Genomic DNA, 288,358 nt, shown 5'->3' with positions numbered 1-288,358 from the left:
TTAAAAGAATTATGCCAGGGTTGAAAAATGCACACAAATTATGCCAGTATTACGTCCCTACTTCATAATACTGTAGAATTTTGTTAAAAGAATTATGATAGAATAGAAAAATGCAAACAAATTATGACAGGATTACGTCCTTACTTCATAATACTGTAGAATCTTGTTAAAAGAATTATGCCAGGGTTGAAAAATGCAAACAAATTATGCCAGTATTACGTCCCTACTTCATAATACTGTAGAATTTTGTTAAAAGAATTATGATAGAATAGAAAAATGCAAACAAATTATGACAGGATTACGTCCCTACTGCGTAGTCCTCAGTAATCTTGCTAAAATATTACGGAAGATTGCAAAACACAAACAAATTATTACCCTACTCAGTGCCCGATTCACAGATCTCAGGGCTCAGAGAAAATAGAGGGCATTCTAAAAGAGTATACAAGTTTCAGTTTAAATGCGCGATTTTTAATCACAATATCAAAAGACAATTCTTTTTATGCAACAGGAAGTTGTACGGAACCTGAAACCTTATTTGGAAATGCATCATATAGAAATTCAAAATCTAAGTTAGAAAAAATAAAATTTAAACGATAAATTAGGAATTGTTGATGAGAATGATGAAGATTATGTAGGAAACAAAATATTTGCAATTAAGCACCTTGCAAAGAATCTAGATTATTCTAAAAACCTTTTGTAAAATTCATAATTTGCGGCAAAAAACACTGTTTATCAAGTTTGTTTGAAGTAATAATAATTTTATGAAATAAAAACAACCCACACTAAATGTTACCTGATTAAAAACTAGCATTCATATGAATAAAACATTATTATTTTATCAAGAATTTATTCATATGAATACTGATTCTCATTTTAACGATGCAAGTTCTTCTCCATAGCTCGTTTCTTGTTTTGAGTTTCATATTTTTTCTCTCTCTGCTAGGTTTTCCTTTAGTTTTGTTTCTCACCTTTATTTTTCCAGTTTTTGCTATCAACTTAACTTTTTTCTATTATTTTAAATCACCGTTGTTTCTTCTTATTCACTTCTGACAAGTCTTGAAAATGGGCGCCTATTTTTGTAGAACTTGAAACGTGTCGACTGTTATTTGCTATTTTTGAAGTAAATGAAATTTTTAATAATTTATTTTTTATCACTTCAGTTTTTTGGGATTATTTCATTTTTTACGCCAAATATATTTCACACTTTAAAATAGTTACACGAAATTTGGTAGCATAATATAAAAAGCATGAAAGTTAACTTTAATATTTAACAAAATCATCAATCAGTTTAACTTAACAAAAATCGTTTCCTCAAAAAAAAAAAAATAAAAAAAAAAAAAAATATGTAAAGTGTTGCTTGCAATATTTATAAATGGCTGACCGTGTAAAGCTAAGCGCATATGGCGCTAGGAGTTAAAATTTGTCGTAAGACTTCCGGTTTACTTCTTCCGACTGATTATACTTGTAGTGTTTTCAATATAACGCTTTCTTTCAGTCTAATTTTCAATGAAACAAACAACAAATGAATTCCGAAAACTCCGCAAGCTTGCTATGATTCTACTAAAAAAATATCAAACGGTGTTATTTCACAAAATATAGCTAAATAAGGAATAACAATCAAAACATGGTTAACCTTACACTTTATTCATGCTGTGACATTAATTTTGTTAAATTTGTTTTACGCTTACGACTTGTTAGAATTTATAAATTACAGAAAACTTTTATGAATGGTAAAATTACGTGCAAATTTAAGCACAAATCACATTAATAAAACTTCTTATAATATTAAGCCAGTTTACACATCGCCTCGTAAGGATAACACAAGCGGATGGATACACCGGAAGCTTTCTAAATTTCTGAAGCTTGTTATTGTTTCATTCAGTCAACCGTCCAAAGGTTTGTGGGAAGTTCTTTCACAGTGTTAAAATTAACGACAGCTCTTAATGTCTTATGATAGGTCCTTAGAAGCCACAGTTCAGAAAACTTGTTTAATTATCGACATAGGTATAAAAATCAAATAAAAAAAAAATACCATTGCCCTTGGTAATACCATTAAATACCATTTTCGGTACTTGGTCAATTTTTGGGAAATGTGATCCTTTTAAATGAATATAATTTAAAGGAACAATAAAAGCAGACAAATTTTGTTGCTTTAAGCAAATTTAAAGCAAAAATAAAAGCAGATATATACTTTTATAAACAAGGGGGATGCCAACTGTTTCGTTTTCTGCAAAAGTTTTAATAAATTGGTAGATGAATTAAATCGTAAAATTTGTGGAATAAGGATAATTACGCATGCTTTTTAAAAATACCACCACGAGATAACTGCAATAAAGTTACATTTTATTCGTACAATATTTTTTTAAAAAAATTAAAAAATAAATGAAACCGGAAGTCTTGAAGTCCTCCTATGACGTCCTTGCAGCTCAGATTAGTGTAAATTAATGTATTCGTATCATAAAGAGGAAGTTATAAAAATCGCCTCTTATTGTACTGCCATCTGTTGATAATAGAGAGAACCGAAGTCAAGAATTAGGTGAATATAATACTTTGAATTTTTAATACATAGTGGTGGGAAAATTACTTAAAAGGAAAAATACTAAACTAAAAATAACTTAAATTTCGTTGCCTCTAGAAAATATTTTATTACAAAGTGAAGAAAGTTAGCATCTCTGTATTTATTCAAAATAAAGTTATCAAAAATGAAAACTACTTCATTTTTATTTCTGTTAGATCTACATTAAAAAGGAAAAGGCTCCTTTTTCGAAGAAATCTTTTTATCAAAAAAGAAAAAAAAAATTTTGAGATTAAGTAGCCCTCTTTTCCAGGTCTATTTTAATTAATAATGACACAACCTTTGTTTTCTCTAATACATTATCTACATCTGCATCAAGCATATCTTTTCTTCCAAAACATCACTGCCTGAGATTTTTTTTTAGCTACATTTAAAAAAGAAAGTGCAAATAATCAGCAGAAAAAAAAGACCTGAAATTATAAAGAACAACAAAACCGCACAATACATAACTCACCTAATGCTGATGGAAGTGTAAAAAGAAGAAGCAGGCTGAGATACCTAAAACAAAAGAGAGCCAGTAGTTGTTGTAGCTTTGAAGATGGCGATCGCCAAGGCTTTCACTTTTGATTAGTAGCGTCGTTAATTCTGACAAAAATCGGCACAGTGTCAACATCTTATGCTGCTTCTTCTTGTTCCAACCTGAGCAGGAATTTTTTTTTCTTACGTTCGGGTTTTTAGCGTGTTGGAAAAATTAACGATTAATTACTTCGCCAAAAGAATGGAGTCATTAAAAAGGTAGCCTTTTTCTACTAAAACCTCACATTAATTTTTTTTTTCTTCTTTCATTTAAGGGTATTATAAAAGAAGGGTAACTTTTCAAGATGGAACTCTTAGACCTTAATCCTTTCGTCAAAAATAAGATAAAGGCGGAGAAGATATCCAATTTTTCACACTAAATAATACTTTTCACGAACATAAAACTGACTATTTCTTCACGGAACAGTGTTTTTTTTTTTTGCTTCCAGTTATTCATAAGAACTGTGAGGCTATTTTCCAGGAACAGCTTCTTTTTAATTAAAATAATAATCGTATTTGTTTAAATATGAAATTTCATATGACACCAAATAATATTAGGTTTGTCTATGAAACTATTGACGATCGAGTGCGTATAAAAAGACTTATACAAAAAGTACGCAATTGTAATGTTGTCTAATTGGGTACTTGCACTTCAAGAAGAAGAGGACTTCCCATACTCCCACATGTGACCTATGATGTCAGCGCTTATCAGCAAAATGGCACTTTAAAGTTGAGCCAAGTTTCTCTAGATAAGTTAGAATGTTAATTAGTGAAAATTAATTAAATGCAAGGCTTTATCACACATCGAATTATTGGAAATATTATTCTTTCATACCTACATGTTTTACTTAACTTAGATTTATTATTTGTTTCAGAATTTTATTGTAACCATGATATATTTTTGTTTTGTGTACCTGGCAACTTCGATGCAGAGTTAGTTTTTTTTTTTTAATGTTCTACATGGATCCGTGCCTGTCTTTGTGTTAAGTGTCTGTTTAAATATATAGTGGAAAAACTGAAATCTTTGAGAAAGGATCTTTGTGAAAGAATTTATAATGTGTCACTTAAGAGATTTGATAATTGACGGGCTTGGCTTACTCGAAATAGAATTAAAAGAACAGTTGCTAACGTAAACAAATGTCACATTTCAACAACCAATCAGGATCGAGATACCCACAGTACGTCACTTGCAGTTACTCCATTACGTTGATGTTGAGAAATACGTTTCAACGCTTCCTTTCTCATTCGGAAATAATCTGAAGATTTTCCTTAAAAATAAATCTGTTGAAGCTCTGAAAGGATTTAGCTAAATTTTTAAACTGCCTGTAGATTTTATTTTGTAGAGAAAATTTAATCTTTAATCAAATTTAAAATATTCTTCAGAATGAATTCTGCTAAGTTTCTGCAAAATATTTCCTCAAAAAGTATGACAAACACCGTCAGATTTCACCAATGATTTTTTTTTCCTTTTAAGGATTTCAGAAATTAGAACATATTTCTGAGTTCTATTTTGATTCCATGAAATTTTTTACTTACCATTATCATTTTCCCTCATGAATTTTTTCCATATTCATTATGATGGCATGTTATTTCCTTAATTTTATCCTGAAAAAACCATTTTGATTTCAGCTTGAAACGATGGTAAACAAAATTACTGTGACTGCATTTTTAAAATTAACTATATTTTCTATTAACGACTTTCTAACTGTACTTAAACAAATATAAAATAATAATATTTAAATTCCATTTTAGGGCAAAATTTTAAATTATTATAAGTGACATGAATTAATATAACAGGGAATGCCTGAAAACAGTAAAAAACCCAAGGAGAGATAATTACTAAACAGGTCTCAAAATTCCCATGACAAGCAGCTTTTATCTTAAGCATTTCTTATTTCATTCTTAAATCGTTATAATCTTACAAATAAAGTGTCATAAATTTTCCAAAAACGTCATTCTTTATGGTACAAAATTGCCAAATGGTTTGTAAGACATAATATAATCCCCAGACTAGTAACCAAGAGAGTACACGTTGAATACTTGTAGTATGCACCAGAAGCTTAGTGAACGTGCGTAGAAACCGACAATACCGACCTTCATCTGTCGAAAGGTAACTCGAGATTGAATCGAGTTAGCATGTCTTATATACTAGTGAATTGATGTTTAATAATCACACTGGTAGTTACAATACAATACTCCCCCATCAGAATTATTTTTTCAGAGATAGAATTTGATGAACGGATATCACTAGTTGCCGTATTTGAGAAAGACCGGGAGAGCTGTGTTAAGTTCACCGGGACCAAGAAGGTACACATTAAATACTTGTAGTATATACCGGAATCTTAGTGAGTGCAAGATCTCGTTGTGTGTAAATAAAATTGAGAAGCAACAGCGAGAGGAGGACAATGACACAATCACAAATAGCAAGTCAACTTTTCAATGTATCGGCGTGTTTATAGCACGTACGCTGGAAAGTAGAAATCGACAATGTTTAATAATCATAGTGGTATTTATGGCCACAAGTGTACGTATCTATCCACGTATCCTCCGTCTTTGTGCGTCGTATACTCATAAATAAACAGCTCTTTGAAACTGAATGAATCGATTAGTGTAACCCTGGTTTAAAAATCTACTTTTCATTTTATTTAAGCAATTTCTACACTTTGTGCTATATCTTACAGCAAACTATTTAATCTAGGTCTGTGTTAAAGAATTTTGAATAATTAAAAATTGTCTGTATCAAGAGTTTAGAACGCCTTAATCATAATTTCTAATAATCTAAATTAAGAAAACACGTTGAGCTGCGGATGATGAAAGCTAGATTATTAAAACTCAAGTGAATCATTTTACACTAAAAGTAATTGTATTTCAAGATATGAGATAGAAATTTCATAATTCCGATATCGAAATTACTTTTATACCTGGATAAAAAAAAATTAGTTATCTTATCCAATAAAAAACCAAAATACTTAATTTAGATTAGAATTATTAATACCGAGAATAATTTCACAACTATTGCTATCTTTATCATAGAATGTTAATTTCCTTTTCATTACAATGAACTTTTCTTGGCCATAAGATGAAGAAAAAGAATTTAAAAAAAAAACAATGACTTATTTTCGTTCCTTTGATGATACTTGGCTTTTGATAGAACTAATCATGCATATTGGTGAACTTTAATCATACCTCATCGTAAGGAGGGAGACACATAGTGAAAGAGAAAAAATTACAAAACCTAGCTACGAAAATAACTTTTAAGCAAGTAAATATTTCTGATGATGAACGCCACTTGCAAAAGCTACTCTTAAGAAAAGAGAAGATCTTAAATTGACAAGCTCCATTGCCTGCGATCAAACACCTAATTTCGGAAACTAAAAAGGCTTAAATAAAAACTTCCAATTACTAAAGGCTACACGCCAAATAAAATTGCTTTTCGCCTCTTGGCTCCTTTTGGTCTCTTCACAGAATGAAGCAGAGAAAACTTTCTCCCCGAATTTAGTACTTTTGAACTTCCTTAATTAAATTGGAAAAAGATTCGAACGGTATTTCCCTTTTAAAGGTTTGGTTTTAAATTCCTCCATGTTTTGATGAAAACTTTTGAATGAGGTGTTGCCATTTCGAATTTTAAGGATCGTACAAATGCTATCGAAATATTCATTACTTCTTGGAAGGAATTAGACTGGGTTTTCATCTTTTTAAAGCGATGTTCGCAAATTGACAATTTATGTATAAATGGAAATATTATTGCTGATTTCGAAATACATCGGAAGTAAAATAGAATTCATAATTCTAAATGGAAATTTTCAGAGAAATAATTAGAAATAAGTTGTTTCAATTTTAGGTATACTTTAAGCCTCTTAGTATTCAGATGCAACAAATGATCCCATTGTATATCAAGTTATTGTCGAAGAACAATGTGAAGAAAATACCTAATTAGTAATAAATTTTAAGTGTTTTAAAACCTTGTCTTCCGGGTTAGGTTCAAGATTACATGGCTATGAAGTAGGACGGGGATAGTCGTAAACTCAGAATTGTATCGGTTACTCAACACCGGTAACAAAATTCAAAAAAATATATATTATACAAGAAAAGAACATTAAAATCAATATTTTACATTCTTAAATTTATTTTCATAGCTAGCTGAATCTCCTTCTTGTACGGATTGAAAAAAAGTAAATAATCAATAAATTTGTAAGGAATAATACCTGAAGTTTGCACAAAACTGAAAGATATGTACCAACACGATTAATAAATCTAAAATAATTCCAATTTTATCGATTTATTTATTATTTGTGTTACTTCCCCGTGATTTTATACTATTAGATAGAGAGAAACACGTTTTGAGTAGTTTATCTTATAAAATTAAAAATAAACTATACTCAGTATCATTTAGCATGATACTCTTGTCTGATGTTTAGCATGGTACACAAAAATTGTTCAAGCTCAATCAAGCAATTTTTCCGTCACTTAACACTTTCGAGGGGGTCTTTAATTATATAAACAGTTACAAAATTACAAGGCGAAGGAGTTGAACATTAGTAGTCGTAAACCCAAAAAACCTAACTTTTATTAAGGCCTATATTTGATACGCGTGCAATGTCAATTAATAAATAAACAAAAGGAGCGATTCTATTTTAACTAAGTATTATAAATTCCTAAGTTTGATACACATTTTTTAATTTTAATATAAAATCAGATATTCAAAAACATAATTTTTAGGCGGCGTTCTTTTCCGCACTTTAGTTAATCATACCGTATTTGCTAATTACATTTTATGCTCAGTAAATCTTTCCATAGAACAGATACAAGAATTCAACAAATAGATTATCAAATAAAGGGAATTTTATTCAAAACTGGCTTCTCAGAAAAATTGAAAAAAAAAGAAGCATAAGCAAATTTTTAATGAGAGTTTAACGACCAAGTTATCAATATAAAAACGTTATTAAAAATTAATTTTAGTTTTTTTTTTAATTATTCAGATGCAATAACTATAAGATAACCGTTAGGAAAAAAAATCATTTAAAGCGCTGCTCTGCAAAGAAGCCGAATAAGTCTGGATTATGATATCTAGTATAACGAAGATAATTATGAATTCTTCCTCCATGTCAGTCTAAAAATGCAGACGATAAAATGAAAGAAGAACAAACAAAAAAAAACAGATGCCATTCTAGAAAAATGTTCGAAAAGAAAGGATTGCTTGGAAAAGGGTGAAGAAAGGGTGAAGCAGGGATAGCAAGAGGGGGAATAAACAATGCTCGTTAAATGAATAATTAATACGCAGTCATCAATTATCTTCCATACCACGTGATCAGAGAGACGTGACTACCAGTAAATTTTTAAGAACAAAAACTGAAAATTCTTTGTCATTCGCTTTCCGCAAAAATCTGAAGCAGTTTGAATATATTTATTTTTACAATAAAAATGGCTTGCATAAGTCTGGTTGTCTTTTAGCATTTTTTTCCCTCTTACAATATTTTTTTTCTTTTTATCTTTTCTCAATTTAAATAGAGATCTTAATAAGCTATTTAACCCTTTTTAAGAGAATCTTAATTTGTCACTAAAGAAGTTCTGCGACGTGTTTCGACGTGTCAGGGCGAAGAAGAAATTACATTATTTTATCATTCATTAACTCAATTTTTAGTGTTAGTTCTAATGAGTATCCTACTAAATATTTTATGTCTCTTAATGAGAAAAAATTTATAATTTCGCTTCTTAAAACTAATTTAACTTTCAATAAATCTTGAGTTTAATAATTTTTTTAAAATATGACCGCTTCAATTCTGTCTTAATTTCTTCTAATAATAATTTCTTTATTCCGAGGAAATGACAAAAAAGTGATAAATTGTTCAGAAATAACTAACTTCTATTATTTTAAATTTAAGGCATGTCTTAAATTTCTACAACATTTTATTTACAAATGCCAGGCGTTTAGCTGCTAAGCCATTAGCCTTATTTCTACAATGTGTGCCCAACTTCCTTCTTAACATTATGCATTTATGTTTCTTTTTTCAACTAATTTATTCTGAGAAACTGATAATAATATAGTTAAATTAATTTTAAAAAAAATTTAAAATTGTTCGCCTTATTTCTACAAAGTGTGTCCAACGTCCTTCTTAATACAATGCATTTATGTTTCTTTTTCAACTAATTTATTTTGAAATACTGATAATAATATAGTTAAATTCATGAAAAAAAATTTTATGATTGTCTGAAACTAATTTTCAAGTGCCCATCTAACCAAGGTGACATCCACTCACAATTTCAAAAAAACAAAACAAAAAATCTCTTTTTGCTAAAAATTTAAAAAAATTTACCTCTTTATGCTATCACATTAATTTTATCACACACAGCTATCACAAACAGTACTTCATAACATTTTGTTCAATATTATTTAAAAAACGCAAAACATGCATTAAAAGAAAACAAGTGTCAGAATTGTTCTGATTTCTGATATTTTATAATTGGCGGCAAAAATGTTTCAATTCGCTTAAAAAGTTCTCGAGATATGATGAAATACGCAAAAAGCAAAATTACCAAACTTTCGACCGCTCTTTTGGACATATATTCCAGATTGCGACTATCCCTCTTTTTTGAGAGTCAGGAATTCGTTGGAAAAAAGTTAAGTTATGTTTATTCAGAAAAAGTACGTTTTTGTGTCTGATTTCGTAACTTAAATTATCGTCTTCACTAATTAATATCGTAAACCAGTAAGATTCAGTCATAGAAAGTGAAGATCAAATCATTAGATCAAAAGTTATTCAGGGTGGTCCGTTTTTTATTTTGGACATTACGCTGCTTAAATGCAAGGGCTACTCATTTTTTATATTGCATACATTAATTGCTCAATTCATGTTGAAAATATGCCAGTTTAATTTACATTCCAAATTACCAACATTCCCCAAAACTCCAGGTTTTTATCCAATCTATTAAAAAAGTGTGGATATTTTCACAGTTCACATCGTTGTAAACATCAAATTTAGAAAACTAACAAAATGATGAGTTCATATTCCTGGGTGTCTTTCTTCAAAGTATTCAGTTAGTTTATTATATAAATAACAATATGAGTAAAAAAGTGAAAATCAAAATACTACTCTTTAATCCTTTCTGTAAAACTTTCTTATGAGAAAATATCTTTTCTAATCATTAGTATTTCGATATGCAAAATACATCAAATATAAAGGAAAATAATAATATATAGTCTCAAAAATTAAATTTAAGTTTACTTTTTAAAAAAGCGTTTTATGATCTGAAATTTTCAAACAAAATTAGAAATATTTTATGTTTCTTATAACATAAATAAATCTTGGTTGTTGAGAAAGTTTGTCTCTGATATTTTGTTAAAAGTTCAGTTCTAAATAGAACATAATTCTCATTCTTTTTTGCCTTATTTATTCCCCAAGAAAAATATAATCAAGTTTTTCGCCTAAGTAAATATTTTTGCTCTAAAGATACTTTCATATAATAATATCAAACTTCTTGCCGCGTAAATTGGCTCTTAGAAATTCAGAACACAAATATTTTGAATAAAAAATAAAGAGAAATTTTTAACAATACATTAATATTAAAATCTAATCTAAATGAGAATAATATGAATGGAGTTTTGTAAATTGAACACGAGATGAATATCAGCCTCCCATACCATTGTCACATTATTCCATTTTTTTTTCTTTGGAAAAATGTGCGTTTTATACTTAAATAAACATTCTATTAGCTTGGTGTTTGCAAACGCCAACGGGTTTTGACAAAATGTTGTCAAACATATAACAAAGACTTTGGCTTATTAAGTCGTACCTTAAAGAAAGATAAAACGAGAGAGGAAAAAAAAGTACTATTTTCTCGTATAGTACTTACTCGAACTGATTAATACAAACTTCGTGAAGCGTAAAACACTGTATTCTCGAATGAATACAACGTAGACTACCGGAGAATTAGAGACTTTATCTTTGATACTGAAACTATGCAACAGGATGCCAGGATATAAAAATACCTCGGAGTATTTTTAAAAAAGAATACCAAACGCTTGTTAAAATAAATAAAAATGGTGAAAAGTTTTCACCATCTCTAAGCAGAACGAAAAGAATTAAAAGTGTGATGGATTGATTATGGCGCGATTTATTCAGAGGCATGATGGGAAAAGATTGAGAGAGGAAGACGTGAAAGGGAACCCCGTAAAAACTGTTGCCACATTAACAAAGCAAATAACGCTCTGATCGATTTACATTAATCACTGGTTGAGTGGCAGCTAAAAGTACCGTTTCAAGCATATATCTTTTTTCCCTCTTTGCTTCTTTGTTATTTTAAAAATTATTTTTTGTTTTCGTTCTTCCTTCCGAGATAAGAGAGTTTAAAAATAAAAATACTAAAAAATCCGACTCTCTTGTGAGCTAAAAGTGCGGAAAAGACAAAAGGAATAAGCTGCGCATGCGCGTCCAGCACGATAGAACGAGCGCCAGCAATTACTGGAATTTCTAATTAACACATTTTAAACTTGGCCGAGCGTGCTCTCATCGGATCACGCGTCAACGGGAATCCATAGAAAGAATGGGAAAGAAAAGAGGAAAAGTAGCAGGAGTGAAAAAGAACTAAAAAAAAAAAAAAAATTAAAAAAAAAAAAGATGAAGAAAAAAATCATGAGATTCTTATCGTCAGGTGTGTTCGCATAGAATGAAATTGTAAATAGAAGTAAATTTATACAACCATTTCAACCATTAGTTTCGATTTTCATTGTCAGCTTTCAACTCCTTTATTCTCTTTTACGTTTGACTTCGTTTTGTTCTCTTTATCACAATTCTATTTGCCTGTTCAGAAAAAAATGCTAGCAAGTACTCATAGAGAAATTCCTCTTGAAAAAAAGTATAAGAAATAATTACCGTTTCTGCTACGAATCAGTGCCTACATAACTTGCTGAAAGAAGTTCTAAAAAATCATTATCGTTTATGCGATGAATCAGCGCCTACATTTATAGTATGAATCAGGGCCTACAAAACTTGTCAAATAAATAATTAAAATATTTTATATATAATATAAATCTACTCTTTTGGTTCTTTTAGTGCAGCCTCTATACATTTCTAAGCTACAGAAGTAAAAAAAACATTATACAGCGAAGCAATCCGTGCACACAAATAAACAGAAGAAAAATTTAAATGAGTGAGCTGCATTTTGTCAACAGCAGGAAAAATTATTTATAAAATTGTTAGAATGTCATATCTGATTAACCCCTTTACCTCCGACATAACTTGTAATAGCATAGTGGACGCATGTAACAGTATTGTCTTCGGATCATCAAGAAAAGGGAATCCTAAACCGTCGCCAATAGCCCATTAGCGTAGCTATAAGGGAACGTCAACAACAAAACCAAAGCAACCTTATCTTACTGGAAGATTATTTACATGAGATATCATGGGAAAGTAATTAAATCTCTTAAAGTAAATCTGAGTTAAAGTTAACTATTTGACTTCGCTTTTTTTGGAATCATTTTGTAAAAATTATGGTAAATTAATTAATGATTTTTAAAATGTTCGCTTTGTTTTATTTATAAAGCTAAGATATTCAGATAGGTTTTTTTTGCTGTTGCTTACTGTACGTTATATTGCGTGTACTTTATTGTTATCTAATGTTACACGTCATACATTTAAAATCTTTTTTATTCTCTGAAAGTTCAATAAAATATGTAAGTATTGAACTGATATATTAGTTGATAAACTTTATAAGTTCAGGAAAGTGGGGAAAAAAAATTTTTTTTTTCCGTTTTAAGATAGGCATCATGTATAAAAGTTATGAATATTCTTCAACAAGTTGCTTTACTTTTTCGTCAAAGTCATACATATACAGATTTTTTTTAAAAAGGAAAATATTTCATAAATAACAGATATTTTTTCCAAAAATAAATAAGAAATAAATTCGAAATTCTTTATATTTTTGGTGTCATCTAAAAATTTAAGTAAAGCTGGTTCATAAAAAACTATTAACATGTTAGTAAAAATACTTAAATATAATATTAAATGCCCGAAAAATGTTTATTCTCCAAATTCATTTCTCTCTCTTGTTTCATAAAAAAAAATTCATGAAAATTTATTCTCTTATTTCATGAAGAGAAAAAATTTAAAAGCTAACAGATGAATTCTATAATAGGTGCAGTCGGAGCTACAAATGAAACTGTTTCCTGCCTAGTCGAACTTATTAAAAAGGAAATAAAAATAAAATTATATCTTTGCCCAGGTGAAGAAAATGAAAATCATAATGAATGAAAATATGTGTTTATTCATTAAAGACAAAAATTTTGAAAGCAATCATTCACAAACTCATACTTCATTCACCGGCAAACGTGTTCCCTAATTTTTACTGCAAACATTGAGTCACATCACATTATTAAAGAACAATGTTTCCATTCGACAGCAAACGAACTCATAATTACTCAAATGTGGCAACAATCTTTCTGCAAACTTTGCAACTTCAACTTTAACTTCTCTCGTCATCTTCAGTGATTGCCTTCATGCTAAGAACTGTCGCAGACGACATCTTTCAGAAATTACATCCGCGTAAGAAGAATGAGTAAATGAAGAAAAAAAATGGCGAAAGAACAATTATTACATTAGTACGTAAAATTTTCTTCTTTTTCCACCATTGCCGAGATGTCGTGGAGACGCGTTTTGCAAATCTATTTAAAGCGAGGAATTTTATTATTTAATTATGGCAGACGAAGTTCTTGATTTGGTAAAATGGAATTATTTCTGTAATTACGTGTTTTGAAAGGCTGGCAACCATCAAATTGCTGTGACACATCGGAGTTCTTATTTAGGACTTGTTTTATCAAAATGACAAAATTTTTTTCACCCCCACTTTATCTTTCATTGCATATTTATATTACTTTGTGCTGCCCTTTCCTTTTGCGAATTGTGTTTTGCTTAATTACCATTTCATGATGAAGTTTGAGTTTCAAGAGACTTAGTGCCTCAAGCTTTTTACTACTTCTAATTTCAATCTCGCATTGCAAGTTTTTGGTTGTTTTTTTACAAATGCCATTCATAGGTGGAAAAGGAAATTATATTACAAACGTTGCCACGAAAGATGATTTTCATTCGATTTCATTTACAATTTTTTTTTAACAATTAAGTATTCCAATGTCTCCTGTGAAATTGTCTAATTTATTTCTTCTAATTTGTGTCTTTCGCATTTTAGGAATTAATATATCAAATTGAGTTTTTCTTATTGGTTTTGATTTTTCATTTTTTGAAAGAGATAACAAAAATTATCATCATTACGAAATAAATTAAATTATGCACATGCTTAAATAAAAATAGACATCTTATTAAAAGTTTGAGAATAATTCTATCATACTCAAATAGTTTCAAAATATTCCCATTTGCGAGAAAAATAGTAATTACTTTATGTTTAAGTTCTTGTAAATTCTTTCTAGTGTTTTTTATGTTTTTTTTATCTTTATTTGTTTACCACTATTCAATAATGTTTAATTTTTAATAAAGCTTCCATGTTATTGTATATGAGACGAGACTTTCTGTTTCCAACGGCCCATGATCACATGGACTTGATCTCAATTTCGCACTCTCGTGTTTTACGTATGCGCACTCTTACTCTTGGAATTTGCGGACTCTGACTAAGTTCCGCCGGTTCAGAACGGGTTAATGTTGATAAATATTATAACTCATTTGAAATGGACATAACATAGTAAGGAAAAAAACAAAAACCTAAAAAATTGCATAGAAATATTTGAAAGCAAATTAGGATAAAATTCTAATATGCACTTTTTAACACAAAGTTTTGTTTTATTAAGTAACTTTTGTTTAAGAATAACAATTAGGAAAAAGATAAACCATAATATGCTCTTTATTTTCAGTTCAAAGAAATGTGTTCAAATTTAAACCTGAAGAAATGAATTTAACAAGACTTCTTCGATTAAAAAATGGATTTTTCTGAGATGTTAATAAATTGCATAAATATTTTTCGCTGTTATTTATGGTTTTAGTTTAGAAATTATAAATCTAAAGGTTCCTTGAATTTTAGCAAATATTTATTATTTACTAGTACAGGTAACATCAAAATTTAATATATCTGACCATGAGACAATTTGCTTCAATATGAAATGCTATTACATTATGAATAGCGGATAAAAAACATCTTGAGTTTTTCCAAAAAATTAAAAAAATAACTATTAAATAGAATATTATAAATGTGAACAAATAGCTATCAAGTATTACTAGATTATTTTCAAGTTTGCAAAAACGAATAAAAATTGTAATTTTTTTATTTTTTGCAATTTTCCATATAATGCCTTTGCAATTCCTGTTCTTTTCTTTAACTGATGAAAAAGTTTTCCCCCGGGATACTATTTTTACGATGAATGTTTCTTAAGTAAGTAATATTTTATTTTAAAACTTGTTCAGATTGAATATGTCTAGTAAGAATTAATGAAACTAGTTTTAATTGTTTGCTTTTACAAAGTGGGGAGGTGTAACTGTGATAATATAAATACTTTACTGAAAAACGTTTAAAATAAACAGTTTCAATTAGTTTTATTTTTAATAAAAAGTTATCTTAATAAAAGAAAATATTGCTTTTTATTTAAAATGTGAAGTTGCCTTAATTGTTTGGTTAAACCTATTTAGTGAGTTTGATTTCCTTTTCGAAAGTTAATGGTCATTTACGTGATCTAAATTTTTTTAAATTGTTTTTGCTTATGTGAGTTTCATAGTTGATACACTCTATAAGTTAAAATATAAGTTAAATATCCTAAATTTTACTTTCGATTCAGTAAGATTTTTATTAAGTACTTAACTGTCAACTGTAGAATTCGATTACAATTTAAAAAGAAGCGTAAAAGTTCCTGAATTATAATTTAAAAAATTTTTAAGTTCGTTTACAACAAAATAGTTGAAAAGAATTTGCACTACCCTATTAATTTGTTTGAATTTTTCCTTTTAACTTTAAAACAAAACAGAGAAGTAACACACTTTAAATATCATTCATTAAAAAGTATAAAACTGGTCGACTTGATAATAACTTCAACAGTTTTTACACGATTTACTTCAGATTTTAACAGATTATATAAAAGAATAGGTTGTTTAGTATTAAAGGAATGGTATATTTTTAAGAAAAAAAAGTTCCCTATCAAATTGACGGAATAAAATGTCATTAAAAATCACGATTTCAACGTTTATTTATAAAAAAAAATATGTTCAAATATACGACATATAATTGAAACTTATTACTTGAAGGTTTTTGATATATTCGATGAAAAATGAAGAATTAACTAAGTCAGAGATTAAGAAAAACATTGTTTTGAATAAACAGCTGCTTCTAAAGTTTTCAAATGCTTATTACACATTTATGAAAATATCAATTTATTAAATTTGTCAGAATATGAGTAAAATGTGGTGCTTCTTTGTCATTTCTATGAGTTTTATTTTATACTTTCAGGAGACTTTTCGCGAATACGAACGAAACATTTAAATTTTCTAAAAAAACTTTCTACGGTGTGACCTCTATTTTGAAGTAAAAATGGCAAAGGGAAAGTAAGAATTTATTGTTTTAAATTTATGGAATTTAAAATAATAAACAAATAAATACCGAAAAAAATTTGACTTCCTTATTTTCAAATATTAAAAACTACATATTTGGTGGCGCACGAATAAGCCACAACAAAATCTAATTCAAGCATTTTTAAATGCTTGCATATCATTATTTAGCTTTTTTTTTTAGTACAATTTAAATACAAGACTCAGTGGCTGACACTTCATGGAGGGCCAAGGCCTACTGTGCCCATTCCAATTTTCCAAACCATGGGCTTCTGGGGGGGCAGAAACAAATGTTTCCGTTTGGTGGTCAGCCGAACACGGTCTCCGCTCATGCCTGGTATTAATTTCATCGATCCGCTAAAAAGATGTAAGACTGAGTCAACTAGCGATCCTCAATCCTATGGCTCTGGAACGTGAAGTTCTACCATTCAGCCACGGCACGGGTATCACTATTGATATACTGGGAGTAAAAGAAGTTTGAATACAATCAAATGTCTCAAGAATTTTTTCAAGGAAAACTTGCCATAAGTTAGCGATAAAAAATACTATAATAATGTAACTAAGGAGTTTTGTATATGGTAAAATTTTATCATACATTTTTGCCATGAACAAATGGCAACAAATGCGTGAGGCAAATTTTTACCATACGTTCATGGCAAAATTTTAGCACAGGTAAAACCACATAGGGGAATTCTACTGTATCTTTCATGTAGCAAATTTTTGCCATGAGACTAAATCAACTTCGAAATCTTAAACATGAATCTTTATTTTTTTTACTGCATATTTGGATTCCCAGAAAAAAGCAACCCTATTTGACCTTTAGTTTATGCATTTTGCTACAGCTAGAGCTGTTAACGAGAAGAATTAAATAGGGTAAAAATTGTTTTAAATAGTGTTTTCTCGATATCCAATGCATCAAAAAACACAATAATAAATAAGTAAATAAAAATGTTTCATTATTTTTCTGAGAAAAATTTATAAAAAAAATTAGTTGAAAGAAATTGAAGCGAGTCTATTTTTAGGTTCTAAATCTGATAGGGTTTGGGATTCGCCTTTTAAAACGGTTTGAACCATATTTAATTTTTATCGTCCGCAGCGCCGTCTGTAAAGCAAAATGCATAATCCTGTAGGTCAAATAGAGTTTTTTTAATCTGGAGAATTCGAATCTGCAATAAAAAATTTGGGTCCATATTTACGATTTCAATACTGCCCCCCCCAGGGGTTGGGGTGGAAAATTGAGTTTGGTACCATTAGATAGCTTTTAAAAATATTCCTTGCGTCTATTTTTACTTTTTCAATTCGATGTATCTTTCTCGAGATATTTGACCATTTCAAAACTTTTTTTACACCCTGCATAAATGAACATTAACTCATGCTTAAAACTTAAATGCTAACAGAATCAATATTTAAAGGAAACAAAGCTCGGTTAATCGCTCTATTATTAAAAAATCGAAGCCATTTTAATTACTGTTTTCCCCTGTTTACAAATATACGATCTATATAGATTTTTTAGCATCAAAGTAGGGGTTTTAAATCAGAGAAGTGAATTAATATTCACTTGTGCATACAAAAAAATTAGTCAAAGTACTTAATAGAAACATTAAAATGGTAATTAATATTCGAGAACAACAGGTTTTTACCGCCTATTTTAAATTCATTTCTAACAGTGAACGAGGGGGGATGGAAAAAAAAAGTACCCCGCTCATTTTTTAACGACGCAAAAACACCTGCCAAATTCATAAGTAAGGGACTCTTGAAAAACAATCAATTTAAAAACTCCGGCTTGGCAAAAAGTAAAAGAGGAATTAGAAGGGGAAAGAACAAAAAAAAACAAAAAACTCAATTTGAAAAAAATTATCTAATTCGCAGCTTTGTTAGAAATTAATTTATTGAAGATTTTTCTTCTCTTCCCCCACTCAAAAGCATTAAGAAAAATATTCAAGAGGAAAGTTTAAAAAAAATTATATATCAAAATAAAACAACAGACACGCACGCAACAAAAACAGTGCGGCAATATTTCCAAAGCATAATTAATTAATTAATTAATCTAAAATAATGAAGGCAATTTTACTTTAAACTGTGTGCAATGGAATTTTTCTTCAGTTGAAAAGATTCGGGTAAAAATTCTGTGCTGGCAGGAACGCAGTTATACTAATTGTTATTTAATTTGCATAATTGTGTACTTAATTACTTCAGTGAGTTGGGGGATCCGATGTAAAAGGTAAGTTGAAAACAAATAAAACTAAAAAAAAACTGTATTTACAACTTCCATAACTCGAGGGCTAATAGGAAACGAGATAAAGAAAAGTTCAAAAAAAATGTTTTTGGACAAATTCTTAGTGATACTGTCGCGAAAGAAATAAGAGACCAGCTGTTCAACGCCATCTGTGGTTGCAATTTTTTTTTCGGTCCAAAAACGTAACTTTTTTCCGTATCCCATTTAAAATTCACTTTTATTTGTCGTTCAGCTCTTTTTAACTCCTTGATTAAAAGTGTTGAATATTCTAAAGGACTTGCTTCATAACTTAAAAATGAAACTTAAGGAAGCAAAAAAATGCGGTATGAAACTAAAGTTTATAAAATGTTTACCATTAACCGTTTTCAAGACATTTTTATGATATATTTATTGATTGGTTGTTTTATTTATTTCGTCCGCCAGTCATAGAGAAAATCTGATGCCATAAGCTAATATTCGTAAATTCACAGTTAAATAGTCAAAGAAAATAGTAAAACAGATTATTGATAATTTTTTAAACGTTAACAGAAATAACATATGAAAAGTAAATTTTGTGAATTAAATGAAATTGCGTTAATGAAGACTTGTAGATTTTAGCGAGTGTGAAAACTTTTCTTTTCCTTCAAGATTAATGATTTTTTTTTTTTTTTTTTTTGCATTTTAATATTTTTAAACATGAATGATATTCCCAACGTATTAATTAACAACTTCGATTTATTTTGAATATTTCTGAAATTTCGAATGTTTCATATCGAATGTATTTTTCTAGTTTACGGATTGTATTTTTCTACTTTGTGTTTTTTAAAAACGGAAAGATTATTGATTTTTTATTTTCAAATTCCTTCTCAAATTACAGGCCTCTAAGAAAAAACTCTTGTAATAACTATAATAAGCCTTATGAATAGGACAATAGATCATATTTCTGTGGATAAACTTAACGAAATATGCAATTTACTTTTCAAAATTCTTAAGGATGTTCTATCAACAAAATATTGAATTTACTTTGGAAAATCTTTAAGGATATTTAGTCAAAAAAATATTGAATTTAGTTTTAAAAATCCTTAAGGACATTCAATCAACAAAGTATTCAATTTACTTTTAAAAATTCTTAAGGATATTCTATAAAAAAAAATATGAATTTATTTTTGAAAATCTTTAAGAATATTCAGACAACAAAATATTGAATTTAGTTTTAAAAATCCTTAAAGGCATTCAATGAACAAAATATTCAATTTACTTTTAGAAATTATTAAGGATATTCAAGCATTTTCTTTAAATGTTTTAAAAATTTAAAAAAATATTATATTAAAATATAATATATATATAAAACTATCACCTTTTACAAAACCATGAAAATGGTCGACTGAAATTGAAACAAATTCTTATTTGTGTTAAAGTTCAGAAGGAAGCACGCTTACTTTATCAGTTAATTCTGAAAGGGACGAAATTTTTCAGTTTCTGAAAGCTTCCTTTTGATTCGTAACTTTGTTTAGAATTCTTTTCTGGTTTTATATTCTTAGTCTTATTAGTATTCTAGCAAAAGTGCTAGCAAACAAAATAAAAACTAGAATTTCAAACAATTTCGCGTGACCCCTGGAAGTCCCCAGAAAAACCCCCAGAGATCCTTGGAACCCAGTTTGGGAATCTCTCTCTGCCTTAGAAAGAGTGTGCTAATGATATATTAGTCAGTGAATTAAATTTTCTTAACAATTGCGATTTTTCTAAAACTATTAAATTCTCTTTACAGCTCTTATTGGTTCTTCCACTAATTAACACTTCGACAAAGCCGATTTCTTTTTCATCCACAAGTTTTCATCTCCTTTCCCTTCCCTAGAATCATATTTAAGAAATATTTAAAATCTATATTAATATTTTTAAGTAATTACGAATTCATGTTTCAAGTACCACACTATGCGAAAATAAATAAATTACTTTGTTAATGAAGATAATTAATCTAAAAGCCCATACTAAACCAAATCTGAGTACAAAAGTTCATTTGCATTTATGAATTGCAGTTAGCTTTTTTATAGATTCTTTCAAAATTTCCAAACCCAGTGATCCAATCTAAATCTTTTGCACTTACGAAATTCCAGTAGCCTCGAGCGTTCTTTTCAACCCTAAAAATCAATTAGAAATCGCCTATCAACCGACTAATCGACATTTATATTACAATAAAAGAGTTAAGCTCCCCGAATAACTTTCTCACTAACTGGAACCGCCATTTAAATGCAATTCATAAACGAAGAAGAAGTAATTAAAAGATTATGAATTGAAGAGAAAAGTTTCAATTCAGAAAACGGCAACAGCTCGACTTTGCACTTGGACCAATTATCGCTTCGACAGTGTTCCCTCCCTACCTCCAACAGCCCTACCTTGTTTTCTCTTACGGATTTCATTTGAGTTGGTAATTAAGATTCTTAAACGCTTTTAAGAGTTCTCAAGACGAAAGATTCAACTAAAATGGAAATGGCTTCAGGTGATGATTCCAACAACCGCTTTCCAGAGAATTCCCAATTCTATAATATATGCGCTTTTCGCTTCAATGGACTTATTAATATTAGCAATACAAAACAAAGAGGAAAAATTATTAATAAAAGGGGATGTTGTATGTATCTGGTGGAATAACAATAATAAAGAAGAAAAAAACAAACATTTTGCAATATTTCAAAAGGAGAGAGGTTGTAATACAAAAGGGAGAAAAATAAATTAGTACCAGAGCCAGAGGAAAAGGTTTAAAAAAGAAAAATTACTTTAAATTACTCTTTTCGGAGCAGCGCCTTTCCCAATTTTTGTCCGGGAACCATGCCGGCGATGCCTTCATGATTTACGCTTCAATTAGTGGAAGACGAAAATTCCTTATCTGCAGCTAAAATGCTTCATTATCGCTATCCAAGAAATGATTTATACATCCGGTTTTAAAGGGATGCAATTATTTATTAGCGCTAAGCCCCGTTGTTTTCTTACAAAAATTTTTAAAGTTTTGAAGCGCACGCCACGTGCGTCTGTATTTGCCTTTTTCCTGGAATTCATCTTATTTCTCCTGGAATTAATTTCCAGATCTCTATCTTGCCTTTCTATAAATAAAAGTCCGCCTCCTGCCACCTTCCCTTCTAATTGAACACCGATATGTACATAGAAAACCAATAGAAAAGCGATTTCAAAGAAAATTCTTCTCTGTTGTTCGAATATTCTTTTCTTCTACTGAGGGGGTGTTTTCGTACAAAAGAATTGGAGAAGAATTAAAAAGTGTTTCTGGAATAGCGCTTGTTACTTATTTTTAATACCTGAAAAACGATCTTTCGCAAGGTAAAAGCTAATTACCTTGGGGAATATAGAGAATATTTTTCGCCAATTGTTAGATGAGGATGTAACCTGATTTCAATGAGATTACTAAATGAAGTTCCTTGAGCCATGCAGGCAATTACGTTTAAAATTGTATCTCGCTTTGTTAGACTGCATTAGTTTTGTTAATGCCTTAATTATTAATGCTATGATCCTTTATAGGAAAAAAACTAAATAATAATTTTCTTTTTAAATGCTTATGCAAACTGGCAAACTAAACGTGTGCCTAACTTAGAACAATTTCTGCAAATATTATTATCTACAGAAATTGAGAAAAATGAAAAGGAAATAATGATTTATGGAAAAAAAATTTTAAATTTGCTCAGATACTTTTTCATATATCTTCCACTCTTGGTTTGAAATATAAGGCGATGTTCTGTGTCTTCAAATACATTCAGAATTTCTATGAGAAAAAAAAGGTCAAAATTTGGTTTTAATTTTTTTATAGCTTATAAATTACTACTGCCGTACTGGAAAACAACTTTCCAAAACTTGTCATTTATAAAATCACTTGCTCAAAAAAAATTTTAATTAACGTATTAATCACTCATTGTAAGCAAAAATTTACCTGCAATGAATTGGGCTGAATTATATTTGACACCAATCAGTGGTTGGAAAAACTATATTGTTTTTATAGTTAACGACAACTACTTTATTACAAATGTAGTTAAATACAACTACAACTAATTTTTTTAAATGCAGCAACAACAAACTACTTTAGAGATGTAGTCACTATTTCAACAACTTTTAGAACACGAACTTGGCTAGAACTTAGTTTACACCCGAAATAAAAAATTGTTCGAAATAAAAAATTGGCTTATTGAAACGTGATCAATTATCAAGAAATATTTATAATATTTATTCACGTTTGCATGAGTCAGTTTGTTCAACCATTTTTTACGAATTAGTTCTTTTAATCTTCATCTTCTTATGTCTTTCTCGAACAGTGAATATTCAATTTATGAAACACCAGGAAAGTATCAAATCTTCTATATTTTGTTAAGTGTTCAATGCTCTTTTATTTTCTCAACGAAACAAAGTACAAAGAAAATAAATTTTCTTCGTAAGAGCATAAAGAAACATTGACGTTATTGAATTAACGTCAATGTTTCATGAGAGTATACATTCTTATTTGAAGGTGGGGCGAAATATATAAATTACCTATTATTCGCAATGGCTAGTTGCGTAAGGAGTAATTCTAAATGCAAATTTCTTATTAACCCTCAGCTGTAGGGGCATTTTCATATCGTCCACTGACGGACCAGCAAAGATTTGTTATTATTTGATTCGAAAACCTAGCTGAATTTGAAAATTGTTCCTTTTAACAAACGTAAAAAGTAGTTGTCAAGAATCGCTTCAAACTATTTTTTTTTTTTTTTTTTTTTTTTTTTTTGCATCACACTACACTATTTTTCTTAAAATCTAGCACATTACACTACAAACTACGAAAAATAGTAGCGACTACAATAGTTTCGCTACATGTAGCTGGCTACTTCCGACCACTGACGCCAATGATGCTTAATTAAAAGCACTGTTGATTCGATTAAAAGCACTGCTGGTTTTATGGTAATCAAAGCGATTAGATGAGGTACGAAATGTACGCATTTATGATATCGCATCAATACTGGGAAGCTTTAAAACTATGAGAAAAGGTTTCTTCTATACAAAGGGAAAAATCCGGAGAAAATCGAGTGATTGTGGTAAATTTTGAGAATCATGAGTTAATTACGAGCAACAGCATCATGCCAAGTGATTCAGAATATAATTAATTATTACCGTCATTCGGGACTACTTTGTGCAGCGGGGGCTACTTTGTGCAAATTCGAATTTGGCATTTTAAAGTGCTGCTATTCAGTATTATGTTTATTTCACGTTAAAAATGTGTGAAATTTGAAGATAGAAGTCTCTTCTATTACTACAAAATTTTTTCGAATTTTAAAACAATCTCAGAGTGTGTTTCGGTTATCCAAAATCAACAACTTTCCGAGAACGTCGGATGTCGAAAAGTGTGCGTGGAAACTTTAGCTGTGAAATGCAAAGACGTTGATAAAACAATTGTCGTAAGTGCAAAATTTTTTATTTATATATTAATAAACAATTATATCATATTAGCATTAAAAAAATTTGAAAATTAATAACAAATAAACGGAAAATTAAAAAAAATGCACTTTGGGGCTACTTTGTGCAAAGTTTCATTCGTTTTTTTTTCCGACAGAAAATTGGTCAGACGTTATAAAAAAATACCTGGAACGAGAAACTACCGTGATTACACTTTAGAAAGGCTGCAACAATGTTTGCAAGCAGTTACTGGTGGTATGTCGATTGCAGAAGCTTCTCGGAAGAACAAAATCCACAGAAATACTATCTCTAATAAAATTCACAAGAAACACGTGAAACTTCCTGGTAAACTATTATTTTTCTTCTACAAAGATTTTTCTAATGAATTAATCAAACGATTTAACACATAAAAATATATTTTATAGGACATCAGGTGATTTTGACAGAAACTGAAGAGCAAGTTCTGTCATGTTCATTCAAGGATGTTATGTTCAAATTTAACAATATTATAAATGTTAATGAATATGGAATAATTATTATTTTTAAAATTTCATCCATTTCAATGTTTAAAAATGTATATGGTTTCCTTTTGTTTAAACTCAAATGTTTTGAAATAAACATTCTTTTTAAGAAAAAATTCTTCAAAAAAAAATGGTTTTTTAACGCTGAAAATTATTTTCAAACTAATATCTTTACATATCTTTATGTTTTTGTCTTTAAAAATGTCAACAATTAACTTTTTTAGCAATTTTATATCAATATTTTACTAAAAACATGATTATTAAACTGAATTCCTATCGCTGCACAAAGTAGCCCCATTTGGGGGCTACTTTGTGCAAGGTATGTTTTGACTTATTATTCGTAAATATTACATACAAATAATGCCAATATTAATCAAATTCACTCGTCTGAGTCCAGTTATGAATATAATATCGATAAATTTTACTAAAATTTGAATTAACATAGCTTTTTACATGTCAAAGTTCAAAAACTGCGAAATCCTGCTCAAAGTAGCCCCGAATGACGGTATTATTTTTTTTTTTGATGATGGGATAAACTATACTACTACTAAAAACCTGTTTTCTTTTATTTATTAACGTAAAGTCACCGGGAAGGACAAAATTTTGCAATAAATTTAAAACAATGGAACTATTTTTTATTTATTTACTGTATTGTTACATGTCTTGCAGTTTTGTTATGAATTTCGTAGGGTTTTTCAGCGCTGATATATTGGTTGGTTTCTTTTTTTCACTCATTACGAATAACGGATATATTCAGCTAGTATAATATAAAATATATATTGTTGCAAAGAATATTTATATTTAAAACCGTCGTTGAACAGCCGACTCGATTTTGGGGTTTTTCGACTACTAATGTTCAACTCCGTAACCTTGCAATTTTGAACCCAATCCAGAAGATAAGGAATCAAGTATTGGGAGAAATTTGCCTTCGTGAAGGAATATTTGATGGAACTAATTGGCATTTGCGTTGCATGGTAAGGAAAACAACCGAAAACCTTCCACAATTAGCCTGATGGCAAGGGGACTATGATCTGTTACCACTGAGGATATTTTACGTCAGCACTGTGTTGATGCCAGCCGGTTGCGGAATCTGTATCGAACCCGGGTCACCTCATTGGAAGGCGAACGCTCTATCCCCTGACTAAATTACGTTATTTTGGGTTAAAAAGTATTTAAAGTTTTTATGAATTTTATATCACACGCTTATACAAAACATCGAATCCTCTGATATCAAGACATTTTTTTTAAAAAAACATTTTTAGAATTCTCATTTTTAAGTTGCTTTTACTTTTTCCCATACTGGATGGTACAGACCTATATATGTATATATATTTTAATGTGTGTTTCTGAGCCAGTCAGCTAGGTGTATTCGTATCAAAGACACTAAAAAAAAAACACCCATCAATATTGAACAAAAAATATTGCTCCTTCCTATATCTTCCAGTTCCTATTCATGAAGCAGCTGCAATGTGATAAATACTCCTAAAACGTGAGAAATTACTAATTACAAAGCCAGAATCATGCCCTTCGATGTTTCCATCTTTTTCATATGACAAAAGAAAAGAACTTCTGATCAAAAACTGATAACTTCTGTTGTTCCCTTTGAGATCCCTTTCATTCTAAACGGACATCACGTGATATGTGAGCCGGATGCTTGCCGATTGGGCAATCCATCCTTGCAACTGTGATTTGTTTGCCCCCCCATCCACCAAATGACTTTTCATATTACCAATCCGAGCAAAGCTCACAAAGACAAGTCGGTCAGCCCCTAAGTTGATGAAGAAAGAGATGCCGAATATTCCCCCCACCCTCTCCATTTAGAAGAAATAAAAGAAAGGAATACGCAGACCAACGACCCTCAGAAATTCTCTAGAATCACGATTTTCATCAATTGGACCAATCACGTTTTAGATGGTGGCCAACAATATTTTTTCCTTTTTGTTCTATCCTTCATCGTTCGTAAAGGTCAGCAAATAGGTTGGTGGAGATCTCCTTTTCAAAGCCAACAATTATGTATTGGATGAGAGACAAAAATGAATAAAAAAAACGAAATGATTTTTTTTTACCCTCCCTTCACATTCACAGAACTCAGTTGTATAATGATTGAATCACGATTTACCAATGCATCCATTGCTTTCAAGCGCCCTTTATTATAAATGTTCCAGGGCTTTATTTATGTATATATATCAATGTCTATTCGTTTCATCTTTGATAAACGATTTTCGTTTTAGTGTGCACACCAAAGTTAAAAAGATCCAATTTGCAAGATGGGGATGTGATCCAGGTGCTTTTTTTCTTCTTCTTTTTTTTATTCATACTGGGAACAACTTTGTTATATATTGGAGGCATAGATGTAAGGTTAAAATAAAAATGAAAACACATTTGAAAATTACCGTAATAACTTCTCTAAACTTTTCCGAGCAAGAATAAAATTGCTTTTTGAATAATATGACGGCATCCACGAATAACTTGTATTCAAATGCACATGTTCAATAACTATCCCATATAATGTGTATTTTTAGAATCATTAACAAAAATGAAACATAAAAAGCTACACTTTCGGAGTCGCGAATTCAGCTCGTTATTTAATTTTTAATAAAATCTGACTTTTTTTGTGAGAAATCAAATAGAAAATGGGATTAAATAAATGAAAACCAGTTTAATTGTCGGATGAATATGGAAAGCTGATTTCAAACGAAGTGCGGGCTTTTTTTTTTCTTCTTTTTTTTTCTTTTTCGTTTGATAACTAAACTGCACGGAGAAAAAAAAATCTAGTGAAATTACTGTACTGTATGGTAATAACATTTCCTGTCAAAAAAAACATAATTCAGGTACTAAAAATCAAAATGCATGGTATGCAAACCGTTCATTTGGTTATTTATCCATTCTTATGGTAATGGTTATCCGGAAAGTTGGTTTCCAAAGTTATGGTTCTTATTACCACACATTTAGTAAAATAAAAATGAATAGTAAATTTAACCGAATAAATAGTCTTTATGCCATACTCTAAGGTTTCATGGTAAAATTACCAAATTATTGCCACTTTTACAAATTTTTATAAAATATTACAAAACTATATTCCATTGCTAATTTCACCAAATTTATAATTAAAGTGCTTCGGTACAAATTACTGAGTTTTGTGGTGTTCCCACAAAAGCCAGAAACACAGTAAATTTTACCATATTTTGGTAGTTTTAACCGTGTTTTTTTTTTCAGTGTTGGTTTCGATTGTCTTGCGTTTTCCAAGTTTTCTAAATTCTATATTATAGGTGGTGATAACGACTCAATATAGCAAAGAAATAAAAATGGGCCCATTTTCTGCAAATCTAGTGTTTAATACAGAAATTCACTCTAGTACCAAACTATAAATATCTCATGTAAAAAAATATCTCATGCAAAAAAAAAATTTTTTTTTAAAAATTAAAATGCTAAAGTTAGCAACCAAAAATTAATAGTGCTACTATCTGTTTTATTAAAGAACTTTCAACAATTATTAAAACAAATAAAAATTAGTGTAAAAAAAGGGAACCTTTTCTGATTTAACTCACTAACGTAAGTCAAAATTACATTAAGAAAGAATTTTACAGCTATTTGAATCGCATAACGCTTTCTTATACTAATCTCCAGATGGTTAAAAAAATATTTTTAGTCCAGCTTATTATACATTTTCTAAAGATTCTATGATATGATTCTAGATAAAATAAACAATGAGGATTTCGTCCAATCGTAGCACTGTTCTGTTTCGTTCGCGGGGTAAGACCGAATACCTTCATGATGCATGTCTATGCTGGGCTCGCGAAAGCTGCAGTGCAGCTGAGGAAGAAGAACTATATCCAAGACAACTATACAAAGCCTTAACGGTACCCGAGACAAAAGTTATAGCGGGCCCCTTATTTAATGCCCAAAAAACCTTATTTCAATTTTTTTACATTTTTGTAGACTCTTTGTGCTTTTATAAATATAAAAAAAATTCGCTTCAATTTTCTTTTCTCCTTTTTTTAGAAAAAAAGAACCTAATTAATAATCACTATATTTTTGGTAAGAAATTTTGGTCGGGCCCATAGCAATTCCGGCCCCCAGAAAAATCCCTGTTTGTCCCCTTCTTGAGTATAGCCTTGACTACACTACATGTAAATTACAGGCATATGTTTCTTAAATTGATTTATAAAATAACAATCTTTGCTATTTTTTCCCCGAAATTCTAGTAATACAAAAGTTTCCCATAGAGTTAATATGTGTACCCGCTTTAACTTCAATAGTGGGGTAAGACCGGGTGATTTTACTTTTTCCAGAAAAAAAATTATTTTTAAAAAATGTAGTATATCAATGATTTTTCAGGAATAAGGTCTTCTACACAACTAAACAATGAATATCTTGATTAAATCTGACAGTTTCTAGGTTATACAGTTTAGCTACAACAGGCCTACCCGGCATTACTCCTACATTATGAGGATGTATTTATAAGAATGACTGTGACGATGAATGTTGCATATAGTTCTGAAAACTGTTGTAGCACCAAGCAAGACAGCAAGCTCTGACGAATGGTGCCGGATTGAAAATAATAATAATAATAATTAGTTAAATGTGAAAGGAAGGGAAGGCGATTGTTATTTAACAGTTTTTTCCAGACCTGTAAACCCGTATCTTGTTTGCTAGCAATTGATGTTCATTTGATATATATATATTCTCTCTTCATCTAACAGTACTATATTTAAGTGCAAACTTATATCGTAAAATAAATAATATCAAGAAACTTTATTCGTAATATATACCCTAAAAAAAGTTCAGTGAATTCAAAAATATACAAATTAAATATAACGATCGACTTGTTTCAAGTTCTTAAAAGTGGGCATCCATTTTCAAGACTTGCTAGACTTGAAGGAGAAGAAACAAAGGGATTTTTTTTTGTTCTTATTTACTTTGGGAAAGTCTTGAAAATGGGTGGTATTTTCGAGTGGTTGACTGTTATTTCCAATTTGCATATTTCTGAAGCGAATGAAATTTTTTATCGCAGTATTTACATAGTTATTAGTTCATGTACTGTAAAATAGGGGAAGTGTGGAAGGTTTATTTTTCCTAATTTAGCATTTTGAGCCAGTATGAGTCAGGGGATAGAGCGTGCATCTTCCAATGAGATGAACTGGATTCGACTCTAAGCGATGGCGGGTTCCACACCCCGGTCGCACCGACCACAGTGCTGACGTAAGATATCCTCAGTGATAGACGGATCATGGGTTAGAGTTCCCTTACCATCAGGCTAACCGTGGAAGGTTTTCGTGGTTTTCCTCTCCATGTAACGCACATGCGGGTAAGTTCCATCTAAAAGGCCTCCACGAAAGCAAAATTTCTGCCAATAATTGATCCAGGAGTTTCTTTGTCTTCTGGATTGGGTTCAAAATTACAAAGCTACGGAGTCGAACATTAGTTGTACATTAACACTCATAAACCCAAAATTGGGTCGGCTGTTCAACGACGGTTATAAAATAAAACAGCTAAAACATTTTGAAAAGATAAGCATAGATTACAGTATGGTGTTAAGCAGAATCCGTCTATATACAATGGCCTTACTCACTCATCATCAATTCTACCGTTTCTCAAGAAAATAGAAAACTAAAACTTGAAGCGTTTGTTCTTTATAAGATAAATAAAGAAACTAAAAAAGTTTCATTTCGATCATTTAGGATGATTAGCGTAATTAACAGTAATTCTAAGAAAACACGTGCAGACTAAAATAGAAGTCTCAAATTTAAACCATATCTTCTTTAACAAATTATAAAAAATTGAAGTATTTCTACAACAGCCCGCTGCGAGGTTAAGGCTTTACATTTTCGTGGCTAACGGTTTGATTTTAGAGATGTGGTCAGCATTACGTATTGTTAGGCTTTATTTCTCAAATAATCTGTTACCACTTAGGATCGTGCCCTCTCTCCTACATAATGTGCTATCAATTGATGACTCATCAAATTATAAGAGTTTACGAAAAAGGTTTTATTTCGATATTTATTTATAATCGTGGTTTCATCAAACAACACGATTTCACCAATTATTAGCATAGCCGATTCCCTCGCTGGGATTCAAACCTAGGTCATCTTATTAAGAGAAAAGTGCTCCATCTCTTGAGCCACCATGGCCCTTTTTAGTGATTTTTAAATGTGTCTACAAAATGGTTGCTAAAGAGGGGTTTGATGCACTGTACCAAATCAAGGACCTTGATATATCACACATCAAGGACACTGAACACTCACCGAAAGAAATTCGTAAAGTGGAACGGCATAAGATAAAAAAAATGAAACCTTAGCAAAGTATTAAGAGGACTAAGATAATATTAAAACAAAATAAAGGTGATACAACAAACGTAAAAGATTGGAAAAAAATCTCTAACTAAAAGATTAAATACACAATCGTCTACAGACAGTTCAGTTAATTGAATTAATAAAATACATTTAACTTAATTTATTAAGATTACTATTTTTTATGAATATATAATTATTTTTTTTAACTTCTTCAGACACGATTAATAACGATAATATTTTTTGAGACATTTAGTTATCGCTGTATACATGTTAATCATTCTATTTACTCCTTTCGGTTCGCCAAACTTAATGGTAATGGGTGAAATTACCATCAAAGTGTTAGATTTGATTAAGTTTTCACATTCTTAGAAAAATAAAAGAGCAGTTTATAATTTAGGTAGATAATAATAAGGATAATGTACACTTATAATAAATATTGAAAGTTGGAGAATGATTTAAATTTAAAATTTTTCATGGTAAAAAAATCGAAAAATAGTTTCCTAAAAAACAAGTCAAACCTCCCATGTTTTCCTTACTAGCAAAAACTCTAGCCTTAGCGAATAACTGAAAGCTGGAGTTTAATTGTAAATCAAACATAACAATAAAAATGAAGTAAATATGTTTATCGACATTATATAGCAAAACATAACATAATACAACACAGCAGCATAACATAACATGAGACCTTAATTATGAAACAAATGCAAAATTGAAAATTATTCAGTTATTCCCTTCTGGTAAAACATAAGTTTAGCCGTAGACCGATCTACAACTGGCGCCTTAACCTTATCCAGTAACTAAATTTTTAATTTAGCGTAATAACCGGTGTATAAGTGTATATTTTAAATTTTTAAATGCATGAAAACAAAACATTCTTGTTCATCAAATTAGAATAAATAAAAATATATGTCATAAAACTCTTTCAAGTGAACTACATTTTATTGTATACATTTATTTATTAATGATTTGAAATTTAGATTTTTCTTTACTTTGGAACATAAAATGTAGCCAGAGAATGTGATTATGAAATGTTAGTGATTATACTTTTCAAAAAATAAATATATAATTATATCTTTAGCATCATACCTGATAGCGAATTGTTTCTAATAGCATAGCAATCCAAATATAATCAATTGTAAAAGTACACTTTGCAAAACTTAAGCAACAAGTGGTTTTTCGGCCACAGCTCCCCAACAAAGTATAAGATAGCCATGAAATTGCAGTATAATATGCACGTAATTGAGTAGAAAGATTATTTGTATGCAAATTTTAGAAATAAAACGTCGTAGGTGATGTAAGTGTACGTAAGCCTTGTGGGTCAGCGTGCGCAATTCAAAGCTGTGATAAAAGGATGAAGAGCACCGTAGTTAAAGACATTCGCTGCAAATGCAAGTGATTTGTTTTGTGAAAAATGTCTTCAAAAAATCATTTAGACAACTTTACTCGAGGAAGAATGATTGGGAAGCTTGAGGAGGGGCGTGGTGTGAGCAGTGTCGCCGAAGAGTTCGGGATCAACAAAAGTGTTGTTTCTCGTGCTTGGAATGCTTTTAAAACTACTGATACAGATGTTCGGAAGGTTGGTGGTGGCCGTCCAAGGAAAACAACACCAAGAGATGACCGTTACATTGTCCTCCAGGCGAAAAGAAACAGTTTTCAGTCAGCGAGCGCCATATCTCAGCAACTGTGCACAGCCACAGGACGACAAGTATCAAGACTTACAGTGGCCAGACGCCTCCACAAAGGTGGCTTAATTGCTAGACGTCCTGAACGCTACATGCTTTTAAAAGTTAGCCATCGGCTGCACCGTTTAGAGTGGTGCAGAGAACACGAAACCTGGACACCTCATCAATGAAGTCGCGTCCTCTTCACAGATAGAGTCGTTTTAGTGCTATAAGCGATTATCAACGTCAGTTTATCTGGAGAGAGATTGGAGCTCGTTTTCATCCCAATAACATCGCGGAAAGAGATCGTTATGGTGGTCCTGGAGTTGTCGTCTGGGGTGGCATTATGTTGAACGGGCGGACTGATCTTCAGATCTTCGACCGAGGTTCTGTAACTGGAGACCGCTACTGCAATTAGGTAATCCTACACCATGTGCGTCTGTTCCGAGGGGCCATTGGACCAGACTTCATTTTTATGTCCGGCCACGCCGTACTGCTAATGTTCAAGAGCTACTGGAAAGTGAAGATATCACACGAATGGATTGGCCAGCTTACTCTCCGGATCTAAATCCCATAGAGCATGTGTGGGATGCATTAGGGAGACGTCTTGCGACACGACAGTATCCTCCTGGTAACACCCATCAGCTGAAAGATGCGTTAAAGGAGGAATGGAGACGTTCACTCCAAGAACTCCTGGTGCTTAGCATGGAGAGAAGATGCCAAGCAACAATTACAGTAAGGGGAAGGGCATATCCCATACTAGGGAACATCTACCAGTTGTACTTACGCTTCTTCAGGCAATCATGTGTAACGCCACTATATGTCAAATAAAGCCTTTTTTTGTTCCATACCCTACTTTAAGCTTTATATTCATTTCTGCGCTATTATTCTTTTACCATCGTTTAAATACAAAATAATGTACATCATATTCAAATTTCATGTCAATCGGATGATTTCTTGTACAAAACACGCACTTGTTGCTTAAGTTTTGCTCACCAGTGTAGTAATACAGTTGCTAGAATCTGTTACATATATTCCAGCAAATTAAAAGGGTTTTGTTTTAATAGTTTGAATTTTAGAATTTTTTTTTACGTGCATACATTAAATATAAATTCTAAATCCAATTATACAATCTTAAAAGTTTTCCAAGAATAAAAGCATAGTTAATTTTTAAATCACAACTAATTGCAGATTTTTTATAGTAACATAACATTGAAAATATTGTCAATTTTAAAATTAATAAAAAACTATGATAATTGATTATGTACAATATGTCAGAAATTGCTATTTCTCATCAAATAAAGCTTATACAAAGTATTTCCTTTTAATGTTTTGAAATTCAGAAAAAAAAATTTGGGGTAATAAAGTATAGCTACTGAATACGATTATAAATTGCGTTATAATTTTCCAAAAATAAAAACATATTCATCTTTAGCACCGCACTCGAAATCAATATTTTATACTCTCATAATGAAATAAGTATTATTAGCTGTAAAAATTCGAAAAATATTAAAGAACTATCAATAATTTGTTTTACCTGAAAATATTTCCCAGCAAATAAAACCAAACTTATTACTACGTTATATAACGGTATTGTTTACGTCATTTCGGGTTTGCTATTTCCTAAGTTTATTTTATGTAAGATATAGAAATGATTACGGTATAATTTACGTCATTTCGGGCTTCGAATATAAAAGGACATGACATCACATGGGTTTGTTTTTAAGTTTTAATGTTAGTGGGTTTTACTTTAGCACACTGCCTTCTTCCGAGTTTTACAAGCTAAAGGTGTGTAAATTACACTACGGTTAACACACTAAGAATATGTAACATAGACTGTCTCCTTTTACGAGGTACTAACTTACTGCCTCCCACTGCTTTACTCAGTAGACGGAAGCAGCGAGTAGGGAAACTACTGTAATCGCTACTTTTTTCTGTAGTTTGTAGTGCGATACAAAAAAACAGTAGCTTGTAGAGATTTCTGGCAACTACTTTTAACGTAAGTTAAATAAAAAAGCAAAGTTCAAACGCAAAATAATTTTCGAATCTGCAAATCCTTCGCGAGCCCGCTAACGTACGCAATGAGAATGTTTTAAAAGGGAATGCTGCGTTAATAAGATGTACGTCTGATGTTCGGAAAAAATTGTGCGAAATTGGTTGAGTTGTTCCTGAGAAATCAAAGTTTAAATATCCGACTTTTTTAAAATTTGATTTCCCAGGAACTATAAAGTACGTTTTTGTGTCTGATTTCGTAACTTAAAATGTCGCCTGCATTAACTAATTAGCATATTTGCGGTCAACCCCTAAAACCATTAAATTTGAGTCCCGGAATGTGAAGATCCGATGATTAGTTCAAAATTTATTCAGGGGGGTTCATTTTTTGTTTTTTGCACTGTGCTTTATTTCTTGGAGGCCATAAAAAAGCATTGATCTCTTAAATCACAAATATTTGATAACTTCCTAGCATTTCATAAAACACTATCGAGAAAAGCAAGGAATTTGAAAGTTTAAAGAACAAATTCGTAAAAAGTGCTTTAGAATGAAAAAAAACCATTTCATGTAAACATGAATTAAAAATTCTTGATATCTCCTCATATTTAACAGATCCAATTTTTAATTCAAAATCATTGTGAATATTGGTGAAAATGAAGTTCTCCAGTTAAGTTTGGCATCTAAATGAGGCGAAGTAGAGACTACATTTCGAAAGTAGTTTGTAGTCAACATATTTACAAAAAAGTAGTTGTAGTTAACTACATTGTAATAAAGTAGTTGTAACTAACTATAAAGAAAATTTAGTTTTTCCGACCACGGGCTATACTCATTATAAATGGAATAGGCGTCTCAAGGTTACGTGATTTTCCCACTTCTCCACACTTTTCAATCCTCCACTACAATGGGTAAGAAAAATCTTGTTGTTTTTTTCCGACAGCATTAGATTTCACAATAAAATCTAATTTAACGATTCTTAAGCCTTCCGAGCTCTTCTCTGCTAGTATTAGATTTCAGTAAGAAGCAGGAATAGACTGACGTGGTAAAAAAGTAAGATTTAAGGATAGCAAGATAATGGTGAGGGGAAAAGTGCGGAGAGCGGGAAAATGGCGTAACCTAAAGACACCTATTCCATTAAAAAAAAGCATAATAAAATGTAGAAAGTGAGAATGTTAATATGCAAGCTAGTAAGAAAAAGTAGCATTTATGATTTAAAAGTAAATATGAAAATACATATCATGTCACACATGAAGAGTGTCTTCTTATCTTGATTTAAACTTGGTTGCATAAAGTATAACATCAAATATGACTATACATGTCTTTATGTATGGAAGTTGAATTAGTTCATTACAATGTTAGAATCTTCATTATAAAATTATGGTAAAATAACAGGCAGCAGTCCGTCCAGCCAATTAACCATACATTTTTCAGTAAAGAACATTTTTCACTTTTACGGTTTTGAAACCGTTTACAACTAGTATGGTCATAAAATCATGAATATAAAACTATACGGCTTTTTTAACCATTTACAACTAACATATTTTCAAAACGGTAGGAACAAAATTTAACTGGACATGGGAACTAGGTCTTTCGTTAGGTAAAGAGCATTGGAGAGTGCAGAACACTGAAACTCATCATTTGTTGTGGTGTCAATGCCGGGACTCAAACCCCGGTTCTGTCGATCATGAGATTGACAGATTAACCCTCTTGGCGCAGAGATTAATGTACGCAGGTACCCTATATGCGCAGTTGCAAGGAACTAAGTCGCTTCATAACGTAGGCTTAGTTGATGCGATAAAATTTTGGTTGTTTAACTGCATTAAGTAAAAGCAATAAATAAATGGTTTTTCTGACAGTTAACAGTTTAATTATCTTCTTATTTATAGTTATTTGACTGTTCTGTTTGAATATGATGAAATAACATTTAAATAAGTTGCTATTTAACCATTTTTTTTTTCGAGAAATTTCTAACAGTGCAGGAACGTGGCATAAGCTCGAGTATTTTAAAAGTTAGAGTTTGATTGAATTTAAAAATATTATTAGCAAACGTCAATGAATTGTAATGATGTTTTTAACACTATAATTTAATAAAACATCAAAAGGATTAATAAAATCGTAAAAAAAAACAAACAAACAAACGACTTTTAAGTTCCTAATGGAGTCATTCCGCTTTCAAAAATTCATAATAGTTTCCCAAAAATATATTATCCTCTACAGCATTATACGTACCTGAAAGTAAATATTTAATACTAGCTTATTAAAATAAATACAATCATTTGCTAAATTAGTGAACTAATATAATGAATTAATTTCGTACAATTGCCAGAAAATATTATTTTCAAGCAAATAAAACTTGTTTCAAAACGCTAAGCCCCTTGTTATATATCACATTAAAATACTCCCACGAAAATTAATTCATTTTCCGTTTAACGATTTTACATTTTCATACTCTCTGGGGGTCTTGGGGGGGGGGGTTGAATTCGAAATGACGTTTCAATTCTGAACCTCGGGTGGAGCTTTTATTCCTAATGGAAGAGCGATAATTGATCTTCTCGAAAAGGGTTCATTTAAATTCATTTTATGCAGATCATTCTATCAACTACTTGTTTTCACACATAAAACTCTTAACTAATGTGTGACATGGAGATTCCCCTTTTAAGAAATAGTATATGAGATCTCATTTAAGAGCTCATTTCGAATGCCGAATAAAGTAATGAAATTTAAATGGATAAATGATCTTTTCTGTTCTCTTTGTGTTAGAATCACACAAATTATGTCAGCGTTTGTTAGATTTATTTGATTAATTATCAATCACGAGGTTGTTTAATGTTTCAGTAATCTTATAGAAACTAATTATATGTATATACATATGCACACTAAACTATAATAATGGAAGAGACACTTTCAGTTTTTTAAATTTTTAAAATTTTTCAAGGAATTAGAGGATTATTTTGTTACTTTAGATGTTATTAGTTCATCGTAAATATGTAAATGGAATTTTTATACTTAGCAATAAGGTTTAAAACTTTCAGAGGTTTCAGGGACCGACAATGAATTACGAAAGTAAACAAGTATTTTGTATCATCCTTTGCCAGAAAAAATCATTGTAATTTAATCCGATTACTTTGATTGTTATTTTCAATAAATACATAAAATTTCATAAACCTAGCTTTTTATTTATGAAAGTTTGGAATTAAAAAGAAAAAAATTGTCTTAATTTTTTTTTGCTATAACTTTAAAAGCATTCATTGAAATTAAAGAAAAATTTTTGATCAATTAAAAAATGAATACAAAATTTTTGTTTTAAAAGTTGAAAAAAATTAGTTAAAAACTGCTCATGATTTAGAAAGGTTCTTTTATACTGCGCATGCGCGAAAAAATTTAAAAAATCATTTTGTAGTGAATCGTATTTGGCAACTAATGAAAAAAAAAATGATTTCAATATCTTAAAAATTAAGAGTTTCAAGCAATTTTCTAAGTAGTTTCTGCATTTTTTAAAAGAAACATTAAAATAATACAGGGTTTTCCACAATGTTCATTTTGAACTATTATGAAAGATTTATTAAAAATGACATCGACATAGAGGGGGATCTTCCCCTATAAAAGAAAGTTATCTTTCGCCGGTTATCATTCCTCGTACTATCACAGTTTGGTGTCCAGATGATTATTGCAAGGTATAATTTGTAATTAAATTTTGTCGTATGGTACAAAATTAAGATTGTGGAAAACCCCTTATCAATTTGAGCTTTCTTTTAAAAAGTGCAAAAACTACTTAAAAAATTGCTTGAAACTTTTACAATTTTTAAGATATTCAAATCAAATTTTCTTTATTAGTTGCCATTTACGATTCCCTACGAAAATATATAAAAAAAATTTTCGCACAACTGCATTATAAAAAAACTTCTTAAAAATATTCATATCTTGCACAATTTTTAATTAATTCTTTCTCAAGTTTTCAAACAATAAATGTGTAATTATTTTTAATTGTGCAAAAAGCTTTTGTTTAATTTTATTGACTATTTTAAAGTTAAAGCAAGCAAAGGTAAGACATAAAAAAATTAGATTTTTTATAAAAATGTCCATTTCTCCATAAGTTAGGTTTATGAAAGTTTATGCTGTTATTGTAAATACCAACTAAAGTAATCGGTATAAGTTACAATCTCATTACATGATTTTCTGGTGTAGTTTTATCAAAAATACTTTTTCCTTCTGTAATTTATTGTTGGTATCTGAAACCTCCGAAAATTTTAAACTAAGTTTAAAACATTGCATGAACTAATTGCATCTAAAGTAAAATAATCCTCGTGAAATATATCTTCATGAGAAATGCAGAAAAATTTCAAAAACTGAAAGGGCCTCCTCCATTATTGTAGGGTAGGTACACCTCAGAACACGCGTGAATGCTTATTTGTTGGGAATTTTTGTTTAAAATAATAATAAGAAAATATGGCTTTCCCGATTTATTAAACCTTACTTTCGATTCTTCCTACTAATTTTTGCGAAAGAAAATTAATTTAATTTTTTTTTTTTACAATTAGTACTTTTTTAATCAATCTAATTTTTGATCAGTTGTTAATTACACTCTAATTAACCAAAATATTTCATGCTTACAATACATTCATATGAATTTATAGTAAGTGGTTAATGATCAAAAAATACCATTAGTACTTAGTACTAGATTCATAATTTAGTAACGCTTATTTTTATTTTCAAAAAGGCCAAATTTAAAATATGTATGTTGATTTAGCTAACAGTTTCGATTTTTTAAAGCAATTTTTTACAAAGATTTTTTTTATTTTCGAAAGCGAAAAATAATTTTTTTGAAAGGGAACTTAGCTGAAGTTTAGGACCTGGGCCTAAATTCATCATCGCCAGGCCCAGTTTTAAAGTTGAAACAAAAATTCAGGTTACAATAATGAGCAATGCTATTTAAGAAGTATAAAAGTGGTTTAGGCTTATTACTAACCAAATTTTCCTAATTACAGTTTGAGGAAGCAGGCACAGTCGCTATAGAATTAATAAATCAACTTATAACTCCTTACATAGAATGACACAACTCTTTCTCGGCAGGCATTTCTTGATATTTTCCGTTGTTTCTGCTTTCCTGTAGTTTCATTAAAACCTCTTTCACTTCTATGTAAACTAACAAGCATAATTTAGTCAAAATTATAGCACAGATTGTTTGTTTATATGAACACATAGCTTATTATGTTCCATTTCTGTCCATCTTATAGATCAATTTGTTTTTAGCTCTTCGTTGCCCACGCGAGAAAAGAAGTTTTGTCGATTATGTATGTATTACTGTTTTATCTAGTATATATAGAGATAAGATAAAAGGATATGAAAAGTTAAAATTATTTTATATTATAATTTGCATTGCAATTTATTCCACAATTTCCGATACTTTACTCAGCAGATTGGTTTAGCATTTTCTAGTTCAATAATTGCACATTTTTAGGTTTCAATTTTAACGATGATTGATACTAAATTATGCCATTAAACGCAGTCTAAATTTGAAATATTTTTAAAGAAGTCCATTCATCAAGCATAATTAAAATCATTCTACTACAAATTCAAAAACGTGAAATTCTCATCTACAACATAATCACCGTCATTCCATTTCTCTAATTCCCACCCATAAATAAAATGGATGAATAGACCCCGAAACGTTATTAAAACGTCTCCTAGTTCAACAGCAGTCCATTTGCAAACAATAATACCACCACAGTCTGAAGATAATACCTCCGTGACAAGTTTTGAACGGATAATTTTCACAACGCCAAAACCGTGCCAAGGCTTTTCCCTCCTCTTCTACAGTCAGTTAAGGTGATTAACATGATACGATGACAAGCTAATGATCTCAGAATGGGAGAGAGAACTGCTAGCAAATATATCGCCAGTTAAAACAGATCTGGTGGGACTTAAGATTTTAATCCTTCTAAACCAAGTCATTGCATTAAAGACAGTCCCTAGTTCCGGTACTGATTAATAGGTGCAAATGTTCGGAGACTTAATCCTTTTCCACCGCCTGCAAGATAATCTTGGTTGTGGTTAACCGATCATCACTGATGACGTCTTTATAAACGATATCGAGTCAATTGCATGTAATTTGACTAAGAACATTTAACTCATTGGAATGGATGGAACGTCAATTATGGGACCATATTTAACTCAATCAGCGGCCATTTTGAATTGATGTGGGATAAAATGTTCATAATTGAACACATCGATTTCTAATTTCTTAATTGCAGATTTCTTAAATAAACAGAATCCTTAAATACGAAAATAGAGAAAAAAAACGGGAAAATATTTTTAATACACGAATATTTTAAACTACGACTTTATAAACGTTATCGAGTCAATTGCGTGTAATTTGACTAAGAATCGATGAACATTTAACTCATTGGAATGGATGGAACTTCAATTATGGGACCATATTTAACTCAATCAGCGACCATTTTTAATTGATGTGTGATAAAATGTTCAGAAATAAACATTTCGAATTCGTATTTCCTAATTGCAAATAAATAAATAAATAGAAACTTTAAATATGGAAATAGAGAGAAGAAACGAGAAATTTTTTTAAATATACGAATACTATAAACTACGACTTTATAAACGATATCGAGTCAATTGCATGTAATTTGACTAAGAACATTTAACTAATTGGAATGGATGGAGCGTCAATTATGGGACCATATTTAACTCAATCGGCGGCCATTTTGAATTGATGTGTGATAAAATGCTCACAAATGGACGTTTTGAATTCTTATTTCCCAATTGCAGATAAGTAAACAAATGGAAACTTTAAATACGGAATAGAGAGAGATAAAAACGGAAATTTTTTTTTAATACGCGAATAATATTTTCTTTCGAGAAAAAGTAAGAAAATTTTGAACAATATAAATAACAGGAACCCTAAATAAGTAAATTTGGTTTAGATGTATATGTAGGCTCGTGTGCTTAATGCAAAGATTGGCTTGTCTCCTTTTAAATTAAATAAAAAATTGCACGATAATGAGAAAAACAGAGCAAAGATATTGAACTAGCTGCTTCAACGCTTCAGAACATTTTGTGGTCAGACAATTACCTTCAGCTACGGAGGTATGATTGTCTTAGTTGCATTAAATTCTAGGGACCTTCTCCCCCTGCGGTATCCCTGTTCCGCTATCGCTCGGAAACGATATCACTGAATGTCGATTCTTACTGTCTTTCTCAATTTTGTGATATATATTTTTCAAATTGAAAAGAGTTTTTGAGCTATTATTTGTATTTAAAAGCAAAATCCATTTTTGAATGTAGATAAATATCTAAATCCCACTATGTTAGGTCAATTTTCTCCTTGATATAGTTGAGAAACACATTAAATAAATAAGCAATTAACCTTCAATTATTTCATATCAACCATTTAATTAAACTATAATTTGAAATAAGATATAGAAGTGTAAGCAGTCTTTATATTGTTTGGCAAAAGGCACAGGTGTCAAAAGGGTAAAATTACCAAATAAATGTCAAAATGACTGGCGGTACTAAAAAGCACTTTAGTAATTTTACCATGATACTTTAGAGCATCGTATAAACATCATTTATTCGGTTAAATTTGCTTTTCCTTCTTTCTTTTACATTTTTATTTATTTACTTATTGTTTTTTTTTTTTTTTTTGTTTTTTTTTTTTGAGAATTGTGTAATAATAAGAACTATAATTTTGAGAATAAGAATTTCCTGTAAACCATTACCATAATGAAAGGAAAAATTACCAAATGAATAGTTTAAAAGCATTAAAATTTTTAAACTTTTCCTTTGATAATTTTATTTATCTGTTATATTTTGGCTTCATTACCATACTTATGATTTATTTAAATCAGGAATGTATTTACCATACAAGTACGGTGATTTTGCCAGAATTTATTTCTTCGTGTGCTGTGACAAAATAAAAAATTCAAAAAAAGTTCTTTCACACAAAAATATAAAGCTTGTTAAGCCATAATATCGTTCAAATTTGTTGCAACCTTGATAAGGTGTTACGTTGAACCATTTTATCGTACTTCTTAAACTTGACTCCTCGATATTATGGTTAAGCCATGACGGAAATATGCTCAATGGAACACATTATAAAGGTTGCTGAAAATTTGTATCTGTTATGATTCAAAGTACAGTGAAACCTCTCGGGAGCGACCGCTCTCCGTTCTGTAGTAAAATGGTCGTTCATAGAGGTTGGTCGTTCTTAAAGGTTACCTCCATTGACCTCAAAATTGCAATCGAAGCGATATGATTTTCCGCAAACAATTGCAGAAACTCTAAAAGTAAGTCTTGGTGCAGAAACTCTAAAAGTAAATCATCGATAGCATCGGTTTTAGTGCATTCTGACTGCAACATGAGGTTATATAGTTAAAAAAAAGTCTGTATATAAGAGCCTCACACGAATATTTTAAATACAATTTAATCTACTTATTTGTTTCGTTAAATTTTTTGCTTTGCCGCTTTTTCGTATTTCCTTATTTGACCTTTTATGAATTTGGTGCAGATGCTTGTCCGGTCCCTGATCAGGTTTTAATGGTCTCTCCTAAATGTTTCTTTCAACACAAAGTCTATGAAAAAAATTTCCTGCCTCCCAAAAGTGGTCATAAGTAGAGGTGGTCTCTACATAAAGGTGGTCTTTCCTCCAGGTTTCACTGTATCAATATCAATATTTAACCTCTTAGAGATTTGTTACAATAGTGAAATATAAAGGAACTATTGTTTATTTTATAATTTACCTTTAAATATTGAAATATAATCAATTTCAAGACGCTGAGCACTATTTTAAAAAATAAATTAAAATGTAAGCCCATTCCATAATAGAAATAGAAAATACAATCCAATACAGCTTCCTTCTAATCCTTTCCGTCTAATTCGTCACAGTCTCTTAGTATCAAACACTTTCGTTCGTAGCTCTGGTAACCCCCTCATGGGAATTGCGGGGCACCCCTAGAGTAAGGGATGCATCAATCAAAGTCCAAGGCAGCCTATTATGAAGTGTCCTTTTGCAGTGGCGTTGTCGCGACACTGTCCTAAACTCATTTGTCATCGTCTTTCTGCTACCGAACTGATGAGACGCGTACTAATTAAAGCGAGTCGCCAAAAATATGTCGTAGCCTTCTCCTATTTCCATAACCTGGGGGGGATGAAGTGGTAGGTGTTGCTGTGAGGGGGGCGTAATTTGTCGAAATGCATAATAATTGGAAGAGGGACGACTTCGAAGTGAAGTAACTTTAAATTGTAACTGACCAGTGTTTCCTTGTTTTGGAATTTTAAAGTTTACAGGTTGTGTTAAGGTGTAATCAACTGAATTGGTAACTAGATAGAACCTGTTGGGTTCGGTGCACTGAAAATGTTCGAGGAATGTATGAGTGAAATTACTCTAGAGATTAATCATTCTTATTATACTTTAAAAAGTTTATGCGCCTTGGTTTTTGAAATTTTTTATCTTTATTGAAAGGAAATTACCCGAGATGGTATAAATATGGATTTTCGGTGGTATAAATATGGATTGCTAATGGAGACAATGACATCATTTTGAGCTATATAGGCTATTCAAGGAAGCTGTGTACTTTGAAATAAATAGCTTGTAGCTTGCAGATCACATCTGTCGAATGGACAGTTCTTTCTAGACTTTCAAGATCTTCAATTACAAACCAATGGGAACTGGAGTTAGAGGTTGGCCGAAAATCAGACGGCTTGACTGTGTGGAAGAGGATTTTAAAATCCTAAGAATTACTAACTGGAAAACAATCGCAAAGAAAAGAGAAGAGTGGAGGAATGTTCTAGGGAAGGCTCTTGCCCACAAAGGGCTACAATGCCAATAGAAGTAGAAGAAAAGGAAATTAGGATTTTTAACTAATTACATTGATCAGCTTTAGCTAGTTTGAGTAGAAATCTGACCGATTTCGGTATTCTACAGGCATAAAACACAAATCTGTCTTTGGTAACAATTTTCACTGATTAAAGAACTTCGATACACTCATAAACTCAGAATACCAACCCCTTTTTTTAGCAGCGTAATGATTTTTATTGATTAAAATAGGTTCTTTAGTTAGAAGGTGTTCTATTAAAGGTCCTTAATGCTGTTCGCTCTAGAATCATTCTTATTAGGTACCTCGCCAATCTAATTTTACTTAGTTTTATGGATTCAATAATGTCCTCACTTTTAAAAATTCTATAATTTCGACATTATGTCTTTTTCTGCAGATTATTCAATTTTTTATCCTCTTATTATAGAGGAAAGCACTAAAGATGGATATCAAAACCTTCTTTTCAAATATCGATAAGTTCTTCTTTTTCTTCAAGGTCCAAACCTCTTAGTCATAAGTCAAGACTGATTTTATCAATAACTTGTACGGAAAGATTTTTGTGTCTCTCTTTTGGGTTTCAATGGTGATCTTAAACTGGAGAAGCAGCTAATGGCTGTGATAATCTTTTCTTCTGATCTCAGGACTTAGGACATTTTGATAGTTTATTTTTGATCCTAAATAGGTAAAAACTTTTCACAGATTTAAATTTTAAAGAATCCTCCTCAAATATTTGAGGGGTGGTTTACTTTTTACCACTATACATAAAATTTGTTTTCTCCACATTCATCCTAAAATTCACTTCTCTAGCTTATTTTTCCAGTGTCAAATAGGTTTCACCCAGTGCAGCCAGAGATCTTGCAATAATGTCTACGCCATTTTCACTCTGCGGGTTCACCAATCCTCAAGACTGATTTTATCAATAACTTGTACAGAAAGATTTTTGTGCGTCTTTTTTGGATTTCAATGGTGATCTTAAACTGGAGAAGCAACTAATGGCTGTGATCATCTTTTTTTCTGATCTCAGGACTATAATCATATCTCAGGCGCATATAACTTTGAAAAAGTATGGCATTCAATTCATAAAATACAATAATGTTTCTTTTCTTTTTTGCTTTCTTTACATTTTCTCTTTATTTTGGCTTACAACTTTATTTAAGTTCTTTAAAAGAGTATTGTATAGGTTAAGCAGTTTTGTACTACAGTCAAATACCGTTACTATGGACAAAATAATAATTTAAGTCTGATAGTCCCGAGATTAAAGTTATAACAGATTTCATGGCTGCATTAGTTGAAGATTTAGCTTCAAATAAAATTATTAGAAAGATTAGAGAGTTTGGATTAAATGAAATAGATAAAAAAAAAGGCCGGGATAGTCTGGTTGGCAGGACGCTAGATTCACGTTCCTGAGAATGGGAGCCGGCCAAAGACATCCCTTGTAGCAAATGGTGACTGGTGCACGTTAAATTTGTCGGGTCACAAAGTTCTCCATGTTCCCATATCAAATTATACCACTGGGGACTGAATTAGAGATTGATCGCTCTCTGGTTCAAACCAAAATTATGATCTTTGGATCAATGAAAGGATGTGTGAATGGGTCCAACTTATAAAGCGGGTGTGACGTAAGGGTGGGGCAGAAATCAAACTCTTGGTCATAGATAGCATCATTGAAAAAAAAGTACAATTGTACCCTTTATGTATTAATGGTTAACGACAACAATAACAGATCAAAAGTAACATGAATGCAATATAGGATTTCATCTGGTGATACCCTGCATGCATTCATGTGAAAGTTGTTCTTTGAATTATAGTTTGATTAGGGACGATATTTTTTTCTCGCTAAAAAGCTTTTACACGAATACGTGGCAGGCATCTCCAGATGACGTCCGGTATTGCATTCATGTTTCTTTTGATCTATTTCAATTTAATCATGATTCTCTAATTTTTGAAAATTGAGAAAAAAATGTCATATTTATGTGATTTTTATTATCAATAAAAAATACTTATCTAAAATAGGAAAGTGTCAAAGTGTGAAAGTATGAGCATTGATTTGTATAGTACTGTTCTCATAATTTTTCAGAGGGTAGACAAAATAATAGCACTACTATATGGTAATTTTATAGGTATACAATTTTTTTTCTCATTGCAAAAAAAAATAAATAAAAATTACGATTCACTGCAAAATGAAGAAAATTGTGATAGCCGCTAGTAATACCCGTTAGCAAAATGGTTGTTGTCTAATTTTTTTTGAAAAAGGAACTTTATTGTGTTTTTATCTTGAACATCTTTAACTGTTAATCCTGAACTGCTCGGTACACAATTTCGCAAACATATATAAATGCAGCTCAGACACATTCTGGATAAATTCTTTTGATGACTGGATAGACACTGAACAGCCAATTGAGATCAATATTAACATTTTCGGATTGGTACAATGGTGTTTGATGAAGATTGCAAGCTGCATGATGCACTCGTTTTGGATTCACAAGTTCATACATGAAATATGATTTGAAAGCTAGGCTTTCTTTTTCAATTTTACATGAATAGTGAATGAATCATTTATATTGCGTAGAAGATAGTCTCCGGTCTTGTGTAAGTTATTGGGTACGTTGACAATGGATCCTTTTATCCCTAACTGGTGATCAACACCCAGCTCTCGTATTTGCATGAAAGGAGTTCGGAGAGTCACCATTCGCTCTTTGATAGTGTTCAATTCTCTCAACCACTTAGATACTTTTGTGAGGGAGGGCTTCGTGCCTGCGTTTGCGAACGAAATCCTTTCGTTTTTTCATTTTTTGTATAACGCTTAAGGTATTCCCGTCTACGTTCTTTGGCTTTGGCTTTTTCAGTCACGCTAAATTTAGGCCTTGGCATCGTTTTTCTTCTTCTTTTTTTTCTTGCTTCAACTCTAACTTTCGGGACCGTGTCAATCAGTTTGGACCCTCTTTATTTGTGATATTCACCTGAATTAGTATTGAAAATAATCCAGTTTGAACTGCAGGTTAGAATTTCTGATTCTTAATTAAAACAATAAAAACAAAAATATCGTTCAAATCATAAAATTCTCTTTTATTCACAACTCAAGAAGTATTTATGGGATCTCTCTGGTCCCATATCTCAAAAATAAACGCACCAACTTAATGCATAACAGAATTAGAAGTGAAAAAAAAGAATTCTAAAAAAATTATAACACAGCGGTCGCCTTAGCAACGCATGCGCACTGTTTACTATTACTCTTGATTATGGTATTTGAAAAGTTAGGTCGCCATGAAATCCAAACCACGACCCATTTTGTCAATGGGTAAAAATACCTTAAAAAACTTCACAAGCTCAAAATATAGACATTTTTTGAAAACTCAAAGCTTTAAAAAATAGAAGAACTTATATTCATGAAAAAGTTGTACTACTATAGTTCGAGAGAATTGCTGTTAAAGCTTTTGAGGGTTTTCCTTCAAAAACAGCAACCATAAAAATTTTCATTTTTTGACGCCAATGAGCATCACTTAATCGTAACTCTTGCATATTTAATAATGAAAGCCTTTGCAATGAAGTGGTAATTTTTTTTAAAATCAAACAAATATTTATGCATGTGATGTTATTCAAATAAGAACAAATCTTTAAAGACATTTGATTTCTGTTGTTGGTGCAAATTTCGAATGGATATACGAAGTAATATTTGTAAGTTCTCAGAATAATCTTTTATAATATTCGAAACACTGGGACGAATACATTTTTCTAGAGCTGTTGAGAGGAAGTACTGTTACTTAAAATCAACAGAGCAGTGTTCGCATTATTTTGACCAATACCTGTAAGTATGCGTTTTAGGGAATTTTGATAAATATTGGTAGTAAATTTCGGTAATTTGGAAATACAACGCTTAAAAAATAAATTGTGTTTGAAGAAACTAATGCCGGAATTTGAAAAATTAACTTTAAGGTATTGAGTTTCTCTAAATATAATCCTTAACTACCGTGCATTTAATTTTTTAGACATTTTAAATCGTGTAAGTTGTAATATTTTTAATAAAAGAAACAGTGAGTAATATTGATTGTAGGTTCACAATCTTGACTGAAACACCAACTTACTCACAAAAAAATAGCCATCTAATCAATAAGATACCTTAGTCATTATTTCCCCCCGAATCTCATAAAACCGGAAATAATCGTGACTTTTCCGCTGGAAAAAGATCATGCGCATCCGGCGCAATTACTTCATCGCCCACAACTAATTAAAACCTCCATACAACATAGGAATGGTTCTTACTTCGTTATCGAATCTGTGTTATGGCATTTCGTGTGCTGTATTTGCGATTACTGGTTGCATTTAGAAGAAATTAATGCTGATACTAAATTAGAAATGGTTCCGTGAAAATTTACGTTTTGATTAAGATTGATAAGCAGGATTCGTACTTAACTTCTGAAACGGTTGCATATCAAATAATCACACAAATCATATAAATCGAGCAATTTTATGATTTAAATTATGACTGATTACAAAGATGTGGGAAAATGTTATTTGAATGCATGTTTCAAGGTAATGATTTATGTTAGCAAAATTAACTTTAATCAATTCACGAAAGCAGATTTGAAATCCTATTTTACGTAACTTACGTTTTTTTTAATTAAAATTTTTTTTTGCTTATTTAAATTATTGATCCGTAAAATAGGGTTCTAATCCATTGGTGCTGTTCATGTGACTGCTTTTGTAACCCAAAATATGCAAATTATTAACTCTTTTAATATTAGATCCTCAGACCTTTAGAATCGCATCCTATTACATAACTGCGTATTCGTTTTATTCTTATTCCATAAAATACTTTTACTTTAAATATTTCTAAAAATATTCTATTTTAATGCTTTTTTTTCTTCTTCTCTTTTAGTTTATCATTATTATATTATTTTCCGTATTTTCTCTATATTTTGAACTTTTAGTATATTATTAATATATATATATATATATATATATATATATATATATATATATATATATATACCGTAGAGCCATTACATTATGACTACCTGCTAATAACATGTAGGACCACAAATGCTCTATTGGATTAAGGTCAGGTGAATTTGGGGGCCAAGACATGACTAGAAAATCACTGGAATGTTCCTCGAACCAATCCATGACGATTCGACCCTTATGACATGGTGCATTATACTGTTGGTAAACACCATCCCGCGCAGGAAAAACTTTTGCCATGAATGGGTGAACCTGGTCTGCAACTATGTTCAAGTAGCTTACAGACGTCAGGGATTGTTCTATGAGGATTATGGGTCCTAATGTGCCCCATGAAAACATTGTTCCTGGGCGAGAAACCATGGAAACCTGGGCGAGCCCATTGTTATAGATGGAGGGTGGTCATAATGTAATGGCTATCTAATCGCAATGTAATCGGTATATATATATATATATATATATATATATATATATATATATATATATATATATATATATATATATGTGTGTGTGTGTGTGTGTATATAGGTTATCTTAGTTACGATATTTGTTGTTGTAGGCCATTAAAACAGAGGGGGTGCAATTGTATTTGATTTCTAGTCGGGTCATCTATGACCAAAAATTCGATTTCTGCCACATCCATACGTCACACCCATTTATAAGGTGCGCCCATTCATATATCCATTCATTCATCCACAGATCGTAATTTAAACCTGAACCAGAGAGCGTTCTACCTCCAATTCAGTACCTCAAGAGGTATAATTTGACAAGGGAAATTGGACGACTTCGTCACCCAAACGATTTTACGTGCGCTATTCACCACTTACTACACGGAGAGTCTTCAGTCGGCTGGATTCGAACTCCCGTTCTCACGAACGTATTGGTATATTGGAGTGCAATTTAAAATATTTATTGCTAATTTTAATATAAAATTTAATTTTCTTTATTTTTCACACAATTTAGGGAATTATAATGGTAAAATAGGGAAAAATTCGGAGTAACTGAATAATATTTTTTTTTGTAAATCTACTTTAGAGGACAATCCCGAGTAAGTTAAGTCCAAAAAAATAATTTCATACCAACCGATTCAAAAGTGTAAATTGATGATCCTTCTGACTCAAAAAGCGTTTTCTTTTTTCCCCAATATCTACATTTTCAGGTGTATGAAAACGCATAAAAGGTAAGAAAAAGTAAATCTGGACAACATTTAAAAAATACTTTTCAAAATTTATTTGTAAAATTGAAAATTGATGGAACATTTCTTATACATGCGACACGTGCAGAAAGTCCTTTTTTTTCCTCTGCTGTGTAGTCAAATTTAATAGGATTTTGAAATGATGTATAACGTGTAAAAGAGAAATTTTTTGTTAAGAAAATAACAAAAAAAAGTAGAACAGGAAGTGTGTTTTCAATTTGTCTTCTGTCAGGCATAAACTGGACATTTTTCTCCGTACACGCTTTATATATCCACCACCATTTGGTGAGTGTGATGATAAATGTGTAAAAAAATACTACGCAGGATAAGTGAAATCCTGTAAAAATTTCAAACTTTTATGACATAACGGTGAAAAATCTTTTCGAAGAGATTGGTGTGACATTATATTCCTATTCGATATATTTATAACACATTTTCCTTTTCTCCATTTTTTTTATGTAAGCCAAAAACGATATTATTCTCAATAACATAAGATCTAATTATCGAATTTTTAATGATTGAATCGAATTTAAACTTCTTTTAAAGGTACTATTTCTTGTGCGAGTTTTAAAATTCATATTTGGCGTTATTTTACTTTCTATTTTTTTATGAATGAAACGTATTTGAAGATACTTGATGCATTAGATTGGCTTCGCAAAAACTACTATGTATTTAAAATTAGAAAATATCATGAAATGGCCCTATATTTTTGTGACAGTAAAAATAATTTTCATCTATAATTTTTTTCTTAATTTTTCCAAAGTAATTTTGTGTTTATTCATGTTATTCTCGACAAAGCATTTAAATAAAAACTTAAGACATTTAATTATTTGTATTTTTATGAGAAGAGACGAAATTAGTTGAAATCATTTTAAAATAATTATAAATGTAAAATTTGTGAGACTTATTTGAGGCAAATCTCATTTGTTTATGAAACTATCCTATAAATTGCATATTTTTAGATTATTTTTTCAGTTTGGAATTAAAAAAATTTGTTTCTAGATAAAATAAGACATCACATTTCGTATAACAAACCATATTTGCTTGAAAAAAAATTCATAATTACAAAATATTTATTTGCATAATTATTTATTTTTGTTGTAATAATATACATGACAAGTTTTACATTACTTATATTTTAGGTGTATAATCTAAGTTAAAATAAAGAATCTTTTACTACTGTGAAAATTTTAGGATTTTCTGGACGCTCCGCCTCATGCTGAATCAACTCACCAAACCCTATCTTTGTTTATCCATTTATCATTTTTTATTTATTTTAGAATGCGATAGTTTGTTCAGAATACCAAAAAACAAAAAACATTTAATTGGCAAAACATACTATTAGTGTAGTTTTATGTTTGAATATTTTGTCATGTTATTCCTAACGAAATAAACATTTACCTAGATTCGAAAAATAATCATCGGTATTTGAAGAACCTTTAATAGACGAAAGTTCTTTTTAAGTTGTTTACGTGACTTATAGCAGTTAATATAGAAAATGGTTTTTGTCTCTCTCTTGTATTAAAAATTTTTTTTGCATGTATTTTATTTTATAGCCGTTTTTGAAGAGACGACTCAACTTTTTGGGTTCACGACTACTAATGTTTATCTCCGTAGCCTTGTCATTTTGAACCCAATTCAGAAGACAAGAGGAATCATGGATCAAGTATTAGGCGAAATTGGCTTTCGAGGAGGACAGTTTTTTATGGAACTAACGCGCATATGCGTTACATAGAGAGGAAAACCATGAAAACCTCCCACGGTTACCGACCAGCTATTGCTGAATTTCCAACCCGGTTCACCTCATTCTAAGGCTAACGCTCTATACCCTAAAACACCATGGCTCTTTTAATGCTTATTTATTATTTTTTATAACCGTCATTGAACAGCCGACCCAATTTTTATGGGTTTACGACTACTAATGTTCAACTCCGTAGGCTTGTAATTTTTGAACCCAATCCAGAAGACTAGGGAACTCCTGGATCGAGTATTGGGAGAAATTTGCCTTCGTGGAGGACTTTTTAATGGAGCTACCCCGCATTAGCTTTACATGGAGAGGAAAACTACGAGAACCTCCCACGGTTAGGCTGACGGCAAGAGGACTCTATCCCATAATCCGTCTACCACTGAGGATATTTCACGTCGGCACTGGGGTCGGTGCAAGCCGGATGAGGAATTCGTATCGACCAGCCATCGCCGGGTATTGATTTGTTATGGGAACATGGAGGACTTTGCGACTCGATAGATTCAATGTGCACCATTCACCATTTACTACACGGGCAATCTTTGACCGGCTGAGTTATACATTAGGAATATTCATGTTAAGTAGTTGTTGTTTCTAATGCCACGTGTCAATACTAGCAAGCCTGCTTGGTGAAACCAAGCAAATTTAAGGCAGAGGGTGCGATTCCTTTGGGGATGGGCGTAATCTTGCTTTCACTTTCTTATCAGTTTCTCTTGCATTATTTGGGCTACATCGATCCACCTAGATGATGCGCGGGATAAGGCGATTAGTAAAAAAGTTAGACATATTAGGTTTTATTATTTCGCCACTTTGACGAAATTTTTCTGGAGCATATACAAGGAAACGGTTTCGTCAAAAAGAAAATTTTGTGAAATTTAATCATGCGTTTTTTACAGTGATGAAAAAAACGGCATTCTGCCTTCGATATTGTGCTCGAATTCTCTTTGTTAACATATGTAATTTCGTTTGTTTTATAATTAAGAATAGAAAAATAAATATGCATAAATGACTGTTGAAAATTTTTCTAACTTATGAAAATTTTTATAGTTTAGAATTTTAAATCTCCGATGATTTTTAAGCTAAACTAAAAGACACTTAAATTAATAGAACAAATTACTTGTGAATTTTTTCGAAAGAGCTTATTAAAGACAAATTGTTCCAATTTTAAATGGGTGAAAGATATAAAAATGTAAGCAAGAAAGGGGTGTATTATCAAACACTAATTTGTAAATTGTTGTTCAATAAATGGCCACAAATGGCGGTGGTTCGTGTCTTGACATATACAGTGTCTCCAGTGACGATCAACGTGAATGGCTAGATCGATGACTTTAAACTGAGTCATAGAGGGAACAAAATCTGCATTTAATATGCTGCGAGGCAGGAAAGCCATGTAGGTAGGGGGAGTTTGGTGATAAATGTTGTCATTCTACCCCTCCGCGTGCACGCAACGATAGTCGAGATTTTTTTTCTTCTCTTTCCTACCTTTTTGGTTGTGCCCGCAAGCGTTTTTGTACCAACAATCATTTCTTTGTGTATTTTCATACTTTTTTTTAATCTTTTTTTCTTTTTTTTAAAAAAAAAACTGGGTCTCTGATATGAGTGAAAAATATGGTTTTACAAAAGTTTAAAAAATTGGTTTTCACTTCCTTTTGACAGCGTTGGCTTATGGATTGTAAAAACTTGATCTTGTAGATTTTTTCTATATTTGCCCTAAAGTCGTCAATGATTGTTGTCTTCAAATCTATTTCGTTTTCTAATGTATTCCCTTAGCCCATACAGGTTACAAAAACTTTAAGCATTTCCATTATTAAGTTTTATTATTCTCTTCTCTCATTGTTACTTTTTTTCAGGTTTTATCGCTTCATTCCTTTTTATTGGATTATTTATTCTTTCGCTGTTGATGAGAAAAAGTTTTTTCTACAATTCTTACAGTGAAACAATAATCAGTTTTTATGTTGGATACAAAAAAATTTATTTGGTAAAAAAATTCTATATCAAAAATTTTTAACGTTTGTAATATTAAATATAATTAATATTGTTTATATATTATAAAAAAATATGTAATTAATATATTATAATACAAAGACATAGTTGATCGCAATTACTTTAATCAATTAAGAAAGTAGTAATAGTTAATTTAGGTTTAGTTACAATAAAGCTTTGAATAACTGTAAACTGTTATAGTTATTATGTTTCTAATTTAATAATAACCAATAACCGAATGTTGATGACTTTTTATTATATATTATAAAAAATTATGCAATTAATATATTTTCTACAGAGTTTTTTCTACAATTCTTACAATGAAGCAATAATCAGTGTTTTTATGTTGGATACAAAAAAATTTATTTTGTAAAAAAATACTATATCAAAAATTTTTAACGTTTGTAATATTAAATATAATTAAATTGCTTATATATTAAAAAAAATTATGTAATTAATATATTATAATATAAAGACATAGTTGATCGCAATTACTTTACTCAATTAAGAAAGTAGTAATAGTTAATTTAGGTTTAGTGACAATAAAGATTTGAATAGTTGTAAACTGTTATAGTTATTATGTTTCTAATTTAATAATAACCAATAACCGAATGTTGATGACTTTTTTATTATATATTATAAAAAATTATGTAATTAATATATTGTAATATAAAGACATAATTGATAGCGATTACTTTACTTAATTAAGACAGAAATCATAGTTAATTTAGGTTTAGGGACAATAAAGCTTTGAGTTGTAAACTGTTATATTTATCATGTTTCTAATTTAATAATAACCAATAACCGAATGTTGATGACTTTTTTCATTTTTTATAAACTTTTGGACTAGAATATTCCTTTAGGGCATTTTATTAAAATTTATAAAAGTAATTTTTTTATTTTGTGATTTAGGGACCTTTTTTTTTAATTTAGGGCACTTTTGGAGCACTTTATTTTTGAATTTGAAGTTTTTAGAAGTACTAGCTCAGCCATGCAATCTTTACCTATTTTAGCTGAACTAAACATTAAATAAAGTCTCTTAGGAAAAAAAATTACTTCAGTTGACTTGAAGTTGATTAACATTTAACATTGTTTCAAATTTTAATGAAACTTGCATCCCACATTCTCTTAATATGCATGTTTTAAGGCTGTTTTCCGAAGACACAATCATTGCATAAAATCAAACTTTTGTGCAAATAACATACTATTTTCATAACTGCTGTGACTTTGCAACAGTTATTCGGCTATAATATCTTTATTCAACGTCCTCTATGCTAATTATGAAAATAGCTCAAAACGTCTAGATGAAGGAAAGCCAAAGTTTTGTGAAAATGAAAATCGTTTGTGATCTAACTTTTTAACGTTTAAAAAGTTACTCAAACGCGCATTATCAGGGACCAAGAAAATTTGCGAAAATTATTCTTTATGTTTATTTATTCATTGATTTCGATAATTTTAACTAAGGGAGAAAAATTGCGACAAATAGACGTTTTTTTTTTTTTCTAAAAAAGTAAAATTCAATAACCTCAAAAATAATCAAGTTATTTGCTCTCTGCCTAGCCAATTCATTACGGCAAGGTTGTATTTTTAGTTTAAAATTGCAGCTTTGCTTAAGCGTAAGGCAATGTACGGCAATTTATTTATATATTTTTTTTGGGGGAAAAGGCTTCGAAAAGCACTCTTAATATAATGATAACTTTTATGTATTAATGATGTATAAATTGGAAATTCTAGTAAAATTGAAATTCATGTTAAATTACAAGGAGATTTTATCATTGTTTTTTAAAATCTTCTTAAGGGCAATTTTAGTTATTTCAAGGGCAATTTTAAGTTTATTTTTAAATCATAAAAATCCTGGCTCTAACTATAACTTTCACGCATAATTGTCTGATTAGTAAACATGCATGTTTTGTTTAAATTATAAAATATTTTTTAATATTATTTCATACTTTAAATCAGGTTATATGCATTAGTGCTTAATTTCTAATTGTTTACGTACTCCTAAGCGCATTTATCATGTTTTTTGTTATTATGATTATTTTTGTTATTATTATTTTGTGTTAAATTTTATTTCGAATTTTTCTTTCTTGCAAATTTGCATGATTTTAGATTGGACTTAAATTTACGTTTTTACGCGATCATAAGACTATAAAATGCCGCAAAGGTACCGCAGTAAAGAATAAAATATTGGCATAGGTTCAACGCATTTTTTTAAAAATCCAATTATGTATCAAAAAATTTTATTTATTATATCGTCTTTTCTAACTAAGTTTTAAAGTTTTTTTATAAATATATTTATATTTATTATTTATTTTAGGTAAACTACATATAAATATATTTAACTAAAGCAATAATTTTTACGAAAACGACTTTTATAGATCATAAAATAATCTATATAATTAAACAAAAAAGTTATAGCTGTTGTTTAAAATTCGACTGCTTCTGATATTCAAAATACTATACGGGATAATAAATATGTTTCTTTTTAATTAATTCATTATTTATGTAATTGAGCAACGTTTAAAAGGAGTTGGTATAATCTAAAACATAAATTAAAAAAATTATGTTCTTTTTCATAAATTTGCAAAATTAAAAGCTGTAGGATTTCTTGCATCAAAAATGGTCATCGGTAAAAGTCGACATTCTCTTCCTTCACGGTGACATCATAAAACAAAATCATACAATTCCCCGTTTAATTTTCTCCGTTTTACACCTATTTAGCATTGTAATCAGAGCTATAGAATCATTAGTTGTAATGTTCGACTCTAGAGCGTGATTTCGACTTATTCTTAATTAAAATTTACATCAAATCCCAGGAAGTTAATGGCATTAAAGTATAATTGCTAATTTAAATTATATATCACTATTTCACATGTACGATTAGAGTAAAAAGGTTTTTTATTTAAAATTAAATTTTGCATAAAGAGTAACATAATGTTTGAAATAAATTAAAAACATATATTTGTATAAAAAATATTTAAATTTTGCGAACAAAAATATAAGGAAAATTCTACAAATTGATGTCTCACACGCCCTCAGACATTTTATGACGAAACAAATGTTTCATGAATATTCGTGAGCGATTAAACTATTGCAAATTATACAGTCAATTTATTCGAATGTGTTTTATTAATTAATTTAATAACTTAGCTAAATAAATTTAATTTTGAAATTTTTAAACTGAAATATGACTTTTTAAATAATTGAGTTATAAAACTTCTTTATTTCTTTAGTTTCAATTTTCAATGCTCTTTTTAAATAGTTTCGTTTAACAGTGACTGATAAGCATACAAATATGATTCACTAAGTTTGTGATAAATAATATTAGGCAATCGTCGTTCGATTAACATTATAAATATTTTTCTTCTTGTTAACATAATTAGAAATATTTTCATAACGTAATTTTTTTTGGAGTCCAAAGCGGGCAATAAGATTATGCTATTTCTGACAAGAATCGATTGTAACCTTTCGTAAAATACGAAGCACATAAAAACTACATTCATGCAAAATTTATAAAAAATATAGCGTAGGAATGATTATTATAGAACTTATTAATTCTCTAAATATTAAAGCGACTTAAAATTTGATAAATTTATTAAAAAATATTATCTGATGTGTTAAAAATACTATTTCGTTAACAAAATTAAATTAATAAGCATTAAAGATTTTGTAATAATTGTGTAAATGTATTAGTACAATATTTTCATATATATCTTCTTCGCTTCGTCAAATGGAAATCTTAACAATTTTTTATGATTAATTTTTTCCCCATAGAAAACTATTTTATGGTAGTTTGTTTCAGACTTATAATATTTGAACCCAATTTTAATTGGTTATGCTGCACATCTACCAAAATTACTGTAATTGAATAAAAAATACTGATTTGTTTAGAAAAATTCTTTTTGGCTTTATTTTGAGGATGGAGTTAAATATAATTTCTTTTTCAGTGGAAAAAATCATATTTAAATACTTTCGCCAAAACACAATTTTATTAGCCAGATTTATGATTTTATCTCATTTGGCGGGATGGCGAATGTATATATATATATATATATATATATATATATATATATATATATATATATATATATATATATATATATATGTATATATATATATATATATATATATATATATATATATATATATATATATATATGTATATGTATATATATATATATATATATATATATATATATATATATATATATATATATATATATATATATATATGGAGTTTAAATTAATTACTTATTTACACTTTTATTTAAATGAATTACTATCAATGAGTTGTTTTTTTTTAAAGTTTGAGACAAATTAAAAAAGAAGATAAATAACAAGATTATTAGAGACAGTGTTTTAAAATTTTATTGGCATTCTTATACGATTTGACATTCATAAAACAATACGTTAATACACAAAATAACGTATATACAAAACAAGTATAGAATCTCAGATTCTTGATATCTTATAAGATATTGCTTAACAATATACTGATGCATTCACACAGTATGAAATAACTAAGAAAAATTAAAATGTCTGCATGTGTCTGTGTACTCAACAGTTTTGCTTTAGATGATTCATGCGTACATTCACAAGAAATACTTTACAAAATTATTTTCAAAATTCTACGGTCAAAAGTCTCCAAAATAAGTTAGTATATTGCCAAAGAAATCTAAACATGTTTCGAATTCCTTAATTATAATGTTTTAACTTTTATAATCCTCATAATATTATTGCTATAAGCATAAAATGAATAGGTATGAAGTTTAATGTTTATATTAGGAATATTTTAAAATTTATATAAAAACATAAAAGGTTTTATAATTGTTCTTTAAGTATGTAAAGTGGTTTACATCATATAGTTTTTTTTTCATATTACATAAATTATATTTGTGCTATATATAATTTGCTTTGATATATATTGTACATTATTTAAATATCCTCGATTAAATCATTTTTTTAGTATTTAGTTATTTTAAATGTTAAGTTAGCATTAAAAATCTTATTTTTCAATGACTTCGTCTACATTTGTTAGTTATCTTGATTTTATCAGTTATTAGATTGTACATTTATTTAATAAAATAGTTATTTATTTTATCAAATTCAACATTACATTCTTATTATTGTTGTTTCTTTGTTAGATTTTTATATTTTAAATAGTTTATACACCATTTAATATTTTATAATTGATAAAATATTAATGTCTCACAGTTTTCCTTATAAAAACATCCATTTAGAACTTATAAATGTAATAGGCAAGGGGTAAAATTCTGTTTAATTATTTAACATTTAAACTCAAATAAATTCACATACTTTTTACACAACATAATGCTTAGAAAAAGGAAATAAATTAAGTACTATGTTGTTTTACATTATTGTAATTGCACATTTATGTAAATGTATATTCACAATATCAGTAGTCGCAAGAGAATAAGAACAGACGCGCACTTAAGGATGTTAAAATTTCAATATAGCCAACACTCTACAGAATACATAAGAGATCTTTAATAGTAAAATGATAATTTTTTTATGTATCAAAAAGAACATAAATCTGCCATTGTTAAACTAACTACAACAAGTGCACATTTATAAAAGGTTTTTTTTTTTAAAGCCAGATTTAAATGTTAACAATAAAATTGTCTTTCAGTCATATTGAAATGTTCTGAAGCAAGTAAAAGTGCTGAAAACTTATAAACTGATAACACATCAGTTTATTGTTTTATGAAGGTTTACTTGAATGTTGTTATCAGTGTTCAAGAGATATTATATACACATCTTCTTTTTTATAAGATCATATACCAATTCATTTAAATAGTAGATGATGATAAATATATGGCCACATTCGATAATCATTCAGAGCATAGGTATTATGGCATACTCAGAAATAAATCTATTTTTCAAATTCGATATTTCATATCGGCTTTAAACTAAGCTTTTAGAATACCTTTAAAACAATTGTTAATATTTCTTTTTGAAATATATTTTGATGATTATGTTTCCATGGATATTTTGAAATGTGGCAGTTTATCGTTCGTATTCACATCAATCTTCGTATCTCGGTAGATAGGATATGTCAATGAAAATCACAGGGTTAGGTGAAAATTATTAAAATATGAACACTGTTTTGGTTCCCACGCTGCTTATAGCAAAGTTTAAAACAATAGCGGCTGCAGGATACACAAAATGGGATTCCAGATCTCAGTCTTCCAGAATTTTTTTTTAACAAATATACAATAAAACATTTTTTTTCAATTTATTATATTACACATTATGTCATTCGGAAATATCGCAACCGGCACGGTTTCCAGAGGGTTTTTTTTCTCTCTCTTTCTCTCTCATCTATGCTGTCATTTGGCAATCTGAAATAAATAAATAAATAAACATTAGAAGTAATTTTTAAGAATAAAAATTGCATTTAAATATTAGTCTTGCATATTGTTTTAAAAAAATTAAAGAGAGCAGTACATTTAAATTCAAATAGAAAAATAAATTGAAACAGGAAAAAAAGTAACATTAATGCGATGAAGGATTTCTTCAGGGGACACTCTATATGCATTCATGTTGAAGCTTTTCGGTGAATAATTGTTTAACAAAATAAAACTGTTATTACTGTTACGAAAACCATTTACTGGTTAATATTCCGAGCAAAATATTCGGCAAAGTGACGAAATAACTATCGCCACATCTTCGACAAAACAAATTTCTTGAAAATTTGTTTTGATATATTTCGTCATTCTATTCCCCCCCCCCCAAAATAAAAAAATTTTATATATATATATATATATATATATATATATATATATATATATATATATATATATATATATATATATATATATATATATATATATATATATATATCTTTTTGATATTTGTGATAATGATCAATCGGTTGAAAAGAGGAATGCGTTGCGATCTTAACTATAAAAACAAGTAAAAAATAGCATAGTCACAAATTAGATTTAAAATAATATTGCTAAAAACTATTAAGTTTAAATTTTTTTAAAAAAGTGAATTTTTCATTAATTTTATAGATTATTTACAATCACAAATCTCTACCCTATTCATAATACCAATGGTGAATTCAGTTATGGTAATAGAGAAAATATTTTGGTGAATTCTTAAGTACTAAAAATGACTTAACAATAACTATATTTGTTGAAGTTTATCCTCTGAAAAAATAAGGTTAACCTTTTATTGTGTAATCGTAAATTTTCGTTACGTTAACGTATCAAAAATATTATGATAAACTATTTTATTTTATTTTATAGCAATCGTTGAAATCGCTGACCCGATTTTGGTGTTTACGACTACTAATGTTCTACTTTGTAGCCTTGTAATTTTGAACCCAATCCAGAAGATAAGGAACCCAATCCAGAAGACAAGTAGACCTTGAATCTAGTATTGAGAGAAATTTGCTTTCATGGAGGACTTTTTGATGGAACTCATTCGCATCTGCGTTATGTGGGGAGGAAAACCACGAAAACTTCCATGATTAGCCTGACGACAAGGGACTCTAACCTACGACCCGTCTACCACTGTGGATATTTAACATCAGCACTGTGCTTGGTGCGAGACGGATGCGGAATTCGTATCGACAAGTCATCGCTGGGATTCGAACTCGGTTTACCTCATTGGAAGGCGAATCCCCTCAGCCATCACGGCTCCTATGCTAAACTATTTAAAGAAAACTCACAGACATTCTTAAAAGTAGAGATGAAGATGTTGCGTTTTTACATCCAAAAAATACTGAGTCGCTGACGTTCGCTCATCCCATCCATTCAAAAAGCGCTTACACAGTGGAAATATACGAACGGTCAGGGAAAAAATCTAATAAATTATGTAAGTAAAATACAGCTTTTATGTTAAAATGTGTTGTGGAAGATTACTTTACATTTGTTTGGCGAAACTTTCGATCAAACTTCCGTAGGTAAAACTTACATCTCAATTTCCCCCTCTAACATCACACGCCTTCTATCCCCCCCCCCTTCACCCAAATTCTAAGAAATTTGCAATTCAAATCTACATGCAATTAGTGACTTTGTTTCTCCCCCCTTCATTATTTTCTTTTTCTTTTACAGCATATCGTCTGCATCCGTTTTTTAATTTTTTCCCACTGATTTTTTTACGCCGGGGCGCTTTTATCAGGTAAACTGCAGATTTTGGCTATTAACCGCTCTTTTTCATTTAGCCAGGGCGCTTAGAGAAAAACTCTCCCGATTAGGTGTATTTCCTTATTTAAAATATTAAAAAAGATTTTTTCCTGGTGGGAAATTAATGTTTTTGCAGAATACTCTAGACTCGCGTTTCGTTAAAAATTTCTGGAATTAAGACATTAAAACATTTTTTTTTTCTACTTGTTGTTTCTCCCAGTAAAACGTTCAGTATAAATGCATTTGTTTGTTTTTTTTATCTGAGTTTTTTTTTATTTATTCTTTTGCCTTAAATGTCTTAAAAACCTTTTCATTAATATGTTTGGTGCAGCCGAAATCATTTCTCCCCCCCCCCCTCCCCCGATGAAGCAATGTTTTTTTTTTCTCTTCGTTTAATTTAAATGCCATTAGGGGTGGGACTTTACAAGAGTTTTAAAGGGGGGTGGGTGTGAAATAATTACCAGGAAATACAGGTGGTGAGCGGAATAATTAGGAATGTTTTTTTAAGAAAAAGATAAAAAAAAAAATCACTTTACCGAAATGTATGGCTTAATGAATGTTGATAAACGTGTCGTACGAACTCTGTTTTGATTAGGAAGATAAATTTTGAATATATTATGAGAAATGTTAAACGATTTTGATGTTTTAAGTATGAAAAAATGCAATTTTGAAAATATGATAATTGAGCCCTTTATGAAATATTAAATAATTTTCATCAAAATTCAAGAAATTTGGTGAAGCGCTTTCTAAACGATAATTAATTAAAGATGCTATTAATGTTAATTTTAATGATTATTTCATAATTTGTATAGCATTTAATTTCACTATTGCATTACAAGAAATTAGCGTGCAAGTAGATCCATTAAAATAATTTTGGCAAGCTATTTTACTTTTTTGAGTGTTTATCTTTATTAAATTAATAATAAACTTACAATTAGATAATTTCTCGCAGTTTAAATAATTAATTATACATAGATAATTAATTTCATATATAAAGATCATTGGTAATAATACAATTTTTTTTAATTAAAGGAAAGATCGAAATGATTAGAAATACAGGATTTAATGTATATTCTTAGGGATATTTTCATTTTTGCAGTTTCTCTAGTGCTTTTAGCTAAGATATAAAAAAGACGTAAGATATGCAGGCTCATTCTTTATTATTATTTAATTTTGATAATTTTCGATGGCAGAATGAAAACAAAGCAACGACAATCACTATTTGATCAGTTTGAATTACACCTTCAAATTCCTATTGAGTGTCTACTAACAACAAAAGGGCAATCATAAATGTCAACACATCTTTAGAATCGTTAACTATACACAAAAATTCCATGTGCATAAATGTGAAGGAAAGAAAACTAAAACTGATTAATTCATAATTGTCATTGTTATATTTTAACACGAGATTGCTTTTCTCGTTAAGTTACGATGGAGCAGTCACGAATTGGATGCGTCAAAAAGGGGTAACTCAAATTCGAACGTCGTAATAATATTCTGTTAAAAAGATCAGAATTATAAAAACTACGTGAAAAAGGCCAAAGAATGATTAATAACAGCCAAAAAAACTATGATCCAAAGGAGTAAAATTACGATGGAATAGTCACGAATTGGACGCGTCAAAAAGTGATAGCTCAACTTTGATAAAGTCGTATTAAAAACATCGGAATTCGAAGAACCACGTGAAAAAGACGAAACAACAAATTATCATCAAACGGCGTGAAATCAAGATGGAATTGTCCCGAAACGAAATTTTCAAAAAATTTCAAATTCGAACATCGTAACTTCCGGTCTAAATCCCCGCCGATACCTTGACGTGCCGTCCGTCATATAGCTGGATCAAGAGTTGAATAGGGGAAACAAAGTTGAAATTAAAAATAATTTTAAGAGTTAGGCGTCAAAAATGACGACAGTGAGTAAATATTTATATGCACGACTAATGACCTCTAATTCCGAACCCTGTCTATGCATTTGTAAAGAGTTTCGAATGTCGTAACTTCCGTTATGGTCCCTCACTGATGTAAAGTATCCTCAGGGATAGACGGATCATGGGTTATAGTTACCTTGCCGTCAAGCTAACCGTGGAGGTTTTATTGGTTTTCCTCTCCATGCAACGAAAATGCGGGCTAGTTCCATCAAAAAGTCCTCCACGAAGGCGAATTTCTTCCAATATTTGACCCAGAAGTTCCCTTGTCTTTTGGATTGGGTTCAAAATAACATGGCTACGGAGTTGAATATTAGTTGTGGTAAACCCAAAAATTTGGTCAGCTGTTTAACGACGGTTATATTTAACAAAACAAAACAAAAAAATACAGAGTTTGAGCCATCCTTACAAGAAAGTCGATATTAGTAGTTTAAATAATTGATGTCATTTCAAATATTGAAGCTATTATAATTTTTTTGTTGTTGATAAATTAGGTACAATAATTTGTTTTAAAAAGTTGCTTAAATGTTATACATATAATATATTTGATTTATACAGTTGCTTAAATATTAGATTATTATTATATTGTTTTATACAGTTGCTTTGTTATTTAGGGTTCTTTTAAAAAGTGTGCCTAGGCCATAAACTCAGCAACCCCTTGCGATTATCTGACTTTGCATAGAGAAACGAATGCTTATTATAAAACCAAAAATTTTCTTACGCACTTAATTCAAGTAAAAACATCTGCTTTCTTCAATTTGCAATAAGATTTTATAATGTTTTTTTTTTCGTCTCATTTACACTTAATTTAATATCAAATCATTCCTAAATTAAAAATCCAAAACCTTTAAACAAAACCCTTTTTTTAAAAAAAAATTAGAACACACCATTAATACAGCAGTTTGCCAATGTCATGAATCTGGTATTAGACGAAATGGGAGTTGTTCTAAACAAGAAAATCACTTTAAGTTAATTCCTGATCTTATTAAGAACTGGTCATTACAATTACAATTACTTCAAATTTTCTGGTTGAAGTCTTAATCGTCTGCATTCTTTGGAAGAGAGGGTGTAGAAAACGAAAGATCACTCTTAAAATTGTGCTTTTCTCCTCCCCTTCCTCCTTCACGGCTTTCACTGAAAAGATTTCTCCTTATTCATTCCTTTTAAACTGCCATTGTGTTTTGGGGGGTGCGGGGGAGACATCAGAAATAATAGATAGGGGGTGGGGGGAGAATGAGAAAGTGAGTGAGTGAATCGTTTGGAAAAGGAATCGGTGTGGTTTAGTGTGAGTGGGTGAGGTGGACGGCTCTCAGGAAATCATCATTGCAACTTTGTTATTATTAAAAGGGGGGAGGGCAGAAGTTTTCAGGGTAGAGGGAAAGGGTAAACTGTTTCTCCAAAACGTATGACGTCTCATTCTAGCAAAAGAGAAATACATCCTCGCCATCGACATCCCCCCCTTCCAGAACTGAACTCGGCTTCCAATTCTGATTGGTTCTGGGTTAAAAAAGATTTTTGTTGAATACATACTTGGGAGTTGAAACATCTGGTCTGGGGCCATTAATGCCTAGCGGTCCATTCAGATCATGAGCAATTAGTAGATCCTTCAGCAGAAATTCATCAAAGAAGACAAAATCCATTAACTTAGCTGAGGCCCCAGAACCAAACCCTGAAGATTACTTTGGGAGGGATTTTGGTGTGGGGGTGGGGGGATAGTTACTCGGTGCACGGTATTTAATATTTCCGCTCGGTCGCCATTAGAAGGGGAAGCGCCGGTAATTCATTCAATAGGATATTGAGTTATCAACAATGGGGATGGGGGGGGCAGAGTTGGGCAGAAGAAAATTAGTGCTCGTCACCGCATCCTATGCCAGACATATTTCACGGCGTCTTAATTAAAAGAGATCGAAAATTTCTCTCTCTGCGTAGTATTCTCTTTCGGGTTTGTGTTTCCACCAAAACTTTTCTTCTCTCTCTTTTAGGAAAATGACGTCCAAAAGATTGTTATGGCTCTCACCTCCCTCCTCCACCCACAACTTATACGGATTTTGGCTCTTGCAGATCATTCCTTTGTCTTTGGGTCTCGACTCTGCAAACGACTGCGTCCGAAAATGAATGAGTGTAGAAACCGAGATGTTTCAACCCAATAATAGAATATCATCCATCTTGGAAACTTTTCTAATAAATCTTTTTCGAATCCTTTCGGCTTGTTGTGCTCAACCCATTCTTCGAAAACCGCTTCGTAACTGATTTTTCCATTATTTCCGTTTTTAATTTATTTCTAGTTCGTGAAATTTAAGTTATTTTTCAAGCAATCCGTTATAAATCACATGCCAGAAAAATTATAATTAATTTTACCAAATTCAAAGTAATATGTATAATACTAGGGGGCTAATTGTTGTTTCATGGTCATGATAACTGAGATGAGCTCAGGCTCATGATAAAAAATTTCATAAACTTTTTTGCTACCTTTAGGCAAAGTTTGGTTCAGTTATTAAGTATAAAAAATTTAAAATTTATACTTTTGCTCTAGCATTAATTGTTAAATTATTTCTTTAGTTTAAAATCTTGGTTTTCTTTTTTAATTTAAATCTTAGTCATTCCTCGGTTCCGTGTCGATTTTTCTTTGTGATTAAAAATTAGTGATAAAAAGATTTTAATTAGTAAAAAAGGTTTTAAAAGTTTGTAGTTTATTAATTTCCTTACTTAGACATCAAAGGCCGTGTGGAGACACAACATTTGGAGACATCAATGTATTGGACAACACTTGGTAAAATTTTATCATTTAATAAATAATATTTTAAAAATAGTTGCATAAAAATGGTTTTATCCTTATTGGACGGAATAATAATTACAATATAAAAAATTAGATCGAACGAAAGAACTGTGATTTAAATATCCCTTGTGACGGTTTCACAGTTATAAAGTATAAATATTTTGGTATTTCAGTCTTTTTAATTTTGTTTCACAATCAAATTTTGACGAAATACACTTAGAAAATATCCTACAATCTGTAAAAAGAGTTAAAAATTAAAATTTTATCGTTTTTTTTGTAATGAATAAAAATAATTTAAAATCTTTAATTAAATTTAATGAACTGAATTCTTTTACAATTTTTTTTTTCATCTTGGAACTTACTTTCTCCTAAAAGCAACCAGTGACCACGGAAGTATGTCATATGTGTGGGGGGGGGGGGTCAATATATTGCATTAGTATTAACCGGATCCAAGTTATCTGAACCTCACAATATGGCAATCAAGAATTCGAACTTGCAATTTTAACTTCATGATTCGAATTGTTTTAAAATTAAATTATTAAAAGACATTGTTTACCTGTAAATTATTTATCCCTCATTTAACGGTATTTTTTTTTATTCTGTTTAGTAGTTTTTTTTTTTTTTTTTTTTTTTTTTTTTTTTTTTTTTTTTTTTTTTTGCTATGTCATTTGAAACCAACAATTTTCCCCACCAGACAACAATAGGGGCGTATATTTTCTCTGCATAGGGGAGAAGTATGTGGAATAGAGTGCTCGCCTCCAGAGCCTGACTAAGGCAGGGGCATACGGGGCAGTTGATCTGGGCCCCACATCAGAGGGGGCCCCCGAATCGAGTAGAAAGTTTATTTTAGATTTTCTTCTATAATTGTTTTTCTTTAATAAAATATCAGTACAGTGTAAAATCCGTCAGTTTTATGTTAGCTTTTTCATTAATCTATCGTACGAACACAAAAAAATCTATATTTCGTAAATCCACAACCTTCTAGTGCAGAATTCAGCTAAATTTTCGCAATTACGAAGGACAAAATTGGCCAATCAAAAGTCTGTACTTTTACATATCGCAAAATGCATTATGTTAAAATACAGGTTTCCGACTGGCTTAATTGAGCCTTCATAATTGCAAAAATTTGGCTGCCCAGCACTGTCTATTCTTATCTGTTACTGTCTATTCTTCTTCATAAATCTATCGTACGAACACAAAAAAATCTATATTTCGTAAATCCACAACCTTCTAGTGCAGAATTCAGCTAAATTTTCGCAATTACAATGGACAAATTTAGCCAATCAAAAGCCTGTACTTTTACATATCGCAAAATGCAATATGTTAAAATACAGGTTTCCGATTGGCTTAATTGAGCCTTCATAATTGCAAAAATTTGGCTGCCCAGCACTGTCTATTCTTATCTGTTACTGTCTATTCTTCTTCATCAATCTATCGTACGAACACAAAAAAATCTATATTTCATAAATCCACAACCTTCTAGTGCAGAATTCAGCTAAATTTTCGCCATTACGATGGACAAATTTGGCCAATCAAAAGCCTGTACTTTTACATATCGCAAAATGCAATGTTAAAATACGAGTTTCCTATTGGCTTAATTGAGCCTTCATAATTGCAAAAATTTGGCTGCCCAGCACTGTCTATTCTTATCTGTTACTGTCTATTCTTCTTCATTAATCTATCGTACGAACACAAAAAAATCTATATTTCGTAAATCTACAACCTTCTAGTACAGAATTCAGCTAAATTTTCGCAATTACGATGGACAAATTTGGCCAATCAAAAGCCTGTACTTTTACATATCGCAAAATGCAATGTTAAAATGCAGGTTTCCGATTGGCTTAATTGAGCCTTTATAATTGCAACAATTTGGCTGACCAGCACTGTCTATTCTTATTCTGAAAATGGCAAAAAACGCCAATATGGAGAAAAGACAGAGTTTTGTGAAAATAAAGAGCGTTTGTGGTCTAATTTTTTAATATTTAACCTGCATTACCCGGGCTTATAAAGATTTGTGAAAACTGAGAATAAGGCAGTGATTATAATAATTCTCTTCTAGGTGAAAAAATGTCGATAAATTGGTGATTTTTAAAAAAAGTTTAATGACTTTTAAAATATTTCAGTTATTTGACCGTTCTAAGACCTAGATAATTCGTTATGAAAAGATGATATATATAGTTTAAAATCATTGTTTTGCTTTAGGTTTAAGGCACCTAAATTCTGGCTCTTTTATTTTCCTTGGCGACAGAGCTTCGAAAAAATTTTGCCTACGCTCTTGAATGTATTGTGTTAGCCATTTTAGAAACGTTTGTTTTATAAGAAAACTCTTTTAAAAATACGTAAATACAGTATAGAAATTGTTTGTAATAAATAGTTATATGAAATAGAAGTAAAACTCTTACGTAGAGAGTAAAACTAATCTTCTCCAATTACTTTTAATCATTTAAAGAAATTACTCTCTTTTTTTTTTAATTTTTCAAATCACAAAACATCTTCCTTTTCAGAAATAAATGTAGTGAGTAAATATTTTCCTCCTACGAAATTCCATAAATCTTAAGTACGATTTCAAACAAGAAAATTAAATCATAATTCAGTTTTTCTTCTTCGTGTTGATAGGCTTTCGCTTTTGAAATCTATTTTTAAAAATATTTGTAAAGACATGAATTCATAAAACAAATATTATTCAGCTCAAAGTATGATTACACGTATTCTTTTCACAATATTGACACTGCGTATTGCATTTCACTAGCATAAAAATGCAATTTTTCTTTGTTTGGGAATACAATATTAGCTGCAATTCCAGAAAAAATTAAACAGATTTATTTTGTCCATGCAAGCATATGTATAATAGAATAAAAAATAGATTTCCAATTCTAATTAATGTACCCTTTTCATTAGCTTGAGCGTATATGATACCAAGGAAATAAAAGGAAAAAAAATTGTATAACTAAATCCTTATTTAAACTATTTACCTGGGGACGTATTAGCAGAGAAGATAGAATTACAATCATTAAATATGCATTAGATTCAGAGGATTGTTTTTGTTCTACTCCCTTCTTTTTACTGGCATTTTTATTTTACGGTCTGTGTACCGTTTTTTATCCGCCTTGCAAGCGAGAACATCAGATTTCACACTTTTTTCCTACTTTTTTTTTAAAGCGTTTTTTTCGCGTCTTCTTTTAATTGATATAATTCAATGCCTTAAATTAAATAGACTTGTTGAGCAATTTGAAAGAAGGAAATTGTAAAATAAAAAAATAATGTTATCACCCGACACAAAACATGACATTTTAAAAACTAAGGTTTAAAATATGTGTTTCCTGAAAGAGCACTGATGAAAAAAAAGTATGGTCAAAATACATAGTCTATTTGGTGAAAGTCTGAAATATATACTAGGTCTAGTTAAGTGCCACTGCCCAATATACATTTGCCCGATATACCCTACACTGATGTTTCTCCTAATCTATCCTCGGGAGATATTAAAATATCGAATAAATATAATAATATCAATGAATAAATTAATATCAAATCGGATATAACAAATATTTCCGACATTCGCCGAAGCGACTATGTGATTGCTAAGTCGACATTCCCTCATTCTCTTGATTTCGGCCGTATATATATATATATATATATATATATATATATATATATATATATATATATATATATATCAATATCATTTTCATCATCCAGGTATGTTAATTTGTTAATTCTCCGAGCGTGATGTAATAGTCAAATTATAAATTGCATTTGAGAAAAATGCATCGATTAATTCGAATTATTTCACTTAAATATTCTTATTATATTTATTAAAAAGTATCTTAAATCTATTACATAAAAATCTATTTCATATCCTATCATTATTTCCCAATTACATATCCTTAAAAAGGAAACTTAAAATAAAAATTAAATCAATTAAACAAATTTGCATTAAGTAATGCTTCTAAGTACCACAATGTTTGATTGCTAGTATCCTTAAGGCTGTTTTTCAATTGTTCTTTTGTTAAAATATAAAATAATGCTTTTTAGCGTTATTTTGCATTATATGCTTGAGCTTTATGATTTCTTTTTCTTTTTTTTTATGAACTCGTGACATTATAACAGCTAAATAGGACAGTAAGGGGTCTAGGATAAGTTGAAGTTTATGTAAAACAAAATATTTGATTATTTTTTACAAGACACAGTTCGTTTAAAAATAGTATTTAAATACCGATTTTTTTTTAAAAATATGAATAAATTATGAGGTGCATAAACATGTTCACAATTTTTAAAATTTCTCAAAATTAATTATTTTGTAGAGGTTGAAAACGTTTCAAAATATAGATACTTTTCTTAAAAAAAGGGTTAAAAATATTTAAAACTACTAGCAACAGCAAAGCAGATATATACTCTTGTCATTAAATAAAACTCATGAATATTTTGAGGAATTAAATATTTCTGTTACTTCCTAAACTTCAAAAATTTAATTATTTCTTTAAAAAAACAATTTTTTTTCGGTAATCTAAAAATAGTTTTAACAACTCGATTTCTTAAATTACCTTGCTCAATAAACCTATAATTTAAGCATATAAAATTAAGTAATCACAATATTCTCAAAGAAACCTATTATAATTTAATCATATAATTATATAATCTCAAAATTAGCAAATACATCTATAATTTAAACATTACTTAAGTTACCTCAGTGCTCTCAAATAAACTTATTTAAATATGTACCAAATTTCAAGGGTGCAATAGAACTGCAAACGTCTTGCTCAGAAGCTCAACAGATTTTGAGAAAAATGAATATAAAAGTTTGTGGATTGGTTGGATTCAGTTAATATATATGCTTCAGAGAAAGAAATAATAATTCTGAAAGTTTATGAGGTATCGACAAAATTTTAGTGCCAAATAAATTTAGTAACAATGCACATTTTTTTCCTAAAAAATTGAACATTCTGATCTCAAACACCTTTGTGACCTCGTAAGCTTTGACAGTTTCCTCTACCCTAATTACGAAATAAGGCACAAAATGTCAATATTAATAAGCCGTAATTTCAAAAAAATAAAAACCGTTTGTGATCTGATTTTATAATATTTTAAAAGCTCCTCCAACATTTGCATTATCTGTACTTATAAAAAACATTCAAAATTGGAAAATTATTCATTGATTTGTTCACCCAGGTTGAAAAATCCAATACCAAACTAGCAAATTTTTTAAAAAAATTTAAAAGTTTTATCAAATACAGTATACTCTTGATATCTCAAAATTGAAAGAAATCTAAAAAAATTTCGAGATAGCGAGTTTTCGTGATAACAAGTTCAAGAACTAAATTTGATCTAAAAAGTAGAAAAATATATTTTAAAATATTGCTCTAAAAAGTAGAGTAAGAAATATAAGAATAATTACTAACAAATATATATGTAATAATAGTTGATTAAGTCTAAATACAGTAATGAACATTTTATTTTTAAAAGTAAGACAAAAATAATTTTGCATTAAATAGAAAAGAATTGGTTTACAAAAAACTTAAATTTTGATTTTTTTCAAAAAAATTTATTCTCTATTTCGAAAAAAATTCGGTATAACAAGGTTTTGAGAAAAAAGTCTTCGATATAAGAATTCAAATTAATATTAGGTGGATATTTAATGCCAACGGGAAAAATATTATTTGAACGTAACAAGGTTTTTGAGACATCGAAGTTCCAGATATAGAGACTATACTTTATTTAAACTACTTATCTGTTTTTAAAGTCCATTTTTTCAGCGGGACAATAGATATATAGTTAAAAATGAAAACTTTAATTCGAATAAGGAATTCAAATTTCACTTTTTTGTTTTCCTTTGTGGGAAAACTTGAATTTATACTTTCTTTTTTATTTGAGTTATTTTTTTTCCTTTTTAACTAACATGGTGACTTTGGTTTGAATGATTTTTATCAAAGGTTTTTGAAATTCATATGTTTCTAAACATTTCTTTTTTTAAAATTACCGTATGCAGATTAGTTACTGACATAACCAGAAGTGATTAGGTAATTATTTTTTAGTAATGTAGTATGGGCACATATATATTTATTTCTATTTTCTTAAAGAAATACGTGAGATAATCGTCCAGTCTAAATTAATGATAAAATTTAATATTTTATGAAAACCGGAATTTGGAAATAAAAAACTATGCATTGTAAATTCAATTTTTTTTTCAAAAAAAATTGAAAAGCTTCGGATGCTTTTGAACCTAACAAAACCTAATTTTTTAAATACTTATTTCCATTTAAAAAAGTGATTCAGATAAAGAAATTTGTATCAAGCCAATCCTTTGAAAATATGGACATTTGTGAATTACATACTCAAAAATAAATGCAAAAACTCTCAGTTATTGTACAAGAAAAAAAAAAAAAACAATATTGAATATTATTTACCATGAGCATTATTTTCACTTTCTGCTAATGAATTTCTTTCTCGCTCTAGTTCTTGAGTGAGAGTATCTGAAATTAAGAAAAAAAAATCAATGGAATAATTTCAAATTAATAAAATGACAAATTTTATGAAGGGAGAATTGGATAATTGTTGTCATATTTATTACAATTATATTATCAAAATTCATATCTATACAGAATGAGGCTAATCGACAAAGTATATAATTAAATGTCTTAAAGATACTAAAAAAATATTTTTTTCTACTTAACAAAAAAAAACAACTTTATATTAAATGTCAAGCAATCAAAATTAAACAAGAATATACAAAAGCATATTTTCAACGCAAAAGGAACATTTTGGTAAATAACATTTTTCAAGTTTTCCAATTTCATAAAAAGAAAAAAAAATCACAAATGTCTTAAAGACATCAGCTTAGAAATCAACATCCAAAAAAGAATGCTTAACTTCATTTATAGCTTAAAATCAATTAAAATGATTTCTCCAAAATCCCATTTAATCGTACATTCAGCAGGCTAATTCATTCGAATTTTCGAATAAATTTAGAAGCTTTTAGTAGGTTCTAATACGCATCGAAAGAAAAAAGCATCTTTTTTCCACGCATCTTGATTAGTTTTGCGACGGAGTAAAAATTGAAAAGAAAGTCAAATAGCAAAGTGGGGATGAAATAGGAAAAAAAAGAGCTATTTCTAGAATAGGAATTGACTGTCGTGCGAGTGGCGCTCTGCAAGATGCAGAGCCCAAGTTGACATATGTCGAAGCATTATATTTCACAAATTCAATTACAGGCAAGGACTGCCGAAAGAGTAAAGATATATATTTTTTTCCCTACATTTCCCCCCGTTTTTAGTTCTCTGATCAAAAGGAAAGTGTTGGCAATTTTATCCCTTCTTAATTTCTTTCACCATCTGTTTACTTAAATATTTCAAGACAGTGTTTTGGGGGTGATAAATGTCAACATATTTTGTGGATTTAAACACCAAAATCAGGTATTAAAAATATAAGAGATATTTTCTATAGAAATAAAATAAGATCAAACAACATTATAAGAGCATTTATGGATGTGGGGAAAGTCACATATCAATGTCAATAACACAGCGCGTAGCCAAATTTTTCAACAAAAAATAAGCACCTTTTAAGTACTTTTCAAGCACTCAAAAATATTTTTAAGCACTTTAGAAAAAAATCTAATTAGGCAGGGTTAGCAAGTTTTTGACTTTTGACGGTTCTAACCGTCATGTCAAACAAAAAAAAAATCTTTGCGCAGTTTTTGACAGTTGTCAAAAATTATGAAATTTTGAATCATGTAAAACGAATGGTGCTTTCATACGTTACGGACAGATGGTACGCTGAAATAGATTGAGGTTGCATCAATTGTAAAAATTTTGACTAGAACAATGTCTTTTTGTATAATTCGTGGAGAAAATTAACATGGTAAAAGTCTAATTTTGGAAAAGGGAAAGTTAAGAACTTTTTAAAAATACCTTATGAAAAAAGCACCTTTAAGGGCTTTTAAAAAACGAAAATCGAAAAGAAGCACTTTTAAGCACTTTTTAAAAGTGCTACGCACCCTGAATAATCATCCATGAAAAGGTACCCCAACATAGAATTCAGTTAACGTGTCTTATATACTATTGAATTGGAATTGAATTTTTGTAGTGGTAGACACACTACAGTACTCCCCCACCAGAATTTTATCTGTAACAAAATTCGATAAACAGATACCATTAGTTGATTCATTGCTGTTTCGTGAGAAACCGGAAGAGCTGCATTAAGATCACCGTACTTTTGATTGCTGATCGCGAGAGCTGTAATAAGTTCACGGGCGTGGTCGCTTCTGTGTATCGTGTTTCTCTTATCCTTGGCATTGTAAGAATTCACAGATGAATATCGAATCGTGGATTCTTTGTCAAATTAGAATTTTTTTAATAAACTTTAATTATTAAAAAAAACTACCATAATCAATAACTTGCCTCAAGTGTTACAAAGATTCTAATAATAGATTACTATTATCAAAATAGAATATATTTTGCTTTATTTATTGATCTAAAATTGAATAACATAATTGAATCTATCTTTTAAATTCCGCAATGGATTGATCGTTAAACACGGTTCCAGTTTCGAACACCAAAGTCAAACATCACAGGCAGCTGTCAGTGAGCGGGTGGGTGACCACTTTGATGAGACTGGAGAGAGATCGAGAATGCGCGGTATTGGTACTCGTTAAACTGTTCTACCGTAAAGTACTTGACTTCGCCCGTAAATCGTCGGACTACCGGACCGAGAGGGCCTTCTCTCTGCAGACGATCGAAATTGAGATGTTATGTCATCGGATCATCGTCAGGGATGTTCAGGATCATGCGTTTATGCATGATTAGCACTTTTCGCACTTAAACAACTCGTCATACAAAACATGAATGTGTGTCGATTTTGCTTGAAATAATTTTAATGTTTAATAAAATATATGACCAGCGCTAATCATAAAATGTAAGTAAACAGTAGTTAATGGAGATTTTAGATGCTTATCAATCTAGTTTTGTTTGCATATCCTACATCGCTGTATAGGGTAAAATCGGATTTATAAGACTTTTTCGGTAATTTTGGACAATGTAGGATGTTATTTTAAGATTTTTAAAAAAATAAAATTTATGGGAGGACTTTTACCCATGAATCATGTGAATCTTTATCTTGATGAGATAAATTTCTAAACACGTCTTTGCTTAGTATAACGAGAAATTGCCTGGAAATCCTTGCAAAAATTGCCAAAAAATGAATATGAATATAAAACTGAATAATTTTTACGGTATATGTTTTCGAGCATGATCGCGCATTTATGATTAAGGATTTATTGATACGACTTTTTATTTTAGCCTACGATGAAAAGGTATTCCGCTACTGATGAATAAATATTTTATTTAATTAGTTCCAATGGTCATTTATCTTCAAACGATTAAATGATAGCAATATTTCGGATAATAAAAGTTTTATTTTATTTTTTTTAAATTTTATAAACATTCAATTTATAATACTAGTAGATAATGAAAAATAATTTCACGTTATTATTTGATATAAATTTATTGTTTTTCTTTTCTACACACATGACATGATATTAACTTCAAATTTAAAAAAAATACAGTTTCTATTTTTTATAGAATTCGTGAAAAAACTCCGGTTAACAAAAAAATTTGTGTTACACATTTTCAGATTTTTAAATTTTATTAAAAAGTTTAGGAAGATTAATAATTTTTGATCAAAAATTTAAAAAAAAAAATTCAGGTTAAATAAAAAAAAACATTAAAAGACATCTTTAGCAAATTAATAATCAAAAACCTATTTTTTAGCTTCATTTATCTCTTTAAAATGTTTTTTTTTCCTAAGCGGTATTAAACAAAAAACTGAAAGTTGTAATAATTTATTGCTGAAGTGAAATTGATGAAATTTAAAAGAAAGTAACACTAAAAAAAAAAAACGATGTCCAAAAAACTTTGAAATTTGCCAGGAAAAAAAATACCCATAAAGATTAAAAGTGCACACAAAGCCCAAGTCATAGACCCTGACTTTTCGCTGCAAAACATTTTTCAAGCAAAATTAGTTATCAACTTTTGAAGTCTATATTTTTTTCGGCGACCTGCAACACTAACGTTGTTATTTAAAGGGATAGATAATAAAGTAATCAGTGAGGTTGAAACGAGACTATCTGAAAAGGAGTAATTAAGGAAAGTATAAACTCCCGATAAAACTTCCCTTCTAATACTTTACCTTTTATAAATGGATAGCCTAACATAAATAAAGGGCGCCTTGCGCAATCTGTAACTTTTACAGGTTAATTTATCCTTGTTTGAAGCGATACTCTGCTCAAATCATAATATACGTAAAGCTACGCGAAACGTTGGGGGCATAAAAAAACATTCCAGGGAAAAAAAACGTATAAAACTCGAGGAGGGAAAAAAAATCTTGGAAACGGAGGATTAGAAAAATATTAATTTGTAATTAAGTTTTACGGGTCCGAGTTTTAATTTTTTTCACTCAATTTTTTCGCTTTTTTAAATAGGGGTACGTTACTTTGAAAATAAATAACAAAAGAATAAAAAAAAAACTAACATTGAATGAAGAGAAAAATAAATTAAAATTAGATAAATTATATAGTTTAAAAAATGAAGCAAGGGTTTTTTTTTTATGCCTAACTTTTTCTACCATTTCAATGTTTTATTTATTTATTTATTTCGAAGCAAATGCACTTTTCTGTATGGTGCTGTCTTTTAATATATGCCAAGTAACACACGATTAAGCGATGGTATTTTTAATAGGAAAAAAAAAAGTAAATACGAAAGAAAGAGAAGTGCTTAAATCTGTGATGCAATTTTAAAAAGTAAATGCGCTGGCATTTTTATTTGTTTCAATATTTTTTTTTACCAGATTTCTAATTAAAATATTTAGCTTAAGATAATAGTGAACAAAAACAAATCGGGATATTTAGGAAATTTACACTTAAACACACTTCAGTTTATTTTTCAGAAGTATAAAAATAACAAACACGCTTTCAAATTATTCATAAGTCATAATAAATAAATTCAGTTTTATACAATAGTAAATTTCGATTATATTGATACAAAAGAGTTATTACTAAACAAATTGTTAAAAATTATTTTATATTTATTTTGAAGAATTTTTTTTACTTTAAAAAAATGTTTATTTGTCAGTTTATACTTGATATTTCTTCAACTGCAAGTATAGTTTGAATAGTAACTAATTTTATTGACTCAGGACATAGGATTGAGTTTGTTTTTCTCTGATTTAAATCAATAAATATATATAAATGAATAAACATAACTTTTTTTCTACAGATTCGGATTTCTGATCACCAAAATATAGGGGGTAGCTACAAGCTGGGTAATATGGTCCCTATAGTTTGATCAGCAGAGCTATCCAAAGTTTGAACCCCTTAATGTTAATTTTACTTTTCGCATATTTCATCATATCTCGAGATTTTTTTAGGCGAATTGAAAGATTTATGCGCATAATTATAAAATTCGTTTTTCCAAAGATAATTTCATGCAAAAAATAAGTTTTAGTAAATATGTATTTTTTTTATTACTGAATAATAGTGGAAAAACTTTTGTAATTGTAAAATATATATATTTTACGTTATTTTAAAATATATAATTTTACATGACAAAATACGAAATTTAGGCGAAATCGGGTGAAAAGTTCCTGAGAAATAGAACTTTAAATATTCGACTTTCGACTTATATTTCTCAGGAACTATTCAACCGATTTCACCCAAATTTTTGAACTTTACTATGTAAAATTACACACTTCAAAATGGCGTAAAAAGTTTTATCTTACGGTTCCAAATTTTTTTACTATTGTTCAACAAAATGGTAAAAAATAATAAATATTTACTAAAATTTATTTTTTGGATGGAATTATCTTTTGAAAAACGAATTTTATAATTGTGTTCAAAAATTTTTTAATTCGCTTAAAAAATCCTCGATATATTGCGAAATATGCAAAAAGTAAATTTAGCATTAAGGGATCCAAATTTTGGATCGCTCTCCTAGCCAAACTATCGGGACCATATTTCTCAGTTTGCGGCTAGCCCTATATTTTGATGGTCAGAAATCCGAATCCGCTGAAAAAGAGGAATGTTTATTCAATGAAAGTATATTTTTGCGTCTGATTTCGTAATTTACAATATCGTCTGCACTAATTAATTAACATATTCAAGGTCACCCCCTGGAACCATTTAGTTTGTGTCCTAGAACGTGAAGATCCGATCATTACATCAAAAAAATATTCAGGGTTGTACGTTTTTTTTCTTCTTTTCTTTTCTTTTGGCGAACTGTACAAATTTAAAATTTAAATGCAAAATTTGAACAAAATGGGTCAAACAGTTTTACAAAAATTAAAATTTATAATTAAGCTTTTTTGAAACTCTTTTACTCAGTAATTAATCGAATTTGATTTTTTTTAACTTAAAATTAAATATTTTAAAATAGTATAAAAATGTGTTATTGAAGTTTTTCTACCATTTTTAATAAATTAATTAATATTAGGCAGAAGTTATTTTATTTAGTTTTTTAATTTTTATATATTTATTTATATACTTTATTTATTTTGCACTCTTTGGAACGTTTGTCGTAACATTTGATGTTTCATGCGCATCAGAATTAAATTAAACGTATAATATCTCGATGCCATAATTTGATTAAGCTTAAATAAATATTTCCAACTGAAAATTCATATAATTGCCTTACTCAAAAATTGATTATATTGTGAAAATAAAAGATTCAAAAGAATATTTCTGAAAACTTTCGAATCTTATCTTCGAATCATTTAATTTTCCTATGAAAATCCTTTCTGAAATCAGAAACATTTACCTAAAAACAAGCAGTATGATCTAATCTATAAATATTTGTGACTCTTTGAAATATTAATGAAATTTATGAAAAAATAAAAAACTATCCATCATCAATCATCAGCAACTTCAAATTACTCCAGAATAATTTTTGTTGAACAGACTATATTAAGACTCATTAAAAACTTCTGTTTTCGCTTGAAATTTATTTCGTTTAGCAATAGATTTTTTTCATACAATTTTTATTTATTACTGTTACAAGAAAAAAGTATCATTCGAGAATAACTTGATATTTTTTTATAAATAAAAACATTTTTTAAATTATCTTTTTTACATAATAATTTAACAAAAAATTTAAATAATTTTATAATTTTTTCATAAATCAATTTTATTTTTTTTAAACATTTTTTATAGAAAATAATTGAATAATAAATCATCGCTGAAATATTATTCTTTCTGCAAAGTATAAACAAAGGACATGGTGTTATTAAAAAAAAAATCTTATACTTTAAATTAAACTTTCGGTATTCATTACTTCATTTATTTACAAAAAGAATTAATTCCTCCTCTCTACCCATCTAAAAAATTCTTTTTAGTGAGTTTAAAAAAAATTTCTCAAATATAAAATTACGCAGTGATTTTTTAATACCCGACATTAAAAAAATTACTAATCGCTTTCAGTTAACTTGCACGAGAAGCAAGGAAAAATTCGAAATTCAATATGCCATTTTTTGCTTTTTTGCTCTTTTTCATTTTTGCATCTGTAGTATTCGTTTTCGTAGCGATTCCATTTTTTCAAACCTTTTATAATTTCCTTGTAATATTTATTTCCTTTGTTGTTCTAATCTTAAAGAAAAACACAGGTTCTTATTTATTTCTTGCACGCACCAAGTATTTGAGATATGCTTTTTTTTTCTACAAATTCGAGTAGCATGCCTTGTTCTAACTCAAAATAGTCTAATAAAGATATTCCGAGGTAATTTGAACTCGTAAAAATGATCTTTTTTGGAAAAACGAGCAGATGTTCGAATGTTAGTTTTTATTCTTTTTCGGCTAAACAGAACTTCAACAAGAACGCAATGGCATAAAAAAACTCCTCCAAAAACATAAAAAAGCTAAGTTTTTCATTTCTTTTCGACACAATAAATAAGAAAGGAAAAAAGTTAATTAGAAAACGAATATTTTTACTTGCAAAGCGTTAAAAACCTTTTTCTCTTTGTTTTTTTTCTACCTTTCATCACGTGTAAAAGTTATTTTTTCCAGTTAAGTTTTATTTTAACTGTTTTTGAATTTGGAAAAGAAAGTTTTCGGGTTGAATGGGAAAGCGTTACATTTAACAAGATAAATTAATTCCCGTAATCTTGCCGAGAGGGTGTGTATATGTGTGAACAGCAAATACTGTCTTCACATTGCGTATTTGCAAAAAGTTTTACTTCCCTTTTCTGTTTAAATTCTTAACATAATCAGTTTGGAAAGAAAGGGGAGATTTAAAAGCAAAAAGGGAAACAGAAGAACCAAATAAATAAATTTAAAAAAAAAGAATGCAAAAAGCATTGTAAAATATTTTTTAACGATGCGTTTAATTGCGAACGCTGTGTTTGTCCTCTGACAGATGATTATATAATTCGGCGTAGATTTCATGCAGCACCACTAATACCTCATTAAAGTTGAGGAAACGGTACTTTCAGTTTAAATGATGGGTTATTTTTCGGGCTTGTAGAAAATAAAAAAACTCAGACTCATTATGTTTATTTAGGTTGTGTGTTTTTTTCCCTTTTTTTTTAAAACAGCACGCATATAAATAAAGAGATTTTTTTTTTTTCGTAAAAGAGAGATGTATTAATCTCTTTACTGTCGTATTTCAAATTTAGAGATATTTTATCACCATTAATATACTCCGAAAGTTCTTAATTAAATGTTTGAAATATGATTTCGAGCGAAAAATAAAATGAAGAACAAATTAAATTATGGAGCTTTTTGTCATTATTTGCTCATGAATTTGTTTTAAGAAAATTGTGTTTGAACAAATAAAAAATAGTTCTTAATTCAAGCGAGGTACAAATTAAATATCTTATATTAAAGAATTTTCCAAACAATAACATCAAAGATTAAATAAGCTATATTTTGTATATCAATATTGCATTGCTGATATAGTGAATATGCTGATATAGTGAATATGCATTATTATTAGAACAAGCCATTTTGAAATTAAATACAAAGAAAGAATATTTAAAAATATCACCAAATATTGATAGCCTGTACATCATATTGGCATTGTGAATGCACACCACTTTTTGGGGAAATATTAATTTTAATTTAAAGAAAGAATATTTAAAATAACTAATAATAACGAATAATTAAGAACTAATAATCGATTTTTTTACATTCATATTTGTAAAGTCGGCATTGTGAACACACATAATTTTTATATTCAAGCAAGGTTCAGCTAGTACATTTAATTGAAAATAGCACTAAGGCATACAGGCCTACCTTTCATAGTTATATTGTAAATAATGTAAACTTACATAATTTTTAAAGTAAGCGATGTTCAAGATAATTGAGGAAATCTATTATCTTTTTTATCTCTAATATTTTATAACCGTCGTTGAACAGCCTACCCAATTTTGGGTTTACGACTATTAATCTTCAACTCCATAGCCTTGTAATTTTGAACTAATCCAGAAGACAAGGAAACTCCTGGATCAATTTCTCCCAAATTTCACACTTTGCCATGCAAAATTACTTTTTCCACGAGGTATGGTTTGCTATGGGAACATGGATAACTTTGTGACTCTACAGATTTAACTTGCATCAGTCACCATTTATCACTGGGAGTCTTCGGCCAACGGGATCAAACCCACGCCCTTTAGGACATGGGCCCAGTGTCCAACCAACCAGGCTATCCCGGCCCTTATCTCTAATATTGCCAACATTGAACATGAACGTAATTTTTAGGGCAGGCAAGGCGTTAATAAATACTTAAAAATAACATCATTTTTTGTCATGCTGAAATATGATGCATTACATATTTCCTAATATTTAAAAACTAAATTGTTACGTTATTTAATATTTTTCTCAGTAAATTAAAATCATTAATACACTCGGTAATCTTTTAATACCACATCCTTGAATTGAGTGCGGAATAAAATCTATTTTTAGAGATTCCCCTCTACATGTGCCTAACAAATCAACCCAGAATTTCTTAAACTGTTATATGGTTGCTAATGTTTGAATTCATTAATATTCATTATTATTTCTCACACTTTCTTTTGTCGCCAATACATTTGAATGAGTAAGACTAAGAAAAAGAGATTTGGTAGTAAATTAAATCAATTATCAGCCACTATATGGAATGCCTTAACTTTCCTGGGAAAAACTGTTTTAATGTATACAGGACGACACTCGCATTTTTGATTTTCGGAGGTGTCCTGTGGGGGCTTAGTCCAGCAGTCACACCCTCTGGGCCATTTTTGAAATTTATAATTTGATAATCTATATTTATATTAAAAATTGAGATTAATCTTTACTTTGGAGTTCCACGTGTTAAGAAGAACCAATAAAAATTTTTATAGGCTCTGATTTTTATAATTCTGTCTTCAAAAAAACTCTTCTTAACTTTTCATTAAAATGTTCGTCCAAAGAATTATGACTAAAACCATTTTTAGTTTCATCACAGGAAACATTTTTGAAGGATATTTAATTCAGAAAAAGGACTCCATTAACACTTCTAAAATTCAAAAAATGCGTTGCATAAAATAATTCCGTTCACATAACACTCTTCGGATTTAAAAATGCATTGAATAAAACAATTTAACATTTCATAACGTTAAAATAACACTCTCGAAATTTAAAAAATGCGTTACATAAAATAATTTACCATTTCATACCATTATCAAAAACTCCTGAGATTTCAAAAATGTGTTACATGAAACAATTAACCATTTCATGCCGCTAATATAACACTTCTGAGACTTTAGAAATGCGTAACTTTAAAAAAAATTATTATTTCATACCATTGACAAAATACTCTTAAGATTTTATTGCATGGAATAATTTATCATTTCATACCGTTTAGAAGGCGTATAGTATCTGCAGATGTTGTTCTTAGAGCTTCTTCGTATTGCGCCCTCTTCTTAACTTCTGACTCCAATTGTTCTTGGAATCTCCTTCGAGATCTTTTCTCTTTCTTTAGACGTTTTTGATATAATACTAGAAATGAAAAAGAAACACTCAAAAATTTTATAACTAACAGAAAAAAAGTGTTGCTATAAATTATATCTAGGATAAATCTTTGAAAATAACTAAAAGTATTTAACACTCTCTGCCTAAGCTGCTTCTATCAGAACAATTTTGGAAAATTGAATTTCCTTAATTTTCTTATGAGTATAAAGAGAAAGTTTTGATAGTTGTTTTTAAATAGCAAGACATCACTCTGTTCACTATCGCCTTTCGTATCAGATTTCTGACTCATTATTAACTCATGCAAGTTAATTATTTAATTACAATTGGTTAGTGAAGTGAGGTATTTTTGTTCAATTTTTATGTTAGTAAATTTCTTTGTTTTTTTTATTTTTTAAAGAAATTAAAAGTTACATTACATTGAAATTTATATTTGAAAGAATTCAATAGATTTTCTACTAAAAAAATCCTTTTTTTGCGCCATCAAAACAGATAAATTTTTTTTATTAATTTTTTGTCAAAAATAATACAGAAGAAAAAGAGTTAATCACGTGTTAGTTGTTTGAGTGAACTGGAAAGAGTTAACCCATGGTTCTGCATACAAATAGGTAAAAAAATGAAGGCTTAATCAGACAGATTTATCATTATATATTGCTATAAAATGTCGATACAATTTAGTTTTTCAAAATCATCTTTAATATTATTTAAAAGTTAAAAATATTTTAATCAAAAACCCATTAAAAATTTAAATTAAATTACAATGGAACGTTTTTCAACTTTAGTGGGAAAACCTAAATATATTACAATGCTATTATTATAATTTTGTTCAGTTTTTTTGAATTAAAATCGAGTAAAATTTGTTTAAGTTAAAACAGAGTGGCCATTAACAACTAGGAAAAATCCTTGAATTTTCTAGAGTGATTTTTATCAAATTTTCCTGATTTTATAATTTTTAATTATAATTTTCATTATTAATTTTTTAGTTAATTATTAATTTTGATTATTTGGTTCAATATAAAATAGATATAGTTATTAGTATAAAATTTTAATTCGTAATTATTTAGTTATGCCTATTTTTATAAGCAAAATGTATTATTAAATACTAATAGCAATTTGAATTGAACACAAGCAATTAAAAAAGCAATTTAGTTATCCGAATTGATAAAATCCCCTAACTTTTTACTGGTCTATATCCACTCTGCGAAAAAGCAGATTTCAAACTTTAACTAGATAACAGTTTTATAATAATTTCATTTATGTCATAACAAGACTCGATTATTTATTTGATACACAAATTTTAATTTGCAAATTTAAACAATTCATTCTCGATCATTATTAAAGTTTCGTAATAAATAATACGATACGACTAATAATACGATGTACATAACACTATTCTCAAACAAATATGGCACAAGATTATGTGTTTTATCTAGAACTTTCCGTTCTTTAATGCATATGTAATCTCGATAAAAGTAGGATAACAACTTTTTTGTTCGACATCCGAAAGACATAAAAAAAAAACTCAGCCCACCCCCGACAGCTGCATAAAATGGTTCGAATATTTGGAAATAAAAATATCTATAAGAGCATTCGGAAATATTTCTATAAATCTTTTTCGTGGAAAATAAATAAAATAACTTTTAGAGAGTGCATGGGTCTCGAAAAGCGAATAAAGCAGTGTTGAACTCCATTGAAGCTTTCCTTTTCACTGGAGTTGCAGGAGATTTTTGAAAGAAAGTGAAGTAATTCAGTTATCAGAATTTATTCAATTCAACATTTTCCCGAGCACAGGGAAAAAGTCATATTCTAATATAACTCTGCTTTTAGAGCACGTAAATGTATTACTGTAATGCGTTATAAGATTAACAAGCTGTTATAATTATTTTTCTTTTCTATTTTTCCTACCATTTAAGTATTATTATAATGCCATATAATTATTACAATTATTTTTTTTAATATTTTCTCTGCAGTTACTTATATATCTGTATCAAAATATATTAGAAAAGGCTTTGATATACTTTTTCAAATTTATTATATTGAAATTATGAAATTTATACTGAATATCATACATTTCAAACCAAAATGAACATTAAATAGCATATTTAATTGAGTACTTCAAATTTAATCATCGATAAAAAAATATATAAATGAAATAAAATTGTTAATATATAGTTTATTTATAATTCACATGAAAATTGTTTCTGTTAAATCTGTCTTTTTTTTTTTGAAAAATAACTGATAAATTTTATGTTTAATTCATTTTCAAAATAAAAGAGTTATGGATTAGTAATATATTTCAGATTCAACTAAAAATTTTAGTAAATTTTCATTAAAAACAGTATTTTGAATCAGAAAAATCAGTTAATGTATGTAATATCACTCTGTATTAATAATAAAATATTAATATTACACTGTAATATTACTCTATTTTCGCTTTTTCTTTACATTTTTGTTTAATCAATATGTCATATAACTTTTTAATCGTTGAAATTGCCTCATTTATATCAAACTATCAGCTTTTATGCAATCGAAACCAATTATTATTTTTATTATTGATTTGAAACTTAGAAGAAAAAGTGTCACGAAATTATAATAAAAACATTATCAACAGTTTTACATTAACAAATTGGAAGATAAATATATTATTTTCCAATATATTTTTCGCTTATTATCTTATATTAAATTTATGCAGAATTCATTGAAGTAATATGAAAAATCAAATTTTGTTAATAACACAAACAGTTAAGTTTAATATGGCAAATGACTAATGTCCTTCTTGTCATAGAAGTGTTTTGGAATAGCAAACCTGACTCATGTAAACATGAATAAATATTTCTTAATTATTTCCTTACATTTAACGTAAGCCAATATCTTATTCAAAACCATTTTGAACATAAGTGTAAATACAGTTCTCCATTTCGTTCGTCTTCTCAAAGTAGAAGAGTAGTCACCATTTAAAGGTAGTTTGTAATCACTACATTTAAAATAAGTAGTTGTAGTTAACTACATTTGTAACAAAGTAATTACTGTTGTAGTAAACTACAAAAATAATGTAGTTTTTCCGACCGCTGATCAAAACCTATCCTTTAAATATTTCCCAATAATTCGCGAGCTTTCTTCGTACAATTGTACTTAAGCCACTCTTCTCTAGTTTTCTTCCATCCATAAACGCTCTCTGAATGACGTCATAATCAGTAGACCACAGCTGAGTTGGAATACTTTTTCGGAAACAGCACAGCCTAATATCCAGGGCCACAAAAATCCCCACAGCGCCTTTTTATTTCCAATTCCCTTACAAATATATATGACTTCCTTTTATATATCGGGGGAGCAGCGGTACATAAAAATCGTAACATCCATTCGGAAGGGTCACCGTATTTCTTCTCCTGAAATGGTTATGATTATTTTTATACTTCTCCGGGACTTTGTCACTCGCCCTGGAGAGGAAACCGGAACGGATTACGATATCGGAAACTGGATGAATTACGGCGGAAAAAGGACATTTCGAAGTCGTTCTGTCGGACCTTTACGGAATTGCGGACGTTGGTCTTGTGCCATTGACTTTTAACTGAAGACAATTCGAAACGGATCATAAGAATCCCGATTATTCCAGAGATGGAATATGTTCATCTATATCTGCAGGAATGATAAAAAAATTATTTCTTTTATTTGAATCGAGTAAAAGAACTTTTATACATGAAGGCTGGCTGCATTAAAAAAATTACAATTTCTTAGAAGAAAAATTTATCTAATGCAGTATTAATACATTCATTCTTTATTCAAAGGGGGAGAGGAAGAATCTACATTAAAAAATACCTAAAAATTAACTCAAAAAAAGTACTCAAGGTGCCATTTTTTGATTTTTTTTTAAAAATTTAAAATACAATATTTAACGGTTACAATTTACGGTAAGAAAATCTACTTAAGTTATCCGCATGACTCAAATCCGGAGAATCTGTATAATAAACTAACTCACTACCCTCCCGTAATACAGTGAGGATAGTTACAAGTACTCTCAAAAATTAAACTCTCACTTTTGACGATTCTGCAATCCTTGAGTTGCATTTTGTTAACTTTGAGAATCATTTCGTCATGAAATAAAGTGATTTGGGATGAAGAGCGATTGTATGACGAAAATGTTTCCTTAAATTGGAACTTCGTCGAAGTGCATTTTTATTTCTATTTTATAACACTCTTTGAAAAGCCGATACAATTTTATGGGTTTACGACTACTAATGTTCAACCCCATAGCCTTGTAATTTTGAACCCAATCCAGAAGACAAGGGAACTCCAGGATCGAGTATTGGAAGAAATTTGCCGTCGTGGAGAAGAAATTTGCCGTCGTGGAGGACTTTTTGATGGAGCTAACCCGAATTTGAGTTATATGGAGAGGAAGACTACGAGAACATCCCACTGTTAGCCTAATGGCAAGGGGACTCAAACCCATGATCTGTCTACTACTGAGGATATTTCACGTCAGCACTGTGGTCGGTGCGGGATTTTTATCGACTGGGAATCAAACCCGGTTCGCCGCATTGGAAAGCGAACGCTCTTTCCTCTGAGCCATCGTGGCTCCATAGCAGTGCATTGTGAGAGATAGCTAAAATGAATGCTAGACAATCGAAAGTAAAATCACGATGTCAGCCGACTGTGCTGTATGGTGGTTAAGGAGTTAACCTCATACCCACTTCAAGATCCCGCTTCGGGAATGGTGCAATTTATTCCTCTGTTCTATCCATCCTTGTGTTGCAGGGGTGACGTTGATTCACGTGTATGGTGCCCTCAAAAAAGTGATCAACAATTCCACCCGTATTTTTTTTTTCGAAAAATAACGACGAGAGTTATTTACTTGTCATAAAATCCATTTCCTCGAAAAGGTGGTGATAGTTTTTTCGCCCCTTTGACAAAATGTTCTCTCGGAGCAAATACAAGAAAATGGTTTCGTCAAAAACGAAGAAGGGTTACGTGAGATTTTAGTATTTATTTCTCACAGTTAAATTGGACGAAATGTGTAATGAAACTCGCCGTGGCATCTTGGCGGATTAGAAGAAAGCTATCCGTTTATTTTCCGTAATTTTACGCTTTCTGTACCACACAATTTTAGTTTTAACCTTTATATTTCAAAAAAAAAAATACAGGCCAAATAGCTTTGTCACTTTATTTAATGTTTAGTACTTTATAGAATTTCAAGCAAAAGAAATCTAAGTTCTCTTAGAATTGCTCTGCAATAAATCTTCGTTCCTGTGAGTATAAATTGAAACCTTTCGCAGAAAGTTTGTAGAGCTGTTAATAGTTTGCTTTTCCCTATTTTTCTGCACAATCTGCTTCAATTTTCCGTCGCCAAATTTATTCATTACTTTTGGAGAGGGGGGATCCATGTTCTCTTAAGTTGAAGTTTCTTGTGCTACCTTCAGTTAAATATGCTTTATACATCCTTATTGCTTTTCTATTTGCTATTTTAAAAGTTCTGAAATGTCAGACGCTTCCACGCCAAATTGTCGTAAAGGCACTATCTGTCCTTACTAATAAATTTCGTTGATGACATCATCAAACTTGACTAATAGAGGTATGACTAATACGCATTAGTTATGGTTTTATTTAATTAAAAATGTATTTACCACTGAGTTTGTCGAACAAAACGAACAAAAAAAACGAAAGAAATAAAATGTTATCTACAATATTTACGATTTTATTTAATAAATATATAAACTTTATAAAAAGTAAACTATGTAAATATTTTTACTTATATAATAGTTTCTTCCTTACTTTTCACACACTAGATATTCAAAAATTATATTTATACGGTATTCGAAAAAATAATAGATTTAATATATTGATTATAAGTTCAAATAATAAATATAAAACAATATTTTTTTTACATTTAAATCAGACTTAAAAGAGCCCGTAGTTACAAATAAAACTAATTAATAAAATATAAAAATTTAAGACTATGTAAACAATTTACACAATATAAAACTGAATTTTCAAAAATTGAGAAAAACCTTATTTAGTAGAAACAGTTGATTTATACAATAACTCATTAAAACTTATTCTTAAATAAAAAAAATTTACGTTCAACTAAAAACTTTTTAACTCTGATTTTAATCCATTATTCAACCAGTTTTCAACAAATCTGTTTGAAATGTCTACATAAGGGAATTGCTTTGATAATCATTCCACGTAATGCTTTAACTAGAAACGACTTTCTACTAGAAAAAAGAAGGGAAAAAATACATAAAAAAGCAAGAGAAGAAATGTTTTTAGAATTCTTTTCGAATCTTTCTTCGAAAACTTTTTCACAACTTATTCTTCTTTTTCATGTTGTCTTTTTCCTGTTTTCCTCCTTTTTGAATTCGTTTCATCTTCATGAGGACTTACTTAAAGTTGTTTGTGGGGAAAACTAAACCTTTTTTTTATCTTATCTTGTTCAGTTTCTTCTATTTATTTATTTATTTATTTTTTTTTTTGCTTTCGTTGTCTCATGTCAATAAAGAACATGTGCAAATAACTTACACTACGTGGAATAAAAATAATTTTATTCACATATTAAGTGCTTGTAAATGGATTCTTAAATATATCTTAACTTCATATTCAATTTTAAAACATTCTCACAACAACCTTTTGTAAATCAGAAGGTCATGAAAGTTAAAGCACCACAGTTTTATGACCAACAGCATGATTATGGCAATAATAATAATTAAAAAAAAAACAATCCTCCTAAACTCTTAATTTTGAAATTAAACAAAATCAAAAACATAATAATAACAGTAAAAGTACTTTTAACCTTTAAATTAGGGAAACAAAAATATTTACTCACCTTATTCTCGATCGTGTTTCGTGTTCTCCACGGTAGGGGGCAGTATTTGTAGAGGTTGTTTCAAATTCCGGTGGAAGAATTTCTGCTGATGTAAACTAAATTGCGTAAATCCACATCTCAATGATCAGGTAATTGCATATCAATGTAGGATGATTTCCCAAAATACTTTTTTTCATATCTTCATTTGATATTTTAAAAAATGAAGAACATATTTTTTCGCAAAAATATGGCACCAAAATTAAATTCAGAATAACTGAGTAACCCCAGTATATACAAACAAACCCCGGAATGCATAGCATAGTCACGACAATGCTATGACGTCAGAAGAGGGACTCAAGACTTCCGGGATGGCTTGTTTGTTTTTTTAGGATGGATGGTGAATTTTTGTGCCATATTTTTGCGAAAAAATGTGTTCTTCATATTTTAAAATATCAGATGAAGATATGAAAAAAAGTACTTTGGGAAATTATCCTATATTGATATACAATTACCTGATCATTCAGATGTGGATTTACGCAATTTAGTTTACATCAGCAGAAATTCTTCTACCTGAATCTACCGGAAGTTGAAAGAACCTCTAAAAATACTGCCCCCTACCGTGGAGAACATGAAACACGATCGAGAATAAGGTGAATAAGGAAACAATAACTTTATGATTTATATCAATTTAATGCTGATGACAACCAAACCAATATGAAAATTAATGTGGGAAAACTGGATTCTACCATGGGATTATTCCAGCCAATAAGAATATATTGACAACTATGGAAAATTGAGACAGCGTCATTAGATTTTTATGCACAGTAAGAAGATGAAAAATAAATGTTACAAAATAAAGTGCACAACAATAATCGACAACAAAGACTTCCCCTTTTAAGCAAAACGCTAACATCAATAAAATCCTAATGTAGATTTTTCTTATAATTGTTAAATGCAATTCCTAAATTTCAACCCAGAAGACAAAATAATCCCATTAATTGAGCCACCAAATTGACCGCGCAAATAAACTGGACAATGAGGAAAAAACAACTTGCCACAGATTCAGTTGTCGCTAGCCTAGAAAGGGTAGGAAAAAAAATAGCAGCAATCAAAAGAAATAAAATTCTTCTATATTTGTGCAAACGATGACGAAGCATCGAAGGGGGATGTTACAGTTTCTAGGTGCGTATTCCCCACAGCAGATGTCACTGGCATTTTATGGGATCCGTTGTGATCCTGGAGAAGATGCGGAGCAGGGAGGAGCGGCAAAGAACAGATCCACTGAAGTTTCTCCTTTCCTTCTGACAGTGATAAATGAGTCCGTAGTCTGTCTAACCCTCTTTTTCACGTACTTATATTTTTTTCTTTATTATTGCTTTTTTGTTTCGTCCCACAGATCGCTTTGTGTTTTTTTTTACCCCCTCTCATTCTTGGTATGTGTTTTTATTGTTATTATTTTTTACTTCCTACCCATCAGTATCCGATCACTAGCATAACCACGCCTCCAACTTCTCCCTTCACTTCATTTCTTATTAGGCAGCCGGCAATTTTTTTTATGTTATCGTTTTCTGTTTATTTTTGTGATCCTTCTTGCTCTGTCTTGCATTTTTTTTTTCTTTCTGTACCGTACCTTCTGTGCTTTGCTGGGAAGCTTTCGAACTTCTTTTCATTTTCTTTTATAATTACGAACAAAAATAGCAATCTTTCTCAGTGAATAGACTCATAAAATCATTCGAAATACTTTTTTTTACTAAAAAAATATTTCTTACAAGAATCTTTTTTTTTTTCAGTGTCGTTCTTTTGTGGAAAAAGAGCCAGTGTGAGTAGTTTGAAAAAGATATGATTATCAAACTCAAAATTAAGAGCTTCGAGATAAAGTTCTCAAGTACGAAGCTTAAAATCAATAAACAATAAAGAGAAGCTATAAAACAATACAAATAAAAAAAAAGAATTAAATTTTGTTACAGATTTATCTTATATTAGTTTTGTACGAACCACAATTAGTCCATTTTCCAATTCTTTGTGTTTGGTGTAGAATTCAATAAGAAGCAGAAATTGACAGTAAAAGAATGCAACGATCTTTGCACTTCATAAAGTTAAAAAAAATATTTAAACTTTTTCAAAAAATTTCAAGATCTATAAAAAAAAAAGTAAATTTTGATCAAAATTCCATTACACGATGATCCCTTCCTTCAAACTAATTATTCGTAATAAAACTAGCATTATGAACTTCAGAGTACGTCATACATAAATTTAAAAAAGTTTTAGAAACAATAGCTTTTTAAATTAGAAATAATTTCTAAGAATATCTTTTATCCTCTTAGAAATATAAGTTCAAATTTAATGTTTTAACACTATGAAAAGGTTTTCAGTCATTTTTTCACTAATTATTCCAAAACCTTTCAGAAATATTTTCTATATAATTATCCTTAATTATTGTACGGAATTGTTGAACAATTAAAAAGATTCTTTTATAAAAATAATTTAAGAGTCGTTGTACCGTAACTATGTTCTTTTGACTAAATAATCTCAAGATTTTTTTCATTTTTAGGAATTAGTTTCCATTAGAATATTGGGATCGTAGTTGGTAGCTCTAATAATTATGTTGATTTAAAATACTGAATGTTTGGTTTGTAGAAGAAATCATTTCCGCTTAATTCACTAAATTAATTAACTTAATTTTTTTTCAATCGGTCTTTAAATATTATCAATTACTTGCTTTTAAGCCTTTAATGTTTTTAACTAATCTAAAAAATGTAAATTTTTTTAATTTTTATTTATTTATTTATTTTAGATTTTTTTTCCCTTTAATTTGTATCTTTATATAGTTTAACTTGCAGGACTTTAAGTTGGCTGTTTGGACGGATAAAAGCCACTATGAAAAGCATGTCGAAACGTGTTCGGGGTCAAAACTTCACTGCCAAATCTTTGCTAGACAAATCTTTTGCAGCGCAAACTTCGCCGATCCATAACTTCGCGGTTACAAAACTTAGCTAATCTAAAACTTCACCAATGTAGAACTTAGCAGCAGGTAGAACTGTAGCTAGAAAGGTAAGAAAAACTCTAATTTAAACACGTTTTGTTGCCGATTAGTCAAGTGTTTTAATATCCCAAAAAAACAAATTATGGATTTTTGAAGGATTTTTCTCATTTTGAACGTCCAGTGCCCTTAATGTCCTAGTCCAGGCGTACATGTATTGGAGTACGCCTCAATCGTGATCTAGTATATTGGAGTACCCTCAAAAAGTAATACGCCTTGGTCCTAGTAAACCTTGATTGGGAGGGGCTAGAGAGCTGTAAATTCCATCTAACAAGTCAGGAATACTCTCATAAAATTGGTTAAATATGATACTGCCTCTCTCATCTATCTTATCATGAAAGAAATATTTAGTTAAAAATATTATTTTCCGATTTTTTTTTAAAATAGTGATTGCAAAACTCCCTTTAGTATGCCCAAACACAAATGAAAGCCATAGTTTCAAATAAAACCTTAGTATGTCTTTCAAATGCAAAAGATACTTTCAATATTCGTTTTTAAAATAGTAGACAAATAGAGATAATTTTAAATACAGGGTTATTCATAATTCCCTCCGGGCAAGAACTGGACTATCGCATTGATGTATGCCGTGTGACCAAGGGTTCACACATAGAACACCTGTAATGTATGTAAGTAAAACTTGAATAGTTTCGGAATAATTTCATATGTTTCTTTTTTTCATATTCGTCTTCCTTTTTTTTACTATAACGCTTCGAAACCCCGGAGGGAATTATGAATAACCATGTATCGTATTTTTTAAGAACATTTCGTATTTGGAAATAGTTAAAAACTAATATCGAAAATGGACTTCGTATTCCAAAAAACTGCTATTCATAAAATTTGTGTTTTTATCATTCTACTCAGCGTACTTTTGAAGAGATTCTGCTTGCAGATTTGTACACAATTATCATAAATGTCATAGAATTGGATTACATAAATTTATAAAACTCTTAAACTCATCTTTCATTTTTTTAAAGTAAAGACTCCGGAAAAAAAACTTTTTTTTCTTTTTACACGTAAAATAAGATTGTGAAAAGAACAAATGCGTAAAATTGCTATAGTATTTTCGGAACGAAATAAGTAGGTAGATCGAAATGGCGAAAAACAGAGATGGTTCTTCGCAAAGCAATTCTCTCACTTCTTCCTTCTAGATGAAAAACTTAGAATATAAAAAAAAAAAAAGAATTTCTCACCCCCAAAAAATACTACTCAAACTGTTAGTTTTCTTTTGCCTGTAATTTCTTCTTTTTCTCAACTTTTCTCCCTACTTCTCAAAGATGTGTGAAAAAGCGATTAATCTTTCTGTCGTTCAGAATTTTTCCGCTTGCTATTCGCCGAAAGTTCCCTTCCAAGTAGAAAACATATAATGAAATATATACAAAAATCAAGAAAAGAAATATAAAAAAAATAGTAGAAATAGAAGTTGAGTCGGAAAAACTCTCTCTCCTGTAAGGGAAAACGGGGGTAGTGTTTAGGTTTTGGAGATGGTATCAATTCCTTATCGCTCAATCTGTAGATATATAAATTGATTTCTATCATCTGAACTGAAGTTGGATGAAGGATTCGGTTTTATCGACTTTCTTGACAAGTTGATTTCTTTTTCAATTCAGGTTACTTTTGCTTTTCATTTCAAGCAATACACGAAGAAATATAACATTTAAAATAAGTCAATGGTGGTAACTTTTCAATTTCTATTTCAAGAACAAATTCTTCGTCGTACGTTTTTTTTTTTATTATTATTATTCAAATAAAAATAAAGCTGATGTCTGTTTTTATAAAGCATTTTTTCCCTTTATTGATATGGATAAAAAAAATACCTCATGCGTATAAAAACATACAGTATGTCAGAGAACTTGGTCGTCGAATGTAACATTTCTGAAAAATAATCGAACATTTAAAATCTTCGGAATTATATAATAGAAAGTGCATGCAAAATTTTATTTGAATGTTTTCTTCGATTTTCATCGCAATTAAAAGATAAAAAAATGTGATTATTGTATAATTTTATGATGACATTTATTTTCTGAAATAGTAATTTAAAGGAAACATATCTACAGTTTTTTCTTCAAAATGTAGAAGTTGAGAAATACTACTTTGTTTCGTTTAATGCCAAATTTATAAATACAAAAATTTAGTGAAAATGAATACACATTTTTAAATTATTTTTCCTTTTTTTTGTTATTGATAAAATGTACTACATAAAAAATTTATAATACATTGTATTTTCTTTAACTACCTAAATCGAAATAATTTGTAAGGTACTATTTAAACCCTCAGAATTAACATCAGGCGTAAAAAGCCAAATCGTGTATATTAACATTTAGGTACAAATAAATCTCGATGGGTATTTTTGAAAAGTAAATGAATGTATGCGTTCACAGATTTCTTTTCTAATTTGGAAAAATGCATATATTTTCAATGAGATAATACATTTTTTTGTTTGTTTTTTTGTATCTTATTTTTCTTTGATAGAGTATATTGAGATAAATACATATTCAGATGGTATGAATATTTTAAATCAATGTCGAGAGTAGAGCCTAAGTTTAGGGCTCAAGACGTTGAACACACAAGTAAAATATAAACTATGCAATTCTTCGAAAAATAACAAAATACTGCATCCCATATTTTGAATAAAATTTCTAAGACCATAATCAACAAATTCATATTATATATATTTTATTTTGTAACCGTCGTTGAACCGCCGACCCAATTTTGAGTTTACAACTAGTATTTAGGTTCAATTGCAGCCTTGTAATTTTGAATCCAATCCAAAAGACAAGGGAACTCCTGGATGAAGTATTGGGAGAAATTTTATCTTCGTGAAGGACTTTTTGATGGAACTAGACCGCATTTGCGTTACAAAGAGAAGAAAACCACAAAAAGCTCCCACGATTAGCATAACGGCAAGGGGACACTAACAAATGATCATTCTGCCAATGAGGATATTTCACGTCAGCACTATGGTCGGTGCGAGCCGGGCGCAGAATTCGAATCGACCAGCCATCGGTGGGATTCGAACTCGGTTCACCTCATTGGAAGGCGAACGCTTTATCCCCTGAGCCACCACGGCTCAAATTATGTATATTATTCCATTTAATTAGTTTTGAAATTTTATTGATTTTAGTTACTAATTATCTACCTGTATGTTTCACATAAGTATGATTATATCGCATTGCCGAAAAATGTCACAGTAGTACAGGATATGTGGCAACAGGTATAAGTAGAACGGTTTGTTTGTTAATGTATGCCGTTGTGTGTTATTATTATTAAAATGCTTTTATAATATCTGATCGCCTCTGATTTGGATTTCCTCTGCATTAGAACTTGTTTTCCAACCTTACCTTATATACTTGTTACTTTGAATGACCGAAATTGGTGGTTGTTGGCTTCCACCGGTGAATGTTGAGAATCACATGTAGTAGCTTTGGTAAATGTCCGAAAAATATACTAGGTCGATTTATGTGCTACTTCCCAGTATGTCCTACATCAATGTTTTAAGGTCAAGTGCCACTGACCAGTATGTATTTATCCGGTACTTCGAACACTGATGTTTCTCCTAATATATCCTCGTCAGATATTAAAATATCGAATATATATAATTATTTCAACAAATAAATTAATATCGAATCGGATATAACAAATATTTCGGACATTCACCAAAGCGATTGGTGACATTCAACTGTGAAAGTCGACATTCTTTCGATTTCGGTCATTCACGGTAACATATTCATAACTTTGAATGATTAGTCATCGGAAAGATCGAATTCTGAAGAATGTCGACTTTCACCGGTGAATATCAACAATCAAATTATCCCTTAGGTATATATCCAAAATATTTGTTATATCCGATTTGATATTAATTTATCCACTTACCTTTATTCGATAGTTTAATATCCAATTAGGATAGATTAGAAAAATATTGGCGTTGGCAATACCGGTTAGAGATTCTTAACCTTAAGAAAAACATCAATTTAGGGAATACCGGGAAATAGTACTTAATTTTAAAAAGTCATCAGAGTAGAGAATACCGGACAAGTGTATACCGAACAAAGATTTGTAATCTAAAAAAAAAGTGAGGGTAGAGAATACTGATTATTATCACCACCCTTGCCCAGTATTCCCAACACTTGATATTTTTCTTAATCTATCCTAATTGGACTTTAAAATATTGAATAAATATTTAAATATCGATGAATAAATCAATCAGATCTAGTATGTAATTTGGGAATTTACCAAAGCGACTATGTGATTGTTGATATTCACGAATGAAAGTCAACGATCACCAATTTTGGTCTTTCAAAGTGACATATACATGTTTTTTTTTGCTTTTTTCCCATATAATGTAATGAATTATAGATGAAATAAACGCAATCAATTGACAATAATAAGCTGTCACGACTATCAGCATTTTTTTTTTCAGTTTTAATTTCATATTGTGTACCGCAAAAATACCATACATCTGCATACACAAAGCAGAAATAGATAAAGATGCAGGCATATGATTGAGAGTGAAGTAAAGATGACTTTATTCTAGAACATTCCAGAGAAGAAAAGTAGCTGAAAAGATAAGGGAACTAGATGGGAAAAAACCGATTGTGGGATGATGATCAAAAGCAGAGAAAGAACGAGAATACCAAAGAACTCATTCCCTGGAGTGCTATTTCCTCCCCCTCCCCCCTTCATCGAAATATTCTTTTTATTTTTTCATCTGCCAAAGTCTGAAAGACAGATGGAGCTTTAAGCGATCGGCAAATATCTGACTTGGTTCCGAATTTGGTAGAGAAGTCGCCGGTGGTCAAGTGATTGATGTGCCTGATCTGACAGAGTGAAAAAAAGGAAAATTATTATAAAAAATAATAAATAAAATAGTAGAGTTCATGGGCATTACGCCAGAGAAGAGGAATCAGGTTTGAAATGGTAAAGGAAATAAAGTAAGATAAAACAGCATTTGATTGAAATAGATGTCACACCTATTCAGTGAAAAGGCAGGTGAAACTTTAACTGATGAAGTTTCCTTTATTCTTTTTTTTTTTAATTGATAATTTCAGAAAAAGATAAATCATTGACAGGTGAATACGAAATGAAAGGAAGCATTCATTTTAACATTTTCTCTTAAGATGATAATTCAATTCGAATCAATTGTTTCTAATTCGTATTCAAACTCGGGAAATAAATTGCTTTTATCAATTATTGATTATTAACAAAAATCTCCACCACACTTCGTGACAACTTAAAAAGAAACTAAAGAAATACAGAAAAAAGAAACATTGCAGCAGATGGGATTAACTGACATAAAAATACACATCATAGCACAGACTTGTCTACGTGGAATGGAAATTTAATGCATTATGGAATTTAAGAGTACATTTTGTATTAGTTTATTTCTAAAATATAAAGTTTAGAAACATTTTAAAAATTTAAAATAACATTTTAAAATTGGGGGAGGGGGACGGAGAGAATATGAACTTTATAATTTTATTTAATTTTCGGAAACGGTATCATTTTTAAACATTAAATCTGGTAACCAATTTTATCGTTATTTATTTGGAAAACAATCCAATATCGATTCCACTCATATCAAATCTTCATTTTATAAGTATAAAAGATTCTACTAAAAAATTGTACTTTTGTTTTATAATTTTTTATTCCCTCTCTTACCTAAGACCTTAATTCAGGTTAATGTATTTGAGATAAAAAATATCAGGCTTTATTAACTTATCCTCAGATGTATCAGTATCAGTTTGTAACTAATGCTGAAAAAATTGGTACTAAATCATTTTTTACGTGGTGTATCAATCAGTTAGTAATTATGTTTTATACCGATAGATGGCGGTTATGTTTTAGTTAATTTGTAGTATAGTAAGCAACAGCAGACACAGAATTTAGAAGCAGGTAGTAAAATTTAATAGTAGTCATTTAATTATTCGCAATTTCCTAATAAGTGTATCTATCGTAAGAATAAATTATTTATTCTATCCTATTTAAATCACATCTAATTATTAAATCAAATCACCCTTTTCTATATCGTTAAAAATAGAACAATAATCATACGCTTATAAGTAAGCATAATTTTTTAATAACTAATAAATTGTAACTTTACGAAAAATTGAAATTAAATTTCTTCCCATTGATTTTGGGAAATAAAACATTAACTGAAATAAATGTTTTTACTAAATTATTAAAGCTATCGCGTTATTTAAGATTTATATGGAATTAAAAAATTATAATTATGTATAAATATAGCACATTTATTTACATAAAATTATATAATTATGCATAATTAAAAACTATTTGACGTATCAGCAAATATAAGAATTGTGACACTCTTCATTTAAAAAGGAATTATAAAGGAACAAACTTCAACCGTAAGATGTCTAACTAAAATAAACTGTCTCGCCCTTGAGAAAACAATAATATCAATTAATCTATATATTGTAAATTTGTTCGTATGCATTAAATAGTATCAACATAACCTATAAACTTTGAAGTAAACTAATCTTGCAACGTTTAAAGAAGGTTTTTTTTCCATGTTTATTATATTTTATAAAAATGAAAATACACATAAAATAATAAATAATAGGTACTTTACTGTTGATATGACATAGTAATTTATAAAAATACAGTTCTTCACAATACAAGAACTTATTTTGTAAATAAACATACTTTTGTATCGCGAAGTTTAAATAGTTATATTTCGAGGCTTGATGCTTAGTTAGATAACAAAACTTCTTAAACAACTAATCAAAAAACGAATATTCTTTTTCATTATATTTCATTTCCTCAACCAATAATAACATTTTTTAAAATACATTTCATTTTTTTTAAAAGCAGATGTCGCCGACATATGTCGTGACTGATGATAAAAATCGCTTTTAAAAGCAATCAAAATGAGAAAAATCGTAATAAAAGATAACGATATAAATATTTTTTTTCCTCGTTTATTTCTTTTTGAACTGAATCTTTTCGATTACAAACGATGTTACAGGTGAATAGCTAATAACTCCGAAAAGAAATGGGAAAAGAAAACAAAAAGAATAGATCTCGGGCAACAAATAATGACGATATATATATTTTTTTTAAAAGTTGAAAGAAATAAAAAAATCAAAACGCATTGCATCCTTTGGAAATATAAATCTCACAATACTGTTTAGATGGAAGCAGCAGCACAGGAGGTGGTCCCATATACGTCAGTTGCTTTTCATTTATTTATCTCCAATCCATAAGTTCTGAAAAGGGTTTCATTTATTCCGCGAAAAACGATGACAATACATAGCAGCAGGGGTAAAACGGAACGGAAACTAATGAAGAACTCCGCGCAAGGATACATAAAAAAGAATGGTTTTTAGAATCGGCATATGATATATAAGCAATGAGGGAAAGAGAAAAGATTGTTTAGCCATTGCGAAATTGTCGAAACGAAAACGAATTAATCGAAGGACCATTAATAATAAAGGTATTTTTTCCGCTTCCACATTATTTTTTCCAATGCGAGAAACAAAAGGAAATAAGTATAAATAAATCATCCCATTTTAAATGGAAATATATATCTTCGGTTAAATTAACTTTAGAAATTTATGATTCTTTGGATCATTAGGAAATATTCCATTTTTAATTTATTTCTTTCCCCGTGAGAGAGATTTTTTTTTAAATATATACTATATCTTGAAATTATTCATTTCTTTTCTTAGATGAAGTCTCATTGTTGGGGGATAATAAAATCAATTCGTTATATAAGATATTTTTATGAAGTACCAATGATTAATTAATTTTGTTTTCTTCGAAATTTCAATTGGCTCATATTTTTATCAGACAAAGTGCGTGATGCATAATTGACAAAGAAAACTTTTAAACGAAAAATTTTACAATCGCATAGTATAATGTTGAAAGTTAAGATAGAAATTGTTTTAAATAATTAAAAAAAAAACATAATTTTTTTACAAAAAAGTTCGATTTTTTAAAATTTATAATTGTTAACAATTGATAGATTTTTAACAATGTAGAAAAATTGTAACTAAGACAGCCACGTTCACCAACAGTATATGATAAGCGCATAATTTAAGCAATGCATATTATATTGATAATTATAAAACGCTAATAAATTTATTTCTGGAAGTTTAGTAGTTTTAATAAGCAGGTGGACTAAAAATGTAAACTTAGTTATTATAATTAAATTATAAGTGTAAACTTAAATCTAACACGCAAATTTTGTGTTAACAAGTAAATCAGTACTTGTATTAACAAGTAAATTATAATTTGTGTTAACAAGTAAAAGTAAATTATAACTTATATTAACAATTAATTATAGCTTAGGTTAGTAAATGAATTATAACTTGCATTAAAGAGTAAGTAATAACTTGAGTTATTATGCAAACTGTTTATAATGTTAACAATTAAATCATACTTGTATGAATCAATAAGTAAATTATAGTTTGCATTAACAAGTAATTTAAAACAAGTATTATTAAGCAAATTATAACTTGTATTTACAAGGAAATTAACTTAGTGTAAAAAGAAGGTGTCCAGTGGCATTTCGAAATTGCTTAAAATTTTGGGTTTGAAAATCTGTCACCATTGATTGTATGTATAAAACAAATTTCATTCGTTATTAAGATAGCCTTTAATGGTAAAAAATATGTTTTGAAAAATGCTTCCTGCTGTTACATTTACTAGAGCTGAAATTTTTTAATTCATTAAAATGACACTAAGCACATCTTTCGCCAAAGCTCATCTATTAGCAAATAAAATTTAGCTTACGTAGCAAAAAGATGCAACTAAAAGTCATTAAAATTAGCTGAATAGTAAGACAGATTCAAATATGTAGTCTATTAAGATGGGGGGGGGGAGATGAATCGAAGATTTTTACTTTTAAGAAAGTTCAATTAAAAATATTTCATACTGGGTCTGTCAAATTTGGAAATATATATATGTGGTGCCAGTCCCTGAAAGCTAAAAGTTAATACTTGTTGTGAGAAACAAGACTAATCCTTTAGACATCTCCTGGGAGCATGACAAAAAATGTGTAAAAAGACGGCTTGGAACGGAGATAGAAAGACGCAAGTACTTCAAAGAGAAGTACAGATCCAATTCTAAGATCAAGTCCTTTGAATCTATTATTTGTATTACATCTTTGTTATGTGAATCGTCCATATTAGTGTAAAGTTATTTGTTAATGTATAATTTTGTTTACTTGTTAAAAAAAAATTAAATTTTCGTAAATTAAGAAAGTAATTTGGATTCAGCTGTATTTTACACAAACCGGGTGAGTTTTATTTATGTTGACATTAAAATTCAATGCATAGACCGTATTGTGTTGTGTAACTATATTTTTAACAGTACTAAACAAACAAAATTACAATACTGATTACATACTAAAAATTCAAATTTACGAAGAAAAATATTTTCACCTTTTTTATATTGTTTTTTTTTTATTGTTTATATTGTTTTCTTCTTTTAAATAATATAAAAGATAATTAAAAAAACTGTTATCGTAAAAATAATAATAATAATTTTTTGAAATCAAACATATTTTCAAAAGTAGTTTCAATATTTTTTTGTTGCTGAATATTAGGTATTGTAAAATTAAAAAAAGCCGAATATGTAAACGAATAAAGGTTTCGTATTCATTAAAATATAACTTACTTCTTGTTCTCTGTTCATCTAAGAGTTGTTTCTCAAGGGTTTCTCTCAATTCCCTTTCTCGAAGAACTTCCATTTTCAGTTCAGCTAAAAATAAATTATGATTTTATTCACAATCTCATTCAATAACATCGTAATACAGTAGTTACAACACAATAAAGAAAGTAATATGCTATTATTAAACTATCCTTATTTATTGTCATTTTATCTTTCTTAACATTTGGTGGAATAATACTACATATGAAGAGAGAGATAAAGAGTAGTTCGAATTTAACTTGTGCCCATTATTGTGTGTCTTCCAATAGTGAGAGCACCCATCAAAGCGTGGCTCGCGTGACCGAATCCATGAATAAGGCCATCAATGGATGGAAACAAAGAGCTGTCACTCCACATAACTCATTCATCACATTTAGTTCCGTTCTGCCTCTTCCGATTTAAAATAATCGCTGAATCACGGTCAGTATATAAATTAGTTATGATCATTTCAAGTAAATTGGAGCTTATAGTCATTTAGCACCCTTAGTATTTAGTTTCAGTATTTCGTTGGCGAGCTTTTTTATTCTGGATAAAACTCAAAATGCACGTTTAAGAAAATGGAAGCAGCTCAAGAGAAGTGTTTTAAAAAATTGATGCAGAAGCAGAATGCGTTCTTATGAAAAATGATGCAGCTCAAAACACGTTTTTAAGAAAATCAACAAAGCTCAAAATGCGTGCTTAAAAAAATTGATGCAAATCAAAATGCTTGTTTAAGAAAAATTCTGCAGCCCAAAATGCATGTTCAAGAAAAATGCAGCTCAAAATGCGTGTTTAAGAAAATTGATACAGCTCAAAATGTGTTTAGTAAAATCGATTAAGCTCAAAATGCTTGTTTAGGAAAATAGATTAAGCTCTAAATGCTTGTTTAAGAAAATCGATTAAGCTCAAAATGCGTGTTTAAGAAAATCGACAAGCTCAAAATGTGTGTTTAGTAAAATCGACTAAGCTCAAAATGCTTGTTTAAGAAAATCGATTATGCTCAAAATGCATGTTTAAGAAAATCGATTAAGGTCAAAATGCGTGTTTAAGAAAATCGACTGAGCTCAAAATGCGAGTTTAAGAATATTGACACAGCTCTACGTTCAACTCAATTGGAATTGCTTGAATTTACCGGTCAAATAACAAACCAAATGATAACTTTCTTATTTTGTAGATAAAATTTGGTTCAAAACATATATAAACTATATAACCTAAAAACATTTATATAATCTTATAATTGAAATTTCTTAAACTAAACATAGAGAGAGAACTTAAAACAAGAAACAAAATATACATCTATATTTGGTATTCTGCAAGGAAATAGGTGAAAGTTACTCAACAGAAATCAACGATTCTTCTATTTTTATAATATAATCAAAGAAAGATTTAGACCAGCGATTTGCAATTTTTTTCGCCTATGGAACTCTAAATTATTGACTTTCTTTTGGTGAAAAGAGTTCATTAGCAGTTTTTAGCATTTTAACTACACAAAAATTAAATATTTTGAAAATATTTAAGGTGAAGATTGAATTTTTTGTTGTTGTTTTGTAAATAATAGTTTTAAGATTTGGTCTTATCCAACAAAGGATAGGGTATACTTTGTGCGATGCAGACTAAAGCAAAAACCAGAGTGAATAAAGCACAAATTTTATTCATGTGTGTGAACTCTATGTACATGCGCAAACTATATGTATTAGCACAATTTTATGTACAGACATTTGTACTTTATTCACGTTGCTTTTAGGCTGTCAGTTAAATTTCGAAAAGCCTCAAGCGGTATCTAATCTAGTTCTAAACTGGTTTTTTTCGTATGCATGAATAAAAGAAGTTAAAATTAGGTTTTTGTTGAAATAGAAACAAATAAAAACTGTTATTAACAATTTTCAGCAATTTTGCAAATTTGTTTATGCTTAGTTTAGCTTTTCTATTTGGAATGAAAAGGCTCAATGGGAAATAATATTGCACATTTTTTAAACGCTTACCTTTTTCGTAATTTAATCTCTGCATTGCTATTAGAACAAATGTATGCATATTCTCAAATTTTGCATTTTTTACTAGCGTTTCACCAAAATAATATCGAAATATTAAATGAATAATGGATTACTGATAGAATTTAATAAAAAAAAAATCCTAACTCTCAGAACACATGGATTCTGCGGAAAACTATTTTGAATTTAAACAACCATCACTCTCGTAAATCGTTGACAAAAACAGTAATTTATGCCATGAACTTATGTTTCTTTGAATAATTTTTTATTTCTACATTTTAGAAAAAACAAGCATCTTAAACAAACAAATCTCTTCTCATCTTTTAAAGCTAACTACTTTTAATGACATAAAATTAAATGCCAACTTGAACAAAAAACATAATTGTTTATTTATTTAAAATATCTTGATCATTCATAATTTGTAAATTTGTTTTTACTCATAATTATATCAGTTAGGATCATTTTTATATACGCTAAATTTTATTAATCGATCTGCCTTTTCATGACGCCTACAGAAGTGACATTTCCGCACCAAGAAAATGACACTGACCGTTTGAGAAAAATCATGGAGTCAAAAAGTTTGGAAAGCCCTGATATAGAGAAAACCTTTTATAATGATGATGATGGAGTGTGAGGCTCATACCCCTTGCTTTTAACTTCTGATTGATTAACCCTAGACGCTTCAGAGTTATTTAGAGATAACGAAATTAAGTCGATATATGGTTGGTAATTTTCAAGCAAGAATAAATTGTCAGTATAGAATATTTAAATCCTAAGATGTCATGGAAGAGTTTTGCAGAAAAAACGACAATCAGCTAAATCTGGAACATTTTTTAATGTCATAAGGCAACACCCTAGAGAGGCTGACATATAAAAATTCTTCAAAAACAGGGGCCGAAAAGGGTGTGTGTTAATATTTTTAAATTGAAGAAACCAAAAATACGGATTAAAACTTAAGCAAAACAAATTGATAATATTTATAGCACGAGCTAATTTCAAAATAGTTATCTCTATATGCTTTCATTAACGTTTCATACAAATCCACAATTGAATTTTATTAAAATTTAACAAGTTTATTTAGAAAAATCATTTATCAGTTGCATTGAAACAAAAAAATCTTTAGATTTGCTTTAAAAAAAAAGGAAAGGAAAGGAAAGAAAAGAAATCTAAATAAACTCAGTTATGAATTCTGTTTCCCGTTATTCTACAAATGGTACATTTTATTTGAAAAGAAAAGTAAATAGAAATAAACCCACCTGTTGAAGAGAGCAAACAGGTACTTCCGTTAAAGCTATTAGTATCCCATTTCAAGTAAGCGGTTTCGTTACCTTCACTTTAAATGATTTGAAAAGTGCTCTTTCAAACAGAACAAACCACAAAAGCGACACTCTCAATTTGATTTCTGTTTCTACCTTTCTATTTCCACTTCGTATTCTTTTCCTCTTCCTTCTCTCTTCACATTTCCCCATTTCAACCCCCTCGAAACGGCCACGTGATTAATGACGTAGGGCCAAGCGCTACTCCTGATTTGCCAGTCAATCGGTTTTCCTTTCTTTTTCTTCTTTCCCGCGGCGGAGCTTCAGAGAGAACGAAAGAGATAAATGTTTACACAAAACGAAAGCCAGCTTTTATACGCCCCGAGTGGCAACAAGTGGGTTGTCATTCCATTTCTCTTATTTCGATTTTTTTTTATGTATTTCTCTCTCTTTTTTTTTTTATTCTGTCGTTTTCCATTCTATTTCAATTGCTAAGATTCTTTTTTCCAGTTTTATTTCATTCTATTTTTTTCCTCTTTTTACAGTTTTTCCCCTCCGTGTTTTATTTTATTCTTAAAGCTTTTCACACTCGAATTTTATCTCGATTTGTATTAAATGGCTGCTGATATATATCTTTAAGGTTAAAAGAATGTGTCAAATAAATTTATTCGGAATGAAATCGGATTTGAGAATAAAAGGATGGCATTGATGGTTTTATGAGTTCGCACAAAAATAAACTCATTTAAAAAAAAGTGAAAAATAAGTTCGCAAATATATATTTATATATTTTTTTAAATTATTTGTTAATTTGTATTTTTATGAGAGTTTTAATTTGTTCGATTTGTATTCTTGAAGTAATTAATTTTCAATTTATTTTTGCACAAATATAAAGCTATGCATAAATTGTTTTAAAAAATATAAAGCTATGCATAAAATGGAGCGTTTTATTTGAAACCAACCATTATGTTCTAATTATTTGATAAAATATAAAAATGGCAGATATCACTTTCATAATAATAATAAACAATAATTTTTCTTTTGTCCAATTAAGTAGAAAAGGTAATTGTATTACACATGGCATGAACATAAACATCATTAAATTTATTTATATATATATATATATATATATATATATATATATATATATATATCGCTTCGGCAAAAGCATAAAGCAAAGCAGTTAAACGCTGTTTGTGGTTTCAAAAATTATTGTGATTTCAAATAAATTCTATATAAATTTTAAAACAGATAATTTTCTTTCTGCTTAAGCTGAAGAACATAGCTCCTTGACCAAGTATTGTTTTAACTCCTCAATACAACCTCAATTTTAACTTACTTTAGTACTAAAATCCGTTTTCCTTTCTTTCTTTTTTTTAATTTTTTTTAAACAACTTTATGCTAAATTTGAGGACTTGAAGATATAATGGGTGTCTGAATACTGACATTTCGAAATGTGTATATAAGAAATATAAAATTTAAAGGTTAAAAATTAAAATTAACAAAATTAATTTATAGATTATAAATTCTATTTATGGTGTTAGAGAACAATTTTCGTTGTTCACGTAAAGGAAAGATCACGTTAAAAGTGACGTTTCTCAAATTTCCTGTTTTAACAACATGCTTTAAGTTTTAACAAAGTGGTTTATTCTTTCAAGTTTCAGGTAATTTTCAAATAAAAAGGTGTTGTTTAAAAACTCCACCGAAAGCAAATTTTGCAAAAATTTAAACACAATCATATAATGACGATTAATTACTAAAGAGAAAAAGCTGTGGTCACATCATTGCGATCACAATTCAATGGTCAAATGTGTTTTCATTGTCAAAATCCTCATTTTAATAGAATGTTTCTCATTCTGGGTAAACTTTTATGAACGCCACAATATTGTTCTCTTGTCATCCTATGGGCTGGATTGGTTTTCAGTTTCACCCAAATTCTTTTCCTTGTACAGGATTCATATTTATATTCAAATTGCCGGCCAAGACAAAAATTATGAATAAGTTAATGATAAAAAGAACGTAAAAAATATTTTAAATTCTTGTAATGTAAAATATTTAAAATACTCACTGGTGAAAAGAAAAAGAAAAAAACTCAGCCTGGAAAACAGTCAACTTCAAAAAAAAAATTATCTGCTAAAAAGGCAGACGATACTTTATCTATCATTCGATGGTGCTGTTCTGCTTTTCTATTAATGCTTATGTTAGCCTAATTTTTTGGACTCTTACAGCTCTTTATTGTGATTGTGATAATCTACTCAATGAAACTGATCGATTCAAAAATTGTGCGGGCAGGAAAAATCTAGGATAACACCCGTTTCCCCAATGGGTAATAAACCCCAGTGCGTTACGTTTTATCTTTTTGTTAAAATAGACAAATAAGAAAATAAAAAATAAAGAATATGTTTTGCTTTACGTTTTGATTCTGATCTAGCGATAAACTTGTAAAAACTGTATTTTCTAATTATATGCGAAGTTTTAGTAACCCTTCAAATATAATTCGAAGAAAAGAATCTCATCAAAAAAGAAAAACTTTCTTTTAAAGATGCGAGTGAAATTTAGGAAACTTAATGTTAGAAACGGACACATTACTTTTGCGGACTTAGAGCTGATTGGATATTTATTCCTCCAAGTTTTGCCTCTTTCCTCCCATTCACAGTTAAGTAAAAGCATTTCCTTGTTTATTTCTAGTTTCTTTTCCCATGGTGCCCATAAGGTCTGTTTGCTCATGAATTTTTACACTTCTGTAATGCAATAGTGCAGCGTTAATGTTCATAGCCACTCCTAAATTCAAGATGAGTTTCCCTTTTTTTTATGAATTCAGCAATAATAAGAACAAAGAGTCGGTGGCTATAGTGTTGTTTAGTAATATAACGTGTCTCTTAATTTCTGATTTCTTTCGGATTTTATTTTCTGAAATGAAAAAGAAATGAGAATTATGATTTTTTTCCCCCTCTAAATGGTTGATGAAAATAGGAACGTAATGTAGGAATAAGAAAAAGTGAAGGTAAAGTAGGTTTTGATATAAATTTCTTTTATTCCAAGTTTAAACTCATTGTAAAATTATTTTGTGAAAGTTAACTAATGCTTTTGCAAATAGTAAAATATTTTTTAGTGTCTTTCTTTCTCATGAATATTGCAACTGTATAATTATAATGTTAAAAAATCTGAATGAAAAGTTTTGGTTCGAAAATTAAAATGTAAATAACAGTAACAGGGGAAAGAAGACAAAAAATAAACTATTTGTAAAACTCGAACTGTTCACTTTAATGCTTTTCTTACATACTTCTGACATTACATAGGATAGTTTAACATATCCTGAGATTAACATATTTTTTTCTCTTTTATGAAACGTGTTTACCTCTCATTTATGTAAAATTGCATTTTTTTAAGTTTTGTCTTATTTGCAATTGATGATTTAATTTTTTTAAGTTGTTTGTTTTTAACATACATAGTAAAAGGGGAAAGAAGACGAAAAATAAACTATTTGTAAAAATCGAACTATTCACTTGACAGTTATTCTCACATACTTCTTATAATTCTTAGGATATGTTAAGATATTTTTTTTCTCCACTTTTTTTCGAAACGTGTTTACCTGTCGTTTATACAAAATTTAATATTTTTTAAGCTAAATGTTTTGTTTTATATGTAATTGATAGTTTCTTCTCCTAAGTTGCTTGTTTTTTTACATACATAGGCGCTTTTAGTCTATGCGTTGCTCATAAATGTAGATATTTTCACAGGTCTATTTGTTAGTAAAAATGATAGGAGTGACCCACAATTTTAATCATGTTTAAATGCCGTTGTTATAGCCTATATATCCCTTCCCCAAACTCTCATTCGCAGCATCCCATATGCTCACAAACGTTAAGTTGTGCGTATTACAATTGTGACTGTAAATGACCGAAATTCGTGGTTGTTGACTCCATCGGTGAATGTTAACAATCACATAGCCGCTTTCACATGTCCGAAATATATTCTAGGTTCAGTTAAGTGCCACTGACCGGTATACATTTGCTCGGTATACCCTAGATCAATGTTTTCTTAAGGTCAAGTGCCACTGCCCGGTATGCATTTAACCAGAACTCCGAACACTGATGTTTCTCCTAATCTATACTCAGGAGATATTAAAATAAAAGAATATAATGTATAATACGATATAAATAAAAGAATAATATATAGAATGAGAAATAAGTTTAAAAAAATAACTATAATAATATCAACAAATAAATTAATATTAAATCTGACATAACAAATATTTCGGACATTCACCAATGCGACTATGTGATTGCTGGCATTCACCTGTGAAAGCCGATATTCTCTTGATTTCGATCATTTACGGTAACACAGTTACTATAAAACAACTTTAGTTCATTAGAGAATTTGCTCAGAACATAAGTACGTAAATTTGAGTAACGTTACTTGAAAGTGTAGATTCTCTTGAAATTTTACGCCGCAACGAATTCAAGGTGTACATTTCTGCGTAAATTTGTCGAATCTTTACTTGAACTCTAAGATGACACTCACAGTAACTCATCCGACTACGATGAGTTCAACCGACTTCGATGGAAAAAAGGAAGAGATTTAAACTGATTTTTGAATTTAATAGTGAAATATATGTTTTCCCCTTAACTTATTGTAATATTACAACACTCACTGACAATTCCCGAAAATTTCTGTACCATCAATCATAAAACATTACTTCAACAAAAGTGTGCGAATTTAAATTAGCAATCCACTCATTAATCACCTGAATGACAAGAGTCTCTTGAATTTAATAGACAATATTTTAACATTTAATAGACAATATTTTATCAGCATTTTAAAAGCAAAAATACACCGAGTTGCAGATTAATAGTCATAAAATGCCCGACGCGCAGTTATCAACTTTTCGCAATAAATACCAACCTCTTTAAGCGTCCGCAATAATACGACGGTATCTCTCTCCTCATCCTCATCCCAGAGGATTGCTCTTGAGCATCAAAAACACCCGATCTGGAACAACAGCACACCTGAGTAAAGACGAAAAGGCATGCCTGTTTTACGATCCTATTCCACAACCCCTTCTTTCACTTGAAACTTCAGTTACAAAACCCCATAAACACGAAAATGGTGGGATGAGGGTAGGGCGGAAAAGGGTTCTTCTTGATTACCAATAAGGCAAGCAGGGTGCGATTATTTTGCAGGCGTTATCTGCCCCGCACAGAACCGCTTGTTAATGATTTACAAAAGAAGACTAGAAAGGCCTAGCCTCCGGCCCTCTTTTGTTTGAGATCATTTACGCCCTCTTGCGCTTTTCTTCTTCATCTTCTTCTTCAAGAGTGAAGTGAGAGTTAACTTGGAGATAAGGAACAGAGAGCAGCAATGATAGTTATTTTTGGTTTAAACATCGAAGGGAAACCTGATTTCATGCAGAGTGCGCAGGCACCTTTACTCAGGATATGGATAAAGGAACCACTAAGGTGGCAAAGGTATTCATCAACATTCCGAGGTGGACCAAAGTTACCGAAATCGCCAAAGATTGATAGTAAATTTTCATCATTAAAAAGACGATTGAATTAAGGAAATGTTTCTGTCATGCTGGAATGAATGATTCAATCTAAGAAAAAGAGACTCTGCATTAAATTTAATCGATTTATAGCCAATGTATGGATTCCTTAACGTACCTTGGCGAAAACTCTGCTAATGTAACCATGACACTTGCATTTTTGTATTCTTGGTGGACGAAGGTGTCTTATAAGATTTAACCCTACAGCCACACCATCCGGGCCATTTTCCAAATTTATAATTTGATAGTGCATATTTACAAAAAAAATCGAGATTAATCTTTAATTTGGAGCTCCATAATTTTAGAAAAATCAATAATTTTTTGAATGATTCTTCATTTAAGCAGTTTATGAGGTTTAATATATCATTGCTAGCATGTATAACTCTGGAATAAAATATGGAAATTGAATTTACGCCAATGAACAGCTTCAACTTATGGTTTTTAATACATCAATCAACATTTTCAACTAATGGTAGATTCTTCAACTTCTTCAAACCAAAATATTTCTTGAGAGTTTCATTTAACACAAATAAAAATTTTAAATTTAATATTTCATTAACTTTTTTTAAAGTTTGACGTGTTTAGCAGTGTATTTCATTCCTTTTCAAGCCCTTCTCATAAGAACCTTCTCTTTAAGATATTGACGATCATGTTTAAACTGCCCGTATTTAGTAGGAAAAAGTATCGTTTAAGTCTCCTTTTTGGGAAATCACGAGAAACAATTGTATTAAAATGATGGAATAATACTTCTCCAGAGAATGCAGTTTGGGAAATTAAATTATATTGAATATTTTGAACAGAAAGAAATATTTATTAATTGTTGACACTTTTACGTTTAAGCTAAATAAAAACATCAACGATTTATCATCCAATCTGAAGCACATTTCTTTACAAATGTAAATAATTACAGTTTCAAAATGCATTAATTAACTTTTAAAATAGGTTGTTATTAATGAAAACTAACTAACTTATAGCTAAAAATAACATTTTTCGAGTTTAAAAATTACAGAAATTTTTTTTATTCTTGATTTTTAAATTATTATTTTTTTCTTTTGCATCGTTTCCTTTCTTTATAAAAATACATTTTTTCTAACATTACACTTTCAAAATTTAAATCGTCTTTGGATGAAATGGTTTTTAGCGAAACCAGCAAAACGTGAAATGTTTGAAGAAAATAATAACAGCAATAAAAAACTTATTTCATGTTATGATTTGAAGATATCATTGATTAATGCATATTTGTTACAAGGAAAAACTCAAAAACAAATTACAAGGAAAAACACACAAAAATATTTATTTTCTGTTTACAAAACTTTTGTCCAGTGACTAACTTTAAATTTAATTGGTCTTTATGATATGCTTGTGTATGAAATAATTTCATTTTTTTTATTTATCGATAATTTTTAATTTAGGCCAGTGTAATTAATTCACTTATTCAGAAACAAAACAGGATTTAAATAAGTTCAAAATCAGAAAGCAGTAAATAATTTCTTTTCCTTAAAATTACGCAAATCATTGACTTGTCAATACTTTAATACCTATATATTTTTTTTTAAACACCGAAATTAGATATTGAGTAATGCATCAGAGTTTATCAAGTTTCCTTCATTTACAATTCAGTTGGGAATATTAGCAAAGAAGTTTTCCCTCATTCAAGAAAAGAGGATAGCGATTCATCATTCTTATTATTACCTTAGCACCAGAAGTAATCGTAATAGAGTTACCAAACTGACAAACCCATAGACTAGAGAACAAAGTTAAGAAGGGAAAAAAAACACAACTATAGGGAAATTTTCCAAATGAAATTATTAACGCAACGCACCTTTTCCCCATTACACTCTTACAAAAATCTTCCCCATTACTTTTTCTTTATTCACACTCAAAGAAACTGGATCAAAAGGTAAAAGAGGGAAATGCGGTTGCTAATCCAATATAAAAGGATTCCCTAATTCCTACCCTCTTACAGTTGTTGTGCATTTGGTGCTTAGAATGTCTGGATGCATACACGCATGCCTGGACACAGGCTGATAAAACCCCTTCTTCGCACAATAGTTTTCCTCGGTGCTTAATTAAGAAGGTTTTGGAAAGAGAAGTTCGCTTGTGGTGCATGATTAAATTACCAACTCCTTTTTCCCTTTTTTTTTTATCCCCATTTCCCCCAGATTTTAAGAGGGGTTGTAAAAGATAGCGATTAGATGCGTTTAAAAGCGCGTTTTCGAGGTACTCTTTTCCTGGTGAGTGCGAAGTATGGCGGGAAAAGTGGGAATAAAGGGGGAGGAATGAAGTGGGAAGGGAGAACAAAAAGATCACAATGAATTGGGGGGAAGGAACGAAATAAGATTTAAATAAGTTTTATCATATGATTTCTTTCTTTCATTTTTTATGCTGTACGATTTTCGGTTTTGTTTAACGAAAAAATTAAAGAGCTCTTGTTAAAACAACGGACAATTTTCTTTTTTTCCAAGAAAGTTAAAAAGAAAAAAATATACTGTCAGTGCATTGGAGGAAATAATATTCAAGCAGTTTTAAACAATTGAAATTATTATGTAAATGAAAAATATCATTATTAATATGGATTAGTAGCATATAAAATATCTTTAATAAGTAATGATATTAAGCTAATAACATTTCAAAATGATATTTCCTAATTAAGCAAATAATCGTGTCATTATAGTGCTAGTTCAAGTTCAACGCAGAATGTTTTATTTTTGCGCTGTATGTAGCTAAAGCTAAAATATTGTAACATAGCACAAAAAAAATTTCACATAAGCACACACACGATAGTTTTGGCTCTAAGAAGAACTTCAGTGCAGAAATACAGAAGTTCCAACAACACTGAAGATGGTTCTTCATTATGAACTGTTTACACATAACTGTTAACTCATGTTCTACTCAGAATGTTTTATTTTTGTGCTGTATATAGCTACAGCTAAACAATAAGAACTTGGCGCAAAAAATGTCACATAAGCACACACACAATCAATTTTAGTTCTGTGAAGAACTTTCTTCAGTGCGGAAACACAGAAGAGGATTATTCATTATGAACTAAAACGGTCGTATATTCGTTTCTGTTACATAGTTTGAGCTAATTTATTTAATAAACTCATATAAATATATTTAAATTTTAACGCTAATCGTCATTTATGAATCATATTCTATCGACGTCACGCAACTTACCGAATTCATCTTAGGATGGTATTGCAGAATGGTTCAAAGTGGAATGGTGCAACGAATGAAAAAAACCCATATTTAATACAATCAAATTTAATAATTGCAAAAAATAGCATTATGAAAACAAAGATGATGGTATTACATTTGTTTCCCGATAAGCCTTCCAGTCCATCTCGTTGTCTGCCACACAAGTGAGCAACCGTTGAATCGCAATCTAGCATTAATATGCGTATTACAAGATTTGATCACTAAAAGTTTTCATATCACTTAACACTTTCAGACATGATTAAACATGTTTCAACTACAATTATTTTTTCTTAAGTAAATAGCCATTAATAGTCAACATTTACTCATAATGCGTTGCTTTGAACTCTAAAATTTTATCAAGGAATTCAAAACAAACTCTGCCCAATATAAAATATCTAAAGTGATAAAAGGAACGCTGGTGTTGGGTTATTGAGATTGGGTTATTGAGCTTTTCAATACACACGTCATAGAAATCAAGTTTCCAAAATACGCATCCTTCCTGAATAGCATTTAGAGGCCTAGATTTCTCATTAATTCAATGGAAAAAAATACTGATTCGCATAAATTCAAGTGTATGTTATTTTCAATAATAGATGAAAAATAATAATATTTCGCAAAAATAGTTTTAAAACAAAAAAATTTTTTTTTATTCGAATTATTATTTACTCTGATTGGAAAATATCTGGGAATACACTTTGTCCGCAGCATGAGGTTGTATCGTCAAAAAGAGCCTTACACAAATATTTTGAATATAATTTAATCTACTTATTTGTTTTGTTAAATTTTTTGTTTTAACATTTTTTAGCGTTTCCTTATTTGACCTTTTCCGAATTCCGGGCAGATGTTTGTCCGGTCGCTGGTAGAGGTTTTAATGGTCAATCTTGAAGGGTTTCTTCAACACAAAGTCTATAGAACAAAATTCCATGCCTCCCAAAAGTGGTCGTAAATAAAGGTGGTCGCTACATAGAGGTGGTCTTTTCTGGGGGTCTCACTGTATAACTTTGATTACATATTCTATAACTTTAATTATTTGTGCACTATATCCCTAAAGATTTACAAAAGTCTTTATTTAGTCCTATAATTTTGTTTATCAAATTTCTTAAAACGAGAGTAAGTTTTTTCTTATCAAGTTTCTTCTTTTTATTTAGAATTATTGTTCCATTCTAAAAAATGACCCCTTTTACGACTGAGATTTTTTTTCTTCTCTCTTTCTCTTTTTGCAAAATCTTCTAACTTTCTCTCCATCTTTGTAGTGGATATTAGGAATGTAAAAGTGCGGAAGTGTGAAAAGATAGTCATTAACATAATTTCAGAAATCTTTCAGCTACTTTGCATCTCCAACTCCGGAAATTTGAAGTGCAGTAGATGGATATGGGAAAAGGGGTTAAGGAACGGATAAAGGGGGAGAAAGCAAGCAAATAGATACTATTTTGTTACATTTCGAAAAGAAAAAGGAACGGAAAATGAGGAAAGAGAGGAAATATTTTAATAAGGTAACATTTCCGCGAAACTTCTATTAGGGTTGCCACATTTTTTTTTCATTCATTTTACATATCGCCAACCTAACATACCTTTCAACCAGTACAATTCATTTTGTTCTTTAATTAATTTTTATTTTATATTTCATAATGATTTGTCTTAAAAACTTTAAAATGATAATATTAAAATATTGCACGATAAATGACCAAAATAGGTTGAATATACTGTAGGTTAGTACTGTTATTTTAACTATGTTGAATTAATCAAAAAGGAATGTAAGTGCAAAAAGTACTAGAATTAGAGTATTTTCTGTAAATAACGAATTTTAAGAGTAGTCAGGAACCAAATTAAACGTTGTTGCAAATGTAATTTTTAAGTATTCTTTGGTTTGTTCAAGTTTTTTAACGATTAAATCCCGAAAAATTCCAAAATCATATTTTGGAATTGTTTTTGCTTAGCATAGTTTATTGGTCATTATATGGCATTTTACAGATCTAGTACATTTCACAGCTGATTTCAGATTTTAAGTGATAATTTTGATTGGTCATTATTATTATTTTTTTTTATCAGATTTAATAACAGTAGTATCTACGAAGTAACTTTTTAAGCAAAAAATAAGAACCACAGCATATTTCTAATTGTGAACTATACTCAGAAAACAAGACTACTTCACATAACAAGAGTATTTGTTGGGAATACCGTAATGGTGACACCTAACCAGCATTCAACCCTGCTCCTATGCCCCTAATGAAGGAATTCTTCGATAAAGCCAAGTGGTGCAGATGTTAATAAAATAGTATAGTTTCATAATTTATAGGCGTGCATTGTTATGTTATGTTCCCCCAAAAATTTATACCCTGATTACTTTTCCAATTATTTCTAACACGTCTGCTTTCGATTTGATGAATTTTTGAAAATTTGAATTTTTAGTTCCATTTAAGAAATTTGCTTGTTTAAAAATAAAGACATTACTTTGGTTTACGAAGGAAATTTAAAAACCTACACTGTAAAAAACTCTGTAAATCTTTAACCAGTATTTGGTGTAAAGTTTCTCATTATCCCAGCATTAATTAAAGTTCATTTCTTTTATGTTTCCTTTTTAAATTTGGTTGGCGGTATAAAATGGTTAGATGTATGTCATAAAATAACCTACTTACGGTAAATAGTTTAGTTACGGTAAATAGCTACCTTGATCTGCATTTCAGCGCTTTAAAAATACCTAATAATGGTGCAATTTTCCTCTGCTTTTATAAAAGAAGAATGAGAAAAGGTGTTTTGCTTCTTCAAAAGACCTATTTTTGGTGCAACCTTCTTCTGATATTTGGAACTAGTGAAAATACCAAAATATGGTAAAATTGATCTCCATTTTATGCAGCCAGCTAGTGAAAACCAATTTTTGGTGCTCCGTGACTCGGAATTTTTTACAGTGTATAGTTATAAAAGCTTCTCAAAATACCAATATGCACGAATAAATAGTTTAACTATTCGACGAGACCATACACATTAGTGCATTCGAAATTGATTCTAAATTTAGTATATTTTCCCTATAATTGAATTACATGCAGAATTTCCACTTTTAAGAATGGGTATGTTGTGGTAGGGCTGTCTCGCCAAATGTGGAGAATGGCTTTTATCCACTATAGAAAAGGCGCGTCTTTTACGAGGGGTCGTAAAAGGCGGTCGTGAAGGAGTTTACGAGGCGGTTGATGGCAGCGATCGCACGCCAAGTCTGATGAAGAGCTTTTCACACGAGTTTTCATTTTGTGTACTTTGCTTTTAATGAGGCCCCGCTGCCCCTTGTTATCTGTTACACTCCCCCCCCCCTTCTTTCAATACAAGCCCCCTCATCCAGATTAGCCCAAGAGAGATCAAATCTTGCTTCCAAATTGAGGTGGATTTAAGAATAAGGAGACTATAGTTGAAAATGAAAGAACTTTTTTTTTTCATGTTGGAAATATGCCTTTGAAATGTATTTCTATTTTGGACGCCTTCTTTTTTCCCTCTTTATCACAGTAAGTTAATAAACTTCTTTCTTTCTTTCTTTCGATTTTATTTCAAAGTGGTTGGCAAGTACAGAACAAAAAAGGTGTTTTTTTTTTTTTATAGAATTGAGTATTCAAATATGTGTAGAACCCATCAAATAAATGACAGTTGCATAAGAAGACTCATTATATGTGAAGCAAACTTGTTTAAAGAAAAAAGTAAATATTACTTATGTCTTATTCTGTTTTTTGTAACATAGATTGCCTGTTGGGAACGCTGTAGTGAACCAAAAAAAAATTTTTTCTCATCCATATTCCCCTAAGTGAAGGATTGGATTTGTAATTTATCTACCTGTTGTAAATTTTATAATTTGTTTGTAATAACATTCACTTATTATTTGCTAATTCTTAGTTGATATCGATTCCTCGATAGTAATGGAATTAAAAGTTTATATATATATATATATATATATATATATATATATATATATATATATATATATATATATATATATATATATATATATATATATATATATATATATATATATATATATATATATATATATATATATATATATATATATATATATATATATATCCGTATATACAAAGATTCAATCTTCGGTGTTTGAGGAGTATCTTTGAAATATACCAATTATTTAGCTAATAACGAAGCACTCAGGCGCACTTTTTTTAGATCAACATACCTTTTTCAGTCGGATTTTGATTTTTGGCTGTAAAGAATAGTGAGAAAAAAACCGCAATCGAATATTTTAGTGAGGATGGCTCTTAAATTTCGGTCAGGAGAACAGTGAAAAAGTTTGAATTCAATTGGGCTATTTTTATCTTTAGCAAAGTTTGACATGTTTTTGGAACTGATTGTTATTCTTTGCGCACTGATTTATAAACATGCAAAAAATATTTTTGAATTACTTTTTAACTACTTTTTTTCTGTTTATGGAGTTGTAATAAACCAAAAAAAAATATTTAATCTTAAGGAATATCCATAAAGCAGTTACTTTAAATCTCGGGGGGGGGGGGGGGAATTTCAATTCCGTCTCGAATGCAAGTTTTGGACAGATAAACTGAAAAAAGGACGATTTAATCTAGAAATTCCATTCAAGGAAACTTACCTTTCTCTATATTGATTTGCCTCTCTTGTTGGCGAGCATTATCTGCGGCCACTTTCAAGAGACCTTGTATGTTTCTGAGGAGTGTCTCAATGGATGAAACCACTTGACCAGTTGGAGATCCTCCGTCCACAGCCAGATGACTGAAAGGAAACATTTGACTAGGGGCCAATCTCTCACCATTTGCTGTACTACTCACGTCAGGATGATCACTAAAATCTGAAGGCATCAGTGAAACAAAATATATTAGTTATATATTTATAGAATTGCTGTTATGACTAACACATTTCTTTCCAACGAAAAAATTATTCACACTTTTAAATGAAATAGTCTTCTTTTTTATCCTTGAAAAATGAACTTTAGCATTACTTATAAAGAAAAGAAAACTTTAAAAGGTTCTTATTATCTCATACATCTATGAGTAATTGTGAAAGCAACTCATGTCAAGATTTAAGGAAAATATATAGTTGTCTTTAAAAATATTAAATTTCTGGCAATTTTCAATAAAGAGGAACACACTTGCTTTCTTAGAATCAATGTTCGGTCACCAACTCAGAAAATTGGATTCTGTTACATTTTCCTAGACATTTAAAAATCTAATTTCTGATGTTTGGAAATTTTAACACCGGTATCTTTAATAAAATGCAAAACAACTTAAACCAAAAATAAAAACTCGTATGTAGGTGTTAGAAATGAAATACAAGTTTCAATTCAAAATATCATTACAAAGTCTATTAACATAATGAATATTTTTGTTCGTAAAAAAAATTAAACTATTTCAGATTTCTGCCTTTTGCGTTGTCATGTTTCTTTTTAAAAAAAAAACCGCAACACTTTTAAATACAGTTTTAAAACGAAAAAAATTTTATATTATGACAGAATTCATAAAATATATTATGACTGAAAAGTAATATTATGACAGAATTCTCCTTTTCTTTGTCTAACCTTGATCTCGGTCATCATCGTCATCATCGCTGTAATCGTCGTCTGCTCCGTCATTGTATGGTCCTTCACTTCCACTACCCTCTGCACTGTGGAGTCCAACACCCCCTCCTCCACCTCCCCCGCCACCTCGACTGCTATTTTGGGAGAGATTTAAAACGGGGCTATGGCCACTATTGCCGGTACCTGCAATTCAATTTTCAATTAATAAACTATCTTTTCATTAATTTTCAGAGTTAGATTACTATGTCTAGTAAATTAAATCTAACTAACAGAAGGTATTAATAACAAGGTTGCCAACCAGCTTTTCTGTTTTGCGAATCTATGTATATTTGTGTAGTTTACTACAGTAGTATTCTTTGATTCTTGAGACGATGCTTCAAGAGTGAAATAATTTCAAAACACACTAGGCTTTAATATTTTTAAAAATATAGAACTATACTTGCTGACTGTATCCAACAGCAATACAACAAATGTTGATAATGAGTTCGTGATTGATGGATTTGAATGCTGTTAAAAGTATTTTGTTTGCATCATTACTCTATTTTATGAAATCATTCAACGAAATTTTTCACGTGGTTCTTGTAAATTGAGAGGATAAATAAAAAGCAATCGGAATACTGAATTCTTCTGTAACTTTTAAAAGTTCAAAACCCATAGAAATTAAGAAAAGTCAACGATAATTACAGAAAATCAGTTAAAATCAATAAAAATTAAAAGAAAATGATTGAAAAAATATATGATGAAATTACGAAATGTCTGCGAAAATTATAAATTTGACGATACCATGGAAATTAGGAAAAAATTTGCGGAAATTTCAGAAAAATCAGTCGAAAAAATTGCTTGTTGGCATCCATAAATAAAAACTGATTAAAATTTGTATCAGTTTTTTTTAGACTTACCATTGACGTAGCTATCTTTCTGCCTAGACACATCATAGTAGAGTCTATCTTTACCATCCGATGCATCAACCCGATCATCTCTTAACCTGAAATAGGACTTGACTTTATTCACCAAATCAAGGTAGCTAGAACATAATAATACCACTTCTATAGAATAATAAAGGAAAGATAATCGCAAAACAAATTAGTAAAAATTATAATAATACTGTAAGATGTTTCAAGCATAAATTTAATTTTATTACTGCAGAAGAATTAGTTACTGCTATAATACATTGTGTATTAACGTCTGTTACAAATTGTTAACAAAACCATAGAAACGTAAAAGCTTTTAGACATTTTATTTCATTTTTATTCGCTTTATAATATGCTGAAATCCATTGTCCACACCTTGGCAGTTTTACTTTACACATAGTGTGCAACATAAACTATGCTAACGTAAAGTTATATATTAACTCTAATTATTAGTCTTCAAATTTCTGGAAAACATTTAATTTGAAAAATGATTCCTAACACAGTCAGAATACCTCATTATACACGCAATAAAACACTTATTTTCAAGCCATACAGTCGGAATGTTTGTTAATTATGGCGAATAAATTGGCGCACTTTTCCAAGAAAAAGAATCTCGTTTGCGGAAAACCCTTCTTACCGATTCCTGATTCCAGGAGACAAAAGAAAGCGAGAAGATCGGGAAAGGAGATAAATAGTGAGTTGAAAAGTCAGGAAATCCGAAAAAGAACGAAATGTTTCTGTCATTATCTCATTTGTTCGATGTTCTCTCTCTGTTCTTAGTCCTACTTAATTTGCATACCCTTTTAATGAAACGACTCTCTCTCTCCATTTCGGTTGAACACTCCTTTTCCTGCCCCAAAGGACGGGTGATTAATGAAATCTCGGCAAATGTAATTTTAAACGAGTAATTTTTCGCGCCTCTTTTCACTTTTCCACTATGCCGACTGTTTATTCAGAGGAAAAGTGGAATATTGAAATTCGCGGAAGGCTACTGGAATGAAAATAATTTATTCCGTCAAAAAATACTTCTCTCAGCAAAATATGTTTTTTTTTATGCGGTTCATTTTCATAATTACTTCTTATTAATTAATGACAGAAAGCATTTTAGAGACTTTAATATTTCCGTACCCATAAAAAAAATTCTTTTAATTGGAAATAGAATAAATTAGAAAATATGTACACTGTAAAAAGTTTCTGATAAAATTACGGTAAAATTCTATGGTACAAAATAAATTTTATGTACCTTAATTTTTAATATTTACTGACTCACTGTAATTAAATAAATATTACTGTAAAAGGGTATGGAATTAAATTTTACGCTAAAAAGTACTGGCACTGCTGGTATTTTTGCTGTAATTTTATCAGGAATTTTTTACAATGTACTTATACAAAGGCAGTAAATGAACTCATATTGAAATTTAGTTCATATCATTGCGGATATCCCTTATTTTATTTATTTCTTCCCCAAACTGAAATATAATAATAAAAAATTATGTTCATTTTTTACGTCAATAAAACAAAAATATCTCAAAGTTAGTCTTTATTGATTGCATTTGCTGTGTTGATGTCTTCGTTGGTAAATGAGGCATCAAATACGGTTGGATAAAATTAAATGAATAATTAGGAATAGGAATGATTAGGATTAAGTCCTTACAAAGTCACTCCTATCATGAAATTAATTAAAAGAACAATTAATTATTATTTTATGAATTGACGATTCCTCAGATTTAATCAGGCAAAAAAATTAATAAAAAATTGAAAAAGAAAGATAGACCAGACTAAAAATATATTTACAGGAGAAAAGTAGAAAAAAAATTGGTAAGATCCTACCCAATATGTTTAATAATAGTCAATAATATTTTTAAACAATGCAGTTAATAATTTTTAAAATAAAGTTTAAAGATAATAATACAGAATAGCTTTTAATTCAATTTACCACTGTCATTAAAGTCACAATATTGTATCTCCGTAACCTCCTAATCATTAGGCATTTTCAGGATATTATTTTATAGAAAAGCTCAGTAAAGGAAATTTTTTATTTAGTAATTTTGTTATTTTTTTCTCTTTTCTCGGATTAAATTTAATAATTTAAACAAATGTATAAACCGTACAAAATGGTGATTTGTTAACTTGGTAATTTGGTTCAAAATATTTGTATTTAAAGAGAAAACAAATCTTGTTATGACAAATAATGAGTATGTGATTTGTTAATTTCTAATAGTTGAAATTAGAAATTTTTTTTTTATATGATTCACTAGCAGCTCTATAACTGATTTTGGAAAGACTAGGCTAACTTACACCTAGTTTAAAAAGTAAAAGCTTTTTCTCACAATACATGATTTTTTGGATGACTTTTATTTTAGCCTCACTTTTGATTACAGTTAAGTTAAAATAAGTTTTCCTGTGTGACTCAAACCTAAGAACTAAATTAGAATATCAAATCAGTTTTTAATTGTTATATCAGTTTATAAAAATTTCGATATTCAATACCAAAAATTGCAATAATTTATTCGAATAACACGAAAAGCTGTATTAAGGATAGTTAAAAAGAGCACTAAGACACAATAATACAACCTCTTCGTTTTTTGTGATTTCAAACAACAATAATATTGAATGAGTTCCAATAAAAAAATATTAAATAAAAATAAAAATAGCTTTTTGCTTTTAGTCAATAAAATTAAATGAGTTCAAAGCTCAGATTGATCAAAACTCCTCGCTTATTCAATTTTAGTTTAATGTTGAAAAAGTTTATAAAATAAAATAATCAAAATTCTTTGCTTTTGGGTAGTATTATTTTAATATTAAATGAGTTCAAATAATAAATTAATCAAAATAATCAATTACTTCACAATTTTCTAAGCACTTTGATAAACATTATTGAGATCAGACGATCAGACGAACAATATCGAAAGTAGGAATAAATCAAGTCCTAATAGAGACCGGGACTTGCACCGCAAGTCCTCAATCCATCCTCTCTTTTATTTAAGAAGCGTCCCCGATTGATAAGCAGGTAAAAGATAAGATGAAAAGCGAAAGTGGGTAAAGCTTTTGTTTTAAAACTTCTGCCGTTTGATATGCAATTTCCACCGTTTGTCTTTTTCAAAAGCTTTGGAAACAATAAGCTTCGTTAATTCAGACGTCAATCCTTACCCCGGGTGGGGTCTCTTTTTTAAAAACAAATTAGTGGCAGATTTTCGAGTAACTTTTACCCGTTCGCCCGATCAGAAAAGAGGAAAAGATATCGCCTCGAATCCCCTATCTGTTAATTATCAGTCGTTCGTTTTTCATCTCAGGTTAATTTGTTTTTGTGCGCTTTGTTTTCGAATTGTCTCGCTTCGGATGCCAACCTTCAGAGATAAATGATATTTTCTTAAGTAAACTTGCTGTTGAATACTTAATCCTAGTTCAGATCGTTTGGAATTCTTAAAATGCAGACGATTTTTAGAAAATAGGAAAGTAAAGTGCAAGAAAGTTTTTAGACAAAAACTATTGTTAATTAAAAGAAACTTAATTACATTTATTAAATATTAAAATTTCAGATTAAATTTTATCTCAGAATAGTTTAATAAGGAGTTAAATGGTAGTTTCTTAAGCAAAAGTATCGAAATTTTTTTGGAAATAATACCTGGTGAGATCATTTTTAGAGTTCTTAAAAGCAGACGATTTTTAGAAAAGGAAAATTTTGAAAGATGATTTTTAAGAAGATCCGGAATGGCAATCGAATTTATGACAGTTTTTTAAAAATATTTTCTAGGTGATAAACTTCAACCTCAATATGCATAAGATTTTCTTCAGTTATGACCATGCTTTTGCACTTTAAAATTTTCTACTGTTTCATAGTTTACATTATTTTTGACGTTAAACAGCCGGTCAACTTAACCGATGAAATGCGCTTAATGTTTAACTCCATAATCTCTCAAATTTGAATCCAGTTAAAAGAGAAAAAATGAATTCTTGAGTCATTTGGTCATCCTGATTACAATGACTCAAAGACATTCAACTCATATAATAAAATTCAAACTCATATAATAAAATAAGCTTGCATATTTAGTGTACATTTCAGAAAATTAATGTTTATTTATTTGAGTGTAAAAATATTTATGAACACTAATGAAAAAAAAAGTTTCGAAGCAACTTGTTTTTATTCATTTATGATTTTTTTTAAATATATAACAACGATTGTATTTATCATTTATATAATTTTAAATTAAATAAACATTCAGAGCTAAAATGAACAGTAAGCAGTTGATAACACAGTTTTTACAAACAATATTTTCAAGTACTAAACATGAATAATGGAAATATGTTTTAAACGAAACCAAAAGTAAAAATCTCCCTATTTTTAAAATGTTTCCAACAGTTTTTCTCTCCCTCTTTCTTTTGAAAAGAAATATGCTCCGGGTTTTTCTATCTATTTTTACGAGGTTAATTTTCGAGGAAACTTTTTTCATATCCTATTTCTTCTGAATTCACTCTCATTTCTAGGGTATTATAAAGAAACATTCGTTTAAATTAAAAGTGCTTATTTCCCGTAACCCTTTCCGAAATGCATATTCATTAGCGAACATGGGTCTCGAAGTACGGACCAAAAGGCAAAAGGCGCTCAGATTTTGAATAATAATTATTCCCCCTCGCCCCCACACACCCTATGTATACATGTATGAGCAAAACGTCTTTAAATTCCCTTTTGGCCAAATTAAAGGCCCTGGAAAGTCTAGAATAGGCACCAGAGGCCGTGATTATCTTTTAGATACGATATGAAGAATTTAAATCTTATCTCTAACTTTTTTTTTTTCTGGCGCTGATTCATTATTTAAAAGTACTTCTCCCCCATGCAAACGCTTTTTTTGACTGTTTCTTTCTGCATTCTTAATTCGATATTTTATTTTTCATCTCTTTTTCTCCCTTTTGCATAATCTTAATTTTTTTTCCGTGCTTACTGGATAATATGTTGCGCTCTTTTTAACACTTCTCACTGTTTAATTACTTATAAGGGGTTGGGGGGGGAGGAGGGAATAAATGAATGAAGTGAATTAAAAAGAGAAATGTCGTACGAATATTCATGTGCATGCGCTTCGGGTTTTATCTTCATTTGTCAAAAAAAAAAAGTATGGAATTAAGACGTAACGAAAAAAAAACGAAAGAAAATGTGATTAAAGTCATTATGAAAATAATCTTTCAAATGTAAATTTAACGTAATAAATACCTTTAAGTCGTCTTAATATTAAAGACAGATGAACAAGTAAGGAAATCTCTTTAATGTGGGTACGGAAATTAGAATAAATAAGGGGATTTCTCGTCTCTTAATCTTTAGTTTAAATCGAGTGGGAAATTGCCAAAGACACTGTTATTTTTGTTCGATTTTTCTGACTTTTTAACTGTTCAAGCTGTTAATTGTGTTAGATGGTGCTTTTAAAGCTTTAATCTAGAAATTAGATATAAATTTGGCTTAAGTTCTAACTGGTTTCGATTTAATGTAGCTAACGATTAAAAAAAATGGCTGGTCTGGAAGTTGTCAAAAAAATGTAATTTAGCAACTGAACTGAAAGTATTTTAGCATGCATTATAGGACTTTTATGAACTTTAAAACCCCTTAATTTTATTTTTATAAGCCAATGAAAATTGTATAAGGCATTAGAATTTTTTAGAGGGACCACTTTTTAAAAACTTAAAAATTTCAAATGGTTGAAAACATTGTTCATCTTAATAATAGGATACATTTCTTTTGAGACATTCTTCAAAATATTAAAACATTACAATGTTCGTTTCAAAACGGAAAGAAAATATAAGGAACAGGAGTGGAAGGGAATCATTTTTAGAACATTATAAAATATTTAAAATAATTTCATGTTTATTTAAGTAATAATAAAAGGCAAATTCTGTGCATTTTCAACGAAAAAAGTGGTGATGTGACTTGCATGTAGTTTTTAATCACCATTAGTTACTCAGTGACTAGTGGAGGCTGTTAATTTCGCCCAATGGCTGACCTCCGATGACTCAGGGGATAGAGAGTTCGCCTTCCAATGAGGTGAACGGGGTTCGAATCACAGCGATGGTTGGTCGATACGAATTCCGCATCCGGCTGGCATTGACCACAGTGCTGACGTGAAATATCCAAATGTTCTCAGAGGTAGATGGATCATGGGTTAGAGTCCCCTTGCCGTCAGACTAACCGTGGGAAGCTCTCGCTGTCTTCCTCTCCATGTAACGCAAATGCGGGTTAGTTCCATCAAAAAGTCCTCCACAAAGGTAAATTTCTCTCACTAACTTGATACAGCAGTTTCCTTGTCTTCTGGTTTGGGTTCAAAATTACAAGGATACGGAGTTGAACATTTGTAGTCGTAAACCCAAAAATTGGTTGAAAAAGAGCCGTGGTGGCTCAGGGGATAGAGCGCCTGCCTCCCAATGAGGTGAACCGCTTTCGAATCTCGGTGATGGCTAATTGATTCGAATTTCTTACCCGTCTCGCATATGACCACCATGCTGACGGAAAATATCCTCAGTGGTAGACGAATTATGGGTTAAAGTCCCCTTGTCATCAGTTAACCGTGGGTGATTTTCGTGGTTTTTCTTTCCATGTAACGCAAATACGGTTTAGTTCCATCAAAAAGTCCTCAAGGAAATCAAATTTCTCGCAATACTTGATACAGGAGTTCCCTTGTCCTCTGGATTGGGTTCAAAATTACAAGGGTACGGAGTTGAACATTTGTAGTCGTACACTGAAGATTCAGTCGGCTGTTCAATGACGGTCATAAAATAAAATTGGTTGAAAAAATAGAAATTTTGAACTTTTTTCGAAAAATATATATGCTGAATATCATGAAAACTTTCATAAAAAATGTAGATTAAAAACCTAAGTATTATTGCTTCCTTATAATTAATTGAGTTACCTTGATTTTCTCTGAAGGTGAAAAAAAAAATAATAATAATGTTATTTTTACTCTTATCTAGTAAACATTTGTAATTAATTACTGGTAAACTTAAATAAGCACTTAAATCACATTTATCATATGTGAAGATACTTTTTACAGGCACAACTCAAACAACATTTTAAAGGGAGATAAAAACTTGACTTCAATACACGCTTCTGCACTTCTTGTTATTGCAGAAGCAGTTCCAATTCTAGTTAAAGAATATTTGATCACAACTTTCAAAGAAGCGAAGAAAAAAAAATTTAAAGAAAAAAAAAAAAAAAGGAAAGAAAATTTTCCGGAACTGTAAAAGAATAAAAAAAAAAAAAATTGTGATGAAAATATTTTAGCGTCCATTGTTTGGGCCGTTAAAAGTGAGATGGGTTTGGAATTCGCGATCCTAAAATTGAAATGAAGTAAATTCCCGTCCGATCATTTATCAAATTCCCGTGACAGGAATACGCGTCGCTTCTTGTGTGACCAATGACATCAAAGGCAAGGCGGGGCTAGATTTCTTCCCTTTTATGGAATAAAAAGAATTGTGCATCATAAAAAGGTACAAATGTCAAGTATAGTGACAAATTGTATCATAGCCTTCGCGAGCTATTCATCATTAACGGATACTTTTTCAGTTTAATATTCTGCAATGCTAAACGGAAATGGGGAGTTACAGTATATGCACGCAAATCTTTCTCTGCAGTTCTCACGACTCAACTCTCTTCTTAAATTATTTATTTTTTTGCGTACGTACGAACAATCTTTTTTTTCTTCTTCCTTTTAATAAAATAAAAAAAACAGGGTACTACATTTTAAAACTCTTCAAAGCTCTTTCGTCGACGAAAAAAAGTAGCAGTTTAAGTACTTCATATTTGAAGCAAAGCTATGATTTTAAACTATATACGGCAGTGGTTCCCAAATGGTAACCTGCGGAACTCTAGAGTTCCGCTTAAAAGTTGAAGGGGTTCCGAGAGTTAAGTACTTTTTACACGATTTTTTTCGTAAATCTTTTTGAAATCTATAATTATATTTAGATCCAATCAATTACTTATTATTTCAAATACCTTTATGAAATCATATATTTAAAATAAAATGCCAAAAAGAGGTAAATAATCGAAAAATTATGAAAAAGAACATGCATTTATAAAAAAATTGCAATAGTATTTCACATTGTCCTTTTCAAATCAAATAAAAAATTTATAATAACTGAATCTATTAATAAAGAAATATGTTTGAATATAAACTATTTTAAACGTTTATAAAATGTCTTTTTTTTTCTGTAGCAATACGAAAACAAATTTTTAGCTAGAGTAGATGTAGCTCTAAGATTGCGAATTCAATAAAACCTAATTTAATGATAAAACGATAAAAAAATGCATTCCTCTTTTTAAATATAAAAAACTCTAGAAGTAAAAAAAAAAGCAATCTCTTAATGATTATATTCACTTTATTTATTAAGTCGAGATCCGCCAGAAGATGCTTGATTATTTGAGGTTCCAAAGCCGAAAAAAATTGGGAACCTATGATATATACCATCTTGTCTTAAAGAATTATCTGGGTTTTAGAATTGGTATTTTTTTTAAAAAGGTTTCATATATAAAATATTGAAAAAAAGTTATGAAACTTTTAATAATTGTAAATTTAGCTTAGCTTCTCCACGAAAACGATCAAGATCCATGAACAGTTCTAAATTTTGTAAGTTTTATAATCCTAAATAATGCAGCGTCAGAGTAAAATATAAAAATTAAGTGAAAAACGCTTCTCATTTTCACAAAATTAGGGCATTTTTTGCTATGAACGTTTTGCGCTATTTTCAGAACTAACATAACGGATGTAAAAACGGATGAACGCTTAATTTGACCTACTAGTCATGACTAACTGTTGCAAATTTACAATAATTTTAAAAATATTTCCAAGAAAAAAAGAGCGTTGCTTCATGTTCCCAAAAAACCTTCGAAAAACAGCTTTAAGGTAATTGGGTACTTCATTTAGATCATACAAGAGGTGCATAATAAGCTATTTTATTTAATAACCATCGTTGAACAGCCGACCCAATTACGGGTTTACGACTACTAATGTTCACCTACATAGCCTTGTAATTTTGAACCCTATCCAGAAGACAAGGGAACTCCTGGATCAAGTATTGGGAGAAATATGCCTTCGTGGAGAAATTTTTGATTGAACTAACTCGCATTTGCGTTGCACGGAGAGGAAGACCACGAGAACTTTCCACTGTTAGCTTGTCGGCAAGGGAAGTCCCATGATCCATCTACCACTGAGGATATTTTTATGTCAGCAGAGTGATTGTTGGGAGCGGGTGCGGAAATCGTATCGACCAGTCATCGCAATTCGAACCCAGTTCACCTCATTGGAACATGAATGCTCTATCCCCTGAGCCACCACGGTGACGGTCTGGGAAACATCTCTGAGGTTGATCTGAAGACATGCCATCAAAATTTTGATCCTCTGCAGAAGGGACGGCATTTTCGCTTTAATAGCACGACGTCCCATGCACGAAGTCGAGCACTTTACAGTTAAATATTTTAGGGAGCGATGCCGCGCGCCCTCGGTCCCTACGCAGGCTGATGAAAGTAGTCACCCGCTTACTGACCGCAGCCAATGATACTTGACTTCGGTGTTCAGCTGGGAATCGCGTCTTGACGATTAGTCCACTGTGGGGTATTTTAAAGTTAAATCAAGCACTTTAACCAATATTTAAAGTGAAATACAGTACGAACTTTACTGTAAGATTAAATAATATCAACTGAATGTAAAGAAAATGAAAGATAAAAACTCTCTACTTGAGTTAAAAGTACTGATCGTGTTTTCAATTCAAAAACATTTGCGTAAAGTCAAAATAAAATAGTATCAAACATTGTTGAGTTTTATCTAAAATATCTTCCACCAAAAAAGTGCTTGCTCAATTCTGTTCTTGTAAGATTCATAATCTTCCAGGTTACGAGTTTATACCAAGTTGAGTATCAAGAGCTGTAAGTATTTGGCTGTTTATATTCTTTATGCAAAAAATTCTGAATCCTAAAGCCCATATATTTTTGTATTTTCTGTATAAACTTAGCTCACTAATAGTTAAATTCCATGAAAATGAAATGTTTTGCACTCCGTGACACTCAATATTCAACTATCTAAAAACTTTATGAACTTTAATTGGGCAAAACACCACTAAATTATTTTAATTTTAGCAACAAAATTTCTTTTAATTTAGTTTTTGACAAAAGTAAATTTGTTCTAATCATCTCCAACTCAGAATTAAGAACTCCATTATCACATCTTGAAATGTTGCGTCAATTCGAAATTTAGTAATTAAACTTTAATTTCGTTTTCTGCCTAATGAGTTAAGAGTAAAAGAGTTCTCGAACAAAACCGGAGGGACAAGGGGCATTGGTGTTTAAATTAACATCAACCTTACCCTCCCCCCATTTTAAAGGGGAAAAGCACAGAATATAACAGGAAATATGGATCATTCTGTCCCCAGGTGATTAGCAAAGGTAAAAGGCTTTAGTTTTAGATAGAGGATTAAGATGTCATAAAGGCTTAAAATTCTGTGCGTCTCGTCTTCATTAAAAGTAAAAGAATAGAACATTGCGATTTTGCTCTTCTTTTGAATGGAGAAATGTGTGATAGGATATTCCGTTTATTCGAGAATGTTTGAAGAATTTAAAGTTGAAGACTCGAGAAAGTTCTATTCTGAAGAGACTGTTTAGAATGTTAGCTTTCTTATCTCTTCAACAGAGAGATTTCCACCGAAAGTTAATTGTAGAACAGAACGATTAAAAGAGAAGAATATGCATAAGAACTAATTTAAATACATCATATCTTCATATGAAAATGAGCTTCATAAAACCTTTAAATGAACTATTATTATTCATTCAAAATGCTTCCAGTTTTATCGTGAATCTCATTCTATATACTGCAATAATTATTTTATGAAAATTAATAAACATAAACGTTAAAATTTTAATGCGTGAAATTAAAAATGTTTTTATTTTCATGCATTATTTTCATAAAATATTAAGATTAGGTGACACTATTATTGACTTACACTGTACAATTAGGATGCTCTATTAAACACAAAATAATTAAACTAAAGATTTTAGTGAATATATATTCGCATTATAATGCAAGTTAAATATATTGAAAAATAAATACATAATATTATAGAAATTTAATAATAAGTTATATTTATTTAGAAGTATGCAATATTGTTTTCATATCTATATCAGGGAGCGTATAAACAATCATATGCACATCACTCAATTCATTTTGCATTCAAAATCAATTTCTTTTATGAAATGATACCATATTCCTCTTTTTCAGACCGAACTAGATCAATACATTTCACCAAAACCATCAGAACTGTCACACTACTTTTTTTTTCAAAGTTATTTATTTATGTTTTTTTATCGACAAATTTTTTGGATGGTTCGATATTCATACAATCTGTCGAACATTCGACACTGGTTCCTTAACGCCCGTGGAAGCGATCACAGTGTCTCGATCATCCAGACAAGATAGAGGAAGGGACACATACACAGTAAAGTAGAAAAAGTGTGCGCGCGCATCCCGAATACAAGCATCTTCCTCCTCCTCTTCTTCATCCTCGGATAGAAAATCCTTGACACCTAAATGATGGATGATACTCAACACCGAAACGAAAGAACGGCGGAACGAACCAATGTGTGAAGGGCTAAAAAATTAAGAGAAAGACGAAAACATATATGGAGCTCTGTATACGAATGTGTGTGTATGTAGATGTACATATATATCTATATAAACTTTACGGGGAGGGTAGTATATGTCGCGGTAAAGGGGGGGGGGGACTTGAAGTAATCCATCATTCTGTCGGTTTAAATTAACTCCCCAGTAGAATGGAAGGAGATGGGTTTAAAGGAGAGTCGGAAAAGAGAGGAAACAGAAGATTTCTCCTTTATTTTTTATCACCCCCCTATTCAGTGTGGTGGGCATATAGTTGGAGAGATAAAAATTTTTGAAATAAAGGTGTGTGGAGAAAGTATCAATATATTTATATACTTGTAAACTTTGCCTCTATAGTTTGTTAAGATAAAGAAAAAAGGCTCTGTACTGGATTTTTTTCGGGGTTTTCGAGCTTTCATCGATATTGTCACACCTTGCGGTGTAACGTTATCGCTAATTCACGTCATTTTGAGAAAATAAAGGCGGTAAAAATGGCAGATGGCTTGTGGGTGAATTGAATTGGGGTGAAAAATTATGAAGAAAAACCTGCCAATAAAGAGTTGCATTAAAGCAATTTTTTTAGTTTGTTTCAAATCATTTTTAAATGACATTTAAAAAAGAAGACTTACACTTTAATAAGCAAACATATTTGTCATTCTGAAATATGGCTAACATATTTCCTAACATTGAAAAACCAAATTATTAACTTATTTAATCCTTTTTCATTGAACAAAAATCATTAATATAATCAGTGATATTTTTATACCACAACCTTGAATTGATGCAGAATAAAATTTATTTTTAGAGATTCCCTCTAAATCTGTCTGACACATTAGCATAGAATTCCAAAACCGTTATATGGTGACTGATGTTTGGATTTCATTAAAAAAAAATTGTATTATTTCTCACGATTTCTTTTCCACCTAAGAAAAAGAGCCCTGGCTTTTTCTTAGCCTGGTTAAAGAGCAAGGATAAGAAAAAGAGCTCTGGCATTAAATTTAATCAATTAATAGCCAATACATGAATGCCTTAACGTTCCTTGCAAAAACTATTTTAACGTATACATGACACTTGCATTTTTCATTTTCGGAGGTGTCCAATGGAGCTTAACTCTGCAGCCACACCCCCCGTGCCATTTTCCAAATTTATTATTTGATAATGGGTATTTATAATAAAAATTAAGATTAATCTTTACCTTGGAGCTCTACGTGTTTTCAGAAATAAAACTTTTTTATTGTTTATCAAATCTGATTCTTGGAATAAAAAGTATGAACATTTTTAAATTAATTCATTAACTTCTACAACTGGAACTTTACAACAATTATCAATTTCTTAAACCGAAAACATTTTCCTTGATAATTTTATAGTCCATATTTTTAATTTCAAAATTCCACTATGGATAGAGCAACAGTAAATAAATAAAAAAATTAATGAATGGTGTGAAGAAATTTGTGTACTTATGTGTTACATAAAATGAATTTTTATGAACAAAATTTGAAGAATTTCTGACAAAAATCAAGAGGAAAAAAAATAATCAACAAAGAAAAGCGTTAAGATTACTTTTGACGAAATTTGTTTCATCGAAGAACTGACGATGGTTATTTCGGCTCTTTCACGATATGTTCGCAGGGATCATATAGCAGGAAACGGTTTCGTCAAAAAGAAAGAATAAACCTTTATTTATTTTTATTTTTTAATTTCACTGCATCGCAATTTTTTTTAAAAATAATATTAAGAGTATTATGGATATGATTAGATTACGGATATGTTTGTTTATTAAGAGTATTACTTTATGAATTATTTAATTGAATTGATTAAAAAAAATTCTTTCTCCAAAGAAGAATCATTTGATGTTTTTAGCAACAAACAACGTCATGGCTAGTAATCAGAAATTAGAAGAAAAAGAATTATTTTTTAAATTCCAGTAAACCCGACAAAAATAAAAACCCATTTTAAACTCAGGTACAAACTTGCATTTAGAATGTTATGCTGATTAAGTTTATATAGAACATAAACAAATGAAACATACAGTTCTGTACTATGTTGTTAAATCCCAAAATGAAGTATATTATTTTGGAAACATTTTACATCGTTTTAATATTTTGAATTATATAATGCAATATGCCGAAGCTTACGAACATACTAGGGTCGATAATGATCAATCAATTAAGATCTCTACTTCTTTTTTTTTTTTCATCTCCCCCTTTTGATGCTGATGATGAAAGCAGAAGAGAGAGGGGGGTTTGTGTGTAAAGATGGAAAAAGACACCAGCTGGCGTTAATTACATGCCCTCAACACCACCTTAAGCATTGCTGAACAAAAAATAAGACGTTGATGAAAAAAAATTTAGTAATCAGCACAAAAGTACTGTAAAATGCTGCAAAATTTTCTTACAGGATTATGCTCTTTCTTTCGAAGAAAAAACCCGTCTTCCAAGCAATGAAAGTGTTATGGTTAAAATATTTTAAAGTTTTAAATACTTATGAATGGAATAATCATTTTCATTTCAGTTGAATTTTATTAAAAGAACCGAAAATAATAGTTTTGGGGGGAATAACTTTTAGGGATCACTTATTTATGGATGGGCTAAAGTAATTTTGCACGTTAAAAAAATCTTACATTTTACATTGTTGTATCATGCTCTAAAAAAATTAGGAGGGTAAAACTAATTTCACGCCATCGAATACTCTAAAAGATAGTAAAGCATTGATGGACAGGCATTAGGATCCTGCTTGTGAGCTCATGATAAGTAATAATATAATCAGGAGTAGGCTGCTTAGTAGACTTCTTTCTTTAGCACTTAGAAATTTCAACTTTTGTCAAATATCTAAAATGAGAGCCGTTGTAGTCCAGGGAATAGAGCATTCGCCTCCTAATAAGGTGATTTGAATTCCAGCCATACACAAAACTCAAACCAACCACACTGCTGACGTAAAATATACTCAGTGGTAGACGGATCATGGGTTAGAGTCTGTTTTCCGTCGGACTAACAATGGTTTTTTTTTTGTGGTTTTCCTTTTCATGTTCTTTTTCATACTAGTTAGTTCCATCAAAAAGTCTTCCACGAAGGCAATTTCTCCTAATACTTGACCCGAGAGTTGCTTTGTCTACTGGATTGAGAAAACTATTTGACTTGCCTACTGGATTACAAGAGTACGCAATTGTTCATAGGTAGTCGTAAAATCAGAATTGGGTCTGCTGTCCAACGACGTGTATAAAAAAAAGATCGGAAATGCCCACTGAGAAAGTAAATGCGGTTCGAATCCCAGCGATGGCTGGTTGATACGAACTCCGCATCCGACTTGCGCCGATCGCAATGCTGACGTGAAATATCCTCAGTGGTAGACGTATCATAGATTAGAGTCCCTTTGTCATCAGGTGGGAGGTTCTCGTGGTTTTCCTCTCCATGTAACGCAAATGCGCTTTAGCTCCATCATAAAGTCCTCCACGAAGGCAAATTTCTCCCAAAACTTGATCCAGAAGCTCTCTTGTCTTCTGGATTGGATTCAAAATCACAAGGCTACGGCGTTGAACATTAGTCGTAAACTCAAAATTTGGGTCTGCTGTTCAACGACGGTTACAAAATAAAATATTTAAAGGGGAAAAAATCTAAAAAGAATCACGAAAAAGCACTTAAATTTGCAATAACTTTGAAGCGAATTGGAATTTCACAAATAAAAATTTACAAATCTGACACATTCACAATTAAATATTCAGAACTAAATTCTCAAATGAAAATGGCTCTTTAAGCACATAAAAATTTTTACTCCATAGTTGCAGCACAGCAGAATTCGACCCACCATAGTATTTTTTTCCACTTCATGTTTAACCGCTAATAATTCTTGAACCAACTGTCAATTTTTTTAAATCTATATATTTTTTTTGAAAAAAATATTTTATTCACGTAATTTCTGGTTTTTATATCTTATAAGTTTTGTACAGTGAAATGAAATGGAAAGTAAAGCATAATAATATAAAAAAGAATGAAAAAAATTGCAAAGAAACCCTTAAATTTCCAATAACATTCTATCAAATTGGAATTTTGAAGAAAAAAATTATGTGTTAAGTTCTTAAAAAAAAATCTATGACCCTATAAGCATGCTAAATTTCAACTTTGTAATTGGATTTCCTGCATCCTGCAGATCCTTGGTGTTTTTTACTGTAAGTTCAACGATTAATGATTCTTAATTTTTTCTATTTAGTTAACAGTCAAATATCTTCATTTTTTTATTCCATTGCACTCTTTGTGCAGTTTTCTACAATTCACAGAAATTTCAAGTTTCTAAGTATCATAGTTTTTGCGAAAGAGAAAATATAACAGAAAGTTGTACGACCGAAGCAGCAGTATCTACAAGTATAAAATTTTATAATTTCATACAAACAGTTTTATTCTGATTATTATTTTTATGCCTTGAAGTCAGAGAAATCACAAATTTCAATAAAAAAAAACCTTGAAAGAAGTGTGCAAGAACTGAACTCCAATTTCTAAGCTAAATATAGCAAGTCTATTTTAACAATAAAAAAAATTCAATACTTTTAATAAAAATATGCACTTGAATTAAAACGATTACGTAATAGATCCTTTTAAGGAACCACTTACTCTCAAATTCTTCAGCAAAAGAGCGCCTTTTAAGATAAGAATGAGATGGTTGATAAAAGTTCTAAATCCCCAAAAATGCAGAAAAAGTTGATCCATCAATCATACCCAGAGAAAGTTAATATCAAAAGAAGGACAATAAACAAGCATTTAGGGTCAAACATCTACAATAGACAGAAACAATCCAACAAGTCAAGAAAAGCTATCAAAAAGCCACAAATCTCATTCACTGTGTCAACTTATCCTTTGTTTTCACTATTTGCCGCAAAATAGATGAAAAGAGGTACAAAAAAAAAACTTGATTAATTCCATTGAAACTGAAAAAAATGTTGTTTCGAATTTAAGTGTGAGTGGGTAAAGGCAACATATTACATTTCCTTCAACGCAAATCTCGCCAAACAAAGACCACATTTAATTCTTTTCGATTATTCTTCATTTTTTCGCCTCCCTTTTATTTAAAAGAGCTGTTGTATTCAAGCGGCTGACGACGAATTAAAGCCCCTGTTGAGTTGTTTGGAGGCTTTTGCCGAATGCGTTAATGTATTGTTTCGCAATAATAAATGTAACTCTGGGATGTGAACGCATTGTTCTGAATTTTCCCTTCATTCCTTTCACCACATGTATTTTATTTATTTCTTTTTGTAATTTCTTATCATGTGTTCAAATAAAACACGACTTTCATACCACGTCAATGGTAATTGATTGTGAAATAAGTTAATGCTTTATTCAAACAATAGAAATTGAAAAGCGCAAAGAGAAATGAAATATTAATCAAAAATTCTTTCTCTTTTTTTTGTGGTGACTCGTATTTAATAAATCAACGTTTCGTAAAAAGTTAAATAAAGCATAGCCTTCACATAAAATTCTTTTCTAATTATATTTTAGTTTTGAAGTATTAGAAAGCATAAAATACAGCTCAATGCTTTTAAAGTATTTTTCCTGGCATAAATTATTGAAAAACTCTGATTTGGTCATTTACATAGAAGACCATATTTATATGATAAATACGCAATTAGAATTAATTACTTATCATTTTTTTAAATTAAAGTTTTCTAAACAATTGTATAAAAAGATGCTAGACATATTAAACCAGACCAAATTAGTACAAGAATAAGGAAGAAAGAAGTCTATCTTCTGAGTTAATATTTTAAAACTTCTAACATTGAATAACACGACAACAAACCTGCTACTCCTCATTTATTTGAAAGGCTCATTTCTGGGACAATCGGATACTTGGTTAATCATAACATTCCTTTATGTTACGATTCAGAAGTCAATCAGGATCAACACACACGCGTGACGTCACTTACAGGTATATCATTATGTCTGATCCGAAAACTGATTGAGTGTGATAATAATCCATGTCTAATTGCTGTAACGTTGATCCGCCAACCACAAACCACGTGATTAGGGGCAATAACGTAATTTAAATCACATGGTTGGGCCTAATCACGTACTCGAGTTGCAAGTACCCAATTATGGATACCCTCAAATCTAGCGAATCAGTAAAGTCAATGGCTAATATATAAAGATGTTGGATTGTGTTTAGCCATAAATCCCGGAAGAAAGTTGTAAGAAGCTTCAGACTAAAGCCACGACTTCACGACAAAACATCTGAACTGCGCACTGCTCAAGTATACTTATATTGAATGCATGTCAGATATGTAAAGTATACGCAATAAATTCTGGTTGGGCCTAATCACGTACCCTTCTTCTCGAGTTGCAAGTACCCAATTATGGATACCCTCAAATCTGGCGAAGCTGTAAAGTCAATGGCCAATATACAAAGTGATTGGACAATGTTTAGCCATAAGTCCCGAAAGGAAGTTGTAGGAAACTTCAGACTAAAGCCACGACTGCACGGCAAAGCATCTAAATTGCGCACTGCTCAAGTATACTTATATCGAATGCATGTCAGATATGTAAAGTATGCGCAATAAATTCTGAATATGCATGCCTATATTTAGTTCAAAAGTCTCAGATACTTATACATGCATCTACTTATATATATATATAACTGTACATATCGATATCTGTTTCCATGAGGCATTAAATTGAACCACGTTTCAGATCAAGTTGAACCATAGTATCATGCAATAAATTTTACATGACAATATTTGATCACCTTGGCACCGTACAAAAGGTACAGCAAATTTGAGCTAAATTATGGTTCGACCTGCTTACAATATATCAAAATGTGAATCAGGGTATAAGATGTATCATACATTGTATTAGGTTTAACAGTGTATCAAAATCAAAACAGCTCCTAAGAGAAAACAATGCTGACCATTAAGAATATGTATAAACAGTTAAATTGTGTGTTTCATCATGTATAGTATATATTCTTTACGTACATTTGCAATCTATTGAATGAAAAGAAACTTATAGACGCCTCTTAAAATAGATATTTTTAAAAAGAATGAGGCAGGTGTAAAGCAACTTCCGGAAAATGTTATTCAACCCCCCCCCCATCTATTTTCGGTTTCGTAAGTTAAGTGGACCAAAAATGAAGTCGTGCCTAAGTTATTTAGCTGTTCTACTAATTTTCAGTTTGTAAAAATGTTATCCGTCAGGTCTGCGGAGCAAACAAGAACTTTTCTATCTCATTCCCAAAACTTTTAGCTCCTCTCTCATGTGATGGTTCATCGTAGCGTTGTAAAGATACTTTTGCAATGTGTGTGTAAGGAAACCAATTTACGGGAATGAGCATGGCAAAGAAGTTCTCTCTCTCTTCTTCAGTACTCAAAAGGGTGTGAAACATTTCACTTTTCTATATTCCACCCTTCCACCACTCTTCATCAGGGGAAGAAGGTTGCTCTCATTATTAATTCCTTCTAACGATCTCTGAACTTGGAGTTGTCACTCCAACTCGCCAAGTTGCTTGCCAAAACGAAAAGAGATTCTTATGCACCTGGTTCCCTCTTCTTGAGTCATCTGCTTTCTTCGCTTGCTTGAGTCCATGAAGGGGATCTGCAAGCAAAAGAGGTTGAGTATTAATCACGGAAGGAAGAAATAGGGGTGGTGTGGGGTCTCCGCAGAAAGTTTCTATCTTGTTTTGCACCAGAGATGGTTTTGGTTTATCTTTACTTCCAATGGAGCACGGTTCAACGGGTGGCGTTATGAAATTTTCAATATGAACACACACTCTGCACCGATTTCTGGAAGAGTGGTTTAGGATTTGCAATTAGCGTGAATGAGTTAGTGGAAAAGAGGGATTCTCTTGCTTACCCCCCTCTTTCAATCTTCTGTTTTGAAGGTTAGGTTTGCATCCCCCCCTCAGCCCCATCTCGAATTGCTGGTGACTTTCAACGGCGGTTTAATGCAGTTAGCGCTTTTCGCCGTTTGGAAAAGTTGATTAACTTCAACTGTCATCGACGGTGGAAGCTTTCGGAATCTCTTTTCAAAAGTGCAATAACTCGCGGAAAAATCTTTAATCCTCTTCCTCGTCTTTTCATGCGAGATTAAGTCCGTATTTTCTGATTCAACATTTTCAAAGTTTTCTCTCTCTCTCTCCTTTTTTTAGTCTGGGAGGCAGAATTCCAGATGTGTTGATCGAAACTCCTTCACTTGTTTAAACTTGTTGTTTCACTTTTTGACTCCAGTCTGTTAATTCGTCTCGTTTTCCCCGTCTTAAAATTATTCTGTCAAATGTTTACAGTGCTTTGAAAGGAATTATTCCGTCAAATGTTTACAGTACTTCGAAAGGACATGAAGTTTATTTAATATAATTATCGTTGAAATAATTTGAGAATATTTCCACATATATATACAACTAAGTAACAGACATAATTTGAAGAAAATATGGCCACAGTTAATTTTTAGTTCTGTCATAAAGTAATCTACAATCTCTAAAAGTTCCAATGTTCTCTTTAAATTACACTGTAAAACATCAAAGCGTGTTTAACCATAACACACATTAAATTTTCTGTAACTTTTAACATCGTGCTAACTAGAACCAAATTATCGCACTTCTGAAACTTTTACATGATACTACGGCTCAACTTGAGTGGAAACATGGTTCAGTTAAACATCTTACATAACTTAACAGCAAATATGAACAGTATTATCACGGTACAGATTGCAGGTACAGGTTAATTATATCACGGTACAGATAATGTGGTTCAATGTTGTTGTTTTCGAGGAGTGCACTGTTTGAGTACAACAATAAAAGTTTTTAAGTAAGTAGGATTAAAAAAATATATTCGATGAAACTGATTAAATATTATGTAGCATTTCTTTCCATCAAACAGTCTTTAAGATAGTTTTAAAAAAACATGACAGTAAATCCTATTTTTAAAGCATGTCAGTAATTTCTTACTCACGCTTCAGGCGTGTTTTTTTTAATTAAATAACTATGCATACACAAAAGATATAATTAAAAAGGAGCCTGCTTAAATATGAAGACATTTTCAGAAAAAGTTTTTATTTTTTACTTACAAATGCTCATTAATTAACATAACTCATAATGATTTAATTATTATATTTTGAATTCATAACTTTTATATTTTAATCTGTTAAAACTTCATTAAGTCGTGCTTTTAAGCAATATTTCTTATCAAAAATCTGCTATCCAAAGATCTTGAAGTATGAAGTTAATTTTAAGCAGTGTCTTTAATCTAGATTAAACTTGATTTGTTATATAAATTATGAAACAATGATTGCTTACTTGCGACGAACTAAAAAAAAACTAAGCTTTATGAATAAATAATTTAAAGAAACAATATCGGAAGCTAAACAAAAGCACAAAAATTAGCATGAAGTTGAAAAAGCTTTAAAAAGGTTATCTTGTACAAACACTTTTAAGCATTTGTTGATGCAAGTCTGACCTAGAGTATACAGTAAATAGCAATATTTAAAAAGAGAGATTAATTTGACACGCAATTTTTTCTTCTTCTAAAAAACATAATTTGTCTTTCCTCCGATGTCATATCAGAACTTGGACATACTTAAGAAGATCTCGTGAACGAAGAAAAAAAAAACGTATGAATACCTTTATTATCTAAAACAAAAGTCCACTCTTAATCATCATTTAAAATCTGGAAAAGAAAGAAAAGAAAAAGAAAAAAAAAAACTCTTAACACGTCAAAAAGTTATAGACACTCTATCGCCCCCCTCTTCTTATAAACACCTGCCAAAGATGCAACACAAAAGCTACTTTAAACACTTTCCTTTTGTTCTTGCCATAGGTTGGTATTTTGGCGAGAAAAAATTAGTAAAACTGATACAAAAGGTTATGGAGTTACAGAAGCAAAAAACAACTCTACTCGCCTCTAACTGAGATCAGGTTCCGAAAAAAAAAATCAAAGGGTTGGGAAATTGCTCACTTGAACGTTGCCATCAACGGCCCGTCAACGGCAAATGTCGGCCGAACAAAACACCAAGATTATTTTTGCCCAGGGTTAGTAATTAAAATGGATAAGCCCCTCTCCCACTCCCCTTCAAGATTTTCCTTTGTTAGGGTGGACTAATTAATATTCCTGCTGAAGACAACGGATACCTTAGCGAAAAATTTTGAGAAGAAGCGTTAGGAAGAGTGCGTAAAAAATCTTTTTGGATTATTATCAGAAGCTGTGAAGGCCATTGTCTATCGACTTTAAATCACTCGGTTTGAAAGAAGTTTTTATGCGTATTTTTCAAAGAGCATTAAAAATATTCATTATGTGTGATAAATGATTGAGCTGATTTGTATTTGTTATAGTAATGGTGAAAAAAAAAGAAAGATATTTTTCCAAGAAAAAGTTTAAATGAGTTTTTAAAAAATTATAAAAATTGCTGAAAGACTTTCAAGAAGCAAGTTTTATAAACTGTTCTCTGAAAAAACTTTTAGTTCCCGTTGAATCAGTGAATATTTCAAAGATTTTAGTTTCAGGAAAGAATTAAAGTTAAAAAGACCAGAACTAATAAATAGATAAGAAAAAAGCGTGTAAAAAATATATATTTTTTTTAAAATCTACACTTATGGAAAATAGAGAAAAATTAGTATTGAATATCAAAATATTCTTAAAAACATTCGTTTTATTTACAAATGTAACGAATTCAATATCAATGTAAAAATTATAAGTGAAAAATTTAAATTAATAACAATAGGGGCATATATTATAATAACTGCACCTGATTATTTTAGAAATTAAGTCACAATTTCTCACTTTTTAAAAAAAGAATGAAGTTGATTTTTCGGTTGCACATGTATTTAAGCCTTCATATCTTGAAGTTTATGTTGCACATATATTTATTATTTCACTCTTTTATCAGTTTTTAGCATTTTTATAAATACAATTAATTAAATTTAAAAGTAAGTACGCAAATAAGAACTTTAAAAATAGCTTCCTGTATATAAACAAAAATTAAAAAAAAAAAAAAAAGCATTTGCAACAAACATTTAATATTAGCTAAATACATATAATTTGAAAAGGAACTTAAAATTAAAACAGCATTCCGATTGTTTATGCAGTTAAATAATATTCAAATACATATTAATGCAAACAAATGATAAAAAAAAACATTTAATTTTACTGTAATCATTACAATTAAACAAACTTTTTAAAAAAATTGAAAGAATCTAAAAACATGATTCAATAAATAAATGTTTATCTCCAAAAAAAGCATTTTAAATAATGATGAATAATACTTTTCTTTAGTTTAAATACAAATTTATAAAATTTGCGTAAAGCAAAGAAACGAAATAAATCCCAATTGTTTGTTACAAAATTAAATTATTTGAGATTTGACAATAAACGATTAAAATTAATTCATAGTTTACTTTCATGTGCAAATAGAGAAATATATACAATAAAAATGTCTCAAATGATTTAATTTAATTGTTATTTGTGTTTTTTATGCCAATGATCATTTGATGTTTTTCACTTATATGTTTTTTGATTAATAAAAAAAACATCAGACCAGGATATTCTTTAAAAATATTAGAGAATTTTTCTAACAGCTTTAATCAAATCGTAAAGTAATTTATTCTAGCTTTCTAAGCATGAATGTTGAGGAAGAATGTTATGTATTCGAGAATGTCAACCTTCATCTGTCGAAAGGTACCTCAAAATTGAATCAAGTTACCATATCTTATATACTACTGATTTGGTATTTAATATTTATAGTGGTAGTTATGCCACATTACTCATTTTTCTTCTTTATTTATTTAATTTATTAATTGTCCGGGAGATTGTTTTTCATCATCTGATTTTTGAGCTCTATTTTATGAGCAAATCACCTATTCAATACCACCTATTACCATCACTTATTCCATCGATGTTGGTGAGTTCATATCACTTTCGGATGTCACCAATAAGGGGATTTAATTAACGAATATGTCAACCTTCATCTATCAAAAGGTACCTCGGTAGTTACTCCACAAACCTAAATAACGTTAAGCCAATGGAAATTGAAAGAAAACTAATCTGAATTTATGCACCAAGTGCCAAATTGTGAGAAAAGTAGTGATTATGGTAATTGTAAAATATCATGAATAGGACTTCAATGAAAATTCAAAATGTAAAAGTCACATTTGTGTTTAATGCTCTTTGATTTGCATCATAAAATTTTAATATTTTAATGAGATGTTGCATTACGGTATTGAACAATTTAAACAAACTATGGCATTGGGCAATTAGAAATGCGTAACAGATAAAATCATGCTTATATTGTTATCACTTCGTTTTACGAAAATTAATTTCGATAAACAAAAATATTGACCACAATCGAAATAATTTTTAAAAGTTTCGATTTCGCAATAAATTTATTGAAAAGTTAATTAACTTTGATAAATCAATAACCCACACTCATTATTAGGTACGAAAAATCTGCTTAATTAGTTACGCACACAAACTTTACGATTAATATCTATTTTTGAAAAATTATATTCAAACTTTTATATTAATTCATATTTCGACAACTTAATCAAAATAAATTTTAACGACTAATTTTTTTAGAGTTTTCCAATAATAATTTCGATTTATTTTCAAACTTCTGAAATCAAATTAACTAATTTATGTCATTCCATCAGAAAGCAGTTTATTTAAGCAATATTTTCTATATAATTCAATAACACAACAAAATCAATTATTTCACCTTTTTATTAAACAAATTGATTAAAGAGTACGCCAACTTAGACCATTTCTGTAGTTTACTTCCAGATATCTAAATAAACTTAACTTCATTACATTATTCTACTTCAAAGCTAAAAGTGGTCCTATTACTTTCTATATAAGTTCAATGAAACAAACCAAACAATAAACTTATTCTAATCATAACCTGGGGGCATATATTATTGATTCATTTATCTGAGAGAGCAAGAACATTTAATGGATTTTCTTTTTAAAAAAATAGAAATTCTAATTCTATAAGGCGAAATGGGTACTCGGTACTTAATTTCATAAAGATTTGGCTTCACACGGCTTTTTACCGTGTATAACTTTGGCGACCTTTTCTCCTTATTTTCCACCAAGTCAAATATCTCGAGGCCTGATTAAAAGATCATCTTATAAACAGGAGGTCTCTACTCAAGTGCTTTTTGCTTCCAAAAAATTATAAAAATCACTTCCAAAGCGTGCAGTTCTTTTTGTGTTTCTGCAATTCATTTTAAAGACAGGTATGTGTTGGTAGATAAATAAGAAAATGACGCTATTTCATTTTCACTGGTCTTGAAATAATTTCTTGGGTAAATATCTCGTACTTCAAGAAGTGGTTCAAAGTGGGGACAAAAAAAGAGGTGTGTCTGGAAATATGATTAAGATTTCTCACTAGACCATCGAAATTATCACCAATTTTCTGAGTTATGCGTTCGGAAAATTTGAGATTAAAAAGAATGTGTTCGAAACTATACTTCATCAAAATGATGTTCTCTTTAAAAAAAAAAGTTACGCAGTGCTAAAGATTTATTAAATTAAAAGCAATTCAAAACTGTTTGACATAATTTTTGAGAATAAAGTATTGCGCTTTTTTTCTTTTGAACTTGATTTATTCATATTTAATGGAAAATTTTAAATCCAACTCAAATTAGACCTGACATTCAAAATTTGCTGTGAGAGTTTGCAATAAATAATCATTATAAATGAAAATAAACCAAGAACCAATCACATAGCAGTAAGCAAAAATTGCGGAAACCCGAAATTGACGTCACTGAAAGCAAAGGCATTGAATATCATGGCAACCGGAACTGAATTTTAGCAAATTGAACGATAATTATCGCCAAATCAAGGAGGCCCGATAATATTATACTTCCTTACATTTTTTGCACATTAAAACATCAAACATATTACATAAATATTAACAGCATATAATAGTGTTCTTGATATTTCTATCACTTTAAAATTAAAAAAAGTTTAACTCATCAACTTACACTACAAACTAATTAAATTTATCACATTAATTGCATCAAAATCAAATTCAAATTTCCTTTCAAAATGTTCTTAGTTTCTGCTTTATAATTTCTTTTTCGTATTAAAATGGCGAACATATGTATTACATAAATTATAACAGTACATCATGGCGTTTTTTTTTTTTTAAAGTTATTATTTTTAAATAATTATGTTCAAAACATCTAATTCAAGAAAGTTTCTGGTCCATCACATTTAGGTGCATTAGAACTAAATTAAATGTACTATGATTGGATAATAATAGTTTGTTCACTTAATATTTATTTTATTATCGAATTTTTATTAACTTGTCTTTCGCATCTGAGAGGTAGAAACCTTGCCATTGAAATTGTGATCACTTTTCAACTATTTAGAACACTCAATTCTTAGATGCATCAAATAATTTTTATTGACCACTAGAAGCAGTTTTCCTTTTTTTTTTTTAACCCATTTGCAAATAAGGTGTTGTTTTGGGTTTGATGGCTTGCGCAACTAATTTGCACATCATCACACTTTTCAATTGTGTTCAAGAGTAATAGCAAACATTGCGCATGCGTCGTCATTGCATGCGTTGCAATGGCTTCCTCTGCTGTTTGAAAGATGATATTTAGAATTTTTTTTTTCACTTTTAATTTTGTTATGCATTAAGTTGGTAAGTTTATTTTTGAGATATGGGACCAGAGAAATCTCATAAATACTTCTTGAGTTGTGAATAAAAGCGGATTATTTTCAATACTAATTCAGGTGAATATCGCAAATAAAGAGGGTAAAAAAAATTAGACAACAACAATTTTGCATATGGGTAACCTGTGTTTGCCTTTAGGCTATCACTTTTTTTTATTCGTAACTTATTTCCTCCTTTTTTTGTCATTTTATCGTTAATGATAATTTTAGTTATTTACCAATTAGCTCCATAAAATTTCAACTGGAGCTTTGTATCTTATTGTAGCAATTGATTTCCCACTTGCTTATTTTTCCTTTTAGATCTGTGGAAAACAAAACTATTTACCACTAATATTTATAAATGTGCTAAAAAGATGCATAAAAAACATAGACTATTGCTGCACACACATTAAATGATTTTATTATCGTTCTTGTTTGATAATAAGCTTTCATTAATAGAAATGTAAAAGCGTCTATAAGGGATAGATAATGCTTCTTACACTCATTAAACAAGTATTTAAGTCTTAATCAATAATTTAATTTATGAAACTGACTGAACTTAATTTACTCATTTCCAAAAATACCCACACAAAATAAGAATATTTAGAGATGCTTTTTTTTTCTTCTTTTTTTTAAAGTGAAATTCATTCAGAGAGTCACGTGTGCTAAACTGATTTTATTGTCACATTTTAGATGAAACTAATTGCTATTTACCCAAAACATGCATTTTATTTCTAGAAAATGAATCTCTTTCCATGTTTTGCATTAAACACACAAAATCAGGGCAAATCTTCTGAATGGCGATCACGCTGAGAACACGTGTTTTCACCCAAGAATGAAACACTACAGCTATAGCCCAAAGTTATTGAAATAGCCATTTATCCCCAGCAAATGACACAAAAGAATCGATAGCATGTGTTTCCTGCAAGATTAATGGAAGTCCGATAAATCGACCTCTTTTAATTTTTCTCTCCCCCCGTCTTCGCTCCCTTTCGTCGTAACTTCAGTGATTAGCGTAAACTGTGTTTTAATCGTTAGAATGGAACTGATTTTATCTTAGAAACAAAACATGAGGTCTATGGGTGACCTGTAAACAATACGAACAGTTTTATTTAGAAAGTTTTATAAGCTGCTGTTTTGTTGTCAGTTTTATTCCTGTGAAGTTGAATTTTGAGTACTTATAGCAACAAAAGTCGTTAAAATGAAGAAAAGCAACAGTATGAGAATGAATCATGGTGTTTATTTTAAAAACAGCTCTTTTTATTTCGATAGGTATGTTAGAAATATTTTGTTCAGATGTGTTATCAGTTGTGAGAATTAAATTTTTCAAAAACACTTGTACCAATTTCATCTATGTATTTTTGGCGGTAAATTATGTGACACAAATTCTTTATCATCAAGACATTTAATTTTATACATCAAAACATTTAAGTTAAGGAAAGCACGTGTGACTCAAATATATTTACAAGATAACAACTTACACTAATATATTTAAAACTCAAACTTAATGACAGCCAAAAAAAGGTATATTTTAATTTTAATTTTTTCCAGCCTTCAAGTGTTCATTTTTCTTCTTTTTTAGGTTTTTTTACGGATTCTTCGTTTAGAGATTTTTCTATCACAGCTTCTAGTTTTTTAAGTTCTTCTTCCAGGGATTCCTTTTTTAACTGCTCTTCTTTTACAGATCCTTCTTCTACAGGTTCTTCTTTTGTAGATTCTTCTTCCACGGGTTCTTCTTTTACAGATCCTTCTTTGAAAGGCTCTTTTACAGATTCTGCTGCTTCAGCAACGTCATTTATTTTATGTTTCTTCAACGGTTTTGCCTGACTCTGAGTTTTAACTTTAATATATTTGTAGAAGTAGGCCAAAATAGCGAAAGCAAGCATATCCACTGCCATAAGAATAGAAAACATAAAAAATTCCCAATACTTTTTTTTAAATATTTCTGCTTCAGCTACTACAGCAACGACTACATTACCTAGTGAAACGGTCATTAACCACGCTGCTTGTATGACTGATTTCATAGAAAGCGGAGCCTGTGAATATGAAAATTCTAATCCTGTAATGGAAAACATAATTTCTGCTGCAGTAAGGACGAAGTACTGTGGTATTTGTAGAAGAATGTGAAGAGAATTAGGGTTTACCGTTGTGGTAATGAGGAAATTCGAATATGTAGTATTTTTCACTATTCCAACTATATATGTGCCACCGGAATGAAATTTAGCTTCACCAATTGAGATTTCTGTTTGAGAGCTTTCATTACGAGTTAAATAAATTTCATATTTCCCAGGCTCCATAGGGATATAACCTGTCCGACCAATGTCATTATTTCCAGTTTCATTGTCATGTGAAAAGAGATATGTTCTGTGCCCTTTAAATTCAAATGTCGCATTTTTAGATAAATTCTGAATCGAAAAAAATACTCTTACCTGTGCAAACCCTTGACGTGATTTAACTTTTTGATCTGAACCTGTTTGAACATGAATTTTGTTACTTTCAACGGCTAAAAATGTAGACTGGATAGGGTTGGAGTTTACGATTTCTACAGTTTCACTTAAATTGGCGCACCCGGCTGTCTGATCAGCTACTGTTGAAAAAGTCCAATGGTCTTTATGTTTCAATTTCAGATTGCTAAAAGTTGTCATTTCGTTTGCTTTAAGGAGATAATTCTGAGGTCCAGTGATATTGACAGAACATGGATTTAAGTTAACGACGATTAGTTGACTATATCCAGGCTCTGGTAACACGGGAAGTGTACCTTCCACACCAATTTCAAGAAATCCAGCCATGACAAAAGCAAGGGCTGCAAGAAATCCCCCTAAGGTTATGCGTTGCAGTGGCTTCGTGAGAATATTGCATTTCCCAAGTAAAGGATATACAGCATACTGGAAAAGGGGAATAAAAATTATAATAAACACAGGATTCGAAGCTTGCAACTGATCGGGTTTAATATTAATTCCATACAGTTCCCCATTCATTTTTGTTGCTTGTAACGTCCATCGAGAACCTGTTTGGTCAAAAAGGGCCCAAAAAATGGGTAGTGGAATGAACAATACTAAAATATGCAACAAGATCTTAATATCAGCGATCAATGATTTTTCATATTTATCTTCGGCGTAGTCTAACCAGTGTGCTTTCTTCTCCTTGTCTGTGCTTTCCCATTTATTTAATATTCCACGAAATATGCATCCAAGAACTGACGGCAACACATTTCCTTCTGGCTCTTTTATAATATAACGAGATTTACCTAAAACGAAGAAGACCACTGCAATGATCATTAGTATAGCCGGTACTCCAAAAGCTAGAGGGTAGCAAGTGTTTTCATTGAAACAGCTCACGTCCGCTCGAAGAATAGGAGTTAATAGAGTAGAAAGGAGGCTTCCTAAGTTTATTGAAAAGTAAAATATCGAAAAGAAATGTTCCCGCTCTTTAACCTGATCGCTATGGAACTGATCTCCTCCAAATGCCGATACGCACGGCTTTATTCCTCCAGTTCCAATGCCGATGATTACCAATCCAAGAAGACTGACAACCTTCATAATCTGCAGACTGTTTGGAAAAGATCCGACAGAAATCATAATAACTCCAAGCACATAAATAAACGAAACATAAAAAATGGTTCTGAATCTTCCTAGCCAGGTATCGGCGACTATAGCACCCAAAATCGGTGTGAAATAGGAGAGCATAGCAAACACGTGAAAAAGCATGGTAGCAGTATCTTCGCTGAACAGGAGACGCTCGGTGAGGTAAATTGTGAGAATTGTGCGCATTCCATAAAAGCAAAACCTTTCACAGAATTCATTGCCAAGAATGAAAAAGATAGACTTAGGAAAAAGGTGATGAGTTTCTTTTTTGCTTGGCTCCATAATTATTCCAATCGATAGGTCTAGCAAAGGGGTTTTTTAATTTGTGATACACTGCATTAATTAAAAGAAGTAAGTATCACAGTTGGATATACACATGTTTAAAAGGCATTTAAACGGAAATTCCGAACTTACAATGCTTTCTAAACAAAAGCAATTAGAAACATAAAAAATATAATAAAAGGTAAACAATGTTTTGGATGTTTGTAATTTGTCAACATGTCATACTAGTGCGATCCTTGATATATATATACTTATTGTGCCTAATACACATAACACAATGCATGTAAGCCTTTTTCTACAATTTTTAAATTGTTTTAAGATTTTTTACGTAAATACATTGCACTATACTTGGAGAAGAAATCTAAAATTTACAGTACTAAAAGGGGAGATAACCTATTTTGTAGTATTTTAACACGACAAATAAATCATATAATTCTCAGTATTTATAGAAGAACAATAAAATTCGTCTAGCTGATCAACAATTTTAATAAAGTTGCTCATAATTAATTAGTAATTACTTAGATGCTATGATATTTTTGCTGCTATTAATAAATTTCTTATTTCCTTCGTTGTTCAATATTATATAAAATTTGGACTTAAAGTGGTGCCTGACTAATTTTATGGTTTTGATTAATACCTGAAAAAATAGATTATTGATAGTATAGTCCTTAAAATGCGAGATTAAATAGCAAACATCATTTTAATCAGACATTACTTAGCAAACGTTATATTGATAAAAGTTAATTGAATGCTCGCAATGCGAAAATAATGCTTTTTTAAATACTTTGTTATAAATGTTTGTTAAAACAGTGTCTTGTTAACAGCTTAATTCTTAAAATATGTACAAAATAAGTACTAAGCATTTATTTAAAATACGTACTTAAAAACGAAAATTTAGTTTGGCACTTTTGTCATGAAACTATCTGGCAAAACACATTAAACATGTTTTTAGAGTAACAGATAAATAATGAATCGTTTAACGAGCAATTTCATGCACAGTCATGAAAACTAAAATCATTATAGTATTACTACTTTGGTTAGCTAAAATATCAAACTACGATTGTGAATTCACGAAATGTGTTTTTATTACCTTAAACAGGCAAAGTAAATTTTTAGTAAATAATTTAAACTTTTCAAGGAAAAAAAACTACTTCGTGGATATTTCGAGGAAAGATTTTTATTTCTATATTCAAAAACTAAAATGATTACTGGACAAAAAGGCAAGTGGTAAACAGCAAGGAATAGCTTTGCTTCTCAAGAGTATACTTTCAACAGGAAAAGAAACAATTCAAATTGTTTTTGCCAAAGCAAGCTATTTGATTTTTGACTAATTTTAACAAGAATATATTCATCACTTGGAAAGTTTTACTGATGATATTTATGATTTATAAGAAAAATAAAGTTGATGAGAGAAGAAAAAATAACTTTTTTACCTTGTGGAGGCTATGACATCACTTCCCATCTGCCGTTCCCTCGTGACATCCCCTCTGGATGAGGCGTGCGAAGAGTGGGTGGCTGTGGTTGCCATAGAAACACCTCCCGTGATGACACTATTGTGGTGAGAGGAATTGAGAGCCATGAAGGGTAAAGGAGACAAATGACTTGTTGTGCCTGGATGACCATAACCGTTTGGTAACATGTGCTTGTCCAGCCGATCACCTGCGAATGGATATAATTAGCACATATAAAGGTGGACAAATGTAAAACAGATGAAAACTGAAAGCACATAATATAGATAAACTGCAGCATATAGGGCATATATATTGAATTTATTAAAAACTCTACTATCATCTCAAGTTATAATTACCTAAAAAAAAAAGAAAGGTTTTCTTATTATGTTTATGTTTGTAATACCATTGCGCGTTCATTGATTTTATATTTAATTCGGAGAATGAAATACGATTGATTTCAACAATTTATAGGATAGATACTTTTCGAACTCTCCGTCGTTATATAAAATATCACTTTTTTGCGATTTTTTTTAATAAAACTCTATTGCGTGTATGTAGAATTTTAAAAAATTCAATGAAATTTTTTTTTGGTGTGGGTTGGTTGGTGAAATTTCTTTTTGGATTTCAAATTGAGTAACCAATAAACCAATTGAATATAACCAATTGAATAACTGAAAACCAACAAATAACTTGGTTCATTCAATAAAAAATTACTTTTATTGGTTTTGGTTGAACATTATGGTTGTTTAATTGCTCTAGTTCCATAAGAAACTAGATATATTTTCGCTATTTCAAAATTATAAATTGTATTTATTTTAACTATACAATTTAGTTAAAAAAAGTTAAATAATCAATAGAAGTTCAATAATATTTTTTAAATAATAATAAAAAGCTGCATTCTTTATCGGTGAATTCATCAAAATCTATAATCTACCAAATTTTTCTGGCCTCGGATCCGCAGTTTTACGTAGAGCAAAGCATTTTGAATTGTTTGCTACAGCTTTAAAGAAATAGTCTACATCCATTGTAAATGTTTTGATTTTGTGGTCAAAGTTAAAATGATATTCCACTACGTTAGCGTTTCTAACTCACGGATTTTTGCAAAATCTCTTATTTTTACTTATGTAAGTTTGATATTTTTTCACGGGAGCAGTGCATTTCACTAGAACGGACGCATGCGCACTAGAAGGGCGCATGCGCAATTACTTAAAACCTTGCATACGGGAGCGTACGTAAGGTAACATATATTTGCGAAATCTCCATATCATGTGCTCTTATATATTCTAATCGCGTGGTTTAATAAAGTAGGATTTCAGATGGGAGAGTAAAAGGGTTTAGGGTTAGATTTTAGGGTCCCAAAGCGAAAGTAATTGGAAACTCTTGATCTAGATGAAGAGAAGACACATTTTTATGAAAACGAAAATTAAGAATAAATTATTCGTAATTTTAAAGTTTTTTCTTCTTTTTTTTTAACATTATTGAAATCGACATATACTAAAAATTATATGTCATGTGCAATTATATGTCGTTTGAATCAAGAAACATTTTTTTTTCTTTCGTATTTATGTTACTGTGAATGACCGAAATTGGTGGTTTAAGACTTCCACCGGTGAATGTTGACATTCACATAACCACTTTGGTAAATGCCCGAAACATATAATAAGTCTAGCTAAATGCCACTGCCCGGTATGCCCTACATCAATGCTTTTTTTAAGGTTCAGTGCCACTGCCCAGTAGGTATTTAACCGGTACTGTGAACATTGATGTTTCTCCCAATCTTTCCTCAGCAAATATTAAAATATCGAATAAATATAATAATATCAACGAATAAATTAATATCAAATCGGATATCACAAATATTTCGAACATTCACCAAAGCGACTATGAGAATGTTGACATTTAACGGTGAAAGTTGACATTCTCTTGATTTCAATCATTCACGATAACATATATATAACCTATTTTGATGGATATTTCTTATTACATAGTATCAAAATACTTGTCTATAATGTCTCTCATTTTATTACTCAAATCAAATTAGTAAAACTAAACCATCTTCTCAAAGAACATTCTACAATACAAAATTTGATGTTTATAAAAACAAATTATCATCTCCCACGCGTCCATTACATTTCTTTTAAAACGTAATTGAAAGTTGGAAATTGAAATGAACTTGTTAATACAATATCTTCCCATAAGACAGAAGAGGAAAAAAATACCATTATAGGTTGAGCGTAGAATGGGCATGCCAACGCTGTCATTTTGATATTTCCGCAGAATGCTCTTTTGATTAGACTGAAGATTGACATTACTAAGGGATCCACCCTTTTCGATATCTCGACGTCAGGTGTATGAGTTACACTTCTTCTTTTATTTTTGAATTATTGGTTATCTTATTAATGCATTTCTAAGCTGCAAGTTTACCAAATTGGGCAGATATTCGCTCCAAATCATTGTTATTCCAATCTCAAAACGAGATTTTTTTTTCTCCAAAAATGGAACTCATAACTAAGCCTAAAATGAAATTTCAAATAAAAAGTTTATATCGTAGTTTATACTTACAAAATATCATTCAAAAATTCTTGAGTACATTAAAGCTTCAGTGATAAACAACAAATATGATAAACAACAATATGATATTTGCTATAAACACCTTTTTACAGAAAAGAATGTACTAGTTCACTATTACTACGTTTTTATTAAATCGTTTTTGTGCCTAAAAAGCTTGATTCTTGCAATCAAAAATTCGAATTCTTTCCGACTAGCTGGAGCACTCAAAACTCATTTGCAACTCTATAACTGATGCCAGTGCATGTTTCAATGGCTTACTGACCGTTACAAGCAGAAATTATCGCCTTTTTTTTTCAAATAAGAATCATCATCAATAAAAATCCGATCATAATCAATTAGATCTAAAAACTCGTCTGAAACTATGTTAGACGACAATGCAGGTTTCAACCATTTTCTAATAGCTAAAAACAATATTTATTGCGATATCACGTCTAACGGGAATTATTGAAATTTTGAACACATTTCGACGCAAGAGATACAAAGGAACGAAATTAAATTGTTGAAAATCATAATTATTTTTTTTAAAAAAAGTGCGTTTTCTGGTTGATTAGCAATTTTGACGCTCGTAATAAATTTCTTTTACCATCAAAAATCATCTTTTCAGACTTTTTAGCAGTTTTCAAAATATTTATTTTGATAAATCATTTTTAATATATAATTATTTTTTATTTCTTACTTAATGTTTATTTTTATTATATTTACTTAAATTATATCTTCGCATATTTTAGAAGTAAATTTTGTATACATTTAATTATTATTATTAATAATTATTATTATTAATAGTTATTATTATTATTATTAATAATAATAATAATATCATCACTGTTACTATTTATTTATTTTTTATCAAAAAATGTTATTTTCTTTTTTGAATAGATACATCTGAAGATAATTCGGAGATATAATCTTGAATTATAATATTTGTTGAATATGCAGTGCCGTATGTAATATCAGGTAGGTACTTTATTTACGTCGCACTAGAGCTGCTCAATGGGCAATTGGCTAAGGTCTGGGAAACATCAATGTGGATGATCCGAAGATATGTCATCGCAATTTTGATCCTCTGCAGAGGACATGGCTGCCCTGCTTTGGTAGCCCGACAACCTGCGTACGAAGTCGAGCAGTTTACGGTAGAACAGTTTAACGAGCACCAATACCTCGCGCTCTCGGTCCCTACGCAGGCTGATCAAAGATATCCAACCGCTTACTGGCTGCAGCCAGTGATGTTTAACTTCGGTGTTCTACTGGAAACCGTATCTTTACAATCAGTCCACTGCGGGGCCAGACATATTCTACAATGGTAATTTCTCTTCGAAAATTCTGCGAATGTTAACAAAGGATAACTTTTTGGGTCATTCAACTTTAGGAAAAAATTTCCTGTGGTGTTTTCAAGACGACGATATTAGAAAGGATGAATACAAAAAGACATTTTCCTCTAAATATAGCAGTTTCCAACGAGATTTGTCTTCTTGCCATAATTAAAAAGAAAGAAAGATATTAATGAATAAAAGAAAAGAAAAACTTAGTCACAAAGACAGTGACTGCTACAGAGAGGTCGGAAAAATTTTCCGGATCTTAACGCACTAAAAAATCCTTGAGCTGTTTGGAAGCAAAAGTTTGCAAAAATGTATTGTAGAACAAAAAATAACCCCATTTGTCATTTAATTGAAATATGGTGAGAAAACACTGTAATAGCCTGTTAGAATCTATGCCAAAACGAGGGAAACTGGTTTCAAAATTGATGGGGGAGGGAGCTATATTACATATTATTTAAGAACGAAATGTGTAAATATTTTTAAGGAACTGTTGTTTTTCAAAATATTTTTTTGATTCAATTATTTCTCACGGTACTTATTATTATTATTATACATATAACCACAGTTGAACAGCCGACCCAATTTCGAATTTACGACAACCAATGTTTAAGTCTGTAGGGAAAGACAAGGGAATTCCCACATTTGCGTTACATGGGAAGGAAAACCAGCTGTCAGCCCGCCATCGCTGGGATTTGAACCCGGGTCCCCTGATTCGGAGATAAGCGCACTATTCACTGAGTCACGGTACACATTTAAAAAAAAAATGAAACAAAACTTGATTCGCAGAAATTTTATGGTTTTGCTTTGAAACTCATTAAATGTAAATGTCAGTTCTGATAGTACCAATCTCTAATAATATTAGAACTATGCCAAATTGCATTAAAACTAACAATTATTTAGATACTCTTATTCATTATATAGCATTAAAACTCGTTAAAAGTAAATGATTTAGTTATAATTTTTTTTTCTTATCACAAAAAATTCTGATTGAAACGATTTATGCCACAATATGGAATAATTTGCAAATATTTTCTCAAAGACCTTCTCATAAATATAAAATTATTTTCTCAGTGTTCGAAGTATGATAGAAAAAAAAATGAATAACTGCTTAGGCAATAAATTACATTTGAAAGAGGAATGAAATATATGATCTGACAGTGGAGTGGTATATATCATTACTATTCAGTCGCGAATTTATCGCTTAATTTCACTCTTTCATCATTCCAAATGAAACATAATTCTCTTACGCGAGTGAAGCCACCCACATAACTGACATGTAGACGAACTCCAACCGTCTTTTCTTAATTAATTAAATTAATATTCTTGGCGAAGATTTGTATCTCTGTCTGTGGCAAACCTTGTATGCACCCCTGCTGGGAAGTGAAGTCAAGGGTTCGCCAAACTGAAGACGTTGATAGCCAAGTGAGATAGGACCACCGACGGAGACTGTCAACGAACGCCAAGAGGTGGTGTCAAACCTACGCGGTTTCGCTTGTCATGAGAACTCGGGATATGAAATATTTCAGGTCGAACCAAAAACACGGTTTAGGGATTTGGATCTGTTTTTCTTTAAATTGTTTCTGAGCTGATGTTATTTGGTTTGAATGAACCCTCGTAGAGAAAGTTATGAGGGAAGGAATGATTTTTGAAAGGAATCGCATAAATCACATTTAATCACGTTTTTCAGTAGGGTTACTAGAATTTTAACTTGTCAATTTTTGTTTACATTCCATCAATTGTTCAATATTTTGATAAACTCCTGCCTTTTTTTTTAATTATGAAGAAAACGAAATACATGTTCAAAAAAGAAAGAAAGAATTTGTTAATTTTTCGTGATAAAAATATTACATTTTCTGGTAAAAAACAATTTAAAACTAATAGAAATATTTATGATTCAAAATTGTTTTAAGTCGTTTATAACTTCAATTTTCTTGCATGTACATAATCTCTATTGGGTTATGCGGAGAGAAGTTATTAACATGCATAAAAAAGTTTTTCTTAAGGTTATTATAAGTTTTAAAACCGCGAATAAGCTTTAAACCATAAACTGTTTCGTACTTTTCTGTGAGCCAGGAGCAAAAAATTCTTTTTTTTCTTCCTTCAGGAAACAAAATGGCCGCCACCCGATAAATAAATAAAATAAAATAAAATTGTTGAATTTATATGCGTACTTACTAGCTAAAAATATCTAACTGAAATATCAAGAATCACAATGCATGTGCAATGTTACTTACGAGCACATTAAATATTACTCAACCATGTCCAAACACCTAGCCCCGTTTTTCAGTGCTCTATATTTCAACGGCCATAGTATATGTATACCACATAAGTTTATCCTCGGTCAGACGATGTGGACAGTGCCCATTTCTCCAAACTTCTACATCACGACCAGCGAAAGAAGCCTCAGATACGTCAGTGGTCGTAACCTTGCTGCGTACATACTCAGGTTGTTTAGTCGACGGCCAGGATCGAACTCACAATCCCCAGCTCTCACAAGCAAAGTTAGGGACGCCTTTACCGACTACACCACCGGATTATCTACCATATAAAATATTATTTTTATGGCACATTCGCTATAGTAGTTTTATGGTTTATCATATAAAATAATAAAAAATCTTACCGCATATCTTAGTAGAATCCTGTTTTGCACCACAGAATCTCTAGAATTGGCTTTGTTAAAAGTATAGAAACTTGAAAATTAAAACTATTCGATCAATTTGACTACTGAGAGTGAACTTTATTAAACTATCCTATGGTGCCGCAATACTATTATATAATTAATTTAAATTTATGTGGGCATGGTCAAAAATTGGATAGTCCATGGCTTTCTCTTTCGTCTAGTTCGAAATAATATTTTTTCGCAACCTATGATCATTTATCCTTGGTAGTTATATGTACCCATAGCCTATGATAAGCGTAGTCCTATATAGGAAAATGTATATGAAAAATGTAGATTGAGTGGTGTTAGGAGTTACAAAGTTAAAAGTAGAAAACAATATTTATTCTTAATTATTTTAAAATCACAATATAGTAACCAGAAAAAATGAGATTTTTGAAGATCAAGTATATCATGAGGATTTTAATTTCGACTTTTTTTTTAAATTTAGTTAAATGTATATAAATTGTATAAAATATGTACACTCTTTTGTAACTATATAATTATCTTATTATTTTATCGATTGGCAGATTGTAGATGTTAATTGTACAAAATGGAGTGGGGGAATACGTGGAGGAAGTCAATGGGCACATAAAGAGAATCTAAATCAGCAGTTCCCATTTTTTTTCCAGCAACGGAACCCTAGACAATCAATCTTCTTTAGGTGGAACCTCAATTTTATAAATAAAGTTTATTAAGGTAATTGTGAACGTTACAATCTGTAAAAAAATTATTTTTTAAATATTTAATTAGAGAAACGAAGCTTTTTCATCGTTTCATCATTAATAATCTTAAATTAAGTTTTATTTCCGACTGATAAATTTGCAGTCCTTGTTCAATATCTAGTCTAGCTATTTTTGGTGTATATAAATAAATGGATAATGCCGAATTATAGTTTACTTAAATAAAAACTGCATTGAACATGGTTAATAGGGAAACATATTTTTTTATTAGAGAATTATTTTCTTTAAAAATTATTTTATTTTGATTTGAAAACCGAGGTAGGAAAAACTAAAGCTATTTTATAAATGCTTGTTCTTTTAATGATTTGTTCAATATATTGTTATTCCCTTTTTAAAAAAATGTCAATTCCATTTCATTGGGATTTCACATGAAATAATTTCAGAAATGCAACCGAAAGATTAAATAAATTATAAATTATAGCTTTTATTTCACTATAAGCAGAGGTTTCAAAATTCATTAATGGTTACAAAAAATACTAACTCGCGGAACCCTTTTCACTCTTCCACGGAACCCTAGGGTCTCTTGTAACACCATTTGAGAACCGCTGATCTAGATTTACATGAAATATTCAATATCAAAAAATAATTTAGTTTAGATTAGCGATCCTTACAAACAAAACAGAAACTCTACATATTTATAAAACAATAATAGATTAGCTCTCTAAAATAAATAAACATATTTTTTTTTTAAAAAATAAGTTATTTATTTATGTAATGAAATATTTTTATTTTCCGAGTACGAAGTATAAATGAATTAAAAGCTTCGTAATTGTATATTGAGAGCACAATAAAATTCCCCCCCACATAAAAATGTAATAATAACTCGACATAATCACCTAAAACAACGATTTGCTTTCTTTTCCATTCAAAATCTCATTTATTTTAATCAACCGCGCCGCCCACGATTACGCAAACTTAATCCACTGCGAGTATCTTTTCAGTAGCGGACGAAATTTTCTTACCTTAATTTAAGTAAAGCAAAGTAGACAAGACGACAAGCGAAGCTAAGCGACGTTCTTTAATAAACGTTTAAAATGCTCTAGCCTCAAAATTTTAACTATAGGCTTTTAAATCCTTGTGCTCCCTTTTGGGAAATCTGCCGAATTATCGGGGAAAGATTATCAGCTTGGCAGCTTTCAAAATCTGGGATCTGTCCTCAAACTTTTGCTTTTATTAAAAGAGGCATATCAGAGCATCCCCCACACTCCTCTACTGTAGCTCCTTTCTCTCTTTTAAAATCCGGAAGATCGAGTTGCGGGTAAATCTCTACTAGCCTTTAAACGCTGGTTGGGGGGGGGGAGGGGATGCCTGTTACGTCAAACCTATATCCTCCCCCTCACTGAGAGCAAAAGAGGAGGGGTGATCAACTAGAGATGCTCTGTCTCCATCGTTGCTGGACTCCTACTACACGATGCTCAAGCGTCGACAACTTTCACCTTATGGTTGCTTCGGAGGAGACGGATAAAACCGCCAAGAAGATGAGCCAGTATTCGCCAAATAGTTTATTATTTATATTACAGGCTATGTTTATTTTTCGTACCTATTCATGTATGTTGTTTTCAAAGAAGTTTCCATTCAAATAATTATTATAGATATTATTTTTTTAATTTTTTTTAATATGGTTATATGAAGGGAAAAAATAGTGAATAGTAATTAACTAAACAATTATTATTTAAATCAATAAGTATTCTAAAGAATACCTAATAATTGAAGTATATGGGATGAACAATGATAAGCCATATTTTCAAAATAGTCTAAGACAGCAGCTTTGGCAACAAAAAAACAAAAAAAGATTTTCATGTAGTCACAGAGATGTTTCTGCGTATTGTGTTGTTAATTAGTGAGAATTCCGTTGACTTGTAAAATATTGACCTAAAAACAATACTACTGAACAGTATGATGTCAAAATTCCACCTTTGGAAGAAAAAAAAACGTGGCTTATCACTATTTTGCCCCAAGTTCTTCAGTAGAATACATCAAATATGCATTTTAAAAAGCTGAAATTGATATGTATAACATATGCTAAGATGTATAACATTTCAAAAAATGAAGTATTGCGTAGCTGTCTAATCTTTTGTAAGTAAGTTCTTGTTTAAATTACTTAAAGTTAAAAAAGAAACCAAGCAATGTTTCCCAATACATGCCTTATAACTTACTAACTGAAACATCATAACAAATAAAACAATTAATGGAATCAACAAGTTTAACGATAAAATAACTCTACCAAGAAAATACCCCCAGTTCATCAAAAAAATAGCTCTGGTATTAAAGGTGTGCATATTAATAGTTTGCTTAGAATTATTTTTTGCCTTTAATTTTTCTTTTCTTGTAACCTTGATTTTTGATCAAAGACATATATTTATTTAAAATTAGTTTTTCTTCTCTTTATTTTTAATTAAACTATGATTTTAGATAAAGGGCACTTCTGTATTTAATATTATTCTTTTTCTTCACTTTATTCCTAATTAATTTTCATTATGAACTAAATTTTCTACACTAATAACAGTGGTTTTTAATCCAAAACACAACTTAATTTTTAATATAGTGAATGAGAAGAAAAAAGAACAATTAAATAATAATATCATTTTCAGTTAATCCCTTTTTTAAGAGTTTGAAAAATAAATAATGCACAAATTTGAGAACGAAATTTTTGCCCTGTTATCATATAACGTAAAAGGATACTTATATAAATATACATATATATAAGATATAAATATATATAAGACATAAATATAAGATATAAATATATATATAAGATATCGATTTATATATAAATTTCCCATACCCAAAACAATTTTTTGAAATCTTAACAGAAGAAACAAAATTCATTTGTTTCTTTTGTTAAGATTTACTTCTCTAATTTTTTTTAAAAAAGCTACAAATTTCTTTTACAAGTTAAAAATTGTTATGTATTTCCTTTAAACATTTGTTGTATTTATAAATTTTATTTCGAAGGTGTTCTTTGTTAAACTAGTTCGGTAAAATAGAAAATTCGTTATTCATATCAAATTGTTGCTACAATATCAAATGATGGTGATCTGGATTTAAAAACAATCTTCCCTTTCACGTTAAAAAAATATTTTATTAAAGTTGATAAAACTGAACCAGCTAAATAATTCTCCATTTTTGTTTAAATTAAAAATGCGTTAAGATTGTAATGTGCTTAAGAGAGTTTTCTATAAAGGAGATCATAGGCCGTAGCACTTCTAAAGTTCATGTTGTGATTATGAAAGCTATCTATGGAAATAAGAATAGCATTGTAATGCATTCTTTCAAGAAAAATATGAAGTTATGTTTGTAAATAGCGATAAATAGCCAATTGTGGCGGCAGATTTCCAAAACACCATCCCAATCTTCATCATTCGTTCCTTCTTAGGGACGAGGATAGGAAAGATGCTTGCAGAAACACAACACAACCGTTGACTGGTCCTCTAATCCATCATGATTATCTGGTCCGCATGATTGATTAATGCAATACGAGGACAGCTTAACCGTGAGACGCAGTTCGCTCCCCATCCTCTCTTAAAACTCTTTCTAAACGAACAACAGATCGCCCTCCTCATCAAAGAGAGGTAGTTGATGCGATACTGAAGTTTTATTTCGGGCACATCTATAGAACAGGCGACAAAGTACACCATCTCATCTCATAGGGGAGACTGCCACCCTATGTATAATTAATGCTTTTAAAGTGGTCAAGTGTCAAATGGTTGCTGTTTTATTTTAAAAATTCGCGATGGATGACGGGAAGATTGACTTAATTGTTTATTAAATGAGATCGGAAGTATCTCCTTTGACGCGAACCCACACATGGGTATTCTTCAATATAAAAATATTCAAATAAGTCTGATTATGCGTTCAAAGGAGTTTGGTGGCCATTTTTGTTGTTTTAGTCTTAAATAGACAAATAGGGTATTCTGAAAGCATACATCTGACAAACATGAATGTTACGAGTTGAGTTCCGAGATACTAAAAACATTAAGTATCTATTAAAGAATATAATTTGAAAATTTCGAACTTGACATTCTCATAAACTTTGAAATGACATGCTAGTTCATGAAAGCAGTTCATTAAAGTGTATCTTGAAATCTAATCTATCTATTATGAACTAATCAAAAGATAAATCTGTGAAGTCTTATAACTAAGGCAACAGTAGATCTCAAAAATGAAATTTTTTTTCATTAATATCTTATATTTTGTTGATCATTCTAGTGCGTTTTACTGTTGTCTGTATAATTTATGGATTGATTTCTCAAAAAAGCCACAAAGATAGATTTTATTTCATGTATAACTACAAAAACATGCTGTTTTTTTTATTAATTCTTTTGTATGTGTCAGCTATAAATATGCAAAATTAATATGCATATAAAAAATAATCTTACACAAGAAGTTTTGAACTGACATTTAAACACCAAATTACAGTCCTTAATAATAATTATCGTCATTCTAAGGATTCTACGTTACATATTTTAATTTTTAAAATAGAAATCCTTTAACGAGTTAAAAAGAGATCTTGTGTTCAGAGTATCACAAATGATAATTTAAATGGCTTAAAAAATGAATTAAAGAATAAAAGAATTTCAAAGTTTAAAGAGATAACAATGATCAGAATCACACATTGCATTTTAAATAAAATCTTGCATTTGAATGAAATCAAAAGGCAATCATATTACTTTTTAAATCATTTAAGCAGAATCATTTGAAAAGAACAAAGACTTCAGTTTTATTTAATATGCATAAAAAACACATTATTTAAATGTGTTAAAGTATTTAATTGTAAAAAAATGTATTAAAAGAATTAAGAGGTTAGAAATTTATTTCTGAGCAAGTAAGAAGAATAGAAATGATACTTTAGAAACATTTTATATGCATAAAATCACATATTAAAAGGCTTTAAAGAAGAAAAGGAATAGATGTGATAAAATAGATAAAAACAAAGAATAGAACAGAGACTTTAGCATCATTTTATGCGTATAGAAAACGCGTTATTTAAAAGTTTGTAAGAACAGCAAAATAAAGAGGTTAGAAAAACATTTCCGATCAAGTAAGAAGAATAGAACAGTGATTTTAGCATTATTATTAAATACACAAAAGAGAAATACTTTAAAGCTCATAAATAAAAAGAAAATAGAGAAGATAGAAACACATTTCTGAGCAAGTAAAGAAAAAGAGAAAAAAAAGGCTGAAATGATACTTTTGCATGAAAATAAGAGAAAAAATTTCAGAGTTTTCGTAAAACGTTTGAAAATGCAATGATGAAAGTGTTTTTGAATCATTTTCGATCTTATACATTTATATCTATTACTATTTGATTGCAAACTCATAAAACCAGAGAAATAAAATGCTATAAAAAATAAATAGGATCTCCTTACCTGTTATATGACCATTTTCATAGGAGTGGTAATCGCTATCTAGCCTAGATTTCTTCACCATTCCTGTAGTAGTCACCCCAGATGTCATGCTCACCATAGACACTCTTTTGGGGGGTCGGCCAGGCCTTGAGCTACTTAAATAGGAAAAGAAAGAAAATGAGCAAATGATTTCTCTCATAAATTAGAAAAATAATAAAAACAGTAATTAATACATTAATAGTGATTTTAAGCCAATTTAAATAAATAAAATTGATAAAAAGTATAAATGAATAACATTTTCAGTACAATTATTGTTAAAATCAAGCCAGCATTATCACATATACTCGGGCTTTCTTCTAAATATAAATTTTCAATTTCTTCATTTTTACAACCTATTACTTTAAGAATAAATTTTCGAGCCTATATTTTTATTTTATTTTACTGTATTACATTTTTTATTTAAACCTAAAAATGCATTTTCCTTTAAATCTGTATGCTAGTTCATACGGACTGAGGTCTATTTTTCCTTGTATTCTTTTTTAATAATTTATTACACTTGTAACTGTGTTATGTATATTGAAGAAAATTTTTAATATGATTAAAATTAAATAAAGCAGTTAAGTTTTTTGCAAATAGTGTCAGGCATATTTGTAATTTTTTTAAATTTTCATTTTGCATTTTGTGCATCATTATATAACCAGTGTGACGATACTCTTAAATAAAACATTCAGTTAAAATTTTTTTAACTTAAAATGATTTTGGATAGCATTTACGCTATCCTAAGAAGTGTTGGAATTCTGTATAAAATAAATAAATGTTCGCTACAAGTTTTTTTTTATCAGATATCTAGTGGAGTGTTAATGTTATCTATAGGGGTAATTCTTAGTCTGGGTTGTTAGATATGTATTGGTGGTATTAAAAAAAAAACAGAACGAAATGAATATGAAAAAGCTATTTGGTTGAACCGTACGCCAGAAATTGTACAAACAAATAGTAATTCTGCCAATATCATCAAACCATCCTTCTTGCACTGGTGGATGTTGGCAATCACATAGTCGCTTTGATAAATGTCCGAAATATATACTAGGTTTAGTTGAGTACCACTGCCTGCCTGTATACATTTGCCCGGTATGCCTTACGTCAATGTTTTCTTAAGATCAAGTGCCACTGCCCAGTATGCATTTAACCGGTACTCCGAACATAATCAATCCTCAGCAGATAAAATATAGATTAAAATATCGAATATAGTTTATAATATCAACGAATAAATTATAATCAAATCAGATATAACAAATATTTCGGACATTCATCTGTGAAAGTTTACATACTCTTGATTTCGCTCATTCATGGTTATATATATATATAATTTATATTAATGTACCCTTCGGAGGTGTAAAATGTCAGAAAACTAAATCTGTTTATCTTTTTGGCTGTGTAAAGTATTTTATAAAACCGATTGATTCATTATTTTTGATACTTACTCAAGATTTGAGTTCAAATAATAATATGCGTATGTTTATAATAGATATGAAGAGGTAAATTTGTATTTAAAAAAAGCAGGAGTCGTTAGTTTTTTGAGCTAATGTTTACGATCATATTATTATGTGTTCATCTTTGACATCCATATTTAAATGAAACTTCAAAACAGAATAAATATTCCAACAAATCAACTATTACAAATCCATTGCATACACTATATTTTTGCAATAAAACTGATGTTTCTTTTCTCTTCCGTCACAAGGGCCAAACCTGTTACAAATTCACATATGAGAATGGGGTGAATACATGATTTCCGTGCGAGGTGTTTATTTAAAAGGAAATGGGGGGGAGGAAATTCGGCAATTTTTTGGCAGATATTTTTCCCGTAAATTTTAAAGTAGGTATGAGATTACACTTTCATGCTTTTATGCATTTAAAAAAAGGAAGAAAGAGTATGACAAAAAGGTTTCATATAAAATAGATTGGAAAAGGGTCTTTCTATACAACCATTCATCTGGAAGGTTTGATTTTGAAAAATCGGAATCTAAACGAAAAACCCATTTCCATTCTGAATATAAAAATAGACCATCCATATAATATTTAAAAGTTCTCTTTTTTTGTAAATATCTAAATATTTTAAATTTTTTGAAAAAACGATGTATTAATGTTACCAGTTTTACTAAAAATAAGCGAATTTTAATGTTTTTTTTTTACATTGAATCATTGAAGACATTTAACTATCGATTTTAAATGATCATTAGGTATTTATTATTTTTTTAAGCTTAGCTTTATGATGAATTAGGTTTAAAAATCATATTTACAGTAACTTATATACATAAACTGAACTTAATGAAGCATTTAATGTTGAACAAAATATTAATAATACGTTTATAAATTACACTGAATATACCAGCTATTACAGAATATCCCAATGGTTTCCCAGAGTGTCCCGGTGACGTTTTTCCAATAAAACTGAAAAACTTGAGTTTTGCCTTTTTTTTTTTTTTTTAATTTAGACAACAAATGTTAAAGGCTGTTGCTCTGTAGTAATATGAAATGATACTTTTTTGCAAATTATATGCTACATTTATAACTGCTGTGAGTTTGCAACTGTCACTCATGATTCTTAGGTCAAGTTTAGCTTATCTACTGCCAGCGCTGTCTAAGATTATTTTGAAAATGTCACTAAACTCCAGTATGGAGGAAAGCCACAGTTTTGTGAAAATGAAAAGTTTTTGTGGTCTAGTTTTTGAATGTTTAAAAGTTTACTCCAATGATGCATTACCTGGGCTCACAAAAATCAGCAAAAACTGAAAATACGATATTTTGATGATTTTCAACTACATGGAAAAATGTCACCAAATTGACGACTTTTAAAAAAGTTCAATAACTTTTGAAATATTTTGTTTGTTCTAATGCCCAGATAATTCTTCACGGCCAAATTATATATATAGTTTAAAATCATTGCATTGCTTCAAGTGTAAGACACTTAAAATATGGTTTTTCTATTTTCCTTGGCGACAGAGCTTCCTAAAACAGCGTTAAAATAAATAGAAGCTTGTATTAGAATGCCAAAAGTAATACCGCCAAAAGGAAGAGAAAAATCTCCAAAAAGAGAGCGAGTCTTGAATCAACATGGCCATATATAAAATATTTTATTTATTTTATTTATTTATTTTCGAAAGTTACATAGGCGTCTCATAGACGCCATAAAACTTCAAAATACGTCACTGCTGGGTATCATGAAACTAAGATTAACTTTATAAACTGATCGTTCGTATAACAGAATATAGACAATTTAGCGTTTTTTAAAGTCTTGATTGAAATCATCTATTTATAGTACTTTAGCATCTTCCTAAGTGGAAAAATATAAATAATATTTTTTTTTTATATTTGTATAAATTATTGTTTAAAATAAATATAAAGATATACAAGTTTTAAATTTGTGGTAAATAAAATAAATGCTTAATTACGCTAAGTATAACATTTGCTTATCTACTGTTTAGTTAATACCTTTAGCAATATTTATTATATATTACTTTTAAACATTATTTTTCAAACGAAAGAAACTTTAAATAAAATGCATCTATTCATATAATTAATAAATCAAAACAAAAATAAATGTATACTGTTTTTTTCTCTTTAAATATATCTTGTCATTATTTAAAACATGGACAAGCAGCGACGAAATTTGATAAAACTCTCCAATACAAATAATGAATAGCCTCTATCAAAAGAAATGTTGACCTTACTTAAATCTTGGGTTATACAAGCAGATGAAAAAAAAAAGTTAAATTTCTATTGCATTCACGAAAACCTATCAACTTGTTCATCACGAACAAACAGTCATGTTTCCATTACAAAAGAAAACTCTGACCTGAAAAGGTCTTGTGTTAATCGGACTGGAGATTGTCTTACTTTTCTTTTCTTCTTTGAACATTTTGTCATTTAGATTTCGATACCGGCAACGAGGGAGGGTAAATATGCTGAAAATATTTTGCTTATAAGTTCATACAAGAAGCTTATAAATATGATTCTTCGTGAAACACTTCAGTTGCTATAAGTAGCTTTACAAATACTTTTACTGTATTTACAACATAACAATTAAAAAATGTAAAATACAAATATTTAAAAGAAATCTTATTTAATTTAAAGAGATATCACGATTTATCATGACCTTTTTACACCCAAGTGTCGATACTTTTTATCGTAATTTAAACCTATATTTGTCTCCGTGAAGCAAAAAGCATTTTAATCGTAAAATTAGTGTTTTATTTCAAAGAGAATATGAATGTTTCTGTATTAAGACAAATATTTTGCTATACATTTTGTTTTTTATAGAAGAATACTATAAAATCACAAAAAATAAGATTCAAAATATAGTATTTTATAAGTTAAGCTAAAAGCAAAGTCTTGTATTTTACGGGAACAGATTAAACGTAAAGTAACAAAACTCTTTCCATAACACTGATTGAATCGGAAGAAAATGTAAACCTACGACAGCTGGCCTGCTCCACTTCACATGGTGGGAGTTCAATTAGCTATATAATAGTAATAATGCCTCCGCCGAATAGAATGTTTGGGTTTTATTTCCTAAAACAAAATATATTTCCTTAAAGGGTTGCATTACTTTTTTGTAGTCCTCATTTCATTCCAATCTTTTCTCCGGAATAGCTGGGCACCAAAGATAAAAGTCTCCCGAAATCTCAGCAGCAAGTTGACGTACAACCCAACTCCATTTCCGTTTTTAACGATTCTGGATCGTTTGGCATTTAATTGGCCCGGATGTGTTCGATTTGATTGTTTTTTCTCCAAAACAGCCCAAGACTTCACGACTCTTTTACTACCCAGTAGAGCCGGGAGTAAATTAAAGAAAAGCAAAACACAAAAAAGGATCTTTTTCAGAGGCAGGCAACCCTCGTAATTGTAACAGATCTCATGAAAGGCGAACGGAATGAATCACTGTAGCTACCACCCCTTAGAAGAAGGAACATTTCTGGGGGGTTTGGAGTCTTTGGAATCGAATGGCGTTGTCGAGAGTGCCTTTAGCTCCTTCTGTTTCGTAATAAAGCAAGTTTTACGTTCCCGCTTGCCCGGGCATCGAGGGGCGTAAAATCATCGTAAAACAACGCACTTTTAACCTTAATAAACCTGGCCGGCCAAATAAAGAGCATTAACCCTGTATCCCAAGCGGCTGCCCGACAGACAGACAGTCTTAACCTGGAAATAAAAGCCTTTCTCTCCAGAAAATGAAAAGAATGTTTTCTATTCTATCGCTGTAACGAGTAGTTTCTCTTCTATCAGCGCTCTTTCGAGAATATATTCTTAAGAAATACTCCAGAAACGGTAATTCGCTTTATTATTTATAGCGAATAACTCTTTTTGGTTCTATTTATTGCTTGTTTCATTTAATAGTCTATCACAGTTAATTAGTTATGGCCTCATTTTTTTTTCAAAACAGGTCGAATTTAAAGAATCAGAATATCGAATTTAGAAATATTTCATTCAATATTAAGAAAGTGAAAAAATTGCATACAGTATTTCCCTTAGAAAGTTTATCTAAAAAAATAAAATTCAAACATTTTTAATGAATGAAAATTATTATGTTTCAATAAGCTAACGAAAAGTGGCGTTAGCAGTTTCATGATTCCGGACTAATGAAGGAAGGAGTGTGCTATAAATTTTTATTATTGCCACTTATTAATCAGTTCATATGAAAGCATTTTAAGTGTATATAAATTTGAGCTGAGAATGATGCATCTAGAACAGAAATATGCGATGTAGTAAGGCTTTTGATTGCAGCAATAAAATTGCTGCTTAGATTTTACGAGCACTTCAATTATTGTATTCATATTATCTATGGTAACATTAGATTTACGAGAGATTGCAGCATTTGCTTTTCCTCGGTCGTGGCACATTGAAAATTGATACATGGCTTTCACAAATATTTTTGCGTGATTTTTTCACAGTCGTTTTTCTAAATATTGTTCACCATGAACATTAATCATTTGAGGATAAACGTCTAAATTATGCACACTTTTTACCACTTAAAATTGGTCTACTGTGTTTTGAAGATACGCAACTTTGCATTTACCGTAAAATTCTCTGTTGGGAATTGGCTAGTAAGTTATACGCAATTTGCGGTGGTTTCCTTTTACCTTAACTCTGCTCGTAATTATTAGTTACTACTGGCTATTACTAGTATCCACTTCTGATGAAGTGTGGCTATTAAATAACGAAACTCTTTCTGAAAAACATACATTTTGAACTCATATATTTTTTATTATTATTAACTTCAATATACGGCCCTTTTAAGCTCTACAATGCTCCAGTGTTCGAATTTTCCAGTGTTCGGAACATTCTTGGAAGTATTCTGTGAGATCTGTCATGACACACTTCGTTTTTTCCCCACAGATTCAACGGGCTGAAATTTATTGTTGATTTAATTTTATTTAATGCTCTTTTTAATACTGATTTGACCTTGGTAATCAAATAAAAGTAACATGGTGCAAGGTTGAGCGAATAAGGCGGGTGGTCAAACACTGGGATGCTGTACTTGGCTATAAACGTCTTGACATACAATGTAAAATGAGCTGGTTTACGTAGTCTTTATGGGAACCCATATTTCTACGCATATCTTGTAAATTTCTACAGTTCCAGCTACTGTACGTGCCATGAAATTTCGATCAGAGAGAATCAAATTACCGACTTTTTCAATATTTTCATACGTTTTTGAAGAGAAGGGTGACTTGAACGTGAATGATTTATAACGTCGTATAAGCCTTCTTGGAAACACTTAAGCCTCTCAAAAACTCGCTCGCGTGAAAAACCTTTACTACCATACACATTTTGTAAGAAAATTTAGTTTCAGTAGTGTTATATTCTCATGCTTCATGTGAAATTTCCTGATGATTTGTTGCTCTGTTGTTACATCTTATCATTTCTTAGCAAAGCAACAGTTTTTATACAAATCAAGGGCACAGTCAAACTAAACTTATCGTAGATAGATTCGAAAGAAGGTTTTACGTTATACTACTGTTAGTTGTCCCAGTTTGGTACATGCATAGTTAATTAATAAACCCACCTCACGCATGCTGTGATTGATACAAAAACAGTGAACTTAATGGAATGGAATTGCAAAAGATGCACCCGCAATGCAGGTTTTGTACAGCCTAAAGCAATGGTAATTATTTTCCTCAACTGCTAAACAAACGATTAACTAAGATTAAATTCGAAGGGGATAATATATTTACTTACAAACATTCCCATTATTCTTCTACTTGAATTCTAAGTATAGATGCATTAAATCCTATTCTAAATTACCCCTTTCTCTATCAATTTCGTTACATTTTACTACCCTACATTTCGCAAAATTTTATATTAAATGTCTACAGCCACGCTTGGTCATGATGAACAAATACTATTCACGTATTTTAACATCCAAGTTTTGAAAACTGAAAAAGACGGAATAACTTTTTTTAATATCATAAAATACTGAAAGTTGATAACAGGAAACAATTTTCCAGTTGTCATACGGATTCCAAGCCGGAAATGGCTCTGACTAAAGTAATGAAAGTTTAGAACAATACCATAATACAATAATAACCTTAACAAAAATTTTAGAAAATAAAGAGTCCTTAGAATGCAATACCTCGAGAACAAGTTGTATTCAGAGGAAGGACAAAGGGAAAGAGCAATTTAATTCGACCCTCTTTTTCAGCACCCTTATTCCGATTTGTAGCAGCGCCTCTTCTATACTCTGTTTCTGTTGCAGCCCTGTTATTTGCATCTTAACTCATGAAGTTGTGAATTGCATATCTGCATTGCGTGAATAAAGGACGTTTATAGGAGTTGGGGGAACGGTAATTGCTCACACTCTAAAAAATGCATTCAATGTTTAATAAGATTTTTTTTTTTTTTTTTTTTTTTTGTTATTGCGTGGTATTGAATACCTATTCACATCCTCTCCCCTCCACGGTAAAAGAATAAAAATTCTTCATAAAAAGCAAATTGGTTAACATAAAAAAAATTTTTAGAGATTTTTCAAAATTAATTTAATTTTAATTAAATTAATTACTTAATTTCAAAGATTGAACTAAATTATTAAACAAAATTTCATTTTAAAGTTTGAACAAAATTAAAATTCAAATTACGTGAAGTTTGCAAGTGATTATACATGTGATTATACATGTAAAGTTTTGTTTTAAAATCTAAAAGGTCACATGTATAATTAGTATCAGAAGTTTAGAAGATGGCATCATTTTGAAATAAATTTCTTTCTGTGATAAAATTATCAAAAACTATTTTGAAGAATATGAACTATCTATATTTTTAGATGGGATGTTATGCATTAACCAGCAAATTAAGATGCTTTTATTTATTTAGTTTTGATTTTTTTTCGAAGAGTTCAGATATTTTTTTTTATTTATTTAATTTAGGTTTTTGACGACAGATTAAAATTTTATTTTATTAATTTTAGATTTCGATAACATTAAATTACGATAATTTTATTCAACTTCGATTCCACTAACGATTTATATTTTATTTTAACAGTTTATATTTCTTGAATTCCATTAACGTGCTTATATTTATTTATTTAATTTAGGTTTGTAAACGGCAATTAAAATTTTGTTGGACAAAGTTTAGGTTTTGCATAGAGACAATTAAAATATTTACATTTATTTAATTTGGCTTTCATTAATTTCAACTATGTTTTCTTATTGCATTTGGATTTATAATAGGTAAATTAAGAATTAAGCTTGACTAAGTCATGGTTTTAATAATGGAAAATTAAGTTGCTATCATTTAATTTCGTTATTATTAAAAGTAAGTTAACAATATTTATTTAAAACAGATTTTTATGGGAATAAACTTAGATGTTTTTGCATATTTCTTGGATTTTGCTTTAAATTATTTTAAACGACTCACTCACTATTATAATTAGTTATTTTTATTCCAAGTTAAAAAAAAAGTGTTTAAATTTAAAGAATCGTGTTTAAAATTGAAGACAGAACTTAAAAATTATGAATAATAAACCACTTTTTCCAAATCCTAGATCATAAAGGATTTATATAGAATATTCCAACTGCAAAAATCATTAATTAAAGTATAACAGTATAAAATAGAAACAGTTTTTGAAAACAGAGTAATTCTTAATTTGAAATTTCTATATTTTAAAACTGACTTAGTAAAGAAAGAAATATAAGCCGAAATTTACGTAATTCATTTTTATCTTATAAAAAAATGATGATTAAATATTTTAACAGTAAAATTTCTGTTGAATATTTATAAATTTTAATGACAGGCTAATAAAGTATCAGCAAAATAGCATATGATATCAAAATTTATGATAAGTATTAAAAGTTTCGTACATCCAATTAATTATAAAATCTTCAATAATATAATGAAAAATTAAGATAATTATAGTTATATAATAAAAGCTTACAGTAATTCAAATAACAGTAACATTCTAGTTAGAAGATTTAAAAATTATTGAAAGCAAACAAATTCTATAATTTTAAGACACCACCGTGTCTTTGAATTTTCTATATTCAAACAGCGTTTGTTTAAAATAAAATATATTTAAAGGGAAAAAAATTCCGTTTATTTCTTATTAATTTAGATTCCATTAATCTTAGAAAAAAAAAAGGAACTTCCCAAAGCGTTATTGTCTTCATCACATGCGAAAATCCGGGGACCGATATTCAAAAGAAATATACCTTTCAAATTAAGATAAATAAAAAGATATAGCTGCCGTGAAATCATTTTTTTTTCTTCTTCAGGATATACCCGCACCCTCATTATTTTTCTTCCAATTGATTCAGGTTTATAACTCACACTTTCTAATTGAACAAAAACAGTCATTCACTCCAAATGATAACTAAAAATTCTTCCTCTATATTTGACTCAACTGCAAGTATATCAATAGCAGCAATTCTAAAGTGTTCGAAGATACTCTTTTTCCTTATTTTAATTATTTTTTTTTTATTCGTTTCAAATTTGTATCCGAGGGAGAATTTTTTTTTTCTCTCGCAATGAGGATCTGTAATTCACGCGAACAAAAACTAGGGGAAAAAATGGTAATAAAAAATTATTGAGTTGGTTTTTGGGAGTGGAGAGAAAAAATAAATATAAGAGGAACCTTACAATGAATTTTCTTATGAAAGACAAGGTTTGGAAATCAATGTTTTTGTTTCAAATACGATTTATTCAGAGCTTCTATTTCTATGGAGAATAGTAAGTTTTCAAGTAAGTGGAAAGTTTCTTTTGAAACATCTTATATTTTTTTTCTGTGAAAAAATGTTTCGAGTTTCTTTTCCGATGAAAAGGAGAAAAAAACTGTATAAACTATTCTTAAATAGTGAGAGTCGATGGACGAAGACTTGAAGATTGGAATTTAATTTCAATTATAAAAATGTAACGAAAAATACAAGTAAACTAGAACTGAAGTCGAATTTTTTTATGTATTTCGACACGCTCTAAATAAAGTTATTTATTGAAATATAATAAATAACAAAATTAGCTTAAAAATATGATTTTAGCAGACTATAAATGTACGCTTAATGGTCTTAAAATATGGAAAATTAACTATTTTGAAATAAAAAATCAAATAAAACTGAACCATAAACATTAAGTAGGGCTTAAATATTATATCAAAAAATATAGTTATTATAACTAATTTATTTCGTGAAAAATCATAGTAAGCCTTTCTACAACTCATTACAATACAAATTATTCCCAGATTTTGACGTAGTAAGAAGAACAAGACGTGATCCTCAAATTTGCTTGTTAATTACTACAAATAATATTTCAAGTTACAAAACTAAACTGTTTCTCAATATGAACATTCCCTCCGATGGACTTAGAAATATGAAAGGCACATGGAGATAAAATTCTAGTATAATTACCGTAATGTATGGTAATGACATATTTGGTTAAAAAAAAAGTGTGGTTAATAAAACCAAAATATACAGTATTTAAATCATTCAGTTGACAATATTTAGGTCATACCAAATTGTAACACATTCACCAAATTTTATTACAATCATATTTTATTGTCAATTTTACAAAATTTATTGCCAAAACACTTCGAAAAATTTTCCGAGCTTTTTGGTATTCCCATTGAGCCAGAAACACGGTAAATTTTACCATATTCTGGTAGTCTTGACCATACTTTTTTTTCAGCACCAAATCATTCAAATCTCTTTCCGATCTCAATTAAAATAATTAAAAAATAAAAAATAATTATTTAAAAATTATTTAATTGCCTAAATTTATCTTAAGGTGAATGAGATTTGCAACAATGTACAAAAGATATTTTAATTTGTATAAATTGTTTATTATGAACCTGTTTAAGATAAAACACATAATATGCAAAATTGAGAAAATTTAAAAATTCTGTCAAAATTTTTGGATCATGTTTTCAAATTTTTCGCAGTGTGAATACTCTTAAGAAATCCGCGTCAGTCAAAAAAATTAAAGCTTATTTATAAAAACATTTTTTCGTTCCAGTTTCCTGACTTAAATTCTACCTCAATTAATAAGCATATTTAAGGTGTACATCTTGAATCATTCAAACTTTTTTTAGTGCCTGAAAGCCGAATCATTAGATCAAAAGTTTATGAGGTTTTTTTCTTTTTAACATCACAACACTGCCTAAAGCAAAAAATAACGTAAATAAAGCACATATAATTTCATTTCTATATGTACTTTTCTTTTATTTATTTGAGCTTTATTCGCGTTGTTCTTTCTTCTTTAAAATATTAGTTGATTTAAAAAACTTCATTGCCTTCAAAAATCTGCAGCTGTTAATAAAAGTCGACATGTTTCAAGCGCTCAAAAATAGTCACTCATCCTCAAGACGCTTGGAGCAAGTCGACGTTTAGTTGCATCTGCATAGTTTTTAAAATAAATAAAGTTTTTTAATCAAGTAATGTATGTTCTTATTTCAAAGAGATACATAAATACATCCAAATGTATTCAAATGCTTAAGATATTCAAGAACTAGATAAATAAAAAGAAAATGATTTTGAAATAAAAGTTATTTATCATTAACAATAGGAAAAGGAAATGTAGACTTCTTCAAGCATCTAGAAGAAGATACTCAACTAACGCGCTGCCTGATATAAGATTTAATTCAAGTATTACTACAATGTTAATTTACGGGTTTAGGTCTGTTATTTTACGTGCCGCAATAAATTATATATCATTTTCCTAAACACAATAGATTTTCTGAAAGGCAACGCTTAAATACGTGTTGTACAATCCACTATCAGATTTATCTTTTTAAAATTGATGACATAGTGAATAAAGACTACCAGACGAGATTGCATGGGAAAAGTAAATCTTTTCAAGAACAATTCCATATCGTTTTTCAGCTTGATCATTAAGACTTGTATGCCACTGAATAATTATGTTTCTAAGGGAGATGAAATTTAATTCTAAATTGTTGACCATTGTTTGACTTCTAGTCTTGTAAAAATATCTATCTGAGAATTTTCACAATAACATCTGCTAAATAAATAGCAAACCTCTCTTTTTGCCGTTACTGTGAGAATGTTAATTTTTTTTACGTGCGTGGCGTTATATGTCTGTTAAAGTACTATCATTTCAAAAAAGAATTCTGGTTGATTTCTTAAAGTTATGGTAGAGAAATTCAACAAACAATCAATATTATTTTTTTTTTGTTTTTTGACACATATGATACATTATTGACTAAAAAGGTTCATTATTATGAAATTAAAATGAAATTTGGACTCTTATTCGAACGAATAATTCTTTATAGCATCAAAATATATTTTATTTATCGAGTAAGTAAAATAAATGATACAGTTTATAGTACAAACTATGAAAATAAAGTTAGAATCACTGCATTATGTAATATTGTTTGCTTATAAAGTATAGATAGTTTTTATTTACCAAGCTTTTAATATAATAAATGGTTTAATTTACCATATAAAGTATGAAATCTGCATAAATAGTTATGTTATAAATAAACGTAAGATAGATATAGAATAATTTAGATTAGTATAGAGTTTTTTTTTTTAGAAAAATAACTTCTTTGTAAATAACATCATTAAAGTTAAAACGAAATTTAAGATTCATGATACTGTAACAAGTAATTGCATATAACAAAGTAAAAAAGTGTGTTTCATTCATAGTGCTTCTTTTTCTTCTTTAATAATCGAACTTGTAGTAGATTGATGACATTATAAATATCTGATCAACACATACACTGATAACCATAACTGATAACCACATAGGCAACTGATAACCACATGTAGTTAAATGCAACGTTAACTATACCGTTATATTTAACTGCATCTGTATAAACTATGAGAAAAACATATCAAATAGTTCATAGCGCGATCTTTTGTGAATTTCAAATTACTATTAAAAAAATAATTGTTATTGAAAAAAATAATTATCATGCATTAAACTCCGAAAATATGAGTAGAAAATTTAAGTAAGTGAATATACGTTTTAAAACAAAGTGCTGATGCTTAGGCTTAAGTGAAATAAAAAAATACAATAGCTCTTTAATTAGAGGATTTTTTTTTTACCTTTCACAAAGGAAGGTCGACACGTGACTCAGACACGCATAACCTAGCATCATTGAATACACTTTTATGCGTGTAAATACGTGCTGCTTGTAATGACACACTTTTATTTTGATATTGTTGTAGTGACATGGACTGATTCTTTTAATCAGTGTATAAGCTTTGTTCTTGAACTCTTTTGTATCCTCAACGCTTGCTAGAGACATTTACAAGAAAAAATACATTTATTTTCGATATACAATTCATTAAAATAAAAATTATATATTTGTCTCTTTAATACTTTATGGAAATTGAGGTACTATAGGAATTTTATTAATTTCATTTTTATTGGCAATATATCAAAATAGTTTTTTAAAAAAAATCGTGTTTTTACAAAATTTGGGCTTATAAAATCTTTAAAAAAATTTTCGGAAAAAATAAAATCTGATAAACTTTGTTCTGAAAAGAAAACAATTTCAAAAGTTAAAAGTTTTTTTAAAATTTTTTTGAGCTTTTTTTTACAAAAAAAATAATACGAATTATGAAAAGTTTGTGTAATTTGTTTGACATTTACAAAATTCATAGCCCAAAATCTATTAAGTAGATTTAAAATTTATTTCCTTTAAAAAACATAAACACATATTTTTGCACACACACGCAAAACATAATTTTTCGTATTCTTAACTTTTAGTAAACAAAGTTTTTTTTTTTTTTTTTTTTTTTACTTTAGAATTTTTATTTGTAATAAAAAAGTAATGCCGAATCTATTAATATTGCATTTTAATAGTAAATCTTACTTAGGTTAAACAATACTGTCTCAAAAAAATATTATATAGTTTTTAAGGAAAAAGTTTGTGTAATTTGTTTAACATTTGATCAAATCCATAACCCAAAATCTTTTAAGTAGACTTTAAATTTGCTTCCTTAAAAAAAACACAAAAACAAATTCAAGTAATTATTTTTGCATTCTTAACTATTAGAAAAAAACGTTGTTATTTTAATTTGAATTTTTATAAGTAATCGAAGTGTAATGTCGAATCGATTATTATTATACTATTCTTTTTAATAGTGAATCTTAATTAGATTAAGCAGTACATTTTGTAATATTGCTTCATAAAGAAAATATTTTATAGTTTTTATGGATTAACTTAATTATTTTTAAATAAAATAAGGCAAGTTTACTTTTAAAAATATTAAAAATCCTCTGTAATTTAGTAAAAAACACTAAAATTATTTTGAAACATATAACATAATCGATGTACTACGTTTTTTTATTCCTGAAACAATTGTGAAAAAGAATTCTGATCTTAAGAATACTTCAAAACTTACAACAAAAAAAAAAGCTTTATAATGTCGCCAACCCTTAAGGCTAATTTGAGTAAAACGCCCTATCTCCTTTTTTTTCTTTTTTATTTCTGATTCTATCACAAAAATTGAGTTTTTCCTCTTTTTATAAATACTTTTTCGTAGATAAAATTTACACAAACGAGATCCTTCTTTTCCACTCACTCCAACTCTAATTGTTCCCTAAAATGAGTTGTCAAATGTCATCATCGTTGCCAAACAAAAGAAGCGAAATATGTTTGTACCTAGAGAAAGAATAATAGACAATGGATACCTTGTAGAGAACATTCGTTGAAATAGAGGGAAAAAAATTGATTTAAAAAAAATAGTTCTCTTTTTCACTCCATTTTTTTTCCAAGTCATTATCAACCCTGATGTAAAAGAATTTCTATTCCATCAATTTTCACATAGCATTCTTGATATCTTCATTGTTTTAGTTCAAATTCCAATCACGGTATTAAACCTTTAAGGCATAAGCACAAAAATTATTTTCTATTCATTCTCAAGGTTTGTCTTTTGTTAAGACGCTTTTTTGACACTTATAGAACTTGTTATTGGTTTTATCGGTTTATTTCTCCAGCAATATTCATGCAAGGGTGAAAATACCTGAATTAAAATTAATGAAGTTGATTTTGAAATCATTGGTTAGAAGCCCAAACAACAAAAAAAAAAGTTTATTTCATGTTTTTTACCCTCAAAAAATTGCTTAAGGCTCATGTTTAAATATTTTTTAGACCTTACATATTGTTCGTAATAATAATTTTGCTAATTATTTTTCTAAAATTAAAACACGAGCAAGCAAATCTATTATAACACGACTTTAGTTTTTGAATACATTTTTTTTTGCATGCGTTGAGTTTTAAACACTTGCTTAAAACTTTACGAGTAAAACATTAGCCTTAAACATAAATGTAGTAACTGCAAAACTTTCATTCAGCAATGCTGAAGGTTTTCAATACATGATTATTTAAAAAGTTGCACACATTTACATAAGGAAAGTTATTTGATTGGTTTAGAAGAAAAAACTACAATATTTATAAACTAAAAGCCTTCTACTTTTACAATATTATATGGGAGGTTTTTATAAAACTTTTCCAATAACAAAAAATTTTCCAAAAATGGGCAGAGAAGAATAGTGTACACTGTAAATAAGGGATACACAAACGAAACCGTTCCTTTTATAATCTCGAAGCAAACATTTCATCCAAATGATGAAATAACTATCGTCTCTTCTTTGAGGAAACAAATTTCGTAAAAAGTAAAGAAATGTTTCATCCTTCTAGCTCGGATTCTCCTGTCTTCATTCTAGTTTCGATAATTTAGTTAACATCTCCCACAATGCACTGCGATGAGAAACCAAGTTGAGCATTTTCGTCATATATATGAGAGTTCGCCTTTTTATTCACAAAATCACGTGATTTTATAACGAAATGATTCTCAAAATTAACGAAATACAGCTTAAAGAGTTGAATTGTCAAAAGTGAGAGTTTTATTTCTGATAGTTAAAAACAAGGTAGATAGTAAAAATTGGGACATAACAATTTTCACTACACTACAACTGCCATTTATTAGAACATGAAGCTTATTTCCAGATGAATGAAAGGTTTTAGGTTACTAAATTATTTTTAATATCCATGATACATGATTAATATTTGGTATTTATAACATACATCTAATCTTATAGAGGAAATTCTTCATATACTTCAGCTAGCATTCATTGTATTTACTAATACATAACAATATTGTTTATTATTAAACACCTTGTAAAACCAATTTTTTCCACTTTTTCATAGTTTTTTAAAACATAAAAAAATTTGAAATGTATTTTTTTCTCTTGTTTTAAACCATTGCATGAATTTATATTTTAAGCCTATATTCATAACTTTTTGTTGCTTTTTTCAAGACATTTTAAAATTCGTTATTTGCTAAAATTTGTGTTCCATAGTAAGAAAAAGTTTGATGTATCACCGGTTTTGTTTCATTTGTAAAATTTGTTATTTCATGGGTTCTGTTTCATTCGTAAAATTTGATTTTTCTATGAGTTCTGTTTGTGTTGCAGGGTCTCCAATAAGTATAAGACAATAAAAATAATATAACAAAGGCCAGGGCCGGGTTGGCAGGGCACTGGACTAACGTTCGTGAGAACAGTAGTTTGAATCCAGCCGCCCGAAGACTCCCCATGCAGTAAATGGTGACTGGTACACGTTAAATCTTTCAGGTCGCAAAGTCCTCCATGCTCCCATAACAAACTAAACCTCTTGGGGTACTGAATTGAAGTTTGATCATTTTCTGCTTCAGGTCAAAATTACGATTTGTGGTTGAATGAATGGATGTATTAATGGGTCCGCCCTATAAACGGCTGTGACTTACAGATGAGGAAGAAGTCGAATTTTCGGCCATAAATGGCGTCACAGGAAAACAAGAAAAATCGCACTCCTTGCCTTAATGGCTTACGACAACAGGAACAAAGGCCAAACAATGAATTTTAAAATCGATATGATTGCATTGTTTTAAATATTTGTTTTGAGTTCTTAATAAAAGTTTCATTTCTATAAGCATTAGAGAATATTACTCTCTTAAAAATAAAATTATTTAAGTACCAAATATTCGAATACAATTTCACTTTATTTAAAACAAATCGACTCCACTCTGAAAATTGTAATTTAATTTTCATCACATGTGGAAATTCCAATAATGTAAATATTGCGAGTAATCGCATTTTCATAAGGAATCATCATGCATCTAAAATCATATTTGATTACAGTATATCACTTACTGTTTGAAACTAAACAAAAATTGATGTATTCGGAAATACGCGGGAAGCGTTTTTAAATTACTACCTGATGGAGATAATATACGAAAAGTGTTTTATTTCATTTGACAATTCACCCATAAACTTATTTTCAAAACTTAAGTAAAAGTGGCATTCTCAGCAGGCCGATTGCAACTAAACTCTACTCCGCTTTACGCCACTGCCTCACTAAATGACGTGCCATTAAGTTATCCGTTCTGTTACTGCTTCTAAATTTATTTTATTGATATTTTTCAACTCTCATTTGTTTTATTTAAAAGATGACTGTAAGAAAATAGAAATGGAATGAAACCAGAGACCGTCTACAAATAATAATCTAGCTCTTTTGTTATCGACAGACAACGTAAAAGGGAGAAAAAAAATCAGTAATAAAACACGCATAAACACAATCAAAAATTTTCTTTTCGCCGTAAATGCATGTTATTTTTTATTTCTATTTACGAACTGAAATCATCTACGCATAGTTGATCTGGTTTCTTCCTCTTTTTTTTTTCCCTTCGAACTTTTAATTTCATTTCAAACCCCTCTTCATCCCCCTCATTCACTTTATGAAACAATGGGGGGACAAAGTGGGGTGCCATTCTCTTAAAATAAGATGGAGGGAAAAAAAAAGCACACAAATAAATAGGGGAGAAAGTTCCTTTTTATCATTTATTTATTTATTCTCTTGTAAACCTCACCCCCCGGTATTAGTGGGTGGGAAAAGGGGAAAAGAAATAGAATGTATTCTTTCGCGCGGCGGCACTACTTTCTTCCGCATTAAGCATTAAGAAAGAACATGAAATGCCAGGCAAAAAGATGCGAAAGGTGGTAAAGTTGCTTTCTATTTCATTAACTCCTGTTTCAATCATATTAATTTTTAAGGGCCGCTCCGTGGCGCAGAATAGGTATATAATAATCGCAATAAAAAATTATTTCTCGCATTATTTCTTCCGTTTTGCGAAGGGAGAAGTGTTAAAGAAATTTGAGTGGGGTTAGAATGTAGTGCAAAAGAAGAGGTACACAAATTTAATTACAGATATCGGATTAGATGCAGGTGTAAAAGCCGGATGGAGAGATACCGAAGATGACTTTTTAAGATGGAGTTGCTGTAAACGATTTCTACAAAGCTTCTTTCTCTTCTCCCTGCTCCATCAAAGGGATACAAATTTGAAGCACACTCCCAGAAAAGTACCCTCTCTTTTTTTTTTTCAAGAAAAGAAATGAATTATAATAATAGTAATGAGATCAACAAATGCTTTAAGAAAGTGAGTGAAATTCTCTTGTAATTGAAACTCAAGAGAAGTCAAGTGTATTGGAGATGAGATACGAATTCATCTATGTTACACTGAGTGGAAAAAAAATATTTCTGGGATTTTAAAAATGGGTCGTGTAAGGTTACTGACTATCTAAGATTAAAGCGAAAAAAACAATATTTTTTTAAATTATATATCTTGTGAGAAGAAAAAATTCTGTTCTTATTCGTTTTTGTCGACTCGGTGTCTTTTGCTCTAAACAAACAATCGATAATGTATACATTGATTTTAACATCTTAAAAAAATTGGGATATACAAAGATTTAGTTTGTTAGTAGAAATAATATTTAAGACATTTTAATATTTTTATGAATTCGTTTAGAAAAAGTGTAAATTAATACTGTAAATTGTTATGAATAGATAGTTTGACTATTCTGAATTCTCTTTTCCTTCAAATTGGATCTTATATCAAACGATGTACACTATAAAAAATTCCGCATCAAATTACGGTATAATGTACCGGTTCTTTGAGCGCATCATCCGTATAATCCATTTTACCATAAAATCCCTTTTTACAGTAAATATTATACCGAAATTTTTACAGTAACATTTATTTAATTAGAGTAATTCTGGGATTTTTTTGGTAATTATTACAGTAAAAATGACGGCACTTCAAATTTTTTGTTCCGTAACATATTTTGGTAAAAATTAATTTTACAGTAAAAAGTTTGGGAAAGTATGGATAAAAAGTATGGTTTTTGAAAGTTAAATAACGCTGATGAAAGAACTTATAATCAGAAAAATTCACAAGTAAAAAATAAAAAAAAAGATGAAAATTTTAGAAAATATTTTTACATTTTATTTTGATGCAAGTTATTCGAATTTAAAAACCTGATTTGTTCAAAATGGTGAAAGATTAGCTTCACATGAAGCTTGATCTTCTTCTTTACAGACCCGACAACTCTGGGAGAGCCCAGGCCTTTCTCAGAATTCCATTTCATACCGTCCTATTCTTGGCTGAGAGTTTCCCTTTTGTTATTTTAATAGTTTTTTTACAAACTTTCAATTCATCTTACGTTAAGAGGTTTTATTGGTTTACATCTTTTTCAAATACCAGATGATTTGGTCAAGAAGATTTCCGTCGTGGCTCATTTTTTTTAGATGTTTTACCTTTATATAGCAATAAATTAATGATGTCCTGCTCTTTAAATAGATTTGGTTTTCTTTTCGTATTTGTTCCTTGCCAATAATCACTCTTTATTTCTTTACACTGTAGAAAAGAAATTTCTCAAAAAGTGAACAAATGTGTTGAAATAGCTCCAAAACAAATATAGTTGAATTTGAAAACCCCATACATTAAAAATTGAAAAAGCATATGCTCGTTTTTGAGCAGATTGCATTGTCTTAAAAGTGATGAGGAGTGTATGTTTGTTGGCTGCCGGCAGGATTCGAACCAAGAACCTCCAAGTTCGCGTTTGAGAGCTTTAACCACCATGATTGTACATCCCAGTCAGTGAAAACTTAGGAAGTTTTATATAATGGCCCTCGCAATGAAAAATCATGACCTACTATTTTCCAATTTTCATGGTACAAAAGTTTGCAATTTAGAAAATATGCTTCGAATAGCTTAGTCAGATGATCAGTATTTTTAATTTCACTTTCTGCATATTTCGCTACATCTTTTAAGCAGATGTAATCTATGACATGATGAGCAACTACATAAAGCTTCTTAACTAACTAGCCTTGAGCTTGGCTATACAACCAATGTAGTTAGAGGATCCTTCAATGAACCAGGAGGTCCTCGGTTTGAGTCTTGCCAGCAGACAGTCATCTCTCTCAGACATTCTTCTCTCTACATGCATTTTGTTTAAAAAATAAAAAAAAAATGCGAGAGTGCTGCTTCAATTTGGCATACATGGTGATTTCAAATTCGACTATTTTTTGTTTCGAAGTTATCTTGACACATTTTTGTTCAATTTTGCGAAACTTCTTTTTACAGTGCTATTTTCTATGAAATCTGGAAATCATCTTTTTACTTATTTATTTTTGTTATCGTCCAAGTTTCGGTGGATGGGCCTTATCAAAGTTTTGTAAAGGAGTAATTTGGCTTTTCTACTGATTACATTAGATTTCAAATTACTGTAAGCTAATGTCTCTCTTTGCTATGACTCTGTTTCGAATCTCTGCCGATTTCAGAGCCTAAATACTTGATACCCTGCATTCACCTATTTCAAAACAGGGATTATTACAACTGGTGCATGACATTTATTTCTTTTTGCTCTGATTGAGGGCATTTTATTTGCTTCAGTTTAAAGACATGTTAAAGTGCTTTTGGGGACCAAGCGCCAAAACCAAGATCTTCATCGATGCTTGATCACCAAAATCAATTAAAGATTGTTTTTTTTTAACGTTTATTACTGGGTTTTTTATTTTCTGAAAGCTGCACATTTAAAAAAAATTTTTATGACATCTGAATAAATAAAAAAATTTTTTACCTCTCTTCCTTACGACATATGAAGAATCTCGTATTTTATTTAATAAAATGAATTTGAAAATTCATCAATGTTTCATTTCCCACAATCAACAACCCTTTTCTATTGCTATTCAAGTTCACCTAAACGTGTTAACATTTTAGATGTTTGTAAACGTGTTTGTAAATAAGATATTTAAACGTGTTTGTAAATAAGATATTTAAAAGTGTTTGTAAATAAGATATTTAAACGTGTTTGTAAATAAGATATTTAAACGTGTTTGTAAATAAGAAATTTAAATGTGTTTTAAATAATATATTTAAACGTGTTTATAAATAAGATATTTAAACGTGTTTGTAAATAAGATACTTAAACGTGTTTGTAAATAAGATATACTCAAATTTAATTACATGCATAGGATTAGATAGGAGTGTTAGGACTGAATATACATGAATGGGAAAGTTAACTTTTTAAGATGCCTGAAAAAGTAGAAGAGTCCTAAGAAATATTCTTTTTAAATTCTTTGACTTAACACCCACACACCATCAAAGGTATAAAAATTTCTTCCAGTACGAGATCTACTTCCTTTAAAGTACCGTCTCCTCCAATGAATAATTATAATAATAATAATGAGATCTCCAAATACTTTAGCGAATAAGTAGTCGAGACTTTTCTTATTGTAATTGAAACTCGCGCGAAGCCAAGTGTGTTAGGTTTGGCGATGTTAATTCATTTTTTCTCTTCTAATTCTCCCACTTTTGCTTTCCCTTCATCATAACTCTAGATATATAATGAAATGTAACTTTTACAAGGGAGGGAAGGAAGAATATTCTTTCTCCCATTAAGTGTTTGGATAATAGGTCAATAGCGTGGAAAATTTTTCGCGAGTCCAACTTGAAAAGACTGGACGTTAATGAATTCTGAATGGCTTAATTGCGTTGTGAGGGTGATAATTGCATTAGACCATACGAAACATGTCGAAGATGACGGAACAAAACTAGTATTGCAAATAAAAACAAAAGAATAAGGGGAAAAAAATTAAGAGGGACTGCGTGATCGTCTCTTTAAGTGGTCTGAAGAAGAAAGTTGAAGTACTTAAAAAAAAGAAAATGTAAATACCCTCAAATGATGAGTCACTGTCAATTAATTTTAAAAGCAAAAAAAAAGTTGAACTAAAAATTGAAGGCTTCCTATCCTTATTTTCTCTATACAAAATTGTTTCTTCTAAATAAGTTAATAATTTAAATGTCTAGATGGAAATTTTTATAAATTTTAGTCATTTAAATTTAAATAAAATATAATTTTTTTTTAAAAATTTCTTATTTTTTATACTAAATATTTTTTCAACGCGTTATTCTGCAAAGATAAAGTTTTTAGATCAAGAAAAAACGAAATTGATCTAAGTTTTTATAAAATATCAAAAACATCTAAAATTTGTATATTTAAATAACTTCTATAAAATCCCATTAAATGTAGTGTAAGCCCCAATAAAATACTTACATTTTGCATAATCTCATTAAATGTGTTCAAAATTTGAAACATCGTCAATAGTCCTCTAACTATCTTAACATATTTAAGTCTTACCATATTTATGTATTTACCTATTATAAACTATTTATGAACTGAAATTTAAATAAATATTCGTTTTTTAATCTTTCTCATTTTTTTTTTGTCGGAAACATCTGATATTTTTTAACGCCAAATATATTTTACCAAAAATTTTTAACAACTGAATCGGAAATATTTTTATTAAAAGGAGGGCAAACTATGACTTAATTACCGTAAATTCGGAAAAAAAGAAGCATTTACCACATTTTTGCACATAAAAATTTCTTTAACAACTGTAATGCCCTTACAGCACTAAATTTCCAAGTAAAATTTTTCATACTTGTAACTGTGAATGACCGAAATTAGTAGTTGTTGACTGCACCGGTGAATGTTGCCAATCACTCAGTCGCTTTGGTAAATGTCCGAAGTATATACTAGGTCTATTTAAGCGCCACTGCCCAGTTCAGCCGGTATACCCTACACTGAGGTTTTTTTAAAGTTCAGTGCCACTGCCTGGTATGCCCTACATCAATGTTTTTTTAAAATTCAGTGCCACTGTCAGATATACATTTGCCCGGTACGCCGAACACTGATGTTTCTCCTAAACTATCCTCGGCAGATATTAAAATATCGAATAAATATTATAATATCAATGAATAAATTAATATCAAATCGGATATGACAAATATCTCGGACATTCACCAAAGCGACTATATGATTGCTGACATTCACCGGTGAAAGTCGACATTCTCTTCATTTCGGACATTCACGGTAACACACAAATTTACAAATATTATTTGAATATATTAAGTTTTAAGAAAAACTGCGATAGTATAAAATAATAACCACATTTGTTTTGAATAATGTAATGAGAAATGATATAATCGTTATTAAGTTATAAGAATGTGTTAAGGTTCAATTTCTTTCCAATGATAAGTTTTAAATATAGCTTGTAAAAATTATATTCTTTTAGGTTAACATGTTGTGACTGATTTAGTGTGATGCGCAATATAGTTCTAACAAGCCATGTTGCGTATCACACAAAATTAGTTATAACATGTTAACTTAAAACACTGTTAGAAATTTCTTGGAAAAAATGGTTAAATAACAATTTATTGAATTGTTATTTTACCATATTTAATCAAAACAGTCAAATAACCATAAATAAAATGGTAATCAATCTGTTAAGTTTGAGAAAAACTGTTCATTAACTGCTTTCTCCCAATACGGTTAAACAACCAGAATTTTACCGCACTAACTTGAACCACCTAATGAAGCTACTTAGTTCTTTGCAACTACGTACATATCATAGCCGAGAGGGCTTATCTGTCAATCTCATGACCGGCAGAACTGGAGTTCGAGTCCTAGTGTTGACACCACAATATCTCATCCATTCCCTTCCCACATGAAGAATTTCCAGTGTTCGGAGCTCTCCAATGACCATTACCTTACGATAAGCCAAACTCCTATGCTTAGTTAAATAAATAATTTATTTTTTGCGTTTTTGAAAAATGTTAGTTGTAAATGGTTAAAAAGCCGTATAGTTTTGTATTCATGGTTTTATGTTGTAAATGGTTTCAAAACCATAAACGAAAAAAATGTTCTTTACCGTAAACTTTACGTTTAATCGGATGAACAGGCAGCTGACAGTTATTTTACCATAATTTTAGAATGAAAATTTTAACAGTGAAGAATAAAGACATTCATGAAGCTAAGTATTGTAAATTCCGATTTTAAAAAAAAGAAAGAAAACATAAGTTTTAGAATATTTTTTCTGTAATTCCAAAAGGTTCGACTCCCTGATGAGAGGGATGATGAACATAATTCCACAACATTCAATGTCACTCACGATGAAGAACCATGCCTTATAAAACTGAAACTCATCTCGGAGTAGGATTAAGGAGGAATTGACAGACTTTCCAGTTAGCCTAGACATCCTTATCGCTTACAAAATACAAAAAAAAAGAAAGAAAAAAAAGCTTGAAATAGATGCTGCATTTTGGATAAGCATGGGGATTCAGAAAGAAATATCTGAAGATACATATCACATTTTACTACTGTCAGATCGGTTGTGAAACTATTTAGATGATATTTGAAATTTTGAAATGATATTTTTTACAGTTATCCAACATTCATACCACATGATTCGTGCCTATGCTTTATTGACGTAAAATAAATTTAAAACTGACACCAAAAAATTTTTTTTGCTCCTTACCTTTTTGCAAAAACAACTTTCGCTCCAGAATATTCAAGTTAGTATGCAAATACGAAGTCACTAGTGAAAGAAATATAATTTTCCAACTGAATATTATTTACGCAGGTATATTTTTAGGATTGAAGGAAATTTTATGTTCGTTTAAACAAAATTGATGCCAATAGCAGCCACCATTTACTTCAGAATAACCAATATATAAATGTGAAGCAGTTAGCGATAGAATTTTTTTTTCATTCTTGAAAATTATTTAAGCATTTATATTATTTAAGATTGAAGTAAATTTGATTTTCGTTTAAAAATAATAACGCTAACAGAGACCTTTCTCGCAGAATAGCCAATACATAAAATGCAGTTGGTGATAGAAAATATTTCTTTAATTGCTGAAAATTATTTATGCATTTACATAATTTAGAATTGAAGTAAATTTGATTTCCGTTATTCCTAAAAATTATTTATGCATTAACATTATTTAAAATTGAAGTAAATTTAATTTTTGTTTGATTAAAAAAAATGACGCTAACAGCTCACTTTGCTTCAGAATAACTGATGCATAAATACGAAGCTGTTGGTGACAGAAAATATATTTTTTTATTCCTGAAAATTATTTGTGCATATATATTTTTTAGAATTGAAGTAAATTTGACTTTCGTTTGAAAAAAAAAGAAGGTAATAACAGCCTCTTCTTGTTTCAGAATTATCAACACAAAAATACGAAGCAGTTGGCGATAGAAGTATACATTCTTATATCTGAATATTTTTACACCAAAAGCAAATGTTATGTTCCTTTGAAAAAACTTACACTGATAATGTCAACAGTTTCTTTCAAACTATTCGACAGATAAATATGATCCAATTTTAAAAAATAATATTTCTCTATTAATTTAAATTGATACTATAAAACTCGATTAAAAATAATTAAAAAAATAAAATTTTTACACTGTTTTAGCTCATAAATGATACAGGTTTAAACAATCAAATTTTATATCAATCAGAAACTGCTGTTATGAAATAATCACGAAATTATTATAAAATTTTATAAATAATAAACAAAAATTAAAAAATTATATGAAGAATAATTATTTATAGTTATAAATATAATTAATAATTATTATTTATTATTAAATGTAAAAATATTATTATATGTTTCTTTTATGAAAAAAAGTCAGAATATAAAGTTTAAATAATTAAAATTCATTTTATGATTTTTTACTTAAGGATGCATTGCAATAAAAAGATATTAAATAAATAAAATAAACGTTTTGTAGATAGCAGTTTCTTACTAAAATCTCTGAACATATTTATTGTGAATAAAATGTACATAGTGATATTTAATTTTCATTCAAATTATTTAAATTATTTTATAATGATATGTGTAACTAAATATATTCTTTAACACACATAAACTAGGAATATTACATAAGTTTCAGGTAAATTCCAAATTATTTTACAAGCATGCTAATTACTTTGTTGGAAATATGTTAGCTCGAAAAGATACCATCAAGAAATAAAATAAATTAATTAATTAAAACTACAAAATAAATAATGCATGCTTTGTTTTATCACATTAAATGAAGTATCATTTTCCTAATCAGTACTCTTACTTGTATGTAACTATTTTAACAAAATGTAAAATTATGAATTTGCTCAACGAATCAATCAAGCTAAAACTTGATACTTAAAATAAATTTATAGTAAAATATTCTAAAAAAGAATCGCCGTCTCTTTCGTACAAATCTACTGCCAAGTAAGTATATCGTTATCAATATAAGAAGCGTTAAAAAGATAACAAAGACACTTAAATCTATATTTGTTCTTCTTAAGCTGCAATCTCATATTTATCTTTCCTTTAACAATCGTCTCGTTTCGGGCGGGATCGGTTGTCATCGGAGATAGACGCATGACGTCATGCTTTGTCGTGGATAGTAGCTGAAAATGACAGATGAGATTCAGGGTAAGGTTTCGGTTTCAATTCTTTCTTCTTCTAAGTTTTTATATCAAAAGCGGGGGTCTCCAAGCGATTTTTGATCAGAGACATCTGCGAGGGGTGTCATAAGGGGTGGTTCATATCGGGTGTCTCCTCAAATGTTGGGAAGAACCCGTGGGAATTGAGTGGCTTTATCTTAAAGAAATCAGAATAGAATTCCTTAATATTTTTCTTTTCTTTCTTTTGTCAGTAACCGATTTTTTTTTCATTGTACTGCCTTCTTCATGGTTAACATACTTAAGAAAAGAGTAAAGACATATAAGATAAAATATTTCAAGTGGAGGAGGCACTTTATTTTAGAAAAAAAGAATTTACTAATTAGTGATTCAGGGCACTTAAAAATAATAAATGAAATGCAATAAACTATACTGACCTATTTTATAGACAATGTTTAGGCCCTTTTAATTTTTTCTTCGCCTAATGATTGAAAAATTGAAGCAATAAATCACACAAACAAATATTATCTGAACGAATCTTTATTATTTTTACAATTGAAAAGAAAACTAAACGAAAAACATATTTGAAGGACCACACTTAATAGTTGAATAAAAAAAGAATTGATGTAACTATTTCTTCAAATTTGTTTAGATTTAAAATTACTTTATTTATTTTTTATTATTAAAAATTTTATTATATATTTTCGAATAATTTTATATTTTGGTCAGTATAGTTTGCATTCTAAGAGGGTTTTTTTAATAAAAACATGTAGTTTTTGGAACATTTTGCAAACTTTTTTACTCAAACGCCAACAATACATACATAAAATGCATTAAATATTTTTAAAATCTATGGATAAGTGCAGAAAAGTTAACAAAATTATAAATATTAAATTTTTGAGAAAAATCTAGTTAAAATCACCAAAAACACAAAAGCAAAATTCGTTTTTTTTTGTGATTATTACTATTATAAAATCTCCTCTTTAGCCTCTCAATTCTGAGACTATTTCTCCTCATGAATGACAAAGGCATCTATGTTTTTTGCATTAAAAATAAATGTTTAAAAAAGACCTTTATAAAATAAAAACAGTTTTTGAAAAATATAAAACGCAATTAAAATTATGAATTACAAAATTTACAAAATATTAATACAAGGCAATAAACAAACTTATGCGAAACTCTCTCAAAATATATTATTAAAGTTTATACACAGTATAAAGGTTACATATAATTTAACTTACAAAAAATGTACAAAATATTCAGGTTAAAAATTAAAATAATAAGTTGTGAATATGGTGTGAGGAAAAGAAAAGCTGTTTTACTAAACTTAATAGTCCAATTTTCCCCAAATATCTGATATTCTCATAGAAATTTTTCCGCGTGAAATGTTGCAATTTTAAGCTAGGCATTGTGTTTTTGATTATTTATAAGTTATTAAAATTGCAACTCAAAACCCTGTATTTAAATTTCATTTACCCATGACTAAATAGTTTTAGTTATAAAATTTTCATTGCTAAATTAAATTTCAATAAAAAAGTTTAAATTGCAAAAACACCAAGTTGTACAGTCGGCAAAAAAAAAAAGATATCACCCTGAATAACTTTCGTTCTAATGATCGGATTTTCACGAACTAAGTGTTAATCTTAATGGTTCCTGGAGGTGACCTCAAATATGCTAATTAATTAGTGCTAACTATTAATTAAGTTACGAAATCAGACACAAAAACGTACTTTCTCTGAATAAACATATATTTTTTCTTACATATTTGGATTCTTAACCCTCAAAATATAGGGGGTAGCCGCAATCTGGGAAATATGGTCCCCATAGTTTGGTCAGGAGAGCGATCCAAAGTTCGTACCCCTTAATGTTAATTTCACTTTTTACGTTTTTATTCATATTTTAAAAACTAATAAAGCAATTCGAAGAAAATTTCACCCAGTCATAAAACTCATTTACCCAAAGATAATTTCACGAAAAAAATAATTTTTAATAATTGTTAATTATTTTTTATTATTTAATTAAATTAAGGATGAAAAATTTTTGAATTATAAGGTATGAATTTTTTTATACCATATTAATCTACATATTTTTCAATTGAAAAATCTAAAGTTTCAACTGTTTTTATTTATTAGAAGCTGAGAAAAATTAAAATTAATTATTTTTAAAAAAATAATTTGGCGACAATGAAGAAATGATTAAATGGAGCGATTAATATTAAAATGTGATAAACTTGCGAGGAACTTGACTTCGCGCGCTTAGCATAAAATTTCATTCATATTTTTTTCGCTAATAATCGTTTGCTTATCTTTTCATTTTTATTTTTTTAAGCTATAAAATACGATGTTTCTTCTTTAGTCGTCTAAAATTCTATTTGCAATTTAGTAAAGAAATTTGAATAAAACATTTTATTGAATAAAATACATTTTATTCAGAGAATGTGGAGTTTTATAAAAGCATGCTTCTGATAGAATATGATTATACAACAGATTGTGCTTCTTTAATGTGATTTTTTTTAATTTTTTTTTCTCAATAACTGATAAAATTTCAATAATATACATACGAATGAATAAATTTGGAATAAAATATTCATCAATTTCTTGAATATATATTTTATAAATATTAATAAAAATACGCAGTCAACATTTTTAAGCATCTCTCACAACATCGCAAATTTCTCAAAATCTTATAGGGTAAACTAAACAGTGAAGGAATACTTAAGCTTAGCTTGTCTTTAAAAAAAATCATAAAAATTTCAAGATTTGTAATTTTAGCTAAATGACGTATTTGTTATTAAATGCATGTCGACATATTTGTTATTAAATGCAAATTATGTAAAAAAAATTTAGATAACTTACATAATATTGTTTTAAGCTTTTGGTGGTTTAAATAATAAGTAGTAAGATAACCAAGTGAAGGAACAGTTCTTAAATTGAATGAACACTAAATTTTCCAGTGAATGAACACTTAATTTTGAGAATGTTTGATGCTCGTTAGGAATCATTAGGCCACACAGATATCTGTCGCCCTGTAGATGCCTGAATTGACTGATGTTAACACAGGCGGGCATTAGGAAAAAAAAATCTTTTAAGTTTTCGTGCCCCCATTTCAGTATCTTAAGGGCCTTACGAGCTCTGTTTAAAAAGAGAGTATCATATCAGATATATATATATATATATATATATATATATATATATATATATATATATATATATATATATATATATATATATATATATATATATATATATATATATATATATATATATATATATATATATATATATATATATATATATATATATATATATATATATATATATATATATATATATATATATATATATATATATATATATATATATATATATATATATATATATATATATATATATATATATATATATTTGCGAACGTAAGTTTCAGAATGTATCGAAACATGTGGATGCTATTTGCTAATCATCTTTATCCAAAGAAAACCATGTAACGTAAATATCTAGCAAAATGAAGCAATTTTTTAAACAATGAATCATACAATATGCAACATATTATTTCAAGATCGTATTCTTAAACATAACATATTTCAATCTTTTTAAAATGCCACTAAACATTCAGCAATTCATTGAGTTATAGAAAAAAGAAATCGTAAATTACAGAAAACCTTGTGAATGTGCATTAGAATTACTATACAATCTACATTTTATTTTTCATGCACTTTTTTTTTCTTCAAACTTTCATGCCTAGAAGGCTCGATTAAAGCTGTAAAAATCATTGTCCCTAAAATTTTGTATATAGCTATTATAAGTTATGTTAATTTGATTTTAGTATGAAATCCTCGAATAAACATAGCAAAAATAGCATAATCTAAATAATATCAGATAAAAAGTTCATGTATTTAAATTCTGAAAACTTATAAATCGATTCAAATTTTCTTTTCAAAAGAGATTAAAATAATTTTTTATTTTATTTATTTATTTAATTTTTTTGCTTTTTGGACATAAATGAACTTAAAAATTGTCTATTGCCTAGAAACTTCGAGGTGTTTTCTATTAACTATTAATTAAACCTCTCAGAGCAATCACAAAACATTATTTCAATTTTTTTACAGTCAGAAATTGGTTGCCTAGCAACCTAGTAAAATTAAGCGTTTCTCTTTTGAATCAGTCAAGGGTTATCTTAAAATATTTATTTGCGCAGGCGACTTTTTTTGGCGGTTTTCTGGACTATCGCCAAATATATAAACCTTTATTGCAACCCAATTTACGACCCAATTGTTTTAAAATTTTGTCTACCCCCCCTAATTCAAGTGTCTAGATTCCAAATATGTAAAAAAAAATATATGTTTATTCAGAGAAAGTACGTTTTTGTGTCTGATTTCGTAACTTAATTAATAGTTAGCACTAATTAATTAGCATATTTGAGGTCACCCCCAGGAACCATTAAGATTGACACTTAGTTCGTGAAAATCGGATCATTAGAACGAAAGTTATTCAGGGTGATATCTTTTTTTTTTTGCGGACTGTACATTCCTAGTTAGATGATTATTTTTTCACCTTAAAACTTCAAAAAAATTATCTTAATTTTAATAAATATTTCTAATTCTATTTTTATTTATTAATTTTTTGAAAACTATTCGAGATTCTCCATAAACATGTACATTTTTACCTAAAAATGAAAGTAAAACTTTTTTAACGCAGTCTAAACTAGGCTTTTTAAACCAAAACATTACAGCAACGCGGCAATGAAATGAATAGAAAAATAAAAATATAATAATGAAATGAAATGATTTGTTTTCTTTAAGCATAAAATAGTATTCCTTACTTTATTTCAGACTAGCCGCTAAAGGCGGCCAGCTGTCCGCCACGCTAACGGTTTTCACAAATAAAGCTTTTTAAAACATAGCAGGAAATCTGAAAATTAGTGGACAATTAAAGTGTTCCTGTCCTGCAATTTCATATCCAGTTCTGTTGCAGATGTGTTATAGCTCTTGAGGATGTTTGAAGATGTAACTTTGGTATGGTAACATAAGGCCTATGGTAACCTAAGGCCTATGGTAATCTAACCTATAATATAAATATCAGGTGGAGACTTGATTTTTTTAAATTTTTTTTAAAAAGGCCTCAGAAATTGTAAAAGCATAATACAAAAGTTGCTTTCGAAATCATCATTAGGTGAAAACCTCTTCTAATCTTTGACGTTTCTCTGATACTTCTTGGGCTCTAGAATTGCTTGTCGAAATTCGGTCATGTTCCATCCTTCTTCGACGTTCCACAGATGTTTCTTGGGCCCTTCTTCTTCTTTGAGAATCTCTTAATATCCTTTTCTTTGACAAAATACAAAGTTTTTTGGAAGGCGATTCTGCCATGTCATGTCAGTAATCGGGTTTTTAAGAAGTCAACGAATACTTTAGAACATACTATGAAAGCAAATCATGAAACTTCAGTATTAAAATCTAAGTGCTTACCTGCAAACTGAAACTTTCTGAAATAACTAATTACATTTAATAAAAACTGTTAAAATAAAGAATAGAAAAACCAAAGAGATCCAAGGTAAGTGTGATCGTTCCTTCAAAAACAATTAAATTCCTATTTTATATATTATATGGCTACAACGCTCAAGAAAAAAAACTAAAATGCTAAATACATGAAAAGAACACAAAAACGGGGGAAAATATACTTGAGGGTGCCCCTTGGCGAAATCGGCGACTTATGTTTGGCGTCTTACTTGGTTGCCAGAACTCCGTGGTAACAGGAATTGCGGCCAAAACATAGTGATATTTCAATGAAACAATTGAAAATTCAAGCAAAGCTTTTTAAAATTGCAGTGAACAGAATAGAATCAAAATTAATAAACCCACTATAATGCATTTTGAATCGAAACAAAAATTAATGGAGTAAGCACAGAAAGAAAAAGAGAAAAATAACTCACTTCTTCATTAAGCTTGAATATCTTCAGATTTTGGTGCACAGAATTCTCTAATTGCAGTTAGGTACTGTCTAAACTACGATCCCTTTCTAATAGATCTTTTTATGTTGGGAGCATTTGAACCTTTCACACGACCCATTCAAATCCATCTGATCAATCTTTACGTTCAACCAGAGACATCTTTCCCACAAACAGGACATTTATATCTATTACTAATTAAACCTTCATTCATACACCAGTCAATCACTACTTTTTTTCCTTTGTTATTCAAATCGTACAGAAACTTAAGATTTGTCTTATTGACAGTATTCATTTTTAGTACCAGAAGCAAAAGTAACCTTACCAGCCAGTATCCAAAGTAGAACTAACGGATCTCTGAAATTACATTTAAAAACAACGCTAAATTCTTAACCAATCAGAATCACGATTAAAATCTAAACCAATCAGAATAACGATTGGTTTTCAACATCGCCCAGCTTGGCGATCAACCTCGATCACAACTTGGCGGGGGCACCCTCAAATATAGTCTACCCCAAAAACGAATTAATTTTTTATGATATCAATTTCTATTTCTATATAATTTTTTATGGTATCAATTTCTATTTCTACATTGCTACAAAAATTATCGTCTTCGCTGAAGAAAAAAAAATAGAGCGTGGAAAGAAGAAGAAAAACTTATAATAACAATTATGAACATCGACAAATAAATCAAAGCAAAGCGTTCTATTTACGTATGGAATGTGTTGCCACATTTTTAATACAAAAGTTAAACTTTTCTCCACTTTGATAAATGTAAACAAATGCGAACCTTACAATTAAATTATTAATTCCTTCGTATATTATTGGTTTAAGTTGTCGAAATTTAATATTTCAATTGTAAGGCTCGCATTAGCATACATTTATAAGAGATATGCATTTTTTAATAGTTTTTTTAATATGGCTCTTATTTGAAGACGAAAAAGCATAGATTTTCTTACAAAATGACTGATAACTAAAAAACTAATCCAAATTTTTGAAAAAGAAAAAAAATACTTCTTCATTATGTCAAAACACAATTTTGTGTCAAGTTTCGTGCCTGGGCGAGGCTTCTGGGGCGATATATTGTGATTACAGACAGACACACAGCCGCTTTTATTATTATGTATAAAGTGTTCCTGTCCTGCAATTTTGTCTTCATATCCAGTTCTGCTGCAGATGTGTTATAGCTCTTGAGGATGTTTGAAATTATATATATCTACAACGCTTAAGAAATAAAAAACTAAAATGCTAAATACATGAAAAGAACACGAAAACGAATAAATTTTTTATGGTATCAATTTCTATTTCTATATAATTTTTTATGGTATCAAATTCTATTTCTATATCTGTTACGTCAAGCACTCAGGTATTATAATTTGATCTAGTTGTGCTTGTATAATTTTGATCTAGTTGCGCTTTCTACGTCATTTTGTTAACATCGTTTGGTTTGTTATTTAACATCGTTTGGTTTGTTATTTCTAAGTTAACTTTCAAAAAATTGGCTGGCATCAGCATTTTTATTCTTTAAGTTGCTTATTTTTTCTTTTGGAATTCGTTCCTTTTTAGCAAAATGTTTTTCAACCTAATCGAATTCTTTGCTGACTGTTCTCTGTATATATAAAGAAAATAAAGTAAATATTTTTAAAGTGTTGTGAAAAGAATTTTTAGTTGTACAAAGTACTACAATATCGCTACAAAAATTATCGTCTTCGCTTAAGAAAAAAAAAATAGAGAGTGGAAAGAAGAAGAAAAACTTATTATAACAATTATGAACAGCGACAAATATATCAAAGCGAAGCGTTCTATTTACGTATCGAATATGTTGCCACATTTTTAATACAAAAGTTAAACTTTTCTCCACTTTAATAAATGTAAACTAATGCGAACTTTACAATTAAATTATTAATTCCTTCGTATATCATTGGTTTAAGTTGTCGAAAATTAATATTTCAATTGTAAGGTTCGCATTAGCATGCATTTATAAGAGTGGGGAAAAGTATATGCATTTTTTAATAGTTTTTTGAATATGGCTCTTTGAAGACGAAAAAGCAGACGAAAAGCATAGACTTACAAAATGACTGATAACTAAATAACTAATCAAAATTTTTGAAAAAGAAAAAAAATACTTCTTCATTATGTCAAAACACAATTATGTGCCGAGTTTCGTGCCTTGGCGAGGCTTCTGGGGCGATATATTGTGATTACAGACAGACAGACACACACACAGCCGCTTTTATTATTATGTATAGATTATGTAAGTTTACTGCAAAACAACGGTGCTTTTTGCCCATGGCACGTGCATGTGTGTCGACTTTTCACAGCTCTGTTCATTATTAAAGTAAAGTAAAAATTTAAAAAATATGTGCAGAATTTGAATTCATCTATAAGTATACTACCATCAGGACGAAAGCGTAGAGTCCTGGAAGGTTTTCAAGGTTTTTCTCATCAAGTACTGGTTACTTCTATCAAAAATTATTCACTTAGGTGAGTTTGATACTATGCTTGACCCAGAAATTCCCTTTTTTCTGAATTGGGTTCTAATTAAAAGAGTAGAAAATTGAGCATTGATAACCGGGAACAAAAAAAAAAAAAATAAATAAATAAATAAAAATAAAAATAAATAATAAGTTGACTGTTTAACACCAGTTATGAAATAATAAAATAAATTGTGTGTAACTCAACTTAAATCACATTAGGTACTTTATGATTTTATTCCCCACATTTTACTTTACTTGGTTTCCAAATTCATACCTTCATTCTGAAAAATTTGTTCTGAGAAAAAAACATTTTTTACCTTATTATAGCCATCACCACAAATCTTTCACCTTCCAAAAACTCTCATGAATTTGAAATAAAATGATAGTTGTCACCCATTCCTTTTTCTCAGTACGTTGAGGGAAACTTTAAGGTGGTGATTCCAAGTACACAGTTCACACTGCACCCCCTGATGACAGAATTACGTGACACATTCCGTCTGCCTCATATTTTTTCTGGCATAACAATCCAACATTCCACCTACTCATTTTTCCGGAGGGGGATTGTTTAGGTAAAGACAGGGACACGAGTGTTATTGTCGCTAAAAAACAAGGCCCTGATTTAAGAGCTATAAGTGGTTATGCATGAGACTAGATGCCGCTGAAAGCAAATGAATTACATCTTGAAGTGTTTTTTTCGTATTATATACTTTGCGCATCGTTAGATGGTGCGAAATGCCTGCTGCAATTTAACGAGCAAAGATGTAATATAATAGTCTTTGGTGCTACAATTGTCGTTGTGGAAGAAATGTCGTAAAAAGTGGTGCTTTTTATGAACGGAAATAATGATTGGAATAAACTTTTAAGAAGTAGAAATGAAAGACGTAAACTTTATTTAATTTGCGGCACAAAAAAGACGCCTCCACTGGCATAAATGTAATTATTAGTACTAACATTTTAGCTTTTGGGCATGTAATTAGGATAATTCAAACAACTTGAGATAGGATAAGAAGAACAAAGAAAGCAAGTGTAAATATCAAATATTAAATCTCAATAAACTGAAGGGGTAAGATATTACCTAACTCAAAAATTCAAAATTTAATTAACTTTAAAAATATAGATTGAATTGCAATTTGTGATATTACGAATTGATATAAATGAATATGAAAAAAAATTAATCTGCGAAATGAAAACATTAGATTTGTTAAATTTAAGAAAATAATTGAATAAGTTTTTAAACAAATAGACAGTTTTACAAATTTCTTAAGCCTTTACCTCATATTACCTAAAAGATTTGCAACTGTAAACAATAAATTAAAACTATATTTTGCTCTTGGTATAAGCTATACCAATTCATATTCCGAATCGATTTTAAGTGTCAACTCTATTGTTTAGAATAAGTTATAAAAAGGATTGTTAATCAAATATTACAAAGAATATTAGATAAATAAATCACATAATAAGTTTTTTGTCGGTAGCTTAAAAGGCAAAATATACCTGTTTCTTATCAATTTTTTTATGAATTAACTTTTTTTTGCAACAAATTGTTGTTAAATTTATGAGTAGCAAATCACGATTATCACTCCATATTATTACCATTAATAAAAAAAAATTATTTTCTTGTTAAAAATCAATCTTTGCACTATATCTATATCAACTATAGCAAGTTAAAGAGCATTTTATGTAATGAACATTACATTTATGCACTGATGATTAAATTTGTGAGATATGTTAAAATAAAATTGGGGAAGTTTTTCCAACCAAAGGTTAGTTGTAACAATTAACAATACTAAACTGTCTACACTAAGCATTACTACATAATGCTAAATAATAGTTACTAAAACTAAATAATGCTCACTAAAACTAAGAAATAGTCAGGAATACAAAAACTGCAATATAATACAAAATATATTTATGTTTTTTAATTCAGATATTTTCTTTAAAACATATCATTTTTGTAAAAAAAAATTTTAAAAATTAAGAAATTTATTTAAAACTGATGTTAGAAATTAATTCATTAACTAATTAACTTTTAATTATTCCATAATTAACAATTTAAACGCGTTTGCTACAAAAATGCTATTAATGTTTCAGTTATTATTCTTCGCTCTGTATTATGGATAATTTTTACTAATTCTGTAGTTATTTCTTAACGTGACAATGCTTCCCCTCCCCAAGAAAAATAAATAAAAATCGTGTGTAATAAGATTTTTATTTCATAATTAGAGAAAAAAATATATTTTTTAGAAAAATAGAAAATAATTAGTCAAAAATATTTAAAGTAAAGATGTAATTTAATAAAAAATGTTAAGAAAACGTGCATTTGCTTAGGAGCAGAAGCTAATGCCGGTTCCGGGTGATTTTGATTAGCATCTGTGATAGATAACAAGATGATAAGCAAATAAACGCCAACCAGTGAATGTAAAAAAATAATAATAATAAAAAAAAAGAAGTGAAGGCACTCTCTTAAAATCGGCGCCACATAGAAATACATCTCCAAACCGTCGTAAAGAGTTGGGGTGGCCACTTTATTACTTTTTTTTCTTTCCACAGAATAGAGGCGTTGGATCTCTTATTCTTAAAAAGGACAGGAATTGGATTGATAAAAAAAGAGTGTGAAAAGAACTATTGTAAGATTGTTTTGATGCTCTTTTATCATTTCACGGTCTTTGCGCTGATTGGCAGATTCCTTTGATTTATAGTTGCATTTGGACGTCTTCTTCAATCTTCAATAAATATTGCGCGGCATAAAAATACTTTCATTAGTTGGATTACGTTTTCTCCTATGCGAAATAAATTTGAACTACAGTAAAGCACAGTTTATACCTCTTTTAAGGGACTGATGAAAATCGACGCATAAACGAAAAGACGCATAACTGAAAATTAAGTGAATTTTAAAAAAGTATCCAACGTAAAAATAATAATTTTGATAACGTTATAGCATTGTTAATTTGGGCAATAAATACAATGGATATAGAAGTAACAGTAAGTAAAATTGAAAAAATAAATTATATTACAAAATTATGAAAAAAATCGTATCTTGAATTGACATTTTGAATGTACAAATATGTATTTTAGGACCTCCTTTAGAGTTAAGCGAATTCAGGCCAAATACTTTTGTATTAAAAATAAGTCAGTAAATTAAACGATGTATAACCAATCATTTATTTTTTTTCGTCGTAGAATCGAAGTATTTTAACATTACATAGATTAAGAAAGAGCTGGGATCTAGATTAAGAATGAATTTAGACGTCGTATATAAATGAAAAACGCGCAAAAGGTGCTTTATTGATTACTAATAAGTTACAATTGTTGCTTTAGATTTTTTTTTATTTTCTGCTGCTTCGTTTATATTTTACATTAGCCATTGGCGTATCATAGTTATGAGTTTTAAAAACTAAACCTATAACAGTTTGGTAGACAAACGCAGATCTTTTTTACATTTAGAATGTAATAAAACTAGACTGACTTAAAAAATTTATAAAACTATTACGATCAACTTTACTTCATAAATTACAAATTTTAAGTCATTTGAGAAAAAAAATTATTTATAATAATCGAGTGCATGATGATTTTTAGTCCCAGTTTCAAGTTTAAATGTTTAAATACTTCTAACAAAGAAGCTAAAACGTTTGTGATAATGCATGAGCTAAAATCTAAGATATGATTTCTCAAAATTTTAAAAGTTTATAAAGTCCAAAAATTATTTATTTCGGATAAAAAAGTTTAGCTTCAATTTAAAAAAGATATTCTGACAAAATAATATTTTAAAAAATAATTATGTTGACTTTTTTCTTTTAAAAAATATCTAATATATGACATAAACTCATACAATATGAGACCAATTTAGACAACCAAACCCGCATCAAAATTATCCCTTTCTAATACTCATCCTTTCAACACTTAAATTTTCCGATATTTTTATTGAAAATGTTTTAAAGAAACAGAGAAAAAATGCAGAAATTTCTAATTTGAAAATTTTCCTTTCCCAATCTATTATGATTGTTCCCAATCTTCTTGACGGATGTCTTATCAAGTAGCTTAGAGACGTCTTACACTATCAACATAGAATTTTTGGAAGAAAAAAAAATTAATATAAGAAATAATCTAATTTAAAAACGAAAAAACGTTTTTGAATAAACAAAATGTTTTACGTTTTTGGTTAAACAAAAATAAAATTTTAAACTTTTTTTATCCTATTTCAAAACTTTGTTTTTAAAATTTTAATTTAGGTTTATTATCTTTTTCACTGGCTAACTTTTTTAAAAACTTTTTTACTAAGATTTTGCTGGCATAATTTGGAAAAAAATTAATTGACGCTTCTATTTAGCGATAAATTTCTTTCAGAGTCCAGGAAGCAACTGTTTTGTCAATAATCTCCAGTTAATAATTTAACACTCAACCTAAAATTAAATTGTTCGGAATCTTCATCAATGATAAATTCAATTTTTTATTTGTAACGGGAGGTAAAAGATGGGGCTGTTACAAGAGTATTTTGCTAGTCTAAAAGAATTTCAACTGACAATAAATTCTGTTAAGCGATACAATTACTACAAATACTACTTTTATTGGGCAGAAAAAAATGAAACTTGAATTTTCACTGAGCATGAAACTACACATGAAACTCTAACTAGTCGGAAAGTGGTCGAAATTTAGATTGCAAAATACCATCGCTGCAGACGCGAAAACAAGTAACTAAAAACTAACTGATAAACAATGGTGCACCTTTACAGTAGGAATTAAAATAAACCAGGAAATGATTAAGTAATTAAGGGCATAAAATATATTTAAGGAATTGTTTTGACTTCTCTCTTATCAAGATGTAAAAAAAGGAGATGGTCTTGACTTTGGGCTTCGTATCATGTGTCCAACATAAACAAGTTATCTTGAAGAGCGATAAATAGCCGCTTCAAAACATATGCCCGTTTAAATTCCTATTTATATCTCGGGACTTATTTATTTCTTCTTGGTTTTTTCTCTCTGGGGAAAAACAATCTTATCCAACCTTTCCGACCTCTCTCGCCCGTAAATTAGGATAAATTGAGGTCAAAGGATAAGAGAGAGATGATATGCGAACAGCAGTCCCCTTGCACGATGATGAATAAACGACAGACCATCCTGTCTTTTGGAAGGGGTTTTTAGGTCTTATCAACTGTTATTATTATGACCAGCTGAAATCTAAGGGACAATATGCCACTGATAATTGTGAAATCAAAAATGACTCACATCGGATTAAATTTATTATTTCTCTTAAAGGTGGAGGAGGTCGCATTCTTATCGGTTGTTGATGAGAACGACCATAGCAACAGAATTCGTTTATAATAAATCAGTTCTTTCAATTTTTGAATCAAGTAGGAACTTTCACAAAAAGATATTTTTAGATAAATATGTCTTCTCTATTTATGAAGATTAAATTTATTATATTTTATCGCATTGCATGCTTAAAGGAAACGGTCTTCCTTAAAAGATATTTGATGCAGTCTATTTTTTAAATGCACGTAGAACTTTTCTTTCTTACATATAACGAAAATATATATAAGTTTTTTATGAGAAAATTTAAATGATTGAATTCCTACTTACAATTTTTAATCTTTTTTTTATTTTAAAACTATTTAATGTTAAATAGAATGAATGAAAAGAATCGAATGAATACTAAATTATCATCAAAGAATAGAATAAACACTAAAATCAAATAGAATGATTTTTCTTCGTTGATAATAACTATAATCTATTCTTATATGCATATAAAAAAATATTGCTTGCATATAACGAAAGTATATTAACTTTTTCTTTATTTGGGAAAATTTAATTACTTTTTGATTTACCTTCACAATTTTTTTTCTCTAAGGTATAAACTATATAATATGTAGATAAACTACATTATAAGCTTTTTAACTTTTGCTATAAATGTAGCGAATAAAGTAAAAAAGAATTAATAATATAAAGTAAAGATGTATACAAGGTAACATACCAAACTTAGTAGCCCTAACAAGTTATTCAATGTTATTTATTTCTTATTTAAAGGCATTTTGAAAGGTCTAATTCCAATCCCTGGTTCACGACATTTTTATTTAGTAAAAATGTAACTATATTTAATAAAAATATATAAAAATTTTATCGATTTCAAATGTAAAATTAATACAAATAAGAAGAAAAAAGCCAAATACTAAATTATTAAGTAACTGGCCCTACTTTTCGGAAGAAATAGGAAGAAGGTAAAGGCATCATTAATAATAGAGAGCTTTTGCGTTACATTTACGTTCCGTGAACGTTAACACTAACCTTATTTTCCGCTCCTTAGCGATACCGCGCATGCTCAGAAATAGCGTTTTTCCTCTTACAAATAGCGTAGGTACGTTTATTTTGAGCAGTGGTCGGATGTAGCGTGCTGCAAGAAGCGAAACTACTGTAGTCGCTACTTTTTTTCGTAGTTTGTAATGTATTGCACTACTTTTTATAAAAAAAAAAAAGTAGTGTAGTGAGTAGTGCGATACATAAAAATAGTAGTTTGTAGCGACTTTTGGCAACTACTTTAAACGTTAGTTAAATTTAAAAAAATCAAAATTCAAGCGCAAAAAAAAAAAAAAAAAAAAAAAAAAAAAAATCGAATCTGATTGTTGCAAATCCTTCGTGGTCCCGTCAACGTACGCAGCGAGAATACCTCTGTGGCAGAACATTAATACGATCTATGTCTAATGCTCTGAAAAATCAGCGCGAAATCGGTCGAATTGTTCCTGAGAAATTGAATTTTAAATATCTGACTTTTATAAAATTTGATTTCACAGGAACTATAAAGTACGTTTTTGTATCTGATGTCGTAACTTAAAATGCCGTCAGTATTAATTAATTAACAAAGTCACTCCTTTAAACCATTAAGGTTGAGTCCTAGAACGTGAAGGATGGTCCATTTTTCTGTTTTGTTTTTCGCGCTGTACTTTATTTCTTGGAGGACATTAAAAGCATTGATCACTAAAATCAGAAATGTTTGATAATTTCCTAGCATTTCTTAAATCACTATCGAGAAAAGCATAGAGTTTGAAGGTTAAAAGAACAAATTCGTAAGAAGTGCTTTAGAATTAAAAAAAAATAATAATAATTTTAAAATAGCTTTAAAATTAATTTAAAAAATATTTGGTTAAAATTCATTTTAAAATGGTTAAGCTGTTATTATTGTAATTATATAATATTCTCATTCTCAAACTATAGACCTAAATTTCATTTAATTCAAAATTCTTTTACAAATGTTTTGAACACACGAGTCAGCAGAGATTAGGTCATTTCCCTTTATACAATACACATCTACGACGCAATCAAATATCAAATAGTTTTTTGTTTGTAATATTTTTAAAAGTAAAAACATCAACAACATCGCTATCATCTGGTAAAAGTCGGCTACTTTTGTACGTAGCAGAAAACAAATCAGCATCCTCTTAGTTTTTCAAGAATTGAAATCTCTGTCATCTTGTAAAACAACGTATTTAGAATGCTGAAAGAATTATGTTGTTCAAAGGACGGAAGCACAAAGAAACGATTCGAACTTAATCGATTGTTTAGACTATTAGAAGTCTATATTTATGTTAAGAGAGGAAAATGAGTAATCAATTTAAAATAATCAAAGTAAACTAACACTGGATAAATAATGCATTAGAATCATACACTTAGCATTTTTAGTCAGTATTTTTTCATTTTCTTTCAACTTTTAAGCATCCATAAAACTTAATGTTTTGTATGAATCCATGATTTATTTTGTAATTCATAATGCTGATGCTTTGATAAAGTTCTACTAATATTACTATATATAAAAATTTAATGATGATGTCGCAGTTTTCCGTTGTTGTCCGTAGTCAGCATAAAATTAAATCATGTGGTCAGTATAAAATTAATAAAAGTCATAAAGGTATTGTTTTTCCACAAATATGTTTGTATCCCTAATTTTCCTGTACAGCTATTATTACGCTTTTAATTCAACAGTTTAAAACTGAGATAATTATTGTTTTTCATTACTATTATAATGTAATTATGAGTTGCATTTTAAGATAAAGTTACTTAGAAAGGTTGTCTAATCTTATTAACCGTTTCACAATTATTACGTTTGTGCAAATAACATTATACTGTTAAAAATTACAGTTAAAGAGATCTGTTAAATGATTTAGAACGTAACGATCAGCTTCATGCAGATTCGTGCACAAATCGTGAGTGATTTTAACAGATTTCGTGAAAAGAAAATGCGAGTTCATGCACGAAGAAACAAATTCTGGTAAAATTACCACACAGTATGGTAGTTATATTCCTGATAATAAAATAAAAGAAAAAAGTAATTTATTTTTAGTAAATAAATCCAAAACATACGGTATTCAAACCATTCATTTAATATTTTTTCTGTTCTTAAGGTAACGGTTTTGGTGGAAATTTTGGTTTTCAAAATTATAGCTCTTATTACCACACAATTAGTAAAAAATACAAAACTGAAAAATAAATTTAAACGATCAATTTTTTTAATGATAAAATTACCAAATTTCATCACATAGTACAAAATCATATTCCATAATTAATTTTACCAAAACGCTTCGGTAGAAATTACCAAGCTTTTGTGTGGTCACATAGAACCAGGTTCACGGTAAGTATTACCATATTCTGTTAGTTTTGATCATACTTATATCTCATATATTTATATTACTAATATACTCATACCACTTACTCATACTTATATATTCTCAGTATATGACTTAAAAATAAAGCCGAGCTCCCCCTGATATTAGACAAACTAGTGTTTTGCATCCAGTGTCGAGTTCAAAATTAAAAGTTAATGTAGGTGAAGATAAAAACCACATATCAAATGATCACGATTAAGATAAAATAAAATTGCTTTGCAAAGGTTATAAAAATATTGAATTACACGTTGAAATCAACTAAATAAGCTTCATCCATACGAATTTGTTATGAATTTTAAGTAACTATAATGTGTAAAAAAAGGATTATCATCCTAAAATAATTCCACAATAATTAATTTAAAAATGATTTCTTCTGTACCTTAGAATATAAAGTTCTCAAGAAAAACGTTAAAGAAAACGTATATAAGCCTTCTATTGCCTCAGAAAAACAAAAATTGCTGTACACAAAAAAGTCGATAGGCTTTTTTATAGTTCATATGGAAGCTACAAGCGCTGATAAAAGTCCAGAGCATAGTCACCGTAGTTGCGCCCCAGGCTATAAGATATTAAGTTTCATTGTGAAGACGACAGCCTTATAAATAATGCAGTTCTCATTGTGCGATCTATATGATATCAGCTGGCAGGTAATCTCATGTGTTAGCTGTTATTATTAGTTTCGAAGAGAAGAATTATATAGATTTTTGTGGTGGCGTTTTTAAATTCGTTGTGAATCTGAGCGTTTATTGTGACTCTCAGTCATAAATCTTGTTATTATCTGTTGTGATGTTTTCATTTTCAATAATGACTGTATTTTAATGCTGCCTTTCGGAGGTCTTTGATGGCATTTATTACAAGAGTTTTGCATGTTTTTTTAATACTTTTTTTTTCTCCTTTCAATTTAAGAATCTTTCTACAAAATTTAAATCAATATTTTTTTTTAGTAATAACTTTAAATTAGCAATAAAAAATTAAAGTAAAACTAATATTTTACAAAACTGTAAATATATTGCGTGTGAAAATTTCTACGAAATTGGCTCAGTCTAACGTATTATTTGCAAACTTATGGGATTAGTGTTACTTAAGGAAAGGGGGGAAAATCTCAGATGGAAAAAAATGTTCGACCTTTTAATTAAATTATTAGGAATCAGTAAAATTAATTACAAAAATGCTAAAAAATCAGTTTTAGTGAATAAAACGCTGAATTTTCAAAATTTTTAATTTTTTATACATAAATAATTGAATGAAATGGGATTAATTGTTGTTAATTAGTCTACAAATCATAAATTCGTTTTTCATCGTTAAGATAGTAACTTTTCAAGATGTAATCATTGAATAACATTTTATTCAAATAAAATAGCACGTTATCTAATTTAAACTTCTTATAAATTAAGCAAAAGTAATTTTCTAGTTATCGACTAAATGTTCAAGAAAAGAAATTTTCAATTTCACCAAAAAAATAAATGACGTATAAAATTCCGCATAGATTTAAGCATGAAAAAAATATTACTGTGTTTTTAAAATTAATAAATTTAGATAAAATTTGACTTAAATTTTTACTATTTTAAATCACATTAAACAATCGATAGAGCTTTTTTTATACAAAAATGAAAAGTTTCAAATTTAAACAAAAAAAGAAGCCGTTTTTCAACAGAAGAAATGGGTTTGAAAACATTTAAAAATGTGTTGACCAGTTTATGACGCTTCAAATTAAGCATTTTCTTGATAAAACTTTTGATAAAATGTATGCTTTAAGTAACTCACAGAAAACTCTCATACTCATTGTTTATAATGAAGTTTTACTACTATTTTATAATTAAAAATTCGTTTTCAAATAAACTAATATAGTATTAAAATCTCATATTTTATAATAATTCCTAATCAAATATTCTAATAGTCTTATCGTATATTGTACTGATGGTATTCTAATAACAAAGTACAACAAAGTATGAACTATAGTTGATTGAGATCTACCTCACTATCATCAAATTGTAATAAAGCATCATCTCTATTATGAACTTGTTAAATTATCAGGAATGGATTGCAATTAAGTAATTACTTCTTCAGTAATTACTTACACTTTATCTCTCATCTTATAATCAGCACATTTAAATTACGACTGAATTTAACTTAGAAAATAAACATTAACACAAAAAAATACTCAAACAATTATTTTTAAAAATTAGTCTAATTAAGCAGAGAAATGTGATTATAAAATTTACACCCTCAGAGGGCTAAATTTTTTGGGAAAAAGAAAGAAGAATGTTACGGAAAGTTGTCATAAAATAATATTAAGAAAGTCTGAAATCGAAGGAAATATAACAATCCTACATTTCATAATTTATCATTAACACGCAGCGTGTATTTTTATCTCCTGATAATCTGATTAAAATAGTCAAATTTCATCCACTAGTAGAGTAATAGTTTTATTTTTTGTACTGAAGGTTAAAGAGTGAATTAGTTACGTTATTTAATATCTTGTCTTCTTTATAGTTGATTGATTGCAAAAAATAACTTAAGAAAAAAAATTTAAATTATAATGCTAAATATTATGTGATATTGATTGCGTAATAATAATTGAATAGAATGCGTAATAATTTATATTATATGAAATGCTTCTAAATATATAATTTCGCGTTTTAGACACTTACACTAAACCATATTATTTAGCCCATTTTTAAATACCAATGATGTACGTATTAACTACAGTAACTTCAGGCCATCACTTTATAGTAACTTATTAAAAAAGTTTAAAGTTTTATAAAACTGATAGAAATAAGTTGATTTTTTTTTATTTCCAGTATTGGCTTCCCATTATCCAGCTCAAGACTATCCGGGAATTTCACTCTCTGGCTTGATAAAAAAATTAGGAATATGGGAACTCGTCACGTTAGTTGGACAAAGCAAGAATGAGGAATGTTAAAGTGGTCGCCTATGTATTTTGACTTTTTCAACCATACATTTATGCATTTTTTTTATTAACTTTGAGTATTTTTGCATCAATTATTAATTTTAAAATGAGTAACATATATTTAGTTATATGGGACAATGTGAAGGAAATGGAAGAGGTTCCTATCCGGCCTACCAATCTGCCACATTATACCGGATAGTTGGGAGCCTACTCTAATTTTCTTATTATTCACGGAGAAATTTACCATCTCATTCAAATATTACAGTTATAAGTTATTTATTTGCATTGCATGTTTTATTTATGAAAGGCTAAGTCACTCTTGCTGGGTCTGAGAACAGAATCCCGGACATGTGACACAGGCGCGTGAACCGTAACCACTCGGCCACCCAGCTTCCCCTTAATTAAAGGAACAAAGTAAAAATTATCTAATGCTGTTTTTAAAAAATTATATTTATAAATGTTTGTCAAAATTTTAAAACATTTTGATATATTTTCTCTTAAATTAGTATGATCGTGCGTTATCTTAGTTCCAAAAGTTTAGTACTTACTTCAACCCTAGCCATAAACACAAAAATTAAATTTCGAATAAGTGCTTCAACCTTTTACTCCAATTATTATATCCTGATCTTTACTATTTATAAAGGAGAAAATATACTTTAAGGTTCGTGATACTCAAATACTTAGTTACTCGACAAATTTGTTTATTGTATTAGTTTTTAAAATATGTTTTATGAAAGAAATCTAATTACCGAAAGTAAGGGAATAAGGATACTCTTCTTGCAAGAAGTAGGTCTTTACAGTAAAATAAAACAAATACCAATTGTTAATGAAAGTTTAAAACTACAAAGCAGGAATGGAAAATAAAAACAAACATAGGTAGTTAATATATGCTGGAAGCAAGATTCAATGTTAAAAATTTTAACACGAACCCGACAACATATTTTAAAAAATTAAAACATAAGAATTAACCCTTTGAAACAGTAAAAATTATTACAAATTCCACAAAAAGTAATTTCATCTAATTTTTTTTTAAACTTCTTAGTTTTATTTTTATTGTCATTACTTAATGTATTTAAAATGAATAATAAAAATCTGCAGTTAGTTATAAAGACTTTTCATACCCTTGCTTTTAGGAAGAATGTAGTGAAAAATAGCACCTGAAATTATGAAACTATAAAAGAAAATTTCTCTACTAGAAAACTCATTTTTAGAAGAAGAAAAAAAATTACTAAAGAAAGTGAAAGCCTGAAAGAATAACGGAGTAAAACAATACAGTCAATTTATAAAACTTTCTTGCAAAATGCTATTAACAAATCATCCTCACATAAAACAGCTCATAAATTATGAAAAGCTGCAATGACATGCAAGCCGTTAATACATGTGACTGTTATGTGCGAAGCCACTCGTTTCCACGGTTAATTTTCATTGTTAATGGTAATAAGTGTATCCACCTTTCCGAAATGAAGCGCCCCATTGGCTATTTCCAAAAAATCACGTGATTGCGTGCCCACGACTCCACCTGAACTGTGACCTACAACTATAAAATCAACTAGAAGCAGAATAAGAAAAAAAAGTAAAAATCGAGGGTTGTCAGTCACGTTTTTACAATCAAAAACGAATCATGATCAGCGAGTGTAGAAAACTGATTCGCCCTCAGCTACCTTTTCTTACGACGTGAAAACAAATGTCCGGATGCCGAGAGAGATTGCGAAGAAGCCCGGTGGAATTCCATCCACAATCGACCGATTCTTTCTGTTTCTGCCATTGATACGATTTAATTGCAGTTGTTCGAAAAGTAGAATTTTTATGAAAATATTAACTCTAATTGTAACCGAAATTCTTTCTGACACATTTACTTTTCTTAGTTACTGCAGTGTACTCTCAGATGCGATAATAATGGAGGGTACGTAGCATTTTTAAAAAGTGCTTAAAGGTGCTTATTTTCGATTTACGTTTCGTAAAAGCTCTTAAACGTGCTTTTTTCAGTGGGGGTTTGTAAAAAGTGCATTCTCTCTTTAAAAATAAATGGGATTTTTTTTTTCTGTAATGTGTTGTTTGTCGTCATAAATTACAAAAAAAAAGCATGATTTTTTTCAAAATTTTTCATGCAATATTTATCATAAACTAGTTATTTTATCATGATTAAAGTCTTTGAAAATGTTTTTGCATTTGTTAATTGTATATACATATATAAATGAAGTACTTTTTAGCCAATAGGAGGAAATAGTTTTTATTACTGCACATATTCCGATTATGATTTTATTTATTTATTATTATTATTATTATTATTTTGAAATGCGATTAAAAATATTTTTAATACTGAATTTTTTTTTTACTTTTTGTTGAAAAATAGGGCAATGAAACCCTGTAATAATAATCATTTCAAAATTATTTAATTCCTTAAGTAACTCTTTATTTTTAAAATTTTTGAAATATTTTTAAACAAAATGGTTACAATATTTTTCTTCCTTAATTATAGCTTTGCATACATTATTATAAATTTTGGATCATATTGAAACACGATATCGGGCGAATAAGCTTAAACATTAATGTAATAACCAATTGAACAATAGCTTATTAATTAGTTTAAAACAATGCTTATTAATTAGTTTTCAAACAACCACAATGTCGTGTGAATTCTCATTGACTTCAACATGATAGCAATTTGAACCAATTATAAAAGAAGCTCAGCTTCACATCTCACACTTGAAGGAAAACATGCTCAGCACATAACTTGTAACATGTTTAAAGGTAACACCTAAATAAAATTTTAGAAAATTCGCAAATTATTAGGATTTAGAGCAGCAATATTATGGTTAAAAGTTAAATTGGTCGTTTTTGAGAATGTATCGACTAATTTTGAGAATATACTAATGGCATCATTCTTCAGGTATATGAAAAAGAAGTCTTTTTTTTTTCTTTCTCTTTTTTTATTTCAAATGGTTTAGACTCAAGCAAAGAACAAAATTACATATTTTTTTAGTTTCATCATATGCAAATTATGCTTCAATAAACAATAAAGTTACAACTTTTTTTACGCTTTTAGGCTATTTTTCTTAAGGAAAATGTTTTACATTTTATTGCATTAACAACTTACTTTAGTTTCTAAAAACAAAAGTCAACCCTAATAAATTTTTGTGAGCTTTTGAATACAAATTTGATTTATTTTTAGGGTAATGACTAAATATTATGCTTAATACATGTTTTTCTCAATTGATATTATCATTGTATATGAGGTACTCAAGGTATATAAGAGAAATATTAAAGAATTTCACATATCTATGTATATAAGCAATTGCATATTTGTCTTGTATATAAGGTAAAATAAATTTCGATCCAAACCGACTAAAATTTTCTGAGCTTCATTTTAACGAAAGAAATTGCAGTGAATAAATTTTGAAAATAAATACACTTTTCTATATAGTGCATAACGTTTTTTAGTAAATAAGTAAGTACGCTATAAATTCTGAAATTTAGTGAATGTTTTCGAGTTTGTATCTTTTATGGTTGTAAGCGAAATTTAAGAAACACTATTGAGAAGAATGAAACAAAATATTGCGCTCAGCATGATTTTTGCATGTAAGTTTGAATTTAAACCAACAATATTTTACTTTGTATTGAGACAATTTTTTTCATATTCATTTTAACAGTAAATTTTAAGTAAAAAAAATGTGAATTTAACCTTAATATGGTAATGAAAGATGCAAAAATTCATCAAATCTCATTATTTTAGTGGTTCAAAATAAATAAATGTTTTGCGTCTATCCAAAGTTATTTCAAAACTCACTTTCCATCATACACATCCATTGCTATGTTGTGACAGAGAGAATCAAGATAAAAACTATTCATCAAAAATAACGTTCGCGGATTTTAACCATTACAAAAAAACTGACTGGTTTAAAAATCGCAGAAAGCGAACATGTTTTAAACAGTTAATTCAAAAAAGTCACAGAAAGATAACAGATAGGTTTGTTGTTGGGTAGAGTAGTTTAAAATATTTTGGAATAGTTTCTCCCAGCTAATATATAGTAGGTTACCAAAATTACAGTTAAGCATAGTAATATTCTGCACAATTGTTACGCAATTGGAAGTAATCATTTAAAACACCTTTGATTTCTACAAATTTACACAGTTTTTTTACACACTTTATTGTGAGTTATTAAACAAACTATTAAATATTTTAAACATATGAACTTAACATTACTAGTTTGTTAAAATGATAAGCAATTTTTTGTCTTCGATTTCTATCCATAATTTTTTTTCTCTTAGACGGTTGTATTTTAAGTGCATAATTCAAATCATGAAAATTGAAATCTAATGTTGAAAGTTCTAATATTCGATTAGAGTATATTTCAAATTTCCAGGTCTTTCTCTCTCTCTCTCTCTTATTTAATTGTTAAGTTTCATAATTATGTTAAATAGCTTAATTTGCATTTAAGAGTAATTAGTTTAATTCGGAAGCAACCGGAAAATTTTCCATCCTTTCTGATTTTAAATTAAAACACTGTAGATTATTTCAAAAACTTATTAAGATTAGTTTAGTTTATTTCAGTTTTTACATACTATGTAATATTCAAAATTTTAAAACAGGATTGATTCTGATATTATTTATTTGCAAAATTTATACATATTTTTTAATTTTGATAAAAATTTTATTTGTAAATAAATAATCTTTTTTTGTATATTCTTTTCCTATGCAACAATATGTTGGGCCTATTTATAAATTGCACATTATGCATATTGTTGATGTACTCTTTCATATCATCCGAAATGCATATAAATGTGTGAGAAAAACACATACATTGATCTTCATTTCCTTGACCCTTTACAAATAAGAGGCCAGCTGGCGCCTATCTCAAAGCCTATATGACATGCTTCGGATGCTACTGTAACAACACAAAAAAAGGGAAATCAAAGAGCAAAAAAGTCCAAAAATGAATTTATGAATACATAACAAACGCAAACGAATTCTCATTCATACTCAGTTACCCACAATTTTGAAAAAGTCGCAAAAGCAGCATAATGTTCTGACAATAGAACAACTTGGAATACGAACTGGGGAAGACGAGAGGAAGGGAGAGAACAAAAAAAAATTGTATTTCCGAACCGATCTGGAAGATGCAGAAGAAGGTTTGACGTTTTAGGGATGACCGATGAAGACGGATGACCCTCTGTCTGTCCTTCTGGGTCCCATTGGGGGTCTTCCAACCCCCATCTCAGTTCGTCAGGACACTTTTTCCTGTTCACTCGTCAGTCACCCAAGAGAGGACTCTGGCGATTTGTTCTGCAATGACACTTCAAGGGAAGAGATCGTGGCATCTCCGATGAATGCCGATTCATGGACAGATGTCGCGAGATATATATATATATATAAAAAGAAGTTTTATCAAGGAAGTTGACATGGACAGTTGAGCAAAAGATTTTTTTTTTTCTTCTCTCTTATCATCTCTGTAATTTAGTTCTGAAATTTCTCAAGAAAAGGCTGTGGGAGAAAAACGGGTAGAGTTTCGCAGCCTAGTTAGAATTTTTTTTTTTTTTCATTTAGTTCCTCTTTGGTTTGAGTTCTAGATCTAGTATATCATCCTTCTGGTGAACTTTTTTACAGAGCTATTGTTAGATATCTACAGTGCGCGAAATAAAAAATGGACCACCCTGAATAACTTTTGATCTAATGATTGTATCTTCACGTTCTAGGACACAATCTCAATCGCTCAAGGGGGTGATCTCAAATATGCTAATTAATAAGTGTAGACGATGTTTTAAGTTACAAACAGACACGAAAACATACTTTCTCTGAATAAACGTGCCCGTTTTTCGATGGATTCAGATTTCTGACCCCCAACATAGGAGGAGGTAAATAATATGGTCCCCATATTTTTCAGGTCAGGAGAGCGGTCCGAAGATTGGACCCCTTAACGTCAATTTTACTTTTTGCGTATTTCGCCATATATCGAGAAATTTTTAAGCGAATTGTAAAATTTATGCACACAATTGTAAAATTCGTTCATCCAAAAATAATACACGTAAAAAATAAATTTCAGTAAATATGCATTATTTTTTATTATGTTTTTAAGTAATAGTTGAAAAACTTTTGAATTGTAAGGTATACAATATTTCTTGTATCATTTTAGATTGTGTAAGTATGTATCACGTAATCCATGATAAGTAATTACGTAATCCATAGTATGTATGCATTAAATGGCAAAATAAAAAATTTGAGGGAAATCGATTGAATAGTTCCTGAGAAATTGAATCTTATTTATACGACTTTTTTAAAACGACGTGTTTAAAAATTATTTAAACTTTGAGTTTTCAAATCAGCTTGCTATCTATTTTTTACTTCTTTTTTACTTAATTCTAATCATTAATGTATTTTATATCTTACAAATTAGAGCGAAAAACGTGCAAAAGAATCTTCTGATGAGTACACCTCAGAAACAAGTTGAAACAAGTTGGGCAAGTTTTTGATTGTTACATACTCAGAATGTTATTTAATATTAAAAAACGAGGGAGGAAAAAAAAGAAAATCAGTAACATATAAATGTATTTACATAAAATATCATTATATTGCACCAATTATTGTTTAAAGAATATTTCCCAACATTATAAAAAGTACACAATCAGAAATTAAAAAGTAATGCTGTAATCATTACAAATATCAATCAATTTTACAAATATTGACTTCCCTAAAACTTGCAGAAACATTTATAAAAAGAAGAGTATAATAGTAGAAAGATTGCATCATATACCAAGCATTTATTATGAGATAATTAATTAACAAGAAATCAAACACATTATACGTAAAAGTTTAAAATGAAACCTGATGTTTCCAAAAGGAAAAAGACAAGTATTGAATGCTATTTTCATAAAACTTGTAAAGGCAACGGGATGATATTTTCAATTGTAAAATCAATATATAAAAGTCTATAAAATATTTATTGTTGCATCGAAAAAGACTTAATATTAAATAAGTAATAATTAAAGAAGTAATTAAATTAGTAATATTAATAATAAAATTAAGTAATTCGCTTCTTTAAAGTTTCTTGATTTTTCAAAGATGCATATTTACCTGTTTCAAATTGAACAGTAAGGATTTACTCTTAAGTTTCAAAGTTAATCTTTGTCAATCACATCAATTGATAATATAAACCTACATTGTCATGCATCGTATATAAAGATTAAAAATAGTGATACGAAATCGGATTATTTCTTTTGTTGAGTAATTTATTTGCCTTTTCCAATATTTGCATATGATATCAACCATTTCAATAAAAGTCATTAAATCAAAAATCATTATTCGAGATGGAGAATTGTCTTTGAATTGACAACTGTAAGCTAGGATTGATTCATGATGATGAATATGTGATACAATCAGAGCTCCTTACAGCAACAAAGAGCCATAAATTTTATAAATGTAGTAAGCTCGTATTCAAAAATGAATATCTTAGATAAATGATGCTACAGACAAAATTAAACTAATTACTGAAGTCATAAATCTTTCCCTATCGCTATGCTTGATAGATACGATATGCATCTTTAGATACTTAAATTACTTTTTCTCTTAATCCATAATTAAGTTCGTTATTGTTAGAAATTTCTTAACATTTCTAACACTAAATTGCTATACCATACAAATATTGATGATTTTAGCTATGCGTAAGTACTTACTACGTTGAGAAAAAAAAGTATGGTCAAAGCTACCAGAATATGGTAAAATTTAGTATGTTTCTTGCTCAATAAAAGAACTAGAAAGCTTGGTAGTTTTTATTGAAGTGCTTTGGCAATGATTTTAATAAAATGGAAAATAAAATATGGTTTCATAATATGTGATAAAATTTGAAAAATGTGGTAAAGAGAAAGAAGCCTTACTATTTGATGGCTCACAATTAATACTGAATAGAATCAGAATAAATACATTTAGACTAATTTGACTAAAGAGTTACTCAATCGGACTGAATTTGCTTAGGCTTATTGCAAACTCGCTGAAAATATCAGGCCAATTGTGTGATGAATGATACTGTCTGTCTCATTAGACTACAATTATCTGAGCTCAATGCAATAAAAGTGTTATGCTAATTAAAAAATCCTGTACAATTTTTCAATAATACTGGAAATTACAAACCGACAATGAACATTTGCAAAGACAGATTTTACAGATTTTATTTACGGCGACCTTTGCTCCATGATACAAAATACTTAACCGTTCTCTATTTGCATGAAATTATTTCTAAAATAATTACAAGCTAGGAAACCATACCATGTGTACGGACATTTTGGTGCAAATGATGCGACTTATACGCTTGACAATTTAAAACAAGATGTTACCGAGATACAATCCGATTAATCACCAACACTGCCTATCGCCATTACGATCGTGTAAAAAACGAAAGATTTACTTTAATGCGTTCTTCTAATAGCGAATTACTCACATATCGATGCATACCAAAAACTGCACCCGTGCGCCGCGCCTTTGCCAATTGATATTCAGGCAGAATCCACCTGAAACTGGCCAAAATTACGAGTCAGAAATCTCGCGGTGCGATTTATTAGACGAAAAGAAGGAAAAAAACGCAAAAATAAAACAAATAACTAGCCCGATAAAAATAAAGGTAAATAAATAGCGAAATTTTTTCCATTGCCTCACCTTCGATGCGGCGGAATTTAAATGGTTTACCTCCGATGCGAAAGGTATAATTTAGAAATCGAAATCTGAATGGGCAAGAGGAAATCAATCAAGAATTAGGTTTCGAAAATGACATTGTGAGAAAAATACTCTATTATCGAAGCTGAGGAAATTCAAGTCAGTAGCTGGAATTATTATTTTTTCTTCTTTTATTGCTTACATGTTCGTTTAATTTTTTCTTTTCCTTGAGCAACACTATATCGTTATGTTTTTATAGATAATAGGTCGTTATTTATAAGCGAAAGAATATCAACAGATGACATGGCAATACAGACGATTTGACGGATGTTTGATTGAGTTCTGCAACTAATGGGACTACTTGTGCGGTTCAAACCGTGGGTAGAGAAATTAAATCTAGGGGTTGAATGCATATTTCATATCTTATATATTAGCAACAAAATTCGGAATTAGGTTTTCGTTAATTATCAGGTTTAATTTAAAATAAAAAACACTTTTGTACATTTTTCTTTTATGTCCAGCATCTGTTTTCATAGTTTGAATTCCCATATGATTTAAGAAAAAAAATTAAAATCAAAATATATTAGATTTAAGTTACAATCTGAGAAATAGAGCGGAAAGAAATTTTTTTATTAACATTATTTCAAAGGCTAACAGAAATAAATAAGAGTTTAAATATTTATAAATCATGGCTCTACACCAAAAAAGGACCAAATCAATAATTAACAAAAACGAGATGATATGCCTTAAGTCGCTTAAGTCTTTAACTTTTTTTAGTTTTGAGAGAAAAAAAACATAGCTTGAGTATACTGCCAAAAGTATGTTAACATGGGCTCTCCCCAAGAAAGATTACAGACTTAGACAACTTATTTCATTTTTGCCAATTACTCATTTGATAGCTTTTGACAGTATAACCTCGAAATGATAATAATTATATTAAGGGTTAGAAATACAAGACTTAAACAAACTTAAAATGCAAATTTATACATTTTTCCTATTTGAGTGTTGTCTCTCAATCAGTTGTAATAAATCTGTCAGTTGTAAAAAATCTCGCAATCAGTTCTAATAAAGCAAAAAAATACCATAAATCTTTGGTCAAAATCCAACTGGAAAATATATTCTACCTCAAATATTTTCCGATGTCATTTAAAACAATTATCTTTAAGTAACCAGTTCATGGAATATTAATCAGCACCAATGTACTACTGAAATTTTGAGTCAGAAGATTAGGAAACTCCTAGGCAATCCTCCATATCAATATCAAACTCCTAACCAATCTTTATTTGAGAAACACGGCGAACTACAAAACCTATTCAATGTAAGTCAATCGTAAGGAAATTCTAAGACACAATCCTTCCAACACTGAGAGTGTCTTAATTCATTCTAGTGGTTGTGCTACGTAAAAGCAGTAGGTCAATTCTGTGAAAAGCAGACAGATGTAATGTTTGTTACCATTTTTTAAATTTTAGCAAAATTATTTTTTCTTTGCATTAAAACAGAAGGAAAAAGTTTTGAATTTAACAATTAAAAGCATTATATTAAACCAATTATATTTTTCAAGAATAGTTAACCTAAACCGTTACAATTCGTTGTTATGTCGGTCAGGCGAGTAATTATTATTTTTTATTTTTATTTTTTTAAAAAGGTACTTTCTTTGAAGTTAGTAATTTTATTATTTCTTGTTTTTGAATAAAGTCTTGTTTTATAAAACTGAAATTTCTCAATTTAAGTTGTATACCATTTCAGAGCAATTGATCATATTGTTAAAGCAGTAAGTATCCATTTTTGTCATGCTTGTAGCGCCAAATTTTCATTTTATTGATTAAAAATGCTTTTCACTAAACAAAAATGTTTTAAGTTATTTCCAATTTGAGAGGTGTATAAGGGGGGGGAAGGTTGCTGAATAGAAAAATTTGTGCAGATATATTAATGTTTAGTCACTTAATTTGAGTAAAAAAAATATCTGATGTCATGCATATTTCCATGGAATTAACCAGTATACTATTTTATCAGCCATTACCGAAATTGCATCGTCTCATTCAAAAACCAATAAAATTTTACATTAATCACGGTAATAAAATTTTATTTATTTTTACCTATTTTTTTTAATTAAACTAAGTTTGATTTTAATGAACAAATCTGAACAAATTTGAATAAATCTTGAAAATATAATTCGGAACGAGTTTGTGAGCCAAAGTCAAAACTGCTACTAACTAAAGTAAGCAAACAATTATATAAGTTGTTGATAGAAGTGTCAACACTATAACATCACTATGAGCTCAGGGGATAAAGCGTTCGTCTTGCAATGAGGTAACTCGGATTCATATCCCGTGATGGTGATCGTCCCCCATGGGTGATGGTTGCGAATTCCGCACAATACTCGCGTCGACCACAGTACTGATATAAAATATTCTCAGTGGTAAACGGATTAGGTTCGAGTCCCTTTGCCACCAGGCTATCCATGGGAATTTTTTCGTGGTTTTAATCTCTATGTAATGCAAATACGGGTTAGTATCATCTGAAAAGTCCTCCTCGAAGGCAAATTTCTTCTGGCAAATTCCCTTCTCTTCTTAATCGCATTCAAAATTGCAAGGCTACGGCGCTGAACATTGGTGGACGTAAATCGGTGGATCGGCAGTTCAACCGCGGGAATGAAATAAAATAACATCACCATGAGAATTATCAGTATCATCAATTTATTCAACATTTCCACGGTAAATGTTGAAGCATTGAGGTATATTCAATGCATCATTGATATTCACTAGACTTACATGTATTATTAAGATCCATCTTATCTTTGAATTATTATATACAGTCCCCAAAGAATTCACGAGCGAAATTCATTGGAAAGAGAGACCCACCTTAATTCCCACTAGACGAATTAAACGGCATTTAAAAAAAAAAAAGGTTTTCTTATCACAAGATTGCGATAGGCAGGTAGATCGGAATATAATACAACAACGAAATGACCATGTTCTTAAAATTATCGCATTTATGGCGATTATAGAAATTACATGTCATTATCGAGAGGTTCTGAGGCAGCCGATTCTAGCTTCTGATTGGTTCTGGGACCATTTCAATGCAGGTAACACCTGTTTTTCGACTTAAGGGTGGCGCATACTTCCATGCTCCAAATGCAATGTATGTAAGTACAATTTTATTAGGATCTCGCATCATGATCAGTAATTTACTTATCTGGTTGGGAAAACTCTTTCTAATGAAATACTCATAGAATTTTTTTATACATAAAATCATTATTTTTGTTAATTGTGTTCTGTAGTAAGTAAAGCAGAGCAAAGTAAAAAATAGATTTTATAAAAAAATGTAGTTTTTTTTTTCATTTTCATTTAAATATATTATTAAATTCTGGAATAAAAGTTTTTATGTCTCTAAGTATCAGAAAACTAAGTTCAACGTTGAACCATAATATTAGTATCTTGAACCACAATGCGGTGCAAATTTACTGCTTCCTCAATAAATGATGACCTCATATTAAACTACAGTATTATGTAAGCAAGTTTACGAAGCTTGATAATGTGTTTGAATTTAGCACCCTATTACGATTGCAACAATTTTGACCGATAACTTGCTCCAAAATTTTTAAAAGTGGATTTATTGTTAACCAAAAAACATTTGATAACGCGAACCAGATGTGTTTTTAACCAGATGTATTTTTTAGTAATTCATTTTTCAATTTAATTTTACTTAATTAAAACCTTCGTATATTTAGTTTGATTCCAGATAAAGCCTCTAAAATAAAAGCATTAATAGTCAATTTCAATAATTTGCTTTAATTTCTAAAAAAATGGACTTGCAATACCATCAGAACTTGTTGAACTATAATCTCTTTGAAATTTTCTACAACCTTCATGCGGTGCAAAGTTCAACCGTATTATTGGATGAACTAAACCATCTAAAATTTGACTATAATTTACGAATCTACTTAAACGGAATCATGATTCGATTTAACTCATTATTGAGCATTACACTTTATTAATTAGCGCATTATTGATTAACACATTAAAACTCTGCTTCTTATTATGGTTTTTGGCCCCGATTATATGATTTGAAGTTGAACTCATCTCACTATTCTCTGTCACTTAATTAAACTTTTCCCCGCTACATTCTTGTTAACTAATTGTTATTTCCCTGTTATATAATTGTTTCCCTATTTCCTTTTAAACTGTTTGAAATTAAATGTAGTTTACAATAAACAATCTTCAAAGACATCCAAGTTCAGGGAAAGAATAATGCTGGAATATTTTCTTCAGCTCCATTAAACGACAGACAAACAACAATCTGAATATCTCTTTTGGTATAGAATGTACCCAGATAACAATCTAGTTTTGAATTTTTGTATACAAATACCTTTCATGCTTTTTTTTTTAAATTTTGAATTAGCTATTTCTACGAAAATTAGCGTTTTGTATTAAAATCGTATTAATTTCTTTTTGCGCTGTGTGAAATTCACTATGGTATACTTGTTTTTGAGTATTGTTCCCTTCGTACCTCTGAGGTAGAGAAAAGTCAATGTTGTATGTCAATTATATAATGGAGTATTTATTAATATCCCTATTTTTTTTCAAAGATATATTTCCATAAATTAAACAAAATAGAGAAAAGTTTCCCACATTTGAACAATTTATACTAAAAAGTGTGCATGCAAGAATTGGAAGTGCAAAAGCGAGGAGCACATGTTTGATATTAAATCCCGTCGAAATGCATTGACAAAAAAATATGGGATAAACTACCAAAATATAGTAAAGTTTACCGTTTTTCTGGCTCTTAGGAATACCAAAAAGCACGGTAATTTTTACCGATTTGCTTAGGTAATGATTTTGTAAAAATTAACAATAAAATATTGTTTTAAATGCGTGGTAAAATTTGGACATTTTATCATTATACCTTATAGAGCATGGCATAAAAACCATTTAATCTGATAAATTTAGTTTTCAGTTTTATATTTTTACTAAATATGTGATAATAAGAACTATAATTTTGATAGGAAGAATTTCTGGTAAGTCGTTGTCATATGAGCGAAACTATTACCAAATAAATGGTTTAAATGCAGTATATTTTGGTTTTATTACGAGAATTATAAGTACTCTCAGTTAACTATAGAATTTTTGCCGCTCTATAAACATTGTACATTTTACAAAAAGTACATTGTATCCAAAGTACAAATTGTATCCTTTTCTTTAATATCATCACATTAAATTCAAAACATACTATAAGAATCCATTAAACATATTTTTAATATAACGATAAATTATTTAACTTTGAAAATTACAAAAAAATAAATATATACGTCATTTTTTAAATTTAAAATTCTGAATCAAACTTCGAAATGTTTTATCAAATGTTGTTTTTGTAGTACGTAATAAAGTTTTTAAGGCTAATGTGGCATCATAAAGAAATTATTTTTAAAATTCCGACTCTATATATTTTTTAATTTAAATTTTTTACTTGGGATCACTTCTTTTTTTTGTATCTATAATTTAGCAAATGAATAGAAAAGGATGTTTTTCGTTAGCGGAAAAAAAAATGCGAAAAGCATTTGTTAACGTCCGAACCCTTTTTTTAATTTTTTAGAAAGCTTAATAAATTGTCATTTATTTCTTTGATGCTATTTCAAGATGGTATAATTTCTTATTTTTACTAAACCGAATTGTTTCTCTTTTTTAATACCTTCGCAAACATTTTAGGAAAAGCATTTTACACACAAAAGTATCTGAAATTTACAGGATTCCTCAACAAGCTTAAGAGAAAGGGGGAAGAAAAAAAATCTGATGAAAGAAATATCAGAGCTTCGAAAGAAAAAAAATGTCATGTGCATCAAAGAATGCAAAAAGAGAAAAACACCGTGAATTTACTTCTGAAAAAGTGAAAACTAAAGACATAAAAAAAAAAAGATTAAAAAAAATCACCGGCAGAGATATGCCAATTAATTACATTTCTTTGTTTTTGACATCCTGCGGTAGCAGATTATTGTAAGCAGCATCCCCCCCCCCACTAAAAATTTGTTTTTTCTTTCATTTCTTTTGTTATTATTCCCTTTTTTTTTGGAGCCAGCAACTTCCTTTACTAAAGACCAAGAATCGAACTTGTCTATTGGAATTAATTAAAACGTCTGGAATCATTTATTTATTTTATTTTTTTATTTTAGTTCCCCCCCCCCTCTATCATCCCCGTCTTTTTTATCATCGTCACACATTCAACCTGATTTGATATATTTATCCAACGTGCGTTAAAAGGAGGGTATTTTTACGCAGCAGTCGGTAAGTACCCTATCCAGTTTTCCCTGGTCTCATCACACAAAAGATCCACCGATGGACGCGTGTTCATATAAACATGGGGATGAGGTTAAAAAAAATAAAAAAGTTGTAGATGTTTTTGAATAGAATAGAGACGTAAAGATATTAAACGAACGAATAACGAGAAAAAAATATTAATTAATTTCAACTTCTCTACCGCTTTATGTTGGTATGATTGAAACGCTATAAGAAAGAATTATCATTGAAAACAAAGACCAAAGAATTGAAGAGGGTTGCTATTATCAAAACGTTATGTGCAGGCATGTGTAGATGCGCAATCAATTTTTTTCGTGCCATGGGGAGGGGCAAGAGTGCTTAAATACCAAAAGTAAAGCGCAATTATATCAAGGGGTGTGGCAGGGAATTAAGATACTAGAATAAAAAAATAAAAAAAAGAATTATTAAAAACATCTCAATGTTCGTATGCCAATAATCAGAGTTAAAAGAACTTAAGAAAAATATTAAGGGATTAAATTTTTGCGCTAATACTGACAGTCTGTCAGCTAAAGCGCTTATTGGGCGGAAATAGTTTTTCAAGGGTTGTTTATTTTCTTTTCCTTTTGAGATGAATCCCTTTTGCCGAAAATGAATGCATTTTTTTTTTCACATCTAAAAATTTTTTTAATTGTTTATTCTATTTACCTGTCTTTCGTTTTATTTCGTTTGTTAAGAAGAAATAGCTTAAAATTTATTTTTTTTTATATTTCTAATCCAAGTCAAGATTATCACATATCAAACACAAAAAAATTAATTAAACGAGAAGAATGTTTTGTTTTTAAGACTTGAAATAATAAAAAAAAAAAAGTTTTAGAGAGTACTTAGACATAATTCTTTTTGAAAATACAGATGATATACTAATCTATACCACAAATATCTTTTCAGAATAAGAAATAAAATAATTTTTTTGTCAGACTTATAACTATATATTAAGTAGTTTTTTTCATACAAAATATGAAATTATTATTTTCTTTTAAGAAATTATATTAAATAAGTTTAATTAAAAAAATTTATTAATTCGTTAGCTCAATATAAGATGTTTATAGATTTTTTTTCTCCTTCTTTTAAGCAAAATATAGTAGCGTCAAAAAAAGAGTAAAAAAGAAAATTCAAATTAAATGATAGTTAACTCTTAAACTTCATTAGAAAGAGAAAAAAGAAGCTAAGAATTTAAAAAACAAATTTTTTTTGCATATTTTTGCTGTTTTATGCATTTAATTCTTATTAAAATTAATAAATAGAGTTAAAACCTAGAGGTTATTCCAGCTGGAATGAACTGTTCAGTACATTTTCAGAAGTTGTTTAGTTGGAAAAAATACCGATATATTTCAAGTGGATTGAAATTTTTAAGGAAAATTGACAAATGTGTTTATATTATTGTATGAATTTTCGCTCACTGTGAATAATTATGAAACAGATAATCCTTCTGAAGTTGAATTTACTATGCAAAAGGATTCAGTCCGATCCATTTTTTTATCATTCTACTATTACTCGATCCTATTATTTACTGTTTACTGAAATTTTATGTTTAGTTTTAGTATTTGTTTTTATTCTATTTGATAAAAACATTTGTCTTAAACTGTCATAAAAAAGTTCTTGTATTTTCCACTAAATGCTTATATTTTTTATAAATACATTCCTATATACATAAAAATAAGGCAAAACTGATTACCGGTTCTTGTTTTTCCACTGAGTAAATAAACTACATGATATGATTCAGCTTTCTCACAATAAGATTCAGATTTATTTGGTTTGTCATTTGAATAAAATTAATAAAAGTCATAAAGGTATTATTTACCTCTAAAATATCCCTAGTTCAAAGGCTTTTATTCATTAAAAATATAAAATATTTATATATAGAAGTATTGTTTTTATGCTTAGTATTTTCTGATATTACTCGTATTCATTTATGATTTTTATTGTTATTCTAATTAAGGCTAAAAGCGATGTTTCTTTTTTATAAAGCAGCCGTATGATGTTGCCTTATTATACGCAGTTAATATAAAAACACATTTTAATCAGTATCTAACTTATTAATAGTTTCAAAATTATTAAACGGTAAATAAATTATATTTACTTTCATTATAAGTTTTGCGTAAAATTGTGCTAAGTCAATATATGTAAATAAAATAATGAACAAAATATAATAAAACATTATTAGGAATTGACTTTTTGCACCAATCTTTGTATAGCGAAAAACGTTTAACAATTTTTTATAGTAAACAAAGCTTAAATATCGATTTAAAATAGAAATTCTGGGAAGAAGATGCAATGGTCACCGAGGAATTTGATTAGGTATAAATTTTGATTCCAATAAATTGGACGCTTAACCTGTTTAACGAAATATATGTCAATATAATAAAAAAATTGTGATATTTTAATTTAATGCTTTGTTATTCTGATGTAAAATCAGTGTACGAATCAAAATAAAATTGATTGCGTAGAAATCGTTGGAGTGTGCACTGAAAAATATTATGCTCAAAATGAACAAAAATAGTAAAATGTATCTTGTTGGCAATGTCAAGAAGCTTGGTAATTTTTACCGAAGCGCTGTGGTAATGATTTCAGTAAAATTATCAATTAAATATAGTTTTATAAAATGAGGTAAATGTGGTAAAATTTAGAAATTTTTCATGATATCCTAAAGCAGAGCATAAAAACCATTTATTTAATTACCTTTATTTTTCAGTTTTTTTACTAAATATGTGGTAATAAGTTTGAAAAGCAGACTTTCCGGTAAATTGTTACCATAGGAATGGAAAAACTACCAAATGAATGGTTTAAATGCAGTCTATTTTGTTTTTCATGATCAGTATTAGAGTTATTATTTTTTTTTAAATCGGAAATCCGATTGTCGTACAGTACAGTAATTTTACCAGAATTTTATCTGTGTGGTGCAGGAGAACGGGGGTACTTAATACAACATAAAATTTTTTAAACATGTATATTAATTTTAATAGCATCAAAGTGTTCTTCATTATTCTTTTTTAATTTTTAAGTAGAATGGAAATAAGCCATAACTTAAAAGCATTTTCTACAAATAAAGTTTTTTTAAAAAGTAAAATAACAATATGTATACTATAGTCAATTATTAACGAATACTATAGCTCAGTGAAAGCGAAACATAAGCCTCACTACGTCTAATAAAATAACTACAAGCAAGAAACTACGTATTATAATCTAATGTATGTAAGACCTACTTGTCAATGGGACCGTATATTGATGATGTGGCTGCCAGCTCATGATGCGGGATGTCTCGGCCAGCACTAAAACATCGCCTACAGTAGAAAAAAGAAAGAAAACGGAAAGCAGCAGATCAGTGAAGCAGCAGGCAAATAACACAAACAAAATCATAAAAAGTTTTCACATAAACAGAGAAACAAAATAAAAATCAAAAATTAAAAATACTACATGCAAACAAATGCTAGTTTAAGTTCTTCCCATCCTCATCAACGATAATAATAAAGTGACTATCTACACATTGTCAGACATTCTGGTGCATGTTGAGCTGTATCGAATTTGCTACAGCCTTCATAGGGTGAAGAATCCTAAAACTTAATAACTCGATATTAGGTTGAAGTTTGAACAAAAACATGGCTCAATCTAATCTTTTAATAAGATAGTAGCTAGTATGCGTTGCATTACAGTTCTTAATAACAATTTTATTTTTGTGATACCATCGTTGAGCCTTGGTTTTCATTAGAGTGCAATAATGAAATATCATATGCCACTAAATCGCTTAACTAATCATGAGTAATTAGCAGATTTTCGGGAGTACAGAGTTAACTCTGCGAATGGTAAGTCTTAAATTTGATAATTAATTACTATTAGTGTGATTCAAAATATGGGTAAAGCTATTAGTATTGATATCATTTAAATTTAAGTTATTAGCATTACAAAATGCCTCGTAATTTCAGATATCCATTAACGTAATTAAACTGTTACAATCAAGCTTTTTACTATCAGAAATTATTAAATGTGCTCAATCACAATCACATCAGAAATTACCGGGCAAATCGGCTGCTCAACGTTGCGTCAAGTTGTTCGATACTATCGAACAAAACTTGATTTGATTATACGATGATATAGTTCAACATGAACCAAACATAATTCCTGTTAACACCTTATCAAAATTGCATCAATTTTAACAATATTATGGTTCGTGGTAATAATACATATTATAGTTCAAGATCGCTAAATTTAATGGCTAGTAATTTATGATTAATTATGATTATGACTAGTAATTACGTTTCATCGCGCAAAAGTTTGTATATTTAATTTATTACGTTTACAATTTTTAATACGTTATATTTTAGAACTTTCCAATAGTTCTAATACAGTGTTGATTTAAACATATCTCAGTAGTTGTCATAAAAGCAGCATTGTTCAAATATTCCAGAAAGCAATTTTGGTTAAGTGTATAATGCAGATTCTATTAAATGTGATTTTTCTTACTGTGTATTTCGTGTTCAATTAAATGAGGCAATGGAAAGAACTTGAAGCAGCCATTCACAAAACATTCCATCATACATTCTATTCAAAAATGCATATTATTATATTTATCTATAAAGATCAGACTTGAAGAGAAAACAAACGATTTCCATGCCAAAAAATCTAGATCACAACGCACAGTGCACATGCGTAGAAGCTCATGCGCTGGCTTACTAGACATACACTTTATTTTCTTTTCTAATTTTTTTTGAAATCCTTTTTTTAAATTCTGATTTACTTTATCGCTTTATTAAAAATGAAAACAGTCTTCAAATTTTTAAAATTATTGTATGTTTCAAATAATTACTTTTAGTCAATACTACCAAATTATCAGCGAGGTAAATTATGAAAAATAAAATCTTAGATAAATTGTTCATTTTCTTCAAAATTATTTGAGAAAAATAATAAAAATTTCGCATAAATGGAGATAAAACATAAAAAATAATAACAACCTATAACAAGCATTTATTTCAACTTTACTGCTTTGAAAAAATCTTAACAAAACTCTTTTGTTATTTTCAAGGCAGGATGAATTACCCACTTAATACATCTATTGATTTTAATAAATTTTAAAATCTAAAATTATAACTTTATGCATATAAAATAAGTCAAAATGTCAACAAATAAAAAAATAGAAATATAATTTCGTTTGAATTAGTGACTTACTGGAATGAAATAAAAAGCCGGCAGGGGAAAAGCCTCTTTCACAATAAGCAGAAGTAAAATCAGGCTGGTTGAGTGATTTTTCGCATGTTTTTAGATTAGCATCAAAAAATACGAACTGATTAAAATAAGAAAAAAAATACTAGTCTGAATAGAAATACTGTAGTGTTTCCTAATTAGTCAAATGTATTATAAAATGGTGGCGACATATTTAAAGGGCTAGATTCTGAAATTGTCAACAATAGTGTGAAGTTGCTTAAATTTTAACACTTTTCACTATTAAATTTTTATCAGACACAAATCAATGATAATTAAATTTGAAAAATTTTAGAACTGAACACAGTTATTTAGCTAATAATAATATTTTTCTATTTTTTTAATAATAATATTTTTGCATAATTGTTTTTGCAAGGTTTGCAATGATACGATTTTGAAACTGGTTGTATAATTTGTACCACCTTCTTCCTAAATCATAACAACCACTAAAAAAATTGATTATTTATAGTTAAGTGTATAAGCATACCATAAGCAACCTAAAGCAATTGCTTAATAGCAAAATAAGAAAGGTGATATTATTTCAAGCTGTTACAATTATTATAACAGAATTATGAGTCCTATAAAAATATAAACTACACTTCCCGGTACGACTTGCAATCGTTTTTAATTTCGATTATTCGTTTAATTATTAGCAAATCTCAGTTTCATATAGCATTAACGGGCGCGGTATTATTCGGTAATCTAATATCACCATTTTTAAACACAATCCAAATACCTTAATTAACAAACTTCTCTTGGTTTGATCCAATATTTCTGAAGAAAACCAATAAACTTATTTTCTTTTCTATTGCAGCTCTTTTTTCAAGTCGACCCGTCACGAAATTTTTTCAGTCAAAAGACTATGGAAGCACATAAGTACTTTTTTCCCTGCTAAAAAGAAGGGAACAATGAAGAAAAAGAATCCATCCATCTTCCGTTGCCTCCCCTTGTCTTAGCATGTGATAATTTTGTATTTGTTGTAAACTACAATTATTTTATTTGTATTCACAACCACTTTCAAACTGTTTTCTATAAAGCATAATGCGTTTACTACAAAGAAAAGTCACACCTGCATTCACTTCATTATTTTCAAATAACAAAAATATCATTTATTATACTAATAACTTTTTTTTCATAAAAAAAAGACCTTTCATGAAAAAAGAAACTTTTTTTTATAATTTTTTTTTGAAAGTTTTCTTAACAGTTTATATTTAGAAATTAATAAAAACATTTAGTCGACAAAGAGTTATAAGAAATTAACAAATGTTAATTTGCTAAATAAATTTTTTGTATAGAAATTAGTGATATGAGCTTGTAAATTAATTACGTCTTTAATATCATATGGACTTAAAATAGGAGTCATATGTGATGTAGTATTTTTATCAAAATCTAACTTTTAAAAAATACTAATTTGATTTTTAGGAAAAATTTTTATACGTTTCAATATTAAAAAAAGGTGCTCATAAGATTTTTAACTAAAATTTTAATTCTAATGTAGAGAAAAAAATTTTTGTATATACTATAGTAATTCGTTGGCTTGTTGATAAATTGGAGCCATATTAATTCTTTTAAAATATATAAATATATTTATGTGTGAGACAATTTATTGAAAAAAAAGAGACTTTTCAAGCTTTCAACAGTACTCTCAAATGGAAAATGGATGACACCATGAAATTCTAGGCCAAAATGAAAAGAACATGTAGAAAGAAAATTACATCAAGGCCAAAATGAAAAGAACAGAAAATGAAAATGATAAACACCTTACGGTGAATTGTATACAACAAATTGTAATCTTTATCTTAATTTTTCTTCGATCAGATTCGTTTATGGTAGTAAAATTCATCTTTACTTTTGAATTCTATAGACTTAAAATTGGAGAAATACGTGATGTAATATTTTTTTCAAAATTTATCTTTTAAAAGTTATGAAAAAAATATAATTTGATTCTTTAGAACAATTTATATGCGTTACAATATTAAAAAATAAATTCTTACAAGATTTTTAACTAAGTTTTAAACTCTAAAATAGAGAAAAGAATCCTATACGGAGCTATATATTAATTCTTCTAAAATATACTAATATTTATGAGTTAAACTATTTTAGAAAAAGATTTTTAAAGTTTTCCACAGTACTGTCAAAGAAAAATGAATGACACCACGAATTTCAAGGCCAAAATTAAAATAACACAAAATGAAAATAATAAACACCTTGCAATGAATTGTATACAACTAATTGCAATCTTTATCTTAATTCAGATTCGGGAGTTTATTTCCGTTATGAAGCTGTACTTCAAAATACAAATCGTTCTTCTCTAAATACAAAAGAGAAGTAAAATCCATATTTACTTTTGAATTCCAAATCGGGAAAAGAGCTTCCGGAATGCCCTCGTCGAACACCCTCTCATAAATCCATTTGTCATCGCCGCGACCTCCTCAAACGATTAAACAGTTGTACTCAAATATTCCCGCTGTTTTTGGCTAATCAGCATCCCAGACTAATTAATGACGTCACGATCCTTGACGAGTGAGGTTTGCAAGTCACTGTTTGGTTTGTAGGAAAAGTTTTGTTTCATAAACAGATAATTTAACCGTAAAAATGTTTCCCATCTGCTACAGGAAACAAACTATTTCCTGCTCTTCGGTAATTTTAATCGCGATTTTTGGAGTAAATGCTCGAAGTTCCATCAATGCTGTGTCTTGGGTACTAAGTGAAAGGAGGTCAGAAGTCCAGTTCCTGGCAGCGGAAACGAAATAAAGGAACGCAATTGAAATTGTAATGAGTTACCAAAAATTGAAGTATTGGTAAGCTCGAAAGGTTATCTTTAGAAATTTTCCATGTTCATAGTCAAATTTCGATATTAAATCCTTCTACAACTTGGTGCATTCCCTGGAATTGAAATGAGTTACCAAACACCATAAAGGTTGAAACCAGTATTTATAAACCATAAAGGTTGTCGTTAAAAAATTTCCTTATGCATAGCCCATAATTTCGCCATAGTCTACATTTTCTTCCAGCTCTGGCACTGCACACGTCCTTTGATTAGGGTTAAAATTACGCGGCTTTCTTACAATAGCCGTTGAAAGATAGAGCCCTAAAAAGGGGGCTAGGTGCTTGGCCATGATTGGGTAAGTTGTAAAGCTCGCATTGATTATTAGAAAATTTAAAAGAGCTATTCGATTGGAGTTAAGAGCAGGTTTTAAAAAAAAAATTCAAATTCATACAGGAACAAAAAAAACTGCACTCCCAAAAAAATTTGAAAAAAAAAAAGTCGGAGAAAACAGATAATTTAGCAATTTTTATTAATTAAAAATACTTTCATAGAATATCACATTCCCAATATTTTCATTTTTAATAATAATTTATTTAAGAAAATTATCAGTATTTCATCGTTGTTGCGCATTTCGGTGATTTCTGTATTACTGTGCGAAAACAAAAGTAAGTAAAATAGAAATGTATTGAAATATGCAATGTTTCTAAATAATTTAATGTAAAAAAAAAAAAAAAAAAGAAAGGAAGTAAAAAGGAACAAAATAAGTTGAATCTAACTATAATAAATAATTGTCTTACATTTTTGCTGAAAGTAAAAGCAAACAATTGCATTTTTTACAGTAAAAATCTTTTCCTATGAAATCTTAAAATAATTAGAATTAAATGAGAACAAGTTTTGACATTTTTCTCAAACACATTTAATTCTTCATTAAAAAAAAAAAAAAAAAAATGATTGCTAGATCTATTCAATAATTCGGAATACTTCTTCAACTATTACTATAAAAAGTTACGCAAACTCAGATTACAATTATGTTTAACAAGACATTTTTCTTTTACTTCAGTAATCTGTTTATTCCATTTTTAATTCTATCAGCCACAATTAAAAGAAAAAGCAGGTGTAAAGCTGGCGGGGAAAAAAGAAAGAAAATCGTAATGCTTTTCTATTACAGTTTAATTGGTCGCTGGGAATGAAATTCCGGGTTGTTTTCGAATTATCTTTCAATGGAAAAGTGGTATAAAAAGAGTTAAAACTAACTTAAATTGGTCCTGATTTTATATTTAAATGTGATTCGTAAAAATAATAGTTCTACCTTTAATTTTTATTTTAATTTTAAACTTATCCTCTTATACTTGTTCATTAAAACTGAAAAGAAATTGAGTTTTCAAAATTCCATTAAACAACTCGATTCTTTCAAAATAGTGGTATCATTGCATTAATCATTGCTTTTATAAATCAACATAATATTTTTCATGCTTATAATGAATGTTGGCGTACACTTGCATTAAACAACAATAGTTCTATTAATATTTTTGCACTTAGTAGAAAAAAACATATTAGAAAAATTAGAAAAATGCTAGACGAGTTTGAAATTTTGTTTAAGTTTTCAATAATGTGTACAAAGCCATATATGTTTAAGAAACAGGACCCGAATACCACATACAGAAATTTTCTGGGTAATTGATTTTAAATAATTTTTCGTTTCATTTAGATCACTGGAAAAAGGGATCCTAATTCTTAATAGTAATATATTACCTTTAAAAAAATCTAAGTGCGATAAAAAAAATATTGGTTTCAAAATACTCTAAAAGAATTATACTTGATTTTCGAAAAATTTGGGGACATAATTTACTTATTTTAATTTCCCACTGTTGATTAACGGCTAATTCACATTTATGTGGCTTATAATGGACACCGAATATAACCATATATATATATATATATATATATATATATATATATATATATATATATATATGGTGCAAAGGAACGAACGTAATTAGAATTACAAAGGAGGGGAAGAACGAAATCTTCTACGTTTGTTAAATCGTTTGTTTATGCATTTCCTCCATATCCAGCACCATTTACCATACTTTTTTGATTTATCAACAGCACATTATTAATTGCATTACGTCATTAAATTACTTCTAATATAAGTCAAAATCTAAATTATCCAGTTATTTTGATTTTACTTGGCAGAAAAAATTTGATTAAATATTTTTTCCACAAAAAATATGATTTTAAAAATTTTGGATTTATTCTTTTTTTGTCACCTTTTATTTATTATTTCATTCGCCAACAAATCTAAAGAAAAACTTGAAATTTAAGAGCTTTCTTTTACACCATTTCTCCGAGTACTTTGGAATCGCACTTCTCACTTCACCCCTGCTTTTGTCATCTGATTATTTCTGTTTTTCTTAACTCATTTTCTTGATCTCCCCCACACCTTCTTTCATCCCCCTCGTCCACCCCCGAAACTCTAGCGAAGCTTGAAAATGCGGTACCGTAGTGTGCAAGAAATACGTTAATCAATATTAATTACGTTCGTTTGTATTCGAAGCACATCTTCTGTATTTGCTCAAGCTTAGTCTCCTCTGACAGTTCTATAAAATAATGAAATTTTCTACTTAAGGTTCGTCTTTTGTTTTCTTACCGCTCAGCCAAGCGCTTTACTTTTCTTCTTCTATGTGCACACTTAAGACAAAAAAAAATACACACACACATTTACACACACCCCCATTCGTCATGACCGCCATATCGCTTTACACGTTCAACCTTGCGCCATTTTTTTTCATTTTTTAATCTTTTCCAACTCTATTTGTGTGTTTTTTTTATTATTCCGATTCTAAAAGCCTGAATTTTAGCATCCCCCCTTTCCAGCTTAGATGCACACCCACGCCACCCTCCGCCAGTTTTTCTTATCATTTAAAAGCATCGTTCACTAAATACGCAAATGAATTTACATTTGTTCTTCAGATTGTTGCTTTTTTTTAAAGTTCTTTTTCGAAAGAGCGATGAGTCTTTCTCGTTTTTTTCTTTAAGTCCACTTTATTTTCGGTTTTGTAGGTTTGACTATCCATTTGATTGATTTCAGTTGAAAAAGAATGAAAAAAAGGAATTTCATTATTCCTTTTTTTTCTTTTCTTTTCGGTTAAAGAGGGGAAAGATAGCCAGAAAACAAATTTTTCCACGATTAATGTGAAATGTTTGATTTGTATGCATTAGTTGGTACTCTCATCTGAAAATTATAATTCGAATGTTAAAAGAGTAGGGGAACTTTTTCTCTTTTTCCCTATGCATATTTATAGCTCTAGTCGACGCATAAAAAAAAGGATATACAAATGAAGTGTATTTATCAGAGGTGAAGTTATATTTTAAATAAGGGAGTTTAGGCTGTCGAGGAAAATGAAATATTTTCTCCTAAAAACTTAAAAAATTGTTACTGAAAGCTAATTATTCGTTTCAAGCATCAAAAATATTTCTGTTTTTTAATAATATTATGTAAGATAGTAGCCTATTTTTGGAGAAATTTTTTTTTTACTGCGAAGTATGTCATATTAAAAGTTAGGCTTATAACTTTAAACTAATAAAGGTTATAATAAAAGGATTATAAGTTAAACCCAATCTAAAATGCAAAAATATATGAAATTGACAAAACAGCCAAATAAAAATCACTTTTTTGACCGATAGGGTAATTTTTAAAAAAAAATATGTAAATAAAAAATAAACGTGTGAATAAAAAAAAAACTAAATTATTGGTAGGAAGTATATGTTATTTTAACACATGAAATGCGTGGGACAATGTTATGATAAACCTCTTCTTTAAAGTTTTCCAAAAGAGCAATATTTTTGGAAAAAACACCATGATTAGCAAGTAAGAAATAAAATATTCCTTTATATTGTGTTATATGGTGAAGGATATGAACAAGTGACCTAAAGAAGGCCAAGTCCCACTCCGAGTTGTCATATCGATAATGATGATAATCGTTGAACTGTCATCTAGAGCTAGTTCCGTAATTTCTAAAGTGCTTATAAAAAAATATTGAGAAACAGTGTAAAAATGCAACCCTTGCAAAAAGCATAGCTTAAAGTTCTTTATATGTACAATAAATTTTTATATGGTTTTTTTCCCCCGACGCGTTTAATTATATTATGGAAAATAGTTAATAATTTTAAATTCATTAACAAATTATTGATATTACTTTTTAATTTGACTTACTTTTTATTGCTTATTTATTAACACTCAATAATCACGGATTTGAAATGTTTCAAGCCTAATAAACACCTATTCCCTAAAGCTACCTCCTTTATTATGAATTTCACACGAATACAGAAGCTCCTATAGACCAAAGGAAGAATGGTTTTAAAATTGCATTAAGATGAAGGGATGGTACACCCCTCACTCCGAATAAAGTATTGAAGTAGGAAACTTCTAACTCGGTTTTACGCGGCTCCCGACATAGACAAAAACATAAAACTCTTTCAGAGACGGTAATTTCACCCACCCACCCCATTTATTCTTTGTTCTCGAAATGAGTCACTGGAACATTCCAATGAAAGAATGCCATATCTACTTCTTTTCGAATTTCAGATGCTGAACAGTGATATAAGTCATCAGCTCTTTATAATTTTAATCTTGAGTACTTAAAACGTATTAAAGCACAAGTTATTTTTTCTAAATTATTCACTGTTAAAATCATAAATCACGTTTCTTAAATAACGAGTGCAAATAAATTATTTTTAAAAATCAACCTAATTGAATGGATAAACATTCTAATAATTGTTGTGTTGGTAAATTAATACACATAATCATTGCACATTATCTTAGAAAACTTAGTGTGGAAGTATATCTCATTGCTTGTTTGTTCAGAAACAATTGCTTATTAGTTCAGAAAAAGTACATTTTTACGTGTGATTAAAACATCTCCTGCACTAATTAATTAGAATAAAGTATTGTCCTATTATTCACTGTTAAAATCATAAATCCCGTTTCTTAAATAACGAGTGCAAATAAATTATTTTTAAAAATCAACGTAATTGAATGGATAAACGTTCTAATAATTGTTGTGTTTGTTAATTAATACACATAATTAATGCACATTACCTTAGAAAACTTAGTGTGGAAGTATATCTCATTGCTTGTTTGTTCAGAAACAATTGCTTATTAGTTCAGAAAAAGTACATTTCTACATGTGATTAAAACATCTCCTGCAGTTATTAATTAGAATAAAGTATTGTCCTTTTAACCATACAGATTATATGTTACTATATTAAAATCTATTTATTAAATCGAAAGTTATTCAGATTTTTTTTTCCCGCTAAACCAATTTGTTTCTGTATTTTTGAAATGATACAATCAGCTCAACTCTTCGAGTTAGTTCTTCAAACACAATTAGTAAAAAGTTTGCTTCATGATTTTAAATATTTTTACTACATAGAAAAAAAGGAATTGGTTTAAACTTTCAAAGGCAGTAAGTGAAAATAGAACCAAGAGATATTTTTATTAGAAGTATTTTATTTTATTTTTTCAGGAATTGAGTTATATTCATTTAAAGTCTGCAAACTTGACATCCATAATTGTTAGAATAGTGGAACATTCCAAATAAAATACACTAAGAATACGTTAATATTTTCATTAATTGCCAAACGTAACCTGGAACATACTCGTATTTGAAGAAAATAAAGCTTGGCAAACTCAGAGTTTCTCTTAAAAGAAAGAAATCAGCTAAGTTATTTTTCAATGATGTTTTACTTTAAATAGGATTACACATTTTATTTTTGATATTCACAAAACCAGGTTAAACTACGAATGCGTAGCATAAGTATTTATAATATGGGTTTCTAACGCACATTTTACTGAATAAAAATTTACAGACTCTGACTTACTATCCAATAAAATAAAAACAAATGTATGATACTTGTATGAAAAATTCCGGAATTAAATATCAAATTAATTCAGCATGTTGCTAATACATTCATCAGCCCCATAAAGATGTTTCTTCCTTTAAGTTTAATTTCACTTAGCTAATAGAAAAAGGGGGATGCAAATCAATAGTCACAATTATGTAAAATGTATATTGATAAATAACATAATGAAACGAGGGATACCAGTGGTTACAGGTCGAGGGATACCAGTGGTTGGAAAAACTACATTTTCTCTGTAGTTAACTACAACACTACTTTATTACAATTGCAGTTAACTACAACCACAAACTACTTTCGAAATGTAGTGACTACTTCGCTACTTTTAGAAGACACACTTTGTTGGTAAACATAATTTACAATAATGTTCAAAATGGTTTTGAATAAAAGTTGGCTTAGTTAAGTAAGAGAAGTTAAAGAAAATGTTAACTCATGTTTACATGATATAGTTTGTTATTCTAAATCACTTTTCACGAATTTGTTCTTTTAACTTTCAAAATTTATCTCTCCTTTTGACAATGAATATCATATTTAAGAAATAATAGGAAATTATCAAATATTTGAGATTTAAGTGATCTATGCTTTTTTATATTCTCCAAGAAATAAAGTACAGTGCGCAAAATAAACTTTATATCTAATGAACGGATCTTTACGTTCTAGGACTCAATCTTAATGGTTCGATTTTCAGTGATTCCTTTGTTTATAAGTTTTGTAAGGATATTGAAAGAAATGAATAAAATAACTTAGTAATATGAAAAAAATAACTGCTGCTAACCAAAATGAAAAAAAGGAAGTAAGAAACGTGCTGCTCTGGATCATCAGACGTAGATTTTATTAATGCTTTGCCACAGAAGTAATCTCATTGCGTGCGTTGACGGACCAGCGAGGGATTTGCACCAACCAAATTCAAAAAATATTTTGCGTTTGAACTTTATTCCTTTATTAAACATTAAAAGTAGTAGCTAGAAATCGCTACAAACTACTATTTTTAGTAACACACTTCAAACTGCACTACTTTTTTTAAAAAAGTAGACTACAAACTTCAAAAAAAAAGTAGCGACTACAGTAGTTTCGCTACTTGCAGCGCACTACTCCCGACCACTGATACATCCTATTATTTAAAGGAAAGAATTAAAATAGTCTAAAGTAGAAATAGAACAGATAATTAAGAATTTACTTCGACAGAAGAAACAAAAATTATTTTATAATTTGCTATTTAAGAGTCAAGAGCAGTGGTCGGAAGTAACGAACTACAAGTAGAGAAACTACTGCAGTCACCACTTTTTTTCGCAGTTCGTAGTGCAGTCTGCTACTTTTTTTAAAAAAGCAATGCAGTGAGAGTGCGATAAAAGAAAATGAAAAAAAAAAAGCAGTAGTTTGTAGTGATTCTTGGCAACTACTTTTGACATTAATTTGGAAGAGAAACATGATTCTAACTTTACTAATTTTTTCGAATATGAAGGGTAGAAATCTTTGCGGGTTCGTCAAAAGATACTATGAAAATGACTCCGTGAGCTTAAACTGAAATCATGTATTTGAAACCACGTATAACTTTTTTAAACTTGCCATTACGAAAATTATATAATTAATAACTTTGGTCACACTTTCATATGCGAATGCACACTCTTGAAACATTGATGTTATTTAAAGGATGAACTCACACTCGTAAAACATTGATATTATTTATATTCGGTGTGCTTAATTTCTTCGAGGAATAATTGAGCATTAAACAATAAAAATTTTACTGGTATATGATAATTTCGCATCCTTAAATTAAATATTCGCTGTTGGAAAAGACATAAAAAGTTGAAAGCCAAATGAACAAAGCCAAAAAAAAGAAATATGTGTTTTGAAATAACAAGCCGGCTCATATAAACATGAACAAATATTTCTTAATTTATTCCCTTATATTTAAAGTAAACCAATTTCTTATTCAAAACTATTTTGAACTCGGATATAAGTTAAGTTCTTCAGCAAAGATAGTCGCCTTAAAGTAGTGAAGCACTTGCTAAATTTCAAAGTAGTTTGCAATCACTACATTTAAAAAAAAAAAAATTTTTTTTGTATTTAACTACATTTATAATAAAATAGTTATAATAAACTACAAAAATTATGTAGTTTTTCTACCATAGTCAAGTGTTACATGATTATATAACACTTGAAACGAAAGTTTAAAATATTTTCACTAATCTGCCAACGTTGAGCCACTTGTCCTCCACCGCATCCCAAAGGTAGGCCACGGGAGTAGCCATCGGAATTGTGTTTCCGAAAAGGGGGATTGGTCTGTTTCATGGCGATTAGGTGGAAAACCCCTCTCCGTCTAAAACCCTTTTCTTCTCTCTATTGTGTCTAGTATGTTCTTCCTTTATTCCCCCTCTATCATATTTTCAACCCTTTTCCCCCCACACACACCTACGACATCTTTTCATTCAATCCTAGCGTGAAAAAGTGGGGGATAATATGGGACCTCGTATATAGGAAGAACTGTAATTTCAAGGTTGAAACTCAACTGATAGTTTAGTCCCACTGCAGTAGAACAGAAAAATCGCATGTATATTGTGAATGTTTAAATAATATTAAGTATTAATATTAATTAGTTTTTATTATTTGATTCAGTATATTTTAGAGTAATCAATGTTTAATATTCAAACAACTGAGATTTTTCAATCACCCATTGGAAAAAAAAAAAAAAATCACGTAAAGCTTTTTCTTTTTCTTTCAATCTACATTTATATTGTTGATATACATTTCCATAATTTATCTTTGCAAAATTGAAAAAGGAAATACTTAGCATTAAATTATCAAAAACGTTAAATGTCATAACGTTTATAATTTTCTTGAAAGGTTTTTAATATGTATTGAAAGTTACTCAGTTCTTTAAATCTTTTATTGAATTAGTTTTTAATGTATAGTTAAAAACGCCGATTAATAACTGATGAAATGCACGCAATTTCAAAAACTTAACTATTGTAATAATTTATTGTATCAACGTTGGTAAATTAAAATACACACTTGTTCACTTAAATAAGGTTATTCGAAAGCGTTAAGACCAATTTATCTTTATTCAGAGCTAATTTTTCATTTGAAAGAAAAAACATAATAATAATTATAAATAAGTTAAATAAAATTTACTTATTTTGAAATAGCTCTCTAAATTTAGAATAATATCGATAACAAAAGCTAAATTTTGTATACTATCGATAAATCTAAAAGTTTTTGATCATGATGTAAAATAGAAACAAAATACTTCTTAATATTAAATATTTTTTTGAATGTTTTAAAAGAGCAATTATAAAAACTAAATTTATTGTTTTTAAATAGATAGTTGTAAAATTAGAATTATGAAAATGTGAGTATTACGAAAAAAAATTGCTCTTCTAAATTGAAATTATAATAAGTTGCTTATTGTAATTATATTGTAAAAATAAATTAAGCTGTTTGAGTTCAAACAATTTATGAATTAAGATGCTGAATGTAATTAATTTTCAAATTCTTTTTTTTATTTTTTATGAATGCTTATATACGTTAGGTTTCTCTCTGAGCAATAAAAGATAGTTACTTTTTCTGATTTACGATTATAATTATTTTTTATTCGTCACTTTTCACAAGCTTTACATAAATACTTAGTTTTAATCGTCATATTTTTAGTTCTTACTTTTAAAAAAAAATCCTTATCAAATCCCTTATTAAATAACTCTTATTAATTAATTCCTTTTTTAATACAATAGAAAGTTGTTTCTCCACTTTTATTTAAAATTTAATTTAATAAAAGTTTTAAATGTGAATTAAAATAAAAAATTCGGTCGGGAGAATTTAATTTAATCTAATTTTGATCTAACATATTTCTCCAATAATATTTAATCCTGACCTTATCTATATCTAAACAAATTGAATCCAATCCAATAAAAAACGAAAGAAATTATTTCTGGTCATAAAAATGTTATGCAATAACATATTAGTTGAAAGATTTAACAGTTGTAACCATTAAATTTAGTTCGATATAGTTTGTGAGTATTTTTATAATGGTGTTTCACTCTACTTTTACATATTCACTAAACTTCTAATAATTCTTTACTTAATCTCTGAGTACCATGCAATTAAGCAAAAGATTTTACAAAAATCTTCTGAGATAATGTAAGTTTTTTTTATTTTTATTATTATTAAAATTAACGCCGAGGAATTTGATCCGGTTGAATTTCGAGTGCATGTTTATGATAGTGATAACTTTTAAACCACGTATTCTCTAAACAACTAACATTTAATCAAATGAAAAGACCTTTTAATCTTTTTGAAAACATTTTAACCATAACAATAACCATCGAATTTAGTTAGGTTTTATCTACAGGATGTTTTGTAACATAATATTCAAACTTGATTCTACTTAATCTTCTGACAAGTCAGTCATTTACAAAAATTTACTTATTATTTTAACAACTAATCATACAAAAAAATAGTAACGCATTCTATCAAAAAAATATTTCACGGGTTTTATTTTCCATTTATCCCTAGCGAAAAAAAAAAAAGAGACATCAGTGCAACCGTACCCATTTGTCGACTCTGGCTATCTGATTACTCCTCATTTTCAGCTCACCCCGAATTCAAGCAACCCTTCCCCAAACATTTTGCGTTTAAAAAAATAATAATAATATCTCAGGGTTATAAAAAAAAGGGGGCAAAACTCACCGCAATGAGTCATTGGTTTTATCCTTTTATCTATTTTCACTGCAATGCCCAATGTCAATCCTTTCTTTCATTTGCACTGTTCTTTCAATTTTACCAATTCCAGAGTTCTTAACAATTCTGTGCGTAAGAAGAGGGAGGGAGACCTTATCTTCCCTCATCCCTTGACTCAGGGAAAGGGTTGGATTTGATTTAGATGAGAATGAGATGAAAGGGGTGTTTTCTTTTTCACTTTTTATGTTCTTTTGTCCCTTTTCGATATCTGCAGCAATTGGAACAATCGAATTTGGATGGGAGCTTTTGGGAAACGTAATTCTTACGCTATTCTGATTCCATTCCGGATTAACTTTTTACTGCAGGAATTGCTTTATGGAGTTATAGTTTGGAAGATGTTGCCGGATTTAAAATGTATCATCGTAAGTTTTATTTGAAATAAAAAATATTGCTTCATAAACGCTCTCTGGATGCTTAAAATCGGGCTCTTTATGAAATGTTTTTTTTTTTAATTACATGAATAAAATTTTACAAAATTTAAAAAGAATTGAAAATTATTTAAGGTGTATCACTATTTAATATGCATCACCTGATATAAAATGTTTAAAATGTAGCATCGTAAGTTTCATTTGATAAAAAGTTCAAGCTTTTTGAATTCATAAACTATAAAGATTTGAAGAAGAGTTCAAGTTTTACAGTTTTTAAAATAAAATAAAAAGTTACTTAGTATCTCGTAGAATGTTACTCTACAAATAAAACAAATTATTATGTGCAGCCAGCATGACTGGAGGGGAAAATATATAGGAGCAATAATATTCTATTTTTATTTTAGCAAGATAACTAAACAAAGAAAAACTAATAATTTTTGATAATTTGTATAACACAATTTTGCAAAAGACAAAATTATTCTTAATCTAGCATTTTGATAATACTGGCTAAATTAGACTTTATCTTAAAACGTTTTAATAGAAAGAATCAAGCCAGTTGAATCGGAGTTAACTAAATTATTTTTGATTTCTTGTTCAAAATAATACTTGAATACATGCATCTTAACACATATTATTGTTTTATATAATAAAACTATTGATAAAATTTTTTAAAAAAAAGAAGATATAATTCAACGCTATAGACCTATTTATATTACAAGCATTACATTTCAAAAAACACATTCACACGACTGAATTTTTCAGGCTGACTTGTTTTTAAAGTTTTTTTATTTTATTTTTTTAAATCTCCGATGACTTTGTAAATTTGTTTTCTCAAAGACCGCTTCTTTCACCTCTAAGTACTCAACAAAATATAATGGTTTTCATAGTCCTAAATTGTAAAGTATTTTTAATTTTACAAAGAATTTAGTTAATAAGTTCTCATAAGAACTAATAATACCAAATTATCACTGATTCCATTTTATTTTTAAAAAAATTACAATTAGTTATTGAATGGGTGTGACTGAAGTCTTTACAACAAGAGAACTTATAATATACGTTGTTATTGAACTATAATGTTTGGAAATAAGAATTTAAGCGGAATTTTTATGCTTTATTAAGAAAGTTCAAAACAATACTTAACGTTTAATATTATCACTTAAGCTTTAATGATACTAATACTAAACTTCTAAAGTTAAATTAACATTAACAGTAACTATCATGAAATATATAATATAACTTTAGTTCACTAAATAATATTTTATCAAATTCGTTTTATTTTATGTGTTTAATTTACCAAAATAAACTATTCCTTACAAATGTTTTTTATTTATTTATTTATTTATTTTACATAAAGAGCAAAATTTTAAAGTTAAATAAAAATTAATGAAAAGCTACAGAAAACTTAAAACTTATCATTAATTTTATTTTGAAAATATTATTACTAATATAAAAATAGGAGTTTAAGATAGATTTAATAAATATTTAAAAATTCAAAACAATTTTAATCGACATATCCAGTTAAGTTAATATAATTGAAGGAATAGTTAATAAAAAATGAAGCAAAAAATATTTTATTAAAATGTTTTACTGCAGCAAATTTTATCATAAATAATCTTACTTCTAACGGATTAATTATTCAGTAAATGTGATTAATATCAATCAATTAATTTAGGGACAAAGAAATAATATTCAAGTATATTTGCTGAAATGAAAGCAAAAATTCTAGAACACCTTGAAATAAGAAAGATATCATCAGAAAGTATTACTATATTCATTAAAATGAAATGCATATCTAGTGGAAACCGATGCACTAAGAATTAAAATGAAACCTATAATTATAACACTAATCTACTTTTCCTCTATCACTGTCAATTCTAATTAATGTATAGCTCAAAAGTATGAATCTGAGATAGCTCGTCGTCCTTGAAATTCATTAGAGAAAAAAAAAGTTTTGATTTAGAGATAACAAGTAGCAATCAGAAAAACAAAACAGTCACGTTAGCTGATTTCAGACCAGCAGATATAAAACAGCGTCGAAGCGGATAACATAAATCTTCATTTTAAAATGAAACAGAAGTTTAGAAAAATAAAAGCAGATGCCCAAATTTATTCAAATAAAATTCACAGACATAAAATGTAGACTAAATAAGAGGCTACTTTGATAATACTAGTTATTTCAATGTGTTTAACGTAGTAAAAGTGATGTCTTAGTTCATCTCAAGTCTATTTTCATATGGAAACAACTCTTTAAAAGTTTTCAACTTATATTACATTAAAATGGGTTTTTATTAAAATTAAATAGTCCAAAGTACTATGAACATTTCGCTTTCTAATGTTAACTTATTAACAAATTAAATAGTTCTCAACTGTTTTTTTAACTAATGTTTTATTTTAATTATATCCTTTTTCGCTTCTACACATAACCAATTTTAGTTTCATTCTGTTTAATCGAAATTAATAACCAAAACTTATTCATTTTGTTTAATAAAAATTAAGATAACTAAGGATAAATTAATTCACCTTCTAAGTCAATTTGCTTAATGCAAAATTATACCATCATTATTTAATCCCAAAAAAGTGAGCAAACGAAGGAGCTTTGGAGCTTTGTAAAAGAATTTTAAAGCATTTTTGAGCTCAAACAAATTTTGTATCTTAATTTATAATTTTGTATTATCAATATTGTTACATCAAGTCCTATGTTTTTTAGAATTAATCTGTTTTGAATTCGAAACATTCCGGACGTGATTCATTAAAATACTGTAATAAATTTAATATCAGCTTTTCTTGCTTACTTGCAAGCAAAAGATAATATGAAAGTGGTATAGCGTTTTAGCTAAAATAAAGAATATTGTAAAAAAATAAGGAAGGGAGAATATTTTGAAATCGTAACTGAATTGATATTATTTTCATTCAAATACCAAAATCCTAAAAATCTCTTAAAATAAATTTAATTTTTAAACTTTAGAATAGAACTTTTGTCTTTTACTTTAACTTTTAAAGTAAAATATTGTTTATTTTACAAAATGCATTAAAAAAATAGTTCATTTTCTGAACGAACTTTCAAATATCCTTATATTAACCAAAGAAACAAAAACGCCAATGCTCATTTAACAAAAATTTTCTGACAACTTTTATGTGTTAATATTTTATGGTAAATAAAAAAAAGGTCTAATACTTTTAAAATTAATGTCGCATTAAGGAAATTTATTTATGACTTGATTGAAAGCGAATTAGATTAAAAACTAAAGCTAAGAAGCAAAATTATCAGCTAAAAGCAAATTTAAAAATTAGCTAATAGGGAGAGTTATTAAGGAAAAAAAAAACTGAGATAATCTTATCAGGATAATAGTTTGTATACAAATATTTTCACATAAAAAAAATTAATTTTTTTAAAATTTTTTTTAAGCAATTTGTTTTCGAAACTGTGAGTTTCAACTACTTTAACGCGTTACTTCGTAGTTCTTTCGCTTTTATTACCTGTACAAACCAAAAGTAATGGCGTACGTACTTTTACTTGCACTTCGTTACTTTTGAAGCTCTGTACTCTTATTTGTAATTTCTTTATTAGTTTTAATATGAAAGTACCAAAACTTCCTAAGGAAATATCATACGAAATTCCTACTTTTTTTCTTTTTAAACTTTTCTTCTGACTTTTTTTATGCCAACAATCACAAAATGTTACAACTTGATTTTACTATACTTCATGATTACTTTTTCCTCCCATGAATTTCGGAACTTTGAAATTTCTTAAACGTATATGGAATCCAATTTTAAGGAAAAAATTATAGCACATCTGTCTTCTTACAGTTCCAATTTTAACAAATCGAGCATTCTCAAACTGTTTGATTGAACTTGACAATATTTCTCTTTATCTGGTCATTATTAGTGGCTTGTCGACTTCTATTTTTTTAATAGTATTAGAAAAAAATTTCAGCTGTTTGAGATTAACCAATTTATGCAATCAAATGTTGAATGTATTTGATTTTCAAATTATTCATTCTGATAAATGCTTAAATATGTTAGGTTTTTGTCTGAGAAATAAAAGAGAGTTACTTTTTCTGATTTACGCTTGTAATTTTTTTACTCGCCATCTTTCTCAAGCTTTACTTTTAAAATACTCTACTTTTAATCGTCAATCTTTAATCTTAATACTTTTAATCGTCATATTTCTCGGCAAATTTCTTTCGTTCTTATCAAATTCTTTATTAAATAACTCTTATCAATTAATTCCTTTCTGTATTAGCCTAAAATTCCGTATCAAATTAATTCTGCTTTGAAACATAGGAGGAATTTTTACCTTAAAGTAAGCCTTTTTTTTTGTTGACATTTTAAACAAAAAATTTGAGTCATTTTTCCATAATATCAAAGTATTAAAATCCATTCTTAACCCTTTCTTTACGGCGCTTAGCATGTTGAAGCTATTCTGGTTCACCTATTGTATCAGACGCAAGAAAAGAGTAAATAAGAAATACGTAAAAAAAATTTCTTTTTTCAAATAGATTACAAAATACTGCTAGAAAACAATTTATAATTCCGAAATTTGTCATTTTTATGAATCATTTATAAATATGTATGTAATTACAAAGTTCATTGAGAACAGAGACCTTATTCCAAAATTTTCTCACTAAGCGTTTATTTAATAATAATTTTAACTTGGGATATAATGCTTATATAAAGTAATCTACGTCAAATCAGTTTTGTGGTAAAAAAATATTTTTTTTTTTGCAGTGAAGTACAGTTAAGTGTTTTTTCAAAGGAGCAATTTCATCACAGTTCTCGAAGGTAAAGTTTTTTTTTATTTTTAATTAGTTCCAAAAAAGCATTAAAAAGTATTAGTAAAAAGTTAGATAATATTTTTCCAATATGTAGAAACTTTGTTTTCGTATTTTTATTAACTTTCCATAAAACATATGTTTTTTGCAATGTATAACTATTCAATTTTGAAAAAAAAAATAACATGATAGAATATTAATAAAAATGAAACATTTCAAATTATAACTCTGGAAAACCTTACTTTTGACCCATCAAAATGTTCAAATGATTTATTTGTTCAAGATGTTTCTTGTTCTGTTTATTGGCAGATGGTGTTTCTCATCATAAATAACTTCCAATTACTTTCGTCTTAATAAAAATTTATCATCTATGAGTAGACTCAACTATGAATTAATCTAATTTGTGTAATCTGTTTTATAAGTAATTTTTTCTTCTAATCATAATTTACATAGCGTTTAAGGGACCAAATCGAACCGTCATCGACTTCCTTTTTTTTTTCAGTTAACCGCAGTTTCTATTTCTTAATCTTGCGTTATTTTATATATCTATATAAAAAAAAAAAGTCAACAAATTTTAAAACAACAATCAGTTCTTTTTTTTTCAAATTTCATTCAGTAAAACTATGGATATTAAACAATAATATGGCTTGTAACATTTTTTTAGCAAATTAATTGCATAAGACTGTCTGTAAAATTAAGAAATTCCTTTTATTAATAATAATTATTTTTGATAACTATTTTTTCTAACAAATTTAAAAACAAGCTATTTAATTAAAGTGCCTTGAAACTTAACTATAATTATATAATTTTCTAGTGAAAATTAAGCATGCACTTGTAAGAAACTGAGGAACAAAAAGTAGTATTAACGTAACACATAAAAAGTGTTTTAACTTTTACACAGATTAAAGTGTTTATTATCGTTTTGATAAAAGTAACAAAAACGTATATCTTCTTTAAATGGATGTATAAAAATTTTTTTTGTCTAATTTTAAAATAATTAACTCGCATTTTATTGAAAGCGATTTTTGATCTTCACTATACTCTGATTTCGACAACTTTAATAAATAACTTTATAATAACTTTTTTTCCATAGATGTGCTTCTTTCTAAAATCTAAGCCTATTTGATTCATCTTTCCATGATTCTTAACACATAAAGCCCCATTCATATACTGTAAAAAATTTCAATTTTTTGTAAAATTTTTCAAAAACTTGACTAAAAGGTGAGCTTTGAAATGTATCTAATTATAAGTATGCACTTTTCCTCAATTTAGAAAAAACTTATTTAAAAATTTAATTAAAATATTTTTTAAAAATACTTATTTTGCATCTAATAAAGTCTTCCAAAAAACGTTGTGAAAACATAAAATTCTTACTGATAAATTTTTTTTTGACTAAATCTCACGTAACTTTTAAACTAAAGCTCACATTTAATTAATATATATAATATAAAGAATACATATTTGAAAATTCAGATTTATTGTTACAGTAGGTTTAGAGAAAAATGTTCTTTTATGTTGACATTACCAATATTCAAAGAAAGCTCCCGAAGGAACAAGTGAAGGAAAAAGCAAATTTTTTTTAAATTATCAAATTACTTTTATCTAACTTACTAAATCTAAACTTACTATAAACTAACAGTATTTCCTGATTTTCTAAATGTGAACTTTATTATGAAGCAAAAAATTGAAAATTATATTTGCGGTACCACATGAAGTAATACTTGCTGCGAATCGTGACAAACTATGTCCGCCCCATATTGTGTTGTAACCTTAAATTATTTTCGACGATAGACATTTCTTTCAACGACTTATAAACAATAAATAGTATAAATCAATTCACTTTTAAAGATAGTAAATTATTTAATTTTTAGCATTCACTTTACTTTAAAAATATCTTATATGATTCAGTTTCATAATTAAATATATACCCTTAAATTATTAATATACTCGATTAATTAAAATACCTTCCTTCATTCAATAATAGATCAATATCATAATTCTTCCATCATTTTTGATAAAATTTAACGAGTACTAGTTAAGTAAAATGTAGGATATATTTGTTTTAAATTTAACGACTCAGTATAACTAAGTCGGATACATTTTTTTTTTCCTTTTGATTTCGAACATTCTTTATTTACATTTGTTGTATAATATTTAAGTTTCTACAAACAAGCATAAAAAAAGGTTTTAAGGCAGTTTTAAAAGTTTATAAGAGCAAAAGTTGTAATTAGTAATCAAGTAAACGACTTATGTTAGCTATAAATTATGGCTCAATAATCACTATATTATTCAAAAAAAAAAAAATAATTTGTCATTTTACAAATGTATTAACTTTCTTTCTAAGTTAAATTTCATTGCTTTTTATCTTCAAAAAATCTATCTGATGCAAAGAGCTTTCAAGAATAAAAAATAAAAAAAAAGATTAAATTTCTTTATATCTTTCTTCATCGTCACACCTTTAGTAGTTCTTTACCATTTCTATTTGATACAAAATTAAACACTTTCCATTATAGTAAAAGAAAAATGACCCTTTAAATTAATCGCTAGCAATTAAGGTATATAACATAAAGCTAATAATATCGTTTTGCAGTTTTCATTTATGTTAAATGTGTAGATAAAAGATATCTTACCTGGCAGTTGTGCAGTCTTTGTAAAGAGCATCGAAATCTTTGCAAGACAACAATTTGCATCGATTAACGCCAGGTTGAATGGCTCCTAGACCCCTTAGGATCCGAACCTGCTCTACATTGCAAACAATAGGAGTTATGTCGAGTCGCTTGAGTTTTGTGTAAACAGTATGTAGTCCACCCACCAGATGCTTCAAGAAAAGTTCGAAAGCCTGGGGCAAGCATAACAAATAGTCACCATGCACTAAAAAGGCTGCCACCTTTGCGCCCCGGTAGTCTATGAGACGACAATCGTTCGTTGTCATGTCGGCCGCGATACCCGGTGGGGATGAAGAGGGGTGAAGTGACCGGTGGTACCCCAAAGGTGGGTGCCCCATCTGTGGATGGCTCACCTGGTGGTGTGGCATGAGATTTTGTCCGCATGATCGAGGTAAACTAGGTGGCAATCCACCGTTGGGTTGGGAGGATGAAGCCTGGTAGGGCTTGGTGGTCACTAGGGACAATGCCGGACCTGGTGGACTTACGGAAGAGCTACGACCTAAGGATGATCCTGGTGACCCCATTTGAGAAAGTCCGGTGACGTGTTGCTTGGGGCTCACCATCCCCCCGTTAGAAGAAGGGTTACCGTCTCCACCTCCAAGTGTCATATTGTCTAAGTTTGGTGGTGTCTGCAATGATCTTGGAGACGATGTCATGCCAGTGGTCGGGGATGACATCCCCTGACCCACATCCATACCTTTTTAACTGACCACCTAAAAATCACCGCAAGCGCACGTGGCGGTTTGGGAAGACGTTCCAGAGAAGAGACTTCACAACAACAACCGCGTGGTCAGCGTTGTTCTGCACACCCAAAACAAAACTACGCCCGCAAGGATGCGTTGTTCGCGTGGTTTAGACTGAGGAGCGGGGATGTTTGGGGTGAGAGTGAGAAGGATCAACCTCCGAAGTGGAGTTGCCGCCAATGGCAGGTCGCGAGGGGCGGACTTGTTGGATGATGACGTCATCGACACGCGAACCAAGCTTATAATTCCAGTTAGCCGTCGGTGTTTTTTGTTCTCTCTTTTCTGCCATCTTATTCTGATTTTTTACTACCCTCTTTTCTCTCTCTTCTCCCTTTTAGGGATTTTTTTCCCCCTCCGAGATCATAGAAAATAGAGGAAGGATGCCGAAGAATGATGGGAAGTGGGTGTTTGTTGTCATCTCGAATGTTTGTAAGGAATAGGAGAATACTATTGGATTCCCTTCTCGGACGATTGTTTCATGGGGTGGATTTGGAGACAAAAACTTTTGAAAACATTTGTTTTGCACCAAGTTTTCTTTTCTTGCCCGCTATAAACAGGGATAATAAACATATTTTTTTAAATTTTAGGAAATACATTTTTGATGAAATAATCGATATTTTTTTTAATTAATTTTCGAATTGTTGCCCCGATATTATATATTTTAAATTTTATTTTCAGGTAACATAATTTCTGAGATAATAATTTTAAAAAAAATAGTTGAGTCTGAAACAAAATTGATGAAAATACAATTTCTGAGAAACTTTGTACCCTCACATTTTTGTCTAGAACACTCTTAGAAAAATCCGTTCAACGTTGCACCGTAATATAACTAACTTAAGCCAGAATATGGCTCGAATTTGTCGCAATCTTAATATGTGGTTGAAATGCAGACTTAGCTTATTTCAGTCCAGACGAAGCTTTCGATCACGTTGAATCAGATCAAGATTCAGATCAAGATTTTAACGGCAATATGGTTTCACATGCTCAAAGATTTCTAAAAGAGTAACATAACATATCATTACAGCTTCGACAATTTTAAATCACACATATAAAGAAATTTAATGAACTTATTTACAGCTAACCTCACTTCTATTTATTCATAACCTTAAAAAGATTGAAAATGCATAAATAAACGTGTACAACTATACGTTAGCTTTAATAAAACATTTCGCGATAGTTATTAAAATCAGTTAAAGAAAACTATATTGTGTGCTTACATAATTTATTTCAGATCAAGCTAAACCACACATTCAAAGTTAACATGAAATAAACTACATATGTTAGATATGAAAAATATACGCCTACGCGTTTTACCCTTATCGCTCCCCCTACCCCTCTTTGCATCGCTGTCCGAGAATCAAGCATCTTTTTTACTCAATAACTTCGAACAAGTTTACTTGCCAGCTTTCTCATGAGCTACTTTTCATTGTTTACTGCAGTTGCGACACCCGTTGCTAATTTGTTTGATTAAGATTTGTTTAATAAATGTTTAATCAAAACATTACAGTCCACTTCATATTACATACAATGCACATATATAATTGACAAACAAATGTGAAAAAGGAATTCAGATAAATTTTATTTAATATAATATATTGAAATTCCCTTAATTTAGCTTTTTCTCTCAATACAGTTTTGTAATACAGCAACCATAAAATAAAATATTTTGCGTTTTTAAAAATTGCTCTAAAAATGTATCATTATAATTTTCTCAACATTTTATAACACTGGTAATAATCTCAAAGAATATGACTAAATACTTTCAAATGAAAAAATATATATAGTATACCATTTTATATAAAACATTAATTTTATTAATATCTCTAAATAAATTCTTCATTGTAATGTTATTAAGATTCTGGCATTATCAAAACATTCTAAACATTATGAAGAAGATATATTAGATTCTATTTCTTTATCGTGTACAAGAATACCATAGGCAAAAAATCACGCTTTATAAGTCTAAATTTAAGATAGCGCCATTTTAGCTTAATTTTATAACAATTGCTAGTAAGTAAGTAAAGCAAAATTTATTTTTAAAAAGTGCATGAAAATAGGTTCTGAATTGAAAATGAATTTAAATAAACTGAACTAACCATTCACGTCACTACAGTGTTCTTTTTCCTCTAAGTGTTCTTGCATAAAAGTAAGCAACTTTCAAATTATATTTTAATTGGTGTAAATTTTCTGTGAACAATTTTTATTCATTCTCAAATTCTTTTAAGTTTTTTAGGGTATTTATGAAATAGCATTCAAAATCGGGCATTTTCCATCAGTAGTGTTGGAGATATTACAGAAATTAAGGTCACAATAAAAATAAAGTTTTCGGCAATTTTTCTGATATTTACTTGTTAATTTTATAAAATAGTGTTTTATAATTTGAGGGGAAGGATCATTTTCAATATCTATTCTGAAAATCTAGAATAATTCAGCATATTCGTACTTTATAATATTCTTTAAAACTTCTCAGTAGATTTTGGAAGTTACTTTTAATTTATTTTTAAATCAAATCCAATAAAGCAGCACGACTTGATAAATAAATACGTGTTGAAAAGTTTCATATTTCTGCATGCTTTCTGAAATAAAATTCTTAATTATAATTAGATAGAGTTAAATTAAAATAGAGTCTAAAATTAAAATAGAGTGTAAATTAAATAAAAATAGAGTGTAAAAGATTACCTTACTCATGTTTTGGAAGGTTTCCATAGATTTTCTAAATAACTTCAACTGCTATTTCCGAGAATCTAATTATTTCATGAAATCTGTAAAAACGATCGATTAATATTAATAAAATTTAAAATTATTCGTTTCTCTAAATATAATTTTAAATATTCTGCTTAAGTTTCACTAGTCTCTAAGCAATAAAGTTTTATTTTTAAATATTATATAGCCTGCACATAATACTTATCGAATTTGCATTAATTTAAATGCATTCTGATTTCATTTAAAGTTATACCTATTTTATAATATCCAATTTGAAACAAAAATAAAGTTATTCCAATTCAGAATCTTCTGAATGTTGCCAATAAACACGAAGAACCAGCATTTATAATTATGTTATCCGGTAACGAATCTCGAATAAAGTTTAATTCAATGCAGACGATATTTCAATATCATGCAAATTATTCTAACAGTTTGAAAAAAAAAATTACGAAATATTTTGTAAAAATAAATTCAAATATTACTTTACTAAATTTCATAGCAAACTTAAATTTTTAGATTTAAATAATTCAACCTTTTTTTTAATTTAAAATATCCAAGATTAAATAAAATTTTCTGTTCGAGAAACTATTAAAGGTTTGCTTTATTTGCGTTGTTTCCATCTAACAATAAAAAGAAAAAAATAACAACGATTGTATCTAAGGGTTATAAAAAGAGAGTAACCGCAAAAGATTTTTATAATTATTTATGAATATAGAAGATAAAAATATTTTTTAACTTTAACTGCTAAACATAGCAAACGGAAGGGGAAAATATTGTGAATAAATAAACGTCCAAGTTAATAAAAATATTATCCTTATCAAGTTTTTTCTCAAAAAATACCATATATAAATAAAAAAGGAGTTGCTTTAAAAATTTAGAGCTAGTTTTTAAAATTCAAACGATGAAAGTTATTATATTGATTTTTTGAATGATTTCTGTAATTTTTTTTTGTTCTTATTTTCATTTAAAGCAATCGCATGCTGCCGTTTATCATTTTTAAAAGAGATAAAAGTATTTAATAAACATAATTGCATCTTTATTGCCAAACAATTGATTTTACTGTTTGTTTTTTAAACAAGATACACTTTTTTATCAAAATTTGTTAAGTTCGTTTAGTTAGAATTGATTGGGTTTAGATATAAATAAGTAAAGATGATAATAATGGTAATATTTTCCTAACATTGTGCCTTTTGAATTTCTATTATTATCAAAATTCCATTCAGTGTTTTTTTTTTCGGTAGTATTATTTTTTCCCATCTGAATCAAAATAATACTATTGAAAACAATATAAAAATAGTATAAACATAGAAAATGCCGAACGAGTAAGATAATGCTGAGTATATAACGAAATGGCAATATATTCCAATTAAACAATACAAAGTCTTTTGGCTTTCTTTTTCGGTTTTTTTTCTGAAGTGTTTTATACACTTAATTTTTAGTGAATCAATGAAATAAATAAATTGTTACTTAAATTCTCGTCAACTATTTCGTAAAAATGGATAATATATAAACTGATCACATCACCACCCCCGAGAGAAAGAGAGAGAAAAATTTTGTCATTCTTTAACAAATGAAAAGCCATAAAAATATATAGCTATTTCTTAGTGACAAATCCATAAAATAAAAAATAAATATATGATTAAAATGCGATACATTGATAACAAAAATAGCAAAGTGTATGGCTCATTAAACATTGAAATGAATAACAAATCACAATTTAGTTAATATTCTTTAATATCAACTTTATAAAGAAAGAGAATTAAATTGAAGCGTAATTTACGAGACACAAATTACATGTGAAAGCCAGGTATTAGCTATATTCCAAAAATTATCAAAAGTCAAATATTCTTAATTACTTTTAGTAATTTTAAATGTCGCGCGATTGTTTAACATTCTGTGCAATGTGTACTAATATATTTTTCAAGATTATCAAATGATTTTGATATTTTAGAGGAGTGGAGGATTTAAAAAATATATAAAAGTTATTACATAGTCATTTAAGAATTTATTATCAATTTATATATAATTGATTTTATTTTAATTGCTATTCTCAGATTTATAATTTCAGAGTAGGCATAAATTTTTATCAAGACGCCTTATATTTTAATAATATATGTATAACATTGCATAAATATTTCAAATACTTCAATAAATCTAAATCATTGATCAGCGCAATTAACTTTATTTTATTTATTTTCTCACACATCCTAACAATTATAAAACAGCTCAAAATATTATATAACTTAATAAAGGGAAGTTTATTATGAACAGAAATTGCATTTTTTCTTACTTGTTAGGTGGGTTGAGAAATTTCATATAATATTTTTACGTTACTTTCGAAATTCGCTGCAGTGCTGGCCAAGTTATTTTAATTACTTCATTTTTTCCTCTAATTTCAAATTTGCAGTTTGTAATGAGATTTGCTAGCAAATAACGTTTCACGAATTGAAATCGTAAGTAATTTTTAATGTTTTCGTACGTAGTACATATTAAGGTGAAATTTGTAATTTTATAACGGAATCAAAATTTTTGTACTAGAATTTTTTGTAGTATTAACATATTTTTTAAAGCTATTTGGTAATGTAGTAGAGATGGTTTGTTTAAGCAATATTCTGATCAGGGTAATAAATCTAAATGGTAACAAAGAATTTTCTCTTTAACTAACTCTCTATATCAATCTTAAATACGGATTTTATAAATAACATATTGAATTAATCACGTGTCAAATCAATGTCCTGATATGGGCAACAATGAGTTCTATTGAATAAAATAATGATTAAACATATGTTGTTGTTACTCATCCCCCTGGTGTAAGAAAACTTACACCAGGTCCAAAAAACCCCGTCAACTGAGAACAACGAAAATCGTCTGCTCAACCAACAGCTGTCTCCAGGAGGCTGTTAAGCAATATTAAATATATTAAAATAATAATGTTTTACCTTGCATCATTAAATTTCCTTAAAAGTTAAATTTATATAATTCTGTTTTTTATATACAGGGTTATTCATAATTCCCTCCAGCGTTTCGAAGCGTTATAGTAAAAAAACGGAGACGAATATGGCAAATAAGAACGTATGAAATTATTCCGAAAGTATTCTAGTTTTAATTTAAGCAGTTGCCGGTAGAGGGCAGTAACATGTACCACTGAAGCCAGTTGTAGTAAACAGAGGGAATTATGAGTAACCCTGTATATATATATATATATATATATATATATATATATATATATATATATATATATATATATATATATATATATATATATATATATATATATATATATATATATATATATATATATATATATATATATATATATATATATATATATAGAGAGAGAGAGAGAGAGAGAGAGAGAGAGAGAGAGAGAGAGTAATGTACAACTCTTCTCGAACAGCTTTATTAATTATAAGTATACTAAAAATAAAATTTAATAAAATCATTGCAAAAAAACGAGATGTTTCCAGTTTAGTTACGGAGATGCTTTACAACGAACATTATAAAAAAATAAGAGTTCTTACATAGAGAGTATTATTTTTTTCGTTGCAGAGCGAGAAAAGGGATATTCGAATAAAAATCAATAAATAGAAACACTCCTTTAAAAATGAGAAAGGTATTAGGATGGTGAACCCCAAAATAGAGGGGGGAGGGAGGAATTCTCATTACAAACTTTTATCTCATTTCCATATCATTTTTCTCACATGCCTCAAGAATCAAAGATACAACTTTTCCAACTTCCGAAAACTTGTGGGCGTTAACTGCGTTTAACGTAAAATGAAGTACACTAAAATGTAACGAGGAAAGAAAGACTGCCAGTGTGTCTTCGGCTCAAATGCAATTTCATGTCTTCTCTTTAACCCAAAAGAATATCCTACACCCATCGTCTCATGATGATAATAATAATAATAGTCATAACACCAGGGCCCAATGTCCTGTGTAGTCCGTATAATCAAACCCAGTACCGAAAAGACAACCCACGTGTAGTGGGAGAGGCATTGGAGTATAAACATAAAAGCGCGCCAGTCCGAATTTAAAGGTATATACACACTGAAGATGATATATTCGTCATTATTCAAGCCTTTATTAACCCGAGTTTCTACGACGGACATATTAGCATAGATATATGTAGCCTCGACGTAAATTACGTTTTAGGGGGCAAGGGGCGGTGCAGGCACCGGGGCGCAAAAGAGGAAAGAGAGGGCATGCTCGGACGTCCGAGAGAGCGTGAAAGTCATTATGTAATACTTGGGGGGTGGGGGGTTGACGCGCTTCTTTGCCTCTCGGAATTATTAGGTAAAGGTAGAAAAGGGTGAAAGTGAGGAGGATTGAAGATGGTATGAATGGAGTGCGGCAAGTCTTAGGGGCGACATATTCGGAACATTATTAGAATCGTCTGATGGGTAGAATGTTTTTATTAGTTTTTTTGTGTATGTCTAATACTTTAAAGAATTTATATTCATGTTTTCTCTTACAGGAAAAGTTTTATGTAGATTAGAGTGCATCGTTACGTAGATATGCAGTCTTTTTTTTTTCTTTTTTCTTTTTTTTTTCTTTTTTTTTTTTTTTTGAGATGAGGAGTTAAAAGGAGATGTTGGTACCAAGTAAAAAAAAATTATTGTTTTCTCAACGATCTTGATTTTAAAATTAAAATCTGCTTAAATTGTTTTCATTTACTTATTCTTTCTTACAACGTTTTGGTAGTCACTTCTAATAAATCAACTTGATTAAAAAACAATTTAAAAGTTATAAATTAGTAATTTTTAATAAATTTTTTGCATCGATTTTCAAAATAAAATGATAAGAATCTTAAACTTAAAAGACTCTGTAGTAGTACAGAGATTTTTATTATTATTTATATTTTAAGTATCATGTTTTGCCTATGCACCAAAGAGTAATAATTTAATTTGCCATGAGCAGCTTTCTTAAACAAAGTGTAAAATTTTATTAAAACAATTTCTTATTTTTGAAATTAATTAGAATTTCGTAATTTGAAGATGCTATAAATTATTTTGGGCCAAGTCATTACCTATAAAAGTTCACAATACACGGAAAAACAATTTTGTTAAAATTATAGTGCTTGTATGGTAATGGCATTCCTAGTAAAAAAAATAATAATTCTGGTAATAAAGTCAAAGTATACACTATTTAAACCTTTTATTTGATAATTTTTCCGTTTAGATGGTAAAGGTTCATCAAAAGTTCTGCTTTTCATTATTGTAGTTTCAAAATTCAACTGAGCAAGTGGTTTTTATGCTATGCATTAAGGTATCATGATAAATTCCCCAAATTTTTTTCGAAATTTTATACCCTACAGCATGGTAATAAAACCATATTTTATTGTAAATTTCACCAAAGCTCCGAACTTTTCAGTGTCCCCATAGAGCCAGAAACACGATAAGTTTTATCATACTCTGGTGGGTTTGACCATATTTTTTTCCTTTGTGTAAGAATAAAAAATTATATAGATTTTTATATTACATTCATTTTAATATAGCATTAATTTTATTAATAAATATTAATCATAGCAAAACAAAAGTAAGACCCCACACTGAGTAGTAAAAAAAAGTTAAATTTATTGAGTATTAGAGGAAAAATACACTAAGTCCAGTTAAAAAACTTCTGTTTACTAATTTGTAATCTCCAAGATTTGAAAGATAAGCAGTTACTTAATGCAATCTATCTATTAAGTTTATGTTTATCACTTTTAAATGAGAAATATTCGATGTAAATTTCAGAGTTCTGTTATTATGAGTACTGCTTACGCTAATTGTTGACTTTTTTTTATTAAATGCTTACATAAAAATTCATGGAGTGGAAAAAGTTTTGAAAAAAATATCTATATCGTTTTTATAGTTTTCATATATCGTTTTCATGTATCGTTGTCATCGTTTTCATTTATCGTTTTCATCGTTTTCATGTATTTATTTTCGATGGGATATACTTCCACCACTATAAACCACTTATTTTGTCAATTCAATTGTGAGCAGCGATTCAAGTATTAATATGCATCTTAAAAAAAAGAATTTGGATAGAATTTAAGAGTTTCAATTGCGAGAACACTTACGCACAGTACTTACGCACAACACTTACGCAATTACAATATCTACTTTAAAACTAACCTACCTAAACATTTAGTCGATATAACGTTTAAATTAATTTATTTTCTTAATGCTATTTTTAAATTACAATTGTGCAATAACGATAGATACGGAATATGAAAAACAGAATCATAATTTTTTTATTCCTGTTTTTTTTATTTGGATTATAAATAGCTATTAAACCAACTATTTAAACATCTAGAAACGTATTAAAACTACATCATTTCTTACACAGGAAAAGATAACCGGTTATAGCTGCATATTTCTACATTTTACCAATTCGTTTTAGCATCGAATAAAACACAACGAAATGATGAAACATGATACAGTATCAAGAAACATCAAAGAATGAAGTCATTTTTTTAAAAAAAGTTTAGTGTTGTTTACAAAAATTAATTAAGGTGTAAAAATAGCTTTTTTTTTTCATTAAGAAAAAAAAGCTTTAGACACACCAAACTTATATACTAAGATTTTCTCGCAAGCTCAACACAAGTAATTAATACAATGGTATTGGTCAACTAGAATTATTAATGAACCCTTTAACAATTTTCGATTATACTTTTATATTTAATAAATTTAAATGCTAAATTTTTTAAACAATATAAGTTTATTAAGAGAATGGAAATTTTTATAAATAAATGTTTAACTTCGAATTATTATTATTATTTTACAATATTTTACTATTTTATGGGCAACTTGAATATATGTTTATTAAATGAAAAATATTTACATAGGTAACACACACAATAAAAAGACATAAATTAATTTTTATAGTTATTTTATTCATTTGTTCTTTTTCAGTTATAACTACACACTCTTTAATCAGAAAGAAATTCGATGGAACTAAGTAAATAGTAGCTCAAATTATTTCATAAAATTTATTTATTTGTATTTATTTATTAAATTTCTATTTATTTGTTTAGTGCATCCAACAATCCCTTCCTTATTTTGTTCAATTATTTTACTGCTAGAACAAAAAAAAAATCGGTTTAAGTATGACCAGCAATATCACTACCTTACGTAACAGTAGTTGAACAGGCGACCCAATTTCGGGTTTACGACTACCAATACTCAACTCCGTAGCTTTGTAAATTTGAACCCAATCCAGAAGACAAGAGAAGACATGGATCAAGTATTGGAAGAAAGTTGCCTTCGTGGAGGATTTTTACCGGGAACTGACCCGTGTTTGCGTTATATGGAGAGGAAAACCACGAAAAACTCCCACCGTTAGCCTGAAGGGGACGCTAACCAATGATTCGTCTGCCACTGATAATATTTTAAGTCAGGACTGTGGCTGGGGGGGGGGAGCAGCGTGAGGAATTCGAACCAACCAGTCATCACTGGGATTCGTACCCAGTTCACCTCATAGGAAGGCAAGTGCTCTATCCCTTGAGCCAAGTTGAAACATACCATAATACGGTGAAAATTTGCTATAACCATAATAAGGTATTAAACTGTATCATGCTTTTGAGAAAGTTAAATCATAGCGCCATGTCAACAAGTTGAAAATGAAAGATTCTTCAGCAAGATTAAGGTACAATAAGTTTGAACGATATTAGAGTTCAGTACCCTTAAAAATTTTAAAAATTTCCCATTAATAGATGAAATAGGTGGTATATAAAACCATTTAAATAAATTGTATATCTATGATTTTGTTGTTTAATTATCATTAGATAAAAACTATGATTCCTACACTGTTAGAATTTCCATTCTAAAATTACGGTAAAATAACCGGCAGCAGTCTGTCTATCCAATTAACCGTAAAGTTTACTGTAAAAAATATTTTTTTTATCTTTGCGCTTTTGAGATCGTTTGCAACTAGCAAAGAACCGTGAAGAAATTCACAAGAATTTCAAAACCGTAAGGAAATTTAATTGGAGACAGTTTAGCAACTCTAGTGTGCTACCATCTATCCGTGAATTAGAGTAACATATTCAAATAGCCCAGGTTCACAAATTGGTGAGTAGACACTGGAAAACTCTTTTTGTGTTGAAAGGAAAAGAGGTAGTGTCAAGACTGGATTCGAGCCCCCGTTCTGACGGTCATGAGGTGAACAGATTAGCCCTCTCGGTTATAATATGTATTCAGTTACAGGAAACTAAGTGGTTTCACTAGAAGGGCCTAGATAATGGGATACAAATTCTTTAACCGTATTGGGTGAAAGCCGTTAATAAACGGTTTTTCTCACAGTTAACAGTTTGAATACCATCTTATTTACGGTTATTTGACCGTTTTGTGTGAATATATTAAAATGACAATTAAATAAATTGTTATTTAACCATTTTTCCAAGAAATTTCCAACAGTGTAGCATTATTATTAACATCTTACACTCATTACAGAGGAAAAACATTCATATAAGAGCATAACGCTGATTTATAATTCAATCTTTGGATCTTCCAAATGAAAATCCAAAAGGATACAAAAGAATATTCTCTGTCACACAGAGAGGGAAATAATAATTTTACGGTTTGTAAGCTTCCCTGAACCCTGTCGGCTAGCTTCCCCATTAATGCATTTAATAACTTTTGTCTCCCCTTTCCAGCCAAATGATCCACATAAATTTTCATCTTCTTTTTTCTTCTCATATGTTCTCCAAGGCAGACCATTAAGGGATTTTTTATTATCTCATCGGGAAATATTGTTCACAACATCGATTCTAGACCGACATTCAGAAATAGCGTTTAATTAAAGCAATAATAATACCAGTGGGTTAGATATGTTAGTGAGACATATAATATGCAAATCAGCAGTAATATCCCCTCTCTAATAATACTCACCAAAAGGCGGAAAACTCTAAGTTAATCTGAGAAGGACAACATGAAGGGAAGTGTAAGAATGGTATTATTCCCCTTCTCTGCCTTTATATTGTTAATTTTGAAAAGAGAAGAGATAGCTAAACCTCAAGACGCGCACGCCTGAGATACTCATGGGTTGGACAAGAATGATGATAATATGTCCAGATGAAATACAGACTTTCAAAGATTTGTTTGCTTTGTTTCCTCGGAACACGCCATTTCTATTTCTATATGAGGCTATTTCTGTTTATCTCCCAATGAAATTAGAATGATAAAAGCTGCGTATTGTTGGAATTATTTTGCATTAGCGAAATTCTTTATCCGAATTGCTTTCGAAAAATAGCTGAATTTTCAACTAAATACTTAATATATTATTTGTCAGTAAAATTATTAACTCATATTAACGTACAATTCATAATACGTTAAACAATTATTTCTTTGATTTACCTTGTTAGAAAATTTTAAACTATTCGCATATGCTTCAAACGGTAACAAGTGTAGCCATATTATCTTCCACATTAGTCTTTTTTGACTTGCAAGATAATACATTTTTTCCCCATTATAATTCCTTAATAATATGGTTCAATGGGAATTTAAACATGGGGAGTTAATTTAATTCCCTATTGAGATTGAAGCAGAATTTCATAGTAATATTGTTCTAAGTACGAATATTAGGATCAAACGTAGTACTGAAAAAAAGGGCACTATCTTCAGTAGCTATATATCAGTTGATAGAGCCGTGGCGGCTTAGGGGATAGAGCATTCACCTTACAATGAGGAGAACCGGGTTCGAATCCCAGCGAAGGCAGATAGATGAGAATTCCACACCCGGCTCTCACCGACCACGGTGCTAACGTAAAAATATCCTCAGTGATAGATGGATCATGGTTAAGAGTCCCTTTGCCGTCAGGCAAACCGTGGAAGGTTTTTGTGGTTTTCCTCTCCACGTAACGCAAATGCGGGTTAGTTTCATCAAAAAGTCCTCTACGAAAAATGAAAAAACCAAATTATTTTTCTTTCCTTTTAAAACTGAGTGTAAAATACAGTTTTCAAAAATAAATTTTATTTTTGTTCCATTTTAAATTGGTTTATTATTTTACAGTACAGAACCCGTTATCCGGAAATCAGAAAACCGGAAAACCAAAAAACCGGAGCGAAATTCGATTAGTTTTCCCGCTATTTTCAAAAAAAAAAATTTTTTTTCCTCATAAGATTTTAGGATTTTTCGTTCTTTTTTGAAAGATGTTTACCTTACCATCATTTTGGAAATAATCATTATTGTATTACTTCATCGTTTTTTCTTCTTTTTAAGATTATTTTTAATTTTTTTTTTTTTAGTTGGGTTTAACTATAAAAAAACGGCTTTTTGTAGCGATTCAGAAAACCGGAAAAATCAGTTATCCGGATAATCGGTTCCCTACTGTATTTATTTTATTCTACTTTTATATTATTTTTAACTAATTTTATATAATTTAAGCGAAATTAATTTTTTTTTTAAAATTTCGATGATAGTTCAGAGTTTTTATAATAATTACTTGCAATATATTACATACAATTTCTTTTCTTAAAAAAAAAAAAATAATGATCAAACATAAATTTCTTTGCCAATCTACTAAAAAGATTTTTTTTATATCATCCAAACAAATTCAATTTTTTTTTAAAAATTTAGATAACAGTTTAGAATTTTTATAATAATTACTTGCAATATATTCCATACGATTTACTTTTTTAAAAAAAACTAACAGCTTAAACAAAAATTTTCTTTGACAATCTACTAAAAAGTGTGTACTGATGTCTTAGCTTTTAAGAAATAACATTAAAGATACAAACTTTACGTTTCGATTGCTCTTAAAAGTAAAAAAGAAGAATGAATCAAAGAAATAAATGACGTAAAAACATGAAAATGAAAGCAGTTTCTATTGTATTTTGCAACAGCAAAGGAGCTATCAAGCATATAAGGAACAATATTAAACGTCAATAAACATTTAGGTTTGTTCTTTAAAGAAAGGAGGATGAAAAAAAAATGACGTTTAAGTTATGGTCTCAACACATTTCTATGAAATGTATTAACATAATTTCTTGGTTCTATTGAATTAAAATAAATAAATGGTTCTTTCTTAGTTCTTTTTCCATAAATGCCCTCTGTATCTGTGTTTTCTTGAATACCAATGTGGCATAAGACTATTCACATTCAGCTCAAACGTAGAATAACATTCGTTATTCGAAAAAAAATGGGTTCTTTTCATACTCTTCATTATTACTCTCACTTTTCCCTTTCGATTTATAATTTGCAAATACGTTCACGCGCTCTCTGAAGCAGAATAGAAAGGCATTAATAATTTTCTTTAAGCAGCAGCGGGACCCATCTTTTAAAACTGCAACCCCTTATTCTTCCCTTTACAGCATGGGGTACAAAAATTAAGTCATTAACAGCAGTAATGATCATTGTTAATGTCGGCGCCGAACAAACGCGAATCGTCGTTTCTTCTCTTCACTTCGTTTCGTCTTTTATTTATTTATCATTTTGCTTTTATTTTTTTCTCGTCTGTTCTTCTTCTAATTCCATAGTTATCGTCTGCACTTTCACACCGCGCCGTCTTAACTCATAAATGATGCGTTGATCTTTTGTTTTCAACGGCAATTTATTTTTCCGTTAGAATTCCGCTGATTCGAGCTTGTTTCTATTTTCTGTTGTTTTCAATCGGTATTCCTTTCAGTTTGCTGACTTCTTCTAAAATATTGTTTGTTTTAGTCAATCTATTATTTTAATTGTTTTGTGACAAAGTTCGACAACATTTTTTTCTTTGTTTAACTTCGAATGTTTGACAAAAGCTCTTTTGTTATCAGTCTGTTTGTTTTGGATACCTTGTAATTATGGGGACCGTCGGCGTAATAAAATTTTATGGTCATTAAAACAAATAAGATTCTGTTACTCAAATAACACAAAAGAAGCGCAATTTTCGAATAAAACTAGGCATGGCAGAAAAAAATTGTTTTCACCCCGACAATATAAAGCTAGTATTTCTTTTTCCCATTTCTTAATATCTCCCAAAGTATAATAACATTTTACATTTTTTGCTAAAAGAATCAGAAATGTTTATAGAAATTTATTTGTGAATGATCTTATATTTCTTTTAAAAATAGGAAGTAAAAGTAAATTAATAAATAAGTAATTTTAATAAATATCGGAAATCTTAATGGGATGTCAAGTGAACTGTTGTTAAAACGTGGCATCTGTTGAAACCTGGCATTCTATTTCGAATAAGCCAAGCCCGTCAAGTATCAATTCTCTCAAGTGACACATTCTAAATTTTTTCGAAAAGATTCTTCCTGAAAGATTTCAATTCTTTCACTATCTATATACACAAAGACAGGTACGAAGCCATGTGGAACATAAACAAACTAATTATGTATTAAAGTTGCCTGGTACACAAAATAAGTATCACGGCTACAATAAAATACCTAAGCAAATAATAAATCTAAGTTGAATAAAAAAAGTAGACAAGGAAAAATTATATGTGCGACGAATTATATGTATAATTCGATGTGCGACATGGCTCTGTATTGAATTAACTTATCGTTCATTAATATTTTAACTTATGAAGAAAAACTTCCACCAGGGATCTCTTCCCCAACAACGCACCATTTATTTTTCAGCAGGATTCAGCTCCATGCCACACAGCAAAAATATGCAAAGCATGGTTTCAAAATAAAGGCATAGATATATTACCATGACCAGGAAACAGCCCTGATCTCAATCCAATTGAAAATTTGTGGCGACGTTTGAAAATTCTTGTACGAAAAAAACGTCCATCCAATAAAAGACAACTTATTGAAGCTATAATTGATTTTTGGCACCATGTGATTACGAAAGATGAACACTCGTTCAAAAAGACGCTGTGAAGCTGTCTTAAAAAATAAGGGTTATCCTACTAAGTGTGGATTGTGTAAGTATCACTTTAAAAAAATGCAAATCTAAGATAGATCTTACTATTAGTTGCATAACTTTTTTTGTAATACAGATATTGTAATACTGTATTTATTATTAAATTCTACATTTTACCTTCAATTTGATATCTAAACGTTTGTATTTAAGTGAAAATTAATATATTCTATAAGCACGCAAAGTTAAAAAGCATGAAACTTTCAAAAAATGTCCACACTCTTGGCCACCACTGTATGTTACCTTAATATTTTTCAATATTTTGAACTTTTGCGTATTTCGCCATGTCTCGAGAACTTTTTACGTGAGTTGAAAAATTTTTGAACAAAGTTAAAAAATTTATCAAAAGATAAGTCCGTGCAAAATATGACTTTTAGTAAATATTTTTAATTTTTTTATTATTTTACTTAAAAATAACCGGAAAAATTATAAATTGTAGAGAATATAATTTTTTGCATCATTTTAAAAGTGTAAGTTTGCGTGACAAAATAATAAAATACATAATTTAAGTGATCGAATTTTGGATATTCTCGAATAGAGGGGTTGAATAGTTCCTGAGAAATTAAATTTTAAATTTACGGCTCATTTAATTTGATTATTTATCACCAACGTTCATAAGAAAGTCGACGTTCATTGTGCATCGAGGGAGAATGTTAAATAAATGTTTTTGTTAAATACCGTTATTCCGCCCTTTCAGTGGAAATACGCAGATATTTAGCGATGAAAAAATTGTAAAGAAAAAATAATCGGAATTGAATTCTTGTTCTTGAAATTCTCCACTGAATCTCTACATCTACCATTCATAATCATTACGTAAATCATTACGGTAATCATTACGTAATCATTTCGTAATCATTACGGTAATCATTACGTAATCATTACGGTAATCAATAGGTAATCATTACGTAAGCGCCTTGAATTTTACCTTGTACGTACCTTGAATTTTAAAAATTCATAAAAGCGGCAATTTGAATGTTGGAAATTACCGAAAAAATTTTATGTTTACCGAATTTCAGATCTATTCGGCGACATATCTACTTCGCAAAACAAAATAATCTTTGAAAGCGCTACTAATATACTTGTAGTTTTAGAATAACTATATCGACCTTTATTTTATTATAAAACGTTTATTAACTAAAAAAATATCGCACAATATTCTGAACAAATATTAAGTTATTTGGCGTCTCGTAACTTTTCGAACTTACATTAAAAGTGAAACTTTCAAAATTAGGAATAATACCAATATTTTGAATTTCATTTTTCGATGCAGAAAAAAAGTTTTTGAAAAGAAGGAAAAAAAATTTTCAAAATTTAAAAACGCATAATAAGAAATGTGTTTCTTGTTTCAATATACATAGAGAAAAATGCATGGTCAAAACTACGAGAATATGATAAAATTTACCTCATTTCTAGCTCATTAGGAACACCGAAAAGTTCATAATTTTTACCAAAGCATCTTGGTAATGATTTTGTGCAAAATTAGCAATAAAAGATGGTTTTATAATATGTGATAAAATTTTGGAAACTGCTGTAAAATTTGGTAATTTTTCCTCATACCTTGAAGCATGGCATAAAAACCACTTAATCAGTTAAATTTACTTTAAAATTTTTTTTACTAAATGTGTAGTGATAAGAACTATAATTCTAAAAATCAGAATTTTCGGTAAATCGTTACCGTATGAACGGAAAAAATACCAAGAGAAGAGTTTAAATACCTAATATTTTGGTTTTATTAACCAAACTTATTTAAAAAAAAAAAAAAAAAAAAAAAAAAAAAAAAAAACATAAATGCTAGTACCATGCAGTACAGTGATTGGAATTATTTTCTTCTTGTAGAATAAAACTGCTAATTTACGTTTAAAAAGCATTTCAGAATTTTCAAGACTATATTTTATTTTAACACAATACATTTTATCTCAGCACAAAAGAAAATTAAGCAACTTATACTTTTAAAATTTTTCTTAACAAAGTTCTTTGTCAGCAGTGAAAATGTTAAAACTAGTCTTGAATGTTTTGCATAATTTCTTTCATTTCAGAAGAATCGTCTACTAAATTTATAAAAAGAATTCAAACTGTAAGTTAGAGGTCCACATTTTGCTTAATTTTATGACATGTAATGTGCATTATTTTATTACTTTATGTCTAGCAACAATCCTACTCAACAGAAATTGTAGCAAAAATGGATTGAAAAAACCGTTAAAAAGAAAACGAACACGAGTGAAAATAAAGTTAATTTACCACAATTACAAAGTTTATTTAAACAATACTTTGTAAAATGCGTCGCTAATTTTATAACTCCCCCACAATTTAAAATATTTTAAAAGTTTCACAACATTAATGATTAAACCATAACATTATATCTATAGTTAAAAGTGATTAAAGAAGCAAAAATCTAAAATGAAATATTTTTAGAGAAATATTTACTGAAATTAATCTAAGCATTCCTTTCATTTAAAACGTTAAAATAAAAATATACTAACATTCATAACATATTGAAGTAAGAAAAAAATATATAAAAATTCTATTTTCTCCAAAAGTATAACTGTAAACTACACGAAATCAATAGTGAAAATATTTTTAAAACTACATCTTACTTTCCGAACAATAGCTCATTAATAAAATAATTTATAATTTCGGAGGGGGTTTTGTCCCCCAAAACTACGCCACTGTTTTGGAAACATAAATAGAAAATGGTAGGTTGCATTACGTAACTGGAACAAATGTATCACCATTTATATCTCACACCTGTGTATATACCATTTAATAAAAAAAAAAAAAAAAAAACCGCATTGAGAGAGAAAAACCGCAAAAATCAAATATTATTTAGTGGTTTATAGAGAGTTTGAAACTTAGTGGCTTTTCTGGTTCTTTCTTAAAAATATATAGCCTTAAAAATGTGATAGAAATTAAGTGAAATATTAGTTAACCGGGATATTTATAGGACTAATTTCAACCAGATAGGTTTATTATATTTCAGGGGGGGGGGGAGACGAAAAGAATTTTTGTTTACCAGTATTATTCATCACACAGTCGGCGGTGTTTTTACACCTTTCAATCTTCGAGCAAAATAGAATGCAACCCTTAAGTCTAAAAATGCTATGAAATAGATAAATTTTATTTTATAGCAGCTGTTACAGCCGCGATGGCTCCATGGATAGATAGTTAGCATTCCAATGAGGTGAATCGGGTTCGAATACCAGTGATGGCTGGTCGATACGAATTCCGTATCCAGCTCGCACCGACCGCAGAACGGACGTGAAATATTCTCAGTGGAAGACAGATCATGGGTTAGAGTACCCATTACCGTCAGGCTAACCGTGGGAGGTTCTCGTGGTCGTCCTCTACATGTAACGCAAACGTGGGTTAGTTCCATCTAAAAGTCCTCCATGAGGGCAAATTTTTCCCAATACTTGATCCAGGAGATCCCTTGTCTTCTGGATTGGGCTCAAAATTACAAGACTGTGTAGTTGAACATTAGAAGTCGTAAACCCAGCAATCGGGTCTGTGTGGTGATTGTTATAAAATAAAATAAAATGTAGCCACTGCTAGCAATGTGATTGGTTAGCTTAGTCAATATTCAATTCCAATAACCTTCTAATTCTGAACGAGACATTGAAGACAAGGAGACTCCTGGACCAAATATCAGGAATACCTAGAACATGTGGAGGACTTTCTTTTTGAAATTCACCCTCTTTTGTGTTAGATGAAGAGTAAAAACTTACCCTGGTTACTCCGACGACAAGGGCTATCCGTGCAACAAGGGCGATATTTTAAACAGCGATGTAATCGGTTCGAGCCAGAAACAGTATTCAGATATGTGGCTAAGATTCGAACTCTCAATTGGAGGCTCTATTGTCTGAATAATCCCGGTTGAGTATAGACAGATTAAATAAATTAAGGATTTTGAAATTACTTCTTCGCTGTGCCAATCAGAAATTTATCACTTGCTTCCTTTTGACTACTTTCACGTATTCCTTGTACTCAATTCTCCTTGAGTACTCAATTTGATTTGAGTACTCAATTCTCTTTTATTCATTTTAGCATTCATTTCATTTGAACGAAAATTAGAGCAAATCGATGAAGGGAGAACTCATTGCTCCGCATTCATTCAAAGAATGTTTAGTTATAGTTCATTACGACGGACTCACAATTTAAACTCTTCTCACGAATTGCAAAGTTAAAACTAACTACAAAAAAAGTAATATCATGATCAATATCCATGTTAAGATATTAGAAGTTGGCAGATCAATGAGCATTTTGAAGGGCAACTATACGAGAATACATTAGCCCCATGTGCAATTATAAACATGTGTTTGATAACAATTATTGTAAACAAGAGGATTCGGTTTTCAGATCAATATCACTCTAAGATCAAAAATTTATAGAAATAAATTAAGATTATTGAGAAAAATTCATGGAAAAGAAATCAAAAATGTTCGTAAGAGAAAAATGATTAAATAATAATAATAATTAAATCCACCAAAAGGATAGAAAGATTTAGAGCAAAAGATCGAATCAAAACGTGATTAACCATAAAATATTATTTTTTGCAATATTTTCGACGGTAGACCATAGAAAACAAAAACAAAAAAAAAAATGATAATAAAAATATACTTAAAATCGCACCCAATCGATTGTACCATCAACAATAAATCGTTTAAAATTGCTGATCGAAATCAGGTATGAGGAAACCTGATATTTCAATAACTGTCTCCAATCAAAAAATTTCTTATTAGGACGTGATATTATTATTAAAAAAGTGTTTAAGCATAAAAATTTGAAAACAATTGAAAACACGAACCATTTGTATAATAAAATATTCGGCTCAAGGAATTGTGTTCTTATATTTTTCTTTTTTTTCTTCTTCCAATTATTTCTTTAATTAATACTTTTTTCTTTTTAAAATTGAGAATTGAGATACTTTTTAAAAAGCAGACTATTTTTTATGAAGCCCAATAAATATTTGAAATTTAAATTGAAAAATAATTTCATTTTAACTGGTTTATTACGAAAATCGTGAGTTCTATTTACATTAGAGGAATCGGGTGAAAAACTTTTTCCCATTTAAAGTATAAAAGTTGTTTTTCTACATTACATGCTCAAGCAACAAATAACTGAATTTATATTTCTATATTTTCACAGTATGCTTAAAATATTTAGAAAAAAGTATTCAAAAACAAGTGGAATTTAATCGTGAAACTTACAACTTTAATAGTCTAGTAAAAAGTAGAACTTTTCTTCCAAAATATTAGTACCTAGGAATTCTTTTTATTAAAAGCTTCGTTACGTTCTTATAAATGATACCTGAAAAGTCCCCTCATTAAATTCTTCCCTTTTTTAAGAAAAATGGAGATAATTTTAGGGGAAGAATTGAATTTCTTCTAGACAAGCAAGTGAGACATTATTACCTATGTATATATTTTAAGCCGACTCGATTAAGACAAAACACGTAAAATATTGTAAAAATATCATATTGCAAAAATTATTTTTCAGAATATTAATTAATAATAATAAGAATTAATGTTCCTTAACATTAATTTTGGTGGTAAAAAAAATTTAGGATTTTAATAGTTTACAGAAGAAATGAATATTGTTTATTAAATTTCATAAAAAATTTCAGGATTCAGAATTAAAATGTTTAATTTATTTTGAAAAAAAATTATAGATTGCAGGAGCAAAATGTCCCCTTTTTAACATCTTTTCTTCTTTTTTAACTTTATATGTTGCTTTTTTATTTTATAAAATTGTGAAGAATCGGGACAAGTGTGGAGGAAAAAATATCCGTATTGCTTTTAGTGGGACTTTCTCCTTCTTACATGCACGAAGGTGAATACTAATGGTAGTTTAGAAAGTTTTTTACTGCTGCCATCTATTAGTGGAGCAAAGAAGTAGAATAAAACTTAATGGGAATTACATTACATAAGGCTTCCTTTTTAACAGAAAATGGATTTTTCTTACTTCATGTTAACCAGTGAAGAACTACATGAACTCATTTTTTATATATATTAAGTAACAAGTCAATATTTTGGATCAATTAGCTTTTGTTTGATTTATTAATTGAAATTTGTTCTATGGAACCTAGTTACTAAATATTATTTTTAAAACTTTTCAAAGCTAGAACCGAAACATTAATAATATCATAGAAAGGTAAGCTATAAAGAAAACATTAATGCAGTGCCCGACGGTTTGTAAAATCACTGATTATTATCAGAATAATTTTATTTTATTACTGTCGTTCAACAGTCGACCCCAATTTTGGATTTCGAACTACCAATGTTCTATGTTCAAGTGTTAGTTAAGAGCAGATATATTATTTCCTTACAACGTGAAAAAAAGTGCTTAATTTGTTTAGTTCCCTAAGATTTCCCTTTATTTTCTAATCGCATTAAGGAAATAGTGAAGAAAATTAAAACTGTGTTGAGCGTCTGTAACCAAATTAACATTAAAAATAAACTAAAATAGTTGTAATAACAGTCACTAAGATGTATTAGAAATCAAACATTTTATTTTTACGTAACCTTTTTAGTGAATTCTTTTGAACACTTATACTCCTTTATGTCGGAAAATAAATGGAGAAATACTATCTCATCTCCTATGAGAAAGTTGATATTCGGTAATTAGAATCACAACTTTTATGCAATCATAATAAATGACAGGCTCTTTATTAAAGTAATTCTTTGGTCAAATATCCATCATTGAACACCTAAACACAGCATAATCCTCAATAAGCTAAGGAGATGCAGATTTCTTGAACTTTCATCAGATTGAACATATAAAAGTTGTTACCTGTTTATTACTTCTAAATATTATATTATATTATATTATATTATATTATATTATATTATATTATATTATATTATATTATATTATATTATATTATATTATATTATATTATATTATATTATATTATATTATATTATATTATATTATATTATATTATATTATATTACATTATATTACATTATATTTATAAATGCGCATTTCACCAGAACTGACGCATGCGCATTTAAAATTCTTTGTGTTGTAACCAATAAGTAAGAAAACTTAATTTAATTCATCTGAATTATAATATAAACTCCAATGAAATTTTCCAACTGCAATTCAGATGATACGCTTGTTTGGTAAACGGATAAATAAAATCATTAAATCCCGACTAAATTCTGAAAAATTGTTATGCAACAAAACTGAAGCAATTTTAAAAATCATTTTTCAAGAAAAAAAAAAGTTTTAGCAGAAATTGGTTTAGGTAAATACTATTTTATCCCAATAAAATCGGAAATAAAATATATGATAAAATATTAGTCAAATGATAAAATATTAGTCAAATCGTGGAAGCAGTTTCTTGGGTACTGCCCCGGCCCCAAACTTTAAGCAGACTGCGAATGTCAGATTTGTGCCTTTCAGTGTTTAATTCTGTGTCCTTGTAGTTTTAAACCCAACCCAAAAAACGAATAAACTCTTGGATCAAATCAACGTCGAAGAAAATAACATGCATTTGCGTTAAAGAGATAGGAAAAACATAAAAACCTGTCTGGCCCTATGGAGTTGTAAGACGAAATTCTTTCCACTGGGGATATTTTACGTCAATACTGTGGGTGGTGAGAGTCGGGGCAATATTCGAATCGACTAGATATCGCTTGGACCCGAACCTGGGTCACCTCAATGGGAACAAACCCTTTATCTCCTGATTCCCTCCAGGTATCTTTATTAATATAGCAGGTATCTTTATTAATATAGCTGATATAATTCTAAAAAGAAACGGTCGTCAAATTATAACGGTAAATAATAAATGACTCAGTAAATTTTCAAATATTTGTAACAATTTTATAAATGGAATTTAAAAAATGACAATATACAAGTATATGCTACCGTGAATGACCGAAATCAAGAGAATGTCGACCTTCACCCTTGAATGTCAGCAATCACATAGTCGCGTTGGTGAATGTCCGAAATATTTGTTATATCCGATTGGATATTGATTTATTCATTGATATTATTATATTTCTTCAATATTTTAATATCTGTTGAGGATAGATTAGGAGAAACATCAGTGTATGGTATACCGGGCAGTGGCACTTAACTAGGCCTAGTATATATTTCGGACATTTACCAAAGCGACTGCAATTGTCAACATTCCCCAGTGGAAGTCAACAACCACCAATTCTGGTAATTAATAGTAACATATATATGTTACGGTGAAACACCGAAATCTGGAGAATGTCGACATTGACCGGTGAATGTCAACAATCACGTAGTCACTTTGGTGAATGTCCGAAATATTTGTTATATCCAATTTTATATTAATTTATTCGTTAATATTATAATATTTATTTGATATATTTATATTTATTCTATATTTTAATACTTACCGACGATAGATTAGAAGAAACATCAGTGTTTGGAGTATCGGGCAAATATATACCGGGCAATGGCACTTGACCTTAAAAAAACATCAATGTAGGGTATACCGGGCAAATGTATACCGGGCAGTGGCACTTAACCTTAAAAAAGCATCAGTGTAGGGTTAAAATATCGAATAAATGTAATTATATCCACGAATAAATTCATATCAAATCGAATGTAATAAATATTTCGGACATTCACCAAAGCATATCTGTGATTCCCGACATACACCGATGAGGGTCCGAATGTACAAGAATGTAATGAAATATTCGATCTTTCACCGACGTATTTGGTGTTTGTCGACATTCACCGGTGAAAGTCAACAACCACCGATTTCGGTCTTTCGCCGTGACATCTGTGATTGTCGACATACACCGGTGAGGGTCCGAATGTACAAGAATGTAATGAAATATTCGATCTTTCACCGACGTATTTGGTGTTTGTCGACATTCACCGGTGAAAGTCAGCAACCACCGATTTCGGTCTTTCGCCGTGACATATACACCACAAAAAGATAGTATAAGTGTTTATTTTCAAAAATTAAATTATCCAACATTTTAATGCAACCAATATAATTGAACAATTAATAATTTCTCAAAACCAGGATAATATAAATATTTGACAGAGATCAATTTAATATCACAAAAGCAATACTTGTATTAAACAGCTAATGGTCCGGATATTTAGGCGATCCCTCTGAATTTTATATTCCTTTTCACAAAACATTGTTTCGTTAATCATCTCAATCCGACGTAAGTTATGGTAATTTTACAGTAAACTGAAAGTAAATGAAACTGAACTCATTGATTAAAATTTAATTGCATATGAAATTCTGGATTCTAAGAATGGCCTTCGCTTTGGGATTATAACTAAGTAATCGACTTTCGTGCACATCAATAAAGTTTAATCGGATTTTCCATCCTCCAATTCTGATTTACATTTGGGGAACTGAGTGTAAATTATTTTCATTTTAAGTACTTCAGACACTGATCAAATTAATAATTGATGCCCAGCAATAGTTTTAAATCATTGGCGTATTGTGTAGGATATATTTGTCGTTAAAATAATCTAAAATATTGAGCTATTTTCACCCAAAATGTTCTAAAAATTCAAGCACTCAACTGTCATGTTCATTGCGTTCAAATATAATAACAAATAAAAACGTTTTCATGTAATTTAACGACATGACATATTTTGTTATAATCAAATTTTTTTAGATCGAAAAGTTTGATCGAAAGTTTTTAAATCGTAGTTCTTAGATCGAAATTTAGTGTTGAGTATATTATTTATTTAGTACATATAATTAACACTTGTTATTTACGTGGTATTATAATGCATCGACATATCTTCTCAACTTTAAACTAGGCTCATATGACAATGGCATTAAAATTTAAACTTATTATGGGCCTTGAACATCTTTTCAAATCTGATTTTTAACTCTCTCTCGGCATACTGAAATCGTTTAATTTGTAATATTGAACCCAACCCTAGAAATCAAGAGAAATTTTGGATCAAGCAAGGGTGTAAACTTGTTTTCGTACTGGACTTTTTGAAGAAAATAACCAGTTTATATGGTGAGAAAAATCAATGAAGCCACCAATAGCCTCTTAAGAATCATGTGATTCATCATGATCTATCATATTAAATATATCCCATGATTGATTGTTAGTTACAGTTGAACACTTAAAAACTTAAAACATTTTTTACTATTTTTTTAAAAACGGAAATTTGCAATGAAATGATTAAAATGTTCAAAAGTGTTTTAAACAGAGAACAGAAAATTTTCGATTCAGAGTAGCACTTATAAAGGGAAAAAGTAAGATTAATTTTAACTCTGCGTCGTTTTAATTTGTAACCTAATTGAAAAGCCTTACTAGCAAAGACAAGACGACACATGCAAAGCAAATTTGTAGATTTGAAAAAACATGTGAAAAGCTTTATTTTTGTTTTTATGACTTTTTAATGCTATATATTTTACTATAATCTAACATTTTAATCAACCATCTCAGGAACATTGAAGTATCATTGTTTCATTATCTTGGGAGAATTGATTTTTTTTTCTTGTTCTCAGCCCACTCGATAGAAAGCAAAAATTTCCTTTCTATCGAGTTTTTCTTTATAGGTAATGTTTATCAAAACTTTACAATGTTCCGTCAAAAAGTATGCAAAAACAATTGTTACTTAGAGGAATGTTTTGACATTAACCTTGTTTTTATCACGTAGCTGGATTCTCCAGCAATAGAAAGCTTTGAAGTCAACAATTTACTCATATGAAGTATGAAAAACCTCCAGTGTTGTTGGTAAAAATTTTAAATTATTGAAAACTATTTAAATACCATTAAATAGGGTATGCACTAATTTATGAACCGAAAAATACCCATATGTCTTTTGTTTGTGTTGTAAAAAAAATTAACAATGTTTTTAGACTAAAGTAAACCCTCAAAACTCAAAGGTTGACAAAAGCAAAAAAAAAAAAAATTTTTTTTTTAACTGTTTCTTTCTATACCACTTCTTAGTCTTACATCTTAAGACCTACATTCCCAATTGAAATTTAATCAGAAGTTCTTATCATATGCCATGTATGAATAACTGTGCTCTTGGTTAATGCTGACCAATAATATATCAAATATATCTATGCTTATAAAAGTAAAAGTAAGATATCGATATTACGCTTTTGATAAATATAATTTATTAGTAAATGTCTCGAAATTAGGATTTAGGAAGATGGAAAAAGTTTTGTTTGAACATATAGAAAGTATAACATCTCCATAAAAATCAATGCACCGCATTGAAGTCAAGAAAACTTTTAAAAATATTCAGAATAGAAATTAGTTTGATTAACTACTTAGAAGCTGTTCGCTTAATTCAACAAAACATTACTTTCTTGCCGGTAAAGTCACTGTTACAGTTAAAGGGACAAGTTATACGACCGTAACTAATTATGAATGCCCTTTTATTCAGAAATTCTACCTGACTCTCTGGATAGACTTTGAAACTATCTTCATCAGAGGCAACAGAGGCATTCCAACATTGTCCAAACAAAAGATGATCCAGCAGACGATCTCGTCATCCGGATCTGGCAACAAGAGAGAAAGATCGTAAAAATAGCGGGACTATGTTTTCATCTTCCTAAGGGAAATTCGAACAAAGTTGTGTTTGCTCTTGTCCGCCTTCCGAATATTTGCATATTAACTGACGGGATGAGAAGCAAAAGGCAGAGCGGCAATAATTAGGCAAAGTAAAATGAAAATAACTTCCACAAACTTCTCTCCCCGATATTGTGTACATTTCGTTAATAAGAAATGTTGCTTTTAATAAAGGCAAAAGTCTTGTTCGATATTTGTGTAAGATATTAGAAATAAACTGAAAAGAACACGGAACCCAAGCCCAGAAACTCTGGGTCCGATGCTTGGTTCTAATGACACGTGTTACCGAGCCTTAAGTATCTGTAATTAAATAAAATGTTTTGTGTTTTGTATGTTTTGATGAAAATTCGATCCAGCTCTTCTACTTGTGGTAATATCTGGAACTTGGCGAAAATTTTATTACGCGGAGAATTACGAGTGTAAAAGAAAAAGAGAGCGTTTATTTAAATGAGCCTCTTCCAGCGAGAATTGTCTTCCACTGTGGATATGTAAATGTGTCATTTGCTTTGCTGAAATTGTCATCGTGGGAGACGGTATTAGGTTACAATAAGCAGCTAAGCGAATTGTGATTGAAGGGAAGGGAAGAGAAGAAGAAAAAAAAACTGTTTTAATGTTCACGTTATTTGTTGAGATCTCGGTTTCATCGAATTAAGTGAGTGGTTGGGGTAGATTCGATATCGAATTTCTTTTCGTTTTGTGTGTTCTTTCCCCATTTTAGTATCCTTTGTCTCTGCTTCTGTATGCAAGGGAATTGTAAAAGCACGAGAAATTCGAAACTACCATTTGCTCCATGCATTTTAATTGATTCAGTTGGAGAAAGAGGAAAGAATTATTTTTATCTTCATCCTCTTTAGATTAATTTTTACATTATGGGAAGGAGAGTGGTTTAATTAAGTGGCATAATAAGGTTCCTCTATGTTGACTTATTCGGAACAATTTCTCTCAACGAATTTAACTTCGTTAAAATGATTTTAAAAACAGCACGTTAAAAAAATTTAAAATTTCTACACTTAATAAAGACTATAATTAATTAATTTATTAATAAAATTGTTTATTAATTTGATAATTATTTTTTTTAATTCGTAACTATCCAAAAAGTTTTTAATAATTTAAAAAAATAATTTTAACGAATTTTTTTAAAAAGTAATGAACATTACCATTTACATCGTTAGAAATTTTGAACAAACACTGTGAAAAATGGATGTTCAAATTTCACGAAACTTTCTTCGTTATGACGAAACCGATTCCTGGTATATGCTCCAAGCAAAAATTTCTTCAAAATGACGAAATAACTATCGTCACTTATTGCAAGGAAACGAATTTCGTCAAAATTAAAAAAAATATTTCGTCATTTCATTTTTTTTGCAAAAAAAAAAAAAAAAAAAACTTTGTAGCCTTTAATAATAACCACTTCTCTAAAAATCACTTTATCGTGGGAACCATATAGGTAAATCAGTGTCTCCAAATAACACGAGAGGAACAAATAGATAAATTACACATATGACTTAAGCGGGGTTCAAATCCAGGACCTTCCTGGTTCTAGACCAACTCTTTGACCACCATAGAGTCCGGTCGATTTAATTCGTCATTTCATTTTGAATCGTCTTGTCATCCCCCTCCCATTATGGCTTCGTCATTCCAATTAATAATCTCCCACAATGCACCGCGATGAAATTCCTAGTTGAGGAAACATTTTCGTCATGTAGTTGAGAGTTCGCGCTTGGTCACAAATCATGTGATTTTGTGACGAAATGATTATCAAAATTAATGAAATACAGCTCAAGCATTGCTGAATCGTCAAAAGTGAGAGCTTTACTTTCTAAGAATGTATTGAGACTTAGTACTGTTTGAATTTACTAGAACCTTAATAAGAAGTCAAGTTGAACTATATTATTGCGCAAATGGTATTAAGGTTCAATTTGAACGTTAACACCAAATTGGGTTTAAAGTGTCTTCCATTTTTATTCCTAAAAATTTGAATTTCTTCATTAAAATACATCATTACTGGCAAACTAAGTAAGTTATGTATCGCTTTTAAAACTATGGTTAAACTTTTCATTTTTTAACATTAACTTTAAATGAATACGAAGGAATTCAATCGAATGAATTACTATCAATCAAAATAAATCAGTGCATATTTATAAAATATTCCAACTGCGGAAATTGTGAAAGATACAAAAGTGTTTCTAAAATATTTGCAGAAGTACTTCTGATTAGTTTTTTTTTTTTTTTTTTTTTTAGTAGAATTTTAGATTTCAACCTATTACATGTGTTATATGACAGATAAGGCATAAAATTTAGAAAGTTGGAAAAATCATGGTAGATCCAAATTTTCAACATCTAAATGAGTCAGGCTCAGCTGACGATAATGTCAAATCTGGTGTGTTTTTGATTTTTTTTTTACGCACCATCTCCTACGTACATATGTTCTCAACTAACTGACTATGCCCATGACACTAAATGCGCATGCAAAGAATCTTCAGAACATGAGTAACTGAATGAGTGGAATAATATGTTGTGTTGTTGTTTCTAATACCAGTAGGCAATACAAGCAAGGCTGAGTGGTGAAACCAAGCGAATTTACGACAGAGAGTGCGTTTCTTGCTTTTCAGTGGCGTAATCTATGACCAAGAATAAGACTTCAGTCACACACACGTCACTGCCCGTTTATAGGGTGGACTCATTCATACATCCATTCATTCATTCACAGATCGTATTTTTGACCTGAACCAGAGAACGAACTATCTCCTATTCAGTATCCCCTGAGGTATGAGTTGTTATAGGAACATGGATGACCAGACAGATTTAACGTACAACAGTCACCATTTTCTACACTGGGAGTCTTCGGTCGCTGGGAATCGAACTCACGACTCCTTAAACATGAGCCCAAGAGGTCGTGAGTTCGATAATATAATCGATTTCAATGAATGAGGGGAAAATTCGAAAAAATTGAAGATATTAAGTTTTCTAATATTTAGCAAGATGCTTTGTACAAGGCCTCACGAAGTCTAACAACTGCTCTGGCAACGTGAAAAAGAAAAATCTCTTTTAACTGTACTCATCTTTCCAGTGAATGAATAAAGATTGAGTGCATCACGTCCATATCGTGAAGGTCTTAGGTTTCCAATGTGAATACTACCACCCTTATTGGGCGTTGGGACTTTCTGGAGAGTTTGTATTACCCACTACAGAATAAAATGATTTTAAATATCAAGTGCACATTAAAATTATCTATTTCGTTTGTTTTGTATTCTAAAACTAATACATATTTAATACTGTCTACGTTAAAAGTTATTAAAAGTCATTAAAAGTTATTAAAGCAATTATTAATTTATCACTTTATTAGGAAAAGCATTGCTAATTAATTGAAGTATAGTGAAGACAACAATTTGCTTGATGTTTTACTCTGGAATATTTTAACACTATAATGTACAATGATTTTTTTTTCAAGTTCAAACTATTTTTGTTCTTCTAATTTTTAACAAATTATTTCGACATTTTTTCCTTTATCATGAATATAATATAACGAAGAAATGATGAATGACTCTATAATGACTCAATTTTTTTGCAAGATATAGCATACGCAATTAGATTTTAAATTCCGTAACTTAATATTTTATAATAAGAATTCGGTAATATTCACATTATGTTGAAGGATCATGAAATTCTTATGAAATTAAAATTATTTCTATTCGACTTCCATATAAACATGGGTACAAATTCATCTAAACAGCTGTTATATTCTTGAATTTAATTCATTTAGTTTGGGAAGAGATAGGTATTTAAACTTTCTTCGCCCTCTTTTAAACTTCAAATTTCCCACAATTAGTTTATATACGAGGGTTGTTTTTTAAGTTAGGGCCGTTTGAAAAAAAAAACTAAACAAAAGAAAATTTTCAAGAAGCAAATTTTTTTTCTGATTCTACATACATTTCTTTTTTATTTCTTTCTCAGCATAGTTGCCAAGTTTGTTTAAGCACTTATCATACCTTATAACTAGATTTAGAATACCCTCTTTATACAAACTAGCTGCCTGCTCCGTTAACCAAGAGGGCACGGCCGTTTTCACGTCTTCGTTGTAGTGATTGCTATCAAAATGATGTTTGAAATATCGGAAAAGATGAAAATCACTCAAGGTTTGGGCTGCTGGAGAGGGGGTGGTCCAAAATTTCCCAAACCATAGAGTCCAATAAAGCTGAGATGAGAGTCATTGTCATAGAGTAACGAAATTCCCTGTCAGCATGGCAGAGAATTTTGCTACTCTATGACAGTGAATTTTGCTACTTCACAAAACTGCCAGTAAATGTATTCAGCCGATAAGTTTTTTGCCGATTGAAAACGCATCATTGACCACATCTCGTGCGTGCCGGGTGATTTGTTACATTTAAACATTTTAAAGACACATAACTGACCACACAGTTTACCCACACTATTGTTCCCAATGCATACCGGGACACGACGCAAGCACTCGTTGCGACGCACGCGTCACACAACAAAACGACCCTTACTTAAGAAACAACCTTGGCATTATGTTTTGTTGAGATAATTTATAAACTATAATATTTAGTTGATTGTTTAATTTAAATTCAAAGGTGATATTTCTTAGCAAACACCATTAATTTTTACGTCAGGACATAAAAAATTCGTTTAATAAAAGTTAAAATTTTATATAAATTCATTGGCCAGTAAAAAATTTCAATAAAATAACAATATATATAACAATATGAATAAAAATGTATCATAACAAATGTTTAAAAAAGAAACAACTTTTCCTTTTATTATTTGCATTGATGGACCCAGTTAAACGAAACTACATAGAATTCTCAGTTGACGCGAAAACTGGATGGTAACACAATGTGACTGATTAACAAGAACAAATTTTAATTAATTAATACAATAAGAAACGAAAATATTTTAGGGGAACTTTTCTTGTGTTTAATTATGAAGAGGTTTCCAGCAGCAAATGCGAAATCTTCCCTGAGAATCTTCAGTTTAATTAATCCACACTCAAGCAGGCTTTTTTTTATCGAACTACTACTCGTTTGCTGTTAGACAGATCAATCAGTGAAATTGAAATGCATTTGTGCGTAGTTCTATTTCATATCCATTCATTAGTAATCCTGTTTTTCTTTTTCTTTTTAGAACAAATGATTCATTTTCATTTCATCAAGCGCTTTTGATGGAGTCATTACCTGTGATACATCAGCCGTTGAGGGAGGGAGGGGGTGAGAAAAAGCTGCAAAATATGTATAATCTTCAACAACCAAACGATATCGTCACGGGCCAAGCGCCAACAATATTAAGCCGAAAGTCACCCAACTTCTTTTAATTAAAGAAATTTTCCACCCCTATGCATCTCTTTTTTTTTTCGTTCCCAATCTTCCCTCACGTCTCTTTTTTCATTTTCTTGGGGAAAAAATGCTTAATGAGTCCCTCTTATCCCTAATGCGAACATAACAAATGAAAAGTATTTGATATATCTCGCTTTAGAAATGGCGCATGTGCAGTACATTTTCTTCCAGAAAATAAGCGAAAAAAATGTAAAGCACGTCTATCTGTATATTTATAATTATTCTTATGCCCTCTAATTCAACGACAGAGAACTTTCAAAGCCGAAATAATTTTCCATCTTGATTTTTACCACTCGGAATTTTTTTTTCATTCATTATTCATATCTTTTTGCCCACCACCTACACCACCGGCGGCCATTAGGTGGAAGTAGAAGTAGTTGTTGCAAAGCTGGTTGAGAGAAATCACCCGGGCACCC

General features: G+C 29.4%; 1 protein-coding gene and 1 pseudogene across 7 annotated transcripts; both read right to left on the bottom strand.

Moving 5' to 3' along the window:
- Positions 1-58,781: 58,781 nt before the first annotated feature.
- LOC107452541 (dachshund homolog 1-like) lies at positions 58,782-255,674 on the bottom strand. Of its 6 annotated transcripts, none has more exons than XM_043042701.3 (11): positions 254,724-255,674; positions 231,541-231,618; positions 166,376-166,509; positions 153,703-153,928; positions 122,148-122,272; positions 121,249-121,431; positions 120,307-120,522; positions 103,714-103,797; positions 84,131-84,271; positions 73,689-73,754; positions 58,782-60,793 (listed from the first exon to the last, which is right to left on the bottom strand). In XM_043042701.3, the coding sequence occupies exons 1-11, from the start codon at positions 255,452-255,454 to the stop codon at positions 60,774-60,776; spliced, it is 2,004 nt and encodes a 667-aa protein (XP_042898635.1). In that variant the 5' UTR covers positions 255,455-255,674; the 3' UTR covers positions 58,782-60,773.
- LOC107452540 (solute carrier family 15 member 1 pseudogene) lies at positions 148,712-153,493 on the bottom strand (annotated as a pseudogene). The gene has a single exon (XR_015433516.1). The product of XR_015433516.1 is annotated as a solute carrier family 15 member 1 pseudogene (transcript).
- Positions 255,675-288,358: the final 32,684 nt, after the last annotated feature.

Source organism: Parasteatoda tepidariorum, chromosome 1 (genome assembly GCF_982258835.1).
Source record: "Parasteatoda tepidariorum strain Cologne lab strain chromosome 1, Ptep-v5.0, whole genome shotgun sequence".
NCBI lineage: Eukaryota > Metazoa > Arthropoda > Arachnida > Araneae > Theridiidae > Parasteatoda > Parasteatoda tepidariorum.
Note: the sequence above shows the minus strand (reverse complement) of the source record. Positions and strands in the feature narration are given on the sequence as shown.

Bases quoted from the DNA above. Each gene is read 5' to 3' on its own strand.
- LOC107452541 (XM_043042701.3), bottom strand. From the start codon at position 255,454: ATGGATGTGGGTCAGGGGATGTCATCCCCGACCACTGGCATGACATCG. The intron at 231,619-254,723 runs GTAAGATATCTT...TTTCTACTGTAG, and splicing joins AAAGACTGCACAACTGCCAG to GCGATGTTTTAGTGCTGGCC. The intron at 153,929-166,375 runs GTAAGGAGATCC...ATCCATTCGCAG, and splicing joins TGAAAATGGTCATATAACAG to GTGATCGGCTGGACAAGCAC.